The sequence below is a fragment of the Anolis sagrei genome, chromosome 4, assembly GCF_037176765.1.
Source record: "Anolis sagrei isolate rAnoSag1 chromosome 4, rAnoSag1.mat, whole genome shotgun sequence".
NCBI lineage: Eukaryota > Metazoa > Chordata > Lepidosauria > Squamata > Dactyloidae > Anolis > Anolis sagrei.
The window spans coordinates 131,823,272-132,092,011 of record NC_090024.1 but is presented as its reverse complement, the minus strand read 5'-3'; the positions used below and the strand labels follow the sequence as shown (position 1 = coordinate 132,092,011).

At 39.4% G+C, this 268,740-nt stretch overlaps 1 protein-coding gene across 3 annotated transcripts; it reads right to left on the bottom strand.

The window, feature by feature from the left end:
- Positions 1-33,555: 33,555 nt before the first annotated feature.
- PBX1 (PBX homeobox 1) lies at positions 33,556-254,966 on the bottom strand. 3 transcript variants are annotated; one of them, XM_060774323.2, is made up of 9 exons: positions 254,366-254,966; positions 248,658-248,731; positions 89,473-89,717; positions 84,108-84,298; positions 83,618-83,753; positions 74,845-75,004; positions 57,536-57,648; positions 55,286-55,375; positions 33,556-43,877 (listed from the first exon to the last, which is right to left on the bottom strand). In XM_060774323.2, exons 1-9 carry the CDS (start codon positions 254,566-254,568, stop codon positions 43,785-43,787), a joined length of 1,305 nt encoding a protein of 434 aa, XP_060630306.1. In that variant the 5' UTR covers positions 254,569-254,966; the 3' UTR covers positions 33,556-43,784. The 3 variants fall into 3 exon arrangements, with proteins under 3 accessions (XP_060630306.1, XP_060630307.1, XP_060630308.1); XM_060774324.2 differs by having other exon boundaries at positions 74,956-75,004; XM_060774325.2 differs by lacking the exon at positions 57,536-57,648 and having other exon boundaries at positions 43,788-43,877.
- Between the last annotated feature and the right edge of the window lie 13,774 nt (positions 254,967-268,740).

Here is a 268,740-nt window from a genome sequence, read left to right as displayed (position 1 = left end):
CAAAGAGGTGACACCGCACTCCAAAACTTCAGATGATCTCAGTGGCTTCATATAGATATTAAAGAGCATGGGGAATAAAACAGACCTTTGCAGAACCCCACAGGACAAAGGCCAGGGGTTCAAACAGGAGTCCCCCATAACTATCTTTTAGGACCCACCCTCCAAGAAGAACCAGAGCCACTTTAAAACCGTGCCTGGAAGGATTCCATGGTCGATAGTATCAAAAGCTGATGAGATGTCCAGTAGAACCAACAGGGGCACTCTCCCTTGTCGGGCTCGCACCAAGGTGACCAAAGCTATTTCCATCCCATGGCCAGGCCTGAAGCCAGACTGGTACAGTGTTAATTTGTTTTAATTATTATGTAACCCACCTCGAGCCACAATGTGAGTTGGGTAAGAAATATAATAATAATAATAATAATAATAATAATAATAATAATAATTACTAGCCACCCCCTGCCACGCATTGCTGTGGTCCAGTCTGTATATGTGTTGTATGTGTGTGTGCATGTGTATATATGTGGTTTTGTGCATGGTTTGTAATGTATTTTTTTGGCTTTTAAAGTATCTTCCACTGACTTTTTCAGTGTTTTTATGAGTGATGGTCACTCATTGGCATGATAGGTGTATTGTGTCCAAATTTGGTTTCCATTTGTCCTGTGGTTTTTGAGTTATGTTAATCCCACAAATGAACATTGTATTTTTGTTTGTTTTGCATTGAATGTTTGTTTGCAGTCCTAAGTTTCAGGGACATTGCAGATAGGTGGCTTCTTTTGGCTGCAGTCATAGGGCAAGCCACTGGCCCATCATCATTAAGTTTTGGTCCCTCCCCTTGCTCAGGGCAATTGGGAAGGGAAGGGAGCCATTTTTTAGTTAGTCTCAGCAAGGAAAGCTATGTACAGGACGTGTGTAAACTTCCCCTGTACAAAAGCTTCAACTTTTAAGAATTTCCAGGAAAACAGCCCTAAAGACTAAAGAACTCCAGCTAGAGAACATCTACTGCCTTGCTGGTAGGTCCACTCGGCGTTCGAGACACAGTTCGACCTGGTAGCGGAGCTCACATCAGTAAGGGTTAGATTACAGTTAGCCTGGGAGAAGTTAAAAAGGAGATTTTCCTTTAAAGAAGAAGTTATTGAAGACAGTTGCCTGTCCTTCGTGGGCAAGATTAGGAATTCACCAGTTACCTAAAAGCTTGGAATCATTTGCTTTACTGAAGACATGAGAAGTTTCTGTTTGATTGTTCATTAATAAAAGACTTTGTTGTACTTCTCAAGCCATCTAAAGACTGTTTGTGGTGGAAACCTCTGAGAACTTCTTTTTGGGCCTCCTGGCTTCCCATTGGGCAAAGGTTGCATGTCCTGTTTTAAAGACAACTATTTACAGGCCCAGCGCGTGACAGAACAAGAGCTGTAATATCAGTACTTATTCAGAACAGCTTTGATCTGTTAAGAAGGTCTCTTTGTCAGAATAGCAGAGTGTCAATTTTGCTCCCAAGACACTAGAGGGAGCAAGTATTGCATTCAAAAATTTATAGTGTTGCATTATCTTTGGAATTCGGTGACCCCCAAATCCGAGCCACGGTCTGTCTGTTACTGTTACATTAAAAGCATCAACCCAGTGAGAGAGATAATTCATTCAAAGCTCACACCATGTTCTGTTTATTCGCTTGTTTTTCATATGTACACACTTTTGTAATTACTTTGGCCATCTTTGTTGTACATATTGTATAAAATGGCAATATGTGAAGATGCTGTAAATGTGAGAGACATATACAAATGGGCTTCCGTGTTCTTAACAGCTTTCACTCTTTGGGGTTTTTTCCCCCAGCAAAAGCAAAGTAAAAAGATCATGTGTTTGCAAATAATAATAATAATAATAATAATAATAATAATAATAATAATAATACAGAAAGTTGACCCGCTATATATACTATGTTCTCTTGGTTCAATGCTATGGAGTCACAGAGACTGTAATTTTACAAGGTCTTGAGATTTTGCTGCCTAATAATGCTGATGCCTTGCCCAGTTACAAATTCCAGGATCGCATAACATTGAGCCATGGCCATTAAAGTAGAGATGAGGTCCCTCAAAGTGCAGCTCCTGAAGCACCTTCCCCTTTGGCTCAGCACTAAGATTATTGTAGGAGTCTCTCGGTGTCATATTTTGTCCTCCATGTTATTTAACCACTCAGAAAGGCCACCTAGGATTCTGGGGTGTGGTGTCATCAACATGCAGATAATACCCAATTCTTCATTTCATTTCATTTCATTACAGCTGCGCCCGTACCTTGGGAAGTCTGATCTGGCCACGGTGGTCCACGCTCTGGTTACATCCCGTATAGACTATTGCAACACTCTCTACGTGCGGTTGCCTTTGAAGACTGCCCGGAAGCTACAACTAGTCTAACGAGTGGCAACCAGACTACTAACAGGAGTGGAGTACAGGGAGCATACTACTCCTCTGTTGCGTCAGCTCCACTGGCTGCCAATCAGCTTCCGAGCACAATTCATAAAGCCCTAAACGATTCCGGCCCAATTTACCTGTCCAAACGGATTCTCCCCTATGAACCATCAAGGTTATTAAGATCTTCTGGAGGGGCCCTGCTCTCGGTCCCACCTCTTTCACAATCGCGAGGGACAGGGCCTTCTCGGTGGTGGCTCCTTGGCTCTGGAACTGCCTCCCGGTGGAGATTAGATTTGCCCCTTCTCTCCTGACTTGTAGAAAGCTGGTAAAGACATGGCTTTGGAAAACTGCATTTGCAGAATGATGATTGAGTCAATAACTGCTGACCACACGGGCGGATGGCGATGCATTTATGATTTATTCTGACGAACTGACCTTTTGTAAGTTGTATAATTGTATTTTAATGTGTTTTTGTACTATTGTATTATGATGTTTACTGTGGTTTATCTTATTGTATTTTAACCCTCTGCTGTTAGCTGGCCTGAGTCCCTCTTCGGAGGTCGAGGGGTATAAATAAAGGTTTATTATTATTATTATTATTATTATTATTATTATTATTACTATTAAGATCTGCAGCTGGACTGTTAATTGAGGCTTTTAAAGCAGAAAGTTTTGAAGAATGAGCCAGAGAGGGCTTTATGGTGTTTCAATTATTTTACAGTTTTACTTTGTTTAATGTGATTTTCACAGACTTGTTTTAATAATTGTAACACTGAATTCTGTTTATGTTTTGTAGGCTTTACATTGCATTGTTTTGAAGGTTGTGACCCACTTGGGTCTTGTACAAGAGAGAAAAGCAGTGTTGTTGTTGTCACACTGGCTAACACACATTTTGGTGCCTCAAAAATGTTAGACCTGTTTCTGGGTATATTTGACCTACTGATACTAAAAATGGTACCAATTTTCCTCTTTCAACTCGACCTTTTGAGATATTTATTTATTTACTTTATTTGTATACCGCACTATCTCAGCCCGTAGGCGACTCAGTGCGGTTTACAACAGGACAATATACAAAGTGCATAGCATTAGCATCTAAACAGTCACTAAAGCAGTTAAAACAATACAACAATACATCAGTAAATGAACAAACATCAATACATCCAATAACTAATCCGTCACGTCTCATCAGTAAAATCACAATCCGATCTCCTCATCCATTATTCCAGTTCCAAACTCAGTCAATTGATTGCACTGCTTAATTGAACGCCTGTTCAAAGAGCCAGGTCTTCACTCTTCTCCTGAACACCAGCAGGGAAGGAGCTGATCTAACGTCTGTGGGAAGGGCGTTTCACAGCCGAGGGGCCACCACGGAGAAGGCCCTGTCTCTCGTCCCCGCCAGCCATGCTTGTGAGGCTGGCAGGATCGAGAGCAGGGCCTCCCCGGACGATCTTAATGTCCTAACTGGTTCATAGGGGGTGATGCGTTCGGACAGATAGGTCGGGCCAGAACCGTTTAGGGCTTTAAAGGCTAAAGCCAGCACTTTGAATTGTGCCCGGTAGCAAATTGGCAGCCAGTGGAGCTGGCGCAGCAGAGGAGTGGTGTGCTCCCTGAGTGCCGCTCCTGTTAACAACCTGGCTGCCGATCATTGGACCATTTGTAGCTTCCGAGCCGTCTTCAAAGGCAACCCCACGTAGAGAGCGTTGCAGTAATCTATACGGGATGTAACCAGCGCGTGGACTACCGTGGCCAAGTCAGACTTCCCAAGAACCCATGACATATATCACTCTTCTCTCTGCTCGCCCATGAAAAAAACAAGATATTTTAATGTATTGTTTAAATTAATATTTTTTTAGCACGAAGGAAGTATATTAAGCATTAAAAGAAAGCGGACTACATGAAAATCTACTCATTTTATACCAAAAGCTGAGATTTATGATACAAATTTTCCATTATACATACAAACATAGCTAAGAAACTAGAGCTGATGCGGTCTATCCAATGCAATTGTTTGAATCAACACCCCCAAATAACTCTATGAACAGGCCTAAAAACCAAGACACCAAATTATTTTTTTAGTTGGGTGTTGTTGTTGTTGTTGCTCTTCTTCTTCTTCTTCTTCTTCTTCTTCTTCTTCTTCTTCTTCTTCCTCCTCCTCCTCCTCCTCCTCCTCCTCCTCCTCCTCCTCTTCCTCTTCTTCTTACCAAGGACTGTACGAGACTGGGTCCTTACACAAATAAGTGTTCAAGGGTTACCTATGTAACTCTTTTGCAGCAAAAACAACATCTACTAGGAATGTGCTTTACATTATTTTTCCCTGCAGAGGAGAATGAATAATTTATTCGTTTTTCTCCCTGCTGCAGACACATCCTTGAATCCAGTGCAATATTCAAAACATCCTTGCCGGGAAGAGAAAGTTTCCACCCATGACAGTAATGCTCCCCTTGGCTGTTCCCTGCCCCCTCTGCACAGCCACTGTAGTGACTGGGGAAGCGGGGTCAGTCAAGAAGGAAAGATCTCCGCCACTGCTTCTTCTCTTCTGACACAGGTAGTGATTACAATCATCCTCACATGGCCGATCCCTGCTTTTCCTCTGGCACAATTACTGTAAAATATGAAAGATCTGGGGGCATTTTTTTACAATGATCTGATGAGAATGCCAATGGAAGTGGTTGTATTTCACAGAAACTTCCATATTGCAACTATTTGTTTTATCCTCCTGGCTCCTATACTACCCTTCTATTTTTCATGTATATTTAGAAATACAGCCTCATGCTCACAGTCAGTCCTGATGTGGGGGATAACATAACACACACACACATACACAAAACATAACCAGATGAGAGAGGGCTGGGAAGCTCCTTTGTCATTATTACTTAGGACGTCATCACATGATAGAAATTCAGCATCCTAAGATACTTCTGCTCTAGTTGACCCAGGGAACCCCATGTTGCCCATCACATGATGTAGCCCCACTTCTGGCTGGGCTCTGTGGGTTATCTGTGGGTTATCTGGGGCAGAAGTGTTGAAGGACACTGTGCTGTCAACACGGCTACTTCCCCTTTTTCCAATTGGAACAATGGCACTATGGTTTGGGGCGGAGGGAGCAGCATGGTGACGTTTCCCTATATGTGAGGGGGAAGCATCAGCTGATGGTGAGGTGGGTCTCAGAGTGCCAGGATTGCTATGCTGATCCCCGATTCACCACAGAAGTGGTCAAATTGGAACTCTGGACCTCATCAATGTGATGACGTCCTCAATTACAATGATGCTCCCAAACATGTGGTTTTGTCAACAAATGTGCTACAAGCATGCACTGATGTTTTTGTTGCTGCTGTTTTTTTTTATAGTCATTGATTTTATTTTTATTTATTTATTACTAGCCATCCCCTGCCATGTGTTGCTGTGGCCCAGTCTGTGTATGTGTTTTGCATGTGTATATGTGTGTGTATATATTTGTGGATATGTTTATATATGTAGTTATACACATGCGTTGTTTTTGCTTTTTAAGTCTCTTCTACTATGTTTTCCAGTGTTTTTATGAGTGATGGTCACTTGTTGGCCTGATAGGTGTATCGTGTCCAAATTTGGTGTCAATTCACCCAATGGTTTTTGAGTTATATTAATCCCACAAATGAGCATTACATTTTTATTTATATAAACTATTATTACTTATTGCATATTCTGTCAAAAGGTGTGGTATTAGGATTCACAATTGTGGGACAGTGTAAAGAAAAGTGACTGACATCACAACCTCTGAGATTGCCTACTATTGTTGTTGTTTATTCGTTCAGTCACTTCCGACTCTTTGCGACCTCATGGACCAGCCCACACCAGAGCTCCCTGTCAGCCATCACCACCCTCAGCTCCTTCAAAGTCAAGCCAGTCACTTCAAGGATACCATCCATCCAACTTGTCCTTGGTCGGCCCCTCTTCCTTTTTCCTTCCATTTTCCCAAGCATCATAGACTTCTCTAAGCTTTCCTGTCTTCACATGAGTACTTCATCTTTGCCTCTAATATCCTTCCCTCCAATGAGCAGTCGGGCTTTATTTCCTAAAGTATGGACTGGTTGGATCTTCTCGCGGTCCAAGGCACTCTCAGAATTTTCCTCCAACATCACAGTTCAAAGGCATCTATCTTCCTTTGCTCAGCCTTTATTATAGTCCAACTCTCACATCCATAGATTACTACAGGGAATACCATTGCTTTAACTATGCGGATCTTCGTTGCCAGTGTGATGTCTCTACTCTTCACTATTTTATCGAGATTGCCTGCCATAGATGTGGGCAGAACGTCAGGAGATAATGCTTCTGGAGCATGATTATACAGCACGGAAAACACACAGCAACCCAGTGATTCTAGCCATGAAAGCCTTCGACAACATGTAGATCCAGATAATATTTTGATTCTGTGGAATAGATCGCTCCATTATTGGTTGCAAAACCATCTTCGAAGAGACACAATCAGTGCTTGAGCTTCAAACTGGAGGGAAGTTTTAAGCAGAGTGCTGTAGGCTCCTGTCCTGAGGAGAGGTTGATGGAGTTAGACATGTTCATCCCGAAGAAGACAGTGTGTGTGTGTGTGTGTTACATGATTGCTTTCTCAAAGGCTGCCATAGAGAAGAGAGGACAGGTTTGTTCTCTGCTACTGCAGAGTGGGACCAGGTCTCTGGCTATATTTAGAAAGAGAGCATGCAGTTACCAGATGGCGATAGTGTGGCTGGATTTTCTGCACAGAGCAGGATGGGGCGGGGTGTGTGGACTCAATGTTAACAAAAGTCAACATTGACACTGAAATATAACACTAACTGAGCTCTGCAAGTGCAGCTTTTTTCTAAATAAAGCAGAGAGTTTTTTTCCAAATGGACTGGGACATCCGTAGTATTTGTTTATGAAGCTATTGTCCTCTCAACCCTGCTATACGCCTGTGAGATGTGGACTATCTACAGACATGACATGCAACTCCTAGAATGATTCCATCAGTGTTGCCTCCAAAAAATCCTGCAAATCTCTTGGGAAGGCAAGTGGACAAATGTCAGCGTGCTGGAAGAAGCAAAGACCACCAGCATTGAAGCGATGGTCCTCCGCCATCAACTCTGCTGGACTGACCACATTGTCTGGATGCCCGACCACCATCTCCCAAAGCAGTTGCTCTACTCCGAACTCAAGAACAGAAAAAGGAATGTTGGAGGACAGGAAAAGAGATTTAAAGATGGGCTCAAAGCCAACCTTAAAAACTCTGGCATAGACACTGGGAACTGGGAAGCCCTGGCCCTTGAGCACTCCAGTTGGAGGTCAGCTGTGATCAGCAGTGCTGTAGAATTTGAAGAGGCACGAATGGAGGGTGAAAGAAAGAAATGTGCCAAGAGGTTGGCGCATCAAGCCAACCTTGACCGGGACCGCCTTCCATCTGGAAACCAATGCCCTCGCTGCGGGAGAACATGCAGATCAAGAATAGGGCTCCACAGTCATCTACGGACCTACTGCCAGTGCAGTGATCTTGGATCACAAGCCTACTCAAACTATGACCGAAAAAAAAATGTGGACTCAGTGGTTTATGTAGTCCCTTTGCAGCATTACAAAAGCACCTTTTTCTGCAAAAGAAGACAAAAACATTGTGAGTATCCAAGATGGCCCAGCCTGCTATGTTTCTTTCCACACTCTTTGCTTTGTACTGAGGCTATTCAGAAGGACAGGCAGGGATGGGGGGTGTTTAGTCGGAGGGAAGAGGCTTGTGATTCCTGGCATCCTGTCAGAGCGAACTTTCCTGCTCTCCTTCACGACTTTGATGTTATAAAGCTGGACACCCTCGTGTCTATGCGAATCATTGTCAGTGCTATTACATATTCATAATGGCCTAAATTTAGTCAGGGAAATGGGGCTGGGGGGCAGAATCCTCTGGATGGTCATAGCAGATGACTTCTCCATCAAAAGGAAATGGCACTAGCACCAACCCCCCCCCCCCCCCCCCGATCCCTGCAGGCTGAAGGAAACCATAGCCCTCTTCTCCCAGGAAGGCATGAAATCCAGCCATAGATGAAGCTGTTATAATTTTAGCGTACTCTCCCAATGGCTGTATTCAAATAACATTACATGATGCCCAGACATTTTTTATTTTTTCATATATTTTTTTTCTGCTCTGGGTTGTATAGTATCTGTAGCTTCAAGCTCCCGCAGCTTTTGTCAACCAGTCTCTTTCTCTCGAATGCCCTTGTGGCTTCTTTTCAGTGCCAAAGCCCTGAAGTCATGTTTTTCATTAAATGAGAAGGTTAATGACTTCAATTATGTAAAGGGAAGTGACTAAATGATTCTAAATAAACCTTTTTTTCCTCTTTGCTCATGAAGGGTGGGGGGAAGGGAGAGAGGAAGGGAGGAAAACCAGATCACTTGCTACTTATCCCTAATTCAGATAGCGTGAGCATTTTTAAAATGCTCTTATTTTCAGTAGCAAGTGATTATAAAGGGAACACGAACCTGTATTGGACATGATTTACTTGTCTTAGCCACTTCTACTCTTACTTCTATATTCATAAATACATGATGCAATATCTCCAGCAAATATGCAGCCAGAGTATGGGTGGAAGAGTATCTGAAGTAGGAGGGTGATGGGCAATATCCTTAACTCTTGCTTGCATGCTCTCTACTCAAAGCTTCTGTCAGCTGTTATGATCATCCCAATAGCTTCTTCCTCTTGACACAAATTCCAAGAGAACCTTTCAAAGCAAGACATGATGCTCTTCTGAGGATTCCTGCCCGGATACTAGACTGGAGGCACTGGCATAAGGATGGATTCACAAGACTAGCTGGGCTAAGTGAGGACCAGGAATGCATAATACAGTACAACATTCTTCCCAAGAGTACAACAAATAAAGTTCAAATTCATCTAACAATTATCCCACCAACTCTATTGTGCAAAGAGAGGCCAGCCCCCTGCACTGTGCCAAAATTCTGTTTGGAAAATCAGTCTGGAAAACTGAAGTTCACCATTGACCTCTCCATTGCAGAATGCAAGCTGTTTATGATGATTGTGTTGATGTGAGTACTGTGTGTCATTGGGTGAGTAAGTTTAAAGATGTTGAGGTGGGAACATCTGACTTGTATGACAAACAAAGAATTGGCTGTCCCGTGACAGCAACCACCGAATTTCACAAGCAAAAGGTTGACAGATTGATTCGGGACAATCGTCGTATCACTCAGAGAGAAATTTCAAGCATAATCGGCATTTCACAAGAACCTGTGGGTCACATTATTGCTTACTTTTTGGAAGGAGAGCAATGACCAATCTCAATAAAATAGTGAAGAGCAGAGACATCACATTGGCGACAAAGATCCGCATAGTAAAAGCAATAGTATTCCCCGTAGTCACCTATGGATGTGAGAGCTGGATCATCGGAAAGGCTGAGCGAAGGAAGATAGATGCTTTTGAAATGTGGTGTTGGGGGAAAGTTATGAGAGTGCCTTGGACCGCCAGAAGATCCAACCAGTCCATACTTCAGGAAATAAAGTCTGACTGCTCATTGGAGGGAAGGATATTAGAGGCAAAGATGAAGTACTTTGGCCACATAATGAGAAGACAGGTGTAATGAATCGCTTACCTTAGCTAGCTGGCAAAAGCCTAAGGAAGTGGGCCTGGCGAAGCCACAGCATCTGTAATGATTCTTACCTAATAGGCCAGAATAGAAGCCTGGGAAGACAGTAGGGCAAGCCTCCTTTTTAAGAGTGTCTGCCAGTAAAGCAGCCATCTTAAGGGAGGAGTTGGAGGTCTCCTGGGATTGGCTAGAGCAGAAGAGGAGGAGCCAAGTCTTAGGAGGGAAAAGATTTCAGCTTCTGAGGGAGAAGAGATTTGAGAACTGAAGGGAGAAGAAGTGGGTTTTGAGACTGGATTTTTCTGAGAGAGAGCATTTGGGTCAGGCAGGGCTGAATAACTGGCAAGAAAGGTCAAGCAGCATCCTGATTACTTGTGGGAGACAGCACAAACGATTTGCTCTCTAGTTTGAGTAAGTTAGCTGTAAGAACTCTGGGGAGAGTTAGCTAATTGCTCTGAAGACAGCCTGGGTTAAGTTAATCAAAAACACATTGCTATTTGGCTGAAGTAGAGTGAGGGATATTTTGTAACTAGTAGCTATATCTGTGAGATTAGCTCTGTTTGTAACCAAGTCAAGAAACTATTTTCTAAGCAACCATTAAGATATTGTCAAGTCAAGCATTTGTGCCTCTCAAAAGAAGAAGTCATAGGAGGGATCCCCTATCATTACTCATTCTAGCAATAGTCCCGGGATAAAATTTGCCAGGCAGTTTAACATCCTGATACCACAGAAATGTCTCTTATCCAAGCAATCATTTTTGGGAGCCAGGGAAAAAGCTGTGTGGGCAGAAGTGGGAAAGATTTACCTCAGAAACTCATTTAAAAAATCCTAAGACAGCTTTGGTTGGTGGCAGCAGATAAATATAAGACAAGTACTTTACACCCTACCATTATATATAATATATAACACCATATTGCTACCATACTAGTGTCCAGTGGTGTGATATTACATATGATCCTTTATATTGGTGTCTAGCGGCGCAATATACATGGATACTTGGTGTTAGATTATACGGGGGAACCCTCTTTTCCTTTATAGCATCCATTTTAGAAAAGGGAGACAGGGAGAAGCCATTTTAGGTTAGGTTTGCCTTAAGGGTGTGTGTTCAAGTCTAGGAGGGAAAATCAGAAGGCTAGGATTGGTTAGAAAGATGGGAGCGGAGCCTAAGTGATCTAAAGGAAAAAAATGGCTTTTAAACTGAGGTTTGAGTTCCCAGTTTGCCAGTTGAAGTTTGGAACGGGTAGAGACAGGAAGTATGGGTGTTAACGAGAGCAGTTTGGGTTTTGAAGAAGTTTGGGTCAGTCTTTTGTTTAGTATTCAGAATAGCTATTGAGAATATAGCTAGAATACTGTGTGGAACAGCACCCCATTAGTGGTCTGTTCATTTCCTAAGGAAGTCTAGTTCAGGGTTTTTGGCTAGATTCCTAAGGGCGGGGGTTGGGAGTTACTTTTAGAGATTCATTTCCTGAAGTAATTTTCTGTGTTGTAACTTTTAAGACTTGTAACCCAGAGGTTTTTAAGATCTTTAGTCAAAGACAACCACAAGCTTTTTATGCCAATATTTTACTGAAACCATTAAGCATTTGTACCTGAATAATTCAAGCCTGTTCAATAAACGTTCTTGTTGTTTTTATCAACTTATACTAGCCTCAGTGTGAATACCTTTGTGGTCAAAGCATTATTCAAGTCAGCTTTCAGCAGCCTCTAAGAAATCTATAGTGACACAGAGTATGTTACTGAACAACCTCTCAATAATACCATTTCAGAACGTTTCGTTCATCTATTGATTTTTAAGGAATTTTGTAAACATTTTTTTTAAAAAAAACCATAGGAGGGATCCCCTTGAATTTCTGGATAATGAGACAATGCATGCAGGATATCATTCTTCCCAAGTTTCAGAATGTTTCTTTCACCTTGATTGATTGAACTGCAACCCTCTTTTGCCTAGCATTGATATATTAGCCATATACAGAAAATTAGGCTTGGAAATTGTCTTTTTCTCATAATGTGAAGTTCCATCCCTGATCCTGTAGAAACTCTTTCATTAATTATTACAGTTTGAAACCATTCCTAAATTTCTTGAAATAGCCTGGCCCTCTAAGGTGCTTTTCTCCATCAACAGAATACCTCCCTTGGCCTTTCTCTTTTTCTCGATCTCAATAATATATTCTCAAGAGAGATACTGAGCATGAAACTGATGTACTCTCAGTAGCTTCAGGCATTTGCAGTAGAAAGAGAAAACAGCTTTATTCAAGCCATTAATGAAATGCCATTTGCAATTGTTTTCATTTGCAGGCAAGGGCAGTGAGGACTGTCTATCTGACATTTGGGTTTGATTGCATCCAATTTCAATAGTTGCTTAGTTCAAAATGCAACAGCCTCTTGCTTCCTTGGACTAGCGATTTAATGATCTTTACTTTTTTTCTTTCTTTATGAAAGGAAATTGTAATATTCTTGTGGATGATTGAAATATCCTGCTGCCTTGTGTTTTCTTTCTTTATTGTCTTCAAAAGAGACACAAGATTTGTGCGGATTCACCTACCCACTCCCTTGGTCATTGCTTTGATTTTCTTCTAATTAAGAATCGCTCTTGCTTTTCACTTACTTAATTTCCTTTGTTGGATCACCATCTTGTTTCTTTTGTGCTTGTTCATTATCCACCTCCTCAGTCCTTTCTATCTTGTGTGATCTTCCTTATTAATATTTTTTGTGATCTTGAGCACACTCTGATATTTCTTCACCACATATGTCCCAGTTTTCATCTCCTAAATGTTGGAGGATGTGAGATTTCCTATCTCATTATGTGGTTGCTATTTTGTCTTTATTTAGAGCCCCCGGTGGCACAGTGGGTTAAAGCCCTGAGCTGCTGACCGAAAGGTTGCAGGTTCGAATCCGGGGAGCGGTGTGAGCTTCTGCTGTCAGCTCCAGCTTCTGCCAACCTAGCAGTTCGAAAAAATGCAAATGTGAGTATATCAATAGGTACTGCTTCAGCAGGAAGGTAACGGCGCTCCATGCAGTCACGATGGCCACATGACCTTCGAGGTGTCTACAGACCACGCCGGCTCTTCGGCTTAGAAATGGAGATGAGCACCACACCCCAGAGTTGGACACCCCAGAGTAGGACATGACTGGACTTCACGTTAGGGGGAAAATTTTACCTTTACTATTTTGTCTTGCTCCTTCCTCTTCTCCTTTATCCTAATACAGTGATGCCTTAATGTGCTCTGTGACCATGCTCTTAACTCAAAGCACTCTTATCTCAAAGCTGTTTCCCCCATTAAAATGCAATTAATCCATTCCAGCTTTGTAGACTTATACAATTCAGTTCAAAGCAGATAATGTAGATTATCTGCTTTGATCATCTGGATTATATGGCAGTGTAGAAAGGACCTAAAAGTCGGGTAGTAGAATGTAGTGTGTGAAGGTATCATGGCATTAAGCCACAGGTATTTTAAGAGTAATTGCATGGGGAAGATATTACGTAGCCCAACCAAAGTTTGAACATTTTAATACACATTAGCCAGGTAGTAAACAGGGCATAAAGTCCTCTCTCCCTTATGTATGCAAATGTGGAGAAAACTAATTAACAAGGTGAGAAGCTGGAGCTTAATTAGAAAAGAAGAGGAGGCAGGGATAGTCTGATTTAGCTGTGTCAGCAAACTAACAGGCTAATTGCCCTTTGACAGCATCAAGGCCCTTTATTAATTGAGCACTCTTTCCTAATTTACTGCAATCTTTAAATCAAACATCGTGGTTTGGGGAAAGACAGTCATCATGTAATAATCACTGTATTCTCCTTTCAGTAAAATTTACACAGTCTCATTGCTAACTATCTGCTTATTAAGGTCCACAGATGCATATCTGAGATGGAGCAGTTGGAACAAGATAGAGAGAGAGAACGTAACTTTATGAGTTGTTCCATGAGGATTTAATCACATTGTTCTACCTCAATCACTGAATTTTGTAAGGATAGCTTATGATATTATTTTTTTATTTGTATCCACTGTTATTTTTCCACCTCTTTTGTGGGTGGTGATATAACACATTTGATCACTTGGCATGATCATCAAGTTTGCTGACTACACCCAATTGGGAGGGATAGCCAATACTTCAGAAGACAGGAGCAGAATTCAAAACAATCTTAACAGATTAGAGAGATTATTGGCCAAAACTAACAAAATGAAGTTCAACGGGAACAAATGCAAGATACCCCACTTAGGCAGAAAAAATGAAATGCAAAAAATACAGAATGGGGGACACGTGGCTTGAGAGCAGTACATGTGAAAAAGATCTTGGAGTCCTTGTGGACAACAAGTTAAACATGAGCCAACAATGTGATGCGGCGGCAAAAAAAAAGCCAATGGGATTTTGGCCTGCATCAATAGGAGCATAGTGTCTAGATTCAGTGAAGTAATGCTACCCCTCTATTCTGAACTTAGTTAGACCACACGTGGAATATTTTGTCCAATTCTGGGCACCACAATTGAAGAGAGATATTGACAAGCTGGAATGTGTCCAGAGGAGGGCGACTAAAATGATCAAGGGTCTGGAGAACAAGCCCTATGAGGAGTGGCTTAAAGAGCTGGGCATGTTTAGCCTGAAAAAGAGAAGGCTGAGAGGAGACATGATAGCCATGTATAAATATGTGAGAGGAACGCATAGGGAGAAAGGATCAAACTTGTTTTCTGCTGCCCTGGAGACTAGGATGCAGAACAATGGCTTCAAACTACAAGAAAGGAGATTCCATCTGAACATTAGAAAGAACTTCCTGACTGTGAGAGACATTCAGCAGTGGAACTCTCTGCCCTGGAGTGTGGTAGAGGCTCCTTCTTTGGAAGCTTTGGAAGCTGGATGGCCATCTGTCGGGGGTGCTTTGAATGCAATTTTCCTGCAGGGGGTTGGACTGGATGGCCCATGAGGTCTCTTCCAACTCTGATTCTATGATTCTTTGGATTTATGCAAGCTTTTTATTGATAGAGAGCAAAATGATTGATTCAATAATTTTTTGTTGTTGTGTCAGGAGCGACTTGAGAAACTGCAAGTCGCTTCTGGTGTGAGAGAATTGGTCGTCTGCAAGGACGTTGCCCAGGGGACGCCCAGATGTTTTTTGATTTTTTTACCATCCTTGTGGGAGGCTTCTCTCATTTCCCCACATGGGGAGCTAGAGCTGATAGAGGGAGCTCATCCACGCTCTCACTGGATTTGAACCTGCAACCTATTGGTCTTCAGTCCTGTCGGCACAGGGGTTTAACCCACTGTGCCACCGAGGGCTCCGATTCAATAAATGATGGATATACACATCACTTCACTACATGGAGAAATTTCCCAATCATAGGACAGTCCCTGTGTCTGAAAGTTTACCCATGCCCCATATATATGTACACACTATATATAATATACTAGATAAACTTTTCTTGGGGCTTCATGAGAAACTTACTTCAAAAAATTTCCTGATGAAAATGTGATCATTTGCCAAACACAGCAAATCTCCAGGGGAGAAAAAGGAGGCTAGGACTCAGACGACCTTCTGCAGGGTGTTTTCCTCAGAGACATTTCTTGTACATCTTTTAGTTGCTCCGAGATACATTTTGGCAACTAATGGACAATTCTCTGCTCTGGTCTCCTGACACAATGGAAACTCCCTCTACCTGGATGTGAGCAGAAGAAGCTGACAGTAGTAAGGACCTGGAAGGGCTGGGTATGAGTCCACAGCAAACTGACGGAGATGACAATGCGCTCAACTCAAATAAGATCTACTCACTTCAGTGAAATGCTTTGCATATGTGACAGTATCTGGGCCTTCTTTGCTGCCTCAACAACAATGTAAATTTAACTTTTGTTTCAAATTTATTTCCCAAAGTATTCATTTGAAATTAGTTTAAAAACTTTGACTAAGGCCCCTTCTACACTGCTATATAAAATCCAGACTATCTACTTTGAACTGGATTATATGGCAGTGTAGACTCATACAATTCAGTTAAAATTAGATAATCTGGATTTTTTGCTTTGATAATCTGGATTTTATAGTAGTGTAGATCCAGGCTTTGCCCCTATCTACACTGCCATATAAAATCTAGATTATCTGCTTTGAACTGGATTATATGGCAGTGTAGACTCATGCAATCCAGGTCAAATCAGATGATGTTTATTTTCTGCTTTGATAATCTGAATTTTATGGTAGTGTAGATCCAGCCTTTGTCCCTATCTACACTGCCATATAAAATCTAGATTATCCACATTGAAATGGATTATATGACAGTGTAGATTCATACAATCCAGTTCAAATCAGATAATCTGGATTTTTTTGCTTTGATAATCTGAATTTTATCGTAGTGTAGATCCAGCTTTTGTCCCTATCTACACTGCCATATAAAATCTAGATTATCTGATTTGAAATGGATTATATGGCAGTGTAGACTCATACAATCCAGTTCAAATCAGATAATCTGGATTGCCTGTTTTGATAATCTGGATTATATCTCAGTGTACATCCAGTCAAAGGCAACCCCAAATTACTAAATCACTTACATAGCATGTTTGGGACCTGCCTACCTGCACGACTGCATTACTCTTTGATCATCTGGAGAGACCCTGCTCACGCTCCCACCTCCTTCGCAGGTGGGGACGAGGGATAGGGCCTTCTTGGTGGTAGCCCCTCGACTCTGGAATTCACTCCCTAAGGACATCAGACATGTCCCAACGCTGGCTGTCTTTAGGAGGAGCCTGAAAACGTGGTTGTTCCAGTATGCCTTCCCAGACTAAGGAAAACTCTTAGCAATATGTCCTCAAATGCACTTTTAATATTGATTTAGGATTGTCTGCGCACCCTCATCATTCTCTGAAAACCCTATCCCAGTTTACTTCCTTGTTCATGTCCAGCATTTTCAATTTTAATTATTACATTTGGCCCAGCCACAGGTTTTTAAATGCTGTATGTTATCATTGTTATTGTTTATTGCTTATTGTGTATTTTTTTGTTTTTGAGTTTTATTTATTTTATTTTAACTGTTTGTATTGATTATTTGTTATTGCCTTTGCTTATTGATGTGCTGTGGGCTTGGCCTCATGTAAGCCGCACCAAGTCCCTTGGCGAGATGGTAGCGGGGTACAAATAAAGGTTTTTTTTATTATTATTATTATTATTTTAGGTATTAAGTATTCTAAATACCCAGCAGATGCCTTTGGACAAGAGGTATACTTCTATGTAAACAGATTGCCAAAGAACCAATCGGAATACAGACACAATGCAAGAATAACATGTGCACTTGATAATGAACAAATGTGGTTGTGTCTAATATGAATCTTCATAATTCAGTATTAGGCCTGGGCGGTTTCGTTCGTTAATTTTGTAATTCGTTAAATATTCGTTAATTTTTGCAATTACAAAACGATTACAAAACTTATTTTTAAACCCGGAAGTGTTTTTAAATATCGAAACAGCATGCGCCAAATATTTTTGTATTTCCGTCCATTTCGGAAATACGTAAGATGGCTACTGGCTAGATGCTTGCTGGGAGCTCCGGGAGCCAATGAAGTAAGCCGTTGCGGAACACTTTATTTTGCCAGGGGCGCCGAGAGCAAGGGAAGCTATCAGAGGCCAGAGGGACCCTGCTGCTGGTGGTATCGTCGAAGCCTGCTGCTCCTCCTCCTCCCATCCTCCTCCTTCTCCGCCTCCAGCAGCAGCAGCAGCAGCAGGGTCCCTCTTCCTCCCCGCCCCCACCGAGCGGCGCAGCCTGCTGCTCTTGCCCTGGCTGCTCTTGCCCCGCCCCTGTGGATGGCCCTTCCACTGCCGGCGTGCCCTGTCACTCCAGGCTTGACAGGGAGCCAGGGGCGGGGACAGCTCAGCTGGCCACCACCCCGCCAGTCTCCCTGGTCATGGGGCCTTCCGTTCATCCCCCCCCCAATCCTCCGACCCTTTCTCTTCCTCCTCCTCCTCCTCAGGCCGCGCCGCTCGGAGATGCCGAGGGCGAGGGGGGAGGAAGAGGAGGAGGAGCGGCAGGCCCGGTTATCAGGGAGACTGGTGGGGTGGTGGCCAGCTGAGCTGTCCCTGCCCTCGGCTCCATCTCAAGCTTGGAGTGACTGGGCAGCGGCGGCAGGAAGGGGCATCCATGGGGGCGGGGAAAGAGCAGCCGGGGGCGACCTCTCCCGCCGACCTCCTCCTCACTCCACTCCCAGCCACCCACTCGCCGTGAGTATATGGCAGTGCAGAGGGAGGTTTAGGGCAATCTGCACTGCACAACTACATGATCCAGAATACGAATGGCAGGGGGATGTACAAAAACAAAAAAAAAACCCCAGAGTTGATTGGATTATCACAGGGCCCTTCCAGGCAGAACTTATATCCCAGGATCTGATCCCAGGTGTTCAATTTATCCCAGATTAAAAATTAAAAATTAAATTTAAAAAATATTGAAAAAATATTGGAAAAAAAGGGCGCCATCTTTACAAAATGTTTTGTAAATATTAACGAAATTTCGTAAATACCGAACTTTTTTAAGGGAAAATTTTGTAATTATTTTAAATATCGAAACAAAAAAAAACCCCAAATACAAATTGATTTTAGAAACAATTTTTTCTGTTGTTACCCAGGCCTATTCAGTATATTGTGTGTTATGATGTATTTAATGCCCTTGTGTGCAATAAATAAACGTTTCCTGAATTTTGGTGCCTGTAATTTCTCATTGCTTTTGTGTGGATCATCATTCTTGACTGTCTTTATTTTTGTTGCCACTCCTGTCTTGTAAGTCTTGCAAAGAGAAGAAGTTGGATCTCCAAAATGGTGAGTAGAGTACGGTAACCTCAGTCAACTTGTGGACAAGGGAAATGCTTTCTTAGTGTGGATGAGGTTGGTAACCATTATTTCCTGAGTCGGAAGACGTCATGTGTGAATTGACTGCTGACAGGAGAGCAAAGATTTTGGTTGTGTGCAGAGCCCTTGCAATGATGCTACAGTTAGAAATATCCTCAGAAGAATTCAAAGCATCACAACACTGGCTGGATGGCTTCCATCAGTGATATGAACTGTGTAAGAAGATTGACAACACTGTTAAAGCTGGAAAATGCTGACGTTACTAAACATGCACTTGCATTCAGATCCTTTGTTGATGGCATCAACTTTTCTAAATACCAACTCTCCAACATGACAAAAAATAAGACATAAAATAAGCCCTAATTTATCATTTAGAGCAAAAATTACCTACTCTTGTTTTTAGGGAAATACAATATGAGTATATTTCCTGCTGTTGTTCTTTGTCCTAAGGCCCTTGTTCTTAACCTTGATATAGTGAGGCCTATTTCTATATTTATGCCTCATTTAGACCAGTGGTTCTCAACCTGTGGGTCCCTAGGAGTTTTGGCCTACAACTTCCAGAAATCCTAGCCAGTTAACCAGCTGTTAGGATTTCTGGGAATTGAAAGCCAAAACATCTGGAGACCCACAGGTTGCGAACCATTGGTCTAAATGAGGCATCAGCATACGAGGGTTGAATGAAAAATAATGTCTCCACCTTCAGAACCCCTCAACAGATGGCGGTACTGGTATGTGGAAGGTACTGGCTTGTTCAGTAGACTCTCTTCTACAGTTTCATTTTCGCAGGAAGCCTTAGCATTGAACGGTTGTGTTGTTAAAGTGCGAAATATGGAACCCCATGCAAATGGTCGGTCAATGCGACTTAAGCAACGTGCAGTCATTGAATTCTTGACAGCAGAAGGTGTCACTCCAAAGAAGATTCCACAGAGAATGCAATCTGTTTATAGTGATTGTATTGATGTGAGTACAGTGCATCATTGGGCAAGTAAGTTTAAAGATGTTGAGGTGGGAACATCTGACTTGCGTGACAAACAAAGAGTTGGATGTCCTGTGACAGCAACCACCGAATTTCACAAGCAAAAGGTTGAAAGATTGATTCAGGACGATCAACGTATCACTCAGAGAGAAATTTCAAGCATAATAGGCATTTCACAAGAACGTGTGGGTCACACTATTGCTTTCCTTGGCTATCAGAAGATCTGTGCACAATGGGTACCCAGGATGCTGATGCCTGAAATGAAAGCGCACAGACTTGAAACTTCAGAGACTGGATATTACCACCGTACGACATCCTCCATACAGGCCAGATTTAGCACCTCCTGACTTCCATCTGTTCCCGATAATGAAAGAAGATCTGCTTCTGATGAAGATGTTGAGAGAACTGTGAGACGCTGGTTGAGGAAACAGAATGTCGACTTCTTCCGTGACATCTTCAGAAAACATGTTCATTGTTGGCAGAAATGTATCCAATTGTCTGGTGATTATGTGGGAAAGTGAATAGTGGTAGTTAAAGAGCACATTCTAAGGATTATTTCTGCATTTGATTTGTTAAAATCTTCCCATCCAAACCGAAGTGACGAAGGTGGAGGCATTACTTTTCATTCACCTCTCGTATAAATATAATTCTCTATATCTGTGTATGTGTGTGTTTTCATTCTCAGGGGCAGCATCAATAGGATGAAAATGATGGAGGAATTTAGGGGAAAATGGATATATTGGTCATTGCTTTCCATACAGACACTTGACAAAGTGATTTACAACGAATTAAAATGGTTTTAGTTAAGGAAGGAAATTTGAGATGCAACAGTGTACAGATGGCAAACATTTAATTGCTAAAATATACAAATCTGATTGAAAGATGAACAAGTGGGAGAATCTATGATTTAATGAGCTCAAAATATTGCTCACGCTATTCAAATGGAACCATGTGAAAAACTAGGCCAAAAGGCTGAAATCACGCTGAATTATGAGCTAAGAGAAACCTTTTACAAAATGATATATAAATGGCATTTAACAGCTGAGAAGCTGTCTAAAATATGCATAAAGGAACACCGAAGATTTTCTAGAAATGCCAGAATAAAGAGCAAGTGGATACATTTTTCCATATGTGATATGACAAAAAAGTTTTGGGTTGGAATATGTTATATTATTTATTTATTTATTTATTTATTTATTTATTTATTTGCAACCTTTCTACCTCACCTTTCTCAATCCCGGAGGGGGCTCAAGGCGACTTAACAGCTTAGGCAACTATTTGATGCCATTAAAACAATGTAACATTAAAATAAACATTTAAAATAGAATTATAAATACCTCAAAACATTCAAAAAACATTTAAACTACTATCACCACTGTTAAATCACTCTCCAAACCTTTCAGTCTGCCCTAAAAACTTGGTTTTTTTAATGGGCCTTTGACCCTGATAATCCATTATGGCTACATGTGAAGACTACTTGTTACTCTGGCACTTTAGTTGTTTTGAAGATGCCCGGTTTATTCACAGGCATTTTAAATCTCAAATTTTATCATTTTATGATGTTGCCTGTCTGCTTGTATTTGGTTAAATGTATGTTGTACTATTTTTATGTTTATGTGTTTCTATTTTATGTGTGGCACCCTAGAGTGCTTTTGTGAGCCGCCCCGAGTTCCTCCAGGGAGATGGTGGTGGGGTATAAATCAAGTTTATTATTATTATTATTATTATTATTATTATTATTATTATTATTAGCTGTACCCGCCACGCATTGCTGTGGCCAACCTTCCCTCCCTCTTTCTCTCCTTTTTTCCTATCTTTCCTTCCCTCCCTCTTTCATTCCTTCCCTCTTTTTCTTTCTTTTTCTTTCCCTTCTTCTTTCTTCCTTCTCTACATGTTTCTTTTCTCACATCTTTTGCTCTTTGGTTCCACCCTTCCTTGTCTCTTTCCTTCCTTCCCTCCCTCTTTCTCTCTTTCGTTCCTTCTCTCCTTCCTCCCCTCTTTCACTTTTTTATTTCATCCTCTCCCTCCCTCCTTCCTTCCTTCTCTACTCTTCTTTCTTTCCTTCTTTATCTCCTTCCCTCCTTCTTTCCCTCCGTCTCTCCTTCCTTCTCTACCCTTTTCTTTCCTTCCTTCTCTCCTTCCCTCTTTCTCTCCCTCCTTCTCTTCCTCCTCTCCTTCCTTCTCTACCCTGGTTTTTTTCTTTCCTTCTCTCCTTCTCTCCTTCTCTCCTTCTTTCCCTTCTTCTCTCACAGTTTCTATCCTTCCTTCTCTCCTTCCTTCCTTCTTTACCTTTCTTTCTTTCCTTCTTTCTCTCCTTCACTCCTTCTTTCCCTCCTTCTCTCCCTCCTTCTCTCCTTCCTTCCGTGGGGGGCGTGGCCGGGGGAAGAAGGAGAGGCAGGAGGTAAGGTTGGGGTAGAATTGTTTAGAATTTTGAATCAATTTGTGCATACCTTGTGGGTTGAGGTATGTGCATGGTAAATTTGGTAAATTTTCGTCGAGCGGTTTTTGAATTTTGCTGTCCCGTTGGACGCCCTTTCTCTTTTTATATATATAGATTATTATTATTACTTATTTATGTGGTTTTTTTCTACATCTCTGCAGCACAGGAAAAATGTCAGTGCTCAATTATCCCTGTGCCGTCACACCCAGACGCTATAAAATTAGAACTAAGATGTGCTTCTCTCTTTATCTGGGTGAACCGCTGGTGTCTTTCTTAGAAGCTCAAGCTTTTCAGCAACGGAGGCCAGTCCAGGTTTTGAACATCAAACAGAATATTTATTTCTCAAAGTCTTTGGCAGACTTGGCACAGCTTGTTGAAGTTACAAACAAAATAGATAATTTGCGAAACAATATAGATGTTCTTTCCTTTCCTTCACCTCCAGCTGCTAAGTTAACTTCCCCCAATGGTAGAAAATCCTGGGACACTCTACCCTAACCCTGACCCTGAAAAGGTCTTCCCCTATCTAGGCTCAAGGTTAGCTTTGGAGATGAAGTAATGAAGTCTCTCTCTCTCTCTCTCTCTCTCTCTCTCTCAATATGTTTCTCAATAAGCTTCTCTATCTAACTAACTCAATATCTCAATTCCTATTCTACCCATCTATCTCTATAGTACTCAATTTCTCAATTGTACTTACAATGGCTTGTCAGAGCTGCCTTAACTTGACCTAACAGCACATCTGAGGCCTTTTTCTAAACTGAAGAAGGCAGGGAAGATTCCAAAATGGAGATCTCATCCCCAGGAAAAAGGCGGTCTCTAGACCCAAAGAGATACTTTTTAAACCAATAGCTGCAAGGGCTTGCAGGCTGGCTTCCAACCTCTGTTAATAATTAACTTTCAGGGTGCTGCTGCAACCCTAGGGAAAAAGGAAAGGGGTGCTATCTCAAGCAACTAAAGCAAACCAAGCTCCTGGAAGATGGAACAATCCCAGCATTTGACAAGCACATCTCTCAAATAAACATAACATTCAGTACACAATTCTTCTGACAGATCTACCCAGTCAATTTTAATTATGAATTTTAAACTTCTCATGTTTTTACTGTATTTTAATCTTTATTCGGTGTATTTTAATGGGTTTAGAAAAGGCAGAGGAACGAGAGACCAGATTGCCAATATCCGCTGGATAATGGAGAAAGGCAGGGAGTTTCAGAAAAACATCTACTTTTGCTTCATTGACTATTCTAAAGCCTTTGACTATGTGGATCATAATAAGTTGTGGCAAGTTCTTGGTGGGATGGGTCATACCAAGCCACCTTGTCTCTCTCCTGAGGAATCTGTACAAGGACCAAGTAGCAACAGTCAGAACTGACCACGGAACAACAGACTGGTTCAAGATTGGGAAAGGCGTCCGGCAAGGCTGCGTACTCTCACCCAACCTATTCAACTTGTATGCAGAACACATCATGCTATGTGCGGGACTTGATGAATGCAAAGCTGGGGTGAAAATTGCTGGAAGAAACATTAACAACCTCAGATATGCAGATGACACCACTCTGCTGGCCAAAAGCGAGGAGGAGCTGAGGAGCCTTCTAATCAAGGTGAAAGAAGAAAGCACAAAAGCTGGGTTGCAGCTAAACATAAAAAAAAACAAGATTATGGCAACAAGAATGACTGACAACTGGAAAATGGAGGGAGAAAATGTGGAGGCCGTGACAGAGTTTGTATTTCTAAGTGCAAAGATTACTGCAGATGCAGACTGTGGCCAGGAAATCAGAAGACGCTTACTTCTTGGGAGGAGAGCAATGTCCAGTCTCGATAAAATAGTAAAGAGTAGAGACATCAGACTGGCAACAAAGATCCGCCTAGTCAAAGCCATGGTATTCCCTGTAGTAACCTATGGATGTGAGAGCTGGACCTTAGGGAAGGCTGAGCAAAGGAAGATCAATGCTTTTGAACTGCGGTGTTGGAGGAAAGTTCTGAGAGTGCCTTGGACTGCGAGAAGATCCAGCCAGTCCATCCTCCAGGAAATAAAGCCTGACTGCTCATTGGAGGGAAAGATACTAGAGACAAAGTTGAAGTACTTTGGCCACATCATGAGGAGCCAGCAAAGCCTTGAGAAGACAATGATGCTGGGGAAAGTGGAAGGCAAAAGGAAGAGGGGCCGATCAAGGACAAGATGGATGGATGGCATCCTTGAAGTGACTGGACTGACCTTGAAGGAGCTGGGGGTGGTGACGGCCGACAGGGAGCTCTGGCGTGCGCTGGTCCATGAAGTCATGAAGAGTCGGAGACAACTGAACGAATGAACAACAACAATTTTACATAATATTTTTACACTATGTTCTGCTCCACCTTAAGTCACGAGGAGAGGCAGGTAAGAAATAATTATAATTATGACAGACCAAAACACATCCAAAAATACCAAATATTTTAAAATACAATTGGGGGCCGGGGGTGGGGGTGGGAACTGAACATAAAACTACATATGAAAGCAGAACTTCATTTGAAACTGATATTAAATGGAGGCCATTGGGTGTCTGATAGCTCTACCTGAATATTTTCTAAATTCCCTGATACTCCATATCCAAAAATTGTGTGAAGGGGCTCTTACATGACAGCTGAATTTCAAACATGTTTTAGTATTCTCTAACTTCCTGACTGTGAGAGCCGTTCAGCAGTGGAACTCTCTGCTCTGGAGTGTGGTGGAGGCTCCTTCTTTGGAAGCTTTTAAACAGAGGCTGGTTGGCCATCTGTCAGGGGTGATTTGAATGCAATATTCCTGCTTTTTGGCAGGGGGTTGGACTGGATGGCCCATGAGGTCTCTTCCAACTCTTTGATTCTATGATTCTCTGAAATCTTACAGACATAATTATATGAAAGGTTCTTCTTTATTATCACATTCATTAATGTTGCACCCTTGTGACTTTCCAACAAAAACACAGCCAACTGTCATCTTTAGACAAAAGTTGGTCTCTAAGAAATTCTAGATAATATTTTCCATTATACACACAACTAGAATTATTGCACAACACCTTGAATATCATATTGAGTAAAGTCCCCCCAAAAGAGTCCTATTTACCCAAATCCCTATACACAAACTCTGTTGCTTCTTCAGGACACTTGTCCACCTTAGGTGGATAAGATTTAATCTCAAAAGTAGAAAGCTATTGATATATTCATCACTTTCCATGTGGATTAAAAACTGATTTTTACAGCAAAAGCTATTTTCTGCATCTGTTGATCCCAACAGGCCATGGCAATCACTCCCTTCTTCAGTACATCTATATTCTAAAAGTTCAAAATATTTTTATGTATTTGTCATCACCTCCAGTTCTTCACAGTATATATTTTCTCTTCCCTCTACCTCTTATATAACATTTTTCCTTTGACTTTCCTCTTTCGCTTGCAGACAAGCTCAAGCCCCACCGGAATCCTAACGTTTGTTTGGAGAATAAATGAGTATTTATTAGAATTAAACAGCTGGGAGCACAGTGATATTTAGACAAAAATTAGAAGGGCAGCGTAAAAAGGAGATAATTCCTGGAACAGCTTAGAAAAGCTACTGATCTGCTTCCACTGGGATTTCATAGGTCTCCTGCGAGAAGCTGATACAGTTAATTTCATGCTGCAGCTGCAGGCTGGGCTACACTGATATTGCCATGTTATTTAGAATCAAAAGGTCAAGCTGGAAATTGAATAATCATTGACAAGGAATCCATCAGGAATGCTAAGAGCACAGCAAGCAGCTGCTCAAAACATGTTGAAGGCGGCTGATCAGGTAGTGTCGCTGTGGCTCTTTTTCATCCACTGGCTGAAGCTGCAAGCGTGGCTATACATTCAGCAAGTGCAATGGAGCTGTTACTAGTCAGCACCTTTGACTACTACAAATCTTAATGGTTTTGCTGCTGTAGGCAATCTTTTAAAACCAATGGTGTTCTGGTACGGCAGTACCAGGGGCTCCAACTTTATTTGCTTTATATTAAAGGTTTGCCTGCAATCCTAGGCTTGGTATTTTGCAGCAGGGTTGCTTCCTGTTAAAGTTTGCAGTTATAGGGCAAGCCACCTGTCCATCATCATTTAGCTTTGGTTCCACCCCTTATTCTGGGCTCTGGGAAGAGAGAGGAACCATTTTGGTCAGTCACTCACAAGGAAGCCAGTCTACAGGACGCAAATCAGTTTGTCCCGTAGGAAAGGCTTCATTTCTCAAGACCATCCGGGGACCATCCAGAAACTATCCGGGGAAACAGAAGGAAAAGATCCCAAAGGCTCTGGCTGAGAGCTCACAGTCTCTCAGCCTCACAGCACCAGAGGGGAAAAACAGCCCTGAAGTTCCCATTAGACAGCATTGCAGAACCACGGAATCCCAGCTGCAATATCTTCAAACCTCAGCCGGTAAGGTCTGCTTGATACCCAGACGCACGTGGATTCGGCAGTAGTACCCACGCCGACAAGGCATAGATAGAAAGCAGCCTGGGAGAGATTATAAAGAGTTCTTCCTCATGCTGAGAGGGTACAGTTAATCTAAGTCAGTGCCAGTCTCTTAAAGACTAGAATAGAAAAGCCTTGGAGTGTTGTTTGAAGTTTTGTTCCTTAATAAAGACTTTGTTGTACCATTAAAGACTCTAAAGCCCATCACTTCAGGAAATCTCTAACAATATCTCTTTGGGCACCCCGGCTTCCCACTGGGTTTAAAGTATACGTCCTATAGAATAAAGACATTTTGATCAGACCCAGTGCGCGACAGAACAAATGGCTTCTCCTCATCCTACAGAGAACCAACTAGTGGGGTGGCACAGGGTTCTGTCCTAGACTAAATGCTCTCTCTCTCTCTCTATACACACACACACAGTGTTAGTTTGTGGGATTAACATAACTCAAAAACCACTGGATGAATTGACACCAAATTTAGAAACAATACGCCTGGTTGGTTCTGGTTGATTAGAGCAAATACCTGTGACAAAGGCTTGCTGCCCTCCCCACATATCATACCACTTGCAGAGGCCGACTGTGGTTCCCATAGACTCTAGTATGGAGGATAGTTAAAGCACTTGGTTGGCCATGAGTGATCATGGACCTGTCTAACCTCCTATTAGTTTGGTGGAGACCAATGGGTCTCAGGATCACCTTGCATGTGGCAGATGTTGACTGTGATCCCCATAAACCATATAAGTGGCAGAGGCAAGCTACCAAGTGACCGGCAGGTTGTACTGATGTTTGAGCTATCACCTCCAACCTCCTGAGAATTAAATTTAAAGCCCTCTTGATTAGACTTGCTACTAGCAAAGACATTCTTTGCAGTCTTTATGAGATTCAGTCCATCTGTACCCGAAGAAGTGAAGATGATGATCCAGAAGTCAATCCTTTTCTGTTGACATCATCTACAGCACTGCTTCTTAAACTGTGAGTCACAAAAAAGGTTTTTGAATGCCCCTAAACATTTATATGAATCTGGTAGCAACAACATGCAGTGTTTACAGTGAACTCTGCAGAAAATGCTTCAGCTTTACTTCATAAAAAAGAAAACCAGCCTGCTTAGCAAGCCTTGCAAATGCCGATTTATTATTTATTTATTTATTATTCGAACTTATATGCCGCCACTCCCCTGGGGCTCGGAGCGGCTTACAAGAATGGCTAAAATCTAACACAATTTAAAAACAATTTAAAAACAGCAATATCAAAAATCAAAGGCCTGTCGAAACAGGTATGTCTTACATGCTCTGGGGAAAGCTGATAAGTCCCGCAAGGCACGGACTTCAGGTGGCAGAGTATTCCAGAGTGATGGTGCCACTGCTGTAAAGTCTCTGCGTCTGGTTGCTGCCAGACGCAAGGTCTTGACACTGGGAATTTCCAATAGATCTTGCTCCTCAGAACGGAGGGACCTCTGGGGTTGGTAGGGGGTGAGATGGTCCCTCAGGTACATTGGCCCTAGACCATGCAAGGCCTTAAAGGTGAGTACCATCACTTTGAAAGTGATCCGGTGCTCAATTGGTAACCAATGCAGCTGTAGTAAGATTGGTGTTATGTGGCATCTCATCGGAATTCCCGCAAGAAGCCGAGCAGCTGCATTTTGTACCAACTTGAGCTTCCGGATCACTGACAGAGGAAGGCCAATGTAGAGAGCATTACAGTAGTCCAGTCTTGAGATGACCATAGCCTGGATCACTGTAGCTAGGTCGTCCCTGGACAGGTAGGGGGCCAGCCGTCTAGCCTGCTGCAGATGAAAAAAGGCGGTTCTGCTGATGGCGGAGACCTGGGCCTCCATCGTCAGTAGAGGGTCCAAAAGGACTCCTAGACTCTTTACCAATGATGATGGGCGTAGCGCCTCGCCATCCAGGGTAGGCAGCTGGATATCCCCACTGCCCGGTCGACCCAGCCATAGGATCTCCGTCTTTGCTGGATTCACCCTCAACCTGCTGGCATGCAGCCATCCAGTAACGGCCTCGAGGCACTTATGAGTAAATGCTTGATTTTTATACCTACTTTATATATCTATCTACCCAGGGTTGTGAAACAAATTCTTGGGCAGAAGGGGGCTGCGAGTGGAAAAAGTTTAAGAAACCTTGCTCAACAGGATTCATTTGTCCTGTCCTCTATCCTTCACAAGCAGAACTGGCAAGGATGCCACCTGCACAGCAAAATCCTTCAGCTTCCTGCCCAAAGCTTCAGAGCCTGAGGTGAGTTCTGGCAAGTTGTCAGTGACATCCCAGATACGTGCACCAGTGAGACAGCACACTTCCTTATTCATCTTGTCAGGCAAGCACATGGATACTTTTACACACAGGTCCCTGAGCAATGAGTCCCAACCACTAGCATTTTCTTTTCTTTTTGTTGCATTTTGCATTGAGGCTTTCCTTGGCATGTAATGTTCCTTGTTGCTGATTTCCTGTTTAAGTATCACCACTATTTCCATCCTTATGAAAATGAAGGAAGTAATTGCTTAGTTTGAGCAGTTCTGAATTCTTTCTGTATCTGAATCTGCTTCTGACCATGGGCTTCTTTTCATAGGCTTTCGTAATGACATTCTGGGGCTTCTTATTGTGGGCTAAACCAGGTTAATCCAGTTTACGCCATGGTGGAGGATGCTCTGCCATTCGACTGAAACTCCAGAACAACCCCACAGTTTGGGCATTGTGTGGTCAGTAGGACCAATTCAATGTTTTCCTAAACTCACCATTGCAGAACAGGTTTGTGCCTCTGTCATTGCCACTGCCAGATGGCTACTGAGCTCTGTATGTGTTTGAGAACATCACACTGATGTCCTGTGATGACATCAGCAAGGGCTTCCTCTTTTTCTCCCTGGTCATGCAGATACCTCTGCTGATGTCACCATGGGATGCCTGCAATGGCTGAGCTCTCAAGGAACTCTTCAGTGATCTGGCAGAGATGATGGTAACATGAATATTAAGATGATGGTCTAGTGGGGTGAGGTGTTCTTGGTCCAACTGGATCTGCTGGACTCTGCCCAGGATGTAGAGTATGTGACTACTGTTCTGGATTACCTCTTTATTCTCCTTTCCACTTTTCTCTCGTTGGTTCTGTATAATCGGTTCCCTGTGTTCGATCCAGGAAGTTGTCATGTTCTTCAATGCATTCAAGGGGCTCAACATTGATCGGCTCTTCCAAGAGAGCCACAAATTCGCACTTGGTCCAGGTGTAGTTAGCAAACATTGCATACATATTGTATTGCATACAACTACAGACCCTTCTGCCTCCATCACTACAGTTCTTTCTCTTCCCTTTCTCCATGTAATGGAATATAATATTGCATGATGGAGATAGGATGGGGAAAATGTGTAAATGAGCTGCTATTCACCCAGAGCTTAACCACCTCATGGTCATCCATCCCTGGACACACTGGAGTTTGCCAATATCTTTCTTGAGTTGTTTCCTAGAGCTAAAGAAAGTATTAAGGTGAGGTCAGATCAAAATAGAATAAGGTGGCCTTGCATTTTGAAGATCCTACTCTCTTATTCTTTCATTACATACTTCCAGTTGTTTGGTATGTAGTATTTGAAGTCATTGTTTTATATGCTAACACGTTATTGTCTAAAGCACACGCTGTATGAACTCTACAGCCACAATTGTTATCGATTATTTCAAATAGATTGAATTGAATTACTAATATTGGAACTTCATAATTTATCTGTGGTTGCTATTCAGAGTTAATGGATTTAGAATGTTTCTTTTATCCTCATTTGAGAAAATGCACAATTCTATTTGTCTTGTGGTAGGCAAGGCCTTCTGTCTAGCCTTTAGGGGCCAAAAACTGGACATAACTCAAATTTCAATGATCTAGGATTCAAACCAACCAGTTCTTTAAAAAGTCTGGTGTCATTTGAAACATGCTGGAGGTTGAAGACTGAGAAGTCTTTCTGATAAAAAGCTATCCAGACAATCTCTTTCGAGTGTTTCCATGACACCTTCTTACTACTGCCTAGAACAGGAGTATCATGAGATTGAATGATAGGGGAGAACAGAAGGTGAATGTTTAGCCTGCCATTTCCGTGGTTAAATGAGCAGGGAAACATTTTTATCAAGAAAATGTCAAGAGAACCATTTAACGGAAGTGACAGCTGTGGTAAGAATTATATATACTCTTACCATGTACAATCCAGGTTTTGAAGAAAATGCTGAAGAGCTAGAGGATCTGGTTAAAGGACATGTTGACTTAAACTGTTACGATTTTACTCAAAGAAGAAACTCTGACAAAATTCATTATAAGTCTTTGGAGTGAGAAAAGATTGTGAGCTTATATTTTTGGAATATGGAAAGGAAGTTGTAGTATCTTGAGGCCTATGTATGCACTCTCTAAATTATCGGGCAGGATTAAGCCTTTTCCCAAAGAATAGAGCAAGATACAAATGATGCCTCCTGGGAGTGGAACAATCCTCAAATGCAAATTGAAAGAATGTGATGCACAAAAACAGAACTACCAAGAACCGTGCTATAAAATTAATTCCAAATGTTATCCTTAATAATTGATTATGACGCAAAGAACAGAGACAAGCATTGCAGACTTCAAAAGGCCTTCCCTTCTTCTCTTATCTTCTATTCTACTCATTTCCTCACCTCACTAAACATCCTTAGGTTGCATACCCTTTGCTTTTTGCACATCAGCCTCACAATTCACTGTCTCTCATACTCTGTCCTTGTCTCACCTTTTGATTTTGCAGGACAGTCCTTGCTTGCTTCTTGTATCCTGCCACTCAACCCTCTTATTGTCCAATCCCTCCTACTCTCATCATTGCCTCACCTCTACGTGCTTGCTTTTTTGTACATCATCTCTCATAATACTACTCACTTTTAGAATAATATAATCATAGTTAAAAGACAAAATAAGAGACATACATCCAAATCACTGTACAATCAAAGCACCCCTATCCAGCCTCTTGTTAAAAACCTTCAGAGAATGAGATTCCAGCACACTCCCAGGCTGCATATTCCTCTATCAAACAACTCTTACCATAAAGAGGCCTTCCCTGATTAGGTGGAATCTGCTTTCCTGCAGTTTGAATCCATTGTTCTTTGTGTTGCCACCTCATAAATGCGCTGTCAACATCCTGTAGGGATGGAGTCCGCCGAAGCCCATTATATGATGCAGGGCTACTTCCAGCAGGGCTAAGTTAGGCTCTGTCCCGGCAGCGCGCTGGAAGTATACTAAGAGGAAGGCCCAAGGACACAGATCATTGAAGAAGTTGACAGCATGGGAGGAAGTCAGGGACAACGAGGAAACGTTGTGGGATGGCAGCCCACAACCAAATATGGTAAGGTAACAAAGGTGGGTGCTGCCCCATGGGTTTCCATTCTGTCTTATGGAGACACATGGAGCCTTTTTTAATCTCCATATGAGGGGGCCCTTAGTCTCTGGAGCAGCAGAAAATAAGGTTATGCCCTTTTCTAAATGACATCCTTTCAAATATTTAAACATGGCTATCATGTCACCTCTCAACCTTCCCTTTTTGAAGCTAAACATATCTAGTTCCCCAAGTCATCCTTCATGCGGTTCGGCTTCCAGATCTCTTACCTTCTCTGGACGGGTTCCAGCTTGTCAATATCGTATTTCACCATATAATAGTTGCCACTACGTATGAGCCATGCCCCCCATTTGGGTCCCCCAAATTGGTAATATGGCTTTCTTTGAGTAATAGTCACACAGTTGCTTCATAGCTCCAAAGTACTCACTTCATTCATTTGCTCATGTGCCTGCACCCTTCGAGCTATAGCACTTCTCTTTCATCCACATGCACATCCTTCTTCCACCCATTTTCAGTCTCAGCCAAAGGAAGCCCCGTAGCTGGAAAGGGGCCCAATTTTAACACCCCTCCCCTTCAGCCAAAAAAGGGGGTAAAATTGTGAGCATTTTGTGATGAAATAAGGTATTGTTCCTGAAGTGTGCTGCACAGAACTAGATACAGTGAGGTCTGGCCAAAGCAGAATAAAGTGATACCACTGTAGAGTCTCACTTATCCGACCTCTGCTTATCCAACATTCCATCTTATCCAACACTTTTATTCGATGCCCCCCTTTTCTTCCAGTATTTCCCCTTCCATTAAAGGGGCGGTCCCCAACTCTCAATCCATTCCTAGTAAGTGAAAAAGGCGAGACAAGGAGGAGGAGGAGGGAGGAAAGGGGGAAACGAAGCAGGACCGGAAGCGTCCTCCCTCTTTCCCTCTGTGATATCCATGCTCCTCTTCCATATGTGGGCACTTCCTGCTGGGCTGCTCTAGGCCCGAGGTGTTGCCTTGCCTTAACTCTTTGAGTCCTTGTTGCTCCGCGTCGGACATGTAATAGTAGGCGACTCTATATTATCCGACATTTTCGTTTATTCGACATTCTGCCAGCCCATTTATATCGGATAAGTGAGACTCTACTGTATAACTTTCCTTGATCTTGATAGCTTGCTTCTATTAATGTAGCTAGAATCACATTAGCTTTTTTAGTTGCTGCATCATGCTGCAGACTCATCCGTTTCTCCATACTTGCTGTGTCCCTCACTTGTTTCTTGCACATCATTTCTCGAACCACGAACACTTCCTCCTTTCACTCCAACAGCACCCATTTATGCCACAAGCTGAATCCTTGCAAGTATGGTAGGCATCTGTAGCCAGCAGCAACACCAGAGGAGGGAGTGGTAGTTAGGATCCCTACTCAGTACCTACACTCCTCAGTGAGATCTTTTGGACTGCCAAGTGGGCTTAAACCAGCGTCTGGGACATCTGTTCAACCCAAGTTTTAAGGTCACTGTAGAACCACTCCAAATGAGGCCTCCAGTTGGCATCAATTCATATGCCTAAAATCTGGCAAACTGTATTAAGAATATGGAGAAAATTAAGTACAAGAAATACACATTTTCGCAACAAAAGGAACTATTTATTTGGAATATGCATTAGTAGTACAAATCAGGAGACTGTTAAACCTACACCTTGTTAGTATTTTTATAGAACAGAAAAGTTGCAGTGGGAATCACAAAAGACACTCTTTGTTTTTAAGAGAGCAGAAAAGAATGATGTAAGTGAAAAAAGGGATTTCCTAGGGCAAATATTAGAAAGCGATTGAAAACAAAAGAGGAGAAAGCAATTCATAACAAAGCAGGTTGTTTGTACAAGAAACAAAAGGGTTTGCAATTAAGAACAAACAATATATTTTAATACAATTCCATTAACAATACTAATAACATTTTAAAGAAGCTTTACACAAAGTTGCATGGGAAAAACAAGGAGTTGGTGGAAAGAATGATGTGAGAGCTTCACAATAATTGCAAATAAAAAGAATAGTGTCAATTTTGAAGTGTTGGATTGTGCATCAGCAGACTGTTTCCATACATGAGTCTATTGCTGGAAAGTCCTGCATGAGTAGTGATACTTCCCATATATAGGGGAAATCATATTTGATTCTACCTGAACCACACTTTTGAAACCGTAATCCTAGTACCCAAAGGGATGGTGATAATCAGTCAGAGGGATATCACTTTGTATAAATGAGCATTGTTTAGACATGATTTTTCTCCTTATGCTATGAGGTGAATAATACAGGAATCAGGACCAAACTGATATTTCTCCCTGGTAAGATAAACTCCTGCCATGTGCAATGATACTTTTATTAAATCTGCAGATAAGTTATTCATAGGCTAGCATACAATTCTGTTTCATACAACTGAAAAATGACTATTCAACTTTGCTTTTTCTGGATGTCATTTAGTACTTTTGTGGGATCAGCACATCCAGGATGATGGTACTCCCTGGATTTCTTATCACCAATATGAATATATATGCCTATGCAGATATGCTTGCTTTTAATTACAAATTACCATTTATTTAATTGCTACATTATTAACGATGTGGAAAACAGAGGCCCGCTGAATGTATCCCATCGTAAGTGGGGGTAGACCAGCTCACCCTCATTTTTCTCCAAACTATTCTGACATTTGGTCTTCAGATCAGAGCACACTTCTGAATTGTAACTTTTTTTAAATAACTACCTGAAATTATCTATTATTTATTATTGGACATTTGTATGTGTATTAGCAGATTTTTTTTGTTCAAACTGTTTTTTTAGACATGGGGGGGGGGGGGGGGGCTTCATACCTGCTCAAAATGTAATCATGGCAGAACTGATCTGAAATGTTTTTAGACTGTTTTTTTCTAAAGACCAATGGTGGGATAAGAGCAGTGTATTTCAAAACCAAAGTTTGGAAAAGGTTTGGAGTACAACTCCAAAAATCCACAAGAGAACGTGTCTCCAAATAGTAACTTTTCCTGGTTAACTTCTTGCTCCCTGGATCACAGCGTGGAAAAGTTACTGTTTGGAGGCATGCTCTCTGAAGGGTTTTTGGAGTTATATGTCAAAATAGTAACTTTTATAAAGTCTGCTTTTATATACCATATACACTCATATATAAGTTGACCTAATGTATAAGTCAAGGGCAAGTTTTGGGACCAAAATTACAGATTTTGATATGAGTCATGGGCAAGTTGGGGGTAAAACTTAGAAGTATGTAACAAAGGTTATAAATGTCCATGGCCTTTAAATTTAATATTAACTTCAATAATAACTTTATGAAGATAAGCACCGACGCTCTGTGGTCTCTCCAACAGCCTTTTGAAATGCCTGGACTGTAAAACCCTTGCAGCAGAGAAGGGACCTGTGCTTGCCAAGGATGGGCCTGATGGGGAAAGACCAAAGGAAGCATTGGTTCTTTTGAGGTGGAGGAGAGCAAAGGCAGAGTTTATTCTTTTAGGATCTCACCGGGGACTAAGATCTGGGACTTTCACAGTGTAGTCCATGTTAAGGAACCCTGGAAAAGGAGCCATGGCCCCTGCTACTCTTCAACCCAAATGGAGTCTGGGGAGGAGGGAGGGAGAGAGAGTAGAGGCAGTTGTTTCTTCCAAGCTCTCTCATCACAGACTACGATCTGTGTTAAGGAAGCCTGAAAGAAGAAGCTAGGCCAACAGAAGAGTTGCTTCTTCTACGATTTATCTGCTCATTGGGGAAGTCAGAACAGAGCCTCTGCAGCTGAGTCATTTGAACACTCATGTATAAGTCAACTCAGGGTTTTGGATTCCATTTTAACCATTTTTAAAAAACAAACGTATCCATGAGTCTATATACGGTACTTACCAAAAACACTGGTAGCTGCATTGGTTCACAGTCCTTAACAAAATCGTTTTCACTGATTTGCACAACTGTGCACTTTAGATCCAGAAGGAAGCCACTTCTCCCTGTCATGCCTCATTGGAAAGGTGCTACATCATGATTTAACATAATGCCAACAAGGTATGGAGGGTGGGGGATATGAAAGCCCCCTTGCCACCACTACAGGCCCATTGCTAAAGCAGGAAGGTAGGTCTGTGACTTCATTAGAATTTCTTCTGCCTCCCTAATGTAATTACAACAAGCACAGCATATTATGAAACCACACCGTGCATTTGGTGGTGTCATGGCATGACATAGTCAATCAGATGTGGCTATACTATGTGGTTAGGGAAAATAAAATCAAATGCTTTGCTCTGACTCCTAATGAGGATGTTTTGTTTTGTTGCACTGGTGACAATTTAAATGTTGTTTATTATAACAGGAAATGTTAGCTTGGCTATCTTACAATGGAATCCCATCTGGTGACATTTCACACCGAAGGGTGAAGTACTACACTTTTTGAGAAGCACAAAAATAAGGAGTTGGTGGAAAGAGCTGTACTTTTCTAGTTCAGCTGTACTTTTAAATCTTACCTGATATTATAATCACAATGGCTATTGCCACCTATGGGTGAAAGTTTATATCATAGATGCAGTTTATATCATAGGTGCTAACAATGTATTTTTCCAAACTTCTCTTAGCACCGGACAGCTGTCCTGAGCAACAGAGGTCTGTTTTGCTGCTGAATAAGGTGCAATGGGATGACATTTCCAGCTCTAGCTCCTGTGATTTCTGATGGGATGCAGTGTTGTGGCAGGGGTCTTGTGTCCGATTGTCACACCAGGGATCACTTGTAAGAGAGGGCTGGAAACATCCTGCTGTGACCAGATCACCAGCGGAACAAACCACAATTGATTGGTACAGCTGCCGGCAAGGCAAATTTGGGAGGCATTGGCGATCATGGCAAAAGTAAACATGAGCATCGAGCGCTCACAAATGCATAACTCCAGGTTACACCACTAAGCAACAGAATCCCAGCTAAAGTTTCACAGAATATTCATTTCTTCACTGGTGATTCCTAAAGAGCATTGGTGGCATTTAAGATACTCACGAGAAACTTCCAAGTTATACCATTGGGCCACACTAAGCCAAATAAGACTACATTTGCAGTGGTTCTCTTTAATAAGCTTCTCATGAATTATGACTAACAGGTTTCTTCAAGTCATTATTAATTAAAACAGAATATCAAATCTGCAGTTTAATCTTATCAAATCTGGGAAAATATAGCACCAATGTTTTCTTGAGAGTGTACAGTTTAAAAGAAGATATAACTAGATCCCATTTTAAAATATGACCTCATTTTATAAACGTTTCATCACTGTGGTGATGTGGGGTGGAATCAGTGTTTTGATGGTACTAAGGAAACTGAATTGATCAAATGAAGGAATGTTTGGTTACCTAGCAATTGCTGCCATGCTTGCCTACTACTCCCACCCTCAAAGGTAAGTATGAACAGGATAGATGTGTGGTGCTGTTGGCAGCCCAGCTATTTTGGTTGATGCCTAAAAATATGTGCTGAAGGTCATGTGTGCTCCCAAAACCTTTGATCCAGAGTGTCCTGCTCCTAATTCCAAGTTACTCAGAGGTGAAAGAAAGGCACATTTAGAATGATGATAATTTGCATTATTACTTAATATACTCAAGAGCTGATTTGCTGGACTGTTTACATATTGGGGCTCCATTCAAATCATACTCAAGAAGATGGAACATGACCCCGAATCTACGGAATGTTTAGAGTTAGCAGGTGAAAATAGAAAAATATTTGCACTTTCACCCAACTTGAATAGGTTTCAGAGCAGAAGGACGAAAGAGAAGCAGTGAATAGGAATAGCTGAGAAGACAAATCACAGGGTACCTGCCTTCCCCACTCTATAACAACAGTGATATGTCCTCACATCTTTCATCACAGCAGTGACTTGTGCTATGCTCCAAAGTGACAATAGTAAACTGTTGTTACAGTTGCCCAGAACTTTGTCCTTTCCTGGAAATGGGAAGATCTTGCTACAAAAGTTATCCTTACCACCTTGCTATAGCCACTGTGGTGAAATGCTTTGAGTGTTTGGAAAGCAAGGTTCAAAGCCCTGTTCAGCCATGGAAACTTTGTGGGTGACCTTGGACAAGTCACACCCCCAGCCTCAGATGAAGTCAATGACAGTTCTAATCCAGTTTTGACAAGAAAACCTTGTTCGCCTTAGAATCATAGAGTGGGAAGAGACCACAAGGGCCATCCAATCCAATCCCCTGCCATGCAACAAAATACAATTGAAGTACTCCCGAGAAATGGCCATCCAGATTCTAATTAAAAGTGGTGGAGTATCGAGAGAAGGAGATTCTATTACATTCCAAGATAGAGAGCTCCACTGTTGAACATCTCTAACCGCCAGGAAGTTCTTCCTGTGTTTTGATAGAATCTCCTTTCCTGCAATTTGAACCATTTGCTCTGAGTCCTAGTCTTCAGAGAAGCACAAAATAAGCCTGTCCTATCCTCAATGTGATATCTTTACAAATATTTAAACATAGCTATCATGCCCCCTCTCAGTCTTCTTTTTAAAATATAAACTTAATAGTTTAGAGAGCTACATCGTCATAAGCTGCAAATGAGTTGAAACCACACAACAGGACAGAAGGTTATATTCCTGCTTCTTGACCAAAGGTCATTTTCAACCAGGGATTCAATGTTTCAGGAATACTAAATTTCATCCTTCTTTTGGAGGACTGTTTTATGATCCGTTCCTCACAAAGCTTACTTTGGAGTGACCTAAGTATGAATTTCAGGTACATGTCCAATATTTTGCTAATATCCCACATTTGAAATTCAATGCTTATTTCTGTGGTTCTTGTCTTCAGTATTCAGCTAAAGCAATTTTCTACTAGGTTATGATTCATTAGAATTGCCAGATTCCTAAAGGCATTGTATCTTTGTTAAGTGGACTTACATTTGTGGGAATTATAATTGTGCAGTTGTGCACTGCCCATATCCAGTAAAGAGCTGTTGTTACATTACTCCATAGCACAGCCAGCCAAGTGCCCGAGGCACAGTGGGACCAATGTGCATTTCATCAGTCCCAATTACCATCAGGTACCAATGCACATCAGATATTCTTGCCGGTGTCGTGTTATACATCTTCACAATTCAGTAACTGAGTTTCTTAGCACCACTGTATTGTAACTAAATATACATAAAGTTACATTATGTAAAAGGTCATATAAGATTCCTGTAAATGTTGGTTTTATCAAATAATCATAGGGCAATTCTCAGAAAATTTTTAAAAATTCTTTTTGTTAATGAAGGTTTTCACATCATTTAGGAAAAAAACAAAAGAAAGAATGAGGGAATAAAGGCGACAATAGCAGCCCCAACCCCCAAATCAAACTAAACCCAAAATAAAACCCCCAGCCCTTCCCAGGGCCATGTTTCCTGTGTAAGATGCTTTCAAATAAATAGGAATTGCACAGGTGAGTCTCTTCCAAAGGTCCTGTCCCACTTCAGATGAGGTGTACTGGGGCCAAAAAGAAAAGCCCTCTTAAAAGAACACAGAGCGTAAAAGATATGTAAGTTCTGGCTTTCAAAACTAGTAAACATAAAGTATTTGGTATACTTTTTATGTTCACTAATCCAACTTTTTAAAAAAGCTTTACAAAATGAATTACTGTCACCTTTTAAAAAACATTATATAACAGGAAATGAATGTGCACAACTGTACAATTTTCTACGATTCTTTAACTAATTCACAAATGCGTGGAAAAATGGAAACAAAGGGTGAACGAAGGTAGTTTGTGTTAAATCTATGCATGTATGATGTGTTTTTTTGTCACAAAAAAGGGCAGGATGGAGACAGTCTGTCCTTTGATGCGTGCTATGAAAGTAACTTTTTAATTTTTTTCTTATAAACACTATTAAATTCAGGCTGCTTTTTTGGTTTTTTCCCCTCTTTATCTGAATATACAAGAACATTCATTATCAAATGTTCATTATCATCAATACTACAAAGAACAAGACACAAATTTCAAGAAACAATGGAAAATGTTAATAAAGCTGAAAGAATTGAATTTTTAATTTTTTTAAAATTTTTAAAGTTTTTTTTAATGTTTCTGCAGTTTTAATTTTTTTTTGTTTTTGGTATCGAAGTCAGGTTTTTCTGGGCAGAAAATAAAGAAGCATAAGTGTATGAGAAAAGGCAATTCACAGGTAACCAAAATAACTAATATTAATAATAATTAATATTATAATAAAAATAGTAAATCTGGATAATCTGCAAAGAACCACTACTAGTGTATGTACCATTAAGGAGTTAGTACCATACCATGACAGAACAAAAGGAAAACGTACTTTGTTACAGTCAGATAAATGCATCTCCATCTGCCTTAAAACTGTGGTCTGCCATGCAATCTGCACAATTAAGACAATTCTTTGAAATGAAGATGAGTACCTCATCAACTAATCACAGATTTAAATGGAACCTTGAATGAGGTTTGCTTTTCAATAGGTCATGCCTCTTGTTCACACATTATAGTTGAAGATAAAATGACTTAAATAAGAGAAATATTGGGCATAACGTGCCCAATTAATGTAATTAATTGCAACTTCACTAGTTGCCTTTAATTACATTAAGAAATGAAGCATTTGCTTTTTAAGCGTTCATGTGTTCCTGGACATATCAATCAGTTGTAATAAAGCTGGACTTTTTTTTACCAACGAAACAATAGATTTTATTCTTTGAGACTACATTCCACCCAACCACTACCTGATATGATCAATTTTTAATCTCTTGGCTCATTTCAAATTAATATCTAGCTTTGTCAATATACAACTATTGTGTATGTCTCTACTTCAATATCCACTTAATAAGTAACAAAGGAATTTAATGCTGGAGACAGATTTGGACAACTATTGGGATCCTGTTGAAGATTTAAGATATGGCAAAGGTACATTACAGCAGGGTCATTTTTTTAATGTTGTATAGTGGTTGTGAAGTGAGAGCAGTGACAGCCATCTCTGCCAGGAGATAAAACTGCACTGCAAGTCCCAAACAGCTCAAGTGCTGCCAGGCCATCTTTTCTCTATGCATTGATTTTTTAAATTATTATTCCTGTATTATAGATCCTGTTGTCACTTTTGCTGGAATAGGTATATTGGGCTATTAGACTTTATTTTCATATGCTGCCCTTATATCATATGTCCTGTATCTTTTTACCCTAACATCTCTAGATAGCAACTCCTTCCTCTGACCAATGCAGACATTATGACATTATGATTTAAATTTTCCTTTGAATTAGTTTTCAGACAAAGTGCAAAATGTTGGTCGTTACTTTTAAAGCCCTACATGGTTTGGAACCAGGTTATCTACAGGATCTCCTTCTCACGTGTAATTTGTTGCTCTGGAATAGTCCCTACGGTCAGCAAGGACTAGGCTGATGATGGCCACCAGAAAGGCCTTTTCTCTAGCTTCCCCTAGACTGTGCAATGACCTGCCAGAAGAGATTCGATCACTGAATATGCTGGCTGAATTTTTAAAAAATATTAAAGACTCTTCTGGCAGGCCTATCCAGATTATTTTAAAATTATGACTGTTAACATCTACATTTTAAAGTAAAGGATTCTTTTAATATGTATGGGTGTATTTTAAGCATATAATGTATTGTATTTTAATTTGTGTTGTTCCCACCTCAATATATGAGAAGCGGGAACGAAAAAATGTAGCAGCAGCAGCAGCAGTAGTAGTAATATGCTTTAATCTGGATATGTAATAACTTTAGATCTGCATAGTTTTTGCTTGTCTAAATACCACCAAAATATTATGTACTCATAATGATCACTTAACTAGACTGAAACTTCACACTTTACCCTAATTAGGACTGTGAGGAACGGCTTATCAAGTGCTTAGAGGTAAGTAATGTGTGTTGAGTGATTTTTTTTCTTTGATAATTTACACACTTTTAAAATCACACTCTCCACTTTATCTCCTTGATAAATAAGTTCCATTTGGAAGTATAAATGCTGGACTGCTGAATGTAGTTCTGTCTCCTACTTGTGTAGATTGCCCTCAATAACACAGAGACCGACTTCATTCCTCCAAAGGTATCAAAGTATATCTCAGGCCCCTTCCACGCAGCTTCATAAAAATCTACATTGAACTGGATTATAAAACAGTGTGGACTCAGATAATCCAGTCTGAAGAAGATATTGTGGATTATCTGCATTGTTATTCTGGGTTATATGGCTGTGTGGAAAGGCCCAGTGATACATTTCACAGCCTTCTTATGGCCAAAGATAGGTTGGTCTAAGACACTTGAATGTCTGATAAGGGACATTTTTATTGATTTCTTTCAGTTTGCTAACTGGGGCAAAATCAACTGTGATGTTTCATGAGAAAACCTCACTGAAATGAGATTTGCCACCCTTTTCCCACCTGGGGCAAAGGCCTGATCTTGTTTTGTGGATAGATTACTTTCTAGCAAATATAGGTACAGATTATACCCATTATGTAAACATATTTTTCAATATACATTTTCAACAGTAGCAGAACTATCTTTTTAGTTTCTGTGATTGCAGTATGTGAGCCAAAATCAATCCTCTCCACCTGTACTCAGAGCAGGTTGAACTGTACTTTCGTTTCTCAAGACCAAGACAACAACCATAATTTTACAAAGGATCTAAACACAAATGTGTAAGCAATGTGTGAAGCCACACAAGCCCAATCAATATAATTATTATGTATGCACTACAGCAGGTTAGCATTATTCGTTTCTCAGGAGCAGTGCTCTGATTTTCTGCTCCCTATTGATAAAATGGATACTAGTAAGCTAAATATGTAAACACTGTGGTTATTGTGTCATTTCTTCAACTTCAATGTGCGGATTAAGAACAGGATAACCCGTCTAAAATATAGTATTCTGAGGAACTCTGCTTCTATTTTAAAAATCCCTAACCCTTATGAAAATATGAGGGTAATGCCTAAGTAACACAGAGCTTGACACTGTGCATGACCTGAATATAGTTTCCTTTCTGCTGATATTATTTATGTTTTATACAAAAATCAAAACCTTTAAAACATGAATACTGCAACCAGAATAAATTATGGAAAAGTAGCTCAGTATCCTAACTTATTACATTTGCATTGTTTTATTCTAAGTACCAAATGTCAATTTCTTTTGTATAAAAGAATGCTCCACAGCCCTATTTACTGTTTTATATGGGAGAGTTAAAAAGCAGCAGTGCGAAATGGCAGGCAGCATGGCTGCAGTATGATACAAGGCACAACAGGATGATTAGCATTTGTTTAATCTTTTTTTAGGAGCAGTGGCATGTTGCAGACATACCTTGAAGAGCCAGGACTGCATTTATCCAACCTGTAACAGTGTATTTCTGGAAGGCAACTCACCAGAGAAAAAGACAATTGTCCTTATATGCAGAAGGAATGATGCTCAAAGAAGATGAAGGGCTTAGCTGGTTCCTGCAAAGAGGTAGTGAGAACATCATTGAAACAGACGGAGGTGTGAGCTTGGTAAACTGCAGGTTGTTAAAGATGGATTCCGCACAAGAAAAAAATTGTCATGAAAATATAGAAATATTTTTAGAAGCTATTTTTTTTTCTTCAGACTGAAAAATATTCTGCTATGAGAGGATAAGCAGAGGATAAGCAGTGATGGTGGTGAAAGGAGAAGTGGCTTCTACCCAGAAAATAAAGGGAAGAGAGTATAAAGAAGTGTCCAGGTTGGCTGAAAAAGCATCCCAAAAGAGAGAAGTAGACGCCTGTTGTATTTGCCTGTCAGTTCTGGATCCAGCCTGACAGTTTCAACAGGAGAGAAAACCCCTCTCCTTTCGGTCCCCAAGTCTGCCTGGAGCAGAATGGGAAACAGCCAGGGATGCTCAGTTGCTGGGAGATCAGTTGGAGGTATCAGAGTGAACGCTGCCAGGGCCTTCTGTAGGGGAGGTCACTGACGAAGGAGTTGTAGCATCTTGCCAACCTCCATTAGCCTAGGAGGGATAAAGAGAAAACTATCAGTCACATTTGCGGTAAAGGGGGTTAATCCCCAAAGAGTTCCCAACACGGGCTCGCACCATCAGCTTACTAACATAGGCATGGGAAAACTTTGGTCCTCCAGGTGTTTTGGACTTCAACTCCCAGAAATCCTAGCCAGTTTACTGAATTTTAGGAATTGTGGGAATTGAAGTCCAAAACACTTGGAGGGCCAAAGTTTGCTCATGCCTGTCCTAATAGATACACTATCACACGAGTCGTAGGCAGATCCAGTGTGAATAAACCTTTTTGTTAATGTAGCCTACTTCTTCTGATGCAAGAAGTGAAACTGGCAGTTAACAAAATATCAAATGTTCATAGTGATCAATTAATTTTAAAGAGACACCAATGTGTAGTACAAATTGCTTGCAACAGCATAAAATGAGAATGAAGCCCCATGGAACCCATCAAAAAAGAGTCCCATTGAACATATGAGAAGGGTGTTCATGCTACTCAGTCTCTCCCCATTGAAGCTCATTATGTTTGGAAAGTGAATCTGAAGAACAGAGACTCCCCTATGCACAGAATTGCTCCTTGAATTGAAGCACAAACAATGAGGGCTCCCAATGACATCAAAAGATTTTAGACACAGCAGCCATTAGTAGCACACTCTTACTCACATGTTTGCACTAAGTTTCAAAACATTTCTACTGAATTCTAGTAGTTCTCAGATCTTAGCTTTAGTAGTGGTTAAGATTCCAAGGCTTCAAAAAGTATTTCCATGGGTCATTAAAGTTTCGATTAGAATTGAGATACATAGCTCATCCATTATACAGAATTATAAAGTTGGAGCAGACTTTGTTGGTAATATAGTTCAACATCTTTTAAAATGACCCAGACCAATGATCCCGATGAGGCACCCCCTCACCTCACCATAGGGACCACGTTAAGTCACTTCTTTCCATGAATCCTGGTGAGTGGATTTTCTTCTACTGAACTTGTACAGCACCACCCTTGCTGCTTTCATACGGTTGCCGCATGTGGCAGGGATGTGGCCGTGGCCGTTTTTTATTTTATTCATTTATATTCCACTCTTTATGATGGGACTCAAGGTGGCTTACAAATCACAATACAGTAGAGTTTTGCTTATCCAACATAAACGGGCTGGCAGAACGTTGGATATGCGAAAATGTTGGATAATAAGGAGGGATTAAGGAAAAGCCTATTAAATGTCAAATTACAAATTAAGCACCAAAACATCATGTTTTACAGCAAATCAACAGAAAAAACAGGTTAATACACGATAATGTTATGTAGTAATTACTGTATTTACAATTTTAGCATCAAAACATAGCAATATATTAAAACAGTTTTGGATCTGAGCGGGAGGCAGACTGCGTTGGATAATACAGAACATTGGATGAGTGAAGTTTGGATAAGCGAGACTCTACTGTGTTATAACAAGTAGAGTTATAATAACAAGTATTATAATAAGTTCAGATTAAAAGTTATATAGTAGCATCAGTAAAGAATCCATTGAATTACCGTAAATCGATTTAAAATCGATGGAAGAACAATGTAAGTACCGTATATCCCGGGGTACTAGATGACTTTTTATGCCTGGAAAATCTTATTAAAAGTTGGGGGTCGTCTCGCACGCCAGGTATAAAATTAAAATAATAATATAATTAAAAACTACGGCTCCCAGAATGCCCCAGGCATTTCTCACAAGGCCTGGCCAGGAAGAAGGAAAGTGGCCTGAGCAATGGTGGTTTCTTTTTCCAAGCATTGTCTCACGGGAGAAGAGGCACTTCTCACAAGGCTCGGCAGGGCTGGAGGCAGAGGTGTGATGGCGGCGGAGTGAGGCCAGGAAGAAGGAGACTGGCGCCAGGAAGAAGGAGAATGGCCTGAGCAGCGCAGGAGGCCCTTCCGGAGGTGGCACAGGAAGCAGCCCAGGGGCAACCACACAACAGGAGAAGAGGAGAGGAAAAAGAATCAACTGGCTGGAATGCGGAGTCGTCTTATATGGTGAGTATATCCCTAACTCTCTATTTGGGGGGGGGGGGGGGTCGTCTTATAGCCCCAGTCACCTTGTATTCCGGAATATACGGTAATCAATGAAACCATACAATACAGTGTTAAAAACCCATTACAGTCATGTCCAAAAATCCTGGACAGGCTCATATAGGGAGATAAAGTTTTTCATGTAGCTTGGAGCAATGATGCACAGGGCTTTAGAAGTCATGCTTAGCACTTTGAATTGTGCCTGCAACTAATGAAGCTTTTGCAATACAGTTTATGTTGTGAAAAGATTTGAAAGAATGTTTTATAAAATGATGTACAGGTGGTAGCTAACACTGGGGAGGCTTTCCGAGATGTATAAAAGGAGTTTAACTAAATGCTGGAAATGTGAGAAAAATGTTGAGGCATTCTGTCACATGTGGTGGTCTTGTAAAAAGACTCAGAAGTACTGAAGTCAAATATACATGATGGAAGAAGATATTGTAAGGGTTAAATTTACAATGAAATCAGAACTTAATTTGTTGGAGATACTGGTTGATCAATTAGAAAAGGAAATATGGAAGATTACCATTATACATAAATACTTCAGCGATAATAACTATGCCCAGACATGGAAAGAATCAGATATCCTGACCCAAGAAAAATGGCTGATGAAGACATGTGGATTAGCTGAGATGGGCTCAGGACAAGATACTACCATCCGGAGAGAAAATAGAGAAATTGCTTCAATTGGCAAGAGTGCAGGCAAGACTGCATTTTACAATCCTAACTTGTACACTAAATTTAAAGCAGAGTGAGACTTGGAAAAAGACGTATGAAAATTGGTGGAAGGAACATCAACAATTATGATATGCAGAGATAGTAGACCTCTAGCAAAAAATAGCAATGGCTTGGAATGATTAGTGAAGAAAGTCAAGTAAGCAAGCACAAAGATAGGTTTACAACGGAACATTAAGAAAACAAAAATAATGATAGATTATATAACTTTTAAAAGCAGATGATGAAGACCCTCAGTATGGAGAGTGCAGTCAATAAATCAGACAAAAACTAGTACTTGGAAGGACAGCTATGAAGGAACTAGACATGATACTGAAGTGTCAATACTAGAGTTAGGATTGTCCATGCCCTCATATTGTCAATTTCTATGTAAGGTTGTGAAAGCTGAACAGTAAAGAAAGCTGACAGGAAGAAAATCAACACACTTGAAATGGTACTGAAAAAGAGTTCTACAGCTATTATGAACTGCTACAATAAAAATGAACAGGTCCAAGATCAAATCAAGCATGAACTCTCCATAGAAGTCAAGATGACAAAACTTGAGTCTGCTGTACTTTGGAGGTATCATGAGAAAACATGACTCACTAGAAAACACAGTGATGCTTGGTATGCTAGAAGTTAGAAGTAAATTAGGAAAACCACATTACAGATGGATAGACTCAATCAAGAAACCACAGCTCTGACTTTACGAAGCTGATGGTAGGGTGATCTGGAAGTCTCATACAATCATCAAAAGTCAAGTCAACTTGATAGCTGTTATCAACAGCAATCACTGGCATACTTTGAATACCTGATCATAACACTCCCAGCATTTCCATATACAGGTAGTCCCCAAGTTATAAACATCTGACTTACAAATGACTCATAGTTAAGAATGGGGTAAGACAACAGGGAGTGAGAGAAATCTATCCCAAGGAAGGGAAATTCACTCTTGGAAGAGTTAACATGGGGGAAAAGTATCCCAACTGAAGCTTTATCACCAATCCTCCCCCCCCCCTTCCACAAGTCTTTTTTTCAAAATTCAGTTGTCACAGGGACAGAAAGTGATGTGAAATCTTCTGAACAGAGACACAGATAGCAAAACAAACACCACGGGGGTGTTAATCTTTCCCTATTCTATCAAAAGTTTCTATTTATCTATCTATCTGACTGGAGTTACACTTAAAATGTACCTGATTTGACTTACATAAGAACAAACCTTATTCTTATTTTGGCAATTCATTCCCTACCTAATTTTTTCTTTTTGTTTTGCCAAAAATCTAAGTTTGTCTATCCCAGTCCATTTCTAATATTTACCTTGAAATGAAGGCATCACTTGAATAGGAAATCCTCTATTTGGGTTTAGCATGTTTCTTCCATCTAAGTGGACTCTTGAATATTTTGTGAAGGCTTTGACTTTTATTTGCCCAAAGCTTGCAAACTTACACATCTTCTCTTCTCTGTTTTTTGGTACTATATTTTTGTTTTTCCTCTGCATTATGCATCCTCAGGTCCAGTCACGCAACACACAGTCTGTAGTCCCCCTGATGTTTCAAGCTGTCTATGAGGGTCTAACTGCTCATTTCATTCCAAATCTGTTATTGCTGGTGTTGGTAAGTTATATTTGGTATTATAGTTGTTCTGTATTCTGCCAGTCTTGACTGTTCCCCTTGATCAATCTGCTCCACTATGAGATCTAAGATTTGCTTTGATACTGTTATTGTATCCTTAAAGTCCTGTTTAATTATACTGACAATTACACTCTGGGTTAATTATTTCTTGAATCTCAGTAAAAATCATAACGTTTGAAGTTATGACATCTTCAGTTTTGTTCATAGGCAGCAATGCAATAAGATAAGATAGAGGAGTTTTACTTTCTGGTAGCAAATGCTGTAAATTATTCACTTGTTGCAACTGGCTTATTTTGTCTTGGAACGTGGACTGTTAGTTACAATATAGTTCAGTTCAACTTTGAGGTTGTCTACAAGTGTCTTCCAATAAATCATTTTTTTGAATTGGGGCTAGCTTGGCCAAAAATGAAGGAATCTCACTTTCATCATCAAAAGAAAAAAGGGGGGAGGGATCTTTGCCAGCTGGCAAACTCATTCTTAAATCTGAATTTAAACAAAAATAATTGAGACGTTAAAAAAAACTTGCCTTCAATTGAGGTGGTTCCCAATGTTCACTCTGAATTTAAGTTGATTTATAATATCAGTGGAAGGACATTTTATCCTGGACTTTCTTCAGCTTTATAGATGAGACAAAGTCCACAGAGGGGCCAAGATGGTGACCTGAGCCTCTGACTGCTATTCCCTTCAGGGTTCACAGATCACTAAGACAAATATTGGCTTATGCAGATAATCTCTGCCACCTTTTATACCCAAAAGGCATAAACTGCAAGTTTTAGTGCCCTCATACCAGATTTTCTCTGCAAATTTCTTCTCTCCCACATCTAGCCTAAGTGTGAGAGAACTTTCACTCTAAGCCATCCCCCGAAGTCCAAAATTATGAAATTGTTGCATGGGTTTTTAAAAAATGCAGAATAATACAAAAAAACTGTCAGGATCAGAACTAAAAGCAAGAGTGACTGACAGAGCCTTAAAGCATCTAGTAGATATGACAGTCAGGACTGCTTCAGCCGATAAACTAGATGTATTCTTAAGTTGAATTAGTATGTGAGTCAGAACAGGTATCTTTTAAAAGTGTAACTCCAATCTATATATATCTATATACCTATATATATATATATATATATATATATATAGAGAGAGAGAGAGAGAGAGAGAGAGAGAGAGAGAAAGAGAGAGAGAGAGATTGGTTTGTATTGCCTGTGCAGACATTGTATTTTGAACAGAAACACATTGTTTACAGTCCTGCACAGTATTTACTGCCTACCAGAAGATGCAGCAAGTTCATGCATTTCCATGTTCTGACCACAGCAAGAAGCAGCAATTACCACAGATTATCAGCCTGACAACGACAACCAATGTAAAGAGAGACACTGAGCCAACCCTGCCGCCTGGAGACTGGCACATTCAAGTATACACTCAGGACATTAATAGCAATTTACATGCCATCACTGAGGGACAACACAATGATCCTGTTGGCAGCCTCTTATTTTGAAGCCTGTTATTTGGGGGAGTTACAAGCTATAATCACAACAGAAACTTTCAAAACCGTTATCTTTAGTGACACACCAAATCTATTTCAGAATTGTAATTGCTATGTCACTGGAGAGTTTGCTGCTTAATGCACTCAAATGACATTTAGTGTTTGCAGGGTCATTACAAGGAACAGAAAATGTAGAGGGGAAAAGCGTGGAGGAAAAGGGTTCTTATTGTTCATTCAACTTATTTTTAGAAGGGGCTGTATTTCAGACATCCAATTAAATGAGAAAGATAGAGATAATCTTTATACAATACATACATCCTTGCTATTTAAACCCCCCTCTCATCCATTTTAAAGAGACATCTCATTTCACTCATACTTGGCAATATTATTTATTTCTTAAGCAATAGGTTAAACCTGATGCTGAATGATCCCTAGCATTGTTGCCTACTTTTTGTGACAATTAGGCTCTGGACCTTTTAAATGAGGGCTAAATACTGAAATTGTATAAACCCCACATGGCTGCAGCTATATATCACAAGAAATCCTGGCAACACAATCCCTGTGTTGTATTTCTATACACTTATGCTTATATTTGCCTAGTGGGAAGAGGAGTGGAATACTGTGTGTTTGTTCAGCTATATATGTTGAATAGCACATGTATATCTGTATATATTTCAGATTTCAATATTAATGTAAATACGTAGTATGATTTTACATAGGATTTGTGCTACATTAGAACAGTAAAGACAAATATCACCTAAGTAAAATAAACATTAAATATTAAATAATCAGAAAAATAAAATAAGGTGTAAACACTAAACTAATCTGGGAATCTGCTATTACAACACATCCAATGACTTGGTTTAAAACCAATATAAAAATATTAGGACTAAGACTTGTATTTGAAGAAATGTCATGTTTGAATTCGAACTCAACCAATTACAATTACAGGAGCACAACCAACTATTAGGAAAGAGGTAAGGAGATGACACTCTCCATTTCCTAGTTAGAAATGCATAGGCAGTTTGCTGTTACACACTGATGACTAATCATTGGTTCAATTAGCAGGAAGGTAGCATTATGCCTTTTAGCATGTGCCTTTGTCCATCTATATACATTCTAATCCTCTCACTTCTAACAGCCATTATAACCCAATAGAACCATATTTCTACATTTTATAAAGGTTGAGTATCCCTTATCCAAAATCTTGGAACCAGAAAAGCTCTAAATTTTTATTTCTTTGGGACTTTGGAATACTTGCATAATACAATATCTTGGAAATGAGACCCAGGTCTGAACACAACATTCATGTATGATTTATACCTTACACACATGGTATAGACATAATATTTTAATCATATTCTGCACCAAATAAAGCTTGTGTACACTGAACCACCAGAAAGCAAAGGTGACCCCTATTTCAAGCCACCCAGATATACAATTTTGGATTTGGGAGGATTATGGATTTTGCAATTCTGGATAAGGGATACTCAACCTGTACTTTGCCTCTTAGAGTCCAAAAATGTATCTCATAGTAAACAAATTGATTTCATATATTCCTTAGAATAATTGTGATTGTAGCTTAAGATTGCCTTTGCCTTCTTTTGAAGCAGAGAGAGTGTTACTTGCCCAAGTCCATCCAGTGCATTTCCATGGGCACATGGGGATTTGAATCATGCTATCTAGAGTCACAGTCCAACACTCAAGTTGCTACATCACACTGGCTCCCTGGTCCTGAACGTAATATTATGAAAATGATACTATTTTAAATCTATAGTCAGTTGCAGTAACCTGGACCTCTCCTTTGGCGGTGCAGAGGGGCAGGGTTAATTGGTACAGAAGTATCATATCGTATAATGAGTAGTCTCTGTATTCAGCTAGCATAGAGATTAATGCAAAATGATGGCTTCTTTCAAGTAGCATTTTCAACCCTAGGTTTTGCAATGGGTTTATATAACCAGACATAATTGTTTGCACATGTTCAGTTGCATTTATTTCAGAATGCTTTATTGTCCTTGCCTCATGATGTCAGGGATCAATGCTAATAGGGGAGGCTCAGAAGCCTCTGCTGAATCCAGATAAAACAACTCCAAAATTCAAACAACAAAAACATACAAGGTCGTCGAGAGCTGTATTTCATGACCAAAAATATTCTCTGTGTGAAGTAAATTAACACATGACAAAATGGGCAACATTAAGGTGATCTTTCTGCTGTTTTAGTTTATTGCATTAAAGAATGTACAATAAAAACAAGAAATCATTCAAAAACAGTATCTTCAACCTATGATGTGAAGTGGCACAACTGAGTTTTATCACCTCAGGGCCAAACTGACAACATAGGGCTGTCGATATTTAATATCTCTGTGTTTGTTTGACGGTATGGGAATCTTTAACTTTGACCCACTTCTGATTGTTGGTCGCAACTTGAACAAAGCCATTAAATCAGTGGGCACTTGGTAAGTTCTATGGTCTGCTTTAGTTGGAACTAACAATTTCATTTAGTTCTTTTGACTCAAATAAGTTCTTCACTTTTACACTTCCCTTCCTTTCCTATCATCACTCTCCTTCAAGTGTGGCTCAGGTCAGTTAACAGAATTAGGCCAGTAGAAAAGTGCTGGTTTGTGGGGGAGAAGATATATGTACACATTAAGGTGGTATTCTGAAGACCAATCTCAATATGATGGAGGAAGTTACATTTGCAGTTCATGTAGAAGTGGCAACTTCCTCCACCTTACTTCCATCAATCCAAGCATCTTTTTTCAAACCTAAGTTAGATCCATCAATAAATAACTTCCTGATTAGCTTATGTTTGGGGTTTTCATATTGGCTGGGGAAATGTAGCTGGTCAAGGCCTTCCCCTTAGTTTAGGCAATATGAATATGGCATGGTATTTCATGCTGTGGTTAGTTCCAGCTTCACTGATACCTTGATATTTGTCAGTGGACCAAAGTCCTATATTTGTCTTTTTACTGGAAGAGGCATATGGAGTCACTATAAATGAAGTTACCATGTAACTGATGCTGTCATTCTACGTTACAAACATTCAACCGACAATTAATACCACCCATAGAAGCGACAATTAATACCATCTGTAGAACTGTGAAAAAATTGCTAAATGTAACAGAATGTGAGAAGGGAATGTGGGAGAGAGAAGGCATATCTGATATTCACAGATGAAATTCCAATTTTCCATTTAAAAACCATAGATAAGAACGACGAATGTCTATCCTGGTTTTCAGAATGCCTCCTTGCTCCCCAGACTTCTTACACCAGCTCCAAGTCAATTTTTCTAGTGCATAATTGTCCCGCTAGCACCATTCCATTATCAATATCATAGCCATAATGCTCCCGTGTGAATAATTCTTATCCATCTCTACACACCGGTAAGTTTTGACTTATGTGACTTTTACTGACGAAAATGTTGTTCTCTCTAATGAAAGGAATGTGAGAGGAAATGAAAGAAATGTGCTCTTGGCAAGCATTTTCCAAGTTTCCCCTCATAGCACATTTCAGCCTTAGTGCTTGTGTTTCAAACTTTACTCACTGAATACTCACTTGCAACTTGTTGGACAGAATCCTGTATTGGCTACATAGTCAAGTATAGTATACTTGTTTACGTTTTCTAATTAATTTATGCTTCAACAGTTCTACACGGACACTATAATGTTGTTCGAAGCCAGCTTGAAGAAGGGGTGTCTACATAACATGCACTACAATACACATCAAGAGTGATACACTGTTTAAAGAAAAAATCCCAGAAAAATATCAGTTCTGTCAAAAATATACTGCTGCTCATCCCATTGTAGGCACCCACCCCAGCTGAAGTGCAGTAAAAGATCTCAAATGAGGGCTGCCAGAAATGTCCTTAGGACATGTTTCACCAGTAGGAGGTTAACTCCTCCTGCCCCCGGGAGGGGTAACTGATTACCTCCGCTTCTGTCACATTCCCCCATTTTTTCTCACTCAGTATGGCTCTGGCTGATGCACATCTCTGTGGGAAATTGGGAGAAAAGCCCTAACAAAGCGACTTGAGGGCAAGTTCCATGTTCAATGGAGGTCAATCTTTCTGACCTCCAACTGGTTCTAGATCACACAAGGTAATCACCCCACAGCATGAACGGGTCCTTCCAAACTGGATTATAGTACCTGTTTAGAACCACCTTCAGTATACTTAAGTAACTTCTCCTGGTCTGATTCTGATAGAAATGTCAGATCCATCATACAGAATGGATTTACTTTTCCTCTTGCAACTAGTCCCCTATAAAGTAGGTTTGGGGGTAGGGGGAAAATTACTATTGTGGTATCATGTTTAAGTAGTATTATAAATGCAAACTAGTTACAGGTGAATAGCTCTAAATACATGTTTTGTTTTCATTAGAGTATCTTGGATTTGGTGGGAGAGTAGCCTCTAAACTAGAGGTGTCAAAGCCTTTTTCACCAAGGTTGCCTCATGGTTGCCTTCAAAGGGCTATTTATAATTGTAAGACTATATAAAGGTAACTATGTTGCCCACATAAAATGATATGGCGGGCTGGATTTGGCCGACAGGTCTTGCATTTGACACATGTATTCTAAACCTTCCATTGGCCCTCCACCAAACTGGAGATCCCCAAGTCCAAAGCACTGATGCAAACAAACAAGAACAAAAAGATCTAAAATGTGTCTCATCCTTCTAGTATTTTCAGGTCAGTCCTTGAGCATAGCTTTCCCCGTGATCTTTCAAAGGGACAGAGAGAACCCCTGATGTTATGTGAGGCAGCCTCCTTTTTCAGGCTGCCCTCCTGTCCCAGCTTGCTGTCATTACCACTAAGATGGTGGATGATTGATCTGAGAAATGAAGTTGGATTGCTGTCCCGAATCTACACTCAATTTTCCTTGTGTCTGTCTGATCAATTTCATTCTGTACAACACAGCTTGTCGCTATGAATTTTCATGCTAGTCAGGAGCCGCCAGCACAACCCAGAACAAGTAGAAGATGTTCCCCTCCACCCCTACCCATTTATTTTTTTCACCTGTTAATTTTTGAATTTTTAGTACTATCATCATCATCATCACCACCTGTCACTTGTTAATCATCTTTTTCTAACTCTTAACACTTATGTGTGGGGAAGGGGTTTATGTTATTTTTAGACAGAACATCCAGATGCAGTGGGCTGCCGCCCTTGGCCTTCTTGTTGAAGATGTCTAGGTCGTGGGTTGTGGTGACATCCCTCGTTGCTACTGCACTAGGTGTCACCTGTTTAACAGCTCCTCTCAGCAGAATGCGAGTGGCCGCAGGTGCTATGTGAATGGTGATTGTGTCTGACAGCCCTAGACGCCAGCTGCCTGCACAAAGCCTGCCCAATCACCATTTTTTTTGCAGATAGAACTTCGCCGTTGGCATGACCAATACAGAAGCAATGAACTAGGTGACTGTAAAGCTAAGACAAGTCCTACTAAGTGGCATTCTGAGCCCTATGGCATTGAAATAATTGGAAGCTAGAGAAAAGAGAAAACAATATGGAAAAAATGAAAAACGGAAGCCTATTTTTCTTACACTGATGCCCTGCGGACTATACATCTGACTTGCTGCCAGCCCATCACTGTATCCTCCTGTCTGGCTGATAACATGGCGAAGGGTATCCACCTAAACAGACCAACAACAACAAAGAGAGAATTAGGCAAATGGATATGAAAAGGCAAAATATAAGATTTCCCAACATTCTTTTTCAAAAAGCAAAATAAATAAAAATCCCAAAAAAACCCACCCCTCTCCTCTCATGTCCACACTTAATGGTACAATCACTGATTTTAGCAGCAGTCCATGATTATTCTTAGTATTGCAATGGTTGGTATGAAAAATTTACAAGGGAACAGGAAAGTTGGTTGGAAGTTCTTAGTTGAGATAGCAATTACTGTAGTTCTTCAAGCTTAAGACACCATCAGTTTTAAGACACACATTGATTTCAAGTACCACCAACAGAAAAAAGCATCGTTTCTAAGAAAAAAATCTCAGAATATTGTTTTAATTATACTCTTATACGAAAATGTGCTTGCATTTATCTCCCTATTTGCATCTCCTTTATTTGATGTATCACAAATCATGTTAGACATCCAGCTATTTTCATTTCTTGGCATCTCTATCTTTTATTTTTACATCAAATTTCCTTTTTGATAATTGTTGTTAATATAATGTTCATTTAATCCTCTCTCTATATATTTCAAACACGGAATGGAGGTACTGCATCAATTGAGGTAAGGACTGGTTGTCTTTATAACAAACACTGCTGCAACCGGCCACATTAGTCTTGGAGTTGTGCTCAGCCAAGACTCCATCTGTTATCATATATTGGCTAAATTCCCCCTCTGTCAATGTCATCATGTTTGAAAGCAAAGTTGCCATTTTTTGGAGGCACATAGTCCTGGCTCTCCATCCCTTTCCTCGCATAAGCATAGAAACATTAGGAAACCAATTATTCTAAGACGCATGTGCAATTCTAAGATGCACCCTATTTTTAGAGCTGTTTAAATGGGGGAAAGTGCATCTTACAATTGAAGAAGTATGGTATATGGGGACAAAAAAATTAGTGCTAATCTTCTAGTGCTGCTACCTATCTGTTAGCTGTTCAAGACAATGACACTTGGATATGAAGAGAGCTGATTTCATATACATGATGATATAGGAGATTTACCACCCTGCATCTCAACACTTTCAATCTTTATTCATTATGCTTGATCACCTGACATCTAGCATGCACTCTTCTCTGCATGCAGAAAACAAGGTAACCTGAATTGTGTGTAACGGCATACCAACAAATGATGGAAATTTCTGAGCAGTTGGACCAATTATCTAGAATGCCAGTGTGATGGGTCACAGGTAAAAGACAAATGCAGAAATAGTTGTAAAGATCTAAGAGGCTGGGATGACACTACTGTTGTCAAGACTATTGTATTTCCCCCACAAGGTTTGCATTACTGAGATGATCTCTCAAACCAGGGGTCCCCAAACTAAGGTCCGTGGGTTGGATGAATGACCACCAAGATCATTTACCTGGCCGCGCTGTAGACTTTAGACTTAGGGTCAACCTATGTCTGAAACGACTTGAAGGCACACAACAACAACAATCTTAATTAACTTGACTATTTCATCAGCCGAAAGCAGGCCCACACTTCCCACCAAAATATTGGTAAGTTTATGTTGGTTTAAATTGTCCATAATTTTAAACACTGTATTGTTCTTTCATGGTTTTTTTGCACTACAAATAAGATTATGTGCTGTATAGTCCAGCCACCCCACCACCCAAAACAGTCTGACGGACTGTGAAGCAGCCCTCAGCTTAAAAAGTTTGAGGACCCCTGTTTTAAACTCTTACACATAAAATTGGGTTCCAAGATAAAGTGATTACATTTGATTCATGGTGAAATGCTGTGTTCAGTAATATTCTCTGAAGATGAAAGTATGTACATCTTGAAAAACAACTTCTAAGTTTGAGTATCTTATCCCTTTTTCCAGAAAATCCATGCAAGCTGCATGGTCCTTGTTACAGCACTTTTTCCATTCAAAATCTTGATTTCAATAGAACTATCAAGCCAGAGCCAAATGCATTCACAAAGTGTGGGTAAGATCCCTGAAGACTCTTCTTTTTAAATGGCTGGGTTTGAATTTTGTGTTTCATTTTGATTGGTTCAGTTTGGTCCAAGTTTCAATTCCTCCTCTGTTATAGGAATGGAGAAAGCCAATAGAATCAAAGGCTTTTACATTCTGACAATGATGCATTCACTGGCAGTACATCCGATGGATCCCTACCTGTGACTGCACGTTGGCTCCAACTTGGGCCCCTTGGTAAGAATCCCCATTGAGTGACTGCACGCTCATGAACAAATCTCCAGAGTTTGACATGTTAAAAGAACTGGAAGAACCTGGAAAGGAAAGAGTGAGGCACCTGAATCATAGAGAGGAAGAGGATCAACCATATGCCTGTCAGCCAAGAAGAAAAACTGTCATGCAAAGCAACCCCAAACAGGAAACAAAATAATCAGGTTAGTACATGGAGGACAGAGCAAGCAAAATTAAAATAGGGAGGTAAAGAGAGACAGAGAGTGCATGGCGAGAGCTGTAAATATTACATTTTATGAAATATAATAAAATGAAGTTTTTCTTCTAACAATTAGAAGTTAAACATTCATTGTTTTATGTGCACTGTAACATTAATTATTTGATATGCACTGAAAGGCAGTCCTCTTATTCTAAATCAGAATGCTCATTCATGTCAATGTGCGTGAAAGAGATGTGCAGAAAATGCCATATCTCTACCAGTTTCACAAAGGATGCCAGTGACAACTCACAATGAATCTCTCTGGGGATTTGACTGGGTAGTAAAATGCAGCATGGAAAGAAAAGCTGCAGTTACCTACATAGTGGCATCCAGAATGTGCAAAACGTGAAGAGTAAATGGGCCAAAAATATGGTACATTTCTCTTACTCCTTTTCCATGCTGTTTCAGAATCACAGCCAGAACCTGCACGTTATCATAACAATCTTACATAGGGCTGAAAAAGACATCCAGCCACAACTTCCTTTCCATACAACTTCCCTCATATGTCTTAAAATGGTAGCCTAATCTGAATGCATAAGATAGGCTGAAAGGGATTATTTTGAAATTTTCATGCAATTTAGCATGTTAAGAATGAGAAAGCTTAATATGCAAGGTTTAGTTCTCAATACAATAGGCTTGAAGAGAGAGGCTTAAGGGCTCCAGGTCAATATGGCCACACTGTGATAATGCTACATTCATCATTGCTTCCTCACAGAACCATGTCCTTTGACAGTAATCTGCAACCAGAGGTTCTATGAAGTTTCAATGGCACTTTGTTTTGGAAACACTTTTACCGAAATCCTCATTATTAAATTGAGAATTATCTGAAAGGTAGATACCTCTACATTCCAGGATGATTTCTCTGGTGCTGCCTTATTGTTGCCATTCTATACCTTCAAGTCATTTCTGACATGGTGATCCTAGGGCAGGCTTGCACAACATACCAGGTGTTTGGGTCTCCAACTTCCAGAAGCTCTAGCTAACTATTCCAATGGAATTCTGGGAGCTGAAGTCCAAAACACCTAGAGGACCACAGGTTGTGCAGACATGCCCTAGGGTGAACCTATCACTTGATTTCTTAGGCAAGACATGGGGTTCGTCCACACAGTCAATATTTATTTATTTAAAACATTTATATTACGCCCTTCTCACCCCAAAGGGGACTCAGGGTTGGGCACAACACATATACGGCAAACATTCAATGCCAGAACGAAAATTTAAAAAACCCTATAAATATACATAAACATAAGAATCGATTATCTCCATTTTAAAATCAATTGTTTCATCAATTATAACCTGTTCACACACTGAGTTCACTCCTGGCTATTCCCATGACATTATTGCACTATAAGTATTAGGGCTGTGCAAAATTTTGATTGTCTATCATATGTCAGATGTAATTTTTTAGATCTGTACATAAAGCATCACTATCTGAAGCATGGGCGTTGCCCACACCAAAAATTTAGGAATTGAAACTTTCACCTGTTTTTTTTGGTAAGTTACATAATGCAGTAACTCTCTGACGCAGTTTTAATTCACAGAGCAACCAAGCACTACTGCGAGGCGAAGCCAAAAGTGTTGCCATGCCTTTCAGCCAATCAGGTCTGGGGGGGGGGGGGGGGGGAGAGGAGCAGCTGTAACCATTGCTCTTTAAATTCCCGATTGCCATGCCGCAGCCTCCATTTGTGATCAGGCAGGAAAAGTTAAAAGAGCTCAGCACCACACTGGGTTCAGATTGCATTGCAGGGAGGGTAGTATTATCGGTAGGCAAGCACCACATCGGAGACAGAGAGAAGGAAGGAGACTAGCTCATTAGGTTTTAGCTTCTTTAGCTGAGGCTAACTCGAGTCCGTGCTGGAGAAATAAGACAGAAGTTTTACATCCTGTATGCAAGGCACTGGCAGGCACTACTTGCTTGCTTTGCTTATTCTTTTTTGGGGGTGGGTGGGCTCCTTTTGCCTTACTACTATTTTATCTTTTTGCTGCATTTAAGAACATTTTTGAGGGCTGATAGGCTGCTGAGTGCACTGCTGACCTATTTGTGTGCATTAGAAGCCAACAACCATCACACAACACCATCATTACCCCCCAGCCTTTTTTGCAACATTTTCTAGTGCTACTACTGTGGTATCTGTGTGTATTGAGCCCAAAAGCACACAAGTTGTTTCCAGAAGGAACAACTTCTTTGCCACATTTTCTAGTGCTACTACCGTGTTATCTGTGTACATTGAGCCAAACAACTGAATGGGCTTGCTTGCAGTGGAAAATGTGTCTTGTCCTCCAAGTATGGCCCCAACCCACCCAACCACACCCCACTCCACTCCAGATTGCCACAGCAGCTAAAAAGATTTAACTTTTGGACCAAAATTTAAAAAATCCCCCAAAATTAGATATGTTAATCTTTCTGACACTTGGGGGGAATTGTGCCCTGGTTATGTTATGTAATCATAGAGAAATTAAAGGACATAGTTCTTATAGTAAAGGTAAAGGTTTCCCCTAACATTAAGTCTAGTTGTGTCCGACTCTGGGGGGTAATCATCTTCATTTCTAAGCCGAAGACGCGGCATTGTCTGTAGACGCCTCCTAGGTTATGTGGCTGGCAAGACTGCATGGAGTGGTGTGTAATCAATTATAACACTGAGACGGTACCTATTTATCTACACACATTTGCATGTTTTCGAACTGCTAGGTTGGCAGAAGCTGGGCCTAACAGCGGGAGCTCATCCCTCTCCCCGGATTCGAACCACCAACCTTTTGGTCAGGAAGTTCAGCAACTCAGCAGTTTAACCTACTGAGCCACCAGGGGGTCCATTATAGCTCTTATACTTTGTTTTGGTTTTTTTTAAAAAAAAAGGTTTTTTGTAAAAAATTTTTTTAAAAATCCCTAAAAAACCAATAGATGAGTGAAACATTCTGAAACTTTGGGGGGGGGGGGGGTTGTGGACAATGGTAAATACGTTCTACCATTCTAGCAAGTTTCACTCCAACAGCTCTAAAAATGAGTGAGAAATTAAAGAAATAGTAACGAAAAATTTGTTACTTTCATTATAGTAACGAATTGGACTTATGATAAACTGGATTAATTTGGTTTAACTCTGCATTAGGAAAATTTGGAGGAAGCGTTGGAGTTTCCTGAACCTCCAGAGCAATTCTGCAGCTTTGGGGCAGTGTGGAGAGCAGGATCAGGTTCGATTCGGATGAGTCTGCTGTCCACATGGACACTGCCATTATCCCCCTTTCCTTGTGCTCAGCAGTATAAAGGAAAAGGAAGCAGATTGTGCCCATGTTGGACCATATTGTTGCCATTGTTGCTCCCAGATTATGACAGAACTCTGTAAGATCCTGGCCAACACAGGTGTCCTATGCGAACTTCAGCAAATGCCCACCCAACTAGGAAGGGAGGGAGATCAGCATCTTCTTTCTTCCTGGCCAAACGGACACCTCTGCTGATGGCAGCACGAGGTCAGGCAGTCACACTGAGCTCTGATGCCATCTGAAAGTGATGACAACGACAGTAAGGTAGTGGTCTAATGGGGCTCATGTGATCTCACTCAGGCTGTGGACTCTGATTGGCTGCGGCTGCAGATTTCGGATGATCCGTGTGGATACCTCCGTGATCAGTCTGGTGCATTTTTACTCTGGTCTGGCCCTGGATTAACCAGCTAATGTAGACAGTGTTCACAGGGGGTTTGCCTTTGTTTTCTTTTGAAGTGGAAAGTATATGACTTTCCCAAGGCCACCCAGGCGGGTTTCCATGACTGAGCCAGGATCTGAACCCTGGTCTCCAGAGTTGTAGTCCAACGTGCAAATAACCACACCATGCTATCTAGTGCTTAGCAAATCCTTCATGTGTCCATAGAAAAAGCTACAGAGATTTTACAATGACAAAATAGTAAATGTGAATAAGTATTCCAGAGTTCCCTATAGTCTCATGATGGAAAAGTTTTCACAGTCTTGGATTTGGATTAGTCCCTGAAATTCCTAGGAAACAAATGAGGAAATAAATAGTATATTTGGCCATAATCATGGGCTGTAAAAAAATACCCATACATTTACAAGGGCTAATCTAAGAAAGCCACTGGAAATGATTTTGCTCACTTCTCAGAATACCTCATTCTTGTACTTCACATAGGGAGTATGTGAAGTACAGGAACTACACCTTTATCAGTATTTTTCTTTAAATGACACCTGTCTTCTAGGCATATAGAACCTTTAACACCTATAATTATTTAAGCATCACAGGAATACCATGGAGATGAAAGAAGCAGATTTTCCCTGTAAAAACCCTGGTCTGTTTTTTCAAGGTCATTCAATTATATCAAGAAATCATTTGCGCTTCCTTATGCTATCACACAGATTGCTTATAAGTATTTTAATTTCTCCTACCAAACAGCTATTTTACTCCTGATTACTTAAAAAAAACAACAAATATAAATGGTATTGCATCTAATGTTAACTAGTCAGTCCAGAGGTGGGGAATAGGAATGGCAGCCATACACATTTAATCCAAACAAGAGAAATATTGCAAGATACAATGCATGTGATATATGTTGTTATGGACACAGATGATAGCATCCATTGGGATGTTCTCCTGTGGAACCTAACAACTGAGCAAGATCATTATCAGGTTCTTGCAGTGCTTCCATTCACTTGCACAGAACTTCTCTATGAGACAACCCAACGGATTCAGTCTAGTCTTTCTAAAATCTCTATGCTCTAAGTATGTAATGGACATACATTACATTAAAGAAATCCTTTGGTGTTCGAATGGATACAATGACATGATTCTTGCTGACGTTGGTAACATTGCTTCCCTTTTTTGGCATTTACTAAAAACTTAGTTGGGAGTGGGGAGAACAGAAATGGTGCATGATCGTAACAAAATATCTCTAAGAAGCTGAAAGGGGGAGAAGAAGTGCCAACAAAATGAAGACACTTCTCCATATTTTACACAATACCTAGGTAATATAAGAATCCCTTGTATTTACTTGTCTTGTCATGATCTAAAATGTGTGTGCATATGCACATACACATACACATGATGGTAGTATTTCTTGCATGCTGGGAAAGAGTTCACTACATGAGCCACAGAATCCAAACAAAGAAGCAATCAAACTCCAAAATCTCATGGAAATATTCACACACTTGTATTGAAAACATCTTTTCCTGTTTTCCAAAAGACCTAGGTATTGAGGTGAAGCCACCGTTTTCTCCTTGACATTATATTGTAATTCTAATCCCCAATCTGTTCATGTTTTTGTAGGTACCTACAATCCTTGTGGGACATCCAGGATTTTTCAGAGACAGGAGATCCTACAGCAGAATTAGACTCAGCCTTGGTGACCTAAAAGATCTAGAATTTCCTCACAACCCCTACTAGTGGCAAAAATTTAAACCATTTGTGTTTGTTGCCCTTTAATAGCAATCCTAAATACTATGCTCTCTTAGAGAATCATATTTCCTTTTCACGGCTAGTCCTGCATTAATGTAGGTGATAGGGTCCAAATATCACAAAGGCACTAGACACTATCTTGTCTTGGAAGCCAAGCAGGGTCAGCCCTAGATGGTACTTGGATGAGACACTACCAATGGATACCAGGTGCTACAGACTACCTCTTCCTCTTGGAAGAAACTGGCAAAACAACCTCAGAATATTTCTAGCCTCATTAGCCAACTGGCAATTTGAAGGCACATTTGCTATTAAGGCTGGATTTACACTGATATGAAATGCAGTTTCAGGATGTGGATTAACTACATTGAACTGGATTATATCATAATGTAGACTCATATAATCCAGTGAAATGCAGTTAATCTGCATTCTAAAACTGCATTTCATATCAGTGTAAATCCAGATTACATGGCAATCTAGATCCAGTCTCCAAGATGTTAGTGCAATTTTCAGCTGCATTACACCATGATAAATTCCAACAAAGAGAGACATCTTGGTATATATTATTACTTTCTCCCTTACAGCTGTTTATAGTGCAAGGAGCACTGTTAACTAAAAACAAATGAAAAGTAGAATAATAGAAATCATAAGATTTTATATAATGTATTTAATTCTATTCATATTTTAGTGATTAGACTCAAACCACAATGGAACCAAATAGTAACAAAAGGTTTAACGAGTATTATACTTTCCTATTTTCAATTGCCATCATCAAGTTCTCAAACTCTCCCAACCATCAACATTCCTGCTCAGGTATAACAAACACATGCCCATGGTTTTCTTGACTGGGTGCATCCACCTTTAGAAATGACATCCTTTTCATTTGCTTTCTACCTTCTCATACTTTATTGTCTTTTCTCTAAATTGAGGGAGAGTTAAGGCTTGTCTGCTCTAGGACCCACTGATTTGTCTTTTGGGAAGTCTGTGTATCCACAGAACCCTTCTCGAGGAGCGAGTTGGTTCCTTTCTTATCAGCTTTCTTCATGGTACAGTTTTTACAGCCATGTGTAGAAATTGGAAATATAATAGCATGGACGACCTTGACTCGTAACCACTGATGTATATTTACACTCGTGGATTTGGTCTAGTTCCTTTATACCTGTTATTCAAAATCTTAATTTTCTTTAGATTTCTTAAAGCCATTATAACTAAATTAATGTTATTGTGGCCATTATTTTTGTTATTCAACTGTAACCATGCCTTTGCACTTTCTTCCTTAACTTCAATAGTTGTACTTGCTATTTTCTCCTGTATTATGGTATCATCAGCATATCATAGATTGTTGGTATTCCTTCCACCAATTTTCACACACCCTTTCTCCAAGTCTAACCCAGTTTTACAGATGAAATATTTGGCGTAATGGAGATATAGTGATAAAATACAATTATCATTTGCCAATTAAACACTTTCTTGTTTCCCCATATTCAGTCCTGATAGGGGAGTTTGTCCTGAATATAGATTATGTATAAGGATAATTGAATACACACCAATTTCTTTAAGATTATATTATAGTTTTCATGAGCTCAACACTTAAAGGCATTGCTATAACCTATAAAGCACAGGTTGATTTTCTTCTGAAATTATTTTGTTGTACTCAGGCCCGTAGCCAGGATTTCGTTTCGGGGGGGGGGGGGGGGTGTAATTTTTTCCAGGGGTTTTTTTGGGGGGGGGGGCTGAGTTTTTTTGGGGGGGGCTGAGTCTGAGTGAAAGAGGGTCTAGCCTAGCAAACCATTTGTATCATTACCCCAATACACCCATGCATATGGGATATATTGAGTATGGTGATCAGATCATGATATGAATAAACATAACAGTAAGCCCTTTACGTGAACCACCATGAGAATTGGGGGGTGCTGAAGCCCCTCAAGCCCCACCCCCCCTGGCTACATGCCTGGTTGTACTCCATTATCCATTTCCCCCCGATATGTTCTGAAGTACTTCTTTCTTTGCTTAACTCAGCTTGGATATCTGGCATTTATCACTACACGTATTTTAAGTTTTTGTTGTTGAATGTTAAGAGAAAAGCTTTAATTTTAGAAAAAAATGAATTTTCTTAGAATATATTCTAGATTGTCCTCCTCATTCACAATAACTTTTGTTGTTGTTTCAATGCAGCTTTGTAGTGCAATCTTTCCTTTGGGGTTAGGAGGGAGTGTGAAGCAACCTGTGAATCATCTTTTCTGCATGAGTCTATTTTGTTAAATCTGTGGGCCCATTGGGGAAGCAGCAGAAGCAGAAAGTGTTGCTTAGCAAGAATATTGGTAAACAGCTGTCTGGCTAAGGCTAAAGATAAAATGGTGAGAGCTGACAGAGCCATTTGGAGCTGAGGAACTTCCTTCTCCTACCTTTCAGAGGTAAGACAGTAAGGGAAAAAAAAAATCAGCGATTGAAAGATACATCTTAGAATGAAAAATACACTTCATTTTTGAGGCCTCTTAAATGGGAAAAGGTATGCCTTGCAATTGATAAAATACAGTAAAAGAATGTGCACAATTGGCTAAATAATAATATTCGCAAGAGAAAAACCTACAGGTAAGAAAAAAAAGAACAGAGTTTTGTGACCGATTTCAATTTTAGTTTGTGGTTAAAATTAGAAATGACATCCTTTCAAATATTTAAATTATTATGCCACCTCTTAACACTCTCTTTTTCAGGCTACACACAAGCTTTATTGCAGTGGTTCTCAATCCGTGGGTCCCTAGGTGTTTTGGCCTATAACTCCCAGAAATCCTAGACAGTTTACCAATTGTTAGGATTTCTGGGAATTGAAGGCCAAAACATCTGGGTACCCACAGGTTGAGAACCACTGCTTTATTGGATATGGCGCCCAGATCTTTTCCATTTTGATCACCCTTCTCTAAACACATTCCCTCGTGCCAATATGCTTCTTGAATTGTGGAGCCAAGATTTTATTTTTGTTTTGGCCATCAGGTAATGCTCATGGCTGCCCTCCAAAAGGTGCTAAAAACAAAAAAATGGCTGGCATAATGAAATTCCATCACTTGCTCTCCTGCTTAATTTCTTGATTCTAGGCCAAATCCTTCAATTAACATTTGATGTTGTTTTCTTTTCTACTTTTTGTTCCAGTCATTTATGATTATCAACATATTCTGTTTCATGTGCAATCAATTTCCTCCTGACTCCAGCAAAGAATAGTTCACAGTTTTCCTCTGAAGATCTCAGGTGGTAGACCTAAAGGCCAAAAGTTCCCTCTCACTTTGACTAAATGTGGGAAGGAAGGAATTTGTAGAGAATTTGTACAGTTTTGGAGCTCTGAAAATTGTTTTAGGAATATGAGAATGCATTGATTACACACAAAAGCCAATATTGTCTAATGGTCTATGAATTCATAGACAAGCAGCTTGGGTCAGTCATCTTTAGCCTCTCTACAAAATTTGCCCCTGTTTTTAAACGGGAGATGCTCCAGGAAATTGCTCTTTCATTAGGTTGATACATCATCATGAAAGAAGAGTGAAGATTGGGAACATCCTTAATTTAAGGAAAGTTTTTTTAAACTTCTAAAATGAAATCTGTCTAAATTTGATCAGAATATTTACAAATAATCAACAAGCTTCTTTATGTTGTCAAAAATGAGACCATCTCTTATTTTCTGTCTTGAGCAGATGAAAATCCCTTCAGAAGTTTAAAAACATTTTTATTAATAAGTGTGATACTTCAAAGATAAAGATAAAATACTCATGACTATAAAGATTTTAACCCAAATAATAAAATAATAAGGGAAAACAGTCCATATTCCAATGCAGAGATAAGAAGTAAGCCATTTCAAGTAATTTATATTATCTGCTGGCAAAATATAATAACAGAATCCAAACAAATGTTTACAGTCACAAAATAAATTATAAAAATAGAACAAGAGAAAGAAAGACAAGGAAGAGAAGGTAATAGTACAACAGACCGATCAGGAATTACCAGTTCAAAAATGGGAAAGGACAATAACCACAACAATAAAGACAACAACGGAATCGGAAGGGGAAAAAACAAGTGGATTCCCATAAACAGACTGTTTACAGAGATGTAACTGAAACAGGGAAGTGGATGCAAACTTATCTTCAGATAGACGGAAAACAAAGAATTTCACACAGAACTACAGGAAAAAAAAGATATTGAAGCCTTTAGGTTTTGTTCAAACAGACAAGCAAAGCCTACATGAACTACATTTGAGCCCATTTTGATGGCAGAAACATGCTAAAACCAAATAGGTAATCCTGCTGTACAAGAAAAACACGGAGAATGGACAGTGATAAATGAACTGTGAACTCTGGAATAATTAAAATGAAGATTTTTTTCTTAAGTAGAGGGGTACATTGGTGAAATAAGGACATTGAGAATGAAGGGGAAATACAATAAGATATAATATAGAAAAATACTGAAATGCAATAAAATCCATCTAGAGTATAAAAAAAGAGGGAAGATATAGAAATAAGGTATAAAATGTGAAATTAGAACGATTGAATTTTCATCAAAATGCTCAAATAGTTTGTATTAATATTACTTATATTGGGTTTTTTTTTTAAGTCAATAAAAAGCAAAAGAAATTATCCTCCTTCAGTTGGAGCATAAACCTGGATTGTGGGTTTCCCTGAAGTTTTTGTTAATATTATCTGGAAAGACTTTGCATGATATCCCTGCCTGCTGTTGCTACATCTCTCCTCACTATTAATGTTAATCCATTTCTTTGTAGATTTTCATTGCCTGAGTAAAATGTTGTATAATTATTTATTTATTTATCGTGTAATCAGCAACCATTGTATTACAATTCTAACGGAGCAAAACAAACACACAGATTAAAAAGAAAAAGGAAAAAAAACACACAGATTTTGCAAATTTGGTATTTGGTTAAATGTCCTTTGACCAGTATCTGGCCACTTGGAGTGCCTCTGGGGTTGCCGCAAGAAGGTCCTCCATTGTGCATGTGGCAGGGCTCAGGGTGCATGTTGTATAATTATCTGACTCAAAATATTCAATTTCTATGCCCTGGCTTGTTCATATATTCCATTTCTTGTTTTAAAATGGCTAGTTACCCCAATTCATGTTTCTCACATTCCATGTTCTTATAACATGTGTTGTGCAGATTCTGACTTGCATTTGCCTTCTGAGCATGTCAACAGCTGAAGCCCATTGCATCATTATCAACAGCAGAGGACATGTACGACTACTCTTCTGTTCTCCTCAGTGGTTCATTGAGTGCATTTGGCCCTGGTAGATTCATCATCTTGTTTCATTTTGGATTGCTTCATCATAGGGTTTTCATGGTGAAAAACATTAAAAAGTGATGTACTGGTGCCATCTTCTGCACAGTATTAACACTAGCTATGGTGACACTCTTCTTTTTCCTGAGAGATCCTTTGCCAGTGTCACCTCCCACTACAGCTGCTGTTGGGTAATTGCTTGGCACATTTAGAAAAAGGCTGTCTGACATGAGACACCCTATCAGTGGCAGTACTACCAGCTGCATAGCTTCTTGTCTAACAGCAGCACAGCACAGAAATATAATGCCATGGCGGGGAGTATAATTTATTTTATCAATACAGAATCATTTATATTCATACTGCGTTTTCAATGTCTTCTCTTTACTATAACCCACCACTGCCACAATCCATACACTAGCACTGAAACTAAAATGTCTTAAAGTAAATATTATCACAGTTAAAATATCATCACTAAAAGGTGTTTTATATGGTGAAAAGGAACTATTTCAGGTAATTAATAAAATCAATTTAAATTTGGAGCAAGGTTAAATGAAGAGATCTAGTTCTGTTTAATTTGTTTAAATTGCTGATGGATTAGCAACTTCTTTAAGTCTGCAACAAATATGTAGTATGTGCAGTTGGATTAGGATAAAGCAGCAGTCTGCCAAGAAGTATTGATTGACACTCAAAGACAGAAGATGAAAGAGGAATGATGTCAGAATTGGGGGAAAAAACTGGGTTTTGAAAGTAAAAGAGAAAGAACCCAAAATGTAGAGTGAGAAGAATTTAAAATTGATTTATTAAAGGAGTAGTGGAAATGCACTCTGGCCACACCAACTGGGTCCAATTTCAATCTGTTAACAGACAGCAGGAGGTGAGCAGTCAATCAGGAGGTTAATAAGCTTAGTTCATTCAATTAGTTCCTATGGTTGACAAGAATGTCACACAATTTCTGAGATAATAAGCACATTTCCAGTATGAGTCAACAAGAAGAAAGTTCCATGTATTTGCTTGGCTCTGAGACCTGAAAGTTAGCAAGGGCAGCTACCAAGGGAGGATCCAGTGCATAACCAGAATCGAGGCTGCTACTATTAGATGAATCCATACATAGGTTGGCCACCATGTTTAAAGTCTTGACCTAAAGATTACATGACAAAATCACAAATATTGTCAAATACATTTCTTAGAGATCTTTACTGGTTTTATTCTGGCTATGTTTATTTCTTCCCATGCTCAAATGGCCTTTTTCCTCAACACAGTGACAAAAACAAGTTGGCCTCCAAAATTGTACTTCAATGAAGTGTGGAAGCCAAACCTAGCTCTATGATAAGCATGACTGCGTATACTGTATATACTCGAGTATAAGCCGAGTTTTTCAGTCCTTTTTTTAGGCTTATACTTGAGTCAATGTTATTTATTATTTTACTTTGTTGTTGTTATTATTATTACATTTATTATTTTATTATTGTTGTTATTACATTTATTATTTTACTCTATTTATTATTGTTATTGTTACATTTATTATTTTTCTCTATTATTATTATTATTATCTTACTCTATTATTATTGGAGGACATGTAAGCATATTTACATTGAAGAAGGTTAGAATAATGGTTTAATCAGAGTTGGACAGTCTTATCTTGAATTACAGTTTTATGTAAATATTCAAAAACATTTAACTTACTAATGCCTAAATTTGGGCATCTAACAACAAACTGAATGTCTGAAGAAGCCTTACATGTTTTCATGGTATTAACATGAACTTAAGCAAAACAAAATTACTAAAGCTCCCAGTGGCACAGTGGGTCAAAGCCTTGTGCTGGCAGGACACAAGACCAACAGGTTAGAGGTTCGAATCCAGGGGGAGCATGGATGAGCTCCCTCTGTCAGCTCCAGCTCCGCAAGTGGGGACATGAGGAAAGCCGCCCACAAGGATGGTAAAACATCAAAAACATCTGGGCGTCCCCTGGGCAACATCTTCGCAGACCCCAGTTCTCTCACACTAGAAGCAACTTGTGCTTCTCAAGTCGCTCCTCACATGAAAAAGAAAAAAAAAAACCCTAAAGCATATGTTCCAAAGAATGACTAATTCTACAATGTGGAGTATTCTGAGCATCCTATGGGTTTGTGCTCCCATTAGATAGGATGTCTGCCTTAGGAAAGACCCCCTTCATGTTCGCCTGAGGAGCCTGAGAAGTAGAAATGTCCAGTATCCAGCTGCACAGGATTACAAATGCCCAGAGAGCCTCAAAGCCATGCATTCCAGACAAGATGCTTTGGGAGATCCCTTGTGTCAGAAGGGCACAGCAGCCTCCAAAGATACCCCACACACAATGCCCAGCTCTGAGGAAAATCTACCAACAACAATGTAGTACACTTTCTGTAGACAGTGCTGCCCTCTACAGAGTCCACCTACCCACTGGCAGGCTTGTCATACAAGTCATAAAAATGATTGTTATTTGTGATGTGTTATTATCCCAATATTATGTGATTTAACTTCTGTGACAACTCCACTCTTGCCTTAATGTGGAACTCTGGGTAAATGACAGAAACAAAATTGTTCACAACCACTTCTCACAAGTAGTGGCTAGCTCAGTCAGAGACCAGAAGAGGCATCTTAGGCCCCTTCCACACAGCTGTATAAAATCCACATTGAACTAGAATATATGGCAGTGTGGACTCAGACAATCAAATTCAAAGCAGATATTGTGGATTATATGCCTTGATATTCTGGATTATATGGCTGTGTGAAAAGGTCCTTTGACAACTACCCCTATGAAAGCTGCCAAGAAAAAGACAACTGCCCTATGGCAGCTTTGCAAAAATCCTCTATATTCAGTGATATCCTATATCATTTCAGACCTGGGACAAGGATATCAATCCCACAACATATTGTACTTGACATATAGTAAGCATCTGATCAAAGTCTTACCCTCAAACTGACCTTTTTTCAAGCCTATGGAGGTTACATTTGAACAATTTTTCACAAGCAATATAAACATGTAAAAATAAATATTATAGAGTTTCTTTGAAAATTGAAATTAGGACATTATATATTATTTATTTATTTATTATTTATACCTTGACTTTCTCCCCATGGGAACTTAAAGCAGCTAACAAACAAACAGTTTGGTCACAATTTAAGACAAGGTGAATACAAAAAAAAAAAAGTAGCACTGTGTGGACTTAAAAAAATAGTTAAAATATAATAAATACAATTAAAATTGCATTTAAAACTCACTTCCCACACCTCCAGATTCCCATCAACAATCTCCCCAGCAGCATGCCCTTTACCCTTTACTAAATTTCTGCTGGCAGAGAAAAGTTTTTACCTGCTCACAGGAGGCAAGCAGGGATGGGGTCATCATGGTCTCTCTTAGGAGAGAGTTCCACAGTTTTGGGAACAGTCACCGAAAAGGCACTTTCCTGTGTTCCCACCAAGCACACTTGAGTTGGTGGTGGGGCAAAGAAAAGGCCCTTTCTAGTTGATCGTAGATGCCTGAGATATTCATAAATAGAATTACCATCCTTCAGACAACCTGGACTGAAGCTGTATAGGGCTTCGTAGATCAAAACTAGCACTTCTGAATTGTGCCTGGAAATGAGCTGATAGCCAGTGGAGCTGTTGCAACAGGGGAACCACAGTGAATAACCTTGCTGCCACTCTTGGACTATCTGAAGTTTCTGAGCACTTTTCAATACACCCCCATGTCAAGGAGTTGAATGGGAGTCCCCCAGCACCACCTCCTGAGAACATCCATCCAGAAAAGAACTGAGCCATTGAAGAACAATAACTCAAAGCCAAGGCAACTCAGAAGGATACCATGATTGATGGTATCCAAAGCCATTGAAAAGTCCATGAGAAACACACTCCCCCTGTCCAGTTTTCTGTGTAGGTCATTCACCAAGGCGACCAAAGATGTCTCTGTACTATAACCAAGCCTGAAACCAGACGGAAATTGATCTAGATAATCCGTTTCCTCCAGGAACCTTTGGAGTTGAAAAGCCAACACACGTTCCAGTATCTTGCCCAGAAATGGAAGATTGGAGACTGGTCTGTAGTTATCAAGTACAATGGGGTCTGGGAAAGGTTTTTTTCAGAAGAGTTCTTACCACAGCCTCCTTGAGGCCTGCAGGTTCCCTACCCTAATGCAAGGAGGCATTAATCACTTTCCTGACCCACCAATCCCCCTCTGGCCTGTTTTATGAGCCAGGAAGGACAAGGTTCTAAAGCACATGTGGTGACTCTCACCTCTCCAAGGATCCTATCTACATCCTCAAGCTGCACAAACCGAAAAGTATCTATCAACACCAGAAAAGCAGGAGCCAAGTTTACATCCACCAGAACTGTATCAACTGTGGTGTCTAAGTCAAAGTGAATCTGAGAAATTTTATCTGCAAAACGGTGGACAAGTTCATTATAGCCAGGTTGTACTAGATCCCTAATTACCTGAAACATCTCTGCTAGTCAGTTTTGTGCTGCAGCAATAGTGTTGGTATAAAGTGCTCTTTCCCCTGTTTTTAATAGCGTTTCAGATAATTTTTTGCCTTTTTCTGGTCAGAATCGCTCTGAGTTCTCTGCCACTGACACTCTAATCCCCATCGTATGCGTTTCATTGCTTCATTAGTGAAGCAAGGGGCTAGTTTAATTCCACTTTGTGAGAAAAGGCAATCGTATCTACCATTCTGGCCATTTCCCTATTCTAGAGATTGATCTGGCTTTGACAGGCTCACCTGCACTGGTAGTGGGAAATTCCCAAGAGCCATCAGGAATCCATTCAGATCTATAAGCTTCTGTGGGTGGACCATCTTAATGGGTTCCCCATCCCTGCAAAGGTTCTAAGCTCCATCAAGCCTAAACCTGACCAAATAGTGATCTGTCCATGATAACGGTGCCACAAAGAGCTTCTCCATTCCCAGATCATCATCACTCCTACCCTCCATTCAAAATACAAGGCCTAAAGTGTGTCCAGCAGCATGAGTGGGGACAGATACAACTGGGGTAGATCCATGGTTGTTACAGCAGGTATGAAGTCCTGAGCCACTCCCGACAGGCAACCTCAGCATGGATATTGAAGTCCCTCAGTACTATGAGTCATGAAGTCTCCAAAACTAACCCTGAAATCAACCTGGCTAGCTCAGGAAAGGAGACTTTTGAGCAGGGAATGGGCGGTACACCAACAGAATCTCTATTCTGTCCCGGATCCCCACCTTTACGGAAACACACTCAAATCTTGTCGACCTCATCAGAGAGATGTTTTCCAAGGAGACAACATACCAGGGGAATATTTTCTCAGTAAACCACTAATCAGGGGGATGTTTTCCTGGTAGATCACTGCAACCCTAACTCCTTGCCTCAATGGCAGTTGTTTTGCCATTTACTGGCCTGGCATTAAGCAGGAAGAGTTATGGGGTGACACTGTTATTAACTCTGCCTGCTGGGCGATATGACCATCCCCCATTTCCATATCACCCTCTGATCTGTATAAATGAGATAGCTGCACCCTGAAAACCATGGTACCCCTTCCTTTCTTTAGGTAACAATCCACTCATCTTTCCTAGTTGTTTATTTTGTGAATTTTATAAATATTTTATCCAGTAATTATTTTGTAAATTTATTTCTAAAATTCCACTCTGCCCTTCTACATAGCACACAAGCCAGTCTGTACTAATCTGATTGTTGACAAGCTAACATGAGAACAACAATGCCACATATTGAGAAACATAGAATTTATTCCATTTACTAACAAGAAAATCTTATAATGATGTTGACAGAACAAAAATACATAAAATAAGGGTTTTTTTTTTTTACAAAGGAGACACAAATGATGGAGTGACCAACCAATAACCTAGGAAGGGGTTCAGAAAATATCGATCTAAATAATATGTTAAAGAGCACCTTGAGCAAAAGTTCCATTAAAATATATTTACTAATGTGTAGTTCCAGTTCATTTTAAAAATATAGCTTATATGTGAAAAGGGCCTGATAACACTGAATGTGTTGTGTTATTTATCAGGGCTACCCAGTGATAAATATCTTCCACCATGAAGACATTGAAACTCTACATGGGCAATCTTTCTCCTGAGATAATCACTAATTCAGGAAGAATATTACCCATACCAAAGTCCTCAACACATTCCTCTTAATTACAAAGCACAACTATAATGCCTTTAGAAACAAAACCAGACAGGAACAAAATATCTGAAATGCCCCCAAAGTGAACAAACCAAAGAGGAAACTAAATTAAAAAACAACTAAGAAATGTACATTGATTAAAAAAAACACAATCAAACAAAAAACAAAAACAAAAACCCCATGTAAAGGAAAAGAAGAATAACAACCCAAAAGAAAAAAAACTAACCAGCTGAATTAGGAGTTGAGGGTGAGTTAGCTTGGCTTCCATGGGCTGACACATTTGTAGCAGTGACAGCCGTTTTGGCAGCATAAATATTGGCTTCCTCTTGAAATTTACCTATGTTCTTCTTGTACCGGATTCGCTTATTTCCAAACCAGTTTGATACCTAGAGCAAGTTTGAAAAAAAGACAAAAAACAGTTAATAAAAAAAATCAAATACACAACCAGGGTGGGACGCCAAGAGAAAGGGAAGGAAAGAATGGCAGTATAATTAAAGCATGCCAATTAACAGTTTAAAAAGAAATTCCTCTATGAACTTAACAGACAGACCCATAAAGGTATCAAATTTCCACATATATATTTGCATTATAGTATAAATAGATTTTTAAAATGTTTTCTAGTGCTTGATACTTTGGACCAGTGGTGTCAAACTCATGGCCCTTTAAATCGGTGGTTCTCAACCTGGGGCCCCCAGATGTTTTTGGCCTACATCTCCCAGAAATCCCAACCATTTTACCAGCTGTTAGGATTTCTGGGAGTTGAAGGCTAAAAACATCTGGGGACCCCAGGTTGAGAACTACTGCTCTAAATGTTTTGGCTTACGGCTCCCAAAATTCCTGACCATTGGGCAAGATGACTAGGGCTTCTGGGAGTTGGAGGCACAAACATCCGGAAAACCACAAGTTTGATGCCTCTGCTTTAGATCATACTCTAAAGCTTTTCAAACATTTATCTCAAAGGAAGGGCTGAATACTGCATTTTCTCAAGTTTTCCTGATTTAATATATAATACTAAAAAGCCAAGAGGGCTGTCATGTCTGAACCACCTATTTCAAATCAACATTTCTTCAGAAATACTTTCACCTAACAAGAGATAAATCTACAGAACCGTGTTGCAAACAGAGTAAAAAAAAAAAGACATATAACTATTGGAAAACTGCATTCCAGCCTATCTTACGGTAAAAGAAAACTACTGTATGTGTGGTGTGTTCACACCTAGGCAAATATATTAACGAACAAAAGTTTCCTGGAGTTATGTAACCCGTTTAGGAATACTTTAGCTATATTACTAGTGGTTGGTCTAAACTGCTCTTAAGGTCCTTTCCAGCTCTATGATGGAAATACACACTGGGTTTAGAAAACATTATTGAAATGCTAACTTGGATAGCTCTTGTAGCATTCCTAAGGATAGGAAGAAAATTGCTAATGGAAATTCTAGGCTATAGCCTCCACTAAGCCTGCAAAGCAGTTCAAATTACAGGAAAGGAGATTCCACCTGAACATTAGGAAGAACTTCATGACTGCAAACCAGTGGTTCTCACTTGTGGGTCCCCAGATGTTTTGGCCTTCAACTCCCAGAAATCCTAACAGTGGTAAAATGGTTGGGATTTCTGGGAGTTATAGGCAAAAACACCTGGGGACCCACAGGTTGAGAACCACTGCTATAAGTGTTGCTCAACAGTGGAACTCTCTGTTTCGTAGTGTGGTGGGAAGCTCCTTTTTTTGGAAGCTTTTAAACTGAGGCTGGATTGTCATCTGTCAGGGATACTTTGTGTTTTTTCTGCATGGCAGGGGGTTGGACTAGATGGTCCATGTGAGCTGTTCCAACTCTGTGGTACAATAAATAATGGATACAGTGGTGGGAAACATGGAAAAGTTACAGATGAAAGAATGGAGAGGGGGAAATATATACTTTCTTCATAACTTCAGCATAACAGTACATTAAGCTTAGGAGTCTATGTGTCTATAGTGCAATGTGCAAAATGTACTGTATATGTATTGGTGTGCAAAATGTATGCTGAGCACTTTTATAACAAAACAAGAATCAGCAAAGTTTCTAGTAATGTACACTGTGCAAAACTTCTTTTGCATGATATAAATTTATGAGAACAGATCTTCTTACATGATTTACAACGAAGGAGCTTATAAGTAGTTTAAACATTTCATGAAATCACTAAAGAAATATTTCATACATCCAGTCTATTTAGAGCTTGAAATATGTATTTCCCTTGAAAATGAAATTAATACGTCTTATATAAAGGAGGTGCCGCTTCTATATTCAGTTAGATGCTATTAAGGAAGGAAAAAGGCAAAAGTTGTCAACTGCCACATACTCCATTTGCAAGAGTTCAGTGACATCCATGTCGTCTCTTTCACCAGTCTCTTTGACTGCAGCTGAAAGATTGTCAACTGATTCCAATAACCAGCATGAACCTCCTGACTTCCAAAGAACTATTTTTTTTAATGAAAGTATAACTTTTTTCAAAAGATAATCAGGCAGTTTGAAACACAATGATCAATCCTGCATCAATTTACACAGGCATGGAGACAATCTGTTACAACAGTCACTTCAACCTTCTGCTTGATCTTTATTCATATTCAGAAAAAGATTTGGAGATCTGCTATTCTTGTGCTGCATTCACTATACACATACTGGAAAATGCAGAGTATGACTTTTGAATAAAATGTGCATTTTAATAAACTACATATTAAAATGCAATGTATCATTTGCATGGGGAAATAGCTTTGAAATTTAGTTTTTTAAAAACTTTTTTAGTAGTTTACTAAATACTGAATTACATTAACTACTAAATTGAGGACAAATCCAAGATATTTTGTTGGTTGAGCTAGAAAACAGAAACTGACTGGAATGGTAGTTGAAGCTTACTTTAACAGTGGTGTGAGACAGTGTCCTTCACTGCAGTTGTGGACTTCTGATTTGTTTATATCATACAGGGCAAAAAAGAGAAATCAACTCTTTATAATTCTCCAACAGCTGCACTGGCTACCAATTGAGTACCGAGTCACTTTCAAGGTATTGGTACTAACCTTTAAGGCCTTATATGGTCTGGGGCCGGTGTACCTGAGGGCCCACTTATCCCCCTACCAACCCCAGAGATTACTCAGGTCTGAAGACCAAAATTTGCTTGCAGTCCCTAACATCCGGACCTATCATTTGTCATCTACTAAGCATAGAGCCTTCTCGATCGTAGCCCCTTATTTATGGAATGCCTTGCCGGTAGAAACTCGAACCATTCGAGACTTATTTGCTTTTCGGAAAGCCTGTAAAACGTTTCTTTTCCGGCAAGCTTTTGATGGGTGAACAATCCGAGCTATGTCTGTCCTTGCTACCTATTGTTATTGTTATGGTTGTTTTAAAGCTAATTGTATTATTTTAATCTATTTCTGTAAACCGCTCCGAGCCAAATTGGGAGTAGTGGTATACAAGTTAAGTAAGTAAGTAAATAAATAAATAATATCACCCCCTTCCAGTATCTCAAAGTCAATACTGAGAAAGCTGTTTCATTTTACCAAATGGTAAGGAAAACCTTGGCAAACAAATAAACCTAAATTTTGAAGGCTGACTGCTACATAATAGTGAATATGAATTTATAAGTGACAATTGTAACGCGATCCCACCAGTATGCCACCAAAAATATAACGTGATATGGGGATTTAAGAAGGAGGGAATCAGGCTGAGAGGATCCCCCTTTGTTTGGAGATCTCACCGCTGCCTCACCAAAAATATAAAGAAAAGGGGGATTTATTCTAACAATCCCAATGCTGAACCACCAAAATGTAAAATATTATTAAATAAATTCAATTAAGTGCTTGGGACTGCTGAGACTTTACCTATTTTCTGAGGTAAAGTTCTGTAATTACTGGCAACCACCACACTTAAAGGAATAGTTAGCTTCTGGTTTGGCAAGAGGCTTTAAGCAAGCTGTGTTGTGTTGGATTCACACTCAGGGCTTTGAACTCAGGTAAATAACATTGAGATTCTTTATAAATAAACGCTACCACCATTTCTTAAGACTCTGTTTTCCTATACTGCTATGGAACTGTGTTGCATAGAGGCACTCTTGAGACAGATGTTATTTAACAAGGAACAAAGTTGTTTATTTGAGAGGCTTTAACAATACAGGTACTTAAGCTTAATGATTGTAGTAATGAGTAAAAGTGTGTGGCTACTTCAAAGAACAGTTCAAGTCTTGGTTTCAAAACAACTCTCTACTCCCTCAGAAGAATCTAGCAGGCTTCTGACTGACTAGACTTCCTTAAACTCCAGACAGTCCTTTCCTTTGGATCTGTCTATTCTCTAGACTAGCTATTCTCCCTAATAGCTATCTATCTATACTAACTGACCAACTCCTGGCTTCACTAACTCTTCTTCTTCAAAAACTCCCCAAAATCTAACTCTTCAGACACCAGTCCCTGACTCTTCAATCATCAAACCCTATCTCTGCTGTCAGATTTTAAAACGCGCCTAATTCAAGGCTTTTTTTCTCTTCCCTCCAGCTAAGCTCCTTCCCTCTCTCCTAGCCAATTACACAGCTTCCCACATTCCCTCTAGGCTGCTCCTAGGTTCCGCCCCCTCTAGGAACTGGGTGCTCTAAGATAGCTGCCTCCTTGCCCCATCTCTTTAAAATGGCTGCTGAACTTCCTGGGCCTACTTCCTGGGCTTTCCCTGGCCTAGAAAGGTAGGGAATTCATCACAACAATTCATTTCAAAGCATCATTTTGTTAATTTATAAAAAAGTATCTAGAAGGTAAACAATGCCATTGATTTAACAGAGAGTTTCTCAAAAGTGAGACATTATAGGTACAATTTCATACAGTCCCAACAAAGAAGAAAAATTGGGAGGTGTCTTAAGAAACTATGATGGATATCTATGGAGCTTTAATTAGTTAAGATTTTAAAAAAGTGACGTACAAGAAATGGAAATAGGGGGAACCCATGAAAGAGGAATTCAAACGAATAGTCAACAGAACTACTCAAGATCTTCTTTGCCTCAGTCCTTTGCAAAAAAGAAAAATAATGCTCAACTTGGGGAAATGGAGCAGATGTTGTAATAAGTAAAGTGTACATGAATATAGTCTAGTCTAAATGAATTTAAAACTCAATGGACAGATGAATTACATCCAAGCTTTTAAAAGAATTATCAAATGTAATCTCAGATCCATTGAAAATAAAAATAGAGAATTCCCAGAGAACAAGAGAAGCCCCAGTAGAGTGAATGAGGGTAAATATTGCCCCCGTCTTCAAAAGGCAGGAAAAGAGGACTCAAAACAACTACCACCAATCAGCCTGACATTAATACTAAAAAAGAATGCTATGATCACTAAAAGTCAACATGGGGTTCTCAAGCACAAGTTATTCCAGACTAATGAATGTGGTTACATCTATGCCTTTCTCTTTTTCTTTGGGGATGTTGCAGAAATTCCTGTTCGCTTGCCTTACTCTGGAGTAAAACAGGGCAAAAGCTGACAAAGAGTACCTCTACAATAACCAGTTAGGTTAAGTATGGGGTCAGAATCAGCAGGCAAGCAGCCACAAAATGAAAGAGGGCATTTAGTGTGGCTGTATCCCAGGTTAATATAAGACAGGAGAAAATCTGAGTAATTCACCAGCAGGGATGTACCCCAGGTTAACACAAGTCAGGAAAAATCTAAATACTGGTGAATGAATTCTGCCACAATGTATTCATCCAAAACTGTCACTGCCCTACACCTCACATGACTCCAGAGTATACCAAAGTATTCATGGTTGATCTATTCTAGACTACGTTTTGTCAGCTTCTGCTCCCAAAAGTCTTGCCTATATTTAATGAAATCAATACCCTCTGGACAACTAAGAAGTTACATCAGGTCTTCAGTAATGTTCACACTATAATTAACCTAAACCTTGATTATTCCATACAACACTGTGCAGCTACATTAACAGAAAAACTAATATATAGAAAACAATTGGCCATTATAGAAGCTTGCAAACCTGCAACTCTACTTAGAACACAACATAAAATGTTCTTTGGGCTAATAAAAGAATATTTATTCATATACACTGCACATATACTCAGAACTTGAGGTTTACACCATCCAATTAGGAAGACAGTCAGATTAAAAAGAACAGACGCACAACCAGAAATACCGTATTTCATTACATAATAGTCGCACCCCCATTTTTGGGAACCCTGTAATTTCAAATTCCTCACATAATAATCATGTAATTAATTTACCGGTAGTCAGCCTTCCTGTTATAAATGTCTATCTACTTGCCTGCCTGCCCGCCCAAAACCCACTTCACTCACTTGCCCTCCTGCCCACCCACCTGCTTGCCCACCTGCCCGCCCACCTGCCTGCACACCCACCTACCCACCTGCTTGCCCATCCAAAGACCCAATCACACATGCATTCATGCACTCATGCATGCACTCATTCACTTGGACACCCAAGGTGGTTCTCAACCATCCTCCCACCACTCACTCACTTGGATGTTCCTCCATTTGCTGCCCACCCCCTACCGGAAGAGCTGCTTCAAGCTTTAACTATATACATCTGTTTTCCGGACAGTCTTGTATATGTTCTCAAGTTGTTTTCAGTATTGTTTTATTAAAAAATTACTAATTTGGAACACAAAAAGCTTTTTCCCCTCTTGCGTAATAGTCACATAATTGTGCAACTATTATGCAATGAAATACGGTACAGTTCAAAATTAGAAGAGGAAATGACAGAACTTCACTCATTTTCACATAGAGCTAGCAGCCAAAGCCATTAATATCATCAATGAGTTGCAAACTATCCTGGATAATAGCTTCCTTTCCCTTCCCTTCAGTGGATCACCTACTTACAGACCCTCTTAAACAACATCCTACCAGCGGACTAAGATAATAACACAGGAATGATAACAAATCCAAAATCAAATATCTACTTTGGCAGCATCATAACTACAGAACCTAACATTGTCACTTTCAACCTCAGAGATTCATCCATTTACTCATCTTACAATGTGATATATAGATATAGATATAAAAGAATGCTTTAAACTTGGACTAGATCCAGTCTAGCACCCTCCTCCAAAGATGTACATGTTATCAAGGCTAGGATGAGTCACTGATATGTGGAAAATGTATTGGTGATGAATAGATGTAACAGATGTTTCATAACAATTTCTTGATTTAGGGAGAATATGAGGGCATGATGGGCCCCATCCCATCATGATTTAGAAGTTCTCATTGCAGATGGGATGGAAAATTTCATGTTCCCCCTGAAGCAAAAGTAGATTTTTTGTACTACACTGTGAAAAGCCATTTCGCCACCTTTACAAAAAGGGTTGTTACATTTCATTTTTATGCATATTTTCTGGAGGAAGGATCCATGTTAGGACAGACTATGGATTACACTGGTCCTACATAACAACCATGTATCTGTCCCAAATGGTTTCTGCCCCCACACATGGCACTGGACACATTCTTCAGGTCATATGTTCTGTACAGGAGATAGGGTTGATGGTGATCTGGGAATGGACAACAGATCTGTTGCTCTGTTGTCATGGACAGATCACTCAGGGTCAGTTTTAGGCTTGCTAGGACTTAGAGCCTCTGCAGAGGTGGGCAACCTATTAAGATAGTCCATCCCAAAAGGCCTACGGATCCAGATGGATTCCTGACAGCTCTTGGGGAGTTTTCTGCTGCCCTGGCAAGTAATCCTGTTGAAGACCTGATTAATATCTGGAATGGGGAAATGACTAGGGTGGTAGTCACAATTGGTCTGAAGCATTCCTTCTCATGGAGAGGAGCCAAACCAGCCTCCAACTTTACAAAGGAGCTGGTAGTAACAAAACATGCAAGACCGTGGCAGAAAACTCAAAGTGATTCTGACTGGAAACTAGCATAAATCTTTCTGAAGCCCTATGCAGGGGCAATAAAGACAGCAAAGAAGGCATTTCAAACCAATAGTATTCTATCAGCACAGAAGCTCTGGGTGGTTGTACAACCTGCCCCCCCCCCCCAAAAGAATGTACCTCCCTAAACAGCATGTTGTAAATAATTGGCTCATCGTTTTGAAAATAAATTTGCTTGAATTTGCTATGATGTAGACACTACAGTTGATACAGTTCTGGTGAATTTAACCTTTGTATCTGCTTGTCCAGTGTTCATGGATACTTCTACATTTGTGCAGCCTAAGCATGTCAATAGATTTCTTGGCGAGATGAGAGTCACTACATATACTCTAGACCAGGGGTCCTCAAACCAAGGCCCGAGGGCCAAATGCGGCCCTTCAAGGTCATTTACCTGGCCCTCGCTCAGGGTCAACCTAAGTCTGAAATGACTTGAAAGTACATAACAACAACAATCTTATCTCATCAGCCAAAAGCAGGCCCACATTTCCCATTGAAATACTAATAAGTTTATATTTGTTAACATTGTTCCTCATTTTAATTATTGCATTGTTTTAAAGTGTTTTTTTTACACTACAAATAAGATATGTGCAGTGTGCATAGGAATTCATGCTTTTTTTCAAATTATAATCCAGCCCTCCAACAGTTTGAAGGACCTGGCCCTCTGTTTAAAAAGTTTGGGGACTCCTGCTCTAGACCCTGGTCACTCCGGGCTCATTAAATAAACCAGAGAGTTACTGGATGAATGTTTCTGAGTGCCCACTACTCACAATATAATTGTCAGTTTTATACCTTCTGCAATTGATTTTCCTCTGATCTTGTTGTCTGTCATTTCATCCATAGCTAAGCATACTGTATAGATACTTGAAATTCTTGATAGCATTCTATGTATCTAATGAAATCAACGATTGTCTGCAAAATTCACAATAACTTACTTTCGATAATAACTCTGCCTAACATTCATTATAGTACTTCCTGCTGATGCAAAGACTTTTGCATGGTTCTAATGACTCCTTCCTTATCCTGCTCCATCATATAATCAAATGGATAAACAGATAAACAGATAGAATTATCGAGTAGACCAGACATCTGGGTTCAATACCTGTGAAACTGTGATACCGCATTTCTTGGCTAGTTCCTCTTTGGCTTCCTCACTGGGGTAGGGGTTGCTGAGGTGGGAATAGAAATACTCATTGAGGATTTCTGTAGCCTGTTTGTTGAAATTTCTTCTTTTCCGCCTAGTCAGAAAAACATGAAGGATAATTGGCATCAGTGACATAGGTACACTGTTTTATAATTGGAGAGTCCAGTTACCAAACACATTTTAGCTGTGAATACCAAGAGTCAATCAAACAGAATTGCTCTGGAAGCAAAGAAAATATCTCTCTATAATTTTGAGATTTTCTCATGTCTCCATACTTTTGACATCTTTTAATGTCAAAATCAATGATACACGTGGTTTCACAAAACTTTTTCCCAAGGTTCTTAAAATAACCTTAAAAGTAACTTTTCAGGTGATTATCTGAAGGTACCTTTTACTCATCATTAGCAGCTAAACAAGTGGCGATTTGTCTATCTGGGATAAAGCTCACCGTGCATCAAGAAATCGAGACCTCAGGATCATGACAGCTTCACATGTGCTTTGTTTCAGTTGCATCTGGATGGAGCTGAATTTGCGGTGGATGATGCTCACCATCCTCTCTATCTCCTTGGGTGAGATAGGTCGGGTCCTACTCTGCTCTCGCAGCAGGTTCATCACGTGGGTAGTGAACTCATTACATGCCTGGGACAACAAGAGAAAGAGCAAGGAGAACCCTTAGGACCGGAGGAGTCTCTTGGTGATTTGGAGAATGCTGGTAGCACCAGAGATGAGTAAAACTTATCCTTCATTTATTTTTTGCTGCCCCTTGGATATATATAGACACTCTAAATAACATCTCTGGTATTTTTATTTTCAGGAATCATCAGTATAACTCAGACTGACATTGAGATGTGCATCAAATGCAGGTACCCTCTCAACAAGAGTTTGGAACAGCAGGTCTCAAAATTTACTGAATAAAATTGAACATTTGAAATTTGAAATTAATCAATTGCCATCAACGCTAAAATAGACATAGTGTAATTTGGGAAAATGTGATTAATTTGCTTGTCATTGAACACTAAGAGATTTATCATGAAACTGCTGACTGTAAGGCCACATTTTGTTGTTGACTCATCAAAAAGGATCTCATCGAAAAAGATTTTTTAAAATTGGCTTCTTCCAATGTAGTCTATAATATCATTGTTGCTTGGGAATGGCAACATCCAACATATCTAGAAACTATCAAGTTGAGGAAAGTTCTTCCCAAAGCACAGCATTTAATTTTACAAGCTCTTTAATTGGTCACTTATCTGCCCCCCTCTTTTTTCTTTTTACTCCTATTAGCATACCAATTTCATTCACTCTGTAAAGCTTTATTTTTTATGGTTATCCAGGATAATGCATATTATAGAAGAGAAATAACAGAAAAAGAGAGATTGCTAACTTACCAATATCTTTTAAAGAACTACCAAGGAGAACATAAAATTAAATTGAATGAGTAGCTACTTACACGGAGATATAGTTTTCAACAGTTTTCTTATTCACTGTTGTTTGAAAGATTTAAGATGGACAAAAATACACATAGTTTTGAACAAAATACATCAGAAGTTGAATTGTAATTGTTTCCTATAAGGAATATGTGATTATTAAAATGTATAAACGCTTGTTAAAATTTGACATGGAAGAAGAACAAGTGAAAGATGGCAAAATAGGCTAAGAATTTTGGAAATAAAATACAGTTGGAACAATGCTAAAAGCTGTGGTTATAATAAATTCATGTTATGCTATGATCTTAAATAATTTATTTACAAAATTATGAATCATTGATTTATGATGCCTGAGAAATTGTCTCGATTGCATAACTGTGTATGAAATGTATGTCTGAAATGTAAATTTCATAAATGAACATTTTATTTATATGGTTGACATGTGAAAAGGTTAAAACATTCTCAGTGCAAGTACACAATTTGACAGAGAATCTTAAAAGTTAACATTAAATTAAAAGTAGAATGTATTCTTTTGGGATTTATGGATGAATAGTTGGAAAAGAACCATGGAAGACTGCTTCATCATGTGACTATGGTAGCAAGACTGGTGTATGTACCAAGATGGAAGACTGGAACAAAACCTATTATGGAGGAATGGTTGTTGAAATGGACTGATTTAGAAGAAATGGACAAATTATCTCGATTAGAGGAGGAGCACTGATGTAATATCTACAAGACAGGAAACCTCTTATAGACCTTTAATAGAAAAATGAAAAACACTTGATTTTGATAATTAGTAAGATTGGTTATTGAAAGCAATGAACGATAGACTGTTAAAGGGAGAGGCATGGTTATTTTTATGTACGTAAAATTGCAAAAAGAAAGCCAAAAGTCATGTTTATTTTTGACTATATTGTTTTTTTGTGTTCTGGTTTTCCTTTCCCTTTCCTTTCTTCTTTTTGCTTTGAATATTTTCAGTTTTTATTGTATATGGAAAATGTTTACAACAAATGTATGTTAAAAAGAATGCAGACTTCTAAATCAAAAATGTTTTGAGAACTTCTGAGATATGCAGAACATTTTTATTTTACAACTGAATTTCGGTGTCTCAGTTCTTAATTAAAAGGTATGGCCTACAAAGATGACACACATTCTCTACTTAGAGAGCTGAGACTCCATGGTATCTTCATTTCAGGATTGTGCAGCATTACTCAACTTTTCAGATTCTAAGGATTCACTCTTACTCTCCAGTTTGTGCCTCTGGGAGTTTGTGCCTCTGAAGTTTAACAAAATTGTCAGAAGTATGCTAGCCCTTTTGTGTGTGAAGGGAACCCTTGTTAGAAATAGGTTGCACTTATACATGCACACACTCCTTCAAAACAAAAAATTAAAACACTTGGGAAAAGGACCAATTTTTCACTTTTTGCTTCTTTCCTTGCAATAATTTTATTTCCAAAACAAAACCATTAAATATTATTTTATTTCTAAAACTAAACCATTAAACATTAGAGTGCATGGCCAGTTTGCCTTTGGTATACACTGAGGTTTGGTTTCAGGGCCCCATTCCTGTGGATACCAAATCCATGGATGGTTATGTCTCATTTTTATACAAGGGACTAGTAAAATTGTGTTCCTTATCTAAAATTGCAAAATCAAGGGGCTGTTTTGGGGATTTTAGAGGGGAATATTTGAAAGCAATTGATAGTTAAATCCATGGATGCAAAATTTGTGGTTATGAACTGTAATTTTATTTTTAGGAGATTTTAGCATAATCCGGGACACAAAACACATAATCTGCATACTCCTGCTATCCTCCACATCTATTGATTCTACAATATCAGTGGAAAAAGAAGTTTACCTAGTTAAGAATTGTTGACATTATCGATGAAACAGTGTCATGTGTTGAAATATATGAGTTCCTGGATAAGAGCTGACATTGCCAGAAAGATGTTGAGCAGGACTGTGGGGCAGAATGCAGTAAATGGCCCCTGCCACTAAGTAGAAATCACAAGGGAGAAGATATCACCCGCTTATACACTTAGCCCCTAATTTGCCTCCAATAAATGCCTACCAATAAGGCTACAGAATGTCCATATTTACTTTTCAGCAGCATTGACCATACACTGCAGTCAGCTCTACTTCATTCTTACAGAAGCCATGCTTGCTAAATATTTTGTAACTAATGACTTTTATAGAATCTAAGAATTTTAGAGTTGGAATAGGCCATGCGGACCATCCAGTCCAACGCCCTGCCATGGAGAAACGCACAATTAAAGCACCCTGACATTCAGTCTCTGCTTAGGAAGAGTAGAATAGATTAACTATCAGAGGTTTGAGGATGATATGAATCCATTCATTCCAAATGCAGTGGGTTCTTGGTTAACCAGAACACAAGCAGCCAGAACTTTCAGTCAACATGCAAAAAAATCAAGAACATCATACAGCCTTCACAAAGCTTTTTTATATATATATAATACAGTAAAACCGTGTTACATTACATTGGTTTGTCTTAATATGCTTTTTATTACTGTATTTTAATATTAATATCAAGTCAATAAAGTGTATGATATGGTATAGTATGGTATATATTGCACTACTTAGGCCTATTTTAAAAATAATTCTCAAGGAAACAGAAACTACATTCATCCAGCATCTACCAATTCCCATGGGTGCCAGTTAACTGAGAGCATACTAAACAAGACAACACTATAACTTCCAGCTTTTTTTTGGGGGGGGGGGGTGTCTGATAATCAGGATAAAAACTAGAGCTTTAGAGAAGCAGAGTTCATCAAAATCTCTAATATGAAAGGGCAAACAGATAATAATTAAAATTCAGTGTGTCGCAGACATCATACTGCCCCACACAGCAGCAAACACATCTGGTTTCTGGGGGCCATACTAATTAAAAGCACATTTTTGCCATGCTGCAGAGACTTCCTCAAAGTCAGTCTGAGAGGCATATTGAACAGTGAAGCAGGAGGGACAGGGGATATATTGCATGAAGGGAGAATGAATCAAAGGAAAGCAAGTTTCTTGATTCCTAGGCCATATGAAGGCTCTTATTGACCTCCATAAAGCTCAGGTGGTATTCTCCTGGTGCAAGGTAGTCTAAAAGATCTGCTTTCCTCACACATTTTAGCATTCTGTGACTAAAGAAGGTAGCTTGTCACACCTACAATAACATAATTTTCGACTTTTGCTTCAAGCAATTGCTTCAAGCACTTCAAGCACACCTAACGTACCATCAGAGCTCTATGGAGACATCTGAGTAAGAATGTGAAGGGTTATCCAGACCAACAAAACTTCCAGCTAGATGCAACAACAAGGGAAAGACCCAAGACGTCAAAGTGCTGATTAATTTGCACTCTTCTCTTTTGTTAAAACAGAAACAAAATAGTATCATTTTGCAGAAGTGAATGAAATCAACTTATCATTCTTTATAACTATGAGGTTCATGAAGTTTTTCTCTTCATTGTTGCTAATGGTATAACAAAAATGCTTGCCCCTATTTTCTCCATAATTTTTTTCCTATAAATCTGCCAAGTCCAAAACCCAAAATTTAGCAGATTTTACGACATATAACTCACAAAATTGTTATGGCACAAAGGTCTTTATGTGCCCCAATTCATGATTTCTCGACCAACTTTCTCCACCTTCTTGAGAACAGGTGGACATGGAGACATAAACTTTGGTAAAATGAGTGCTATAATTACTGTATACTTTTCCTAGCTCTGTTTGAAATGAAGAACACATGTGGTACGGAGAGCCTACATGTTTCATGGTAGCTTCTTGTCTGTAAAAGACCCATAGATTACTTTGAGTGAAGGACTCATTCATGGGTAAAAATGTCTGTTTACAGGCACTTCATTTGATGAAGTTTTTGTTGTTGTGTGCCTTCAAGTCATTTCTGACTGATGGTGACCCTAAGGCAACCATATTATGGGATTTTTTTGAACCTGGAAGTATGTGATTTGCATAAAATTTATAAAATTATGTAAGGAATTGAACCCTAGTTATAGGACAATGCTCAAAGCATTACATCAGGTTGGCTTATGCTATCAACTTCCTTCCTTAGCCTCAGAGGGTCCAGACTAACACAGCTATGTCTTGGAATTCCATAGTATTGTGTTTTTTAAAGTTCCATGATATATTTTAGATAAATAGCCAATGAAGGAGAAACAAGAAGTCCTAACAGATTTCAAAAATATCTATAAGTAATGTATGCAAAGGAGAAAACAAACACACTTTTGAATTCCTTTTGAGGAACTGTGCCCATGAGCTCATGGATAAAGTAGGATTTAATTAATCGGGCCATATTAATTTTCAACAAACCTGAAAACTTGGCTTCTACTGCTATTCAGGAACCTTATATACACACATGACTGGTACCTGTTCATATTTCTCCAACTCTGTGTGGTAGATCTGTCGAATCTGAGAAAGTTTTGCTCTGTAGTCAGAGTGCTCCACAGAATTGTCAGAGCCGGCACCCCCAGATGCTGCTGCTGCTGCGGCCGCTGCTGCAGAACCCCCTCCTTTCTCAGGTCCTGCTACCCCTTCTGCTAAGAGCATGTTGTCCAGTCTCATGAGCTGTGGGTCTGTTGGTTCCTCTTCCTGAGCCCCTCGAATACTCAACACTAGGAGAAGATACAAAACAGAAACACAGAGATTAAAAACCATCTCTAGGTTCCAGTGATGCATTTATAGTATAGCTGCCTACTCACAAGCATTTTCTATATGTAAATTACTTACTTTATATTTCAAAAACCGGCTTTCCTTGTTGCTAACAAAACAAAACAAAACAAAAACATAGAAATGAAAAACAAACACTGCTAGAGAAAATAAAAGGGCTGTTTAGTCCAACAATCTGCTCCCACAGTGGGAAACTCGCCAACAGGATATACCTGCCAGTTCAGTTTATACTCCCCAGAAACCAACACCAAGAGTTGTACTACATATGATCTTGAAGGCAATATTCAAGTCCACATATTTATAAAAAAACCCATCCTCAATTGAGCCTCTAAGTTCCCTTTCACACAATCTAGGCTGATAGCCATAATTCATCTGATGGCAGTGAGTTCCACAGTTGAACTATGTGCTGTAGGAAAACAAAACACTTTTTGTTTTATCTGTCTGAATTTTCCCACAATTTCCCCTACTAGCTATCCTTCTCAGTTTTGCAATGCCTGCAAAGGTGATAAGGATCCCTTTTAACACATAATCCAAGACATTGATTAAAATCTTGAAAATTATTGGCCCTGTAGCACTCTACTTGAGATTTTCATCCTGTTTGAAATGTTACCATTGATGGCAACACTTTTGAGTATGATTGTCCAGCCAATTATGGACATATTTGACAATATTCCTTACTATTTCACAGTTAATCAATTGGCTAATCAAAAAAATGACATGGGACTTCACCAAATGCTTTGCCAACGTTTTAAAAATCAAATCTACAGCATTCTCACCAGTAGTGACCCATATTTTTTTTTAAAAAAAAGATCAAATCTGCTCTCAAAAAACCCATGCTGGATCCTACTAATCACTGCATTCTTATCTACATATTTGCAAACAGATTCTTTTTGACAGTTATCCTCCACATTTGTGGGTTTGAAATTCATGGTTTTGATTATTCACAGATTTGATTATAATGCGGTGATCTGTTACTATCACACCAGTCTTACTGAGCAGGGACCCCATCCTTTGTTGGTCGTGCTTAGTTCGAATGTATCTGAATACTCCCTGCCCCCCTTGGCACCCTGCTTGTCTAGCTAGATTTAGCTTTCCTTAAAGTATATTTTCTTTAAAGTATTCCTGGGCTAGACTTTTGAATTATTATCCGGTGATTTGTTTTTACTTCCATTCTTTCTATATATGCTCTTTTACATTTTCATTTCTTCCTTGACTTTGATGTTCAGCCACATTGGCTTTTCCAGATGTTTCCCATTTTTCTTCTTCAATGGGATTGTGCTGCTGCTGCTGCTTCTTCTTCCTCTTCTTCTTCTTCTTCTTCTTCTTCTTCTTCTTCTTCTTCTTCTTCTTCTTCCTTCTCCCCCCTAGCCCTCCTCCTCCTCCTCCTCTTCTTCCTTCTCCCCCCTAGTCCTCCTCCTCCCCCTTCTCCTCCTCCTCTTCTTCTGCAACACCTGCTTGAAGAACTCTCACTGTTGCTGGATTATTTTTTCCCTTTAACATCTCTAATGATGGGTTTCTTCCTAATTTATCTCTGAATCAGCTTTCCTGAAATCCGAAGTCCATGTTCGTCTCATAATTGTGAATTCCAGCATTGCACTGTCACTTCCCATTAAAGTATCAACTACTCTGATTTAACTGACATACTCCTCCCTATTGGTAAGGATAAAACTCAGGACTTAAAAATCCCTTGTTCGCCTTTTGCTAATATTTGCATTTTTGAGATTTCTGATACTTGTTTTTAAGAGGATCATAAAAGTCTAATTAGCCTATAAGAGATATCTACCACAGAATTGCTTTTATTTCTTATGCCATTTATTTTTGCCCAAATACTGATCACTCTCAAGTACAAGTAAATTTCTCTTTGACATACAGAGCTAGCCTCCCCTCTTTTTTTGCAATTTTGAAGAAGTTATATTCTTCCATTGTTATATTGTAATCATATGAGTAATCTCTCCATATCTGTTATACCTAGAAGGTCATATTCACCTGCCTGCACTAGTATGTTAAGATCATCTTCGTTTCCCAAACCCTGCACATTAGGCTAGATCTACACTGTCATATAATCCAGATTATATGGTGATGTAGATTCTAGGCCTGGGCGGTTTCGTTTCGTTAATTCGTAATTCGTTAATAATTCGTTAATTTTTCCAATTACAAAACGATAACGAACCATTCTGGAGCAATCATTAAAAAAACCGAATTTTTAAACACGTTTTGTAAATGCTTCGTATTTCGTTATTGTATTCGTTTCGTTATAGTTCTGAGGTTGTTTCGTTATTATTTCCGCATGTCTGGGCCAGTTTTATGGTTTAATTAGTGAAAAAAAATTATAATATCACACCAACAGTCAAGAACAGAGGGAGAGGGAAGCTTCAGAAGTTTTTGGAGGTTTTTTAGCGTATTTCGCGGTCGTGTCCGCCATTAACGAATCGATTCGTTATTGTTTCGGAAATCGATTCGTTAATTTTTTTACCATTTACGAAATTTCGTAAATATCGAACTTTTTAAAAGGAAAATTTTGTAATTATTTTAAATATCGAAACAAAAAAACCCCCCAAATACAAATTGATTTTAGAAACAAATTTTTGCGTTGTTACCCAGGCCTAGTAGATTCATATAATTCAGCAATGAAGTTCAATCTACATTATATGAGTCTACACTGACAATTATACTGAAATTTGAATTGCATTATATGGCAGTATAAATGGGGCCTTAGTGTCTAGATAACTAGGTGAAAGCCTTGCCTGCTTTCACCTATTTATTGTGCATTTTACTGTGGATCCAGCTAGCATTTCCACCCCTCCAAGGACTTAGTTTGAAGCTGACTTACTTAAATTTGCCATAATACTACCAAAGACATTCTTCTTAGTACTCATAAGGTATTCAGCTGTAGTCAGTTGTCCTATGCTCGACTCTCTGTACCATCCTTTTACCCAACCTTTACATTTAGTATCTCATTGTCCCTATGTATTTTTCACCTTTTAGCTTCCTGCCCCAAGCTTCATCTGATATGATCTGCTCAAATGTGTTCTTGGCAGTGTCATTGGTACCTTCAGATCTCTACCATGTCCCCATCACTTGCCCTGTCCACATTTTGCTATGTTACATCTTTGAACTGAAATGAATTTCACTGGCATTATTTTAAATTGATTTAATTGCCAATTGCTCTCTTAACTAAAGTAGACCCAATGAATTAATGAGATCTGTTGATGTTACCATTCAACAAGTAATTGTTGTTACCATTCAACAATTAATTGAGTGGGTCTACTCTAGTTGGAACTAGCCAACAGGATGCCAGACATAACACATAAATAGCCATAATTACCACTTGATACGGCATTTATGCCTTAATCATGAATTTTAAACTCATGTCCTGTGTTTAATCTTTGTTCTGTGTATTTTAATATGTATTTTATAGAAATAGGTTTTAATATGTGCATTTTATAGAAATACATTTTAATAATTGCATTTATAGATTGAATCTTTACAACGATTATGTGTTTTTTACTATGTTGTAACCGGCCTCAAGCCATTCTTAATAGACTGCCTTCCTCTATTAGGATAGAATGCCTCATTGAGAATAATTTAGGATTATTTCTTTGGGGACTTGTTACCTCTTACCAACCAGCACAAGGCAACCAGTTTTTTTTTCTTTACAGATTGACTTTTTAAAAATATTGGCTTATTTAAAATAGAATTTTTTTAAATGATCATAACTTTTTCATTGGGGAAACTGAAAATGGCAAGAGCACAAAAGAAGGTAACAGAGTATATCTAGAAAAAAGACAAGCAACTTATGTTAGAGGGTCGGGATTACTGCCCCTTTCATACTGGAAATCACTATTCCACGGTAAGTGATGCTGCATAAAACTGGCACAAAAAGAGTTAAGCTGCAGGCAGCACATTTTAAATATATCAAGAAAGAATGAAAATGCCATGCCCTTTGTGTGTGGCTGGCTGGACCCTGTAGGCTGTTGCCAGTTCCGGTTGTGTCCTCGGCTTTTGCAGGTCAGCCACATGAAGCTGTGACAAGAAAGGTGGATGTCAGGCCAATTCAAGGGGACTCTTTATTATTGGGGACATCATGTTCTCCAAATGATAAGAGCAAACAGAAGACTGTTTATACATCCTCTGTGTTTACTGAGATGAATGCTCAATTTATACTTTAAGATGCCTGACTTTAAAAATATTTTAAGCAATTATAAACAACAATATTATATGTTCATATAACAAAGAGCTGCTCAAACTGAAGTAAAAACCATAATAAGAAATCATGATTCTGCTTATCTGTCTCCACCTGAAAAAGACTACAACATTTATAATGCAGATGAAATCAATACTATCTTGCAAATGTATGGATTATGTCTTAATAAATTTAGATACATTGCATTGGAATTTCTATCAGAACATTATTCCATACCCCCAGGCTTTTATATAAAAATTAATGCATGGTCACATCTAGAATTTCACACCTGCGTTCATCCATACCAAAACAGCGGTTTCTAGTGCAGATGGAAACAGTTCCAGGGTAGATCTAGGATCTGATGTTTTCTAGCTAGCCAGAAATATTTGGGGGAAGAGTTGTATTGCAAGGCAAAAGGAAGTGTTGCTACCAACATGTCCTGAGGATTTCATTTCTAAGGACACTTTATTAACGGCCCCACCAATGCCATCACAATGGTAAAGGCTTTTACTATAAATTTAAAAGAATTCGCACCAATCAGACTTAAACAATTTGGATTCCTCCTTTCTATATAAATATCCCAAGACTGCCTTCCCAAAATTGTTTGCAACTGCGGTTAGATTCAGTTTAACAAGTAATCAGTCTACACAGAAAAACTCTGTATTTCCTTTGACTCAAACACACTTTCTTTCTCTGTCTATTTAACCCTTTCATATCACAGTCATACTCAAATTAAGAAATGCAGGCATTTCAAACATTTGCTGCTTAACAAAGCTGGTTTTTCATAGATTGGATGTCCTTCCCTTAGATGCATCTGATCAATTCCTGTAGAATGCAGGACCTAGCCTTTAATCTGATCCATCATAGTTCTTATGTTCTTACCTAAATTTCATACAATGGGGAAGAAATACATGGATGGATGGAAGTTAAAAACTGGTCACTTTCTTTCTGTCTGTGACTGCAGCTGACAATCTCAAATGGCAGGCATGGCGTCATGATAGAATCAATTGTGGTCACAATTCTGGGTTTTGTAATCAACTTCAGAGTTTTGAAGAAATGAAGTAAAATCACACAGTAAAAATATCAGTATTTTTCTGGTCCCAGATTGACACAATTAAACTGCTTTTTAAAATTGTCTATTTAAAACTCTGGAAAGAGATAGAAGTGACAATTAAATCTGGAACAAATTCCAGATTTCTTCCAGAGGGTGAACAACCCAAAACTTAATTCAGGCAGTTCTGGGAATAGGGATTCAGTTCATGCCAGAAGGGGAAATATTACCCCAGAAATTTCAAGTTCACCATTTGGGTAATAATAATAATAATAATAATAATAATAATAATAATAATAATACCCTACTTTTTCTCTCCACAAAGAAGACTCATACTGAGCCCAGATTTTCAGTAGTGCCCAACAACAACTGCTAAAGGCCACTTTACTTGGATCTGCTCGCATCATTCGTAAATACATCACACAGTCCTAGAAGCTTGGGAAGTGTTCGACTTGTGATTTATATCTCGTTTGCTGTGACATACTGTGTTTTTGTGTCAGTAAAATACTAATAAAAATTATTACCTGCCTCTCCTAATAGCTTGGATAAGGTACAACAGAGTTTAAACATATGAACATAAAATACATGCAATGGATAGATAGACATACACAGACACAGGGTGCAAAATCAACATATAGCAGTTACAAAATGGAGATTCACAACCCATGATTCAGAGTTGACTGAGCTTGTTGAAAGAGGCAGGTCTTAAATTCTGACAGCTCGTTTAGTTGTCGGAGCTCTTCACAGTCATGGAGTGGCCTATGAAAAAGTCCTCTAGGTGATGATTGCCAATCGGGTTCTGGCTGGTTGGAGTAGCCGTCACCCAGAGGACCTCAGTGTCCTAAAGGACAATGGATTGTGCAGGAGAAGGCGACTAGATAACCTGGACCCAAACCATGTCGGGTTTTAAAAGTCAAAACCAACATTTTGTACTTTGCCCGGAAACTATCATATTTATTCAACTATGATGTGCCACTGATTGTAATGTACACCTGAAGTCTGAAGGTGCACACTGAAAATAAAAAGTTGTCAAATGTGATGTGTGGGTTCCCCTTGCCTACTGGATGTTATGCTGCATGCCTCGGAACAGCCGACAGGCAAGGGGAAGCTGTGTCTCTCCATCATACCGAGACTGATGAACTTGACAGCTTCGGACTGACAGACAGTCAACGGTTTCTCAACTAAGGCCTCTTTCATGAGGCCTTCAAAACTGAGGGAGAGGTTTTGAAGCCTTCGGAAACGAGGCTTGTTGGGAAGCCATGTCTCTCCGTCAGGCTTAGGCTGGCAAGTTCACCAGCCTTGGCTTGATCGACAGGTGCAGGCGGGTGTGATTCTATCACCCCATCGAACTTCACCTAACTTTTGGTTATTAACCAAAAAGGTAAGAATTGATTTCAAGTAAATATGATAATTGGCAACTAGTAAAGTGACTTTAAGAAGGGTGCAACATGCTAGATGTTCCTGCAACTAATCTGGCTACCATGTTTTGAACTAATTGGAGTCTCTGAACTTGGAACTGAGGTAGCCCAATTTACAGTACAAGGAGTTCATATGCACAACTAGAACTAGTGCACCAGCTGTGCCCATTCATTGAGATGTCAGATCTGGCTACACTACAGTGATACAAAACATACTGTTTAGATTCCTATAACATGCCCTATTGGGAACTGCAGTGGGTTGAAAATACTATGCTCAGATTACTGGTTACAAGGATCATCTGATCTCTTCATTGAAATTACTGGCTGCCAGTCCATTTCAGGGCACAATTCAGAGTGCTGGCTTTGCTTTTTAAAGTCCTAAATGGCTTGGGTGCAGACTATACAAGCCACTGTGAGTTTTAAGATTTGTAGAGGAGGACTTTCTCTCAGGCCTCATCTACGCTGCCAGATAAAATCCAGATTATCTGCTTTGAACTAGATGACATTAGTATACACTGCCTTATAATCCATTTCGAAACAGATAATCTGATGGGGCCTTGGTCTCAGCATCTTCACAGGTACGTTTGCTGAGGAGCAAGAAAGTTTTCTCCATGGCTGCGAAACATCTTTCCATGAGCAGTTCAAAAGGTTCCTATCCTGCTCTCTTTCTGCTCTCCTTTGCCATTTAGGAAGGCCTTTTGTATTTTAAATTAGGTTGCAGTATTGTATGCAAAGTGTTGTACTGTAGTTTATTTTTAATCATTTACTAGTAATTCTGCCTTAAATATGTTTAAACTGTTTCGACCATGGGTTCCATAGTATTGTCTTTTAAACTATTTTTAACTTTTGTAAAAAAGATTGCAATTTCATCTTGCTTTACATTTCTGTAAAATTTCTTGAATTATATTCCAGAAAAAGGTGAGCAACAAATTCAATAAATATAAATAAATAAAACAATGAAGACAATTCAGATCAAATGTCCCTTTGATCTGAATTGCAACCCTATATTTATAAAATTGGCGACACGACAAAAACTCATTCTGAAGTCTATAAAAGATGCAATTCAGTCCCTCTGTTCTGATGAAGCAATCTTCAGAATCCAATTGTTCTCATCCTCAAGCAATGCAACAGCCGATTTTTTCATTTTCAATTAACATTTGCCTCAATCTGCTTTCTCCTCACCTCAGCCAATAATAAGAATTATAATCAATGTAAAAAAAAAAAAAGACCTTACTGGGATGGGATCAGGAAAGCCCAGATTTTTTTAGTAAGTTAAGAATTTAAATTTGAAATAATTATTCTCTTTCAGCCAATCTTACAGGGTTCTTAAAAAAGAAAATGGGCTGAGGAACTCACTTAATCTTTGAGATATTAAAATATTGAACAAATGCATGTGTTTGGTTTTGCAATAGTTTGTTGTAGATTTGCAGAAGAACTATGGTGATCCTATTATTACTCAGCACCTTCCTTGTGCCAAAGAAAAACAGAGCACTGGCAAAACTTTTCAGCACATCAGAGTACTCTCCTAAAGAGATTAAGGCATTCATAGGTGAAATCTGCATATTCGGTAGCAGCAGCAGCTGAACCTTCTTCATGACATTCAAGTAAACAATAATTTAGGTACTGCAGTTTGAAAGAATCACACCCATTCTCTCTCTCTCTCTCTCTCTGTCTCTCCCTCCCTCCCTTTCCTCTTTCTCACACACACACTTTGCAAGAAAATGGATAAAACTGCCCAACCATAGATTGCTGAACTTCTGCTGTAACAAACTGAAGACAAAATTAATATTCAAAAGTCTTCCTTTCTCTTTTAATAGAATTTGCATCACTATTGCCATCAGATATGCCAACACATCTTCCACGATCCATTTTATGCTACTACAGCAATAACTGCACATCAGGTCTGACTGACACATCTGTCTCCCTTGTTCAGTCCTCTCCAGACTCTACTGGAGATAGACAATATTCATTTAAAGGAGAAGGCGGGAATGTACTAACAGACTCCAGAACTATAGATACAGCCTGGGAAAATAAAGGGAAGCATAGAATGCCATACTGGGAAGCATAGAATGCCATACTGGGAAAACACGAGGAATTCTAATACATGCTCATACAGAAAATGCTATTATGCCATGCCTACATAGAGTGTAGTCAAGTCTTATCAAGCTTTGTCGTTGTTTGGTTTGGTATTTTGATATGGCCTAAGGCAGGCCTGGGCAAACTTCGGCCTCCAGGTGTTTTGGACTTCAACTCCCACAATTCCTAACAGCCTACTAGTTGTTAAGAATTGTGGGAGTTGAAGTCCAGAACACCTGGAGGGCCAAAGTTTGCCCAGACATGTCCTAAGTGCTAATCAATAAAATGTATTATTTATATATTGCCATGCTGTTAGACATGCATTCAGATACAACAGCATTATGATAATCTACTTTAAACTTGCTAATATATAGCTCTCTCTCTATATAATAGTGGAGCACAATAACATATATTTTGTAGGATAATGAAGCTATTGAATAAAGTGTATTATTGGTAAATTCATGATCTGGAGGATGTTGCACATACAAAAATGTGAAGTAAGTAAAACAGCCAGTTCTGATTTAATGTGTATGTATGCATTATAATACTTTCTGCATCTTTTGTGCACAGAATAACCCGACCTAGTAGAAGGAGGCTGACTATAGCATCAGCTTCACTACTTTTGTGAAAGTAAACTACCCAGGAGAATTCTCCCAACACTTCGAGATTATCATAATACAGATATGATAGTTTAGAAATCTGTTGGGCTGAAGTGATTCATCTGTCATTTTTTTCAAATATATATACAGCTTCCATGACTGAAATAATCAAGGTACCACAAACACTTTCTCTAAGTACCAACAAAGACATCACAATGTTTTTGTCCTCACTTAAAGTATCCTTGAACTATACAACAAGAATTTTTTTATCTTTATATTTCTAACCACACAGTATATTATACCTTTCTTTGCTGTGTTTAACCACTCAAAAGAGTGGATTTGCCAAATTATATACAGAGTTCATATAAAATGAAATCAAAAGAAATATATTTATTTCACGGCATTTTAAATTCAAATGTGCTGTAAATGCTGTGGCATTTTACGATGTCTTCTTGATGACTCCACAATCATTCTGTTGGTTACCTAATGTTTATAGTGGGGGGTTAGGGCAGTGAGAAAAAAATACAAATTAAAGAATCAAGTAGCTTCTCGTTGCTTGTTCTGAAAACTTGTTGGCCGCTAGAGGGTACTCTTCCTTCACAAAAGAATGGCGTACCTCCAAACACACACACACACATTGTAAGAATAACAAAATGTTACAACTGTTGTTTTTATAAATGAATATATAACTAGTTCTATTCTTTCTGGTGCTATGAAAACATGGAAGATTCACATGTCAGATTCTTTGCTGGGTATGAACAATAGCAGAATGCAAACTGCCTGGTTTGACGATACTAAACAGCTCTAGTTTCTTATGACTGTATGTCTGTCTGTATGTCTGTCTGTATAGCTCTGTATACTTTTCAGTCTCAGCTGAGTGTTTTGGAGATTGACAAATATAAGTGAATTCGGTGTTCAGCATTGTATCCTTTCCCCAAAGAATCCTTTCCCAGAAACTGGCTAATATTTTGAACATGCTGAATCTTTCAGGATCAATACATTGACCACAGCCAAATGAAGAAAATCCACAAGAGGTATTAAATGAATTCCTGTTTGCTAGGAGTCAGAAGGTTTTAAAGCTCGTCATTTAAAATTCACTACCAGAGACCCAATCCCAGAACTACTGAACTAGAATTCCTGACAGGATGGTATGGGCAGGATGCCAGAGTAAATGGAGTCAGCTACAGAGGGCACTTGTATTCTGCTTGCCAGCTGGCCCCAGAAATGACTATGTGCCAATCTGGAAGAATTATATAGCAAAGCATCATGTACCCCTGCCCCAAGACAGGCAAGAGAAAAAGGCAGGGTAGGTAGGGTATTAGAGGATCCTTCCAGATAGGCCTAAATCCAGTGAGAAACCAGCATTTAAAATAACACCTGGGAATTCCACCCGCTTTTCTTGAAAGCTCTGTTCTGTCGTTTCCAGATGCACCAGAGCATTTTCAAGACTTGGTAACTCTCTAATTTTATATTGTTTAAAGATAAAAAAGGGGGTGAGGGAGTGGATCCCTCCTCGGTGGGCTGTTTGTGCCCACAGAGGAACGATTACTGTGGAGACTGCTGATAAGATTGTGGATGTCAATCTCCGGAGCATTTTCCACACCCAACACACCCTATTAAAAGGTCTGGATCTTTGCAAGTGTTTTTTTTTAACCCAGAGTAAACTTGGAAATGGGGGGAGGTAGGGACAGAGAGACTTTAGAGCTGTATAGATGAGGCCAGAAATGATGCTGAGTTTTTGCGCAATTGAACATTTGCTGTAGTTGTGCATGTGCTTCTCAAGTCATCTGTCACTTTATAGAGACCCCATGAGTTTCATTGGGTTTTCTTAGGCAAGTTTCTTCCACTACCAAGTTGTAAATAAATATGTATTCCAAGTTTTAAATATGTTTTCAAAGGAAATGAAAGAAACTCTGAAGAACTGTGCACACAGGCAGTTTATAGTAGAAAGTGCATAATTGTTTAGAGTAATGTCTGCATCTTTGGCTTCTCTTCCTGAACCAGTATGACAGTTAAGAGAGTTTAAAGCAGGGGTCCTCAAACTATGGCCCGTGGTGAGGACATAAAACTGGATTTGAATGAGGATATTTTGTTCATGTATATGACAACAGCCGCTAGAATAAACTATACAAACTTTGGAAGCAGAAGGAAATACCGGAGAGGGACCAATGGATAAAAAAAGATAAATGAAATTAAAAACATGGGCAAATTTTCTTACTGAAGAGGAACACAGGAAATCCAGTTAAACAAACAAACTGGGTTCAGGTGGAAGAATATTTAGAAAAGAGGAGTAAAGAAACTTAACTGTGATAAGTATATCAATATAGGTTACAAGAGTGGACAATTAAGAAAAAAGTCAGAAAGACCACTTAGACAATAAAGTTGAACTTGTGCAGGATAAGAAGGAAGTCACAAGATTTTGTTTTTTATTTTTTTCTAATTTTTCCATTTTTTTCTCCTATTTTTATCTTTTTTTTTCTTTACCTCTATCTGCTTGTATTCCTACTTTTCTTCAAAATACTATGTTCCCCCACTTTACTTGGAAATTATACTTTTTTCTTCTATATATCAAATAAAAATTTATTTCAAAAAATACCAACAACTATGGCCCAGGGGCCGGATACAGGCCTCTAAGGTCATTTACCCGGCCCCCGCTCAGGGTCAACTTAAGTCTGAAACAACTTGAAAGCACACAACAACAACAACAATCCTATCTCATCAGCCAAAAGCAGCGCCACACTTCCCATTGAAATACTAATGAGTTTATATTTGTTACAATTGTTCTTCATTTTAATTATTGTATTTTTCAGTGTTTTTTGCACTACAAATAAGATATGTGAGGTGCATAGGAATTCATTCATTTTTTTTCCAAATTATAATCCTGCCCTCCAACAGTTTGAGGGACTATGGCCTGGCCCTCTGTTTAAAAGGTTTGAGGACCCCTGGTTTAAAGACTAAGAATGGAAGCAATGTAGTTGGAGGAATCTGGCTTTTTAAAAGCAGATGCCCATTTCTCCTAGCAATGGGAAATAACACAGCTTCCCCCAGTGTGAAACAAAACTAAAGGCTTTTGTGAAATCTGCAGCCATTACACTAGTCCATGTCTCAAATCTTTCTCCATGCTTGCCAGTTAGCAAATCTTACAGTAATAAAAGGGAAATATCGTAATATTTAAAGAATTAATAATTAACATGGGTGTACAAAGATAGGGGAGTAACTACAACAATTATTCCTACCTTTGGAATATATTTCTTTAGAAAGCAACTTAATTCGGAGTTAAAACGCAAATTTTATTCCAGTTAAATGGTCATAGCTGCAATCCAAAACAATACAGAAACTGCCATTATTGTATTAAAGTACTAAAAATGCTGGTAAGAGATTTTTCACTCTCTTCACAGAATTATAATTACAGAATTCTCTCCAGAAACTGTTCAATCAGCAGAAATCTTTAGGGTAAATACACCTTAAATCTGCTTACTACCCCTATTCCCAATGCTATCCAAAATTCAAGGATAACAGTTCAACCTACCCATCTGATCTTGGAAGCTAAGCAGGGTCAATTCTGATTAGTAATTGGAGGGGGACCACAAACAAACACCAAGTGCTGTAGGATGTATTTTAGAGGAAGGAACTTGTAAAACCACCTCTAGCCTAAGAAAACTCTGAAAAATTCATGGGGTCATCATACGTCAATGGGCAACTTTAAGTGTAAACATTTAACAATTGTTGGAGTCCTTGAAACGATGGTAAGTTTTGAGTTTGGGCCTACACTATTTTACCCTTGGAGACAATTGCCTGAATTCCAGAGACCCTTTTTTTTCATCAGAAGTATATACAGTAGGGCCTTTGTATCTACTGGGGTTTGGTTCAAGGACTTTCCATGGATACCAGCATGCTGAAGTCCCATTATATACAATTATTATTATTATTATTATTATTATTATTATTATTATTAACTTTATTTGTACCCCGCTAGCATCTCCCGAAGGACTCGATGCGGCTTACACGGGCCGAAGCCTCAAAACACAATACAATAAAAACATAACACAACAATAAACAAAGCAAATCAAAACAATTAAGCAAAATACCACAATGACAATACCTCAAGACACTATTAAAACTGGTTCGGCCAGCGCAATGGGGTACAGAGTTAAAAGTGCTGAGATGGCAGGAGGAACGTAGGATTAAGTGCGGTGTGCAGCAACATTAGTTGTGCTAAAGTGCTTCTAGGACTTGGGATGGGGATTCCTAATCTGCGAATGCACATCGGAACAGCCAAGTTTTTAGGTTCCTTCTGAAAACTGCCAGAGTAGGGGCCTGACGAAGCTCTTTTGGATGGCACATATAAAGTATAAACTATATAAAGTAGCATAATCAAAGTTTCATTTTTGAAATTTTAAAATATTGTTAAGCAGTGGGTATGGAGGGCCAACTGTAGTCAGACGCCATGAAAACACAATGAAGCATGCATTGTGAAATGTCTTTTTCCTTGAAATGTGTGAGTTTGATTTTGGAATCGAGGATGGCAGATTTCACCGATGTCTCCAAAATGACGAATTTGTTCTTTGGCAGGTCACCTTTCTATTTCTAGTTCTCAAAATGGTCTGCTGGGGACGAGCGGGGAGGGTTGGAGTGGAATTCGAGCTCTATTTTCCTCCCCTCCCCTCCCTTCTCCTTCCCCTAATATTGAATTTAAAGAAGTGAATTCGTGAATAGGAACACCCTCCCCCAGTCTCAACTGCAATTTGTCTGAGGAGGTTCTTTTCTCAACTTGCTGTATAGATTAGATTTCTTTTCCCTTTTTTTCCAAGGGGATATTTAAACAGGTAGGAGTATTTCAAGTAAATGATTGCAAGTTATCGAAAATAATGGGCTATTTAGTTTCTGAGGAGAGAATCCTGGCAGGCAGCTCCAAGAAGCAGCACGGGAGCAGATGGGAGTGATTAGTCTGTGATTTTAAAAAGGGCTTTTTCCTGCCTCCACTGTGTGAAATGTGCTGTAGAAAACCAGGCACCCGAGAGGACAAAGAGATGTTTACCACTACAGCCATTTTGTGTCCTGGTCTGCCTCCTACAACAATCTTTCCAATGGGATCAGGGATTAATGCTACAGTGCAGACAGTCACATACCCTAAGTGTTGGGAAAGTCGTTGAAACGGTGGTTGTCAAAACAAATATCTCAGAAAATAATTGCCCTATTTACGCCCTCTAAAGTGTACAGGCTCCATCCATATGATTGGGCATGTAGGACTGTGAACCTTACTGTGCTGAGAAAGTCTTAGTGCAGAGGACTATGTACAGAGGTTCTGTATGCATGGCCAGAGACCTTGCCTTTTGCAGCATTCCTGTTCCTGAAGAGCTGCTTACATGTGAGCAGTTTTGTATGGATCTGTTTTAAACTATCTGTTGAACATTTGAAGTCAAGGGTGGGGAGGACAAGCACAACACACACACATCGAGCATAAACACTTTGAAACTGTAAAACTCTTGCCTTTACCCTAAAGTTAACTAATGACCACAGCTGACAAAGGAGAAATGCTGCAAATTCATTTCTTGTCTCCTTTATGACGTACAAAACATGAAAACTTGTTCTAGTCATGACCTACAGAGAGTGCCAAAATAAAGAGGAAATGTACAGGGGAAGCCTGTTTCGTAGCCCCAAAGCAGTTCTCCATTTTCTTTGGACTGCTTCTTCTGGCCATGAAATGAGAGAATTACCTCTCCTGGAAACGAGAATTAAGTCTCCTGGAAACGTTCAGATGAGTCAATTTGCCTTTTAAACAGATCTCACAACCTCTGAGGATGCTTGCCATAGATGTAGGTGAAATGTCAGGAGAGAATGCTTCTAGAACATAGCCATATAGCCCAAAAAACCTACAACAACCCAGTGATTCCGACCATGAAAGCCTTCAACAATACATTGCCTTCAACAATACAGAAAACACACACCACCATTAAATATTTTAAATATTTTAAAATATTTTTTTCAGAAGCAGACTTCTGGCTCCCTCCCAACCCCAGTTGAGGTCCTTTCCACTGCAGCTACACAAGAAGGTCAGCAGAGACGAGGAAACTTATTTTCTTTTTGGTAGGGTCACACAATTGGGAGGGCTGGAGCACTAGTTGAGGTCTTCTTTGTGCCCATTCCACTGTTGAAATAAAAAGTATGAGACTCCACACTCCCAACCCCATGTCTGAAGTGAGTTTATTTTAACTTTTAATAAAAAATTGGGGGAGGGACTAAAATGAATATTTGTAGGCTGTCCTATGTTCTTTGCAATGAAAATTCTCTTTTAGGTGATCCTGACCTGACTTTTTGCATAACGTTTAGGGCTTTTTGCCACCCCTGACCTTTAGGTAGGTTTAATTCAAAGAAAGATAGGATAAGATCCAATCAGACAAATCTCACATGCAAACAAAACTCTTTTTGTTCAACATGGGACATATAACACATTGTAATCAATTTATCTAATGAAGCAGTTCCCATTTACGAGCCAGAGGGAGATTGGCAAGTTGGAGCGACAAGAGTGAAGTGTAATGAATCCCCAGACTCTGTGAGTAAGGCCAGGGTACTTTGTGCAAGCAAGCTTGTGAGCTCCACTCAGGTATCCATCTTCTACAGGCTAGAATACATGTTCTCAGGTATGGGGAGGGGGCAACCTCATAGGAACTGGTAGCTTCCCCTGGTAGATTCTCCCCCTTCACTCCAAAGCACTAGAGTTTGACTGTAGAGTGTATTTTAGCTGAACCGTTACTTGCTGGCTTGGTTCACCACACCTGAATAAGCATTAAATGCTTGTGACTGTAACTGTACCTCAAGGAGGGAGAAGCAGTAAGAGAAGTAAACCAAAGCCATGGAGTTTCCTTCATTGAGATGAACAGTTTTAAAAATAAGGAGTGTGTACATCTCAAGCATGCATCCCACAAATCCCAGACTCTGCAACCTGAACATTGGTGTCTGTAATTTAGTTGTGAGTTATCTCAGTAAGTAGATGTACATAAATATAATGGCCATCTTTTATTGTGCAATATATATTGTTATTGAAAATTGAGCAACAGACCTCCCATGATCTTTGGAAGGTCCAGAAGCCTTTTAAAGATTAAGGTGTTTAAGATAAAGTTTATATTTAATCCTGCTGTAATGTTTGTATATTTGTATATTTTAAATTGTATGCTAATGCTTTTATGTTAAGCTGCTTTGAGTCTTCTGCAAAAGAGATAAATTGGGATATAAATAACTATAAAAATAATTATTTAATGATAATAGTTCCTACACATTATATATCTAACAGAACAGAGGGAAGAAAAACATTAAAAGGATAAGAGACAGCTTCTTACTCTTCAAAACGGAAGAGAACATGTTTCAGCCAGTTTTTAAATCGAAACTAATAATATGCACATGTGAGTCTTACATAAGTAAACAAAAACAGTTTGATCCTTCTGGTGATCACTTGAAGGCTTCTTCAATATGTATCCAGGGATAAGTCTTTTTCCCCCCACTGGTCTCTTACTTTTCTTCTGAATTTATTTTGATGACCAACATATAGATCAACCCTGCATAACATACGGCCTATGGCCAGATGTGGCCTGCCTGCCTGCCTGCCTGCCATGAGAACAGAATGAAGCTCAAGAAGGGGTGTGGATTTTCCCTTGGCTCTCAGACCATGCCTGATATACAAGGGGCCAAACGCTGAAGGAGAAGATTGAAGGGGGGGGGGTGTTGTCCTTTGCTCAGGCCCCTCCCTGTTCCCCTCCCCATGGAAATGGCACAAGGGTGGGCCAGGGTTGAGGCTTCCCCTTCCTCAGCCAGAGAGGGAGGAGGGGCACACCAAAGAGTATTGTGAGATAACCTTGACCCTTTATAAGGGCCAAGTTGTGCAGGCCTCATATAGATCTTTTTTAAAAAGCCCATGTCAGGTAGCGGGTATAAAGGCAAGAACTGATCAGTACATATGAAAAGTCAATGCAAACCAGGAGGAAAAAGCAGATGGTCACGCACTTTATTTGGTTTTAATAAAGTATGTTTTGGCCACTTCCTCAGGAATTGTACTAAAATACAAATATAATTCAGTTTGATATATTAACATATTACATTATATGTTCCTTCTTATACCAGGGATTCTACAGATTTAAAAAACAAGTTAAGACCTTTAGAGCTAAAGGACCTATAGATGTAAAGCATACATACCAGCATTCCCTAGGATATAGCCACAGAAATTATACAATGTATTTTATATAAAATAGCTGATGAAACAGACTATTCTGCTTTTGCTTTTATCTTTGTTTTGTTGTTCATGAATGCACATTAGGTGATTTGGGGAAAAGCTGCTGTTCACGTCTGTTGTGCACACAGTTATAATAGGATTACCTAGAACAGAGCTAGAGTCTTGCTCATGGGCCATCTACATGCACCACGAACAGAAATGCCAGTCTGGAGTGAGGATCAGCGCCACCAGCTCAGCAGCTGGTGAGTGTCTGCATTGCATGGCACCAAGCTGCTCAGTGGCTGGATGATGTCCGCACAGCCCAGCAATGCCAAACCTGATACAGCGTTACCGGACCACCACCCTTACTTCCTCTCTGTCATTCTGGGCACAAAAATGGTGATGATCATCATTGGCTTTATTCAGACATTAGCCAGAATGATGTTGTGATGTGAGGGAGGGGAGGCAGGGGAAGGAGATTGCTCTCTCCTTTCCCTCCTCCCTTCTCTGATTTCTGTGTTGCGCCAGATAGCATGAGTGGATGCAACAGGGAGAAGTGTCATCCCCTGTCCCCAGGCTGCCCACTTCTAAACAGGAAGCAGCCCAAGATTACACACCATCACAAAGTCTGAGCAAGTCTCAGAGATTCAGGGAAGCTCTGGAGCATCTGTGACTTAAAAAAAACAAACGTTAAGGTAGACAGAATTCATGCATTATGTGGATGCCGTATAGTCCTTTAATCTCTGAACAGACTCACTTGGCCCATGTAGATGGACCATCAGTGAAAACTTTCACTGCACTACGTAATGTAGATGTTTTACTGTAGATGTGCTGTTGCAATCTGACATCCAAAGTATGTGATTATCATCCATCCTTTACCCTCTTCCCAATGTCAATGCTGCTGAAAACCTTCCAGTTTGTCATAGGAAAAGAAGTACCGGACAGGTGTAAGACTTTGTGAACGGAACCTCCTTTTGTTTTAGGCTGTACTCTAAATTGGGGAATATGGGTGTGAGAGTTATTCTTTTTTGACAGGATAATGTATCTGAATTAGATTTGCAGACACTTTAGGTGTCAAATAAAGGAAAAGTTAGCTTTTTAAAGAAGCCATGATTCATTGTGGGAACCAGTCAGTGAGGGAAACTCTGCTTCAAAAAGGTAGGACACATTGGGGAAATAAATCAGTTGTTGGTAATTAGGCAATATAGTTCAATGATGCAATCTTGGTTTTAGCTGTGTACCTCAAATATCTGGATTTTAAATAAAAAATGCTGATAAAATGAATGGAACATGACAAAATGATAGGCTCCCCCCCCCCCCCAGGACAAATTGTTCTATCCCACATTCATATCCCCAGTCAAATGATTGTGTAAATGTCTTGTGAAAATTCATACACATTTTCATACACAAGAGCATTTATATGCATACATTTCAATACATATTTTGTAGCCTTATATGCCATTTTTCTCAAAAGTACTCATTTTTGTATGAAATCATCACTAATGCATGAAGATTGCAAAGTTTGGAGAACCAATGGATAATTTTATTCTAGTTTGTATATTACCCTGGTAAATGCTAATTAGGTCAGTTCACATTAAAATGTGAACCCAATAAATTTCTTTACCACCCTTATTCAGAACAATTCTATTTTCTGTATACTCGCCCCACTTCTATTATTACCGTGCCAGGAATCTTCAGTCTGTGTAGATACTGCACTGGCATGCTAATGCTACCCCTGAGATGCCAGTGACCTGGTTTAAATCCAGTGCTGGCTGCGTGGAATAATACACAAGGAAGGCCTGTTTTAAAACAAAGAGGCATACTCCCTCCGTTTAAGGTTTAAGCAGGGCTTTTCTGAGATCTTTTATATAGTGGTGCCTGAGTTTAGAGATGGATGTGACTTACACACCCTGATCAGAAAATTCTGTTGTTTAGTCTTTTAAGAGAAGACAGAGGAAAGCCATGAAATTATGTTTTCCTCACTTTTGTTGATGTGACACCAATATATGAATAATGTTCTTTAAAAATGGGAAGCATCTTAAGTGACAGTAGGTTTCATCTCATTTCAAGGGTTACTGAGGGCAGATGCAGTCTACAAAATCTGCTACTTATGAGGTTATGTGACAGTACACGGCATTGGATGTAGCTCTTGTATACTTCGTTCTTATTTTATGATGACCTTACATTAAGCAAACCCTTTAACATCAGGCAAGCAGAAACTCAAAGAGGAAACAACAAACACTTGCTATATACTACATCAAAACCGTGGTTTTTTTTATATACAGGGCGAGGCAGCATAACTTTCTTTTTTCAAAACTTAATAAAACCCATTGTATGAATCAGAATATATATTGTAGGCGCATACCTAAAGTTTTGTTTTACATAGTTTTGAAGATCAAATTAGGTAGGTGACGTCCCCCATTCTCCATTCTCCATACACTGAATAAATCGATTTCTGGCATTTGTCATGACTCTTGCCAGCATAGCAGGCGTTATGTTGGCAATTTCTTCCTGGATGTTGGTCTTCAAATCTTGTAGGGTCCTTGGACGGTTCACATAAACACGGGATTTTAAAAAAACTATAGAAAAAAATCACAAGGGGCCAAATCTGGAGAGCCACTCCAAATCAGCTCGAAAAGTAGGCCTCAACGGCAAAAGCACGCTCCTCACTGTTCCAACGCATGATGGCGACTAAACTGTGTCAGGACAAAACTTTATACTCCCGCCTCTCGAACAAGACTACTAGCGCTCTGCTACGTCTTCAATCGACTGAATGGCGCACATTTAAAAAAAAAGGAAGTTATACTGTCTCACCCTGTAGAATAAAATTAAGGGCTTGTCCACACTAGCCCTATATGCCAGATTAAACCAGAAGTCACTCCTACATGTCTAGACAACATCCAGAAACATCCCATTGGTAACACAGAGTAAAACTGATGAACCCTGTTTTACCCCATTCTAAAATGCCAGAGCAGCCCCACACTCTGGGATAGTGTGGAGAGCTGGACTGTCCACACTGAAACAGGCAATTCAAACAGATACACTGTACTTATGGCTAGAACTGATGTTCCCTTTCCCCCATGCTCTGCAAGGGAAAGAAGGAGGATTGGGGTCACATTGTTTTTGTCACCGAGGCCACCAAGTATCTTTGGGTAATGCCTTTGTGATTTTCCTCCCTTTCCTTGGTTGTGTAGTTACCTTTGCTGATATCAGCAAAGGCACCTGGTTGTACCTGAGAGCTCTTCTCTGGCTCCTGCAGCAACAAGAAAAACATTCTAGGTAAGGGGGAGCAGCGTCAAACTGGACAAACTGGGCTCTACCCTGCTGATACTTTGGTCTGGGATCACAGCGTACACAAAACTCCATTGAACTCAGGGCTGATCTGAAGCAGCAATGCTGTGGACTGGCCCTGGAATATGATGTATGTGTAGATGAGCCCTAAAAGTATACCAGAACTTATTCTTTCTCTAAGTGAAAGTATGTTGTTGCCTTAGGCAGAGAGGAAACACAGTGAATGGAGGATGCTACTGGGCAGAGTGTGTATCTTCCATAACAAAGGTAGCTTCTTCCTCTGTGCACTGAAGCCTATAATAGCCTTGTCCGGTAATGAATATTGGGTGCTCTTGGCTATATTTCAGAGTAAGGAGCTAGCAAAATGACTTTTGAGTATTTCTTGCCTAGGAAAATCCTATGCAATTCATGATGTCACCATAAGTCGACAAGCAACTTGAAGGCGCGCACACACAAACAAACTTATTTGATAGCTCCCTTGAAGAATGAAATTTCCCTTGGGTTGTTAAACAATGATGGTTACGCAGTCTAGGTTTATTACACAGTCAAATATTAAGTGTCTAATGAAATATTTGCCCTGACTATAAAATGGCTACCTGTGTATACATTATTAAAACAACCAAAGAGGAAACGTATGCAATAACAATACCACCCAGATAGTTTTGCCGAATCCCAATTTTAAATGGCATAAGCAACTAATTTAGTAGATGGCTCCCTTAACCATACAAAAAATGTAAATACAATCCAGAAAATTTTGGGAACAACATGCACTTCTTCCTTTCCTCCAAAGAGTTTGTTTTCAAAAGTGAGTTTTCTTTAGATAAAAACGATGCACTAAAATTTTGCTTTATAGTCCATGTACCGGTAAAGAGAGAGTTAAGTGGAAAAGCAAGAAGGGAGGGTGTCTGAGGAGTCACTACCCATCAAGCTTTATTGTGTTATTTCAACTAAGCAGAGACAAAAAGACAAATCTAAGCTCCCTACTTTCATTTATAATTGAACCCAGTCCAGAAGGATGGAGCAAGCACCATCTGTAAGGCAGAGAGTGCTAGCAGCCGGCAGAATGAAATATTCAAATTACTGTAGGCTACCTCGCATTTTAATGACAGGGTACAAAAAACTGACTTGTAAGTGAGGATTGCACAGCAACAAAAGAAAGTTGGGTCTTCTAATGCATGTATAAACTGAACAAAAAGGCACTTTCAACTAACAGAGCATGGGTGTGTGGTTTTGCAACACATCCAAAGTGGTTTACACAACAAAAGATTTCCCCCCACTTAGTTCTCTTAATTGATCAACAGGAGGGGTTTTAGCCAAGAGAGATGCATCCATACATTTGCTTGTTCATGGAGACATAACTACATTCTCTTAAAAGCTCTGCCTTAGTTGAATATATAAAGGATGAGTTGACTTTTCACGCCATGTTCAACCATGGTCATTTCATATCAAGGTAGATAGGAAAGCTTCTGAAACAGGGATACAAAGCATGATATGTTAAAAGCTTAGCATGTAGTAAAGCCTCTGTCTTTTCACTTTTAAATAAGCATGATAGGAATTGGCACACATTTAAAGAGAAGTTTTATCTTTCTGCCTTCAACTAGTCTTAATCCACTACCCACATGTGACAAACATTTAGCCAAATTAGGTCTCCCCACCCCCACTTCTTCTAGTTCCCATCAAAGAAAACCAATTCCGGAGAATAACTGCTGAACGGAAGGTAAAAAAGGAATACATTAGGTCCTCCCACTCCAGAGAATCTACACCCACAAATTCAATCATCCACTGCTTGAAAATATTTGTAAAAATCTAAAAAGTAATCCTTGGTTTTGCCATTTTATATAAGTGATGCCATTTTATTATGTTAGTGTATATAATGGGACCTGAGCATTCAGATTTTGGTATCCATGTGGGTCTAGAAACAACTCCAGCAGACACCAAGGGCCCACTGCATTAAAGTAATAAATAAATAAGAAAAGTTAGGTTCAACTGCTTGTCATATATCTAACATGGGACATGGTTAAACCACAGTTACTACGATAACCAACTGAAACAATAGGGAAGAAGAGGAGATTAATTTCCAGGTGTTTGTCATAGAATCTTACAGTTGGAAGGAACAAGAGCCATCTAGTTCACTAATCTGCTATGCAGGATCACAGAATCATAGAGTTGGGAGGAACCACATGGACCATGCAGTCCAACCTCCTGCCGTAAAAGAAAAGCACAATGAAAGTACCACTGACAGGTGGCCAACCAGCCCCTGTTTAAAAGCTTCCAAAGAAGGAACCTCCACTACACTCTGAGCCAGAGAGTTCCACTGTTGAACAGCTCTTGCAGTCGGGAAGTTCTTCCTAACATTCAGGTGGAATCTCATTTCCTCTAATTTGAACCCACTGCTCTGAATCCTTTGCCCCTTCCACACAGCCATATAAACCAGAATAACAAGGCAGAAAATCCCACAATATTCTATTTGAACTGGGTTTTATCTGAGTTCACATTGTCATATATTCCAGTTCAAAAACAGGTAATGTGGGATTTTATTCAGCTATGTCGAAGGGGGCCTGGTCTCTAGGGCAGAAGAAAACAAGCTTGCTTCCTCTGAGATAACCATTCAACTTCTGTTTAAAGACCTCCAAAGAGGAATAATCTCCAGGTACACAGCTGAATAAAATTCAGAGCAGTGGGTTCAAATTAGTGACGACACTTTAACTGCAATAGCTCAGTTCTATAGAATCATGGGAGTTGCAGTTCCAGAAATCTCTAGTCTCCTCTGCCAAAGAGTGCAGATGCATGACTAAACTGCAACTCTCAGGACTGAACAGCACTGAATCATGACAGTGAACGTGGTGTCAAACCGCATTCGTTATACAGTATATATCTATGAGGCATCTATTCCACTGCTGAACAGCTCTTACCATCTTCCAAAGCAGATACTTTATTCTCAGCTCAAGAACGGACACCAGAATGTAAGTGAACAGCAAAAGAGATTTAAAGTTAGGCTTAAAGCTAATCTTTAAAAAATGTAGTATAAATGTTGAGAACTGGGAAGCTCTAGCACTTGAGCGTTTCTAACTGAAGGCCAGCTGTTACCAACAGTGCTATGGATTTTGAAGAGGCACAAATAAAGCAGGAAAGGAAGAAATATGACAAGAGAAAAGTATGTCAAGCAAACTCTTGTTGGGAACACCCTCCATCTGGAAATGTATGTCCTCATTGTGAAAGACCATGCCGATCCAGAATAGTCACTTAAAGACCCACTGCCAAAAATCTACCCTTGGAAGACAATTGTACCGGGCAACGGGTGATTGCCTATGATGATCTTCTGAGCAATTTATGAAGATGTTAAACAACATAGGGTCAAGGAGGAATAAAACCGCACGGGATGTGATAGTAAAATTTACAAGGAAGAAGGTGAGGGATGACATTTTGTTTAAAAGTAATAGAAACCCAATCTTCTACAAAGAAAAGAAAATTGTAGTTTTGAAAGAATTCCCCCAGATGACCTTAGTGAGAAGAAGAAAATATTTCTTTCTAACAGAAGAGCTGAAAAAGAGAGAGATAAGATTCAGGTGGGAGAGAAAAGAAGGAATAATGGTGACATATAATGAAGAAAGATACTGGTTAACATCGGAGCATAAGGCTAAAGTGTTCGATGATAAATTAATGAAAGAACAGGGAGAAGAAGAAGAAATGGGAGAGGAGGAGGAAGAAGAAGGAGACGAAGCGGAAGGAGATGAAGAAAGAAGACTATCTACTCCAAGAAAGGGTATCAAAGAGAAAAAGGCAAGATATAAGTCACCAAAGGATTATAGCTACTTATTGAAGATCCCAAACCACAGAGAATGACACCAAGAATGACACCACGGAAAGAAGAAAAAGAAAAAAAAGATCAGAGTATGGAACAACAGGCAACTGGAACAGCGGAAATGGCTTTTGGTGATATAGGACTGGGACTGGATGGGAACGAATAGGATGATGGAACGACAAATAAAATGTTTCTCAAATAACATTAATGGTTTGAACTCCCCCCAGAAACGCAAGAAAGTATGGAATAGCTTGAAGAAATTGGATTATGACGTAATAGCGTTACAGGAAACGCATATCAGTGATAAATATATTGCACACCTCCCAAACAAAAAATTAGGAAAAGAATATCATTCCTCATATGAGAAGAAGAAAAGAGGAGTAGTAACCTATGTAAAAGAAGCAATAGAATCAGAATTAGCTTTTAGAGACTTGGAAGGAAGATGCATTGCGGTAAAGATAACAATTGGAGACTCAAAAATATTGATATGTAATATTTATGCACCAAATGGTCCAAAAACAAAATTTGCTGAATTTTTGAACTCCAAACTAAAAGAAGTAGAATTTGATGATTTGATTTTGTTAGGTGATTTCAATGGAGTGATGGACCCTCAAATAGACAAAAATGCGAAGAAAAAGAAAATAAAGGAAGGCAAACTCCCCCAAAAATTCATAGAGTTGCAAAAAGAATTTGATTTAGAAGATATCTGGAGAATTAGAAATGAAGATAAAAAAGATTATACATTCTTCTCGAATAGACACCAATCCTGGTCCAGGATCGATATGGCCTGGACAACTAGAAAACTCTCCGTCAAAGTGAAGGAAATTAACATTTTACCACGAGACTTGTCAGATCACTGCCCTTTAGAAATTTGTATTAACCATAAAAACTACTCCAGGAGATGGAGATTGAATGAGAATCTAATAAAAACAGAACAGGATAAAGAATATTATAATAAAATAATTCAAGACTATTTGCAAATAAATAAAGTGGAGGAAACGGACCCACGTGTGGTGTGGGACGCCTTTAAAGCAGTTCTGAGAGGGCATTTTATACAACAAGGAGCTAGGAAAAACAGAGAAAGAAATAAAAGGCTAAATGAGTTGACGGCCGAAATTGCAATTAAGGAAGCAGAATTAAAAAAGAGACCAAGAAAAAAAGTAGAGAGGCAACTTTTGGTGTTAAAACAAGAGAAAACTCATGCAGAGTTAGAATCTCAGTCAATACAACTGAAGTTTCTAAAACAACAGACGTTCGAAAATGCAAATAAACCTGGTAAATGGTTGGCGAACCAAATCCGGAAAAAAAGACAAATAAATCATATATCTAAAATAACTACATTGGACAAGGACTTGAGGACTGATAAAGAAATCATAGAGGAATTCAGGAGATTTTACATCCAATTATATACAAAGGATAAAATAAAGAAAGAGGAAGTTATGGAGTACATTGGCCAAATGAAATTAGACAAAATAACGGATGAGGACAGAGAAGAATTGAATAAAGAGATATCGGAGGAGGAAATAGAAAAAGCAATTAATAAAATGAATGGAGATAAAGCCCCAGGGCCGGATGGATTTACGGCTGGATTTTATAAATCCTTTAAACAACAGCTACTCCCAATACTTAAAACTATCGCAAATGAAGCGATGAAATATCGGAAAGTTCCAGACTCATGGAAAGAAGCGGAAATTACAGTGATTCATAAGGAAGGTTCCCCGGAAAATGATATTAAAAACTACAGGCCGATCTCCCTTTTAAATACGGATTATAAAATATTTGCAAATATCATGGCCACAAGGTTAAAAGTGTTTCTTAATAAATGGATTGGAGAAGAGCAAACGGGCTTCCTCCCAAATAGACATATGAAAGAGAATATTCGCAACGTCCTCGATATTTTGGAATATTACGAGATAAATCATCAAAAAGAATTCGCCATTTTAGCAATAGATGCCGAGAAAGCTTTCGACAATTTAAATTGGGATTTCTTCAAGATATTAATACAAGAATTGGATATGGGAGAAAAATTTAACAACGCAATTAATGCTATTTATAATTATCAAAAAGCCAAAGTGAAAATAAATGGACAATTGACACAAGAATTTGAAATTGCGAAGGGCACTAGACAAGGATGCCCATCATCCCCATTGATTTTTATAATGGCTATGGAGATCCTAATGAAGAAAATTAGAGAAGACGAAAATATAAAAGGAACGAAAATCGGCAAATTCGAATATAAAATACGGGCGTTTGCAGATGATTTATTAGGAACAATTGAAGATCCAGATAAAAACCTACAATATTGGATAACGAAAATAGAGGAATTTGGAAAAGTGGCTGGATTCAAAATGAATATGAAGAAAACAAAACTATTATTCAAAAATGTGAAAAAGGAGAGACAAATAAAGATTCAACAACAATTGGGGATAGAGAGTGTAAAGAAAATTAAATACTTAGGAGTCTGGATTACCGCGAGAAATTGTCAACTTCTGAAGAATAACTACGAAATAGTTTGGAATAAAATTCAAAAGGATTTACAAAAATGGAACTACCTAAATCTATCACTCCTGGGTAGAATATCGTTAATAAAGATGAATGTTCTTCCAAGACTTATATTCCTATTCCAAAATATACCGGTAATAAGAAATCAAACCTTATTTAAAAAATGGAAGAAAGATCTACTTAAGTTTATTTGGAAAGGGAAAAGGCGAAGAATAAACTACATAAATTTAATTGACAAAAAAACGAGAGGAGGTCTGGGATTCCCAGACTTGAAAACCTATCATGAGGCTTGTGCCCTATCATGGATAAGAGATTGGATGAATTTGAACAAGGAAAAGTGCTTAAACTTAGAGGGCCATGATTTGAGGGTAGGCTGGCACGCTTATGTGTGGTATAATAGAGAATCTAAGGAAAAAACTTTGGGAATCATTTCGTGCGAGCCTCCCTATTGAGGACATGGTTAAGATACAAAGCCCTCTTTTATAAAGCTACACCTCTTTGGGTCTCGGCGATGGAGGCCCACCAAAGAAGACTCTTAGGATGGAGGATTTGGCCAAGATACAAGGACATCTTGTTGAAAGGGGAAATGAAGATTAAATCGTTTGAACAACTCAAGAACATGTTTGGAAATATAACCTGGTTACATTACCTCCAAATTAAAGAGCATTTCAAACAAGATCAAAAAATTGGATTTGACTGGGAAGAAAACACATGGGACAAAGTTTTAAAAATTGAGAAGAAGGTAGTCACAATTCTTTATAATAAATTGATCCAATGGCAAACGGAAAAGGAACAAGTTAAAAATTGTATGATTAAATGGGCCGAAAATTTAAGAAGGCCCATTCAATTTAGAGAATGGGAACAAATGTGGAATAAAAAGTTGAAATATACTTATGCCATGGACTTGAAGGAAAACTGGTATAAAATGTTTTATAGATGGTATTTGACTCCGAATAAACTAAGCCATATGTACCCAAATGTCTCAGATAAGTGTTGGAAATGTGGAGAACAAACGGGCACATTCTTCCACATGTGGTGGACATGTAAAGAAACAATTAAGTTCTGGGCATCTATACATGAAGAAATACAAAAGATATTGAAGAGAAGTTTTAAAAAGAAACCTGAATATTATTTACTAGGATTTACGGACTCTGATCTTAAAGTGGAGGAAAATGAAGATAAACTATTCACGTACTTTACTACTGCGGCAAGAATTACTTATGCCAAATTTTGGAAAAATGAACAGATACCTACTGCTGAAGAATGGTTGGAGAAAGTTAAAGAAATTAGAGACATGGACGAACTGACATTTTTAATGAGAAGAAATACCGGGAAACCGCTAAAGAGAACAGATTGGACTTCTTTTTATGACTATGAAAAGAAATTTAGAAAAATATTAGAGGATAAGAATATACAAGAGTAAAAGAAGTTGACGGAAAAGATCCTGATGTTGGAGTGGAAGTCATTTTAGAATAGTTTAGGTTAGTTTAGTCTTCTTTTTTGTTTTGTTTTTGTGTGTTTTTTTTCTTTCTTTTCTTTTCCTACTTTTCTATCTCCTTTTCATTGTTCCCCCTCTTTCGTTGTTTTGTTTTATAAAATCTTAATAAAAATCATTTAAAAAAACAACAACAACAACATAGGGTCAAGGATGAAACCCTGAGGCCCCCCAGTAGCCACTTCAGAATGAAGAGCATCCATTGGTGAGCAGTCTCTGAATTTGGTATGTCAATCAATTCTTGATTTACTTAATTGTAATACTGGTGAGTTCACAGTTCAATAGACTACCTGCAAGAATACCATGGATATATCAAAAAGCCTACTGAAGTTGAGATATACTGCATCCACAGAATTTCTCTGATCAACCAAGCTTATAACTCTATATAAAAAAGAGAAAAGATTAATTTTGCATGCCTTGTTTTTGAGCAACCCAAGCTGGCTCTTAGTAATCACAGCATTTATTTTTAAGTGTGCAACTTGACTGTTTTGTGATCTGTTCTAGAACCTTTTCTGGTATCATGGTTAAACTGACTATTTAATAGCTCAGGTCCTCTCTTTGCCTTTTTTGAAGATGGGGACAAGATTAGTCTTTCATCTATTTCCTGAGTCCTTTCCTGTCTTTCCAAAATTGTCAAAGGTATTTGACAGTGTGTCTGAAATACACCAGCAAGATACTTTATTACACTGGGATGCGTACACTAGTAAACGTTTTCAGCAACAAAACTAATTTTATTAATAAAAAATAAATGTTACTGATAAAGAGTTATATAAATATACTAGCTGTCCCCTGCCACGCGTTGCCGTGGCCCAGTCTGTTGATCTGGAAAATAAAGTAATGAGAAAGTGTTGGTTTCTAATATACGTAATTTCTTTATGCTTGTGGGAAAACAGTATTTCATGCTGTTTCTTTGTCAGTGTTGATGTGGAGATGGTCTGGTTTGCCCACCCTGGAACATGCAACATATCATTGTCCTTCTTTAGGGGTCCCTTTCAAATCTATGATACTATATCTCTCTCTCTCTGTGTGAATCATACCTATCTATCTATCTATCTATCTATCTATCTATATCTATCTATGGCTGGATGGCTCTTTGTCAGGAGGACTTTGATTACGTTTTCTTGCCCTAGTGAAGGGAGTTGGACTGGATGGCCTTAAGTATTTTGTGTTGGTCATGGGGGTTCTGTGTGGGAAGTTTGCCCTGATTCTGTGGGTTCAGAATGCTCTTTGATTGTAGGTGACTATGAATCCCAGTGACTACAACTCCCAAATGTCAAGGTCTATTTTCCCCAAACTCCAGCTGTGTTCATATTTGGGTGTATTGAGTGCTTGTGCAAAGTTTGGTCCAGATCCATCATTGTTTGAGTCCACAGTGCTCTCTGGATGAAGGTGAACTACAACTCCAAACTCAAGATCAATGCCCACCAAACCCTTCCAATATTTTCTATTGGTCATGGGAGTTCTGTGTGCCAAGTTTGGTTCAATTCCATCACTGATGGAGTTCAGAATGCTCTTTGATTGTAGGTGAATTATAAATCCCAGCAACTACAAATCCCAAATGACAAAATCATAAGTTTTTGAGTGACGGTCACTCCTTGTGTTGTGAGACATTTTGTTGCCAAATTTGGTGTGATTTCGTTCATTGGTTCTTTAAGGTACTCATTATGCACAGAGCATTTTTATATATATAGATAAAAGGTAAAAACAATACCATTTAGTTTTACACAGGGCCTGCTGGTACTGCTATAGCTAGTTCCTACACCCAGTGTAGAGGTCAGAAACACATACAATTAAGGTTTTAAAACATGTGGATGAGTATGTGGCATGGATAACTGGGGACAGATAGCAAAAGCACTGCTTCTTCTAGAAGGAAATTGTTAGAAAAGGGAAAGGGGAGGGGCAGGAGAGAGAACTGTAAAATGCCTAATGCAATGTTAAAGTCTGCTTTTCATTACTTATTGTCTGTTGCTTGGCTGTTGGCTGTGTTAATGGTGTCTCTGACAGAGGGAGGAAGCTACTCTGAGCCACAAGCACCAGGAAGTCACCTTCCCTCAGTCTCAGGCAGATACCATTCATTAGGCAATGACCCGTACTTCATATGCTCTCTAATGCCCTCCACTCAGAGGAGTACAGGTCAATCCACAGCATCCGGACGAGCTAAAACATAGCGCTTTGGGGAGCCCCTGAAGCTTTCAATGTCACTTTTTACCAAGTCGGGTTGTAGTCACTCAGTGAGGGAGTTTCATTAGCCTTGAGCCATGACACAGTGCAATGATATATTTAAGCAATAATGAACAGCAAGCCAGCAGTGTCTCTCTTTAAAGCAATGCTGAAAAAAGAAGTGGTGTGAGTGTATGTTAAAAACAACCCAGAGGAAAACACGCTGTGAAGCTTTCAATGACATTGGTTTACCACATTCATGCTTCACTTTAAAGGGCTGAAACTAGGAGAGGGTTGTCCCTTGGCAAACAACACAACAAAACATGTGGAAGTCTAACAAGTTTCCCAGATAAAAGTGGAATGATTCTTGGTAGCATGATTTCCACCAGTCTTCATTCTGCCCTTTCCTTTAACAAGAGTCATACACATTCATACTATTCCGTTTTACCAATGTTTAGTCTACCTATGTGCTATTCTAATAATATAATGTAATGTAATATAATATATTGTATACACATATATTTATAATATTATAATGTAATGCAATATAATGCTAATAATAATATGATATTATAATTATGTATTTATATTACATGTAATCTATATAAATAAAAATGTAATGTCAGTTTGTGATACCATCAGAACTCAAAAACTACTGGGAGAATTGACACCAAATTTGGACACAAGACACCTAACAACCCAATCTATGTCCTCCACTCAAAAAACCTGATTTTGTCATTTGGGAATTGTCGTTGCTGGGATTTATAGTTTACCTACAATCAAAGAGCATTCTGAACTCCACCAACGATGGGCCAAACTTAGCACACAGGGCTCCCATGACCAACAGAAAAAAGGGTTTGGTGGGCATTGACCTTGAGTTTGGGAATTGTAGTTCACCCACATCCGGAGAGCACTGTGGACTCAAACAATGATGGATCTGGACCAAACTTGGCACGAATATTCCATATGCCCAAATATGAACACAGATGGAGTTTGAGGGAAATAAACCTAGACATTTGGGAGTTGTAGTTGCTGGGGTTGATAGTTCACCTACAATCAAAGAGCATTCTGAACTCCACCAATGATGGAATTTTTTAAAAAATATTTTTTATTAAGCATTTTAAACACCAACACAAGGAAAGAGGGAGAACAATAATAAAGAAAATAGAAAAGTAGGAAACCCCGTTACCCCCCAAAAGGAAGAAAAAAAAGGCCCCAAAACAAAAAAGGCCAAAAAAAAAAAAACAACCAAAAATGAGAAAGATGGAAAAATTGGGAAAAAAGAAAAAAAAATCCAGAAAGACAAAAACACACACCATTCTAAAATGACTTCCACTCCAGCCTCAGGATCTTCTCTTGATACTTCTTAAGCCAGCTTCACCAATGATGGAATTGAACCAAACATGGCATACAGGACTTCCATAACCAACTGAACACACTGGAAGGGTTTGGTGGGCATTGACCTTGAGTTTGGGAGTTGTAGTTCATCTACATCCAGAGAGCACTGTGGACTCAAACAATGATGGATCTGGACCAAACTTGACACAAAAATTCCATATGCCTAAACATGAACACAGATGGAGTTTGGAGGAAATAGACCTTGACATTTGGGATTTGTAGTTACTGGGATTTATAGTTCACTACAATTAAAGAGCATTCTGAAACCCACAAACAACAGAAATGGGGCAAACTTCCCACACAGAACCCCCATGACCAACAGAAAATACTTAAGGCCATCCAGTCCAACTCTCTTCTCTACGGCAAGAAAATGTAATCAGAGCCCTCCTGACAAAGAGCCATCCAGTCATAAATATAGATAGATAGATAGATAGATATGATTCTCTCTCACACACACAGATATAGTATCATAGATTTGAAAGAGACCCTTAAAGAAGGACTATGATATGTTGCATGTTCCAGAGTAGGCAAACCAGACATTCTCCACATCAACACTGACAAAGAAACAACAAGAAATACTGTTTACTCACAACCATAAAGGAATTACATATATTAGAAACCAACACTTTCTCATTACTTTATTTTCCAGATCACCAGACTGGTGATCACCAGACAGCAACTCGTGGCATGGGACAGCTAGTATTACTAATAATATTACAATATAATGGTATAGTATAATATAGTAATATTTAATACTGATATTATACTATGCTAATAATATAATATATTGTAAGTATCTATACCTTGTATGCTGCTCTGAGTCCCCTTCGGGGTGAGAAGGGTGGCATATAAATGTCGTAAATAAATAAATAAATAGTCTTCACTAGTATTCCTAGATTTATTTTCCCTCGAAACTAAGCAAATGAAACAGGTTTATGCAAATTACTAGTAATAATCTAAAAAGGCTCAGTGAGAAGTATGTTCAGAGTAAGACCCAGAGCCTCTGCTGACAAATAAAACTGATGCATCTATGGAGATTTTAAAAAATGTACAGAGAAAAGTACAGAGAAAAGATTATTCCAGCGGTACTAAACCACCAATGAAATCACCTGCTCTCTCTTTTACTCACTAACATAATTCTCTTTGCTTGAGAGACAAAAGGCAAGAATGATCTCAGAGTCTGGGGTGACTGAGTCCAGTCCTTCAAGTATTTTGGACTAAAATTTTTCAGTTTCAGCACTTTAAAAATGGCATTTTAAATTGTGCTGGGAAACACATCAGAAACGGAGGTTACTTGTGAAGGATAGGTGTCACATAAACTAACTGTCAAATTATCTAGTTATATCTGGACAGCTATGTTCAGGACCAGCAAAAGCTTTCAAACCACCTGACACAGATCATGTTGCAAAACTACAACCTGTAGCATTCCTAAACTTTGTTGGGGGATATACACTCTCATCTAAGGTATTCTCCTAGTTAGATTGGTCAGTTCCAAACTGGAAGTCTCTATCTTGTCTGGATTAGGTTTCAATATGTTTGTGCTCATCTGTATTAAAACTGACTCTAGACACTGGTTCAAAAGTTCAGCAAACTCTTTAGAATCATTAGGTAGAAATAAGAAGTGAGGCCTCAGTATCATTCTCCATACAGGATATCAGGTTGCTTTTGGAAACTGTTCAGAGACTGGAACAATTTTTAAAGGCAGCAGCTGGGCTGCGAACTGGGGCTGGTTATAGGGAGAGCATAACTCTCCTAATGAAAGAGTTTCATCAACTACCTGCGTATTTCCAGGCAGAATACAAAGCAGTGGTTATGACCTGTAAAATTCAATATAGGCTTAGGTTCAGCCTATATGAAAGACCATAATGACCTACGCAAGGTTGTCTAAGTTTTAAGATCTTTGGAGACGGACTTTCTTTTAGTCCCACAACCCCCACAGGTTTGTCTGGTGAGAAGAGTAAAGGCGGCTTTCTTGGGCCCTTTTCACACAGCTGTATACAATCCACACTGAACTGCAATATATGGCAGTGTGGACTCAGAAAATCCAGTTCAAAGCAGATATTGTGGATTATCTGCCTTGATATTCTGGGCTATATGGCTGTCTGGAAGGACCCTTAATACTCCTATGCTATGGAATGTATATTTTGTTATACATTTTAATGTGTGTTTAACACTTTCTATGTTTTTATTGGAGTGTTGTTTAGTAGTAGTACTAGTAAGCTTTTATGATGGTTGTGTCTGCTGTTATGTACTATATTTGTTACAATTGCAATGGATACTGTCTTGATGAAAATAAAATTGGATTTTATTGTTCCTTAATAATTTTAAAATTTGTATTGCAAATTATTTTAGCTACTTTGTTTTAACCTATAGTTTATGCTGCTATGGATCACTCTATTAAGATGTTAAACAAACAAACAAACAAACAAACAAACAAATAAGGGTGGCATCTTCCATCCAATTTTCTTGATGCCTCTAATGCAGTATTTCTGTGCTCCTCTGGGTATTTTGGATTTCAGTTCCCAGAAATCCCAGAAAGCTTACCAGCTGTTAGGAACTGTGGGAGCTGAAGTCCAAAACATCTGGAGGAGCACAGTTTGAAAAGCTCTGTTCTAATAGTTCCATTAACAGAATCTTTGAGTTGGAAGACACCACAAGGGCCATCCAGTCCAACCCCCTGCATGCAAGAAAACACAATCCAAGCACTCTTTCTTAATAGATGGAAAAAAATGGAAGGCAGTAAGAAAAAAAAGGGAAGCCACACTACAGCTGGATTGAGCCTGACCTCTACTTAATGGTGGCCGTGCTGAGAAAAGGACCTCTTCTGATGTTCCCAAACCCTTGGTATGTTTGTACAGGGAGATACACAACAAAATAGCTTGGACCCAAGCATATAGTTCAAATATTCTCCAAAAGAATGCACAGTTGCAAATATATATACTCGCCCCTTTGCAATGAGACAAGTTATGGGTCTATTTGGTTCAGGATTGGCTCCTGTGACCAACAGTAGCTTTCCAGTCTTAGCTCTTTCCCAGTCCCGATTCCTATTTAACCAGAGATAGAGTGGACTGAATCTGGGCTCTGGTACATTCAAAACACATGCTCTGTCACTGAAACATAGCCACTTCCCTATTGTTGTTGCTTTGTGCCTTTGTTTCCAACTGATCATGACCCTAAGGCAACCATAACATGAGGTTTTATGGGGCTGAGAGTATATAACTTTCAGAGCCCTTCCACACAGGGCCCATAATGTGGGCCTTCTCGGACTTTTGCCCGAGGCATCCAAATGATGCCTCGGGCAAAATCAAATTAATTCAGGACAAAGTAGGAAAAACCTGCTTTGTCCCAAATTAGGTATTGGATTAGATCCGGGTCTCCCTGAAAAAGCCAGGTCTAATCCAGTATGGGCCCTGTATTAGCCTGGAAAACCCAGAGGATTGTACCCCCCCCCAAAAAAAACCCCTTTAAAACTCATTAAACATTTTAAAATAACTTACACAGCCACTATTACTGTGCTGTCAAAGCTCTCCAGGCACGCAGAAATGGCGTGCTGGGGGGGGGGGGGGGGGGAGTAAAACTAATTGGGAAACTAATTGGAAGTATCATACTCAAAGAAGCAGTAGCTCAATGGCAGAAGCCATGCTTTGGATACAGCTTGATAACTATTCTTCAGAATGAGAGCTTTCATTTATGTGGATTTAACACTTAACAGTAAAATATAGTGGCCTATTAATGATTATTAAGAGTGAGCATAGAATTAACATTGGGCTGAATCCTGGAATTCCTTGCCTGAAAAAAAGTTAAACAACATTTTCATGTAGAATTGTTAAATTCATCTTAAATTGTGAACATTATGTGCTTTTGCCATTTTTTTGATCAATCTACTGCAAAACTTGGAAATGCCTATTTCGATATCTGCCCAATGTCACTTGAATGTTTGAAACAAACACAATTTTTTGTCTTGACAGTAACTGGTGGAAAGATTTCTGCAACCATTAATTCTACTTGATCTAGTCACTTGAATAGTGGGTAGCAGAACTGGGATCATTTCTGTGTGCAATTACTCCACTATATACAACTAAGTCTAATTGAGTTACTTTAGTCCCTAATGGATTCCACTAGAAAATATACAGAATTACAACAGCAATACGTGTTGAAACAAACCAGTCATTCTTCCTCTTGCAAAATTAGAGAGTAATCAATTAATAACAGCTGAATATTCTGTTACATTCAGAAGATATATGGCAAGACAAGCAAGTTGTGATGTTTCTGACAGAAATGATAAAAGTGCTCCTGACACAGCTTGGCAGATACTTGGCTCCTGCTGTGCCTCCCTCTTCATGTTTCCAAGTATCAGCACAGACACAAGATCCAGGCCTTATTTCAAAGGAGGAGGAATCCAAAGAGAACAGGGAAACCTTTACCAAAGACTGCTCCTCCCAGTCTTTTTTTTTTGGGTGTGTGTGTGTGTGTGTGTGTGTGGAGGCGAACTACATGTATAGATTCACCGAAACACACAGAACTCCCACACAATAATGGAAAGATATAGATGCACTCCTGGAACACACTAGGAATCACACTTGATGTACATTTTCACATAATACTTAAATATATTACTGAATTTTCTGTCTCCACAAAATGTAGTCCTCCTAGATTTGAGTGGTCCATGGGGACATACAGCAGGAATTGGGGACTGCTTAAGATGGTCCACCCCAGGAGTCTGATGGATCCAGATGGATTCCCAGTGGCTCTTTGAAATGTTCCTGTCACCTCGGCAGGTGATTCTGTCAAAATTTTGGCTGACCTTTGGAATGTGGAAATGGCCATAATCGCTCCTGAGTGTTTCCTCTTACAGAGTAGAGCCAAACCATCCTCTTGGTTTTGCCAGGGAATTGGTCACAATAAAGTGAGTGATTACAGAAACCACAGGGCACTAATGCTTTCTTTTTCTTTTTTTCAAGGGAATTCGTTGTTTGGCTGCCACATTTTGAAGCTAGTTTCAAACTGCATTAAATGGTCAGTGTAGCTGGAGCTGTAGTGACAGCTATTACTACTGCCTTCTCAAAGAGTAAGAAATACAAAATAACCTGTACTCTCTGTTGGCATAAGGATTTGAAGTATTCTAATGAGACAAAAGCAAAACATATTTATTTTCCAACTACCCCATTTCAACTGGAGCTGTCATTTTTCAGAGCCCAGATTCTAAATCAGTCAGTTTTCCAAGGGGATACATTTGGCCACTAGGGCTGGGTAACCACGGAAAAATTTGTTTCTAAACTCGATTCGTTTTTAGGGGGTTTTTGCGTTTCGTTTTTTAAAAGAATTCTGAAATCTTTCTTTAAAAAAGTTCGAAATATATGAAATTTCGTAAATTACGAAACAATTACGAATCGATTCATTAATGGTGGACGCGATTGCGCAATATGCAAAAAAAAACCCCTCCAAATGGGACAGGGGGAACTTCTGAAGCTTCCCTCTCCCTCTGTTGGTGTGATAATTTATTTTTTATCACTGATAAAACAAACAACCCTAAAACTTGCACCAGACATACGGAAACAATTACGAAACAATTACGAAACAATTACGAAATAAATTGAAAAATTTGTTTCGATTTTTAATTTCTCCTGCATGGCTCGATATCGGATCATAAGCTAATTTAAATACGAATTAATAACGAATTACGAAATTAACGAACGAAACCGCCCAGCCCTATTGGCCACATTTTAGTTGTATTTTCTGTAGGATCCCAATGGTTACTGAAGGTGAAGTTGATCATGAACAAACATTTATGCTATGATGATAACAAAATGGTTATGGAAAGTAATGGAATAAAAATGAAAGAAAAGATGATAAACTAAATATGTGTTCTTGTAAATATATTCCCTGACCTCACCCCCATCTCTGAAGTTTCCTCATAGGTTTGTTGCAGATTAGATGCTTATACCATTGACAACTATGATTATTTCTTTTTGTTTTCTCAGAGCTGCAATTACCACTTCAAGGGAGAGGTTGGACAAAGGGAAGTACTTTCTTTGGATGTCTTCTCTATCCCTTTAATTAAGGACAAAGTGATTTATACTTAATTAAAGAGATACGTTATGGAGAACGATGAACACTGGAAAATATAAAGTGCTTTCTTGTGCTAATCTTAACTATTGGTGTGTACCATCAAATTGTTTTCAACAAACCTATCCAGGGTTTCCTTGGAAAGATTCATCCAGAGAGGGTTTTTATTTCCCTTCCCCTGAGACTGAGAGGAGTTTGACTTGCCCATGATCACCCAGTGGGTTGCTTCTGCAAGTCACTTCTGATGTGAGAGAATTGGCCATCTGCAAGGACGTTGCCCAGGGGACACCTGGATGTATGATGTTTTACCATCCTTTGGGAGTCTTCTCTCATTTACCCGCATGGGAAGCTAGTGCTGAGACAGGAGCTCACTCAACTCTCTGGATTTGAATGTGCCAGCACAAGGGTTTAACCCCTTGTGCCACCAGGGAGTGACCTGAAGTTTCTCAAGTCGCTCCTGACATGGAAACAAAAACCAGTTGGTTTTTCATGGCTGAGTGGGGATTCAAATCCTGGTCTCTAGAGTACTAGTTAGTTGCTCCAGCATCTGGAGATCCACATAAAATGACAAGGTGGGCAAAAATTTGCCTACAGACCTTGAGTTTGACACATGTGTTCTAGGTCCTCCAACATAACTCTATGGTATTCTTGGGGTCAGAGATTCTTCATTTCTGTAGGGTTCACTATTATCTGTGATTTCGCATATCTAAGCAAAGTCCGGAAATGTATCTCCCGTGGATACAGGGGTCTTACTGTATATCACAAATCAGTTCTTTTCAAATATGGCATACAAATGCTTTTCCCAAATACTATATTTCCAATTAGTACAGATTTTAAATTTGATTTCACAGTATTGACCCATGACAGTTACATTTTTAAAACTTTTAAATTTAATTTAAAATTCTGTCACAAATCAAATTGTTCCTCAAGTAGTGAATCCACCGGTGAACCAACACTCATATAAATTTCATTAATCTACTAGGTCTGTGTTCATCATTAATCCAAAGAGAACTGCAATTACTTAGCAGACAATAACTCTGTGTGTACGTCACTTGTTGACTTACGGCAACCCCATAATTAGCCATTCTAAAAATAAATAGAACATTTTTGTGATGAAAGGACCTCAACGTCTACTTCTTCCTTACATGTTTCCATAGTTCTCTACACATGGAGGACAATTTGCAGAAGCTGAGAGCTTTCTCTACCCAAGGAGTTTGTTCACACAATTTGGAAATCTGGTCATCCAGGATTCCTGCTCATATGAAGAGCCGCCATGGATAAAGAAGTCACTATGCTTCCTAAAGTCATTCCCCACATGTAGACAGATGGAAATGCACGCTACCCCTTATTTAAAGTTTGGGAGTGCCTGAAGACCAGCAAGGCATTTTCAAGAATGAAAACAAATGAAGTGAGAAAATGCCAAGTGCCTTGAGCCTAATAATATTAGGGCTATTAATCTACAAAATATTAAACATACCAAAGATATGCAGGCATGTTTGAAAGATTCATGTGCTAAACTTCGAAGAGTTAAATCAGCAAGTTGCCCAGGAGGTTAATACCAGCAATCCATTCCAAGGAGGATAAACTGGCCACTACTGCAAGCTGTTTTTCATGCTGTTAATGCTTTTTTTTTTTTTAAAGATTCTTCTTAAATGGCTTTGTTTGAGTACACATTTTAGTTGCTAAGAAACTACTTTCCCTTTGTAGGCTCCAACCAGGAAGACAAAGAGACTGTCAAAGTAACACGTTATTTTGACAATAGCCGTAAACATGATCATAAAATGATACAGTATTTCTGATTCTCCCTTTTAAACATTTGCTAATGTGGCTTAAATACCATATTCATGCATGTGACATATATACAAATATATACACAAAGTGACTATATTATGTGCCCTCGTTAAATATACACACATAATAAAAATCTATATAACTCTCTCACATAGAGAGTCTCACTTGGCATTTTTCTCTTTCTCTCAAGCTCACACTGGCATGCATGCAAACATGGACTACTGAAAATTCACAAAGGATCAGAAAGTGAAGCTTTGTTGCTTGCCTTTGATACATAGAGAGACATTAATTAAAAAAAAAACAGAAAGGAAAGGATACATCTATAACCAAATGCTTTATGACATTTTTTACTCTTTAACTTGCTATATCCCTTCTAGTTGATACTTGCTTTAGAAGACATTTGTACATTTAGTTCTCTATAAAACTGCTTAACCACCGGTAGTTCCGGTCACAAAATCAGGTCAATGTGTCACAAAATCATTTATATAAACAATTCTGTCAAAGCAACAGAATGCAACAGAAATTGCTGATTATTATGTCTGATTATTCTATATGCAGGTATCTATTGTTGTGAAATATAAACCATATTGAACAACAGAGTAGTAAGGGAATGCAAGGGCTAACTCGTTCAATTCCCTGTCATTTAAGACTAAAAACAACTAAAGTAATCCTAAAAATTGGTCATCTATTTTAAAGCCTCTAAAGGAGAGTCTCTACCCTCAGAGGAAGTCTATGCTGGGTTGCTGTGAGTTTTCTGGGCTGGATGGCCATGTTCTAGAAGCATTCTCTCCTTATGCATCACCTACATCGATGGAAGGAATCCTCAGAGGTTGTGAAGTCTGTTGGAAACTAGGCAAGTGGAATGTCCAGAGTGGGGGAAAGAACTCTTGTCTGCTAGAAGCAAGTGTGAATGTTGCAATTGGCCACCTTTAATAGCACTTCAAAGCCTGGCTGCTTCCTGCCTGGGGGAATCCTTTGTTGGGAGGTGTTAGCTGGAATTCCCCTGGTTTTTGGAGTGTTGTTCTTAATTTACTGCCCTGATTTTAGAGGTTTTTTTTCATACAGATTTTGTTCATTTTCATGGTCTCCTTTCTGTTGAAATTGTGGATTTCAATGGCTTCTCTGTGTAGTCTGAAAGGACTAATTAAACCAGAAAAGCAGCCATAGCAGAGTATCTGATGAACCAACCTGGACACAGCATATTATTTGAGAACACAGAAATGCTAGACCACTCTTAACAACCAGCATGTTGGACTACACAGAGAAGCCATTGAAATTTTGGAGTTTTGTTTGCTGGAATGATGGAATCTCAACTGGAAAGACAGCATGAAAGATTGCTACCAACATATGCCTGTAGTCGCAAGGATAGAAAGATTTGACTATACCAAAAAATGAGGATTGACTGGTCAAGATGTATGATCTTGCTGGATTTGATAAATTGACAATCTTGATTGAGAAATAATCCTTGATTAGTTTTTTAAAAAGATTTGAATGTTTTTATTTCATCTGTTAATTCAAAATGGGGGTACATCAAATTTTTAGCTTTTAATAATTATATAATCATATAATCAATAGAGGTACAATCAATGTAACATTTAATGGAGGTTTTTCTCCTTTATGTACGATCAATTATAGTTTCTGGTAAGCAGAGAGAAAGTTGGCATTTGCACTTCTCCAAGCTGCTGGGACTTCTGTTCTGCAAGAATTCTCAAAGATTATTGACAGTGGTTCTGAAATTACTTCTGCCAGATCTTTTCAGCTAGCCGCAGAGACATAAATTCATTTGTGGAGTTTGTTTTGAAAAGTTACAAAATAAGAAAAGTAAAATGAGTTATAGGTGGGAGCACATTGTTAGCTAGGAGTATTATGTACAGATCAAAACTAACAAAATGAATTAAATCACTTTAGTACAGGGCTTGGAAAATTGCATTTTATAGTCAAGGAATGCATATCTTCAGCATGTTTTTCCCAATTCCTATAAAATGGGTTCATTGGATTTGGTATCTTTTGGAAGCAAGCTCCACATTTAAAGTAGACAAATACACCTGTACTGTCTCTTCTTACAGAGCCACCAACTTACACTTGCTATAGGTATAGCTACCTAAGTTCTCTAGGAAGACCACAACTGTTTGAAGGTGACCGTAGCAGTGTCCTCAACCTCAATATTCAATAATTTTAAGTCGGCACTGAATTCGAGGTCTCTAGCTCAAAACTCTCCTACCAAACATCTAAGCAAAACACCTTTTGGCCTTGCCTGTGTGCTGAACTACTGTATGCCAAGTAAGGACTGGTTCTGCAGCTCTAACCTCAACCAAGCCTCTGACTCACATCTTCACAAAAGATTCTCGATCTTCCTAGTAGAGGACCTGGGATACACAAAAAAGAGCAACAGAACCAGAATGAGTCCTCAATTAAGCCTCCACTCAGTTCACACAAACAAATAGCTTTAATCCAACAGAAAAAAAACTCTCCCAAAACACTAATGCTAAGTTCATCTAATGCTGTCATTTCCACCACACTCACATAAAACACCCATGTTGGGCCTGGCTATGTGGCAAGCTCCAATGTATCTGTATAATAAAATATTATTTAACTAGTATTCAGATTATATATTATATTATATTGTCATACCTTTAATCCATTTCCCCCTCCCCCAAATACATGCATGAATACACTTTTCCAAAGCGTATAGAATAAAAAAGCTGAACTTAAAATTGCAAATTCCAGAACTACAGTCAGCACTCCATATTTGCGCTTTTGTCTTCTGCAGATTTTATTATTTGTACATTACTTGCTGACACCTCCTGGGCTGCCCTGTGCCGTCCGTCTTTCACAAAAATTAAGAATTCTTATCGCTGGGTCTTCCCTCTCTCTCTGCAAGACTAACAAGCCTGAAACCCTTTAAAAATTGGATTTGGGCCACATATATGTGTCCACCTACTGCTTCGCAATTAAGCTGAGGGGAAAAAAAACAAGTCTAAATCAGACCATGGACCTGTGTGTGTGTGTGTGTGTGTGTGTGTGTGAAGGGAATGGACTGTCAAAAAGCAGCATAGGAATATATTCCCTGCTTCAGATTAGCGTGCCCAGCTTGGGGGAGGGAAGAGGAGGGGGAGAGTAGAAATAAGGTGGAAGACCAAATGTTTTCGGGGTTGCTTTTTGATGATCTCTTCCCTCCTGCCCTCTACAAGCTCAGGTTGCTGAATATGGAAGGCCAGCTGTATCCTTTTTTCTTTATTTACCTTTTTCATACCCCTCCCCAACTGAATTATTACTTACCCCCTGGACCCCCTCAACATCCAAAGCATCTGTTCTTTACAGGCTCCACATATATTCCATACCTAAACTATGGAGCTGAAAGCACATTGTAGGCCAGTCTTCAGTGAGCTCAAATGCAATTCAATACTGGAGAGAAATCCCGAGAGAACAGCAAAGCCAAATTTGACATAAACATACAAAGACGAGAGATTTCTGGAGGCCTTGCTTTGTCCTTTTTAAAAGTATTGAGCACGTTTCCTGGTGCTTGCCTTTGTTTCTTTGCTTTTATTTCACAGAGAGCAATGACTGTGCCCTTGGTGAACCTTCAGGGGCACAGATTCTGCAGTTAACTCCCATACTTCTGTACATTTCTTTATTTTAGAGGCTACAGGAGGGATTTTCTAACCAACAAAAAGAGAAAGTAGCTAAAAGCAAACTAGGCTGAGATGATGTGTATAAGCACAGAGTGCAAGAGGAAGGTGTCAATTAAAAAAATGAAGCCCGCTGCATTCTGCACCTGACAGTTGGGGTGAGCTGAGCTGACAGCTGCTGCATCAGCCAGCTTTGGTGGCTCCTTCATCTCTTATGGTCTCTTGAGCTTGTAACCTGTGACAGTGGCTTGAACGTACCCTTGCACATTTCATTTGGTGTTGCAATGGTTCCCCTGAAGCTACTTCTAATAATGGTAATTTTAATGATTTGAGGTTTAAGAAACTCCAAATTGAGTCCTGAAGCAAACTGTAATGAGGCAGTCAGGCTATAGAAGGGGTGGGTGCCTGAGGAGGCTGGGACCAATTCATCAGCATGGAGAGCAAGAAAGTGAGGAAGTGGACTATTCTGGGAAGGAGGTGAATCAACAATGGCCACTGTAATACATGAAAAGGTTTGTGTTAAATTGCAGCCTGTTGTGGCTGCTTTGTTGAGTAAAATAGCAGGACCATGGTGCCATCATTGAAAAGCACAATAGAAAGAAAATCAGTCCCTGAGTTACAAACAAGGTTCTGTAGGTTTGTTTTCAAGTTGAATTTGTTTGTAAGTCAGAACAGATACATTTTTCAAGTTTACCTCCTGTGATATTTGGATTTTGGAAAATGTGGTTTGTTGTGGAAAGGATTAGTATGAAAGCTTCAGTTGAGACACCTTTTTCCTATGATGACACTTTCAGACGCGGATTCCCTTTTCTAGGGATAGTTTTCTCTCACTATCTGTTGCCTTGCCCCTGTTCGAAACTGGAACTTGTAACTATGCTGTGCTGCTATGACAGCTGGAAGCATTCTTTTCACAGGCCTTATATTTTATACCAAATAGTAAGATACACATCTAGTAATAAGTCCAATCTTCACCAAGGTGCCATTGCATGGGACAATGTTCTCTATTGCTTAGATTCAGGTTCCCCAATCTGCATTTAGTTAATTTTTTTAATTTGCTGGCTTAGCTAAGCAAAATTCATATCCTCTGCTATGTCCTCAAGAAACAGTGAGAAGCTTTTTCACAGTGTCAGATAGTGTGTTAACAGATAAGATCTATAGGATGAGTTTTATTCCCTGACATAAGACCTGAATGGCTAAAATGCTAAATCCCATTAAAAAAATAGCAACAACACAAAATACTTTAAAAATATAGCAGAATATGAATGTGAGATGGAGAGAAGGTGAAGGAATCAGCAGTTGCAATGATGTAATAAATGACTCAGATTTTGAAACTACCAACAACAACTTGTTTCAACACATTTCTTAAAACCAATCCAATTTATGCCCTATGCCCAAACAGACAACTTCATGTCTGTTTTGTGCCAGAGAAAAAAAGAAAGCTGTTGCCAAAATAACAGCATCGTCAGTAACTAACTACAGAGGTCTTTCACTCTCCTGTAAAACTGGTTAAATCATCTCTTATACCACTGCTATCACACCAGAAAGGAAAAGGAAAATCCTTCTATGTGTTTTTACTTGCAATTCCATGGCTCTCCAAATAGTTCATGTTGGCAACACATTTTATACATGCATCTCTTCACAACACAATAATTCTGTTTTACTAGCAAAGGAGAGGTGTAACCAACCGCTTATAAGATATACAACACATACATAAAATTGTAATAATGAAATGTATGGGGACACAATATATTTCATAAAAAGCTTTCATTGATATTTGTGAAAATATATTATTTATTGCTTATTTCACATACTTTTAGAGGTTTCTTGTTATGTTCACGCAACACGCCTATACACACAGTAACATGTCACGAGACATAGTTGGGAAAGCTCATGCTATTTCATGGAAAAAACAACTGAGTTTCATTTGAGCCAATCCTTAGTGTTCCATACTGCACAATTTATGTTCTGGCTTATACATATTTATTATAGGAGCTCTTCAGCCTATTCTGATGATGCAATTACCCCCAGGTAACAGAAAAGAATGAATGTTGTATTTGCATATTTACCTAAGGATAAATTACACTAGACCGAGTTCGACACTACTCCCTACTGTACCAAAGGGCCCATACTCATCTGTCATTCTAAAACTGGAAACAGCTATTAATACCAACAAAAAAAGACATTTGTCTGCCCCCCCCCCACAAAGATAGTAAAATTATACCAAGCGACACCCCTGTACCAAGGCACACACTTCTGAAATGTATTTGCAATTCTTTGTACTGGATACATCTAAAAGAAGGATGCTATATATGAGATGCATTAATTTTAGAGCCTGAATCATGCTTTCTATGGTGCATAAAGCTACTTTCCATTTTTATGTTCTCCATCTAAAAAAACAGAAGTAAATGAAAAAATAAAGTGAGCTCTTGGTATCTGCTTTGGTTTGATTCCAGCTCCAAAATCGGTTGATGCTCAAGTCCCATTCTATACAATGATATCCCTTGTATGAAATGGTAACATTTGAAATCTTTTAAATTTTTATTTTTATTTTAAATTTTATTTTCAAGCCATGGATGCTTTAATCTGGCATTCAAAATCTATGGATCCAAGAGTCAACTGTATTATTTTATAAGGAAAGACTGAATCTGGAATTGATGTATATTAGTGTTTAGCAACCTGCTGTCTCTTCACTACAGTATAAATTGCAATAAAATACATTCTAATGAAGAGGAAATGTGGAGATAAGGGAGAGACTAAGATGAAATAAATAAGAGACCTTTGTTCATTTGCTAAACTGTTAAAATGTATCCTAGAGACTAAAGAAATAGCCTTCCAGCAAAACATGTTTTGCTTAAAAACCTTTTCACATAGTATTTTGTTGGCAACTACTTATGCAATCATAACAAATATATATGAAAAATATATGCAGGCAGCCCTGCAAAAAAGCTGATTTGCTCTATATACAGTATGTTCTTTGGCAACAATTACGTGGCTTATCTGCAACGTGTGAAAACGTGTTCAAGAGTTTGCAATGAATATATCTTTCTTGCACACTCAGAAAAAATAATAATAATTCTGGAACTGGGTTCTAAATGGCTGATATTTGAATTCCTGCCATGGGTTCCCTCTTGCTTGTCTGCCTGGAAGGAGGGGGGCACTTAAATGCAGAGAAGCTTATTCCTGCAGCCCTTGCAATGTGAGGTAATGGCAGGCAGGCAGGGGCTCACCACAGCCATAGAGATAAATAAAGAGTGCCCTGCCAGGCCCACCCAGCCCGACGCACTTGTGTTCACTTATGTGGCAGGCTTCATAAGGCTCCACTCTTTGACTGGCATTGAGTTTATGTGAAAGTAATTAACAGTAATTAATCCTTAATTACAGTAATTAGCCAAGTCGCAGTAAATTAAACCACATCTGGAGCAGATGAGGGCTTCCAAAAGGGAGCCTAACACAGGCAACAACGGGGAGACGCTGAATTCATCTGACAGCGTTTGATTATGCCTACCTGTTGCTGGCAGCCTCATATGCATGTTGTTTTCATTTGCTTTTCTTTGGTAACTTCTCTAACTGCACCATAGACCATTATCCCTCCATTTTACAGAGAAAACAAAATTGCTCTGAATAGCAACAAAAGAAAACACAAAACTCTATAGAAAAAGAAACAACAGGTGGAAGACACTGGGCTCATCTACATTGAAAATATACCTCCCCACCTTTTGTTTTTTGCTTCTCTGGAGTGCTGATGCGCATCTCCCTTGGAAATGGGGGGAAAAATCCCAGCACAGCGGTATGAGGCCAGGTGAGTGATTATATTCACCACAAAACCTAGCCTCAAACAAGTTCCAGACCCATCAATTCAACACACAACAAGAACTAAACACAATTTGAATTATTGCTTGTAGCATAAAAAATCGTCTCACTCAAGGGAAAAAAGGTTCTGCAAACTTCTTCTGAAAAAGATGTAAGTTTTATTTTTTGCATTCTCTGAGGTGTAAGAGTACTTGATGAATTTTCCCGTAACAGAAGCTTCATCTCATATTCTGGGAGAACTCTGTAAACTTCAGGAACTTCAGCTTTATATCAAAATAAGTTAGTTATAAGAAACCTTTCATAATGTATTACCCTCAACTAGCATTTTCACTACGTGTTTCTACTGCTAATATTTCCCCTTTATAAATCCCAGAAATACAGGAGTATAATAATATGCTATGCAGTCAAACACACTGGAAACAATCCAGGTTTAAGAAGTTTCATGGTTGAAGGTTTTCAGCTTTAATTACCTACAGTGTTTACTGTTCAAAGGGAAGCCAAGCACTCCCATTTCTAAAAGGAAAACAATTTATGCTAGCTTTGGATCAAAATGGAGTGAGATGCAATATCTCGACTTTGGCATATACCTTACACATTCTTTTCAATGTATTATTCAATAATCACATAGCCCATTCATTCCCATGTATCCCATTTTCTTGGTCTGGATTGAATTTGTTACTAATAATTGAGCACAGCTTACAAATCATCTATAAGCATGTCAGAACCAGCAGCTTCCCTGTATAGAAATACAGAAAATTGTGGTACCTAAATGTAAGACAATGATTTCAATATACAGCAAGGGAAAGTGTATGTTTGTATAAGTCTTTCAGGATTATGTCAGAATGGAAACCATACAGAAAATGCTAGTTGATTCCATAACAGTTTTTGCATTTAAAGGTCCTATAATCTTTAATGTTTCTTAGTGAAAAGAAATATCAAGTAGCAGAGCTTGACAGGAACTTAAAAGAAACGCTGCAGTGGTAAATAGAGTAGCTTGTAAGTGTTGCCTTATAACAGGCATGGACAAACTTTTGTGGTTCGGGGCACACTGCAGGCCAGGTTGGGGAAGGTGGTCAAGGCTGGGCTGGAAGGTAGGGGTGGGAGGAGGCCAAGGGCAGTAAGTGCAGGTAGTGGGGGGTGGAGGTCAGAGGCCAGAGGACAGAGAGAGGGGTGGTGGTTTGAGTTGGGGGGAGGGAGTGTTTCACACGCAGGTGCCTGGGGTTGTCAGGAGAACCCTGCGCAGCCATGTGCGAGTGCCCAGGCCCTCCTCTCAGTCTGGGGATGCAGTGGCCCACCATGTCCCCAGGATGAGAGAAGGAGAGCTCTCTGGAGAGCTCTCAGCAGTCAGAGGTCTCTGCCCCAGTCCTCCTCTCAGCCTGGTCACACACACGGTATCCCCTCCCTTTGAACCAACACCATGTTTGTGGGAGGCGGGCTGGACATTATTTCTTTAATAGAAAAATTTCTGCAAGAGGCAGGAATAACATAAAAATAGAGATATGTTTCAACTCCAGAAAAAGGAAAAACAATTTCTAAAATGACAAAATGCACATGTGAAATGAAACCAAATCAGTTAAGTCTTGCATGAATAAACACAGCATTATGAAATTTGTAGAGAACATTTGAAGGCTTCTTTCAATATATATCCAAGGATAACTTTTTCTTTTTTTCACTCTCTCACCCACTTATAATTTTCATTTTGGAAGCCATACTTATAGATTTTTGTTATAGATAGAAATATGGGGGTGGGTGGTATCTGGTGTAGCAAGTTTATTCAACTTTCTATGTTTTGCTGTTTATGCATGCTCAGGAAAGGATTTGGAAAGCAGCTACTTTACTTTGAGTGTTGTAAGCAGGCACACAGCTATGGTAAGATTGGATACAGTAGGATCCTATTATTTTCCAGCTCAAGCTTTATGCAGTGTTGCAATCCAATGTGGAAAGTCTGCTTGTCTCCAGGCTGCCTTTAACATCCTCCCAATGGCAATACTGTTAAAAAGCTTCCAGATAGACAGTTGGACTTTCAAAAGACTTTGTAAGAAAGGAGCTTCTTTGTCAGAGGGACTTCGTTAATAATTTTCTTGTTTTAGCATTTCCTCCCCCATCTTTGTAAAATAAAAAAATGCTAAACAATCTCCCTACCACCGTTTAACTTGCCAGGAAAAAAAAATAAAATGAAAATGAGGTTGTCAATATGCATGGCTTCAGTCATGCCATAGTTCTACTAACATTTCTTGTAAACACTTTGAAGGCTTAAAGATATGCAGCTGCAAATCAGGGAATGAGATCAGAAATGCTTACAGCAGCTTAAACTTCTAGCCATTGCTGCGGCAGCAGTACCTGATATTAATACACACACACACATACATCTTCTCCCTCTCTCTTTCTCCCTCTGTGTGTGTGAAAGAGAGAATACATAAGCTTCTTTCAAACTGAAGGTTTGAGCTCTCCTCCTCATCTGCACAGCTCAAATTAATTATACACTTTAATTTCATGAATTATTAATTTGATTCTGACTCGGCAGCTTAGCATTATCCAGGGCTACAGACTATACAATTCCAACTTCATTAAAGCATCACCAGCTGCCTTGGAGACAGACATTAAATAGAGGAGAATAGTAAAATAAAATAAAATTAGGTTCTGTGTGAGTAGCAACGATCTTCTTCAGTTGCACTCCAGTCCCTCAGAAGGCCAGATAAGCAGAGGTGATGGCAATGGAGATACGCCCCTTTCAAATACCCTTGCATTCTCAAGGCACTGTTGCCTTGTTTGGGAAAGGATGTCCTCTGTTCAATTCCACTATGCATTCTCAAAGGAAGCCTCACACATTCTCAAAGTACACAGGGTTTGGAATCAAAGACACAGAGGGTTAAGCATAGATGTGTTCCAAACATTGTGCCAAGATGAAAGATTATTGGTTCCTTGAATGCTAATGATCTTCTGGCAGCTGTAGAATGATGAAAGGACAGGATCTCTGTCCAGCAGCCTAACAATCTTTCAAATATATTATTAAAAACAAACCCTTCTACTGTCCATAAGACCTAAGTATGAAAATAGTATTGTTCTTGAGCTCAACTTGCTTGCATTATTTACAACACTGGGATTTCAGCCTTCTTAACTGAAACAGTCTACTCCCTGTGAGAAGATAGAACACTTTAGTAGCACACATATTTGTGTTCACATTTGTGTGCAGCTGTTCAGAAGCACTCTGTATGCTTATCTGGCAAAAAGATGAGGACCAAATTTACATCAGAACGTTTAATGCAGATGCAACCAAGCAGGAAAGGAAAGAAAGAGGGAAATGTGAAGGAATTTGCCAGGATGAGGAAGAAGGGCAAACAAAGCTAGTAGCAGAGAGACAATGGCTTCATTTTACGTCACTGTTATTCTTTAGCTTAAACTCATTTCTTTGAAATGTTATTAATCAAAGAATAGCAATGTGTGAAGGACCATCTCCACTTGCCCTGGATTTGCCCAGTCCCATACTTGGCAATGACACAAAATAGCCTTTTCACCTTAATGGACTGTCCAAATAAATAATGGCAAAGTGCTGCCTCCCTGAAACTTCCCAGTCATATAATTTATAGGAGAATAACACTGGAATGTAGACATTCTGTTTACCTCGTTTCAGAAATCTAAGGACCTGAAACCTAGTGGGATTTGAAAATCGATGGAATTAACTAACGGAGATGTCCCCTTAGTAATCAGCAGGTACAGCAGACCCGAAATTCCATAAAGAAAAATGGAAAGAGATGACATTGAGGGAGGCAGTGGGGATTAAAAAATGAGCATCCGAATGGTAAAGATGCACATCCATTGATCGCTGCATTAGGGATTAAGGCTTCACTGAGCAATCAGAAGATGCTATAGCAGAAAATGGTTAGAAGATGAGCATGAGCACAGCAGATATATAACCTCTGACAGCCAAGCACAACGGAGATAGAGGACAGTTCTCTAGGAAACTTTAGAGCAGAAAATGTGTTTGTATGAGTGCATACATGGATGTATGCACACATAGGCTGTTGCATTTTGGCTAGATACTCCCTTATCTTTCTACTCCATATACCCAAGAGGCAACCTACTCACTGGGTTCTACTGCAGTGAGATGGTTGTAATACAAGGGAATTTTTTTTTACAGATTGTCACCCATCAGTTATTCTCTGAGCAAGCTCCATGGGGCATTCTGACAAAATAAATTCAAATCTTTCTCCTTCTGCAAAGTATTCAAACAAAAAACAGACGAAATCAAAATATTATCTCACACTTGACCTAAATCTAGTCAAATGTCCTTGCTTCTCTTGATACCAAGTGCATCATATAGCAGATATCTGAGCCAATCCTGGAGATCAAGTGCTTAATATAGACACGTGGAGTCTCTTTGAACCCACTCCTGCTTCACAAATTCCCTCCTCTTTTTCCTAGTCTGAAGGTTATAAATACCTAGTTCTAAATAGATTATCTGAATACCATGATTTGCAAACTTTTTTGATTTTGTGAAGGCTTGATTAGCTGTAACCATTGTTAGACCTTATGTTTAATATTGGCTCTTATGATTGGCAAACACAATGGAGTTGCAAAGTGGCCATCATAATATAAATATATATCTACATTTTAATTATTTTATTACTTTTGAAAGCCATCTTGGGAATATGTCGAGCTTGAAATGAACTGGTCATTAATAACTCATTATTTCAAACTAATTTCTTTCTCAAATAAAAGGTGTAACTACTTCACATTCCTGTTATAACTTGGTGAGAAATAATTTCACTCTCTATGTAGCATAATTGCAACTTTGAGTTACTTTTATAGTTATGGGGAAGGAGACTTGCTAAATGATGGATGTTGAATATCATACTGTTGAACTGCTAGTTTATTCTATGCCTTGTGCTCCCACCCTTTTGGAGAGTAGCTATGGTCATTCAAAATACTCAAGTAAAGCTCCAGTCATGGAGCTGCAACAAGTTTTGATCAGAAATAAGAAACTGGTACCTCATATGGGCACACACAGAGCCAAGCCAGATGTTAAAATGCATGAAAACAAGAGGTGTGTAATTAGAAAGCTTTTAATTCTAAACAAGATTACATTAATAGAAAGTGTATATCAAAGCATAGCTTCTGAACACAAACTTGAAATGAAAGTGGTGCATTCTCTGATGCCACTACCCTACACTTTCCAGGCCATGAAAGGATCTTCCCTGTTGGAGTATGAAGTATTACCAGGGTTGAAAGTAAAGAAGGGCTGATGTTATTTCAAATCATTTATGGTGTAAGTGGTGGCAATGTCAGCAGCCTTTTGAGCTATCACATGCTGGATCCAGGTTGATAAATATTGTGGGAATTCCTTTCCCACTAGGTGGATTGGTGATGGTGGTAGTCATTCCTTCCCTCTGTGATTGATCTGGTTCCCTCCCCATCCATGAACGGTTTCCAACTAGGCATAGGTCATGCAGTGAGGGGGCGGTTAGGAGGGATTGCCTGTTTATGTGGCTCCTTAGTATCTCTTGGGCTCTACGAAGCTGCTTTCTGAGATCCTGGTAGAGGTGGAGTGAATGGACTTGAAGGAAGTAAGAGACACCAGCTGGGCTAGAAAACTCCTCCTCCAGATCTTTGTCATCTCCGATCTGCCTTCATTTTCCCAGACAAATGGAAAGAAAGGGGCAACGAGCAAAGGGAAGGATGGGTCCTCAAAGAAAATGGAATTAAAGGAAGAGAGGAAAGGTTACAGTCTACAGAGGTTCTTTTAGTGGTTAAAGGATGAGAAAGCAAAGCAGAAAATAAGACAGAAACACCCATTGGGGACTGGAGCAGTTGTAGTAATGAGATAAATGTCTATTGGAGCAGTAGGCAGGAAAAAACTGCTCTTTTATGATTAGCTCCTCCACATAGGGACAGCAGATGGTCTTTCTTTTTCCTGCCTACCTGGAGGCCACAAGAGGTCCTTTCCTTATCTATTGGAAAATGACATAACAACCATAGCCTTGCTAGTTAAGAACCAACTAGGTTTGTGGTTGTAAACCTTCCTAATGCCAAGACCCCTTTATGCAGTTACTCATATTGTGGTGACTCCCAACCATAAAATCATATTTGTTGCTATTTCATAACTGTAACTTTGCTACTGTTATGAATCATAATGTAAATACCTGATAAGCAGGATGTATTTTCATTCCCTGGACCAAATTTGGCACAAACACTCGATATGCCCAGATTTGAATACTGGTGCGGTTTGGGGGTGGATTGATTTTATCATTTGGGAGTTTGAGTTGCTGGATTCATAGTTCACCTACAATCAAAGAGCATTCTGAACTCAATCAACAGTGGAATTGAACCAAATTTGGCACACAGAACTCGCATGACCAAGAGAAAATACTGAAAGGGTTTGGAGGGCATTGACCTTGAGTTTTGGAGTTGTAGGTCATTTATATCCAGCGAGCACTGTGGACTCAAACAATGATGGATCTGGACAAAACTTGGCACGGATACTCAATATGCCCAAATGTGAACACTGGCAGAGTTTGGGGAAAATAGATCTTGACATTTGGGAGTTGTAGCTGCTGGGATTTATAGTTCAACTATAATCAAAGAGCATTCTGAATACTACCAACAATAGACTTGGGTCAAACTTCCCACACGGAACCCCCATGATCAACAGAAAATATTGTGTTTTCTGATGGTCTTTGGGGATCCTTCTGACACCTTCTTGTGACCCCTCCCCCCAGGGGTCCCCACCACCAGGTTGAGAAACACTGAATTAGGTGGTAATCCTACTGCTTTTCCCTCAAAAAGTTATCTGCATTTTGGTAAGCTGTTTGCAGAATTCACAAAAGCGTTGGCAATCACTCAGAATCACAGGACAGTCAAATGTAATGATTTCAATACATGGACACAAAAAGGCAACAAAGAAAGGAAACATGAGTTGTGAGTTGTATGTATCGGAGGAAACAGTAGACTTAATATTGCCATACACTTTGGCCCAGTTGTCACTTATTTCCCTAAAAACTAAAGAGAAATGGGCCAACGTGTAAGGTGACATTAATTTGACTGTTTCCTTCGATACATACAACTCACAGAGCTGACTTTATTAAGAATTTTCTCAGAAGATTTTGGGAAGATGCTGACGGAATAAAACTGCAAAAGCTAGAATGTTGTAGCAGTAAGTTTCTGCTACCAGTAAGTCAGGTGTATTCCTGGTTCACTGTCTCTGGAGGTCACGGGTCCAAGTCCAGTAAATCCCCAGTGAGCATCTTACTCTTCATAAATATGCATTGTTCCAAGTCATTGCAAGCAAAATGTCACCAGTGCCAGAAGGGCTTTAAGCCAACACACATTCAAAGAGATAATGCCTCAATGTAGAACTGGATGGACATTCATTTCATATGACAAAGGCAGGCACTTTTGTACAAGCAGACGAAGAAATCTATATGTTTCTTGCCACTTACACACTCATCTCTTTCCCTGCTTCCCCATCAGTGATTAATGCCATAAATAATGAAGCAAGGGTTTAAATTAAATTCTAAATTCTGTATTATTGATTCAACATCAGTTATCATTTCAAACCATAATCTTTTCAGGAAATGTTCTGAGGAAAAAGTTGCTTTCCTTGAACATAACCATGGGCAATTCAAGAAAAATAACATTTCAAACACCATGCTTATCCTGTGCTACTCAAATAGGAGCAGATTTCATCCACCAAAAATGCTGCTGGATTTGAGATTCATAAGCACTGACATAAGGCTAGCTTTAGATCCAGGTCTGTTCTGGTGTTCTGTGGTATTTTAGCACATTGAAAATACACAAACGTGAATTTAACCTCTGTCTATTCAGTCATGTAGCATATTAGTGTGTGTAAGTGTGTAAATAAAATCACGCTTCCTCATATTGAGTCTTGTGCTCAGCAGGCACTCCTTTAAAACAGCAGGAATGATCAACAAATTAGTTGTGACACAGGTCTATCTTCCTTAGGCAGCCTTTTCCATTCCTCATCCTTTCGCTTGACCTATATATGCTAATTTTGGTATGTGAACATTTTCATAGATTCATAAACTTGGAAAAGACCACAAGGGCCATCTATTCCAATTCCCTGCCATCCAGAACCACATAATCAAAGGACTCACATCAAATAACCACCCAAACTCTGTTTAAAGATCTCCAAAGAAGGAGACTCACCACACTCCAAGATAGCGTATTCCAATGTAAAACTCTTAACATCAAAACAATTTTCCTAATGTTCAGGTGGAATATCTTTTCTTGAAATCTGAATTCTGCTGCTCTAGTATCTACAGCAGAAAACAAACATGATCTCTCCTCAAGGTGTCATCTTTGAAATATTTAAACATGAATATCATGTCCCCTCTCAACTTTCTCTTCTCCAAGCTAAACATGACCAGCTCCAAAAGCAGCTCCTCATAGAACTTGACTTCCAGACCTTTGACCATTTTGGTTACCCTTCTCTGGACATAGTGCAGCGTGTCAATATCCTTCCTGAATTTTCTCTGATTCTACCAGACCTGGAATATTGAACCCAATTATGGGCACCACAATTTAAGAAGAATACAGTGAAACCTTGACTTAAAGGTTTAATTTGTTTTGTGACCGAATTCTTAACTCAAAGCACCCTTATTTCAAATTGATTTTCCCACATGAAATACACTGAAATGCTATTAATCCGTTCCAGCCCCCCAAGCCCCCCTCCATTTTTGTCACATGCTTTAAATAAGAAAAAACAACAACAAAACTTCATAAATAACAAATAACATATAAATGCACATTCACATGAAACAATAAAAAAGAAAAATCAACTTTAAAATGGTAGAAGTGCAAAATTGTGGCACAATGGTAGAAGAACAAAGTTGTGGCAAGGAAGCACACTGACAAAGTAGAGGCAGAAGCATCATTTTCTTCATACTCCCTCCCTCTCTTGCTCCCCCCCACCCCCACCCCCGGGCCCTCTTCATGAAGCCAAACATACTAGGAATAAAAACCACACAAAACCAACTATTTCAAAGTTCCTCAATGCGGACAAAAGCAATTTCCCAAAGCAGACAAGAACATGGTACACAGAGGTTGTTCCCTTGAAGCCCTAAAGCCCTGTACTCTCATGCTAGTGCTCCCTCTGGTGCTAGCTCTTAACCCAAAATGCTGGTCTTATGTCAAAACAAAACCCAGGGCAAGAGACAGCTTTTAACTCAAAATACTCTTAAGTTGGGATGCTCTTAAGTAGAGGTTCCCCTGTATTGACAAGCTGAAACATACCCAGAGAAAGGAGACAAAATGGTCAAAGGTTTGAAAACCAAGGTGTGACCATGGCAGAATAGAGTGGTAATATCACTTCCCTTGATTTAGACACTATATTCTGATTGATGCAGCCTAGAATCACACTCACCTTAACAGTTGCAACCTCACACTGTTGACTCATGTTCACTCTGTGATCGACGAAGCCTCCTAAATCCATTTAATATGTACTGTTTTCAAGCCAGATGTCACCCATCCCATAACTGTGCATTTCATTTTTTCTACCTATGTCTAAAACTTTACAGTACTCCCTGTTGAAATTCATTTTGTTTTGACCAAGCTTTCTAATCTGATTGAAGTCATTTGGGATTTTGATCCTCTCCCTCCCAATTTTGTATCATGCAAATTTGATCAGCATGCCTTCTAGTCCATCATCCAAGTCATTGATAAAGATGCTCAACAGAATTGGGCCCAAGATAGAACCGTGTGGTACTCTTGTATGGGTGTTAGGCTGTCACTTTTCTCTGGGATGAGGTGGAGCTATTGGAAAGCACCCTTTGGGTTTCATAGTCAACTTGTTCCCAATCCACCTAACTAACACTAACATTATTTAGCATACATTTTATCAGTTTCTTTGTGAGAATATATTGGGACCTAGTCAAAGGCCTTACTGAAATCAAGACATGCTACATCTACAACATTCCCATCATCAACCAAGCTTATAACTTTATATTAAAGAAGAGAAGATTAGTCAGGCAAGACTTATTTTGACCCATGTTGACTTTTAGTGAGCATGGCATTTGTTTCTAAATGTTGACTGATGGCCTGTTTAATGACCTGCTCTAGAATCTTTCTTGGTATGGATGTTAGGCTGACTAGACAGTAATTGTTTGGGTCCTCACTTTTTCCCTTTTTTTTGGAGATGGGGAAAATTTTTGCTTTTCTCCAGTCTGCTGAGACTTCTTATGACCTCAAGAAATTCTAAATTATTATTGCCAGTGGTTCTGAAATTACATCTGTCAGTTCTTTTAATACCCTTGGATCTCATCCTGGAGACTTGAATTCAATTACATTAGTCAGGTATTCCTGTACTGCCTCTTTAACTATTTGGTGCTACATTTCCCCTACTGCATCATCTGCTCCATTATCCCCAATTTCACACTGCCTTTTGAGAGGAAGAATGTGTTAAGCTGTTCTGCCTTTTCTCTGTGTAGCATTTCACCATCATCTCTAAGCAATGGCCTATCATTCCCCCCCACTTTTTTTTTTTTTGGCTACAGATATAACTGTTTTTAACCTCTCTAGCAAGCCTAAGCCCATTCTGCACTTTGGTTTTCTGATTTTTCTTCCCACACATACTAGCTATTCATGTGAATTCCTCTTTGGTGATTTCTCCCTTTTTCCATTTCTTGTACATATCCATTTAAAATCTCAGCTCAGTTGAAATTTCTTTAGACATCTGCTCTGGTTTCTTCAGACAACTCTTATTTCTCCTCCTCATTGGAACTGTTTGAAATTGTGCCTCTAACATTACACTTTTCAGAATCTCCCATCCATCATGAACTTATTCTAGTATTCCTGATCACAGGATCACACTGTTTGCTAACATCAGTTTTCCTAATGTCTAAAATACATATGTAACTATGTTTGACTTCCCCTCTCTGATGTATAAGAAACTCTAGAAGAACATGGTCATTCCCATCTAAGGAACTCACCACTTCCATCCTATTAACCATATCATCCCTGTTGGTTAGGATCAGATCTAAAATTGCTCACCCCCTTGTTGCCTCCTCCACCTTTTGAAGATTGAAAATGTCTGTAAGGCAAGTGATAAATTTGGTGGACTTGATATTTGTCTTCTAACAAACATCGGGGTAATGGAAATCTCTCATTACATCTCTCATTTCTGAATGTGGGGTCATGTTTTCAGAAAGCATCCTCCAAATCCGCAATTTGGTCTGTAGCAGACTGCCACAATAATATCCCAGTTATCCCACCCTCTTTAATTTTTACCTAGAAACTCTCAACCTGGCCTTCGAATCTCAGTTGTGAATCTCCTCACAGTGTATATATATCCCTGAAGGCATCAGATCTTTTCTGATCTTGGAAGTTGATTAGGCTCATCCCTGGCTAGTATTTGGATTGAAGACCACCAAGGATTACCATGTCATCTGCTGACTTACAGTAACACCATGAATTTCGCAGGTTTTTCTTAGGCAAGCAATACATGGAGTTTCTTTTGCCAGAGTCTTCATCTGAAATATAGGCCACAGAACATGGTATTTGTTGGTAGTCTTCTATCTAAATACTAACCAAGGTTGATGGTGATAAATTTCCAAGATCAGATGGGTGCAGATTCCGAAACTCATGGAATCACATAAAACTACAAGCAACTTGAAGGCAGACTCAAACTTATATATACACAGTTTTCAGGGAGGTATCAAATCTGGGCTGCATGGTATCAGATAGGTGCTTCCATGACTGACACTTTGCCTATGTCACTGCGTAGTGATGAGGGCCCTCAGGGTATACGCTTGAATAATGGCAGTTGGCAAACTGGTGGAAGGAGGAACTTGATTCTGAGCAGTTTGCAGGAGGAGGTTATTTACAGGTAGGCAGATTAAACAGAAGCAAATTTGTTTGTATAGAAGCATTTAAAGGAATAGCAAGGAAAGAGAAAAATAAAACCAAATGCCACACTTGGCAAATCCTAGGAGAGGTCAGCTTGGATTAGAGCTGAACTGCATTCAACCCCCACCCAACCCTCCCCCAGTTCCTCTTGCCAAGTCAGACCTCAAAGCTAGATTGTGAAATGGTCACTTTGTATTCAGCTCAAAGGGTGTCTCAGATATATGTAATAGTAAAAAAACCCTCAGTAATGAAAATAAACAACACGGCATATTTTCCCAAGGGGAAACGTTAATGGTACAACCGAAAATGTTCAATTTGATTATAATGCTCTATGAAAAGGTCATTGAGAGACTGCAGAAGCTTACCTTGAGGATGTTTTTTTTCTGTATGAAAAGGAAAGTCGTTTTGCTGCTGCTGGGAGCACCCGCTGTATTCTTATGTTTCTGTGTCCAACAGTGGGCCATGCTCTTCATTAAAGTAATGTACTGAGAATGGGCCAACACACCTGGACTGAGAACCATAACTAACTTACAAATTGCATTTATTTAATGTAGGCAAAGGATTAAATTATACCTTCCAAGAGGGGGGAAAAATAACATAAAAGTAACATGAAACTGGCTCATCCACTGATGAGAGTTGTTGTAGTGAGCCTTATTTCTTCTCTCACATGCACACAGCTCCAGCTGCCTGTAATCCCAGAATTGCAGAAGGGCAGGAAGAAAGCACTCGAATCCCATCCCCTGGCCAAAGGAAATAGAGTCACCAATTGCTATTCAAAATATTCTCAGCAAGTGAGAGTCCAAAAGTGGCAGGCTCAAACCCAGAACCTCAATCAATGGCTGATAACAAATGAGAGACACAGAAAACTGGACGACTTGGAAGGCACTGAACAGACTGCGCTCTGGCACCACGAGATGCAGAGCCAACCTTCAGAAATGGGGCTACAAAGTGGAATCCACAACATGTGAGTGTGGAGAAGAGCAAACTACAGACCACCTACTGCAATGCAACCTGAGCCCTGCCACATGCACAATGGAGAACCTTCTTGCAGCAACACCAGAGGCACTCCAAGTGGCCAGCTACAGGTCAAAGGACATTTAATCAACTACCAAGCTTGCAAACTTTGTGTTTTGTTTGTTTCTTTAAAAAATGCAACACAACTGTCTGGTCTGCTCCTGACAGGATAAATAAATAAATTCAAAATAAAATACCAGCATAGGGAACACATTGCATTTAAATGTCTGCTTACAGCCCACCACCATGTTCTTGACTTGTACACTGTCTTCTCTCCCATCTTTTCCTCCATTTCCCTTTTCTTGTATGACTTGTCATTTCAGTCTGTAGGCCAAACTGTGGGCCTGTCTCTTTTTAATATGTATGAGCTGTTTTGAAGACAATTAATGTCCGAAAAATTGAGTAACAATACAGTTAAAAATCATCTTAGAGAAAGGTTTAGAATTAAATAATTTCAGATTTGTTCCCCATTATACTGAAGCTAAGGAGACAAATAAACAGAATGGTATAGCTATACATTCATTCTGGTCAGAATATCTATGACAACATCTTGGATAGGACTGTAAACCCATATGAAAGCTTCCTGCATTGTTATTATATTCACCTAAGAAATATGCTCTATAATTTTCAGTTTTTCATCCTCAGTATCCAAAGTGAAAGCCTCATTTCCTTGAAATGTTTATTAAATTAGTAAATGCCTAATTACAGCAAATGGTCACACTGTGCATGATATATATGCCTTCATTTTTTGAAATATATAGCAAAGAACCAAATGGACTAGAAATTTTTCCATATTTTTCCTTATCGTGATAAATGCTACATCCTGCTGTGCATCAACAATAGCTTTTCCTCGTGCAGTTGAGCTTTTTGTTGTTTCCCCGTTCTCTTTCAATGGAGCTGCCTGGGAATCCCACTGTTAATACTGCACCAAGCCTGCTGCATTTTAACAAACATTTTCAACTACCACAATGATAATTTTAATATAATGGCAAGAAAGAGAGAGTACACTGTAGATTTCTATAGAGATACTAGATAGATCGATGGATAGATGAATGGATAGACAGAGTGACAGTGTCAGTCATTTAGAGGTGCACAAGCTGGTTGCACTAAAAGCCATTTGTGAGCTTTCAGGGGGTTTAAGGGTTTTACATATTCACAGAGGTTCAAGGCATTTGTAATGTGCCTTCCACTTAAGCAGAAAAAATGAAATGCACAAATACAAGATAGGTGAACTTGGCTTAGAAATAATACACATGAAAGGAATCTAGAAGTCTTAGTAGACCACGAGTTGAACATGAGTCAACAGTGTGATGCAGCAGCTAAAAAGCCAATGTGATTCTGTTGTTGTTTATTCGTTCAGTCGCTTCTGACTCTTCGTGACCTCATGGACCAGCCCACGCCAGAGCTCCCTGTTGGCTGTTACCACTCCAGCTCCTTCAGAGTCAAGCCAGTCACTTCAAGGATACCTCCATCCAACTTGCCCTTGATCGGTCCCAAGTGATTCTAGGCTGCATCAATAGTGTCTAGATCAGGGATCCTCAAACTTTAAAAGCAGAGAGTCGGTTCATGGTCCCTCAAACCGTTTGGGGGGGGGGGGGAGACTATTTTTTGAAAAAACCTGAATGAATTCCAATGCACATATCTTATTTGTAGTGCAAAAATTATGAAAGAACAATAGAATTTTAAAAATGAAGAACTGTAACCAGCATAAACTTACCAGTATTTCAATGGGAAATGCAAGCCTGATTTGGGCTAATGATATAGTCAAATTAATTAGGACTGTTGTTGAGTGCCTTCAAGTAATTTCAGAATAAAGTTTAGGGAGGGGGACTGGTAAATGACCTTGGAGGGTTGCATTTGGCACACGGATCTTAGTTTGGGGACCCCTGGTCTAGATAAAGGAAAGTAATAGCCCTGCTCTATTCTGCTTTGGTCAGACCTCACTTGGAATAATATGTTCAGTTCTGGGCACCATACTACAAGGATTGACAAGCTGGAACGTCTCCAGAAACGAGTGACCAAAATGACAAAAGGTCCGGAAGCCAACACCTATGAGGAACAGCTTAGGAAACTGGGTATGTTTAGCTTAGATGAGAAAAGGATGAGTGGGGATATGATATCCATTTTTAAATATCTGAACGGCTGTCAAGCTTGTTTCCTGCTGTTCCATAGATTAGGACATGGAGCAAAGGATTCAAATTGCAGGAAAGAGATTCCTGATAGTAAGAGTTGTTTGACTTTGGAATACATTGCATTGGAGAGTGGTGGAATCCCCTTCTCTGGAGGTTTTTAAACAGAGACTAGATGGTCATCTGTCTGGAATGCTTTGATTTTGTGTTGAACTAGATGGCTGTTGTGTTCTCTTCCAATCTATGATTATCATGTTATTACCTCCCTCATCTTAGGGAAGGGGAGATAGTGATGGTCTGCTGGCAGGACATATCTTCTTGCTGGGTCATAAATGTCATAATCACATTGGAACATGGCACGATGCATATCTATGGAGTGAAGTGAGGGACTACTCCACACCATGACACCCACCACATGTAATTTTAATTTTAAGTTGTGAATTTTAATCTGCAATTATCAATGGATTTTAACTTGTATTTTAACTCTGTGTATTTTAGTTGTGTATCTTTAAAAAGTGTTTTATCTCTTGTTTTAATGATGTTGTATCTTACCCTGAACTGCAGGGAGAGGCAGGTAATAAATTCATTATTGTAGTAGTAGTAGTAAAATTAAGGGCAAAAAGCAGAGAAGGGAATCAGGCTGCATCCGAGATGAATCCATATTACCCCACCACTGATTATGCAGTTGATACTCTGTATCCACAGGTTCAGCATCCATGGATTCAACCAGCTACCACTTGAAAATAATTTTGGAAAAATAAAAAAGACAAGCACTATATTGATGTTTGGGCATATTCTGATGTAGTCTCCCACCATTTCACAGATGCTCAAGCTCATCTGAATTTACCATGATTTTATATCAAGTACGGGCAAACCTTGGCCCTCCAGGGGTTTTGCATTTCAATTCTCACAACTCCTAACAGCCTACTAGCTGTTAGGAATTGTGGGAGTTGAAAACCACCAGGAGGGCCAAAGTTTCCCCATGCCTGTTTTATATAATACTGATGATGATGATGCAATGTTCAAGACTTGAGGTAAGATACAATGTAGTTAAAATATATAGATAAAACATATATTCAAAGATATAGTCATAAGATTAAAAGACATTAAAATCATTGAAAATAATAAAAGACCCATTCAAAATTCACATTTTAAATTTGATTGAGTGGCCTGCTGGAAAATATAGGTCTTTATTTCTTTCTTAAATACTGAGAGCTCATTTAGCTGCTGGAATTCTTCCAGCAGGCAATTCCACAATTTAGGGGCAGCTGATGGAAAGGTCCTCTGAGTGACAATTGTCAGTCTGATTCTGGCTGGTTGAAACAAATATCCCCCAGAAGACCTGAGTGATGACATTTTATGACACCATTATATATCATAGGCTATCAAAGTACCATTATATATAATCGGGATGTGAATATCTATGGGACCAAACCCCAGAGGATACTAAGGGCTTACTGTATTGGCTAGACCTGACAGAAGTCACAGTTCAATTGAATCCACTTTTTTTTTTTTTTTTTTGGTGTCAGGAGCAACTTGAGAAACTGCAAGTTGCTTCTGGTATGAGAGAATTGACCGTCTGCAAGGATGTTGCCCAGGGGACATCTGGATGTTTTGATGTTTTACCATCCTTATGGGAGGCTTCCCTCATGTCCCAGAATGTGGAGCTGGAGCTGATAGAGGGAGCTCATCCACACTCTCCCTGGATTCGAACCTACAACCTGTCGGTCTTCAGTCCTGCCGGCACAAGGGTTTAATCCACTGTGCAGCCAGGGGCTCCATTGAATCTACATGTTCCACAGGATTCCCATCCACATTATTCCCATCCTGGTATAAGGCATACAAGACACCAACATGTGCCTGTGATATTCAGGGCCCTGCAGATGTAAACAGGGGGGCCTTATCTGAAGATGAGAACTGAACAGAGATATCTCACCACATTCATTCCTTTAAAGATGGAGGCAGTGGAAGATTGGGAGATTACAAAATCTGTAAATCATCAAGTATATAGAGAAGCAGTTCCTCATATTCCAGCTTGAATGGGTGAAACAAACAGTGAGATTCACTGCTCACTGGGAGACCAGCCCAACAATACAGAGCTGGCGCTATGCTCCAACTGTGTGAGCGCCACTTTTAAAAAACATGCTCTCTCCATCTCTCTTTCTCAATCTCTCTAACACACGCTGCACACACACACCTGCCCACATAAACAAAATGAGGCATTCTTGTCATTCCAGTGCTGCTGAGAACAACTCCTGGTTACTGCCAGGAGGTATTTTTAACTGCATTATTTATTTGAACACCTGCCTGCTGCTCAGAGACAGAGCATGGAGGGCCTGTATAGGGAAATCTGAACCTTTACCAACCGGGCAAATCCAGGCTCTAGACACACAACCTTTTTTTTTAAATGCCCACCATTCCAAAGGGCACTGAGACTGTGCAGTTCTGAAAAGAATTATTGCAAAGGTAAAGGCTGATTCCGGCTTTTCTTAGACTGTGTCAGCATTCTCCTATTGAAGTAGCTACTATTCAGAAAAATAATTCATAAATAGTCTGGCTGTTTCTCAAGACAGCTGATGGTTGAGTATTTATGTGGACAGTATTTGGCTATGGCTGAGTGATGGGATACAACCTCATCTTCTCAATCTTCTCCTTTATTATTGAGTTACTACTATAATGAAGTCCTATTACATTCCATCCCACTTCTACACCCCCAACTGTGTAAATATGCTTTATATCCTGAGGCTTGGGCACCATTCTGTACTACATCTATAAAGCTAGGTTTGTATCCATGAACGCTAATTTTAAAATAAAAATGAGTTAATGTATTGTCGAAGGCTTTCATGGCTGGAATCACTAGGTTCTTGTGGGTTTTTTCGGGCTAAATGGCCATGTTCTAGAGGCATTTCTCCTGACGTTTTGCCTGCATCTATGGCAAGCATCCTCAGAAATACTTTAAAAATTGAAAAAAAGAATACATTCAATACAATGAAATGTGTGGACACCAGAGTAATTGGATGACAATAGATGCAAAGCCAGTGGAGGTTTCACTGGAAAGTTTTTTAACATCATGATACAAAACCTAAAAATGAGTTAGTTTTAAAGGCGCTGATACATTCCTTCTGCCCCCCAACTCCCCTTTTTCCTTTGCAAGGAGCTAATGTTGCTACTTATTTAAAAACTACTACAATGAGAATTTTCTCCAGATTGTGAAAGGTTTACTTGTGGACGTAAACCTATGTTCCCTAGACATTTGCGTTTCTAGTGGCAATAGGACACATGGCTTTAAAAAAAGGACTTGTCTCCAAGAAATATCCAAAACGCCTGGATTATTGTCACTTCCTGCAGGTTACTAGGTTTTTCTCAATATATTGCAAAAGTGTATTTAAGAAAATAGTATACTGAGGTCAAATGAATTTATTTATTTATTTACAACATTTGTATCCCACCCATATCAGCCCGAAGGTGACTCAGGGTGGCCTTTAAAATCTATTAAAATTATACTATATATATATATATATAGAGAGAGAGAGAGAGAGAGAGAGAGAGAGAAGTCCAAGTTGTCTCAATTTGTGCTTATTATATAGGCAGTGTGCAATAAAAAAGAGATTTAGATGTTGATTTTTAAAAGCAAATTAGGTCAATAGACACATTGCTGAACATGTATGTTTCTGCCATTTTCTGAAACTGTGAATTTCATGGGGACAGGAAGAGTGCTTGAATAGTATCACTGTAATTAGAAAACATAAGACTAAGCAAGCAGAAAAACCTTCATACACTCTGGGGGGCAGCCACCCTTGGCTGTTGCTGTTATTTCTCCACTAAGGCATTTAAAAAGGCCCGAAGCGGCACCACGGCAAAGAGAATGAGATTGATGCTTCTTTTAGGTTTGTCTGGGACAGACTAAGCTCTTTTGCCACTCTAGTTAAAGAGGATGGCCTTTTAAAATTAGAGTTAAAGGTACAGTATTCATGTCAACCCATGGATAAGTTGAACCAGTTTCATTTATTGGCTAAAACCTTTAGACTTATACATGTTTATATAGAGTTATTAAAATAAAGCATGCTGGGTTTTTCCCCACAAAGCATTCTGCTTGTATCCACACAATGCAGAACTCTTACTAATATCTACCAGTTGCTCTCCTTCTTAAGAAAATAATAATAATAATAATAATAATAATAATAATAATACTTTATTTGTACCCCGCTACCATCTCCCCAAGGGACTCGGTGCAGCTTACATGAGGCCGAGCCCAAATACAACAATACAAGCAATAATAACAACAATACAAGCAATTAAAATAAAACATGGACAATAAAGTAAAAAAAAAAACGTAAGCAGTAACAATAAGACAACACACAATTAAAACAATGGGAAGGCCAAATGTAGAATTAAAATTAAAATAATGCTGGAATATGGGCGAAAAAAGTGATGGGGCGTTTGTGGAAAACAAACATACAAGCAGACCTAAACCATGTAAAGTGCTTTGGAGGACAAAGTGCTGTGGGATCATTATTCTGGGAAGGCACACTAGAACAACCACGTCTTCAAGCTCCTTCTAATGACTGCCAGAGTTGGGGCATGTCTGATGTCCTTAGGAAGTGAGTTCCAGAGGGGCCACCATCGAAAAGGCCCTCTCTCTCGTCCCCACCAATCGCGCCTGCGATGCAGGTGGGAGCATGAGCAGGGCCTCTCCAGATGATCGAAGAGATTGTGTGGGTTCGTATACAAAAATGCGGTCACAATATAATACAGAAAACAACATGAAAGGGCAGTATAAAGATCTTGTACTTTAGAAAGAACAATATTCTGGCAGTCTCGAATGCTTCATAGTGTATATGCGTGAAAGAGAAAAAGAGGGAGGAGACAGAAAGGTAGTCTACTTTTTCTTTCTCTATTAGCTCCTACCATTAATAGTGGTACCATTATCTCTTCTGACCTATGCCTCATTAGGCACAATGGGCACCAGCTTTCACTATCTCTGTTGATTTGATTTTTCTTTCCAGTTCACAGGGAAGCCTCCATATGTATAACCATCTCAGAATTCAAATGCAAATACCAGCCTAACAGCTGGATGGGTGGGTGGGAGCTGGAAGGCTTCTAGAGATTTAAGCTGAGCAGTACTATAGTTATTCTGGTAATGGAAAGATGGCAGCCCTAGAAACCTCCAGGGCTTTCTTTCCTTTGATACTGTTCTGCAGTCCCATATCCTTTTTTTGAAAAAAGCTATATTTGAATGAAACACCCAGACATCTATCAACCTGATTAATCCTCCCTGTGTGCCTCCAATTCTCTCTGAAATCAGCCAGAGAAAAGAAATCTGAAAAGAAAGGCCGGGCCAGAGTGTGCAATGCTAGGTTGGGCTCCTGTGCTCACAGATCTACTTATTTTGGCCTATCTCTCCTCAGTGATAAGGCTGCTAACAGCCTGTTATCAGGCAGTCTGTGAAAATGTGCTCCAGCCTGATTAGGATTCAGCCTTTGCCAAGGCTATAAACAGCCGTTATCATTTTCCCAAACAGAATAATCCGGACAGTATCAGCTCAGAAACATATGGGCCACACAGCGAAGATAGCCGCTGACGGACACTTCATTTTAATTGTAATGAGTGGGTAGCGGCAGCCGCTGCCCAGTTGGCAGCTGTTCCTTCTTTCTCTGTCTGTCTCTCTCACTCAGTCTTTCCTTTACTCTTGGATGCTAAAATACACATATTGGCACTAACTAATACAAGGTGGATATTGGCTCTACTTAATAGCTGCTACAAAATGTGACCATCTATCACATTTTGTAAGCAGGAAAAGGCAGTTCCCCTTCTCCACATTTCATTGTAGTAAGGACTGAAATCTAGTTAAAACCTTAAATTGCCTGAAGAACGCATAGTACTTCCCTTGCTTCTGCATCGTCTCCATGCTGAAAATGATATTTCAGATCCTAAATTTCAAAGGACACAGAAGTTCTCTATACACAGCGACATCAAAAGAATTCCTTCATGTACTAGAGACCTTTCTGCTCTCCTCTATTAAATCAGACAACCCAGATGAATCTCAGAGTAAGTTGGCAAAAGTAACATTTTGCTTCTAATGAACATGAGCAAGTCAGCCAGACTCTACTTTGCATACATGCACAGGACTTGAATGGGATGTTCATTGATGCAAAAGAGGATATCGGCAAAGTAAACCTAGTCCAGCAAGCCTCCACCATTCAGCTTTGGTCTGTATCAGGTGAGCATGCAAGAGGCAAAGCTGAGGGCATGGTCATTTGAAGTAGCAGATATTGACTAGCATCAAAGACAGTCAAGAGAATAGGAGACAGGCAGATTTGATACAAGAGAATCAATACTGCAGGAAATTCTTCTGTTACTAAATTTCATTTCAATAAGGCTTGTAGAAGGCATTGATTATTAGAAACAAGTTATTTTTAGGCATGTGCACAGGAAAGAAAATCTAAATTTGGAACCAGTTTTGGAGTTTGCTCTCACTTTATTTTGTTTTTGGAAGCCTTGAAAGTCTGGAAAGAGTAAACAAATAGGATAGAAGGAATTAAAGGAAGGATTGGTATAGAGTGAAAGATAGAAAGGCCACACTAGCAAATTAACAAAGCAAAATTAACACCAATGCTAAAATTCTTTACATTTTACATCTCCTAAGAGATTCAACCTGTAATAAGCACTAAAAATGCTGAAATGGCTTCTAATATTTATTAGACTCTGAGTTTCTTAATTATCCCATTTAAAGGCTATGAGATTGAAAATTGCTACATGCGAAAAGGCAAAGTGTCCCCTGAAACACCATCTTTGTTGACTTAAACATATCATCTGCACTTTTTCCAAGAACCTTTTACATGACAGAGTCAAACTACTTGCCTAAACTCTATGGTCTAGATCAAGGGTCCTCAAACTTTTTAAACAGAGGGCCAGGTCACAGTCCCTCAAACTGTTGGAGGGCCGGATTATCATTTGAAAAAAGAATGAATGAATTCCTATTCACACTGCACATATCTTATTTGTAGTGCAAAAACACTTAAAAACAATACAATAATTATAATGAACAATTTTAACAAATATAAACTTATTAGTATTTCAATGGGAAGTGCAGGCCTGCTTTTGGCTGATGAGATAGGATTGTTGTTGTTGTTGTTGTTGTTGTGTCCTTTCAAGTTGTTTCAGACTTAGGTTGACCCTGAGAGAGGGCCGGGTAAATGACCTTGGAGGACCGTATCCAGCCCTCGGGCCTTAGTTTGAGGACCCCTGGTCTAGATCATATGAGCCCTCCAGAATCTGTCTGTGATAAATGGGTTTCTGTGACTTTAAATACTTTTTATTACTTTTTTCCACTCTTGGGATTTCCTGTTTTTTTTACCAGGAAAGACCAAGTGCTGTAACCTAACTACTGTATTTCACCAAATATTCAACACCACTGAATGCAAGATGCATCTCCTTTTTTTGAAGCTTCAAGTTTAAGAAGAAAGAATTTCCTTAAAATCTTTTAGAATATATTTTAAGATTTCCTCTACCTCATCAATAGTCCTATTCCCAAGAGAGGAGGAGGAGGAACAGTTCTGCTAGGAGGAAGAGGAAGGGCATTGTCAGCCCCCACTATTTTGTCCTCAGTCACTCTGGATGAGCTAAGTGCCACTTCCTGATTTTGCTGCTTTCCAATGGGTCAATTTACGTAGTAAAGAAGATTCACACAAGGTTCTTGTAGGTTTTTTCCGGGCTATAGGGCCATGTTCTAGAGGCATTTCTCCTGACGTTTCGCCTGCATCTATGGCAAGCATCCTCAGAGGTAGTGAGGTCTGTTGGAAATAGAAAAAAAAAAAAAGGATTCACACAGATCACCTGGCTTCCAGGTTTCTTCACAGTAGCTGAGAATGAAATGGTGGGGGCTGGCAGACTTCCTCCTCCTGGCAGAGTCATTCCTTCTTCTCCTCCATATCCTTTAACAGACGTATGTGAACTCCTCCCCCCCCCCCCCCCCCCCCGTTTTAGTGCCCCGCAAAAACTAAGAATCTAAAGCACCATCAATGTTAAGGCACATCCCATTTTTGAAGCCACAGAAAAATGATATATGATGTCTCCCCCAATGAACCATCAAGGACCTTAAGATCATCGGGGGAGGCCCTGCTCGCGCCACCATCGCAGTTGTGTTTGGTGGGGACGAGAGACAGGGCCTTCTCCATGGTGGCCCCCTGGCTGTGGAACTCCCTCACTAAGCAGGTTAGATCTGCCCCCTCCTTCCCAACTTTTTGCAAGAAGCTTGAATCCCGGCTGTAGGAGCAAGCATTCATAGAATAGACGGACTTTATTGGTGAAGTTGAGATTTGATGGACCATAATTTGAACTAATATGAGGGATGTCTAAAACCTGGTGAACTGTTTTAATGTATATTTATAATCATTTTATGTAATTGTGTATTTTATTGCTATTTTTATATTGTATTGGCATCTAATTGTTGCCTGCTGGTAGCCGGCCTGAGTCCTTCTTCGAAGGTCGAGAATAGGATGGGATATAAATGTTTTAAATAAATAAACAAACAAACAAACGTCTTGATGGAGTTTTCTGGACACCCCCCCCCACACACACACACACACAGAGCCCGGAAACCACACAAAACACCACACACAATTTTGTAAAACTGTATCTTTGAATAGAGAATAACTGTAACAACAATAACAACAACACATTCATTTCTAGCCCACCACTCAAGGCTCTAGGCCAGGGGTCCTCAAACTAAGGCCCGGGGGCCGAATATGGCCCCCCAAGGTCAATTACCTGGCCCTCGCTCAGGGTCAACCAAAGTCTGAAATGACTTGAAAGCACACAACAACAACAACAACAACAACAACAACAACAATCCTATGTCATCGGCCAAAAGCAAGCCCACACTTCCCATTGAAATACTAATCAGTTTATATTTGTTAAGATTGTTCTTCATTTTAATTACTGTATTGTTTTAAAGTGTTTTTTGCACTACAAATAACATATGTGCAGTGTGCGTAGGAATTCATTCATGTTTTTTTCAAATTATAATCCGGCCCTCCAACAATTTGAGGGACTGTGACCTGGCCCTCTGTTCAAAAAGTTTGAGGACCCCTGCTCTAGGCAGATCACAGCAGTCAAAATGACAAACATTGCAAAAATGCTACAAACACACATATTTAAATGTAGTTCTATAAAACATACATATTAAAACGCATTTCTATAAAATACATATGAAATGCACAGGACAGAGATTATCACACAGGACACGAGTTAAAAATTCATGCTTAAAACTGGCTGTGTAGGCCTGACAAAAGAGATAGGTCTTTAGATGGCTTTTAAAATCCGGCAGCTCATTTAGCTGTCAGAGTTCTTCTGGCAGGTTATTCCACAGTCTTAGGATGGCTGATGTAAAGGTCCTCTGGGTGACGGTTGCCAGTTGGGTTCTGGCAGTATGGAATAAGCATCTCTCAGAAGATCTGTAGGTAATCTGGACCCAAACCATGTACGGCTTTAAAGATCCCAAGAAGGTGATTAAAAAAGGTGCCAACCTTGTGATAGTGCAATTGTTAACAGCAATCAAATGATTAAACAGATAATAGGCAAGTTATTATCTAGGAAGTCTTTCTCCAGCTTCTTTTTAACTCACTCTTACTGCATAAAGTGATGAGACTCTAGTGAGACTTGAGGAGAGTCAACTCAGCAATAACATCTAAATTGGTGAAATAGTTGCATCACATATAACAATATAGAGCTCCTGGTCTCCCTTTCAAAATTCATAAAATCCTGTTGCTATTGTAATCTTACGATAGTTATCTGCTAGTTGCATTCGGAGGAGCAGGAGTTCAGCAGTAGTGAAGGACAGTTCATTAAGATGCAAGCCTTCATTTGTATTCCCTCATTCATGAACCTTTTTATGTCAAACATTCCCCACCCCCATTTCCAAAACGGGAGGCTTAGCAGAGAGACTGTTCGCTTCATTTGCATTTCTGAGACAAGCACTCTGGCATTAATTCATCTTAGCACCAAGGGTCTCCTTTCCTCTATTTTCCCATCTTCAACAGACCCTAAATGAATTCAGTAAGAGTCATTTGCTCTCAGTGTTGCAACACTGTGGCACAAGGATTACAAGGGATTGGGGGACTTTTCCTTTTATTTTACTTCCAGTGCTTAGCTGCTCTGCCTTGTTTTGCTATTAAAATTACAGCAAGATAATGTTCTTAGCTCCATTAGCTGCAGTAATGGTCTTGCCACTTGTATCTGCAAATGTATCCAACTCCTACAGTTGCATCCAGCCTTATCAGCCTGCAGGGAGAGTGGTAGATAAAATAATATCATAACATTTATACCACAGGAGTTTTAAAAGTCCTTGGGAGGATTTAGGCTTGCTTATAAACCACATGTGCAATCCTTCTGTAATCAATATTCTGATCAGCAGAGCTGTGATCAGAATAAGCAAGGTCTCTTCAAAAATTCAAGACTTCTTGACCTCTTTGTAATTTTTTTTTTGGCTATTTTTATGCTGTTCAAAAGCCTCAAAAATGACTTTCAGAGACATACAACTCTAAGAAAATCTAGCTTCCTAGATGGGATTTATGTTCTCCTTCTCCATCTACCTTATAAGGATTGGATGAACATTTTCTTTGTAACATCAACCAATATTCATCTAAGCAAGAGGAAATTTTATTATTGTTGCAGCAGCAAGCTGTCATGAAAGGTTTATTGCGCATCTTACAGCCTAGTGCCTACTTAATGCAAGGAGAACCAGAGATTAGGTAGACAGAAAGCTGAATAGTCCCAGTGCTGTTCAACATCTTTATCAATAACTTGAATGACAGAATAGAGGACATGTTTATCCAATTTGCTGGTGACCGCAAATTAGGAGTCGAGATCAGCATCAAAATTTAAAATGGCCTTACCAAATTAGAGAGTTGGGTCAAGACTAACAATGAATTTCAACAGGGAGAAATGTAGGGTACTCTACTTAGGCACCAAAATAGAATGCACACATATAGGCTGGGCAATACTGGCTTGAAAACAGTACATGAGAAAGGAGTCTAGAAGTCTTCTTAGACCACGAGTAGAACAAGAGACAACAGTGTGATCCACCAGCTTAAAAAGTCAATATAATTCTAGAAGCATCATGTCTAGATTGAGGGAAGTAATAGTATAGCTCAATTCTTCTTTTATCAGATCTCAATTGGAATACTGTGTCCACTTCTGGGCACCAGAATTCAAGAACAGTATTGACAAGCTGGAACATCTCTAGAAGATAGTGTCTAAAATGGGAAAAGATCTGTAAACCACACCCTATGAGAAGCAGCTTAGAGAGCTCAGCATGTTTAGCCTGGAAAGAGAAGGCTAAAACATGCCAGAAAGCCATGTTTAAATATTCGAAAGGTTGTCACCTTGAGGAAGGTTAGGTTTGCTTTCCACTGCTTTAGAGACTAGACACAGAACAATGAATTCAAATTACAAGAAAGGCGATTCCACCTAAACATTAGGGAAAATTTCCTGACGGTAAGAGCTGATTGACAATGGAATATGCTGCTTTGGAGTGAAGTGGAGTCTCCATCTTTGAAGATTTCAAAACAAAGCTTAGATGGTCTTTTTGATTTTTTCATGGCAGGGAGATGGAGTCAATGGCCCTTGTGGTATCTCCTATCTCTATGGTTCAATGAAATGCTTATTCTTTTCTCAAATAGGCAAGAGATGATTCTGAGATTTCCACCATAGTTATGTTATGGACACTGTCCCACAGATTCCTAAAATTAACACATACACAAATCTAAAGACAAGACATGTCTGAATAGTAGCTGAGTCTGTCAGTATTAATAGTAAATGGCTGAAAATGAATGTGATCCATAAAGGCTGTACAATTTTCTTTTAGTCCATCCATTATTGGAAAAGTCCATGAAATCAGGAAATGGACTGCATTTATAGTTCATTTTCAATGAAAATGAAAGGTTAGCCCAGATTCTAAAAATATCCTGATCAAAAGGTTGCAGAGGAAAGAGAGACTCTGATTGCAATACACAATCCAGTTTAGCTAAAACATTTGGATTTCTGTCTATTGAATTCCATTAATATAACTAGGCTGTAGATAACACTAACGTTGCTGTTGTCTACCCTCAACTCCTTTCCAATTTATGGCAACACTATTATGATTTCAGGAGCTGAGAGTGTGTGACTCACCCAAGGTCTCTCAGTGGGTTTTCATGGCTGAGCAAGGGATCAAACCCTGTTCTCCAGAATTGTAGTCCAATTCTCAAACATGCTGAGACGAGACTAATACCCACTATGACACCACTTTAACTACCATAGTTCAATGTTATGGAACCACTGAAGCTGTAGTATTACAAGGTCTTTAGGTCTTTCTCTGCCAAAGATTGCTGGTGCCTCACCAGGATTCGACAGCATTGAGCCAGGTCAGTTTAAGTGGTGTCAAACTTCATTAATTTTGCAATGTAAATGTAACCTAACATTTTCTCAGGTTATTTCCTCCATGCAGGGGGTATGCGATACAGTGATGCCAGGATTTTGGGATGACAAGTTTCATTATCCATCTGCCACCTAAAATTGCATCCAAGCTGATCTTCATTGCATTGACTGCTATCAACTTATGCTCATGTACTCCAGTTTGACTGGCTGACAGACTGGCTTACATTGATTTATATTTATCCGTGTTTAAGTCACTAAACTGGACTGTGGCTCACAGTGTATATCACACTGAAATTCATAGCATTTTAAATTCACTATCCTTACACCTTATGCTGTGACAGCTTTGACTTCCAGTAACGTAATTCTGTTTTTGAGATCAGTTACGGAATAAAATGTGTGCACCCTCCGTCTTTAATATTAATAGGCCTTGTAACTAGTGCTTTCTCGTAGCTCCAGATTCTTGAGCACAACTAGAAAGGGCACTTATCCTGAAAAATCTAATAAATTTACAGTTTTATATACTTCCTTCAATTGTAAAAGTCTTGTTCAATAAACTTTAAAATGCCACTATAGAGCAATAACACAGACGGTATAAAGCCAGCCCAGGGAAAGCTGTGCAACTAGAAATTGTTCCCCTTTCTGCTAGAGCAATAAAGTTTTATATGTTTGAACTGACTGTAAAAAGGTTTGAATGTTGGCAACTGGGGAATAATCTGTCTTCTTTATAGTTATTATCATATTTCCCACAAGACCCCTTGGTCTATGTCAATCCTTCTTGTATATGACACCTTTGTATTGTCAGCGAAAGCTAGAATACTTTACTTGCTTTTTTGTTTTGTTTTTTATCCTTTAGGTCTAGTGTCTGTATTCTTTCAGATTACAGCTAGCATGAATAAATTACTTGTGACAAGCTTCAATTGCATGCTTTACCAAATAATGCTGCATTTTCTCGAGAGGAGGGAAGTAATAAATGATTACATTTACTTATCACCTTATCTATCTGTGATTCTGGACATGATGATGCAGGAGGCACATAAAAAGGAATTTGTAAGAATATTCCTACCTGTTGCAAGTAGGCTGGCAAGATAATGATTGGAGGGAACAAACACAATCTGTACAGAGGAAGGCAGACTTTCTTTTTGGTTCTTTAAAGTTGTAGCTAGTTTGGCAAAAGATCTGAACTAGCTCTGGATTCTTGGGGACAAATGTGAGGAGCTCCTCAAAACAAAAGTATCTGCACCTTTGAAATCTTTTCCCCCCAAAGCTCTAGGTTTGGACTCCTAGGTCACCAATGTTTCTAGATTTCAGGAAAGAGTAAGAAACAGGTCTTATCTGGTAATTTAAAATGGTGACTGTATTTCATGCTTACAAGCAATTTTAATTTACAATATGCATCACAGTTTGCATGAGGCTGGCCCTGAGAACAGCTACTTTAGGGACCTTCTACATTGCCCTTTATCCCAGGATCTGATCCTACATTATCTGCTTTAAACTGTAATATAGGAGTCCCCACTGCCAGATAACCTGGGAGAAACAGAAAACCTGGGATCAGATCCTGGGATATAGGCCCCTTTCCCACACTTTCTGCTTTGAACTGGAATATATGGCAGTGGACTCAGATAAGCCAGTTCAAAGCAGATATTGTGGGAATTTCTGCCTTGATATTCTGGGTTATATGGCTTTGTAGAAGGACTCTTAGAGTGATAATAATTAACACTGCCATACTGGCAACTGGAAATTGCTGCTATATCCTGACTGGTAATGTATATGAAGGGGTTTTAGAACAACTAGAAAAAACAACAACAACTGATGGAATTATTTTTCTTGTTCAGAACCATGAAAGATGCAGGGGCACTTTTCAATTTTCACTCTGGCAAGTCTTATCATAATTATTCTCATTTTATAAATAGAACTTCAGGTTAACAGAGGAGAGGACCTGTCCAGGGCTATTTAATCAGTCTAGCGCACTCAAGCCGATTTAATTTCAGTTTAACTTTCTAACTATCCACAACCTGGAAGTAATAGATGAACACGTATGGAGAACACCAATTTGCCAGAGGATTGATACACTCGGTAACAAAATGCTTTTTTCACATTACTATGTATGTTAATTGACAGCACGCCTGCGATCATTACAACAGTCTTGTTTTAGAAATTTTAAACTATCAGTGTAAACATGGAAATCTAATTCCTGCCTTTCCAGCAATTGTGACTATGAGAAAAAGACTTATATATTCAAACACATATGCATCATGATTTCAGTATAAGGGCAGGCAGAGTACACAAGAATTGAGGGAAAGGAAAATGGGGCTGGCACCTTAAATGCTTAGATTTCATCTTTTACACAACCATTACAGGGGCAGGAGCCCTGTTCCTACTTCATCTGGTAACGCTAATCATGGATCAAAAAGCAATCAGAAAAATTGCATTTGAGAATGCCTTAAAGACAAGGTTTTTAAAGTCTCAGTATAATCCAGCAAGAAGTTCTGAAATGGAAAGCTCACTGAAACTAGCAGAAGAACATTTATTCCATTCACATCCTAAGAACTTATTATGTCCACAAGTAGAATCATGGAACATTGTAAACAGCATATACACATTTAAATTTATCCAGAGACTAAGCAAAGAAGCTGGTATGTCAGCCTTAATATTTGAAAGAATGTGCCCATAGATTCCTATAGTCACCTTTCAAAAATAATTATTATCTTTCAAAAATAATAATGTCTGTACCACTTTGGTTCCCGAAGGCAAATGTCAATATAGTAGTATTGAGCTTGCATTTGTCTGGGCTGGTAAACTGCAATTTCCCAGACATTTCACCAATGCATATAGCTTTCCAATTCCAAAATAAATAAATAAATAAATAAAAAGTAAAAAGGAGGGGGGATAATGCAATGATCAGCCTTCACTCAAATCTCCCATTGCTCAGAGGACACTGCAATACATTAATTAAAACTATTATTTTGCTGTTTTTTAAATTCACAAATAAGCTTGAACTGATTTTAAATTGAGGAGGGTGCTTCTTATTTTGGCTAAGAGTGTATTTGCAAGGGATTCTGGATCATACTAAGTCAAAGGAAGGACACACAACAAATAAAATAAAAACAAATATTAACTTTAAAAAACCCTTCTACCATGAAAAAGGGCAGATTGTAATGCTACATAACGCCCTAATCTTCATGTTTCTGAATTTACAAGCAATAGAGCCAAAATTCACCCATCATTTAATCAAGTGATTTTAATGTGATATGATTCAGGTTACTTATACCTGGGGCCTTTCCCCCAGACTCAAAGCAGCTCTTTGTTTTCCTTCATATAAATGAGCACCTGATTTATTCTTGTAGGATATTATGCTGCATTATAGACTGAACAATTTGCACATCAGCAACCGTGGCACTATATGGTCAATATCCAATATGAATTAAACAGGTGTGTACACAGAATAGAGGCAGATGTTTTCCTCTCCCTGCCTACCAAAATACCTCTCTCTGCCACACGCACACACAGCCCATCATAAAGATGGGGATTTTGCTATTTTAACAATTTTCAAATAGTCATCAGGAAAACGTAAAGAAAATTCCAGTTCTATTCAATATTCAGAGGAGAAGAGGAGCAAAGCAAGGGTTAAGTCCATCCTGTAATAAGCATTTCTGTTCTGGTGTTTTGCAAGAGCCCATTACCTCCTGCCACATTATCTCATTCATTTCTTGTATGCGGATGGTTTATTTTCCCATGAGCACCCTGGTGCTCCGACATGGCTAGTATAAAGTCCCCTCCCTCTCCTCTATTTCTCTATCCATCACATTTAACACTCTGACAGTAACAGTCTATAATGTTTCTATTCTACAAAACCGCTCTGTCAACTTTGGGCTTCCAGAGCAGCAACTGAGGAAAATAAATAACATCAATGCTATGGAAGACAGCAACACAGCTTTGCTTTTTGCTAGGATGTGTGTGTGTGTGTATGAATGAAACACATTACAAAGTGAGAAAGTAAAAGGTTTATGCATGGGAGGAGTGAGATCTTAGCCATTTGACAGTTGCAAAGGAATCTGGAAAGCCCTTCAATAAAAGACAAGAAAAGGCTGTCTCCACTGTACCACACTTCTTTCTTCCGTGTACCACACTGTACCACACTTTTTTTCTTCCTCTTAAGAGACAATGTAGTGTAGTGGTTTGAGTTTTGAACTACAACGCTGGAAACCAGACACTGAATCCCTGCTCATCCATGGAAATCAACTAGGTGACCTTGGACGAATCACATTCTCTCCATCTGAGGAAGGCAAAGCAACACCCCCACCAACCCTGAACAAGAAAATTCTGCAAAAGAAACACACAGCATCTACATCTGGATGTTGCTTTGATGGGAAGATGTGATAAAAACAATGGAGGAAGGAGTTTAAAACTTAGGTGTTACTTCGATGGAAATGTGCCATTGGGATGTTACTTTGATGGAAAGGAGGAAAGGGTTTAAAAGCTGGATGTTGTTTTGATGGGAAGGTGAGGAGGAAGCATGGGAGGAAGAAGTTTAACATCTTGATGAAGTTCCAATAGGAAGGTGGGGATGGCAGTGAGAGACTGACATTGTTGAAATGATGGTGGTGGAGGAGGGATGGAGAAGCAGAACAATTGGGGTGATGAGGTGGAACTAATTAAGCAGTAGCTACAGATGAACAGATAATCAAATCAGAGAAAATGAAACCCATGAATTAGGGGGCCAACTGTACTGTGTTGGTTAGGGCCCAAAGCATGCTGAGAACATGTTTAATGCTTTTAGTCCCAAAGCTTTCTTCTCACTTCAACATTACCTCCATTACCCCACCTTCCCTTTGCCCCTGAAAAAAATATTGACAGCAAACAGCTCCTTAATGTGTTTACAGGAAAAGTAGGCTGCTTAGCAAGCTCCGAGCTGTGTGGAACAAGGAAAAAATGATGGAAGAAGAAGCTCATTCCCCTTACTACGTTTGCTCATAGCTTTTGCTAACGTGACCACACAGGTAACAAGTAAGGGTTGGCCTGGCCTTCCACAATAGCGAAATCAACTGACACCGCAGCAGCCAGCCCAAAGGATGGGTTGGGAGACATTCAATCAGAAGGGTTATCTAATGCTAGCTTCATTCTAATTGAGTTTGTACCATATGTCACCCAGCAATAATACTGCAAGCAGTGTGCAACTGAATACATATTTAATTCACATAATGGGTACAACAGTAGAAGTAATCAAAGCAGATTGCCATAAGCCATAAAGAAATGTAGCTTGTTCCCTATCAAGAAACATCCTGAATCTGTAGAGAGTGGGGGAGGAATCATACTACCAGAAAGAAAAAGAGAATCACATTACCGCAAGTACTAAAAACACCCAACAGAGATGAAAGGGAGGGCCCTGATCTGGCATGAATGGAAATCAATGGGAGAATATTGTTGACAAATCTTTTGTCCTCTCAATATAACTAACAATAATTGATTTATAGTAGTATTTTAGTGATTTTCATGCTAAATAGCAGCCCAGAATTTTCCCTTATCTGGTCAGCCCATTTAGAAGGCCACATACTTTATTCTGAAATGAATTCCCCCCACCCCCATACACTTTTCCTTGAACAATATAGCCTGTTCCTCTTAGTAGTCCTGAATGTGGAGTGACAGCTGACATAAAGTCAGTGACTCCTCCTCTTCATTTCCTTCTGCTATGGGATGATTAATATGATTGCGGGATGCTCATCAATATCTTTGGATAGATCAACTGGCATTTCCATTAAAGTCCTATTAAGACACGAGAGACGCAGCTGTGGACAGGTTAGCATAATAAAAGTTCCACAATGAAGCTATGATGCAGCACCCCAGCTCTAAAAACAAATGCAGTGTGGTCTTTCCAATCATTAAGATTTCTTTTATCAACATGTTTTTAAGCAGATAAACAAACATTCATTGCATTTCAGTGAGTGGTTTACTGGAACATATTACTAGCCTAGCCAGCAATGAAGGGACATTAATTTCAATTCTGGTGTTTAAACACTTTGGCGAGGCTGATCACTCATTCTTGGCTGAATCTACCAAAACTCTCAAGAGAAACAAGGGTGGATCCCTCTTCCTGCCAGCATCAGCCTGTTCGAACTCTAGATCAGAAAGATGAGATTCAAGTATGAAAAAGAAGCATCGGGTGTTTCCTTGTCTTTTAGAATCCTATAATTGGACCTGAATCCTGAAATGTACAGAGGAAATCTATACATACCTAGGAGCAGAAGTCAGGCAAAACAGAAACACTTGCCTTTCAAGCTAAGGTAGGTTATTTTTCTACATGTTTCCTGAGGAGTCAGAAATCAACAAGACTGGAAGTGCACACGTAATTTGAATGTACATTTTATTCCCAGGACTGATCATAGAGCTGGGCAAAACCAAGTGACGAACTTAGTTCAGTCTCACTACTGAGGGCAGTTTCTTTTTATATATACCCTATTTCCTTGAATCTAAGGCCCTTTCTACACTGTCCCTATATCCCAGGATCTGATCCCAGGTTATCTTCTTTGAACTAGATTATATGGGTCTCCATTGCCATATAATCTGGGATAGGCAGATAATGTGGGATCAGATCCTGGGATACTTTTTTTTTGTCGTGTCAGGAGTGACTTGAGAAACTGCAAGTCGCTTCTGGTGTGAGAGAATTGGCCGTCTGCAAGGACGTTGCCCAGGGGATGCCCAGATGATTTGATGTTTTTATCACCCTCGTGGGAGGCTTCTCTCATGTCCCCGCATGAGGAGCTGGAGCTGATAGAGGGAGCTCATCCGCCTCTCCCCGGATTCAAACCTGCGACGTGTCGGTCTTCAGTCCTGCCAGCACAGGGGTTTAACCCACTGCGCCACCGGGGGCTCCATCCTGGGATATTATAAGCTGCCTTTGGTCCCTTCGGATGAGAAAGGAGGGGTAGAAATGAAGTAAATAGATAAAATAATAAATAAGAACAGTGTAGAAGGGGCCTAAAGCACCCCTGAATGCAAAATGCACTCCCTTTTTGTAGCCTAATTTTTTGTTAGAATTTTCTCTGCATGCACAATACCATGTTTTTAAACAACCCGGTAGACATCTTTCTTTCTTTTTTTCTTAGCTCTATCGGCAGGTCGGGAAGCCGGGGAAACAGGAAGTGGGGTTTAGTGCAGACAACCTGGCAAGCAGATCTAGGAGAAGAGCTGTGCATGTAACTAATGTTATGTTCCTCTATCCAATTTAGAATCTGAGATCAATGAGATTTTTGCTCCTCTTTTCCTTCATTCCTTTCTTTAACCTGATTCTTGAAAGACAATAAAATTCTGCAAGTAAATAAGAATGATTTATTTGACTGCCAAATACGGCATTTCAGATTCTACGTAAAGTATAAATGTAAAAAAGGAATTAATTTTCTTATTTTTCTATCAACCAAAGAAGGTCATTTGAGGTGTGAAGAGATGAAGAAAAGCAGTGGGGATTCTCTTACAATGAGGTTCATGCCAATAATGAGATATTATGTTAGGGGTAAACTGGGAAACCTGACAAGGAGGAACCATGGCTCCAAAAGGGCTAATGACAAGAAGACATTCTCTCTCTCATTCTCTTCTCAGCTCCCCCCACACCCTCCAAAACTGTATATGTCTAAAGATATCAAAATGTAGCATTATCGAGCAAGCGAAATCTGGTGAAAAACATTAATACTCCACATATCTGAGGGGAGTCTGACTGCAGACACTTAAGCTCTCAGCTCTGCCATTAAAGCTAGAGCCTAAATTATTGATCCCTTGCCTTGATCAGCATAACAGTCACGTCCCTGGAATCGAGATCTAAGTACACTGCAGTCCCTGTGCTGCAGCCACTGAAATAATTAGGAGAAATTCTCATTAAAGCAGAGTGAAAGGTTCAGAGATGGAGACAGAGTAAGGGCTCTGGGTGGGTGTTTAATGTGTTCCAAGAGGGGCGAGAGATTGCTCAGATCAAATCCCTATGCAGGGCTTCCGAGTGGGGGCAGGGGTGGAGATGTCAGCTTATCAAAACAAGAAGAACTGATAGCATTTGCCCCCTTGTCTGTGTGCATGCATGTGCATGTGCTCACACATACAAACACAGAGGCAGAAAGCAATTACCGAATTCATACCTAAATATACTTAAAGTGGTAAAGAGAAATGGGGAAGGTGAGAGGGAAAGGAAGGCATTAAATGGAATAAAGAAAATTAATAATGGAAAATACAACCAATTGATGTAAAATTAAAATTTAGATGCTCCAATATTTTATGTGTTAAAGAAATAGAGATGAAGACTTAGTTGTAACAATGATAAATTTGTAAAATAATTCCCCATACCAACAACCCTCACCTTCTTTTGTTTTCTCCTTGCGACATAAAAAGAGGCAACTAACCAATAACAAAAAGAAAGAAATCCATTATTTACTTCCTTGAGTGTCATTTATTCATCCTTTAGGCGCAGAAAGAAGACCTAAAACACAGAAAAGACACAAGTGGGAATCCAGACCTCAAAAATTTAGGGTGAGTTAGTAGGGCAGAAGAATAATTTAGGGTGAGTTAGTAGGGCAGAAGAATAATACAAATGGTATGGTTGGGAATGATGCAGGTGCTATGTTGTAACCACCCATTCCGTCCACCTTTGTGTGTTTTGTTCCAAAGGGGTTGGCTTGGGACTTGGCAGTAATGGTCTCATTGCTGGTTATATCAATGGGGCTGATAGAGCAAGGGTACTGATGCATCGTCTTGTCTGTTGTCTGTGTGATGACGCGGAGCATATCCCCTTTGTCTTGAGTTCATTAGGTCTACCATAGCTGTGATTACTGTCAACAGCAGAGTCCCAAATGGTGCACATTTGAAAGTTTCCAGTCTGTCATTTTTATTATAATACATCTTTATGTATATTATTCACCTGTGCTTTCCCCCCACCTTTCTCGGTGGATACACATGTGATATGGTGGTAATTCAGCTTGCTGTGGCAGCAAAGCAATGTGATTATACTTTTCTCTTTTTGTGAAAACAATGTTCTCACAATGAGTGGTAGGTATTAATCTGAAAGGGTGGACAATGCAGTGTTGGGCAACTGCATTGTGAGAAACTGAATGAAATGCACAACCTTTGACAGTAGTGTTGGAAGTCTAAAAGTGGTGATAATAAGCCAGCTATCCCTACTTCCTTTTGTGAAGGCAAAATAGTTTATTTATTTATTTAAGACACTGATATGCTGCCCTTCTCACACCGCAGGGGACTCAGAGTGGCTTACAAGTAAAAAGTAAATACAATATATTATATTATTATCTTAGCACAATATTAATATTATATATTACATTGTACTATAACATTATCCTGTAATATTATTAGTAATATTACATTTAATATAAAATATATAATTATAATATATTATTAGTAGTAGTATATTGTAGATTTTTTAAGATTCAATTCCATAAGAAGTAGTATTAGGCTGATGCTGAAGGAGAGTGGAATGTTGAATGCCACAGGTTATTTATTAGAGGACATATCTTTTCAAATGGCTATTTGCATTGCATGTGCTCCTGCTAGGTGGCATAACAGGGAAACCAGAATAGGGAAGATATGAAGACTCCTGTGGTTTTCTAGCTGTGAATGAGATTTCTCCCCCTTGTAGCTTGGGGACAAGCTCTATCAGTCTGGAAAACTCATTTTAATGTGTGAGTCCACTCAATCTCAGAAACATCTCTAGAAAAAAAAACTATGTATGATCTGAAATATAAGTTCATAGCAGGTGCTTCAGCCATAATGCAAACATTCCATGAGAAGAGCTTAGCTTTGTCTTGGTTTTGAAACTGAAGATTTGCCTCTCAGTTGAAAAAAAGATGTGCACATGTGTGAAAATAGGGATTACTGCAAGTTCCTTGTTACAAGTTTTTAGAAGTTCCCCAAAACTGCTTTGTGTACTATAGGGATTCATTTTTTAATTCTTTCTTCTTACTTTCCTCTTAACAGTTTCACATATACATAAAAATGCATGTCATTAAATTACCATAAAATAAAAGTAAGATGAAAGAAAAATGGAGCAGCTTCATAGCATGGAACAATCTGCCATCCACAGTTAGTTTCTGCTTTAAATGTACAGAATTGTTTTACTCCAGCACAAACCATAAAATTGGTAGTGAATGAACTAACAGAAGTGTTTCTAGAGCACCCTCACAACTGTATGTTGTGTTGCTTCATTTATTTACAGAATTTGTATTCTGCCCTTCTCACCACGCAGGGACTTAGGCGGATTACAATGTACATATACATGGCAAACATTCAATGCCATAGACACACAATATATATAGACAGACACTCAAAGACTATTTACCATTCAGCTTCTTGCCACCAGGGGAGCTGTCGCTTCCTCATTCTTTGCATACTTCCTGGTGATTTTTATGGCCTTGTAAATCAGTTAAATTACCCTTCCCACAAAGTGGTACCTAATTTTCCTACTTGACAGATGCAACTGTCTTTTGGGCTGCAAAGGTCGACAACAAGCTACACAATTTTGGTCAGGAGCTCACTCCAACCCGGGCTGGCTTCGAACTCATGACCTTTTGGTCAGTAGTGATCTTAATGCAGCTGACTCCCAGCCAGCTGCGCCACAGTCCTAGTACTTCACTCCAAGTAAATTCATTTAGCTATGAAGTCACGTGAGCATAAATTACATCATTACTGCAGGTTGAGTATACCTTTTTCAAAATGCTTGGCACCAGAAGTGCTTTGGATTTTGAGTTACCTGTATTTGTATACACTCATATAACGAAATATCTTAGAGAAGGACCCAAATCTAAACATGGAATTCATTTAGCTTCCATATACACCTTAAGCACACAGTCTGAACTACATTTAATAACTATGTGTATAAAACAAAGTGTACATGTATTAAACCATAGCAAGCAAAGGTGTAACTGTCCCAGCCAAGCATGTGGACAATTTTGGAATCATTTGGATTTTGGAATTCCGTAAAAGGGATACTCAACCTTTCTACGTGGTACAGTATCTAGAGCACTGTTACTATCACATAAATGTTAAATGCTACTAATAGAAATTTTATAGTAACAAACTAGAAGTCCTTCAATTCAGTGATTCTTAAACTCTGGCCCTTCAGATGTTTGATATTTCATGATCAGGGTTTTCCAACATTTTCCATACTAGCTAGGACGTTTGAAAACTACTTCTTTAATTTATTTTTCCTATGCACGTGGCATACAAAGTTCTAAAGTATGTGACTTTTTATTCAGTAAACCCTCTGTATCCACAGATTCTGAATGCATGGATTCAACCATCCAGAGCTTGAAATATCCCCCTCCCCCGCGCACATTCTAAACAGCAGACCTTGATTTTGTTATTTTATATAAGAGACACCATGTTGCTATGCCAATGGATATAATGGGACTTGAGCATCCATAGATTTGAGTATCCATTGGAGGGGGTGTCCTTAAATCAGATCCTAGTGGATACCAAGGGACCATTGTACCTGTGCAAGAATCCAAATTGTTAGTTTAAGTAATCACCATAAAATCATTGATCTCACTCCTTAACTCAGTCTCCCCACCTGTTTTATTTACTCCAATGCCAATCTTTCTAAAGATAAGAATGAATACTTTCATATGCTTTCTCTAAACATACCAGTCACAGAGACGGAGCTAAGGAGTGCTGCCTCACTGACCAAGGAACAGAATCTTTTACAATGAAACAATCAGTTCAATGTGGTAATAATTCCCTTGACCAAGCTTTCTGAATACTTTCCCAAACCCTTGCTTAATTCCGAGGGCTATAGTAAACATTATAGTAAACATTATAGCAAGGAGTCTGACAAACATCAGAGTTCTGTAAGAAGCAAAAGCCACTAGCATCAAAACGATGATTCTCCACCATCAACTTTGTTGGACTGACCACATTATCCAAATTACTGATCACCATCTCCAAAAGCAGTTACTTTATTCTCAACTCCAGGATGGAGCCTTCACTGAATATGGTGAAGGCTCCATCCTTGAAGGCTTTGAAGCAGAAGCAGGGTGGACATCTGTCAGGAGTGCTTTGATTGTGCTTTTCCTGCATGGCAGTGGGTTGGGTTGGATGGCCCATGTGGTCTCTTCAGTCTCTATGATTCTATGGTTCTATTATATATTCACAATTTTACTTGTACAATCTAAAACCTTTAATATTTTCCTTTTTTTGTTTTAATAAATTTAACAATTCTTTAAATCTGAAAGTATGCCAAATACTACACCTTGGTATGGGCTAAGAAGGCATCCACAATATAGAATTAATGGAGTTCCACGCTACTTTACAATGGCTCAATGCTATGTTATCCTGGAACTCGTAGTTTAGTGAGGTACCAGCACTCTTTGGCAGAGAAGGCCAAAAATCTTGTAAAAATTACAACTCCCCCCCCCCCCCGAAAAAAACTGTGACTTTTTTGGCTTTGACTAGAGTGATACGATAGATAGTCCCATGCACATTGGAAGCTGGTTTTAACTTTTTAAAACTTTTGTATCGAAGAAGAAGGAGGAGGAGGGGGAGGAGGAGGAGGAGGAGGAGGAGGAGGAGGAGGAGGAGGAGGAGGAGGAGGAGGAGGAGAAGAAGAAGAAGAAGAAGTCATCTCAGGTTCTCCAAATGAATAGACACTCACTTGGAGAACATGTGGAATCAGAGCATAAAGGATGTTCATAGTACATCCTTTTGGGAAAACTCTTGAAGGTATGGATGCTTAAAAAGAGAAGAAGCAGGTTGAGAGAGCATCTCCCAGTTTAATCAGACATGTAAAGTTCCCTCGTGCCCTTCAATTCCAGAGCTTTCCTGGGCTTGCCCACAGTCCCTGTTTCAACTGGGAAAAAGCAAAACAACACAAAGGCTCAAAGAACTCAGAAGCATCTGTCAGAATTAAGATTAGTTCTTTGGACTTGGATGAAAAGAATCAAGTTGAAAGGTATTTGTTAACTACAACCACCACCTTTTTTTTTTTTTGATTGTAACTATATTTAGCATCTCTGCTGGTATTTACTGAAGTTGAATTTTCATTCTGCTTTTTCCTATGACTATTGCTATTTACACTTGATAACTTAAATGTGGGAAAGCGTTAGAATTAGCCAATGGGTAACTGGTTAATTAGCCAAATTTTTATCATGAACAATAACTATAGCTACTGCTGCTTCAAAATTGTAATCTCCAAAAAAATCACAAACTGAAGAGCAAACACTTGCAATACCAAAGCAACTTAATAAATCACCTTTTGTACATACAAACATAAATTGGGAATTAAATCAGATTAAAATTCAGATCAACATCAACGGAAAGGTATCTCAAATAAAGACGTTTTAACCTACTTGCTAAAAGTGAAATCAAGTAAAAACGTGACCGATTGACTTCTGGGTATCACTAAAATGGAAAGTCAGATGTACAAATCGTAGGCTGTTGTTTATCTTAAGACACATTGTGGTTCTCAATTTCACTCTCAATAAATATTTTCAAACGGGGCTGAATCCGTAACTTATCGAGTAGAAATGGTCTCTCCAATAATGTAATGAGTGGGGAATGCAGTCATCCTCACTTCTAAAAATTAGAAATCTATCCTCTCCTATCACATAATCTCTAATTCCTCCTTCCCAAGTCCTGCAGGAACATAACAAGAATTATCTACTGACATCAACAATATAGGCAAGATACTACAGAGACAAAAAAATGAGATCACCAGTCATGATTGGACTGTGGAACAACTTGAAGAACTGGTGGTCCACATGAGCTGCTACCTTATACAAAGAAGGGAGACTGCTCAACAATCCCCCTTTCTAAACCAGCCTGGATTGTCTTATGGTGGCATTCATCTGTATAACTTGTGATACTCTGGGACTACAACATCCATGCTGAGGCTGAAGGTCTATGGTGGGGCAACAAACAAGGTTTTTTTTTTACTTATACCTTTATTTTGGCAGAGCGGTTTCGAATGCTTAGGGGCCTAATACAGCCCCCGCCCAAAAGTCAGCCGTGTAACAGTACACTGTGAAGAGCATGCCAATCACTTTGTAGATAAGATTTGCTCTAACTTAGACACCACAGTTGATACAGTTCAGGTGGATGTAATATCGGCTCCTGCTTATCCAGTGTTGATGGAGAATTTCAATTTGTGTAGCCTGAGGATACTGATAGGATTCTTGGAAAGATGAGAGCCATCACATGTGTTTTAGACTCTTAACCTGTGTTAGATGGGATCACACTTTCTCTGAAATTGCAGGTTTGCACTTTGGGGGTACTCCTGGATTTGGTTCTAAATTTGGAGGCCCAGGTTTCAGCAGTGCTTTTGCACAGTTAAAGTTAGTGTACTAACTGTGCCCATTCTTGGAGAAGTCGCATATGGTGGCATATGTTATGGTTACATCCTGGTTAGATTACTATAATGTGCTCTACATGGGGATACATTTGAAAAGTTCTCAGAAACTTCAATTAATCCAGAGAGCCAGATTACTAGCTGGGGCTGGCTACAGGGACCAACAACTCCCCTGTCACCACAGCTCCACTGGCTGCCAACCTGTTTCCAGGCACAATTCAAAGTGCTGGTTCTGACCTATAAAGTTCCATATGGTGTGGGTCCAGGTAATTTGAAGGACCATTTATCTTTGTATGAACTGTCAGAACTCTAAGATCATCTGGAGAGAGTATTCTTTCTGCCCCACCACCCTTTCACAATGTTTTGACAGGAACAAGGGAAAGGGCCTTTTTGGTGGCTGCTCCCAGACTCTGAAGCTCCTTCTCCAGAATGACCAGGATGGCCCATCTTGCTTGCTTTTCACTGGCACTTGAAAACATATCTCTCTCACCAGGATCTTGGAGAATGGAAAGAAGTAAACTGCTGGAAATAGTGTAATTGAGATTTTGGGGTCTGTGTGGTTTTTAAATGTAGCTTTAATTGTTTTGTTTTTTTAAAAAAAATTATGCTTCATGTCACATAAGACTTAATTTATTTATATTCTTATATACATGGTTTTCCTCTGTTTTTAATTTGCATTATGTCATGTTTGCTGTTACCCACCTTGTGTTCCGATATTATGGAAAAGGTGGGATAAAAATAAAGTAAATAAAAATGTAAAAGACAGTCCAGTTAATTTATGTTCAGCTAATGAAAAACCACACTTCCTTGGACACATTTCACTCTCTTTAAAGAGAATCCTTGACTACACACACTACATACATGCACTGTGTACACTTGAGTATGCAGTTCAGGATTGATCCACCCCCATATACAAAATAGTAAGGAAAGCTTGTAAAGATAGTCTCCTCCAAAAAGAACACAGAAACAAAACTTCTGCTGTTTGTACTAGTCAAGCTGCTCCAGATAATGAATTGGGTCTCTTCTTGCAGTTAGTTGACCTGGTGCATGAAAGTAGGTATTAAGCAAAATCCTGGACCAAGCCAGGAGCATGTCCTAGGTTCTAGAAGTAAATGAACAAAGCTGTAACCTCTTGCTGCAGCATGACTGACACTAAGCATCTTTGCACTGCTCGGCCTCAGCACTGCCAGAGCTATTTGCTCCGTGCCAGAATGGCAACATCCAAGGCCCTCAGCTTGTTAGACTGAAAGAATGTGCTGTTTTAATTAATGATATGTAAATATCCTTGAATGGGTCGCATTTGCATATTAAGAGAGATTTGCAGAATCTGCGGAGTAATATATTTTAATTAAGGATTAATTAAAAATAATGGGAATTTCATTTTGCCTGGCAGAATCCGTTTAGATCTTAGCACACGTCTGCTCAGGAGTCTGGTCCGACTGTTCAACAACCCACGTCCTGCAGCTGAGCCCACCCCTCCCATGTTTATCTTCTACCACCCAGTTCTTAAACAACAAAACGGCATCAAAAGAGGGGCAAGCAGCCAAAGCATCCTCCCTGTGCACCTCCTTGGTGTGATTTGGTAGGGGTTTTTTTTATCATAAAGTAACTAAATGGCTCTGAGACACGGAACACTAGTTGTGTTGGCAATTATGTTAATGGGATGCTATTAGGCTATGATTCTATATGAGCAATTGGGGAGAAGAAATGCCTTACAAAGAGAGAATGATACAACAGACGTCTGTCTTGTTGATATAGCTCCAGTGGAGCTTTCTGCATCATTACACTATGCCACTTTCCATGGATGAGAGAGAACCATGGAGTGGTAGATGGGCCTCTAACATAAAGGTGAAATTCTATCTCTAGTATAAAGGTTAAAGACCATGCTCCTGCCAAATGCATGGTCACTATTGGTCAGTTGTTTGAAAGAATAACGCTGTGGCTAAAAGCATACAGAAGGCTGAAAGGTACCTGATAGCTTAGCCTCTAACTTCAGAAAAATGATGAATAGCAGTAGTTAGTGCTGAGAGAAACTCTGTATTTACCAAGAATTCTGGCACTCAGTCTTGACCCAGCATTGATTGATTGATTGATTACATTTCCTCATAAACATTTCAGAATTTTAAAGTTATCTGAAAGAAACTTATAAACTATGAACAAAAATGAACAGAATATCATAAAACACCACACAATCATTCTATAAATCTAGTAAGAGCAGTATAACATCACAACACTGTAAAACTCCAACTTAAATCTATCTATCTATCTATCTATCTATCTATCTATCTATCTATCTATCTATCTCCATTAGTAATACACAAAAAGGTAATCTTAAATTAAAAAAAATGTTTTGAGTGCTCATTTAACAGAAAATAACATGTTGCTTACCTGCCATTGTAGTTCTTCAAGTGGCCACCTGTGAAGTCACACATATAGATTATCCTGCACCTGTACAGAGCACCACTCAGACTATTATAGAGGTGTCAAACTTATACAGTAGAGACTACTGAGTTCACAAGAGAAGGGACCGAAGATGCCTTCAGGATTTGAAAGAGGTATGATAAGAAGGCCAGGGTGGCTGAAGACAGAGATTGCCATTGGAGATCTTTGAAAATCATGTTGTCGGCATGAATGATAACACTGAATTATTGTATTGGCAGTCCTAGGGCCTCACCCAGGCATAACATCTGGTCATTTGACCATCTGAAGGGATCGGTAGGGGGGAGAGGGTCAGGGTCTGCAACAAGTGGAGTGAGAGAGATTCCCGATCTCAAATCAAAGAATACTAACATGAGGCAGTCATTATCATATTTGGCATACTGAAAAGAAAGAAATTCCCTTTGAATTCAAGAGAAGTGAGCTGCTATCAATACAGTGTGTGGTTCAGAGGGATCAGAGAGCACAGTAGTATTGATGGTGTTCTGGGGCTGGGAAGAACCTCCAACAGAAGCAGTCTTAACATCAGGAGAAGGGACAGTCAAAGCCAGCAATTTCCAATAATGGCAATGATGGGTTTGATGTACTCAGTCCAAGAACGAGCAATCACATCCTGGAAGGTGTTGACGGGGTAGTGATGCTTGTTCTGTAATGACAATCTCAATGGCGATTGTAAATATAGTAGGAGGAATATTCGCCATAATGATATAGATATCTGTGCCTGTAATATGAAGGCCTGATAATGGCAGCATGTATGAACCTGGCAGAGGAGGCATTTGGCATGAATGTCTTTGTTGGGAATAGTCAACAAGCCGTACCCAAAAATCTTAAAACTGAAAGTAAGAGAGTATGAAATACTTCAAGAACAAGTTTCAGGTGTTGATGCTGTGGCAGATGAAAAAGAAGTGTGGGTTTGGCGGGACCCATATAAAGGGCATAGAGAGTGAGTGAAGTTACTGTCAAAATATTTTTAAAATCTTCCAAAGTTTTGAGTGGTGCTCAGTGCAAGTACAAGATAGCCCATTTGTGTGAATCACATAAACTATGAAGAAGACTTGGCCTTGGGCTTTCAAAATGTGAAGCTACCAACAAAAACCTGTCTCATACAAGTTACGCCAACCTGTTCATGACCACTGCTGGGCCCATAACAACAGGTTTTAAAGTTGATCTTAGGGCAGTGGTGGCAAACCTATGGCACGCAAGCCATAGGGGGCCAGCAGAGCTCTCTTTGTGTGCACATATGCCCCAAGAGAAGAGCCTCTGCAGAAGAAAGCAATATGGGGTGGGCTGTAGCTGGAAGATCTCCTTCCCCTGCAGAAGAGCCAATGTGGGCAGCAGAGGGGTGAGAGAGAGCCTATCCTCTGGGGGGAGGTTGAGAAGGCGAGGGCAGACAGAAGCTGGGAGGGAAGGCAAGAAGGCCAGTGTTTGGGGAGGGAGTGCTGAGTGGCGTGGCAGGCCTCACAGAGGAGGGAGGGCCAGGGGCTTACTTAGTTTCTGATGGCTGAGGAGGAGGCAGCAGCACTTAGGGGAGGCCATCTGCCAGGGGAGGCCTAGATCACGATGCCACCGCCTCCTCCAGGCTTGGCCCTGCCATATTGCTGGTTACCCCCTAGCACTTGCCCACCCCCAGGACCGCCTCCTCCTTGACCAGCACCAGCAAGGTGAGCCCCCGGCCCTGCTGGTTCACCCAGCGCCCTCTCCCTCTGCAAGATCCATCCAGAATCACCTGAGACAAATATTCCTTCCACCTCTGTCTTTCAAGAGTTTTGGGGGCAAAATGGGGAGCTGGGGGGGGGGGGGCGCCATCTCGCTCCTCTGGACTTTTGGGAGCCTGAAGTAGTGGGATGACTGTGGGGACTGACACCCAGGACTGCGGAAGCTTAAGCTTAAGTTCTAGAGGTGTTCAATTAATGCAAAGTAAACTGGAAAAAAACCAGTTTACATTAATTTGCTTTTACCTGAGACATCATTTGGACACTTCAGGTAAAAAGTGAGACCGGTCCCGCATTTTAGACCTATCTAGAAGGGCTCCCAAATGCCTGGATGGCCACAGGTTGTGTAAGCCTGCTCTTGAATATAGTAACTGGGAGCGATGGGATCTTTCCCATTTACTTGAAATGTCATGAACTCAAACTGGCAGATAAGAAATATATCTGGACTTTGAATCCAGCTATATGCACAGTGTTGTCTTCTCCTAATGAGCTATAACCCCTTTTGTCCACATCAAGAAAGACAGGGGCCAGCTAGAATAAAGAAAAAAGATATGGTGATCTTCCTTGATGTTTACATAAAGCAAGGAGAAAGAACTAGGGACTGAAACTAGTGTTAGATTAGTCATGCTTACAGGCACTCATACTTAACACAACCAGAAAAGGCTTTGATAATCCTTCAATTCAGCATCCAGTTTTGGAGGGCAAGCTCTTTTGACATATTCTGGGGTTTCTAATTTGATGTTCTTTTGCTAAACTATACCAAACTATAGGAGCTTGCTGCACCAGGCTCTAAAAAACAGTAATGATATCGCAAATCAATCTTTGAGTTGGAGCAAGCAAAGATGGAGGTGTTTTAAAGACAAAGATGTTCAAGATCAATTCAGGGGGTGCTGTGAATTTTAACTCTGAATGTGTTTTAATGGTTTTTAACTGATAATTTTTTCAATACTGGTTATATTTAATCCTGTTTTAATGTTCGTATTTGTATATTTTTAAAATTGTTATGCTGATGCTTTTATGTTAAGCTGCTTTGAGTCTCCTTCGGGGGAGATAAAGTGGGGTATAAATAAATAAATAAAAAGATAGATAGATAGATAGATAGATAGAGATAGATACCAACTTATGTTATCACATCAATCAATTCTGCAAGGACTTTCAAGAAACCTGAAAATATTTTTAGCTTGCTGTAGCTCTCTTAATATGCAAACAAAACCTACAAGGCTTTCAGAATTAAAGTATTTTATATTCGCCACCTCCACATATCTCCCTAATTTTCAACCAGGAAGGTGACGATGATGACAACAACAACAACTTCTGAACTTTGTAGGGCAACTAAAAAGAGAAGGGATTAGGAAGCAAACCACTTCTGAAAATATGCATTCTCTGGACCTGATCTGAATAAACCACTCAGTTCCTAAGTCATAGAATCATGGAGTTAGTTAGAAGAGACGCCAGGGCAATCCCATCAAACCTTGACATGCAGGTACAAACAATTAAAGCACTTCCGACAGATAGCCATCCAGTCTACTTAAAGACTTCCAGAGAAGGAGACTTCCACACACTCTGAGGTAGCATATTCCACTACTGAACAGCTCTCACCATGTATATCTAACCATATGGTTTTTAAGGAATTGTTCTTATAAAACATTTCTTTAGCCTCTTCCTTGTAATTTTTTTAGCATTTCCCTTTCATCTTCCTTGTAAAGCCTTGTTTTGTCTTTTTCCTATAAAATTTATCAGGTCCTCCAAAAAAAGTACCACTTGGCCTTGGGAATGAAGTAAAATCATTTTTGAGTGAAAACTCTGCTAGACAGAATAGCTTTAGAAACAACAAAGGCTCTCCGACATGCCTCTGAATCTGACAAGTATAGACTACATGTAAGGGCTGCATGAGTAACTTATCCAGACCCATATTCAAGAAGTAGCCATGTTGGCTACCATGTTAGGCATGTTGGTCATGCAGCAAATAAAACAAATTGTAAAATCTACAAAACTGCTAACTAAAACACACAAAATACACAATGGAAACATTCAACATTTCTTCTTCATCGGGGATAGATGTTAAAATTAAACAGGAGAAAAAAACGTGGATTTTTTTAGTTACAGGGCATTTTTTTTGTTCTCAGATATTACTTCTATTGTCAGTTAAGATGGTCATGAGAGATATCAATGTAGTACACATGGAAACCATGGACAACATACACTAAAATACATACAATAAAATTTCAAATTCATTAGTAACAGCAAAATAACTTCCATTGAAATCCAGGCAAAGTTGGTCCTTTAGGAAGAGAAGACTGAGTGGAGAAAGAAGTCTCTATTATTATATTTGGAAAAAATATTTCGATGTTGTTTAGATACAACTTTAGGAGTTTCCTGAGCATAACCCCTCTAAAATTGTGTTGCTGCTATTGTTAATTGCCATGAAGTCAATACAATATACAACCTTTATTGGCATACAACAACAAAATCACAACACAGGCATTTACTACAAGAGGAAGATAAAAAAAGAAATCATTAATAAGAGTTACTAATCTCAAGATTTAAATTTGCAACAGTCTCACAAAAGAATGCATCGGAATTGTTCAGAAGATATGGAATTTTATAACACCCTTGCCACTGTGAAAAAAAATTAAATTCCTGTATTTCATCTGTATATTATTATATTTAGGGCACACAAACAAAGAATGGTGAAATGTTTCAACAGAAACCAAGTCACAAGAACAATCCCTTTTAGAATCTTCCGCATTTTTAGATCTCCCATCCAAAAGAGCTGATGGCAACACACTACACCTTGCAGTAGCCAAAGGTCTCCTCTAGGCTGGATTAATCAAAATGTGAAGATAAGCTGCCATGACTCCACGCTCCCATGGAATTAATGATGTGGTAGGGGAACAAGTTGTTTTGCTGCAAAAATCATCTTATAAACGTCAAGATCCAAAAGTCTGCCCTTGACTGACTTACAGGCTTCCACATTTGTGAGCATTAAGAGTGCTTCCAAAGACAGGCCAATTGCTTTGATCAAAGAATACCATTTCTACCATGAAGTCATCTTTGACTCATGATCAATAGCCCAATTCAGGTCAACCAGAATCAAGTCTGTAGCTTTCTTGACTGAATATATCCACCTGTAATGTGGACTTCCTCTTTTCTTTTAATTTACCAAGCATTATTATCTTTTCTAGTCATGTCTGCTCACAATATGAGCAAAGTACTATAATCTCAGTTTAGGCATCTTGAGTTCTGGGGAGATTTAGGCTTGATTTGTATTAGGAACCATTTCTTTGTCTTTTTGGCAGCTTCTCCAACACCACATTTGAAATTAGTTGACTTTCTTCCTATCAGCTTTCACAGCCATACATACAGGAAAAATTATGACATGGACAATCTTACATTCAATAACTATATACTTCAGGATCTAGTTATTTCATAGCTGCCCTTCTAATTCCTAGTTTTGTAGTGATTTCTTGCCTGCAGTCTACATTCTGTAGTCCTTGTTCCCCTCCACCCCCTAAAAAAGTGACCTTACACATATCTTTGTACTTTCTTCCCTGATTTTCTTCAATAATCATACCACGTCTTTGCTCTTTTTTTTCTTTTTTCTATTTTTTGCTAATTTTATGGTGTCACCTGAACTCCCACCCCCCTGCCGGTTGGCGTTCTCACACCCTTCACTTTTGGTTCTTATAACAGTCGTTCAGGTGGCCCTTATTTTACAATGTTCTCCATTCTTTCCCTTCCTCTCTCTTCTCTCCAGTATGGCCTTCCTTCATGTCAGGATGACCTAGGCAGTACACTTGTGCAATCTGGGTAAACCGCGATCTGTTTCGGTGTCCCAGATTTCAGTGGGGGCCCTGATCCCTTTTTTGGGAGCCTCCCAAATTTGGGGAGGTGGGCAGAAATCCATTTTTTGATCCAGGAAGCTGAAAGATTCGTTTCTATCCAGCCCATTGGTGGGAACGGGGGAGACATCCCACAGGCACCCCTTCTCCCATCATTTTAGGGATTGTTTGTCCTTATAACCTTTATTAAGATCTGGATTAAAAGACCTGGGGTCAGAGGGAGTATTAGAGGTGGGACATTTTATGCCCAGTTGTGGCCTTTAAAAAAAAAAGGAAATGCGAGTGATTAAGCAGCCCTGGGGGCCCCATATTTCTATGGAGTGTTTTAAAATAATTGTGTGTTTGTTTATGTTTTAGTAATGCTATAACCTGCTTTGAGCCGTGAGGAGATGTGGACAATAAATAAATAAATAAACCTTGCCCATTCAGGAAACCAAAGAAGTAAAATCACAAAACTAATTTCAGTGTTTAAGAAGTAGAGAAATAGAACAAGAAAGGCTATTCCACATGTTCTATTGGCTAAACATTTCTAATTTGCTCAGGAAGGGTCTTCATTCAAATCCTAACCTTACTGGTCTTACTTTACTTCAGCCTGATTCTATGTTCACTTTCTGAGAAATGATGAACAGAGATGCCTAACAGGGAGAAAGGTTAGTAAATTAGCACTACTCCTCTCACGTCCGTTTTCCAGTCTTTTATTTGTTTACTGACAGTGCCAAGGCCAGAGCAAAGCCCTGTACACAGCTGGAAGCTGAAGCAATGCATCTCTTCCTTCGATTTTAACATGAGCCCCCCTGGTCTGCTCTCTCCTCGTGGAGGGCACTTTGATGGGTCATGCACTGGCAGCACAGACAGCAGTGCTCCAGAAAACGAGCAGGAAATTGTCTCAGCTGTGTCCTTCTGCCACTGGATAGACAGCGACTCATCACAGGGCAGTGTTACCACAGAATGGCAAGTGCCCTAGGGCTGTGCATAACCTATAGGACAAAGCCATCCATCACCTCTTTCCCTCCCTCCTTCAGAAAAGAACATTAAATTATTAAGAAAAGACCAGTAAAAGCAGGTTGAGACACGAGATTGCTTTGAAGATTACAAGCAGCTCACAAGGTGGACTGTCTTCCCAGAAATTACCAACTGAAAATCAAAACCTAAATATTTACATTGTGAGACACCGTCAGAAATCATCCAAATCAAGAACTCAATTCTGTTGTTTTCATAAGGGAGCAACAACTTCTGAAGGAAGTTGTGGTGGCCTCTTTCCTGTTGAATTAACAACAACAACAACAATTCATTACCAGCCTCCTCTTGCAGCTCAAGGTGGGGTACAACATAATAAAACAGAACACCAAGAAATATATATAATATACACATAGCCATTAGGTACAATAAACCACAAAAATATAAGTAATATACACATAGCCATTAGGTACAATAAACCGCAAAAATATAAGTAATATACACATAGCCATTAGGTACAATAAACCACAAAACCAATCAAGGACTGAACCAAATGCCTTCAGCGCATAGACAAAGTTACCTGAAGGAGCAACTATGCTAAAATTAAGGTCTTATTAATAGCTGGATTTGGAAACCACCAGGGAACTTCATATATATTATTATTCGTTCCATAATACAAGGTACCTCCGCTATGAACATGATAGAAAAAATTGTAACAGAGAGGTTTGATGTATTTATAAACACAAAAGTAGTGTATTGTCGAAGGCTTTCATGGCTGGAATCCATGGGTTGTTGTAGGTTTTTCCGGGCTATATGGCCATGTTCTGGAGGCAATTTTTCTCCTGACGTTTCGCCTGCATCTATGGCAAGCATCCTCAGAGGTAATGAGGTGAGGATGCTTGCCATAGATGCAGGCGAAACGTCAGGAGAAAAATTGCCTCCAGGACATGGCCATATAGCCCGGAAAAACCTACAACAACCCACAAAAGTAGTGTTCAGACCTTTAGGATTACATGAGTGTTGTAACTGCTCCCAAACACAAATGTTCCAGTATCCATGTGATATGATTTGAAAAAAGTCCTTTCCTTCATCCTTTTTTGTCTCCCATTTTCCTTTTCCCCGAAGGAAACATACGCTTATCAGTTTTCATTGGTCTACATAAAATTAGTTAGCTTCAACCAACTGGCAGAAGAATTCTACCCTCTGAAAAACTGTGAGGGCTGATCATATTATCCAAGAATCTTGTTTGGGGTTTTTTCATCTAATGTAAGCAATGTGAGGCAAGTTAAATATATCAGCTCTACCTCTAATAAATGCATGCCTGGGAAGTGAGAGAGCTTTGCATCAAATGTATCCTCTAGTAATATCAACTCCTGTGTCAGAAGAGCCATTTTCTACAGGGGTTTGGAAACCAATTTTGTGCCCTGGAGGTGGAATTCTCTCCAAGGAGAAGTCTGAAATGATCCCACTACTCACAGGCACACTCCCAAGGACCACAGACTTACAACATCCACATTTTGCTAAATTAAAGTGGTTAATTGCTTCAGATTTAAATTTTAACTGTCACCTACACACAGAAAAAAGAAAATCCAGCAAAAGCTCATCAGTGTTGTGTAAGATCCAAACATGTATTGACACTAGTTTCATCTGGGCGCTGTCAATGTCAATTGCCTACGGGTTTTGTATCGCTAAAGGAAAAGGCACAACAATTTCATCCTAAAGGGAAAATTCTCAGTTTTCTTTCCACACAAACATGAAGGAAAATAAAACATTAACAGGGAAATCTGCATAACTGGGCATTTGATTTGGTGAATGAGCATAGAAACAGCATGATTCTAGTGCTGCACATGGCTACACAGACCTTGAAATCAGTAAGAAACAAAATGATGAAATGAAATTTAAAGGAGTTTTCTTCCTAGTTTATTGAAGATACTGATTAATCAAGTACATTTTTTCCATTATTTATTCTTTTTAACCAGTGTATCTGAAAAGAAGAGACTGGTATTTTCCCTTTAGCTCCTGTTACTAGGGAGACAATGCCAGAGACAAAAACTATCCAAGATCTGCAGCTGATGAAAGATGGAAAAATGCCACACAAGAAAAAGCAACTGCTAAATAGGGACAGTTGCATCTATTTATCGTCTGTGTCACTGCAATACCCCAGCAATACTGTTCAATTTCTATACACACACACACACACATGCACAGAGAGAGAGAAAGAGAGAGAGAGAGACTTATAATGTAGAAGCAAGGCAGATGTTTTCTTACAACATACAGCTTGAAATCTGTATTTTTAAGGTTGAAAGCTATCAATAACTGCATCACAGCATTCAGAAAATTGTTATATCTAGTGTATAGCTAAGTTAATGATTGATGTGGGGTGTGACCATCTACAAAAAACACCTTCAAATTCTTCAACAACTCTTACTGTCCACTTACATTTCGCAGAATAACTGGCCAAAGCTTAATCAACTATACATTTCAAAGAATTCGATATTATTAAAAGCCTCAAGATCTTTGCTAGCTTTCACTATAAATACTGATATCTGATTTTTCCTGCCTCACAAATTAATTTACTGCCACAAGCAAAATTCTCCTTTGAGAAGTTATTGAACATTTTCTAGGTATTCTTTGTTGATGGGAATCTTTTCTGCGTATTTGATATTTCACTTCAACATGTCATGACTAATAGTTTATATTTTATAGAATGTGTAAGCTGGCATGCAATGATATTCAGCAACTTTTACTGATATGCAAATATATATATATCTTAGTGGTTCTCAAACTTTCTACTATCCAACAATATTTCATCTAATCATTTTGCAAAGAATCCTTTTGCCTTTTAGAGGAACATACTCTGGATTTTATACTAACTTTATGTGGCCACTGCTGGATTTAGCTATCACCACATCTAATGTGACAGTTTGGTTTGGAATATGGCCACAGAATATAATTGCATGTTTTTTTTCTAGAAAACTAACCAGTGATGATCTCATTGAGCAAGCTTCAATAAGATTGAAGGGTTACTTGGACGTCTGAACAGTTTTAAAACTGTTGTTATATCATATCTGACCGCACTTGGCAATTGGACAGAAGTTCTTTCATCCTAGCATACTAGTACTTATTACCTAACAGAACTTAGTCATTGAATATTGTTAATCTTATAAAATTTGATGGATAATATGTAATACTAATTGGGCTTTAACAGCTATAGCTTATAGTGTTCCACATCTGGAAATTGGCAAATATTACTACAGTTTAAAGCTCTCAAATAATTTGAATTCAGAGAAAAAATAACATTCTGCATTCAGCAGTTTGAATTTCAAATTGCTAATTTAAAAATTGAATAGTTCAATTGGGTTTGTTGTTATTGTTCATTCATTCAGTCGTTTCCGACTCGTCGTGACCTCATGGACCAGCCCACGGCTGAGGTCCCTGTTCAACTGGGTAGTATGTTATATCTGAAATACTATTAATACACATTGGAGCTCTAGTTTTGTGTCCTGTTTAGAACATCTTCCTCCATCCCCCCCCCCCCCCCAACAGGGCATAACGAGACAAATGTCACATCAGGAGTGGTCCCTGTGTGAAAAACGAGAGAAGTGTCTCCATCACACCCTGTCAGGTACTGGACAATAGAACATAAACAATTAAGTTTACCTACATTACACAATGAGAAGTTGCAGTTGGGAAATTTAAATGCTGGGAAACTCAAAAAAATGCTACATGAACAAAGGAAAAGAAATGTGTCAGGCAAACGCCAGAAAAATATCTATCAAAAATGTAAATGCATTATTAAATCAAATGTTTACCCTGAGAACTGGGAGCCAAAAAAAAAAAGAATTTATCACAGCTAGCCATTCTATTTTTTTTTTTTGAAAAACCAAATACACATCAGTCTATTCAAATAAAATCTATCAATTTAGATAAAATGGCAGGTGATAACATGCTGCTACAACGTGCTCTGACTTCTTACCTGCCACTTTAAATTTGCAGCAAACATTCTATAAAATTCACATATAATTAACTTTTCAGAATAATAAAGACTTTTTTTTTAACCTGCCTGGAAAATTTCAAAACAAAGGTGAAGGTGGAAGTAAACATTTTGGCTATGCCCTATAGTTATACTTTCAGATTCAGAGAATTAAATTAATATGAGGCCTAACTAAAGTACCATATACTCAAGTATATGTCAAGAGCAAATTCTAGTACCAACATTATGTATTTTACTATGACCCATGGATAAGTGGAGGGTCATTCCACACTGAGAGAGGACAGAGGATCAGTGCTTCTTCTAGATCAGGGGTCCTCAAACTATAGCCCGGGGGCCAGCTACGGCCCTCCAAGGTCATTTACTCAGCCCTCACTCAGGGTCAACCTAAGTCTGAAATGACTTGAAAGCACACAATAATAACAACAATCCTATTTCATCAGCCAAAAGCAGGCCCATACTTCCCAATGAAATACTAATAAGTTTATATTTGTGTAAATTGTTCTTTATTTTAATTATTGTATTGTTCTTAAATGTCTTTTGCACTACAAATAAGATATGTGCTGTGTGCATACGAATTCATTCATGCCTTTTTCAAATTATAATCTGACCCTCCAACAGTTTGAGGGATTGTGACCTGGCCCTCTGTTTAAAAAGTTTGAGGACCCCTGTTCTAGATTCTCCCAGCATGACTTAAGTGAGCTTTTGTCTTTTGCCACTCTACTCAGAGAAGGGGGTGGTTTCTTTTTTAAAAATAAAAATAAGGTACAGTACCCACACTGACCTGTGAATAAGTTGACCGAGGTTTTTTGGCTTGATTTCTGAGTAAAATTTCTAGACTTATACACAAGCATATAAGCCTTTTATAGTGCAGTTTCTACACATGTCCGAAGTATTATCACTGAGTTCAACATGACTTACTCCTGGTCAATGGCTCAGTATTTAGGACTTTTGTTACAATCTTTCCACAATAGCATAAGTTGAGATACATGTTGCTTTGTTTAACAGGAGTAATACAATATTCACGGCCGCATACATAAGATCTGTTCCTCAGATCTTTATTTTCAAGTGTACTCTACCACTGCTTGAATCAAGCACAAAGACTGGTTCTTGTAAACAGAACTAGATTTTAAGTAAAAGGCTACATGGGATGCTATCTTACTGGTGCGGAGTCACACCCCTGCTACTATCTATTTCTTCACATGGAAAGCGAATGTTTGGAAGAAAATCAAGGATCTTGTTTGCATGAATAATCCCCACAAGAGGAGGGAGGTTCTTTCATTCAGAAGCATCAAGGTAAGGCATTCCCTTGCTCGTGTGCTGAGGAAGAAAAGATGAATAGCACCTCAATACAGCTTTGATATTTGTTGTGATTGCAAACGCCAAATGGGTTCAGAGCATCCTAATTAATTGTCTCTAGTGAGCAGAGCAGAAATGCACTATATTCACACTCTCCTAAGTGACAGTATTGCTAAGAGGTCCAAAACAACAGACAGGTCCCTTCCTCATTTGAACAGCAGATCACTGATATTCCAAGCTAGTATCTTTTCGACAGGAGTATAACTTGCAGCTCTTCAAAGTTTTAAGTACTGCCCACAAAAGTGTTTTGCTGTCTCTGCTGCTGCAACTGTGTCCCACTCCTCACATCAATTTCCTATCAGTTTTATACAGATCACCTTCCCCTGCAGCTGGTAGGAGAAAGGAAAGAGCAATCTATATCTCCAGGTGTTGGAGTGAAAGCTTTTTATTTCTTTTTAATGAAAAAAAGATTTTTGATTGTGACTCTCACACTCCCTCTTGCTGTCTGAAGGACACACGTACACAGAATCACAGAATTGTATAATAGGATGAGACTACAAGGGCCATTCAATCCAACATACAATCAAAGCACTCCTGACAGAAGGCCATCCAGCCTCGATTTAGAAACCTCTGGAGAAGGAGATTCCACCACATTCTGAGGCAGCATATTCTACTGATGAACAGCTCTGCCAGGATTTCCTAATACTTGTTGGATAATCCATCATTCTGGGTCTTAGGGCGGTTCTAAACAGACACTATAATGCAGTTTGAAGCCAGCTCAAGGGTGGGGTATCCATAAAATGCACATTCCCAATACATACTGAAGTACACATCAAGCCAGAAACAGAGCATTAAAAACCCACCAGAAAGTCTGGAACAAGCCAGATGATGTGCTGCAGCCAATCAGAGTATATCCCACCAGGACTAAAAAATGCAGAGCACTTGTCAGGACACCCCTAGAAGTGAAGCACTTTTAAAAATGCCAGAGCACAGCTGACTAGAAGGTAAAGAGGAAAGCACACAATTCTTGTGGGAACTCTTGCTTCCCACCTCTTTGTTCTCATTTCCTGTGTCCTGCCATGTTCAGCTCTGATCCTGACTGTGCATGGATATGTGCATTAGTGCATCGCAGCAGACTGGTTAAGGGAAAAAACTCTATATTTTCTAGCAGCTCTCTAGCAATGGATACTGTAGTTTCTGGATTTTATTTGATCTGGAATCAGCAGATGCTGTGGCCATGTCCCAGTCTTGAGCCAATTCCTGGGGTGCTTGTATAGGCAGGGCACACTGAACTAATTTGTTTTAATCTACTTCCAAACTGGATTATAGTGCCTGTGAAGAACTGCCCTTTGTCTCTGGAGCAGCAGAAAACAAGCTTGCCTCATTCTCAAAATGACATCTTTTCAAATATTAAAATATGGCTCTCAGCCTTTCTCAAGCTAAGCATATGTAGCTCCTAATAGGGCTTGGTTTCCAAATCTTTGGTCATTTTTGGTCACTTTAAGCCTGTCAATATCTTTTTTGAAGTAAGATGTCCAGAACTGGACACAGTATTCCAGGTGTACATGATCATCCAGTGCCAACCCACCAAAACCAGCATTATATGCAGCCTACAGGGACAAAAAGGTTGTACACTCTTATTTTTATTAAGATCAACCAATATGTCATTGTTGCCAGTAACAATGGTGCTGGAGTAGAAGAATCATCATGGATTTGAGCACAGGGGTTTGATTCCAGAGACTAGGGTTTGAGTTTCTCCTTGGTCACTGAAACCCACTGGTGACCTTGGGCTTGTTGAACTCTACATGTTTCAGTCCTTCTTAAATTATGGGAACCCTAAGATGAACCAATCATAGCAATTTCTGGGCCTGACAGAGTGTGGGTTTTCAAGGCCAAGTGGAGATGCAAATGCTGTTCCTCAGAGTCCTAATCTAAATATCAAACACTACACTGCTCTTGGTGTCATAAAAAGAAATAATAAGATCAAAATCAAATCTTGAAATACAAAAGCAAGAGTCAGGTGGTGATAGTGGGATATTACTGTTGCTTAAATCTGACATTCCAGATCCATGTTGGTAATATATGCCCGGCATTTGGTGAATTCCACTACCTGGCATTTGACAGATTCCTCCCTTCCAGAGAGTATGGACTTCTGCTTCTCTCCCCCACACTTCCCCTCACTTTCTCTTTCCTTTTCCAGGCTGGGTTTAATTTGACACCTTGAGCCTTGGTAACGAGGTGGGGAGCAGAACAGCCACAGTGGATTTCATTAGGCTCGGCACTGCAGGCCTCACTCTCTGTGCGTTAATGACATGGGAGGATAGGGAAACGAGACAGCCACTGCACAAGATGAAATAAACATGAGGGCTGTCAGCAGTGACAGCTGAAGCAAAGGGGACAAAATAAGTCAGGTACAGACCTTTCTCATTCTGCACAATGCAAAGCGACACCTTGGAAAGGCCTTTTACTGCAACCCTTTTTTGTTGGGAAAAAGGGGGTGGAGTGAGAGGGAGAAAGAGAAGAGATGAACGAAAGGAAATGTGATTAAATTAGAAGCATTTTACCTAACAAATTACATTTATCAGTTTAAATGTCAGTGGGAACCAGATCCATTCTCCTCCTTTATAAAAATACTGTTTATTAGGAGAACAGGAGTTCTTTTGCAAACAAAAAACTTACGTAGCTCCTCCCAGGGTTAGCTTTAAAAATCCAAAAAATACTAATGCCTCTCATGTTGGTTGCAAACAAGCAAACCATTCCCCCTTCCTTGCCTAGGCGAGCCACAGAGAATGAACTGCAGAAGAAAAGGAAAGGGTATGGCATAAAAGTATAAGCAATGCCCCCTTTATCCCCCTGAATGAGCTAGAGGGGGCTAATGCAGAGGAAAGGGCCTTCTGAAGACAAGGACAGATGTCAGAACCATAGAGGTGAAAACATACTGAAGATCAATGCAGTTCTTTCAAAAGACCACTGAATAAATACTGTTTCCCCTTTCAACATGGCTAGGGAACGGATGATGGTCCTAATAATCTATATTTACCAAGTAAAGTAAAATATGTGATTCTTAATGTATTGTCGAAGGCTTTCATGGCTGGAATCACTAGGTTGTTGTAGGTTTTTTCGGGCTATATGGCCATGTTCTAGAGCAGGGGTCCTCAAACTAAGGCCCGAGGGCCAGATACAGCCCTCCAGGGCCATTTACCCAGCCCTCACTCAGGGTCAACATAAGTCAGAAACCACTTAAAAGCACACAACAACAACAATCCTATCTCATCAGCCAAAAGCAGGTCCACACTTCCCATTGAAATACTAATAAGTTTATATTTGTTAATATTGTTCTTCATTTTAAATATTGTATTGTTTTAAAGTGTTTTTGCACTACAAATAAGATATGTACAGTGTGCATAGGAATTCATTAAATTTTAAATATATATATATAATCCAGCCCTCCAACAGTTGGATGGACTGTGACCTGGCCCTCTGTTTAAAAAGTTTGAGGACCCCTTTTCTAGAGGCCTTCTTTCCTCTAGAGGAGAGAATGCCTCTAGAACATGGTCATATAGCCCGAAAAAAACTACAACAACCTATGTGATTCTTAATTTCACAAAGCATACAGCCAGCATGTAGTACTGTATGTTTAAAAAAATGATGATGCTTGTCACCCAGCAATCTGTCCCTTCCTCAAAGCCATCCCTATCAAGATGGACACACATAATAAAACACACACACACAAAAAATCAAATTTCCCTGAAAACCAAAGAGCAAGAGGTTTGTTTTGGAATATTATATTAAAGTCTGAAATAAATGCTTTCACTGCTAAAGGGGTCATGTGTCATCTGTCAAGGTAGCTAAAAGGTGAGTATGGCAAGACCCAAGAGAAAAAGATAGGATTATTCTGTGGGGGAGAAGGTAACATTTCAGATTTGGGAGTTTTATTGTTGTTGTACATTGAATCGAGCAGTCTAGATGGTTAAGTGAATACAATCAGCCCCCCTTATTCATGTATTAAACCACCAATGATTTGAAAATATTCAAATAAAATTTTAAAAGGTTTAAAGAATAAGCCGCAATTTTGCCATTTGATATAAGAGACACAATTTTACTATGCTATTATATATCATGGGACTTGAGCATCAATGGAACCAAACCCCAGGAGATACCAAGGGCCCACTGTATACCCAGATGTAGACTGGCTATGGGTTTCCACTCTCAAAACAGACCAGAGTGATTTGTTATTGGAGAAAGTACTGGTCTATTGCCCATATAATAACTGAAGGCCAAGCTTCCTGGATTTGGGAACAAACCTGTCTGGACAATCCAAAACTGATTTTATGCTGCCCCTCTCTTTATGTATGAGAACATAAAAAGGAGTCTGAGCACTACTCAAGACAGGTCCCAATTCAAAATTTAAAAAAATCTTAAAACTCCTGTATCTCAAATGCTACTCTTATCAGAATATTCCCAATCCACAGATAGTTTCAATCAAGGCATTTAGCAATTTCTCACTTGGAAGGCAATTCTGAACTGATGGAAAATTTGGTCTTCTTTTTTAAAAAAACCCAAAACCCCGAAAACAAAATCATTTCTGAATCATTTCTGTACTATTTTAAATGCTTTTATTTGTTGTGTATTGCCTCAAAGGAGAAAGAGGGGGCTACACAGAAGTGGTATTCTGAATATCAACATGAAGCTGATGAGATTTGTTGTTGACTCTAAGACAGCTCTACCATGGGGTTTTTTTGGCAAAATTTATTCAGTGAAGTTTTGCCATCGCCTTCATCTGAAACGGCAAGTGTGTGACTTGCCCAAGGTCACACATAGGTTCAATGGCTTAGCTGGGATTCAAATGTTAATCTCCCAAAATCCTAATCTAACATTCAAACCACAACGCCACACTGGTTCTTTGATAAGGAATTTATCTTAAAAGGTTTGGTTTATTTTTCTGTAAAGGCAAATAAAAACCTTCCCTAGATGTCTTTACTAAACATTCCTGTATAATAGCCATTTGATTATCCTAGCTGTATCAGATAACCACAGAAAAATCCTGCTGCATCAGACCAATTTTGCTTAGCATTCTGTTCCCACAGTAATCAACTAGGTGCATCAATAGAAAGTCCACCAGCAGGAATACAAGTATTCAGAAGCATATGCTCTTTCTGGTTCTAGACCAGCCAGGAGGACAGGCATCTTACCAAGCCTATTGTGAAATCAGTTATATTTATACCCCACTCTTGCCTATTAAACCACCCATTAAATTGTTTTAGGGTATAAATTTGATTATAACGACTTTATATATTGAGTCATATTACTTGAAATTAATGTTACATATTTGTTCCTGTCGTATAGTGTTTACAAAAGGAATTTCTACATTTCTACTGCACCATTTCTCTAAGGTCCACGGTTGCTTGAAAGGATATGGGGTGGGAATAAAAAATGCAAAAATTGCAAGATAACTAGTTAGTATCTAATGTTTTTCTAGTCATGATTCAATTCATAGTAACTACTTTTTAGTCACATTTATTTTAATCAGATCTTTCCATAATACGTGTAACAACATTACCTATAGTACATTACTTTTAGCAACAGTGGGCAAAATATAGCCCTCAAAGGCAAATACAGCAGTCTCTCAGTTAACAAGAATTAAATGGAGCTCTCAAGCAACCAGCAAAAAGTCTGAAGAGATAATCTACACTCAAAAAGCTGTTTTTATAATAGAGTACAATTCTGTTACATTAAGTTAAGTTTGTCTTAATTTGCTTTTATTTACTTTATTTCAATATTAATATTGAGTCAATACAGAGTTTATGGTATATTAGAGTATGACATACAGTCTTAGTTACTGTATGTTAGGCCTATTTTTAGTCATATCAAGCAACCAGAAACTATATTTACCTGGTATCTACCATTCACCATGGGTGCAGGCTAACTGAGAGTCTACTGCACTGAAACAGGTCCCAAAGCTTTATATTTTGCACACAGACATCCAGCCATCTGGGCAAAATCTTAATGTAATCAAGAACTGGTTTCTCTTCTTTTGAAAAGCTCTAGGAAGGATTGCATTGGTCTCAGAGAGGTCACAGGGGCCCAGAAGTCTCCGACAACCCACCCCCACTTCAATCAACCAAATCAGGATCAGAAGTAGACCTCTGGTCACTTACAGTGTTGATTATGGCTTTGAGCCACTTTGCATGGGACAGGGAAAACCCTTGGATTGGGAAACTGGCCTTGGAACCTTCTAGGTTTCCCAGGCCTCCATACTGGGGTAAGAAAAGCAGTAACTTTTGTCTTCAAAATAAAAGATAAATACTGTAGTGTTGACGCCATTGTTTCCTGGTGCAGAAAACATTTGTATTCCTTTTTCTCATTATTTTGGGACTGCTAAAACACTTTTGGGATTCATTTAGGGGAATTTTTTGTTCAAACGTTACATGATTTTCTAACCTAGGTGGAATTAGTTTTTAAATGAAATAAAAATGAAAGTATGGACAGTATCACATTTGTGTTTTAAAGCTAAACTACAAGCCCTAGAATTCTAAAGAATGCAACCAAATGATAGGAAAGTGGAAGCTTTAAAACTTTAATGTGATAAGCTATTGTTTCTGTTACTGTCATTTAAAAAATCTTTAGTAACTTCAGCAAGTTGTGGTTTGCATATTGCCTATTTACAAAAATTAATAGTTTGTATTTAAAAGCAACTATTCAGGTCCTGATTATAGCAGGACAAATTTGAACATGTACTTAGTTTAGACCATGAGGACATAAAAGTACTTAATATTTACTGGATCAAGTCCCCAGCCAGACTATGTAGAAAACATAAACAACAGTATTTTTAACTGCACTCTAAACACAATCAAAATACACATTAAATACTGCTTGTGAAAGAAAACTCGTAAGTGCTCACTCTTTTATATGCACCTTGACCAGACTGAAAAGTTTCTTGTTTTGCTAATCAGAAGCGCATGAGGCTGAAGGTAATCTAAACACTGAACATGTAAAAACTCCGAATGTAAAAAATTATTTGCCATCTATTAATACTTCAGGAGGAGGAGGGGAGACAGACATAGATGCTATCCCTGCCTCCCTACTTCCCACTGCACAGGTAATCGTTCTGGCCTGGGCATGGGAGATCTGCATCGGCCAAAGGACATGAGCGAATTAAAGTTAAAACCACCCTTTTGGAATGCATATCCCTAATGTTCAAAACAGTCCCAGCATTGAAAATAAACTGCACACAGTTTCAGCCTTCCTCCCCTGTTTTTCTTGGCTCCTTCCTGCAGGATCTTCCTTTTGCTTTTTTCCCCCCAGCAGCGAAAATATCACTGATATGCAGCTTAGCAGCCAACTGACCCTAGCAACTACTGCCCAGGGAGAAAGTTGCTTATTGAATCCTGTTGTGATATGTGCTACTTATGATGTCATTTGGCCCTCAGCTAAAAGGGAATCCAAATCAAAAAGGATAGAAAAGGAGGAAAAGACAAAGATTTCTCCTGGCCAAGCAACCATGTGGTAAGAAGTATATTAAAAAGGATTAGTCCACTGGAAATATATCTCTTTTCTGTGGCTCTTTAATCATGTCTGTTTTTTATTTCCATTGGCATTTAGAAACTGTCAGATCACGGCACCCCTGAGGCAAGGGCCTGTTCAATAATCTTAGCTCTAATCACTTCCCCATCAGCTGCTTCTGGAGGAGGTATGGAAAACCCTCTAGTACACAAAAATACAGTTCCTTGCTCCAGGGTGTCTCTCTCTTGCTTTTCCCTCCCTCCGTTGCTGATGGATGACAGTCCTCAGCCATAGGTGCCTATTCTTGTTCTAACATGGCTTCTGCTTGTTGTTATTATTATTATTATGTGCCCTCAAGCAGACTCCAACTCATGGTGACATAATCATGGGGTTTCTTAGCAAGATTTATTCAGATGAGGTTTAACATTGCTTTCTTCTAAGGGAGTGGCTCTCAACCTATGAGTCCCCAGATGTTTTGGCCTTCAACTCCCAGAAACCCAACAGCTGATAAACTGGTTGGGATTTCAGGGAGTTGTAGGCCAAAACATCCGGGGACCCACAGGTTGAGAACCACTGCTCTAAGGGTTGAGACTATGATCAGCCCAAGGTCACCCAGTGGGTTATCATGCCTGAGTGGGATTGGAGCATTCATCTCTCTGACTCTTAGTTCAGCATTCCACTATGCCACATTCACACGTTCTGTACCGACTGGTGGAAGCAAACGTTTTTCTTTGGATTCTGTAAAGAAGAGAGAAAACTTTCTAAAACCCGGGGTTCCATTGCTGAATTATACATGGGTCAAACCAAAACAAAGGTTTGACCCATGTACATGAGTTAAACCTTTTACATGTTGAAGTAAAGGAACACCTGTACTTTAACATGTCCTCAAATCTCCCTCCCCAAACACAAGTTCTGATCTACTTTGATTTGAAAACTTCTGTTTTATCATACACAATCTGCCAAGCATCCATCTCAGCCCCCTCTATTGGTTGTGAATTTCTACAACCGTTAAGTGATATTCATATTATTGTATTACATCACTCTGAACAATCATTTCTTTAACGCAAAGTCATAGAAATGTAAAGTTTTTGTATTTTGCTTTTACAGCATTCACATTTTCCAATTTCAAATTTATTCTTCCACGTCAAATTACAAACATTTTAGACATCTGCAGTATATACAACTCTGTATGCCTTTTTATGTGTGCATTTACCCAAATGTGTTTGTGTGTAAGATTTTTATTATCATTATTATATGTTATTGTGAATGCTATATGCACATACTTCTGTCTGGAGTTTCTACATGCATAGTTTGACTGAAAGATTGCAAAATTTGGAGAAGTGCAAAAACTATAGGGAAAAAAAACAGCACTGTGACTTTTGAGTAAGTTTGGGATGAACTGGTTTGGTTTGGATAAAGATGCAAGCCAAACACACACATTCTTCTTATCTTCAGCCTATGAACCAATTCAAAAATAGGATATTCATAGCACTGACTCCAACACAGCCTAGCCCTCAGAATATTTTCAAAGGGCTTTTGAGTCTATATTAAACTTACAAGCTTATATTTTTATAGGGTTCTCACCTTGTTTTTTTAACGTTTGAGCAGGTGGCTAAACAAGCCAATTCCCATTTAGACGTGTCTGTGTATGTACGTGTATATAGGTATGTATGTTAAGTAATTAGACTTGCCAAGATCTCAGGTGGTTGGGGTTTACTGAAATTCAGTGGAGTCAATAAGGATAATTAGAAATGTCTCATTTAAAAAATGAAATCAAATGTTTTCAAGGGACTGAGTAGTTTTGTACATGGTTACTAGATTCTAAAATTCTGGACTCTGCTAAATAAATGCATTGTAAACCAATGTTAACCAGTGTTACAAGCATAGTTCATATGTGCTGCAATGCGTAGCAACACCTCTGGAATGTGCTAGCTCTAGCAAAGGCGTAAATGCAGCCAACATATAAGAGGGGCAGAGATGTCAGTATTTTCCATCTCCCCTTCCCTGTCAAGAGCATCTTTCCCATATTAAAATTAAAGAAGTCACGATATAGTTAATACATACTACCTTGCATTATCTATCTATCTATCTATCTATCTATCATCTATCATCTATCTATCTATGTTACAGTCACAGAATCTTGTACATTCAAAGTTATACTGAGCATCAGTTAATGTAATGTGGAATAATAGGAAACTAAGATGGAAGCCCCCAGTTCTCCTCTAAACATGCTATGCATTTTCCTGACACGTTTGCTTGTGTATAGGTTCACATGAGAGAAAGAGAGATAGGTAGATAGAGAGAGAGAGAGAGAGAGAGAAGGAGGGAGGACAAATAGACAGAAGTGGGGCTCTTTTATATATACAGTAGGTCTACTCCAAATGGTTTAACTGAGCCACTTTCCTCCCTTAAAACAAAATGAAGAGCAACTGCTTTGATGGAGGGAGTTAATGCACTGCTTCGGTTGCCTGGAGGTAGGGGGAGGCTTCTTGTAGCCAGCAGCCCCCCCCCCCCCCCAGCTCTCACAGAAAGCATGCTCGGAATTTCTGATGTGAAGTCAAGGCAAGGTACGTTACTCTCTTTTCCAAACAGTCGGGGGGGGGGGGGGGGGCTATTCTCTAATAACGTGCCAAGATGCAATTATTTCAGCACAGCTTTTGCACATGGCAATCCCCCGCCCCCAACAACTTCATTTTAATTCTTGTTTCACTGTGATATGTTGTTATGTTTTTCTGTTACAGGGGTTCCTTCTTAGTGCTTCATAAAATTGTGGATGTTACTGGATTCGTTTTCTTTATATTTCAACAGTAAGACAACCAATGACACTTTAACAAAATAGAAAGAGAGGGGCCCTAGATATTTATCACATTAGAAATTACCTATTCCTACAAAGCTCATCCTTTCAGAAGGGGTGCTTTGAACTTTATTTGGTGGTTATTGATACACACACACACACATATTCGCGATTCGTAGTCAACATTTTAAAAATCACAATAAATACGTGTTAAAACAAATACATATTGAAACAATATTTTGTTTAAACAATGAACTACTTAGAAACAGTCTACAAATATGGAGGGACATACCTAGCAACAACAAACTAGCTGTAGATTACTCCTGCAAGTAGACGCCTGGCCTCCATTGTTTGTCTAAAAATGCATAGGTCTCCAGCAGCTTTCAGAAAACAGACCACATAGTACAGTCACCATGATGAGAGGCTTCAAATTAGAAGGAAGGCATCTTTAAGTAATACAAAAAAGAGTAGGAATTGATAGAATTGATAAAAAAGGAGGATTTGCCCTGCCTTAAGTTTGCCCACACAATTTTCTAGCCATGTCAAATGCCAAACCTTTTTAGATGAAAGAACAAATCTGGTTTAAGAATGTTAATTGCACGGAGTGGACTATCAATCAGAATAAATAAGGAAGGCGATGAAACAAAAAGTACTTAGCCTATAAACAGCCATTTGCAATTTCTCTTTTTTGCATCTCACACTAACTCAAACAGGGCCTGTACAAACAGGATTCAGCTGCATTGTGCCCCCTGCCCATTTAATAAGGCAGCAAGCACAAGACATAACTTTACAGTGTAAATCAAGCATAGTGTTTATAACACCAAAGTGTTGGCTATCACCAAGCAATGAAGAAGCAGGCAAGGGGCTGTACAGAAAGGGAGGGGAGAGTCTATTTGAAAGAACGTTCTAACCAGCCCTAATAGGGTAATGCAGAAATCCCCCAGTGGAGGCTCTCTGTAGGAGACACTAGTCCCCCTTGAATCAAGAACTGTTTTGTTCTAATATAACAGATGTAAATTAAAACAGAAAATCTATCATGTCTCTAATGTTGTCTGATAGCTGAGTGTGTGGATCTGTATAAGGAGAGGCACAGCAAGAAAGGGTGATATATGGCAAGGCTGGATAGAGGGTGAAAAGCGTGGCGAGACAAGTGGGAGAATGCAGCAGCCTGCTCTCGCTCCTTGGACCCAAGGGCAAGAGAGGAATAAATGTTGATTAGTGTTGATTTTGTCCGACGCATGCTTACCAAGTGACAGTTGGACTAAGCAGCTCTGATAGAGAACCATTAATCTTGGTCTGGTTTAAGTAGAGTATATTAATTTGTGTCATTTTTACTAAGTTGTACCGAGAAAGGCCTCTTACTACTTTGCATTTGACTGCTTTGGTGCTTTAGTATCATTCCCCCCTCCCCGCCTGCCCGCCCATATTTTTCTTCCCCACACCCCATTTAAAACAGACACTGCTGCTGTGGCAGCAGTACCATATTCAAATGACACAGCAGGAAGCCAAGAGACCAGGAGCTCCTCACTTGGATTAAGAAAATAAACTCCCAGGGTGTTGGCATAGCAACAGAATTTCAGATGAACTGCTATATAGGCAATGATTAATAAATTAACATTTTTATACAGATGTTCCTCTTTTATTTTATTTTCCTTCCTTGGATCGCTAAAAGAGAAAGCATGATTAGAAACTGGGTGTGTATGTGTGTGTGTGCGTGCGCGCATGTGTATGAGTGTTGCAGATGGGGGTTTGCCCTGGCTGCTGGCTGAGCTGTAGGAGTCTAGGTCACTTAAAGCCACATTTCATACAGGGACTGCTGATGTGTTCAATTTATGCTTAACTGGTAATAGTTATATACTGTGTGGAGTATCAAAATTATTCGAAATATGATTTCACATGCTAAAGGAATCAGACGATTCCTTCCATATCAAAGGGGTGAAAGAATCAGAAGGATAGTTAGACATTTGGCAAAGTAGTAAGAAAAAAAAACAAAGAACTGTGAATTAATCGAACAAACGAGTACACTAAATTCTTAGCAACATGCACAAGATTGTAATGGGCAACTGAAGGGGAGGTGAAAGCAAGTTATTTGCCTAATAACTAAACCAAGCATGGCCCTCCAAGCATTTGGGCTCCTAGAACTCTAGTCAACTTGTCCAATGGTTAGAAATTATAGCAGCTAAAGTCCAAAACACCTGGAGGGCTACTGGTTGTACAGGCCTAAACTAAGCAATATAGGCTAGAGTCGTGATTCTGTTGTTGAAAAGACAAGGAATGGATGAACTGCCTCATGAGGTCTCCTTCTGTTCCTTCTCCGAAATTCAAAAACCAAATGGAGTCTTTCCTCCAGGGTCTGCCCCCAAGTTGCACCAACACCACACATTTCCCCCTTTCTGGGGGGGGGGGGGTGTCCCTCGTCCCCACCAGAAAGCAGGGCCTTCCCAGTAGATCTTAAATTACGAGGTGGAACGTTGAGGGAGTTACGTTCGGACAAGTAAGCTGGGCTGGAACCATATAGGGTTTTATAGGCCAAGACCAGCACTTTGAATTGTGCTCGGAGGTGGACCGGCAGCCCGTGGAGCTGACATAGCAGGGGGGTAGTGTGCTCCCTGTATGGCGCTCCGGTGAGTAGTCTGGCTCCTGCCCGTTGGACTAGTTGGAGTCTCCGAACCATCTTCAAAGGCAAACCCAAAGAGGCGGACACACCAAGCAACAGGCAGCTTCAAATGTAACCAACAATAGTTTATTCCATACCATGTACCAATCAAAAGCCATACATGAATGTACTTTTGAACCAATGAGACTGTGGGTCCTGGAACTGCGCTGGTCGCCTCCGTTCTTCCATGTTCTCAAAATGTGTGTACCTTTTCTATATAGTGCCCATGTCTGTGCCTGGATAATATGCTGGACTTGGGAACTAGCCCCAGTGCCCACTCTGGCCAGAACTGAATAAACTGATTTCTGTTCCTGTCTTCAACTCCTGTGTGTTTCATTGAGTCAAATGGGAGCTGTGACACACCAGGAGGACCCAAAGTAATGGGGAAAAACGGAGTACAGGTTTTATGCATGGTTTGTTTATTTATTTATTTATTTATTTATTTGCTTAGTACAGTATTTATCTGTAAGCAAATAAATAAACAAACAAACAAACAAATAAATAAACAATGCATAACTGGACTTAATGTCAGGGGACTACCTTTACCTACAGTATTTATATACTGCCTTTCTCACCTCTGGGAGGACTCAAAGTGGTTTACACATAAATAATGGCAAAATTTAATGTCTTACATTGGGCACCGATATGATGCCAATACAAACAATTACAATAGTAAAACCACAATTAAACATAAATCATAATTAACACAATACATCAGCAAGCATTAAAACAATTAATCATGAAAAGTAACAGAAAGAAAGAATCAAACACCATTCCACAAAATCGGGGGGGGGGGGGGCATGGAAGCTGAACCAATACAAGAAACCTACTACTCAACCTGGATAAAAGACTGTTGGGCTCTTATAGGCCCTTCCTAAAAAGTCACAGTGATGTGACTTTATGATAATCACCCCAAAAGGTGAGACTAGAGCCCCAAAGAAAAGTCCCTCTCCTATGTGTTTGTTCGCTTAACTGTTTACAAAGGTATGCAAATGTGAAGAGCCTCTACTGAGGAATTTAAATGGCCAAAAGACTGGGATAGGTGAAAGTGGTCCGGTCCTTCAAGAAATCTGGTCTTCGACTGTTAAAGGCTTTAAAGCTACAACTGGGTTAAAAATGCACTGGTAACCACTGCAACTGGATGTATATATGTCGTAAGACCCAAATGGTTTGCCTCCAACACAATTCAGGCAGCTGCATTCTACATCAGTTGAGGTTTACAAATTATTTTCAAAGGCAGCATTAGTGTGTGATCCTACACTGGCAAAATGCACCTAGGCACTTGTGTTTCTCCAGTTATTCCAGCATCCAGAAGGATTCATATGCACACTGTCTTTAGGGGGAAATGCAATTTCATTTATATCTTCTAACCCCAGTAGTTCATGTTCCAACCTACAGTACTTCTATCCTGTTTGGATTAAGTATATTGGTTGAAAAATTCCACAGTCTCCTGGGGGAGGGGCACAGATGAAAATGATAAGAAGCATCAAAATTTGCATACAAATGACACATCATCAACCATGTGGAGTTGGAGGGACAAAATAGAAACATGTATACAGACAAATGATTATGATATGGAGAGGGCACTTCCCAGCATCAATTTCTGAAGTACGAAAGAAGCGTGGCTTCTAAGACAAACCCAGATTTAATAGGATACAATGGCTGACAGTACTGTAAGTCACTGGCAGTTTGGGGGCGGCGGGGGGGGGGGGGGGATTAATATGGCCTGCACCCATTTTCTGGCATCAGGCTTCACAATGAGAACAATTTCTATCCAATAACCAGGTCTAAAATGACTAAGAATCTATCTAAATCATGAGCATTAAAAGAAATATACATAGGAGTCACCACAAAAGCCATCCAGACCAACCCCCTGCCATTTAGTAATACACATTACTGACAGATGGTCATCCAGTCCCTCTTTTAAACAAAAATCTCCAAAAAAGGGAAATTCCACCACACACGGAGGTGGTGTTTTCCACTGTAATTATCCAAGTGACTTGCAGTTTCTCAAGTCGCTCATGACACGACAATAAATAAATAAATAAATCCAAGTCACTTCTAAAAAAGATGAATATTAATCAACATCACCTGGAAGTAAGAGGCCATATCTTGTCTCAAAATGTCAACTGTAAACTTGACAGTAGCTATCCTAAACTACAGAATCTAAACTAGGGTTCTTCAATGAAGGACTAATCAGAGGTTCTTTCAAAGCTTCGGAAGCATCATCAATTCTCAGAGGGAAATCCAAATAACCTGCCCAGGTCTTCTCAGTTCCATGGACAAATATCCGAAAAGCTAGTATGAAAAACCTGGGTTCTCTCAACAGTTTGACCACACCCTGGGACTGTATAACCCGAAAGGTGACCATAACAACTAGACTGTGCACTTATTTCATTACTCCCTGTATAAACAATGTCCTCCATGGTGGTGCATTTACAAGCAACTTGCCCAACAAATTGCAGTTTCACAGTAATGGTGGTGAAGTAAAATTTCTTCATTACCATCATTATCCCAGAGGAAGATAGCAAAGTAAATTCTTATTTTCGATTACTGTAATGTACTATACATGAGGCTGCCTTCTGAATATTCAAAAGGCTCAACTGAAACACAGAGATACAACCAGATTGTTAATGGATGCTGATTACAGGATCTATACAGTAGAGATCCCATACTGTGAGAAAAGTGGGATAATAAGTAATGAAAATAAATAAATAAATAAATAAATAAATAAATAAATCTTGTGCTATAACAGCTCTAAACGTAAAGGTTTCCCCTTGACATTAAATCTAGTTGAGTCCGACTCTGGGGTGTGGTGCTCATCTCCATTTCTAAGTCGAAGAGCCAGCCTTGTCCGTAGACACCACCTAGGTCACATGGCCAGCATGACTGCATGGAGCGCTTTACCTTCCCGGCAGAAAGGTACATATTGATCTACTCACATTTGCATGTTTTCGAACTGCTAGGTTGGCAGAAGTTGGGGCTAACGATGGGAGCTCACTCCACTCCCTGGATTCAAACAGCCGAACTTTCGGTCAACAAGTTTTGCAGCTCAGCAATTTAATCCGCTGCGCCACCCGAACCACATAACAGCTCTACTGGTGATTATTACCAAACCCTTTCTTCTGGAATCAGAAGGAGGAATCAGAAATGTATGGCTTTGCAGGTGTTACTAGTTTCCATTGGATTCAGTCCAAATAGTTACCATTTGGAAAACAAAAGCAAAATAGCAACTGATTTTTAGTACTTTTTACTTCTCTAAATACATCTGTAAATCTTCCTATTTTCCATGATTTTGTTTTTAAGATAAGCTTCCACTCTCCAAGAAACCATTCTTCTTCATTGTCTTAATCCACTGGGTATGCAAACTGCTGTCCTTTTGTTTAATCTGTGTTTTGTGTATTTTAATATGTATTTTATAGAAATGCATGTTAATATGTATCTTCTGTAGAAATACATTTTAATATGTGTGTGATATTTTTACAATGTTGATGTGTTTTAATTATTCTGTAACCCACCTCAAGCCATGAGGAGAGGTGGGTAAGAAATTATATTATTATTATTATTATTATTTCCAATATTCATTCCCAAGATTTCAGGTGAATGTTTGTAAATTCCATATTTTGAGTATAAAGGTCATTCAGAATATAAATGTCCATAAGCGCCATCATTGACATCATTTCAGTATTGCTTCATGACAATTTTATTTACCACATGTATATCCATGAGCCCCCGGTGGCGCAGTGGATTAAACCCCTGTGCCAGCAGGACTGAAGACCGACAGGTCACAGGTTCGAATCCGGGAAGAGGCGGATGAGCTCCCTCTATCAGCTCCAGCTCCTCATGCGGGGACATGAGAGAAGCCTCCCACAAGGATGATAAAAAACAACAAAATCATCCAGGAGTCCCCTGGGCAACGCCCTTGCAGACGGCCAATTCTCTCACACCAGGAGTCACTCCTGACACGACAAAAAAAATGTATATCCACATTTGTGAAGCATTCTGGAATGAAAATGACAAAAAATGGTGCTAAATGTTCTCACATAATGAAACAAATAACACATTTTTTTCTAAATCCCAATAAGGTCCAAAAAGTCACATGTAATAGAAGATCGATGTTTCCCATTTCACAAAGTGGAACAGAGGTAGGATTAAAGCAGAGGTTATAATACTGAAACTGTAAGTTATGCTTTTTTGAAGAAATTCAACCATAAAATGGCATTTTTTCCCTCCCCCATCCTCCGATCTTAAGACTTTTCAATTAAGTGAGAGCAAGGACAAATGGATTCTGTGCCTTCAGCTTGAAGTTATACGGGCTTCTAAAACCTCTGTCAAAGCATTTAGCAATGCAAGATTTAAGGTGCTGAATTAATTTTTTTTCTACAACAGGCAGCAAAATCTAGATGCAGGAGGAGGTTAAAAGCTAAGTCTTTAATTAATATTAAATTTATTTGACTCTTTACCACTGAAAGCATCATAAAATTGAAAAATAGGCTATTTTACGGCCACTGTGCTGTGCTTTGATCTTTGATCCATGGCATAAAATCAGAGAGTGCAAAGATTCTTCTCCTTTACTGTTCTTGTTTAATGTTGGTGAGGGGTACAGGAGTTCTTGAAAACTAAAAGGAGATGTAGTTGCAGGCAGTAGTATGTAAAAGTAAAAGTTAAAGAAATAATTGCCAGTATGCTATACATCAAGCCCACCCAGGGCTGGAAATTTCAGTGTATTATCCGAGGACCGCCACTATTCCAGCATCGAAATTTGATAACAACTAAGAAAACTACCTCAAACAAAGGGGAAAAAATTCAACTGACAAATTCCTTCAAAATTCTTTTTATTTTCTTGATCCAAAGAGATTTTCTGGCTTGATACTGCACACAAATAATTCATTCTGTACTCAAAAGATGAACATAAATTTCTAAAACTGAAACCTATTATTTTTCTAGTTCAGACACAAAAAGACAGAGTGATATAGAGGACTGTTTCTTAAATTGTGGGTCCTTATCCCAAATGAGCCTCCCTTAGCTCAATGTTGAGGTCATGAACATTTGGCAACAGTGAAAGATTTCTGAATGCCACCTATTTATACAAATCTGTTAGCTCAATGAAAGTAAATTCCACTGAAATGTCAACAAAGAAGAAAAGGAAAAGCTGTTTGGCATACTAATATGGCACTTGGCAACATGCATGAACATACATGAACATTATCCATCTCTATCCATCGTCACAACCAGTTCCTGTTAATCCATTTTCAGCAAATGTTTATCTGAGACCATATACAACCAGATTTGTCAAGCCCCCTCTTAACAACTTGTTGTCACAGTCCATTACCAAATTGCATATAGTTATATATTCCACTAATTAGGCTTCTAAAATATCATTAACATGTCTCTTGATCATTAGCATAACGTATGAGGCATCCTCGTTAGGCATGACTCAAGTTTGTTAACGTGATAATGAAAGGCATGGGGATGGCATTATGGGTGCTGCGCTGATAGGAGGCTGGGAACATCAAATGCAATGAAGCTAAACAAAAAAAAATCTCAAAAAAAGTAGAGCTGAAGCTAGCAGTCTCTAGGCTCAAATTATATTCCAGTTTTGGGAAGCAGAGGTCAGAGGGGAAATGCAGAGACAGGAGCAAAGTGTTATGCTTACTTCAACAGTACTTTCTGCCAGACAAATGTTGTCCATTTCACCTTCCATTTCTATAAAACATGAAGTATGAGGAGCTAAGATCATAGAAAATACTACTAAAATAAATGGAGTATTTGTGTACTGCTCCTATTGCTATTACTATGCCCTGCTGAAATGGGCTGGAGCTGTACTTTTGATTGCAAAATAATATACATTTGCAGAATCTATAAATATACATTTATAGATTCAAATAGTTCAATGACAGTAAACAAAGTACCCTTAAAAAGAACTGATTTATGGCATAAAAGGTCTGTCATATGGCATATGACAAGGTACCATTCTATGCATAATGCTATTCAACATTTTCATGAAACTACTGGCAGAGATCATCCAGGCATGGGGAGCAAAGGTGCTATCAGTATGCTGATGATATCTCAATATATTTCTCTATGCCTTCAAAAATAGATATTTTACTATTTTAAAATAGACTCTGCTAAAAACAGCATGTCTCCTCTGAATGAATGCCTAGAGGAGGTAATGAATTGGATGAGGAAAAAACTGAAGATGATACCAGACAAAAGGAGATGGTTACAGTCAAGGGTTCTAACCTAGGTGTGAAGAAATGTTGTCCATTTCCTGGGTGGGGTTACTCTCCACCTGACGTTTGGAGTGCTAATGGGGTGTCACTCCATATGACAGCTCAAATAGATGCAACAGCCAGGAGTCCATATTAACAGCATTAGCTGTTATGCTAGTTGTGTCCCTTCCTAGAGTTGGAGGATAAGAAGTTACGAGTACACTAGCTGGTAGCCTTGAGGTTGGAATTCTGCAATTCATCGTACATTGGGCTATATGTGCACCATGTTCAGAAACGCCAACTAGTTCCAAACAGCCAGACTGGTACACTGAGGAGTGATTATATTGCACCTATATTAAATTAGTTTCCAGGCAAAGTACACAATGTAATGTCAAAGGCTTTCATGGCTGGAATCCCTGGGTTGTTGTAGGTTTTTTCGGGCTACATGGCCATGTTCTAAAGGCATACACAATATTGCTAATTATCTTTAAAGCCCTACATGACTTGAATCCAGGATAGCCTGCTCCCATGTAATCTGCCCATATACTCAGGTCCTCTATGGGATGCTTATTACTGTCAGCAAGGACTAGGCTGGTGACAGTTAACTAGATCACTTTTTCTTCAATCACCCCAAGATTGTGGAATGATCTACCAGAAGTGATTCAACACCTGAATTTAAAGCAGAAATAAAAGACTGTCTCTTCTGGTAGGCCTATCCAGATGGCTTTTAAATTATGAATTCTAAATTATGTACTGGTTCCTTTAATATGTATTGTGTGTATCTGTTCTTTTAAGATGATGTTTTAACTGGGTTATGTGTTTTTAACTGATTGCATAAGATGTATTTTAATATGTGTTTGTTTTCTGCCTCAATTCATGGGGAGAGGCAGGTAAGAAATTATTACTGCTGATGTTGTTGTTATTGCAACTAGTACATCTTTCACAGTATTTTGTTCAAAGGTACAGTGATCTTTACAGATCATGTAATCTAATCCGTTGTTCAATGATAATAGAATTAACAATATATCTGCATTTTTGGATGTAGAGAAGACCCATTTCTAGTACTGAAGTTCATATGGGGTTATAAAAAGATCTCTAGGTGAATTTTCATAGTGTACTAAAGATACGGGTACAGAATTCCAAGCCCATCACATTCCTTCATTGTCCTTAAAATGAGAGAAGAGCCACTGCACTTAGAAACAATGATTAGGTTAATTCCTTAGCATCTTTTGTCAGGGCTGGAAAAAATGATTTGAGAGCTGTTGCCTTTCAATGAATGTCAAGAGTACAGCACCTTATGTATCATAACAGCAAGAGGGAGAAGCTCCCTCTTCCTCCTGTTCTTCATCTCAAACCCCATCATTCCAACCACTACATCAACATCCACACTGGCTCTGAATTTTCTTCCAGGCACAAACATGAACCCTATTATTATTATTATTATTATTATTATTATTATTATCTTTATTTATACCCTACCTTTCTTCCCATGGGGACTCAAGATGGCTAATAATCCCACACTTTAGTCAAGTTTTAAAAAAACACAATATAAAAGTTAGAAAAACAATTAAATAGTACATTGTGGTAAAAACAGATTAAATTATAATAAATACATTTAAAACATCCTTTAAAACTAACAGTCCATCCCCGCCTCATTCCACTCACAACCTCCCCAAAGCCTGCCCCATATCCTTCCCCAAATGCCTACTGGTAGAAGAAGATCTTAACCTGCTTGCGGAAGGCCAGCAGGGATGGGGCCATCCTGGCCTCTCCTGGGAGGGAGTTTCACAGTCTGAGAGCAGTCACTGAAAACATCCTCTTCCGTGTTCCCATCAAACGTACTTAAGCAGATGATGGGACAGAGAGAAGGCCCTCCCCAGTAGATCATAGGTAAATGCTAAATTTATGCAATGTTTTTGACACAAAAGAAGAAAATGAGGAGGAGGAGGAGGAGGAGGAGGAGGAGGAGGAGGAGGAGGAGGAGGAGGATTGTAGGTGTCTACCAGTTACATAGAAAGAGATACGGTTCTTCAGACCAGAACCATATAGGTCTTTGTAAGTCCAAATCAACATTTTTAATTGTGCCTGGAAACGTCTTGGCAGCCAGTGGAGCTGTTGCAACAGAGGAGTAGCCATTCCCAGTTAGCAGTCTGGCTGCTGCTCTTTGGACCAACTGAAGTTTCTGAGCACTGTTCAAAGGCAACCCCATGTAAAGCAGATAACAGTAGTACAACCAGGATATAACCAAGGTATGTACCACAGTGGCCAGATCCAACTTCTCCAGGAATAGGCACAGTTGGCACACTAGCTTTAACTGTGCAAAAGCACTCCTAGTCACTGCTGATACCTGGGCCTCCAGGTTCAAAGACAAATCCAGGAGTACTCTCAAACTGCAAACCTGCATTTTCAGGAGAAGTGTGATCCCATGTAACACAGGCTGAATCCCTATTTCCAGATTTGTCTTGCAACTGACCAGGATCACCTCTGTCTTGTCTGGATTACACTTTAATTTGTTTGCCCTCATCCAGTCCATTACAGCTATTGGGCACCGGTTTAGCACAGGAACCTCTTCCTTGGAATTAGGTAGGAAGGAGTGATAGAACTGGGCATCATCTACATATAGATGGCCTATGTTAAGATCTTACGTCTTCTTTCCCTTTTTGATTTACCAGATCAATAGAAGAGTCTCCTAGTTTCCCACATTAACACCACACGATATCTATTCTGGTACTAACCCTCACCTGGTGACTTAGGGATGGCAAAACATCTTTTAGAAAAGAGCTGATAAGATCAGGGCCTGGTATCTTATTCTGATGATGAGAATGAAAGTTTGGAGAGGAAGTGTGTGAGACAACACAGGGAGTCAAGTACTTTGGACCCTGGTGGGCTTTTTTTACCACTTTCTTCTCTTTTCCTAACCTTATCTACTTTAAAACAACAAAATGGGTAGACAGAAGAGGCCACAGCGTATCCCCAAGTGCTATGAAGTGCCCACAAACCAAACTTCTAAATGGAGTGAGTAAACAGTGTACAAAAATAGGAACAAATGAATACATAATCCTGAAAAGATATGATAAGGAATTGAATGGATGGTTTCAGTGAAATTATAACATACGGATAGTTTTTTTTATTTTTAATGAAAGATAAAATGCAAACCACCAGGGGAAAGGGGGAAGGATTAACAGACAATGAGCAATGGGCTGCTTCCAAGATTATTAAACTATAAAAAAGCTCTCTTGCTTGCTCTCGGTCTCCTCCAAATAGGCTTTCAATAGGAAACAGATGTGATGGCTGATTAACAAAACACAGGCTATAAAATGGTATTCCTTACTTCTATGCAAGATTTTGCAGTTACAACTGCAGACTGAGCAGGCAGTCTAGGGGGCTGGCAACCCCCACCTTCAGCCAACTAGGAGTCAAGGGCTTGACATAAATTTTGCTGAGCTCTTGCCTCTTTTCTATACAGGGGGAAAAACGACAACATTACATCATGTCGCCCATGTCAGATTTTTTACATGTCCCCCTCTACATCTAGAACTCACAACAGAGGGTGTGGGATGTAACATAAAACTATCAAAACACCAGCAACAGAGAAGAAAGGGAGCCATTGTTGTTAGTTGTCAGCTCTTTTTTGCTTGCTCAAAGAAGGGACATTTCTAAACACTGAAAAAATAAGACTGAAGATAGAAACTTGCTTTAAATCAAACTTCCATGAAACCCAGAGTTGTTTTTCAATCCTTTCCAAACTAATTCACACCTCTTTAGGGACAAAAATAAACCTACCAAATGTGGCTTTTCAATTTAAAAAGAAAAAAAATATTCATTTGCTCCTTTGTTATTAATTGTTGTCATGTCAACTTTGACTTATGTTAACCCCATGAATGAGAGACCTCTAAGTCTCTCTGTCATCATCCACTAGACTCAAGGCTCTGGCTTCCTTAATTGAATCTATTCATCTGAAACGAGATCTTCCTTTTTTCCTGCTGTCTTTTACCTTGCCAAATATCACTGTCTTTTTTATTGACTCTGTCTTCTCATGATATGGCCCAAATATGACAGGCTCCGTTTAGTCATTTTGGCTTCTATGGAGAGTATAGGCTTGCTTTGCTCTAAGTCTCATTTATTTTCAGAAGCCTACAGTATCTGAACTCTTCTCTAGCACCCAATTTCAAATGTGTTGATTTTCTTCCTAGCAGTTGTCTTCACTGTTCAACTTTCTATACCTATTATTTTTGTTTTCGTCCTGTTCAACTCTAAGCATACCTTTCCACTTTTTTCCTGCCTTTCTTCAGCAATTGTTCCAAGTCTTTGCTATTTTCTATTATAGCAAAGTAGCTTGGTATCATCTATATCTCTTAAATTGATGTACCTTTCTCCAATTTGCATGTCTCCTTCTGAATCTAATCTTATGCACAAATTAAATAGCAAGAGTGACAAAATGCAGCCTTGTTCCATACCCTTGCCAACTGGAAACTCTTCAATTTCTCTGTATTATGTTCTAACAGTAGCCTCTTGTCTTGAGTATAGGTTACGCGTCAGGACAATAAATGTTGTTGCACAGCATTTCTTGGTTGTCATTTTCTTAAGATGGTGCCTGCAAGATACATCTCTCAAAGCTTCAGGACTTCCCTTTACCAGCCACAACCACACCTCTACTGTCCTCTACTCTGAGGATTTATTTATGCCAGCTGGAAAGTATTAGAGCTGCATGGCTCTGGGTCATAAGCCCCTGTCCTCTGGGAATGTAGTGAGGAACAAGTTGTGGAAGGATCATGAACTATACTTTGGGGTTGATTTAGCTCAACATAGCAGCAGTTGAGAATCTCTATTAAAAAGCAGACAGGATGTTGTGAGGAACAGAGATTTAATACCTATGTGATTTCTGAAAGCCAAGCAGGAATTTATATTGTAATATATAGTGTGGTAAATAGAATATAGCAACAGCTTTGATTGCGTAAAACATGAAAACTACAAATTCCTTTTTTTAATGAGTGTGGTACAATATTTAATTATCCAAAGTGTAACCTGTAATTAGATCAAGAGGACAAAATACAGAGAGACAAAATGGTTTCCAACTGGCATGGGGCTTAGGCAATTACTATATTTTATTATTATATCTTGTACACTGAATGTATTATGTTAAAAGGTGGATGAAATTCAGAGGAAGGAGATATCAAAATTAGAGGAAGGAATGTCTTCAACTTAAGTTATGCAGATGGCACCAAACTAACAGAAATAAGAGAATACTTTGAAAATGGCTGAAAATTTTCAAGGAATATATTGGAAAGGCAGGGTTACAGCTGAACATAAAGAAAACAAAAATAATGACATCAGAAGATTTACATTAACTTTGAAGTAAATGATGAAGACATTGAACTGGTCAGAGATTCCCTATACGTTGGCCCAGTAATTAATCAGAAGACTAGGGGCTACTATGAAGGAACTAAATCCCAGCTTCCCAAGGGAAAAATTTGATTTGGGGGGGGGGGGTGGCAATTTGAGAATGAGTTATGAACAGTGTATGTTCTGCATTTCTTCTAATTCTAGGGGCCTCATACACAGTATATAAATATATATTGTGACATACACATTTTAAAAATTAAAATCTGTATGTACATGGTGGTCAGCTGGTGACAATAGAGAGAGGGAAAAGTCCACACATAGAGAAGAAGGTTAGAGCATAGAATGAACTAGAGAGTTCATGAGCACAGAAAAAGGAGGCCACTTTAATTCCAAAGACCCCCACTTCTCTCAGTGTTTTTTTAACATTGCAAACTCTCTCTCTCTCTCTCTCTCTCTCTCTATATATATATATATGTATGTGTGTGTGTGTTCTGCATATGAATGTAGCAAGAAATCTGTGAAAAAATCCAAAGCACAATTATGACTAGCATAGGTCATTATTTTTGTATGAAAAAAGATGATCAGTTGCAAGAAGATTAACCTCAGGTGACAAGATATTCTCACATATTCTCACCAAATACATGCAACCAAGTTAGACACTTAAATTATCCTGAATTACTCAAATCGATTGTGCCTCAAATATTACTCTTGCCCACGTGATAGTTGTTCTGTTTCATTACTTAACTTTATCAAGCATGAAGTGTTTTCATTAGCAAAACCTGGTATTCGTCAGGTTCGAGAACAGAAAATCTCACATTTTCCATTACCGTGAATTTTTCCTGATATCTTGCTGGCTACCTAAAATACTTGCATTATTTCTTAGGGAAAAGAATCTTTTGAGCTTAGAAAAAATATACATGGTACATCATTAACCATGAGCAAATGGCATTGACTGTAATGTTAGAAAATCCACAAGCTGAAGTTTTGGACCTAGTTTTACTGCCTGTCTGTCTTTGACAAAAGAATACAATCAAATTGCTAATAAAATCATCCTCCACATGAATAGGAGTTCACTTTTTGAATAATAATAATTACATTTTACCAGGGGATGGGGGGGGGGGAGAGATGTCAGAACTTTAGAGATGCTTAGGTGGGGCATGGCCAAAAAAAAAAAAAAAGGTTGGGAACCACTGAACTAAACAATATCCTGCAGTAATTGAATACAAATATCTAAATTGCCCATGATATTGTACTTTTCATTTCTATGAATTGTTGTGTAAGTTGACAATGAAGAATCAATTCATTTGGAATAAAGTGCTGGAGGAGACTTCTGCAGATACCCTGGCCTGCCAAAAACAAATAAATGTGTGCTAAGGCAAATTAATCCCAAACTCTCCTGCAAAGCCAGGATGGCTGAACTGGAATTATCATGCTTTGGACATGAAAAGACATGACTCATCAGAAAAGGCAATAATGCTAGGCAAGGTAGAAGGCAGCAGGAAAAGAGAAAGACAACATTACAAGTGCATACACTCAACCAGGGAAGCCATGGTCCTTCATTTGCTGGAACTAAGTAGGGCTGTTGATAAAAGGATGACTTGGAGGTCTTTCATTCAAAGAGCAAGATTGACTTGATAGCTATTAGCAATAATACAGCGTTTAGAGTGATTTGTATATATTGCCTTGTTATATTCCTTATGGAAGATATCTCAAGTAGGTCAGTGTTATTTGCCTCACATGGGAGGTGGTATGTGATAACGACAATCTATCTATATATATAAAAATGCTCTGTGCATAATGAGTACCTTAAATACAAAAGAACTAATGAACGAAATCAAACCAAATTTGGCAACAACACGTCTCACAACACAAGGAGTGACCATCACTCAAAAAATTATGATTTTGTCATTTGGGAGTTGTAGTTGCTGGGATTTATAGTTCGCCTACAATCAAAGAGCATTCCAAACTCCAGCAACGATGGAATTGAACCAAACTTGGCACACAGAGCTCCCTTGACCAACAGAAAATACTGGAAGAGTTTGGTGGGCATTGACCTTGAGTTGGGGAGTTGTAGTTCACCTACATCCAGAGACCACTGTGGACTCAAACAATGATGGATCTGGACCAAACTTGGCACAAGCACTCAATAGGCCCAAATATGAACACAGATGGACTTTGGGGAAATAGACCTTGACATTTGGGAGTTGTAGTCACTGGGATTCACAGTTCACCTACCATCAAAGATAACTCTGAACCCCACAAATGACAGAATCGGGGCAAACTTCCCACACGGAACACCTACGACCAACAGAAAATACTTAAGGCCATCCAATCCAACTCCCTTCATCGGGGCAAGAAAATGTAATCAAAGTCCCCCTGACAAAGTAACAGCCATATATATATATATATATATATATAGAGAGAGAGAGAGAGAGAGAGAGAGAGATGATTCACACACACAGAGAGATATAGTATTTGAACGGTACCCTTAAAGAAGGACAATGATATCTTGCATGTTCCAGGGTGGGCAAACCAGACACTCTCCACATCAACACTGACAAAGAAACAGCAAGAAATACTGTTTACCCACAAGCAGAAAGTCATTACACTTTCTCATTGCTTTATTTTCAAGATCAACAGACTGGGCCACAGCAACACGTGGCAGGGGACAGCTAGTAAATTTATAAGAAGAATCTTTATTAAATATACTTTTACAATTCAAAATATCACATTCATTCTGGAATTATCAACTTGTGGGGAAGTAGCCTAAGTGAAACATTTTCACATGGTAAAAGTTATGGTGAACTCTACCTTGAAATCTTTGAGATTTTTCTAGCAGTGGTCAGTTCTAAAGATTTCATATATAAGACAAAGAGCTGGTCTAGTTTGCAGACAGTAAAGGCTGTATAATGAAAATAAACGACAAAGCATGGCCTTTGGAGCTAATCTTGGTCTGAAAGGAAAGTGGAGAAAACACCCCGCATATCTCACAACTTTTCCTCTCAAATATATGCTCTCATTAACATGTAATAGCATTTTATTGTCTGCAGCAATGTCTGGTTTAGATTAGTCCTTTCATCCTAGGCACCCCAGCTCTGGAATCTGGAGTACAGATGGTTTATATTGTGGAAGACTTTCTTACTTTTCATTCATTACCAATATCACCACCCGTCTCTCCCAAACAATGCCTTGCATGCTTAAACTCATCAGATAATTAGTCTAGTGAAAAGAGGAATGAGTTAGTAACATAGAGGTTGTAGATTATATGAATTTGCCTGCAGCTATTCACAATCCTTTTAGTTTTGCTTCTACGATAGCATTTTGATACCATTTAGCAGTTGCAAGTTCACATCATGATGTAAAGTTACAAAGTCTTGACTAGAACTGATTGATTGTCCTTTATCACCTGATTGCTATCCTGACAGCAGAAAACACCAGGGCTAGCCAAATACATTCTGCTGTCAGAGGAAAAGGACTAGAGAGTGCACATAACACATCCAGCAAGACTAAGGTGGCACAAGGCAGGGCATGTAGCACACACAGCTCTGTCTTCCCACATTTTGCTGCCCTTTCCATTTGCACAGCATCTGCTGCCTACAACAGTTGCTTAATCTGTCTAATGGATAGTGTTGGCTGTCAAGAAGACCTATGCAGTTATCTCTACCTGCACTGCTGCATTATTCATAAATAAACCACAGCAAAGTGGGACGATCCAACAGGGAGGTAGCTGCCATGTTCTTGCAAATGGCACAAAATAAAAGACAATCTGGACAAACTAAATACAAGCGACTCTCAATTAACTGAAACTGAAGCAACCAGAACTCTATGCTACTGTCTACCACATATATCTTTACATCACATTGTCAATGTTGTCCCACCCCAGAGATCCATGCTGGTTGAGAGTCAGTCACCAGTACCTTAATAGGCAAGCACATACAGTAAGTGACTAGCCACCTCTGAGCAGAAACAAAATGTCTAAAAAAAGGAATCCAGCACAAGTGGACTAACTTGTTGGATTTTTCATAGCACCCAATAGCAGAGCCACCTGTTGTTATTGTTGTTTTAATTTTGCATATTCATTTTTCAGGAACTGTGTCCTATATTTGGAACTGCTATAGGGCTATGTTGAATATATTTTGATTGCAGCTTCCACCAGTTTAGAACTGTCCCTATTTCACAAACCAGTATCTGCCTCTCTCACTATGCTATTTACAACTCGGAATGAAGGCAGCCAGGAAAGAAAAACAAACAAAGGATTCTCTGTAACCCTTCTCTCTTTTTTTGGGTATCCAAACAATCTTTATCTTTAGGATCCCAGAAGGAACTAAAATGAAGCAATATCAGGGCAGAATAATATTAAAAATAAATTATCTAAAATTTCATGGGTATTTTTAAGTGATATGCTATTTTATTTTTAAAGTTGTTACTCAGCATGAGTTCACTGGGTGAAACAAGTCATCAATTGAAAAAAATACCTGAAATATACAAAACATAAAAGAGGGTAATACAGCTTATTTTGCTCAGTTATTGCTAATTGGTTCCGGCTATCAAAGGATTAAGAGAAGATTAAGAGAAGAGGAGAAAGGAAAATGAAGACTATGACTGTAATAGATTACAACATAAATGTCAGAAAAAGCTTGACGTCGAAACAACAAGAAAAACACTCCAATTTGGAAGCCTATCCCAATGATTTGATATTTTACACACATTTTCAAGCAAACCTAGGACTACAAACCTTGTGAATCTTGCAGGGAAACTATGAAGCGTCACAAGATTTACAGAAAGTCTGACAGAAAGACTGCAAAGTCAAGGTGACACTTATAAGCCCCTTTCAAAAACAGGGGAAAGCAGCAGTGAAACTGGTGGCAAGCCCTGCCAGGTATCTGCTTCTGTCTTGTGTAGGAATGGCCCTGCCTCAATGTTGAATCCATCAAGCAGGGCTTCTCAAATTGTGCTCCACAGAGCCCTTGGGGCTCCATGGGTGATAGTGGGGGGGGGGGGGGTGAGGGGTCCCATGGTGTCATGCTGCTTCCCACTTCCTCCTTTTTCCTCTTCCTGAGAAATTAAGGAAATTGAAGTTTTGAGGTGCCAGAAACATCAGCAGCAATGGCAGTGTCCTCCTAGGGTAGAGACCCTTTCTTCCCCACTTCCCTCACCACCCAGACTCTTTTTCTTGCCACTCAGATCCGTTCTCCTCCCCCCCCCCCCCCCCCCGCTTTCATTGCTTCCATAACCCTATTCCCCCCCCCCTGCTTGGGGGGGTGCTTTGATTGTGTTTTTCCTGTATGGTAGAAGGAGGTTGGATTGGATGGCCTCTGAGGTTTCTATTATTATTATTATTCTAAAGGTTGGGTGGCCATCTGTCGGGGGTGCTTTAATTGTGCTTTTCTTGCATGACAGAAGGGGGTGGCCTGGATGGCCTCTGGGGTTTCTGGTATTTCTGGGGTTTCTGGTATCTATCTATCTCAGCCCATACCTGAGATAGATAGATAGATAGATAGATAGATAGATATAAAAGAAATATTTCTTGCAGCTCCATGAGAAACTATTCAAAAAAAGTTCAGCTGTTGAAAAAGTTTGAGAAACCCTGCCGTAGAGTATGTATATAATCAGTCACTCTGCAGTCAAGAAATCAGAAGAATACTAGAACTTGGAAATGCAGCTCTGAAGAATTTAGACAAGACCCTGTAGTATTTTTATTATGATTATTATGTTTAATTATACTCCACTTTTTCTCTCCACAAAGGAAACTCAAAGTATAAAGCTATATTGTGGCATACAAGCTAGAATTGTCCATGCCAGCCGATTCCCAATTCTTATATGGTTATAGAAGCTAGACAATGAAGAAAGCTGGTAGGAAGAAAATCAACTCATCAGAAGTGGTGCTGGAGAAGGCTTCTAAAAATACCGCGACTTGCTATAAAGACAAATATATGGGCCTTAGAGCAAATCAAGCATGAACGTTCCCTAGAAGCCAAGATAAATACTTGAGACTTGTATTTTGGACACAATGAAAGTAACTTATGAGAAAAGGCAAAAATACTTGGTAAGGTAGCCAAAAAAAGAGGAAACCCGCATTCCAGATCACTATATAGTCCTTTGAGTCCCCCTTGGGGTGAGAAAATCAGTATACAAATACTGTAAATAAATAAATAAATATACAATATCAGCAGAAATTGGGATAAGACTCAATGTGATATGTATAACAATGGACTGCCCCAGACAATAATTTTTAAACTGGCGTGATTTTCAAACGTTTTTAATGAAATGTATTTTAATGATCTGTTTTAAATGTGTGTATGACTGTGGTTAGCACTCAAATGAGCAATTGTAAAGCCACCCTGAGTGTCCCCCCTCCCGGGCGAGAAGGACGGGGCACAAATGTACTAAATAAATAAATAAATACACTCTATCAAGGAAAGACCTGAGCAGGGCTGCTGATGATAGGGGTGCCTTGGAGGTCTTTCATTCATAGGATCTCCATAAGTCAAAGTCAACTTGATGGCAGTTAACAACAAACCGTGGAAAACTGCAGTTATTCTAAGAAGACATGCTGGCTCTATGTATATTTATTTTCATTTAACTGACCCTTCAGAGGTTTTCTGGCCTCAATACTGCAGTGATTAAAGCATGCCAAAAGATGGGATTTATGTAACTCCCCTTCCCAAATTCTAAAGCATAAAAATAGGCCAGTTTTCCAAGTACCATATCACTGGGTATCTGCAAAACTGGTCCTTGCGGTTTTATTGACCAGCTTCCGAAAAAGTATGTCCCCTCTAAGGATTTCCTAAGTCTTCCAGCATGGATCTATGATATATTCCTGTCCAAAATTGTTTATTCAATAGGATTCACTATTATCCACATTTTTTGCTAACTGTGATAACTCTGGGAACATATTCCCTCATGGATATGGAGGTCATACTGTAGCACCTTGTTAAAGAGTATCTTAGTATCGTTTTGGGGGTCTAAAACTGTTAGAAGACTCCTTCTAGGAATATAGAGGAAATGAGAATTATCCAAAAAGGAGCTAATATTTATCTTAGAGTTTCAAGCTGGATAAGCTCCAAGAAAACTGCCCTTACACTGGCATAATAAATCATTGTAAAATTTGCTATTTGAGGGATGTCCTGCTGCTAAAGAAAACACGCCAAAAGTACTGTGTTAAATTGAGAACTCTGGAAGAATTAAAATTAAAATAAATGTTTTGTATGTAGGGGTATTGGTGAAATGGCAATGAAGAGGGAAATACAATAAGATGCAAGATAGAAAATAATTGTTTAAATACAGAAAGATCAATTTAGATTAAAAGGAAAAACTGGGGTGAATACTGAAATGATGTATAACACATGAAATCCCAAAAGATGAATATCAGTTGAAATGTTCAAATGGTTTGCATTAATATTACTTCTGGGTATTTATATTTGAGTATATGTAATATAATTTCATGCAACTAGTAAAATAGATGTATATTATAATATTTTGAAAGATGCCTTGTTGAGTGGGGAGAAATTAGTTGTGTTCAATGGTTTTTTAATGTGTGCATGTCTCTATGTGTGTGTGTATACACATACATACATACATACATACATACATACCTTAAAAGGGAGAGTATACAGGAGTGGGGGAAAGCTATGAGAGGGAGAATTAGGGGATTATTTTTATTGTTTGTTTTGTTTAGTGTCTGTGTGTTTGGGGTTCATTTTTTTTACTGGGGGGATTTAAGTTGCAGTTTTTGAAAATTTAATAGAAATAGCATAAAAATTAGAAATAAAGATTTGTGACTGTCCAGTAACATAATACAAACTATGCCTTGTCATCCTGTTTCTATGAAGGCACTGTACGAATTTCAGAGGTAGCAAATTTAATAAATAACCTGTCCTGCATTACAATCTAAAAGCATTTCATGTAAACTTTTAAAGATACACAATAATCACCAGCTTGCTCATCTGCAAAACCTTAGCCATAACATCAGGTCAACCCTTCCTAAAGAGTCAAGATAGGCCGAAAATAAATTGAGAGCCCCTGTAAGGAAAGCTCAAGTTCTTTCCAGTTTAAAAGTGAAATAACTGATAAATATATCAGCAAATTGAACACGGGGTCAACCATCAGCTTTCCCCCTTTTTCATCCTATGAGTTTACAATATTTCACTAACTTTCAAAATAAATATAAATTTGTTTTTCATTTTACCTATCTTAAAACAAACTTTCCCCTCTTGTAAGGTGGGGGGGGGGGGGTAAGGAAAGATTTTTTTTTTTTAGAGTGGGACAGTCTATCAAAAAAATTGTACAGAGCTTGAGAGTTACATACCTTGACTTTCAAATGTTGTGGCTCCCTCCCCGTTCCCCAAAATGTTCATGTTAAATTCTAGGATGTTTTCTGATCTCTTGATAAGAGATCTTATTTTACTGTCCAATTAATTAATCTGATAAAAAATACACACTAAGAATATAGAGTACAATTAAACGGCCTGCCAAAACAAAAACAAACACTTTGTAACTTTGGACTAGACCCAACAGCACTCTCAGACTGTCTCCCTGGGTCACAGTTTAAATATAGTTTTTAATGTTTCAAATGCGCTAATTAAAGGAATTTGTTTCTTTCAATGTAACTTTTAGCATGAAAGTATTATGCGCTAGACTTTTCCATCTGTTGTGATATACTTTCCATTTACTGTTTCTATGATACTTTACACTAGGATATGTCTAAGACTATAATCTACAGATTTTTCAAATTCAGAATTATTCTTGCTGCCCTTTCAAAAGGAGTGGAACAATCACCACTCACAAGCTCTCCCAAAGCAAGCCTGCTGGGCTTGCCCAATAATGTCAGCTTCCTCTGATTTCCCTCGGTGTACTGGTTGCTTAATCTATAACCTTTCTTAACTCTCAGTTTTGTTTTTTCTTTCTCCCCTAACTGCCAAAGGCCCAAACCATAGAACAATCTCACAGCAGGCTGCTTTTGTAAACTTAAATCCCAAGGAAAAATGATGAGTTTGAACTATTAACCCGACCCAAGAAAGATCTAGAATTAGAAGTACTTATAAACATGGCTGCAGATGGGAACACTGCAAATATAAGAAAAGATTTGCCATACAAAACAGGAAAAACAGGTATAAATTATATTTCACTGAAGAGGAATGCTACAAAGAATAAATGGAAAAATGGAAAGAACTTGCATGGAGAAATGCTGAGGCATATTAATCTGTTCTTTTATGAGCAGTCCACCTTCCATAAATGTCTTCAGGGGTATGCCCTGGGCCTAATAAGGTTCAAAGCTTTGTTTAATGAAATAGATGATGGACTACAAGGCATGCTTATAAAATATACAGATGAAACCAGATTAAGAGAAGTAGTGAATACCCAATAAACTATTTGTCATACAATGCTTGGCTTCCTTTTTCCATTGTATAACAAACATCAGGAGAACATGTTCACTTCCATCTAAGGATCCTGCCACTTACACCCCATTAACCAAGTCATTCCTGTTGTTTATGATCAGATATTTGTTGCCTATTCCACCTTCTGGCCAATGAAATTGCTTTCAAAGCAAGTAAGGAATTGCCTGGTCCAGTGTATTTTTGGCTAAACTTAGTTTACAGTGTCTTCTATTTGGGCATCTTCACCATTGTTGCCTTCACAAAAAATGTAGAAACCAAGACTGAGTTGTTGCTTGGACGGAGTGGCTCTGAATCCCTTGTATATGGTCTGCTCCTGACAGTCACTGTCCCTCAGGGTGCTTCTGCAGTGTTACAGTCCTTTTCATTTTTCTCCCTTTTTTCTGTAGGATTAATTCTTCCTCTCTCCTATCCAGAAAATCTTTTTCCCCCCATGATACACTGTTGACTTTCAATTTGTTGTTTAAATGTACTGATGTTGTTTCAATATGTTGTAATCCAAAACAGCCACCAGTTTGCATTTGGTGCAAAAGTAGTCAGAAAGGTTTTCTGGCAATAAGACAAACATTTGCACACCCATTGCAGAAGATGACTCTATCCTTCTGCTTCCAAACTTGAAGTTATTTTTCATCCCCTGTGAAACTGTAGTAATGATTTAGAATATATTTGCAAATATAAATGTCAGCAAACGTTGCTTGGAAAGAGATGCCGATAACTGCTCTTCTTCCCAGGGCCCTGCTTTCTAGTAGACCACAAACTAAACTTGAGTCAGAAGTAGAATCTGGCAACCAAAAAGCCACTGAAAGTCTGGGCTGCATCAATAGGTGTACAGATAGCCCCCAAGTTATGAACAAGATAGGTTCTGTAGGTTTGTTCTTGTTAAATTTGTATGTATGTCAGAACAGGTACATTTTTAAGTGTAACTCCAGCCATATATATAGAGGGGGGAGCACTTTAGATAGCATAGGGAAGGGATAACACCCCTGTAGTGCTTGTTTTGCTGTCTGTGCCTCTATTCAGAAAATTTCTCCTCACTTTCTGTCCCTGTGATAATTGGATTTTGAAAAAATGCCTTGTTGTGGAAACAAGGATTGTTGAGAAAGCTTTAGTGGAGGCAGCTTTTCCCCATGATAACTCTTCCAGGAGTGACCTCTCCTTCCTAGAGACAGATTTCCTTCACTCCTGTTGTCTCACCCTCGTTTGTAACTATGAATCCTTTGTAAGTCGGGGACTTCCAGTAGTGTTCAAATCAAGAAGAGCAGTAATGCCACTGTATTCTGATTTTATCAGGAATGCTCCAGTAAATATGGTATATTGTAAATACTGAGTATTAATAAGTTGGAACTTATGTAGAGAAAAACAAGATGATCAGAGGTCAGGGAACCAAGTCTTATGAGAACCAATTTTAGAGTTGGGTATGTTTATTGTAGAGAAGACTTGATAGCTATCTTTAAACTTCTGAAGGGATATTGTATAGAAAATGGAATGAGTTTTTATTATTCCAGAGACTAGTGCAGAACCACTTTTATTGACGTTATAAGAAAAGTGATTCTCCCTAAGCATTTGAAAGAACTGCATTGCAAGTGCTGTTCAACAGTGTAAAGGCCTGCCTTAGAGGAGTGGTAGACCATTCTTATTGGAGATATTTAAACAGAGAGCAGAATATGATCTTTAAGGAGTCCTGTAATTGTATTCTCACTTGGCAGGGGTTGGAATAGCTGCCCATTGTGGCCCCTTCCAAGATTCTGTGATGAAGTGTTTCAATACAAACCTTCTTTACAAGAGTTTATTAGTGATGGCCATGGTGGTAAGTAATGTTTCTAATTATTTTATGGCATTGTTTTGTAGATTCCCTAACTCAAGAAGACAAATCAGGCGTTTGCAACAATAATGGGAACTCAGTGCATTACTTGATTAGTATTTTCTCATTCTCTTTTTTATTTTTTTGGAGAAAGCTTATCTGTTTCCTGAGAAAAATCTTCCCTACTGTAATCTGGCACTGTGAACATGCATTTTGTAATACATGTACCCTACGTATGGAGCCAGCTGGAAATCTAATTGCCTTCTAAAGACAAACACAGAAATTATAGAGGACTTCAAATGCAAATAATTATTTCCAAGAAACATCAAAAAAGTTATACAACTGAAGACAACACTGACCAATGCAAAAGAATCAAAGAAATTACTAGTGTGTTGTTTCACAGCAGTTTACCATAAAGGATTAACTCTAAAGACATTCTGCACTTGTACTTGACTTTGCTAAATGGCAAAGTCGGAATCTTGCTTATGTTGCAGAATCTTGCTTAACATTCAAAGTTAGAAAATAATTTGGGGGGGGGGGCTTAATTTGCAATTCAGCTACACATTATGAACAATATAAATTAATCCACCAAACCACACAATTACAAATATAAGAGCGATCACTGCTCTACCAGATTCTGACAGTTTAGCAAGTGATTCTGAATTAGATCAGTAATCCCAGATAGCTTCCTCAAAGAAAGCCTTTTCGTTAGTGTATTAGACTTATACTGTATGGAGTTTTAGTACAGTGATGGCCATGTTGCACATACCAAACTGATATGGAAGGACGAGTGATCATTTTCAAAGTCAAGATGGTTTAAGGAGGCTTCCAAGAGAATTATCATACTTCTGCTGAACAGATGGTTAGGCATAAAATCAGATCTCGGTTTTACCATTGCTGAAGTTACACTGGCAGACTTACCCATGCTGGCAAAATTAACATTGTGAGTAACTATGTGAGTACCAAGACCTAAATATGCAATTTCATGATAGTTTGTGTCATAGATCTATCAAAACTCACCAAATCTAATTATCAAATCTGTATAAACTGTACAATGATTAGGATTAAGAACCTTTGAAGATGCCAGTCAGAGATGCAGGCGAAAGGTCAGGAGAGAACGCTAAAGCCCAAAAACCCCACACAACCTAGTGATTCCACCCATGAAAGCCTTCAACAATACAATGATTAGGATTAATAAAGTATAAAAAAAGATTTTGAATTTTGCAGAAATCGTCATTATATTAGATAAAACTAAATTAGGGAGTGAGAATCCCTAAATACTTTCTCTTTTTAGCAAGAAGAAAAGTAAGGAAACATATTGGTAACCAAAAGTCATTTTGTTGAGTTCAGGATTGTCTTTAGATATTTTCCATTAAAAGAAACCATGGTTTGTTAGTCAGTCTTAAACTACAATTAGAAGCCACATGGAAAACTGTATCTCTCCATATGAACTTGCCAGAATCTTAAGATCTACAGGGGAGGATTTTGTCTCAGCGCTGCTACCATTGCAGACTCATTTGGTGAAGACATGAGAGAAAGCCTTCCTTGGGACCTTCCACACAGCCATGCCTGTAGCCGGGGGGGGGGGGGGGGCTTCAGGGGCTTCAGCCCCCCTCCCCCGAAATTATCAGGGTGGTCCGTGAGAAGGCCTTACTGGTACATTATTTAAACTGTTATGTCTATTCATATCATGATCTGATCACCACGCTCAATATATCCCATATGCATGGGGGTATTGGGATAATGATACAAAAGGTTTGCTAGGATACATCCTGACCCCCCCCCCCCCCCCCCCGGAATCAAACTCAGCCCCCCCCCCATCAAAATCCTGGCTACAGGCCTGCACACAGTCATATAACCCAGAATTTTAAAGCAGAAAATCCCACAATATCTGCTTTGAACTGGTTTATCTGAGTCTACACTGCCATATATTCCAGTTCAAAGCAGATAATGTGGGATATTATTCAGCTGTGTGGAAGGATCCTCAGTTGACCCCCCTGCCTCCTCTCCTTTCAGTATCAGGCAAGGAGCTCTTTGTTGAAACTGGCTTTTTATGTGTAATTGCTTATAGGGAAGCTTCTTATGGGGTGTCTACTTAATTTTAATGCTTTAAAATGATTTTATACTGTTTTAATTTGATTATTTTAATTCATTTTAAAATCTTATTTTTGTGTTTTTATTGTTTTTTCTCTGAACTGCCTTGGGTCTCACTCTGAGAGAAAGGCACCATAAAAATGAAATAGCCAAGTCAAAGTTGGCTCTTTAAAACACATTAATAGCATCCCATGGCTAACAAAAACCATAATTTGTATTTCTATGATGTGCATCCCAAAGAGGTTCAAAAAAGTATCATCCCAAAGTCTTTCAAACCACAAAAAGATTCCCACAGAGAAGCATTCTAAGCTCATCAAATCTAGGAGGTTCTGAAAGCATTTTCTATCAGGACCAGTTTTTGCCATGTTGTAATAAATGTAATACTCAAAGAAAGGAATTAATTAAAGGTGAGCAAATACTGAATCACAGTGTTTTCCCCTTACCTAGCTCTTGATAAGAGTGTATCATCATGACAGGTCTCCAGAATGCTGCAATGCACCAAGTCTTTGGAGATGGTCAGATTTGCGTGTTTACCTTTAAGATACCTAAAAGTTCTAAATATGTATCTCTCATTAACCCCTATAGCTCCACAATGTAGCCAATATATTGGTAGATGATGAAAACCTCTTGCCTCCATGTATATTAATAATACATAGTATTTAATTAGACACCACAGTAAGAATCTGAGTTAATGAGTCAGAATTCCTTCAAACAATGTATCTGTGCATACAGTAGCTACAATTGCTCCTTTATAGTTTATTTTTTCTTAATTATTTTGTCTTGTAGACTATGAAGTAAGACAAGTCAGGGTTCCTAATTCCAATGTTACACTAATGCTGGCTCTATGCTACCATATAATCCAGTTTCTGAATCTAGGTAAGTAGATTAGTCTACACTGCCAGATAATCCAGTTCAAAGCAGATAATCTGGATTCAGAAACTGAATTATATGACAGTGTAGTCAATTGACAGCTTTTGTTTTTCAGCCATCAGCACCATAATATCTATTCCCATTTCCACAGTGTAGCAGCCTGTAGGAATTGAGTAAAGATCATCACAAAAATTTGTCAATTTAAACATCAGATAAAACTACTGCAAAGCTTGTGGCGAACTGTGCTTAAGAAAGGTTAACTATGGTTTGATGTGATGTCTTAATTGTGGTACAATAGTAGACATCTTACATCACTTTGGGGCGTATCATTCATCAAGAAAACTTCTGCAGGAATCAAGAGTTACAGAAGAGACAGAATGAGTATAGGTAAGCTATTTTTCTTTCTCTGAACCCAGAAAATTATTTCAAACAATCCAGCAAGTTTATCTCAAATGTCTTCATGTCCTTATTCTACAATTTTAACACCTGGAAAAGTAGTAGATAGTTGCTTCAATTTCTTCAGGCTTACACTCAGCCAATTCTGGTGAAATGTTGACTGCATAGGGAAGCTGATGAAAAAAACACAACTTGCATAATATCTACAGACCCAGTATGAAAATCCAACAAATACTACGTTCAGCAAAGACCAAGAGGGATCCTCTCACCTCTGTAGGAGTCTACTATATACCATGTAGCTGTGGACAAATCTACATAGGGACCACCAAATGCAGTGCCCAAACATGAATCAAGGAATATGAAAGGTACAGACTAACTCAACCAGAAAGGTCAGCCATAGCAGAGCACTTGATGAACCAACTTGGACACAGCATATTATTTGAGAAAGAAAAATGCTGGACCACACTAACAACTACCATGTCAGGCTACACAGAGAAGTCACTGAAATCGACAAGCATGTGGCCAATTTCAACAGCAAAGAAAGAAACCGTGAAAATGAACAAAACATGGTTACCAGTATTAAACACTCTAAAATCAGGACAGTAAATAAAGAACAAGACTTTGAAAACATGGGAATTCCAGACATGAAACAATCAGGGCCAGCTAACACTTCCCAACAAAGGATTCCCCTAGACAGGGATTAGCCAAGCACTGAAGATGCAAGGCTTTTCAATGCTAATCAGTGTGATTAATTGCAACATTCACACCTTCCTCCAACAGACAAGAGTTCTTTCTCCCACCCTGGACTTTCCACAGATATACAAACCTCCCTTGTCTAGTTTCCAATCTCTGAGGATGCCTGCCATAGATGTGGGCAAAACGTCAGGAGAGAATGCTTTTGGAACATGGCTATACAGCCCAGAAAACTCACTGCAATCCAAAGTCCAGAAGTGATATCACAATGACTCATGTAAGTCAACCCAGGTTTTGGTGGTGATTTGGGGACATAAATCTTTAAACTTAAACACAGGTGTGTACAATATTTAAAAACAAATAATGCATAAAATTTAAAGCATTAAGCATTTAAAACCATCCAGATTTATTAAAAGATTAAATACAAACTTAAAAACAATAGTTCACAGAATTAAAAGTGCACCAGGTCAGTTTCTAAAGCCAAATGACGTAAAAAGGTTTTGATTTGCTGATGAAAGGACTGCAGGAATGGGGGCATCCTGATCTCTCTAAGGAGAAAGTCCCAAAGTCTGTAGAATTGTATCTCCAAACCCCTTCCCAGCAAGGCAATTCAGAATGACACTATGGCTAATGGCATCAAACATTGCTGAGAGGTCCAGCAGAACCAACAGAGACCCTCCCCTTGTCCAGTTTCTGGCACAGGACATTAAGGTGACCAAAGCTTTCTCCTTCTCTTTTGTTTGATTGCTGCACACTCCTTAGAAAACCAGGGCACTGGTTTAGCTTCATTTCATGAGAAGAGAGCCTTAGGAGTGATTGTATCCACTGCCCTGGTTATTGTGCTCTGCAGAGACAAGTACAGTAGTTGTTGTGCCTTCAAATCATTTCCTATTTATGGCAATCCTAAGGCAAATTTATCACTAAGGTTCCTTCACAAGATTTGTTCAGAGTGCTTTATTTATTTATTTACTATATTTGTATACAAGATTTGTTCAGAGTACTTTACCTCTGTCTTCTTCTGAGGCTGAGAAACTATGACTGATTCAAGGTTCCCTGAGGAATTTGAATCCCAGTCTATAGAGTTCAAACGACTACACTATGCTAGCTCACTCACCTTATCATATAAACAAATGAAATTGGCTTGTAATAATATTTTCTAGTTTGTTTAACTGGAGAAAATGATCCTAATAAACTTTGCCATCAGTAGATGATCCAAAAAATTCAGTTCCTACTCCAACCTCAACATTTCTTCCTTTCTTCTAATTTTTACAATGAAAGCAGCCCTATCTTCCACATTATATTTTCAAAATGACAGGGCTGTGTGAGGCTTTATGTATATATTTAAAGTTGTAGCTTGCCTCTTTTCTTAGTGGGAACAATTTTAAACAAGAATCTGCCAAACTCTGTTTGCCAACCCCTAGCTGTGCTGGATTCCTGCCTTAAAAGAAAGATGCGGACAAAGAATAAGAAGTGAGGAAAAGGTCTAGCCACTTTGTTCATTGGATGGAGATGAACTTTCAGTGAACTCCATTGGGAAGGAAGCAGAGCAGGATGAAATGTGCCAGGATTATCTCTCTAGAAGGGGTGGGGAGGGGATACAGAAAGTGTGCGAACAAGACATCAGTGGGGGGGGGGGTCCTTTTCCCCGTCCCCTTCAACAGCCCCTGGAAACACTAGTAAGACAGAGGATATTCAGGCCATCTTCCCAGGGGGGACTTCCAGTAAAGTAATGATGCCAGCACAGCTCCTTTCTCAAACAAATCCATCAGCAGCAAAACTAGGGGCCAGCTAGAAAGGTTTGTAATTTGTAAAAACTGAACAGGCATTCCTTTTATTTTTGAAATCACCATGGAGTTTTCAAGGGAAAAGGGAGAGATGGCATACCTCTCTCCAGAAAGAAAGAAAGAAAGAAAGAAAGAAAGAAAGAAAGAAAGAAAGCCTCACAATCACCCTCCCCAAAAACAAGGAGACACATTCTGCAGAATTGCATATCTGTCATCTTAGGTTCCCAGTTACTTAGGAGCATTAGAAGAAGGGGAAGGGAGAGTATTATTGATTCCTACTGTGGATACTACAAAGATTTGATGCCTATCAAAGTCCTCATGGAGCTTACCATAGGTCATGAATTTTTCCTCCCCATCAGCCAGTCATAAATTATCCCCTTCAGAGAAGTAGTAGCTACACCCTTACAAGAAAAAAAAAAAGCATGAATAACTGAAAGTCAATTTCTGGAACATTCATAAGTCAGGAAAGACAATGACCCAAGGCATATGGTGCGACACGTATAGGGCTAGTGGTCAACTAGGCAACTGTCTAGGGTGCACACCTCAGAGTAGCATATAGACCTTTGAAGGACAGGTTATATATACACATATTTCAACTCTTGTAATAGTGCAACAGGCAATTTGTATATTTTTCATTTAAAGATTTTAAAAATATGATTTTCTCCTATAAACTACAACAGGAGAGTAGCAAATGGTGAAGTAGTGTGTTCTCAAAAGTTGACATATTCAGTCTCAAATCCTGTGAGTTTTCTGTAAGTTGTTCAAGAAACTAACAACAACATTACCTCTGCATGAAGCAAGTTTAAAAGACTAGAAAAACACGGGAGCAATTCTGTCTTCACTTGAAAGAAGTATGGTTCATTTAGAAAATGATCAGACTTGGGAAAACCTTGAATTACACTTATCTAATGAAGAGCAAGGAAAGTGACTTGCCTCTGTTGGAGACGCAGCACAAAGGCAGTGACAAGAGGAAAAGGCAACAACTTTTCCATCCCATAATCCCTCTGTTATTCCAACTGGTGAAAGAAAGGCAGCATCCCCTCCTTCTCCTCTTTCTCACCAACTTTTTTGCTCAAGCAGTGTTCAACAGAAACATGGGAGACCCCAAACAATGCAACACACCCATTATTTTGAGAGCTTAAGATGCAGCAGGGCAGGCGGCAGTCATTTTTAATAGGGCTTACTGTAGAAACTCTATATTCTCTGCAATTTTAGGAAGTTGAGGTATAGTAAAGCAGCAATTGTGATTTTTAATTGAAGCCTACTGTATAGGTCTCTGATAGAGTGAGTGCTAAGCTTCACATGATTTATATAGTAAGCCCCTATTTAAAAAATGGCTGTCAAAATTCCAGTCCAGCTGAAAATGGTAGATGGACTACATTCTTTCAGCTTCTCTCACTGCTGACGAACACAGCTCAGACTGGTAAAAAAAAATAAGGAAGGAGAGAAGGTAAATTCTAACTAACCATGGATCAGATTATGACATAACTGTTAAGACGAGCAAAATAAATTGGTGGGGGGAGAGGAGTTGGATGAAATCAATGCTTTGAAGCTGCTGAGATGTCATCTTGCTTGCTAAAATATAGGACGCTTTTGTAGACATCTTTGCTGACACAAGTCAAAAAAATTATTTGTAAATACTTCCTGAATTACAATGAATGCCCCTGCTAAAGCAACTTGTAAATTCGAGCTCAAGGAATCCTCTCTTCTATGGTACACCTTTTTTAAAAAGTCAATCAATCCATAGGGTCACCATAACTTGAAGTCTACGGAAGTTAACAACATCAACAAATGATATATGAGAGCCAGTATAGTGCACTGATCTGAAAGGTCCATTAAGACTCCAGGTGACTTCCAATCCCACAGATTACTATCCTATAATTCAGTATTTGACCACTGCTGTCATAGTGACTAAATAAGGTCACCTGATCTAGCAGAATAGAATCAACTCTGTCTTATATCAATCAATGCATTGAGATTAAATATATGTTGGCTGACATTTACACGGATTTCCATGAAATCGCTGATATTTTGTTTACAATGTAACAAATACTTAGCCATAGCCACATAATCCTTCCATTCTGCAATATGACTGAGCATGCCTCAAAATAAAAACATGGAATAGGGCCTCTGTCACAGAACTTCTACCTATATTATTGAGTTCTAAGGGTTTTGTTTCTAAAATAGCCAAAGACAGAGAACCCTTGCAAGGATCACAACTGAGTCTTGAGTAGCCAAACCAAGTCAATTTTTTTAAAAATAATTAAGCAATATCAAAAAAAATTCCACTGCCACTACTTATTTCTTTGGACTTTTATGAACATAAACACATACATTTCCATATTCCACTCACCATCAGATGTTTTAGTAAATTTGGAAAATTCTATCTGATTTTTACATTGGCTACAATTGAAATGTGATACTCAGATTTATAGGACTCTGGAAGTAGAAGAATTTGCTTCACTTTATACACTGAGAAGCAATACAAAGGTACAAGCTTATTTGTTGCTGCCATAGAGAGTAGGACCAGATCTAATATTCCTATTCGAAGATCTGTGTTTCGACTGACCAGGAGCACCTCTCTATTGCCTAGATTAAGCTTCCATTTGTTTGCCCTCATCCAGCCCAATACAGCTACCAGACACTGGTTTAATACAGGACAGCTTTCCTGGAATTAGGTGGAAAGAAGTAGGTGCCATCAGCCTACTAGCAACACCCAAATCCAAAACTTCAGATGCCCTCACCCAGTGGTTTCCTGTCAATATTAAATACCATAAGGGGACAGGAATGAATTCCTCCGGAGACCAAAAGCAAAGGAGTCAAACATGAATTCCCCAGCACCAACTTTTTAAGAATGACTTTCCAGCCAGTGAAGAACATTAGCTGCAAGTTCCATCCCAGAGAGGCAACTTATTGGATCGAAAGGTGCAAATGGTCAAGTAGAAGCAGGGACACACTCCCCCGTCCACTTCTCTGTACAAGTCATCTAGCAAGACGATCAAAGTTCTCTTTAGAGATTTAGAGCCAGAGAATGTTAATTAACTACTCTAAACTCAAATTCCGATTCAGGAAAAATGTACCATATATACTTATGTATAAATCAACTTCATGTATAAACTGAGGGCAAATTTTGTGGGAAATTACGGATTTTTCATATGACCCATGGATAAATTGAGGTCATTCCATGGAGGAGGGAAATGGCAGCCTGACCTCTACACCACTATTTTTTCACGCAGGCACAGGAAAGACCTGGTATAATGCTAGATATTTATTATTTCTGTTCTTGTTATAATACGATGCTTCTTTTCTCTCTCAGGGCAGACTAAATTCCTTCCCTTCTGGGCTACTCAGAATTATGAGGGTGGTTTACTCATGATTAAGCTGGTCAAGGAGGGGAGAACAACAGTGCCAACAACATCAACAATGGATAAGATCAGAGGTGGACTGGGCGGGGGGGGAGGGGGGCACAGAAAAGTGATCTTCCACTTGCTTACATCATGAGTCCCCTTCCCACTTTGAGTTGTCCAGCAGGGAATGTACTTTATCTGTTCTGTAGTGTAACCTAAGAGAATCTCTAAACCACTGTCTGCCGCTATGGGGAAGCAGAGTTATTTTCATCATAATTTTTTGGAAAAGGCATTATAAAAAGCTAGAAGCAGTACCATAGTGGATATAGGTACTGAACTGACCCATGTATAAGCCAAGGGGGGAGGGCATTTCTTTTATCAAAAATGTTTGGCATATACACAAATACATACAGTAAAAGGAATTTACTACTGCTACAAATTTACAACTGAATTTTTATCTGAACATGTATATCTGTTTTTTTATGTTTATAATACACTCTGAATGTGAAATTGAATGCTTCTGTAGATTGGGTATATACTAAAATCAAAGATGTTCTTGCTGAAGACTAGAGTAGGCCAGGGGCAGGAAAGAGGTCTTCTGCCTGAGGGTAAAAACGATGAATACATTTCACTATAGCATGACAAATACAGAGTTGCAAATGGTGCCTGGCTGAATCAAAAGCCAGCAGAGTGATTCTGGAGTATTTGTGCTAGACAATTATAGCTAAATATAAATACAGTACAAAAAAACCTACACTTTTTACAGTTTTTAACTTTTTAAACAAACAGGCTAAATATGTAGTCAACACATTTAGATTTTCCTACCTACACATCTTGGGGCAAACACTTGTTACCAGACTAGTTTCCAGAAATGAATAATTTAGGGATGTCATGTTCACATGTGGCTTCACTGTATGCAATCTCTGTAGAAGACAAGGCAAGATCCTTCAGCAGCAGCAACCAGTTTTTCACCAATCTGTCTGGCATTCAACTGACACTCGAAAACCCCAGAAGAAGGAATAACTGGCTAGTGCAGGAATTCTTGTTTATTGAGCAGTACCTTGTATGCAGATGCAGAAATGGAAAGAGTGACACTGAGGTCCAGAGTTTAAAAGTTATCAGTTCCCTGGTTCTGCTTAGATTTCTCTTTAAGAATTTCAGGGTGGGGAAAGTTTCTGCAGACACCAGTGTTTCTTACTTGGGACATAGATCTTGCAGTTCTTCTCATCAACTGAACTGAAGAGGTGGGTGAGAGCTTTGGGGCTCCATTTTGCTGTTCTGTGTGCAAAGCTTAAGAAACTCCAGGTGTGCAAATGTTAAAGAATGACTCAAATTGGAAGAAAGCAAATTCCAAGCACCTCGGGAAATGTTGGGTATCATAAGAACACAGGCTCTGTAAATAGCAAGAAATAGCTGAGGGAAGTAGGATAGAAACCTCTGTTAGCTACATCCAATGTTAACCATATCTCGATGTCTCAAGAAGGATATTTACTCAATAATTCACTGAATTAAAAAAAAAGATGATTTTGAAATGAACAGGCGCTAAATGTCAACTTCACAGTTGGATTTCATCCAGCTTGGAAGAACAAAAAGCGCCAAGACATTCACTAGCCCCTGACCTATACTAACAAAAACTTCCATCCTCTTTGTAAAAATATTTAGATTTATGAATCCAACAAAAAATTACAATAAACTTAAAGCACATGCTGTCCACAAGGAGAATTCCACAGTCCTGAGATTATTTCCACTTTTAACTGAATACATACATCAATAACTCAAATTTCCCCAGAAGTCATGAATTTGCTATTTGACCACAGAATCTGAAATACACTCAACTGTACTTCCAAAGCTCCCCTACAGTGATACCTATACTTCTGTTCATTTCAGTGGGGCTTTCAAGTATTTCCCTGTTAGATCAGAGTTTTCTGCCTCCTATTTTGTAGTCATTAACAGCACCTAAGATGCATCATTGAAAAGGCCATGATGTCTTGTCTTATGGTTGTGCTGCATCTGAATGCAGTGAATATATCCTGAATTGTTATTATAGTGGTTGCAGATGGATAAATAATTGGAAATTGTTCAGCATTCCAGCTTCTCCAGGTTAACTAATTTTGTTAATTTATATGAGCAGAGATACCTCTCAATCCAATATGGCAATTCCATGTGGCACACTTATGCCCACATCTGTATGAAGAAACCAAAGTGTAAGCTGGACAGCTCATGTCCTTATGTCCAACCATTTTAATAAACAAAGCAAAATTATTTGGAATGATCACAAGAATTAATTACGTAGGAGCCATGAAAAGCCTAACGCGTGGTTCTGTTTCTGTGATCACTTTAATACACACATACAACTGGAAACAAGTATTGGTGTAAAGAAGCAAATAACTGCAAACTGGCCCTTGTTGTGTAATTCTTCTTGTCATCTATTCCTTTGGAAGTATCTGATTAAGGCCATATTTTAAAATCCAGCTAGCAACGTGAAAGGCAGGCTGCCTAACCAAGTCTTATTCTGCATAGTGATTTTATACCCAGTCTCTCACTAAATTGCTTACAGACTTAAATAATTTAAGACAGCAGGCAGTATTAGGTATAAATTACAGAAAACAGTGGAGTAAAGAGATTGTACACTGAATAAATTAAAGCTTGTGAGACCAGCAAATGGTAGGTAGAGGAATGAGGAGCCATTGAGCCTATATAATCTTTTTTTACACTGATAAGGAACTAATAAACTTATTCAGAGTATTTGCTGATTACATGTATTTATTAATATACCCATTCAATTTAAACAGTACAGATAAAGTATGATGCCATAATTGGCCACAGCCTGAGTTTTCAAAAAGTCTTTCCCTATCAAACACTTAAAATACCAATATGGAACTTTCCCATACAATGAGATTAATGCTAAGGTTGAATTCCAAGCAGAGATAGGCACTACCAACAGCGAATAGCTACAGGGTCAAACAGTTTAGGGTTGAGCTAGAATCAAGTCAAATCACCCATCTGATTTGACTTGATTCTAGTCATTGAAGTTGGTGCCAACTTCAATGACTAGAATCAAGTCAAATCAGATGGGTGAAAATGATTTAAACTGCCTAGCCACTGGTCCAACTTTAGTTACTTTTGGGGAAAATGTAACTACATATTAAATGCAAATCTATGTAACACAACCTCATAGAAATGGGAAGAGAGCGGTAACACTAGTGATAGCTACAAAGAAATAAGCTGTCTAATAAGTCATACCAACATTTATGAACTTACTTCTACTTTTGTTGTGTGATGCTTAAGGAAATTAAAGGGGATATCATCTGTCGAAACTCCTACTCTATAAAACTATTAGTCTTTCAAACATTAGCAAGTGACTGCAAGAACAATAATCTTAACATTATTCCACCCAACCTGGCATATGCGCCTTGGCTTTTTTTTTACTATTTGTAACTCATACATTTCAATCTAATTCATTTCAATCTAATTAGAGCAGCCAGGGCTGAAACGTGGAGGAAAGAGAGAGATGGCTACTATTCAAATGAAAGACTCTTATCACAAAGAGACAGTGGTTGCTTAGATATAGTCAGATCTTGTTGATGCAATGCTTATGAAAAACTAAGGATTGGAAGATAGCAAAGGTTACCTGAGGTAAAAGTCCCCCAAACCATGCTGTTCTGTTCAATTTAACCCAGCATTAAAACAGAATAAATCTTGTAAATGATCAGTTTCTTTCCTAAAGTGTTTTCTCAAGAAAGAATGCAGGTGTGCAGTCTAAGCTTTCAGGAATTGTGTAAGGCAAGCAAAAGCTCAAAGCTAGCTAAGACTGCTAAGGAAGCAGGAAACAGCAAGAACTGTTTTTCAAAGAAAGCAAATGGTGAGGTCACTACTCAGCAAGACTAGTAACATGTTGAGAGATCACAAGGAAAGGCAAAACTGCCCCATACGTATTTTGCTTCAGATTTTCTCTCAAAAAAGGAGGTGTGCTTCCACATGGCAGTAGAGACCTTAGCAAGAAATCCAGATTGCAAAATAAGTTTGATAACAACTCATTCAGGAGTCACCCATCAAGTCAACTCTGAAGGGTCAGGTGAACTGTATCCCCAACTATTGCAAGAACTTGCTGACATACTGTCTGAACCATTTGCCATCATTTTTGAGAAATGTTGGGGTGTAGGTGAGGTGCTAGAGGACTAGAAATGAGCAAACCTTTTTTTATCCCTCACCTTAAAAAGAGGAGGCAAAAAAGATAACCCAGGAAATTGCAGGCCAGTCAGCCTTACCTCAATACCAGGGGAAAAAATAGATTGGAGAATACAGAAGTCTGCATTGCATTGTTGAACAAATCCTACCAAACTAATCTTATGCATTTTTCAGAGGTTACTAGTTTAGTAGATGATGGGAATAATATGGATGTCATTTATCTGAATCTCAGGAAACACTTAATAAAGTCTCCCATAATATTTGTATTAGCAAACTGATTAAATATGGGATAGAGATAGACCAGGATACAGACCCATAATTGGATGAAAAACTGTGTTCAAAGAATTCTCATCAATGACTGTACTTCAAACTGGAAGGAGGTCTCAAGTGGGGTCTGCCTCAGAGTTCTGTCCTTAGGCTATTACCTTTCAACATTTTTTTTCAATGTTGCAAATGACAGGGTGGAGGGAATCCTTATCACGTTTGTAGATGGTATAAAATTTGGAGGGGTAGCTAACACATTGGAATATAAGGGGAGGAAATCAAAAGAACTTGATAAACTAGGAAATTTGTAGAAATTGATAAAAGGAAAGTTGCACTTAGGCCAGAAAAAACAAATGCACACATACTGTATAAGATGTACATGGCTCAGCAGTAGTAAATGTGAAAAGGACCTTGGGATTATTGTTGATCTTAAGTTGAACCTGAGCCAGCACTACATAAAAGCATAGTCATTTTAGTCTGTATAGAAGCATAGTTTTCAAGTCAAGGAAAATAATTGTCCCATTGTATTCTGCATTGGCAGGGCCTCATATGGAGTATTGCTTTCATTCCTGGGCATATTGTTTTCAGAAGGATATAGACAAATTGCAGTGGGTTCAGTGAAGGACCCAACTTTATGATTCTTTGAATCTATGACAACAAGAGATATGGAGAACAAAACATATAAAGAAGGTTTGTAGGAGCTGAAAATGTTCAACTTGGTGAAGCGAAAAAGAGGGGAAATATGACTGAACTCTTTAAATACTTCAAGAATTGTCACAGAGAAGAAAGCTGGGATTGCCTTGTTCTCTACTAACCGAGATGGTAGGATCAGCTCTAAAGTGTTGAAGATAAAGGATTTCAATTTAACACTAGAAGGAACTTCTTGACTGTAAGAGTGCTTCGGGAATGAAACTAAATGCCTGGAAAGATTGTGGAGTCTCTCTTTTTTTGGAAGTGTTTATAACAATGCTGGACGGGTACCTGCTAAGCATGCTTCAGCTAGAGATCCTACATTGAGAAGGGGGTTAGACTTCTTGACCCATCAGACCCCTGACTACCACCATTTATACACCCGGGCATTTGAAAAGTATAGAAACAGCACCATGGTAGGGAAAGAAGCAAGGACAGTGCTTCTTTTAGGTTCTCCCAGGACAGAGTTTGGGCTCTTTCACACGGCCAGAATATCAAGGCAGAAAATCCCACAATATCTGCTTTGAACTGGGTTATCTGAGTCCACACTACTATATATTCCAGTTCAAAGCAGAAAATATGGGGTTTTATTCAGCTGTGTGGAAGGGGCCTTAAGCTTTCGGCTTCCACTGCTCTACTAAAATATGGTAGAGCTCTTACTGTACAATGACCCATAGATAAGCTGACCCACTTTTTTGGGGTCACTTTTTGACTAAAATGTCTAGATATATACAAGAGTCTAGACAGTATTCACTTTCACTCCACTACATATTGAAATGGAATACAACTGTATTTCTGAAATGCTTGAAACATGCATACATTTTGGTTAAGCTGTTAAAAAAAGAACTGAGGAGAATGGCTTTGATTAAATTGTTTTTGTGACAACACCCCAAGAATAGACAGATATGTAGATATGATCAAAGATTAAAAACTCATGTTTATCTTCAGAGCCATTAAGTTGTAAACACAAAACCAAGACCCTCAAAATTAAAACTCGGTTTCAATAGATATTTTAATTTTGTTTTCTCACAAATTGTCCCTGTTACGATTCACTTTTAATTATTTCCTTTAGAAAAATTCTATTTTCAACATGAATTACTTTCCAATTTTTCATTTTAAAAAAATCTGACTATCAGTGCAAGAGAAGTTCACTGTAAAATATATCCCTCATTTCAATGCAACTCCTGTGTTACATTCCCATGATCATAAAATCTGTCACATGTATTTTGTTTAACAAATAATAACACATTGAATTGCAAATTAATTACAATTTCTCTACACTTTGAAACTATGTTTGAAACCATACACACAAAATGGAGGGATATGATGTATGCATTTAAAAATAAAATAAAAGAAACATGTTTTGATTTCATACAACTCTAAAACAGTTTTATATGTCAGTGGATTCAAATGCAGCAGCTTACATAAAAAGACCCATAAATTCTTTAAAATGAATTGAAATGTCAGCAAACAAGAAAGAACTCTTTGGCAGGTAAAAGCCCTCTCTTTTTCTAAAAACTTTATAGACACTTTGGTTTTGTTCTGGCACTGTTAACACTGTGAAATATTAGCTGAGCTGTTGCAAAGAATTGTCATAGTCTCCTAAAGCCTCTGGAACCACTTAAATCAAATATTGGGAAAGTGAATGCCCATTTCGGAACACTGGATCACCAGCAGTGAGAAGAGATGAATTCCCCCTCTCTTGCTTCTCTCTCTGTCATCATCTATACAAATGACAAGTTGTTGTTTCATACCTCTAAGTCATTTCTGACATATGGCGACCCTAGCTCCTCTACACTGATCATTTAATGTAGCTTCAAGACGACTTGAAACTGTAGCAGCTACAAAACGTATGCCACTAATGTGCACTGCAGCACAGATTAAAATAGTTACAGTGCATTAAAGAAAGCCCCAGAAAAGTCCCAAGATAAACCCTTTAATGCAGCAGATCCCAGGATGAAATCGGCTCCGCAGAATGCAAAGCACATTATAGGCACTTGTCCTATCTGTAGAATTGGGAACATAGGGCAAGGGGGCTAATTAGAAGTAATTGATTACCTCCACTCCTAACTGTCACTTTCCCTTTTTTGTCACCTCCTAGACCTCTGGAGCACTGGTGTGCATCTTTCCCAAAAATTGGGGAGGGGGGTTGAAGAGTGGTTTGAAGTCAGGTTCCATGGTTAATGTAATCACCCTCCAACCAGTTGCAGGCCTGTCAATATTATCACCCATGCAGTGAAATGGGTTCCTTCCAAAGCAGTTCAGAATACACCTAAGTGGTCAGTGCTAATGTGTTCCCTATCACAGAGCTTTCCTGTCAGAATTTATGCAGGGTTTTTTTTCTCTCTGGCACCCTCTGAGGTTGAGAGTGTCACTTGCCCAAGGTCACCCAGTATGTTTCCATGCCCACATGGGGATTCACATTCTCCAATGCTCAAACAACTACATAGAATTGACTGACTCACAAAAGGAACAGCTGGAAAAAATTTCAGACGAGTGAAAATTGGGTCTTGCAAAGCACCCCTTTTCTTTTTCAAATTTTTCAGGAAGAAAATACTCTGATCAAATAAGTTATATTGTTTTTCTCTACTACACTGCATGCCTCTATCTGACCTCCAGTATGTGAAATTTCCAACACAAAATAATGACATCGAACTGGATATTAAACCTGAAGGTAAAGTGCAAACCATCTTGCACCCCTTAACCAGAAATCAACGGAGTATTACAGGAATTCTAGAAGAAAATATTTACATGCACAAAGTAATTTGATAAATTAAGTATTTAAAATGTGCCCGTGTACTTGTCAATGTATCTATTTCTTTGCACTCATTGTCGAACACTGGAAGATAACATTTTAGCAAAGTTATATCTTATAATACATTATTTACGTAAACAAAATATTGCCTAGAATATTCCTGGGATTGGTGTCCCATAGCCTTCTCCCTCCTGCGTCATTTTATGCCAAGACAGCTAAAGAATTTAGAAAATTCTTCTAAATTCTGAATGCCCTGGGAGTATCTCATGCAAGCCTCTGTCCATATGAGCAATAGAAATAAGCTCTGTAAAAGTATACATACACCCTGCCATGAGAATTGGTCATAAACATGAAGTAAAAAAAAGACTGGGGTTTTTAACACACTCTCCCACTCATAAGTCACAGGTGGTGTTCAATTTACAGTCTATAATCAATATCCAGCCATTTGTGCCCCCCCCCCCCATACAAGCAGAATTCTTATAATCCCCAAAGCTTCCTGTCTCATTTTTTCAAAGGCTTTCTGCACATATATGGTGAGAATGAATGAAGAACAAACAGGCACAGAAAAAAATAGGTATCTCATTACTCCCAAGATACAGTGCATTGCAGTGATTTGTGACGACCCATTCAAATCTCCCCCATATATAATGGTAAATACAGCTCAATAAGAATAAGGTAAGACACATATAAACTGTAGGAGTGGTTCAGCCATATTAAAATGATATGGCGGTTACCGCGATTGCATGTGAATGATATGCAAATTAGTTGCATCCTCCTTCATCTGATATTTCCAGTGTGTGGCCCTTAGCACTTAACAAGCTGCCCTCCAACTGTGAGAATAATACAACCAGAATAAGCCAATTGCTAGGAAAAGTCAGATTCTTAAATGCATGCTCCAAATACCAGCATCTCCAAAGGTATTCGACTTTGGGGGATAGGAAGACTCCACACTCCCACAGATCCTATGTTTTCTCGTCCTGTAATATAACTTCTTAAGCACTTTCCTTTCAGACTGAGGTTGAAAATCATTTGAACACTGCTACATAACAGGAACTGGTAAAACCACCTCTGATTATTCCATGCCTAAGAAGCTCTATGAAATTAAAGGGGTCGAAGGCAATTTTACAGAACTTACAGGCACACAAACACACAAGACAAAAGTCCTCAGCAAATTAAGTAAGGTGGTGTTTCAAAACAAGATAAGGTGCAATGTGTATGCGTGTGTTTTGAATGGGATGATGAAGGCAGAAGGATATAAAAGTGGCACTAAACCTACGACAATGTGGTTGTTCTTACTACATTTCTAAATTAAAGAAGCATTACATTATAGTAAGATCATGAATATCCGTTTACATTATATTGCAGGAGATGCATAATGAATAGCCGCTAAAGAAGGTCAGCATTCATCTCTGCAGCCTTAAGGGCTTTATTGCTAGGTGCTTTGTCTAGGTTACAAGCTACGCAAACAAGATTTAACAAAGGACCTCCTTAGTCATCGTATATAGAGTGCTGGAATCAAATAATCCCTGTTCACCCAGCTGTTCACATGAGCTATCATATTTACACAGAGTTTAAAAGCATATAGATTCAGGTTCTTAGAAAGCTGCTTTTTTCTAGCATATATCAAATAAATATGCAACCGTTATTTGTTGTCACTTTCATTCATGACATATCCTTTACTTATATGAATGAGATATGAATTACTGACCATTACATTCTTGTTGAAAAAACAGTGGGTATGCTAGATAGTTTGCACACAGCAAGTGATCATCCATCTACAGAGATGAAACACCACAACACCCTCGGCTATTGCATTTTCCTGTGAGCTAAGTGACAATTTCTCTTGTTTAAAAATCTAGAAGTTGAAATAAGTTGCAGATGTCACTGAACACTCTTCTCTGAAGCATCTGCTGTTTAATATCACCCTTGACTGATGACAGCTATTTTTAATTGTTGCTTTTAAAATTTAAATCCCTCCCCCCCCCCCCCCCCCGGAGACATTTCATTATTGTATTAGCACATGGTAGGAGTCCTGCGAGGTGGGAGAACACAAAATGAATTTTCTAATATTGTTGTCATCTTTCAAACCAGGAAACATCACTTGATATAAGGTAACAAGACCTTAAGATACCCAACAATTCTAGTCGGCGGCATTCTAACATACATAATTTTATATATGTTAGCAATAGGCTTCCTAAATAACTGTGCACTTCCAAACCACTTTAAAAAACCAGAAAGTCCCAGATAGTGTTCTTTCCAAATTTATTTTGGAGATCTACACATTTTTATCGCATAATATTTTATATCAGCTCCCAATACAATCAGAGCTTTTTTTACATTAGATTACCAGGCCTCATTGTTTTAACCCAGTATAAAATAAAATAAAAAGGGGACAACATCGGGGATTGTTCAACCAATATTTAAAACAGCAATCAGGTATACAGCATATTAAAATTAATGTTCCCCGTATTGCATTGACACAAATAGCAGACTGTTCATTATGGCATCAGAACCATGTAAATGCATAAAACAATTGTTTGTCGTTCCTTTAAAGAAACACTGGAATGTAATCAGATCTCAAAGAAAGGCATGAAAGGGAGCCAAAAAGAGGAATGATGGAATGAAAAATAGGTTTTTTCCTTACCTGTTTTTTCTTTGATTTCACACAAGACATTAAAAAGTGCTGGTTTCATTCTGTGACAGTTTAAAGCATGTTTTCTAAAAGGAAATCAAAAGGGATTATGCTGAATATATGCCAGATAACTTTTTGAAAGGTTTAAACTATTGATGCATCCAGACTGATTAAAAACCAGAAAACCCCAGGTTTTATTCTAATTTTATTTTCAAGATCCATAAATATGTTGTTTATCCCAAAATATCCTCTTAGCTCCCAGTCCAATCAATGATATGTTTAATACCAGCTCCCCAGTTTTAAGTCAATATAAAATCAGAAATATTAAGAGCGCAAACTGCAACTTTTACTTTAAGCCAGTATAAAACTAGAAAGAAAAAGAACAAAATCAAGGACTTTTCAATCAGTCTGGAAGTACTCATGAATGGGCTTCAAGCAGAAGTAATATTAAAAGTTAAACGATCATGCAAATTATACACAAGTTAAAAACAGCTCTGAGTTTTATACTGAATAGGAAGCAAATCTGCATTGCCAAATACACATGGTAATACAAGCACCACCAGTATCGAGAATTCCTTCAGAAGAGGATTTCAAAGCATTCTCAAGCCACACTTGCTGGCCTCGCTATTAACAGATCAATACTAGGAGCCATTGCTATGTCTAATGGTAATCTTTTCCAACTATGTAGGAAATGACAATATCTGCTTCTCCAATTTTTTTATTCTACCATACATTCCAATTTTTTTGCACAGATGCTGTTTCAGGAAAGACTGAAAAAATCCTTTGACGAGAAAAGCCAAGGTATAGAATTTCAGCTCTTAAGTTTAAAAATATAGCACTGCCAAGAAAAGCACATATGTAATTCAGCGAGGGGGAATTTGATTACTTTTATGCTCTTGTTTTACTGCTTTCTTATTTCAAGGTGTTAAACTCAGAATGCTTTTATAAAATTGAAATACGAAACATAATAACCAAAATATCTTACTGCCTTAGATAATAGATGAACAGCTAGAATGTATACGGTTTTCCTCCTTCCTCCCCAGCAGCACCAACTTTCTTGCAGCTGCTAGCATGTGAGGAATCTATTTATTAGGTTCATTAGTTTTATGTCCCAGTGGATGCCCATTTAGGGAAAGAAATGGGTTGTGGTGGTGCTAGTTATTATTATTTCATAGCCTCCTTAAAGTTATCCTTCCTAGAAAAGCTCTGTGAAGGTTTGTTACAATATGAAAAAGGTATAATTTAATCAGCGATCGGTTGAATAATGTTTTAAGCCAAAGCTACATGCCATGGAAATGTAAACACTTTGGTACCTAAGTCGGAAAAGCACAGAGCAACATCTCCTTTCATTGATTAGTAAGAAGCACAACCCAATGAGAGGTTCTTCATCAGAAGGTCTGTGAAGACTTTGGACAGTTCCTAATGTCTACAATGGGACTTATACAGGAAAACAACCCAGGGTGTTGTGCTCCATGTGACAAATCAATCTGCCCCCTCTTCCTCTGTTGCCTTTAGTGGCACCCCAAATCCTCTGCTTGAGAGGGCTGACATTCTTGTGCCACAGCTGGACTGCTTCTGTGTGTGCATCTGGTACACAAGCACTGCTTCTGTTTCCAGAATATGTATTTGGCCAGGCACTCAAGACAGTATAAAAAACCCCAGAAAGACTACAGCAACATCATCATCACTTCAATCTGACATCCCTGAAATACCTTAAAATATAGAACTAGTTGCTATAAGAAAAACAAAAATGCTTTTCTTATTTAAAAAATCTGTCAGTACTACAAGGAACATGTAAACATTAATCAGTTGGGGGGAAATCACGTCATTATCAATGTGTTGGCTTCCACCAAAAATACATTTATGCACAAAACATTTAATAACATAATACTCCTCCTTGCCTTTTCTTCAGCCATCCTGGGAAACACCGGCCAAAAGTTTGTTGAGATGGCATTTCTCAGTCTAACCATCATACTGAATTCGATGGATTTTCTACCAGTTGTTCTGATGTATTTTAATGATTTATGTGTTTAGCTAGTTTTAATTTTTATAGTGTAATCACTTTTAAATTTTGTATTTTGTGAATTTTAAAATATTTTTATGTTTTAAACTTTTTCAATCTTGGACTAGGAAAAAGATGAGATATAAAATATTTCTGAACAGACAGACAGACATGGGGCTCAAAGTGATTTGTTACAGCCTAATAAATGTGCAGTTTCCCAGCAATAGTTTATTATTGGTTACTCCACTGCATAATACAAAATGCAGATGTTGAAATACTGAGTTCTTCTTCAGGTAAAATCTAATTGACAGTGTGCCAGTCCCCTCCCTCCTTTCCCTTCTGTAAGATCATGTCTTTGTTTTTTGCATTTTTCAAATGGTGTTGCATATTACCGTTGAGGTAATGTTTTGCAAAATCCTTCATGCTTTACTTGCCAGATTCTGTTGAATGCCTTGTTTCTTTTTTAAGAAACACTATTTTTTAAAATAAAATGTGTAACATGAGACTATTAGAACTATTAAATCACCCAAATGGAAAAATACAATTGGAGATATACTGAAGCATTTCAAAATAAACCCAAGATCATTTTTAAATTCCTTCTCGTTCCATGAGCTCCAAGCTGTATGATGGCTTGTGTGACAAAGTGAACAAGTGAGAGATAACACAACAGAGCTGTGCAGCTTGCCTCATATTCCAGTGTCCTCAAGATATTCCGGTGGCTATTGTCACACAGCGATTTCCCCATGGTCACCTAACTGGAAATACCTTCTGTGTTCAACGGCTATAAGGATATGAATTAGCATTTTAGTGGTTGGTTTCTATTAGGCTCTGTATTCAATTAATAACCTTAAATCTGGTGTGTCTTGACACTGTGGAGAAAAGACAGACACCAAACACAGAGTCCCTTCCACATAGCTGTATAAAATCCACACTGAACTGGATTATATGGCTGTGGGGATTCAGATAACCCAGTTCAGTGCAGATATTCTGGGTTATATGGCTAAGTGGAAGGGCCCCAATTCTAACTAAAGCTGCAGTGTTTACCAATACAAAAGAAGAAAGCATGCTCTCCTCACAGGGAAGGCCACAGAGCAACAAGAAATGTGGGAGATCAAGTCCATTGATTTCCATCAGATTAGCTGAGTTTAACTTTTCTTTTCAGACTGTGGTTAAGGCCCCTTCCACACAGCTGTATAAAATCTCACATTATCTACTTTGAACCGGGGGCCTTTCCACACAGCCCTATATCCCAGAATATCAAGGCAGAAAATCCCATATTATCAGAGTGTGGATTCAGATAACCCAGTTCAAAGCAGATATTGTGGGATTTTCTGCCTTTATATTCTGGGATACAGGGCTGTGTGGAAGGGCCCTGGGTTATATGGCAGCGTGGACTCAGATAACCCAGTTCAAAGCAGATATTGTGGATTACCTACCTTGATATTTTGACTTATAGGGCTGTGTGGAAGGGTCCTAGGAGACTGAAATGGTAGTTATGACAGAGAAGGCCCCACTTACGCTGCCATTATCATGCATCCTTGCACCTTATTATATGGTCAGTATAGACTCATATAATCTAAAACGGCATTATAGGAGTGATTTAAATGATTGTGTTTATGTTTTAGTAATGCTGTAACTCATCTTGAGCCTTGAGGAGAGGCGGGCAAGAAATAAAAAATATCGAATTTTCTGGGCTATATGGCCAAGTTCCAGAAGCATTCCCTCCTGACATTTCACCCACATCTATGGCCGGCATCCTTTGAGGTTGTGAGGTCTGTTGGAAACCAGGCAAGTGAGTTTAATATATCTGTTGAATGTCTTTTCTTCCACTATTGGCTATTGCACAGATAGATAAACCTCACTTGCCTAGCTTCCAACAGACCTCACAACCTCTGAGGATGCTTGCCATAGATGTGGGTGAAACATCAGAAGAGAATGCTTCTGAAACATGGGCATACAGCCCGGAAAACTCACAGCAAACCAGTGATTCCGGCCATGACAGCCTTCGACAACACAAAATTATTTATTACTAGCCGTCCCCTACCACGTGTTGCTGTGGCCCAGTCTATGTATATGTGCTTTGTGTGTGCATATATTTTTGTATATGTGTGTTTGCGTGTATATATATATATATATATATATATATATGAGTGTGTGTGGTTTTGCGCATGCATTGTAATGTATTTTTTTTTGTAATGCTGTGTTTTTCAGTGTTTTTATGAGTTATGGTTACTCATTGGCCTGATAGGTGTATTGTGTCCAAATTTGGTGTCAATTCGTCCAGTGGTTGTTGAGTCATGTTAATCCCACAAACGAACGTTACATTTTTATTTATATAGATTATTATTATTATTACACTGAGCTTATAATGCAGTGCACCACCTGTATGGCCCCCCACGAGGGTCTTCCTTTAGGGGCAAACCAAGAATGGGCAACTTGGAAGTCCCTGAACATCCTCAGAAGTGGAGTGGGCAGATCAAAAGACAGCCTGGCAAAATGGCACTATGTAAAAGAATCCCACACCTTGTGTGACCGTGGAGCAGAACAGACAACTCTGCATCTGTATGCTTGTCCACTTTGCCCTGCCTCATGTACAGAGGAAGAATTGTTGGAGGCTACAGACAATGCAATAGCTGTTGCCCGTTTTTGGTCAAAAGATATTTAGCCACCTGCGCTCCTTCTATTTTTATCAGTTTGATACTAATTTGTGCAATGCTTTGGATACAAAATAAATAAATAAATAAATGCGCTGTAATGGCAGTGTAGCTTTTGATATGAAATAAATGCAGTGCAATCTGCAGTGTAGTTTCCAAAAGAGCAAACAAGGCTTACTGTTTTCCCCCCCAATGTCTCAATAACAAAAATCCTTGCTACTGACAGTCTTTCTGTGTGTTAGAAAATAAACCCATCTGTATGCTTGCCCACTATGCCCTGCCTCATGTACAGAGGAAGAATTGTTGGAGGCCACAGACAATGCAATTGCTGTTGCCCGTTTTTGGTCAAAATGTATTTAGCCGCCTGCGCTCCTTCTATTTTTATCGGTTTGATACTAATTTGTGCAATGCTTTGGATATGAAATAAATGAATAAATGCAGTGCAATTTATTTATTTATGCATATTTCACTGCAATGGCAATGTAGTTTCCAATAGAGCAAACAAGGCTTACTATTTCCCCACACACACATCTCAATGACAAAAATCCTGGCCACTGACAGTCTTTCTGTGTATTAGAAAATAAATCCTGAAGCTTTTCTCTATCTCAAAAACCACTAGTATAACGACTGAGATCTACAAAATAAATGAATAAATGCAGTGCAATCTGCAGTGTAGTTTCCAAAAGAGCAAAGAAGGCTCACTATCCCCCCCCCCCCCCCCCAATATCTCAATAACAAAAATCCTGGCCACTGACAGTCTTTCTGTGTATTAGAAAATAAACCCTGAAGCTTTTCTCTCTCTCTCTCTCTCAAAAATCACTAATATAAGGACTGAGATCTCAGCTGAGGAGCAGATGGATGCTGAAAGAGAACATCACCCCTAAAGCTGGACTTGGAGAAGGAGAGAGGGTGTGAGGGTTGCCTGGGAAAGGAATAAAGGGCTGCTTGGTTCCTGCAGGTCTCAAGACCCAACTTAGCCGAGCCAATCTCTCTCTCTTCAGGGATGTCTGAGGAGAAAGGAGGGAAGGGAAGGGAAGGGATGGGGAAGGGTCGGCCCTGCTCACCTGGCCTGCGCCTCGTCCAGGCTCTGGTCGGTGATGGTCATGATCTGCTGGAGGATGTCTCCGATGTCCTGCTTGCGCCCTCCGCCCTCGCTTTCGGCGGGCCCGGCCCCGTCGGGCAAGTGCTGCGCCAGGCCCGGGTGCCCGGCCATGCCCACCACCGCCGACGCCGCGTGAGAGTGCATCAGCCGGGGCTGGTCGTCCATGCTGGGCCCGCCGCGGGGCCCCCGACCAGGGGGGGCTCCTCAGGAGGACGAGGCGGCGGAGGCGAAGAAGAAGTCTCCCTCAGCTTTTCCCTCTTCCGCTTTTGTGTGTGTGAGGGAGAGAAAGAGTGGCGCTGGGAGACCCGCCGCTTAATCCCTCCTCAGCAAACCCGCCTCAGTCTGGACGGGAGAAGCCGCGCAAACTTTCCCTCAGCGAAGCAGGCGGGCGGGCGGGCGGCCCTCGTCGTGGCTGGCCCCTCCCTCGGGCGGCGCAACTCCTCCGCCGCCTTCCTCGCAGGACCCCGCTTTTGTTTGAGGCGCAGGACGGACGGAACACTGGGACTGGCACGGGAACGGCGGAGCCAGGCAGGAAGGAGCAGGAGAGGGAGGGAGGGAGGGAGAGGGAGGGGCCGAGGGCAGCGCTGCGAAGGGCGCCCCTCCGCTCTGATTGGCCGCCGCCGGCAACAGCGCCTAGCTCCGCCCCTTTCTCTGCTGCCATCATCAGCCGCCACCCAAAGCGGGTTCAGAGATAGGCGGCGGCGCGGAAGCTCCGGGCCCGAAGGGGGCAGGCGCGCGCTCGCCCTCCTCTCGCTCTCTCGCTCTCTTTCTCCCCCCCCCCCCCTCTTTCTCTTTCTCTCTGTAGCCGGTTTGTCCCGAGATCGATTTGACTCTTTTTTCCCTGCTTTTTCATCCCGATTCTGATCTGAGGAACTTTAGTCCCCAGAGTTAGAACTTACTTATTTATTTCCTGTCAAAAGTAGTGTATAAATATATTTTCGAAGGCTTGTTGTAGTTTTTTCGGGCTATATGGCCATGTTCTAGAGCAGTGGTTTATTTATTTATTTTATTTGGGGTTCTTGTACCCCGCCCTTCTCACCCCATAAGGGACCCAGGGCGGCTTACAACAGCAAAGGCACGCTTAGATGCCTGCCACACAAAACAATCATCACAAAAGTACAACAATTCATAGTTACCACAATTCATGCAATTATCCCAATAAAATTAGTAAAATCCATAAAATCAATACAAACCTAGTTCTTCCTCCTACCCTGTCAGTGTACACTAACTCATAGATCTGTTTTTGATTCCACTTCGACAATCCTGCTGATCTTGCTCGTCTGATTGTCTTATTTAATTGTCTTATTTAATTGCCTGGTTGCCCAAAGGCCTGGTCCCATAACCACTTCTTCATCCTCCTCCTGAAGGAGAGGAGGGATGATGATGCTCTGATTTCCCCCGGGAGTGAGTTCCACAGGTGAGGGGCCACCACTGAGAAGGCCCTGCTTCTCGTCCCCACCAGCCTCACTTGTGAAGGGAAATACGTTCGGACAGATACACTGGACCGGAACTGTACAGGGTTTTGTAGGTCAAAACCAGCACCTTGAATTGTGCTCGGAATTGAACCGGCAGCCAGTGGAGCTGACACAGCAGGGGGGTAGTGTGCTCCCTGTATGCTGCTCCAGTGGGCAATCTGGCTGCTGCTCGCTGGACTAGTTGAAGTTTCCGAACAGTCTTCAAGGGCAACCCCACATAGAGCGTGTTGCAGTAGTCTATTCAGGATGTAACAAGAGCATGGACCACCATGGCCAGATCAGACTTCCCAAGGTACGGGCGCAACTGGTGCACAAGTTTGAATTGCGCAAAAGCTCTCCCGGCCACCGCCGAGACCTGGGGTTCCAGGCTCAGCGATGAGTCCAGGATCACTCCCAAGCTGCGAACCTGAGTCTTCAGGGGGAGTGTAACCCCATCCAGTACAGGCTGTAACCCTATACCCTGTTCGGCCTTACGACTGACCAGTAGGACCTCTGTCTTGTCTGGATTCAATTTCAATTTGTTAGCTCTCATCCAGTCCGACACAGCAGCTAGACACCGAGTCAAGGTCTGGACAGCCTCCTTGGGGACAGGTGAGAAGGAGTGACAGATCTGGACATCATCTGCATAGAGATAACACCGCAGTCCGAAACTCCGAATGATCTCCCCCAGCGGCTTCATGTAGATATTAAACAACATTGGGGACAGAATTGATCCCTGAGGGACTCCACACGACAATGGCTGTGGGGCCGAACAGGTGTCACCCAGTAACACCTTCTGGGACCGTCCCTCAAGAAATGACCGGAGCCACTGCAAAGCAGTACCCCCGAGTCCCATCTCTATGAGTTGTCCCAGAAGGATACCATGATCGACGGTATCGAAGGCCTCTGAGAGGTCCAGCAGAACTAACAGGGACACACTCCCCCTGTCTAGCTCCCAGCGTAGATCATCTCCCAAGGCGACCAAGGCTGTTTCCGTTCCATGTCCCGGTCTAAAGCCAGACTGTGCCAGTTCTCAACCTTCCTAATGCCGCGACCCCTTAGTACAGTTCCTCACGTTGTGGTGACCCCCAACCATAACATTTTCATTGTTCCTTCGTAACTATAATTTTGCTACTGTTACGAATTGTAATGTAAATATCTAATATGCAGGATGTATTTTCAATTCCCAAATACCCAATATGCCCAAATTTGAATACTGGTGGGGTTGGGGGATTGATTTTGTCATTTGGGAGCTGTAGTTGCTGGGATTTATAGTTTACCTACAACCAAAGAGCCTTCTGAACACCACCAATGATGAAATTGAACCAAACTTGGTACACAGGACTCCCTTGACCAAGAGAAAATACTGGGAGGATCTGGTGGACATTGACCTTGAATTTTTGGAGTTGTAGTTCACCTACATCCAGAGAGCACTGTGGACTCAAACAATGATGGATCTGGACCAAACTTGGCACAAATACTCAATATGCTGAAATGTGAACACTGGGGGAGTTTGAGAAAAATAGACCTTAACATTTGGGAGTTGTAGTTGCTGGGATTTATAGTTCACCTACAACGAAATAACATTCTGAACCACACCAACGATAGAATTGGACCAAACTTTGGACCACCAGTTTGAGGGAGTGTGACCTGGCCCTCTGCATTGTGGGGAAGCATACAGATGTGAAGTTATTTGTTATGCTTCACAATCGCACAAGGTGGGGGATTCTTCTAGGTAGTGCCATTTTGCCTGGTTGTCCAGGCAATATATTATATTACATTATATTGCATTATATTATACTATATTATATTATATTATTATATTATTAGCATAGCACAGGAGACAAAGTGGAACTGTCCCCTGGCCCCCTCTCTCTTCACTCTGGCCCAGAGCAGCAATTGGTGCTGGGGAGAGGGGTCCCTAACTGATTATTATTTAACCTCAGCAGAATGAAAGCCAAAACCAAGGTCACAACAACTGTTATAGAACTCCAATATGTTGATGATAATGTGGTCTGCGCCCATTCAGAAGAGACCTACAAGCCACTCTAAACACCTTTGCAGAAGCATACAAGAAGTTTGACCTCTCACTGAACATCGAGAAAACCAAAGTGCTTTTTCAACACACACTATCCAATTATTATTTGCAAGTCACAAGTGCAGTTAGTAGAGAAGAGAGACAGGGCCTTCTCTGTGGGGGCCCCTTGGCTCTGGAACTCCTTCCCCAGCAAGATTAGATCAGCGCCCTCCCTCCTGACCTTTAAAAAAAGATCAATATATGGTTTTGGGACCAAGCTTTTGGTTATTAAAATAATGCAGTACAAAGAATAATTAAGGAACATGTGCAATGACAATTCAGAATGGCTATGGTGTACAATTTTTGGATCATGTGATTTTAACAATTATACTAGGACGATTTTAATATTTCATCTGAATCTTTAAATTTTATTTATATCTTATGTTTGTTTTATTTTTGTGTGTTTTACATTGTTTTTTACTGTAGGTTGGCATTGAATTTTTGCCATACTATGTTGTAAACAGCCTTAAGTCCCCCCAGGGGTGAGAAAGGTGGTATATAAATACAATAAATAAATAAATAAATAAATAAATAAATAAATATTATTATTATTATTTATACCCTGCTTTCTATCTCCATATGGAGACTCAAGGCAGCTCCCAATTAAAAGTATTACAAATTGATCACCAATTCTAAAATCGATCACCACTTCTTGTTTCCACAACGTGCCACATTTTTCAAAATCCAGATATTACAGGAATAGAAAGTGATTTGAAATCTTTTAAATAAGGTCATAGATAGCAAAGCAACCCTTTCATATGCTATCTAAAGTATATATGTCTGTGTGTCTACACACACTTTGAATAGCATAGGGTATAGAGAGAGAGAGAGAGAGAGAGAGATAGTTTGGTGGAAGTTACACTTAGAAATGCACCTGTTCTGACTTACACACAAATTCGACTTAAGGTCAAAGCTATAGAACCTGTCTTGTTCATAATTTGGAGACTGCCTGTATAGCATAGTAACAAACAAAGAAAATCAAAGTATAGTAGCAAGATTCATCTTTCCATTAATAGAAATGAGAATTGTGCAGCTTTAAAAAGAGAATATTTAATTTATCCAGTTTGTTCTCGGCCTCCATGTCTTTCTCAGCTTGAAACTACAAAGGAAAAACAGAAAGTATCCAATAAAATGATCAGTAGTACAATTTAATTTTTTCATAATACTGAACAACTGTTACTATTTGGTCATGATGTGAACAACAAACCTAATGGATCTGCCTAGTGGAAGAGTTCCAGTTCATTACAACTGCCAGTGTCATTTTTGTTGCATTTTTCTATAGGAAAGATTATGGTCATTTAGGGCAAGGCTACTTAAACTTTTTCTACTTGTGACCCCTTTTTGCTCAATAATTTTTTACAGAACCCCAGGTATATAAGTATATAAAATAGGTATACAAATCAAACATTCACTGAAAATAAATAATAAAGAAATGCATTTTAAACAGTTATTTGATATACATATAATTTTACTATTTATTAAAGATGAAAGCAAATTTGCATACTATTGAAGTGGATGTGCTTATTTTTTAATACATAAAGAATTAAACCTTGGCTGAATATTTGATGCTGCAGGCTGTAGAGCAGTGTTTCTCAACCTGGGGGTCGGGACCCCTGTGGGGATCGTGAGGGGGTGTCAGAGGGGTCGCCAAAGACCATTAGAAAACACAGTATTTTCTTTTGGTCATGGGGGTTCTGTGTAGAAAGTTTGGCCCAATTCTATCATTTGGTCCAGATCCATCATTGTTTGAGTTTTGCTCTTAGATTGCTTTTTGATTGTTGGTGAACTATAAATCCCGGAGCCCCCAGTGGCGCAGTGGGTTAAACTGTTGAGCTGCTAAAACTTGTTGACTGAAAGGTTGCAGGTTCGAATCTGGGGAGCTGCATGAGCTTCCACTGTTAGCCTCAGCTTCTGCCAACCTAGCAGTTCAAAAACATGCAATTGTGAGTAGATCAATAGGTACCGCTCCAGCGGGAAGGTAGCAGTGTTCCTTGCAGTCATGCTGGCCACATGACCTTGGAGGTGTCTATGGACAACGCTGGCTCTTCGGCTTAGAAATGGAGACGAGCACCAATCCCCAGAGTTGGACATGACTGGACTTAATGTCAGGGGAAAATCTTTACCTTTACTTATAAATTCCAGCAACAACAGCTTCCAAATGACAAAATCAATTCCCCCCCCCCCCCAACCCCACCAGTATTCAAATTTGGGTATATTGGGTATTTGTGCCAAATTTGGTCCAGTGAATGAAAATACATCCTGTGTATCGAATATTTACATTACGATTCATAACTGTAGCAAAACGACAGTTACGAAGTAGCAACAAAAATAATATTATGGCTGGGGGTCACCACACCATGCGGAACTGTATCAAGGGGTCGTGGCATGAGGAAGGTTGAGGACCACTGCTGTAGAGCATCTTCAACATTTGTCATGTGATTCTGGCATGTTTGGTTTGCAGACACAATTGGCAGAATATATTCTGTTGGCTCATTTTTCTTCTGAATTGAGGGACCACAATGGGGGTGAGTTCCATACCTCCAACTTAAAAGCTCCAGTGGGCCCACATCCACCTCTCTCTTGTTCCCATCATTGTAGCAGAACTCAATAATGAGGTGTCCAGCAACTCTGTGAATGGAATTACATTGGGTCAGTTTCAATTGGTAAGTACTGTTGATATGGAAAAGCTGCTGGAATAAGTACGGAGGTCCCGATGTACTTTCTTGATCCATGCCCTTCTTGGCCGGTCGTCCAGAGAGGACATGTAGTTAAGACTTCAAAATACAACACATTATCAATGCATCCCTCAGGGAACGTAATTTTTCATCCTGTTAAAAAGAAGCAGCCGTTAGACCTCTGCTGTTTGATTTGCATCAGACAGGAGAGGAAATTGAAATCCAAAGCCTCCGAAGAGCATACTTCATGGTCCCACCCAATAGTTCTTTTCAGATGGGGATGATTTCTCACAATGATCCAGAGCACCCATTGTAGTTTTGCATTGTGAAGATGCAAACCTGTATGTAGCACACCCTAGAAGTACTTGGAACACTGCAGGATTCAAATGATGATGTGTAGCCATCTAGCACAGGGAATACAGGGCAGGTGTCAATACTGGTAAGTCCTGAGAACCAGAGGGCTTTAACCTTGCTTAAAATTGATCTTAAATTAGTAAATCTCAAGTGGTTGTTGCAATGAGATTTTTAAAAAGGCTTTGACATCATTCCTGACAAGCTACTTCTCTTCTCTTTCTGAGATCCACTTTTGCTAGTAAGAAGCTAGGACAAAGTCAAGCCAGGTTCTTAACATGCATTTCCAAGTGCCAATTCCTGAGTTGTGCCCTGTGCAAAGTGAACTCAGCTGGATAGTATATCTTTAAGTGCACAATGCAGCCATAGCCCTCTCAGTCAATAGCAATTTCCACATATGGATCAATACCCTCTGATCGTTGTGGTGCTGTCTGCAAAGATATTTTCACATACATTCTGGGAGAAGATCCTGGGGATGAAAAAGGAATTAGTTTATGATTGCAGGATCAAAGGGCTTCATTCCTGTTAGCTTGCTTTTATGAAGAAGCCAATCTTGATAATTAGAATTTTCAAGTGTCATTTTACACTATGACAGTAAAGGGATGTAAGAACTGTGAATGACATATCTCTTAAGTGTAACCTTTTATGATGCAGAAACAGCCCTAGAGCTCAAATCTCTAATGGTAATATCATATATTAGCACAGGCCAACACACATTTTGGTACCTGTTTCTGGGTATATTTGACCTGCTGATTCCAACAATGACAGCATCAGCTCCAGTTTTTGAGATGCAGAACATATGCCATCTACTACTCACCCATCTGCTCACCCATAGAAAGCCATGATAATGATATCTAAGAAACTAGAGCTGATGCAGTCTATCCAGTGCAGTTTTCCGAATCGGTACCCCCAGATGACCCCAGGAACAGGACTAAAAACAAAAAAAGTCCTAAAAACCAATACACCAGTGGTTCTCAACCTGGGGTCCCCAGATGTTTTTGGCCTACAACTCTCAAAAATCCCAGCCAGCTGTTAGGATTTCTGGGAGTTGAAGGCCAAAACTTCTGGGGACCCCAGGTTGAGAACCACTGCAATACACCAAGAAATGTTGTTGGGCTGTGTTATTAATTGTGATAAATATGAGTCCAGCTTAGAACCCCCAGTGGCACAGTGGGTTAAACTGCTGAGCTGCTGAATTTGCTGACCAAAAGGTTGGCAGTTCAGATCTAGGGAGTGGGGTGAGCCCCTGCTGTTAGCCCCAGCTTCTGCCAACCTAGCAGTTTGAAAACATGCAAATGTGAGTAGATCAATAGATACCGCTCTGACGGGAAGGTCACGGCACACCATGCAGTCATACTAACCACATGACCTTGGAGGCATCTACGGAAAACACCAACTCTTTGGCTTAGAAATGGAGGTGAGCACCACCCCCTCCCCCAGAGTTGGACACGACTAGATTAAAGTCAAGGAGAAACCTTTACACTTATGAGTCCAGCATAGCCAAATTCTCAGAATGGAGGGGCAACTTTCAGAACATATCAGTTCCTATTCCAGAAGGAGAACCACAGTGGCTCTCACAAACATAATTTGCACAATGGTCTGTGGGAGGCATTCGCCACCCAAGCACATGGCAGTTGCACATTCCCTTGTGGGCAAAAGAGAAGTCAAACTAGATAGGAAGGTGGGACATTCTGCAACAACATCCCAATTTCCTTAGTACAGTTTTATGCTTTAATCTTATTTACTTTTAAAGTCAAAGAAGCATGATTGTGTGATTAGCCAAGTCTGCTGTTTTACTATTCCCTGCAACTTCTTTTTCTTCTCATCCCCCACCTGGTGAATCGAAAACAGCAATGTGAGTAGATGAATAGAAACCACATTAAGTGGGGATGTAATTTAGGCACGGCGTTTTGGAGGACAGTTTGTCAAGAAAGAAAGCTCTTCGGCAAGAAGATGGAGCAACAGCACTGTGGCCGGAACTGAGCACAGCCTCCAAAAGATGCTGAATGCTGAGAAAAAGCCTAAATATACCTCTTGTCTGTTGTCTGTCTTGTCATTATATAATTGACATTGAATATTTGCTGTATATGTGTTCTGTGATACATCCTGAGTCCCCTTCGGGGTGAGAGAGGAAGAATATAAGTACTTTAAATAATAATAATAATAATAATAATAATAATAATAATAATAATAAATCTTACAGTCTGAAGTGGACCTGAGCTGGACACTGATGCTTTTCATTATTTGTGATGTTTTCCTTTTTCCTAATAAATATATTTTGCTTCTGATAATTTCTTTTAGCTCATCTGTACAGTTAATATGAGTGCTATCTTTGACCATTTTGTTTGTGAACCTACCAAAACCTATACGGTTCCGGCCCAGTTTACCTGTCCGAACATATTCTCCCCTATGAACCATCAAGATTGTTAAGATCATCTGGAGAGGCCATGCTCTTGGTCCTGCCATCTTCACAGGTGCGTCTGGTGGGGACAAGAGACAGGGCCTTTTCTGTGGTGGCCCCTCGGCTATGGAATTCCCTCCCAAATGAAATTAGATCTGCCCCTTCCCTCCTGACCTTTAGGAAGCTAGTGAAAACCTGGCTGTGCAACAAAGCTTTTGTGGAATGATGTCTGAGACCGGCAATCGACTAATGTACTGATCACAATATATGGACTGGACATACGGACTGAGTTGGACACGATTTTATCCTGGTGAACGGCATTTATGTAATTTTATGTAATTTATGTAATGAAATTGGTAACTTAATGTTGTGTATTATGTTTTAGATTATCAGTGTTAGCATTGAATCTTTGCTGTTAGCTGGTCCGAGTCCCTCCGCAGAGGTAGAGAAGATCGGGATATAAAAGTTTTAAATAAATAAATAAATAAATAAACCTCTTTGCCCATACCAGGCACCAGAAGCATAGATGGGAGAATAGAAACAAACATCTTGATAAAAGTGGTGAGTAATGACATATGCGTACTGCAAACCATAATGTACTTTAGCTTATCTGAAGACACATCTGTACTAACCACTGAGGCCCCTTCTACAATGCCCTATATCCCAGGATCTCATCCTTGATAACATGCTTTAAACTGGATTATATTAGTCTCCACTGCCAGATAATCCAAAATAAGATCATCTGGGATCAGATCCTGGGATATAGGGGCAGTGTGGAAGGGGCCTCTGTGGAAAGGGCCAGCCAACCAGCTCTGTGGGAGTTAAAGGACACACAGAGCTGATCCAGGTTAATGTGGGCCAAATCCAACAATTTAAAATGTGATTCAGTTAAAAACATATAAAACATAAAAAGAAAAAGAAACTAAATTATTTTTAAATAACTCAATTAAAATTAAAAGGATTTTTAAGCTGCTAAAAAGGACTCAGCAATCACAGCCCACTCCAGATTTAAAAGGCTCTATGAATAAAAAGGTTTGGCCTGCTATCAGAAGGATAACAAGGAGGGGTGGGGGGATTTTGACCTCCCTGTGAAAGGAATTCCAGAGCCCAAGGGCAGCCAAGAACAAGATCCTCTCTTGTGTCAACAGCAACTGCACTTGAAATAGTGGTGAGACTCAGAGAAATGCCTCCTCTGATGATCTCAGACCCTGTGTCCGCTCATACAGGGAAATACAATCTGCCAGATAACCTGGACATGAGCTGTAGGTATAGGGCTTTATATGTTATAACAAGCACTTTGAATTATGCTCAGAAACCAACTAGCAGCTAATACAGCTGTTGCATCAGGGGAGTTGTGTGTTCACTTGAGCAGAACTTTCCCAGCACCACAGTATGGGTTCATCCCTCCTGGTAGGAACAGAGTCGCTGTAGAATACTACCTCCAAGTCCTATTTTAGCAAGGTGGCCCAGAAGGATACCATGGTTGATGGTGCAACTGAACCATCAGACAAAATCCTCCTGTCCAGCTCCCTGTGTAGGACATCCACCAAGGCGACCAAAGCTGTCTCTGTCTCATTATCTAAACCTGAAACCAAATTGAAATGGATTTAGATCATTCGTTTTAGGGGACAACTAACTACCTCAATACTTTGTCCAAAATTGAATGTTTGACATTGGACAGTAATGGTTAATTATAGAGGGTAGCATTAGAAAATGGTGATAATTTTCGCTACCTTGGCAGCCACCTCTCCACAAAAGTCAACATTGACACTGAAATACAACACCACCTGAGCTCTGCGAGTGCAGCTTTTTTCCAAATGAAGCAGAGTGTGTTTGAGGACCGGGACATCCGTAGGGATACCAAGGTGCTTGTTTATAAAGCTATTGTTCTCCCAACTCCTGGAACAATTCCATCAGCGCTGCCTCCGGAAAATCCTGCAGATCTCTTGGGAAGACAAGTGGACAAATGTCAGTGTGTTGGAAGAAGCAAAGACCACCAGCATTGAAGTGATGGTCCTCCGCCATCAACTCCTCTGGACCGGCCACATTGTCTGGATGCCCGACCACCGTCTCCCAAAGCAGTTGCTCTACTCCAAACTCAAGACTGGAAAATGAAATGTTGGAGGACAGGAAAAGAGATTTAAAGGTGGGCTCAAAGCCAACCTTAAAAACTCTGACATGGACACCGAGAACTGGGAAGCCCTGGCCCTTGAGCACTCCAGTTGGAGGTTAGCTGTGACCAGCAGTGCTGTAGGATTTGAAGAGGCACGAATGGAGGGTGAAAGAGAGAAATGTGCCAACCCCGACTGAGACCGCCTTCCACCTGGGAACTAATGCCCTCACTGCGGGAGAAGATGTGCAGATCAAGAATAGGGTCCACAGTCACCTATGGACTCACCGCCAGTACACTGATCTTGGAAGACTATCCTACTCGGACAACGAGGGATCACCTAAGTAATAAGTAAGTATTTATAGAGAGGTTCATGAGTAGTTTTTTTTTAAAATGTGTCTCATAACTACCTCCATTAGGCAACAGCAGTATTGCACTGAAAGGCTCATCCAGTGTCACCATGAGAATCAGTGGCCATAAGAGATAACAGCACACTGTAATGCTTGCCATTACAGCTCACAGAAGGAAGTTACCACCTTACATCATTTTCAAGAAGAAAACAATGCCTAAGGGAGTACAATTTCCCAGTGGGATTCATGTATGGGTGTAGGCAAAAGATTGGATGGTCTTAGAACTCATGGTGAATTGGGTTAAAACTATGTGGAACCGAAGACCAAGTGCGCCACAGAAACTGACTTCAGAAACTGTCAAAAACTAGCAGAACTTTGAACAGTTTTCAAAGTCACATTATCAAGGAAGTGAAGCAACTTATACATGACAATAAGACACACGATTCCTGGTGTTTTAACTTTTATCTTGCAGCTACTGGATGTATTTGTAAATAATCTTTTTATTATTTATTTATTTATTTATTTCTTGCATTTGTTAACCGCCGCTCTCAGCCCTAGGGCGACTCGCGGCGGTGTACAGTACAAAAAGACACTTTACAAAAGAATCAAACAACAATTAACATCACTAATACATACATCTAGCTTATACTAAAAATCCGCTCCGTCATATTTATGGAATCATAGTCAATCTCGTCGTCATAGTTCGATCCGGTTGTCATTACCCGTAGCATAGCATTTAGTTGAAAGCCTGCTCGAAGAGCCAAGTCTTCAGGCCCTTACGAAAGGCCATGAGGGAGGGGGCCTGTCTGACATCAGCAGGGAGGGAGTTCCACAGCCGGGGGGCCACCACCGAGAAGGCCCTCTCTCTCGTCCCCGCCAGACGTGCCTGTGAGGCAGGCGGGACTGAGAGAAGGGCCTCCCCAGATGATCTCAAGGTCCTCGTGGGCTCGTAGGCCGAGATGCGGTCCGCAAGGTATTTTGGGCCGGAACCGTTTAGGGCTTTGTAGGTTAACACCAGAACCTTAAATTGGGCCCGGTAGCAAATCGGCAGCCAGTGGAGCTGGAACAGCAAGGGCGTTGTATGCTCCCTGCGTCCTGCTCCTGTTAACAACATGGCTGCCGCGCGCTGGACTAGCTGCAGCTTCCGGGCCGTCTTCAAGGGCAGCCCCACGTAGAGAGCGTTGCAGTAGTCAAGACGGGATGTGACCAGAGCATGTACCACCGTGGCCAAGTCAGACTTCCCAAGGTACGGGCGCAGCTGGCGCACAAGCCGAAGCTGTGCAAATGCTCCCCTGGTCACCGCTGAAACCTGGGGGTCCAGGCTCAACGATGAGTCCAGGGTTACACCCAAGCTGCGAACCTGCGCCTTCAAGGGGAGTGCGACCCCATCCAGCACAGGCTGTAACCCTATACCCTGCTCGGCCTTGCGACTGACCAGGAGTACCTCTGTCTTGTCTGGATTTAATTTCAGTTTGTTCGCCCTCATCCAGACCATTACAGCGGCCAGGCACCGGTTCAGGACTTCGACGGCCTCCTTAGTAGCAGGTGGAAAGGAGTGACAGAGCTGGACATCATCTGCGTACAGATGACACCGCACCCCGAAACTCCGGATGATCTCACCCAGCGGCTTCATGTAGATATTAAACAGCATGGGGGACAGAATAGAACCCTGAGGAACCCCACAGGTCAACGGCTGTGGAGTTGAACAGGAGTCCCCCAATAACACCTTCTGGGTACGGCCCTCCAGAAATGACTGGAGCCACTGCAGAGCAGTGCCCCCAAGACCCACCTCCGCAAGGCGCCCCAGAAGGATACCGTGGTCGACGGTATCGAAGGCCGCTGAGAGGTCCAGGAGCACCAACAGGGACACACTCCCCCTGTCTAGCTCCCGGCGCAGATCATCCACTAAGGCGACCAAGACCGTCTCGGTACCATGTCCCGGTCTGAAACCAGACTGTGCCGGATCCAGATAATCCGTGTCTCTCAAGAGTACCTGGAGTTGTGAAGCCACCACGCTTTCCATGACTTTGCCCAAAAAGGGAAGATTGGAAACAGGCCGAAAGTTGTCGAATGTAGTGGGGTCCAGTGATGGTTTCTTCAACAGCGGCTTTATAATAGCCTGTTTTAGGCTCGCTGGAATCTTGCCTTCCCGAAGGGAGGCATTAACCACCACCGTTACCCACTCAGCCAATCCCCCTCTGGCCTCCCTCAGAAGCCAGGATGGGCAGGGGTCTAGGATGGACGTGGTAGGCCTCATTCCTCCAAGTATCTTGTCCACATCCTCGGGCTTCACAAACTGAAAAGAATCCATCAAAACAGGACAAGCAGGCGCTCGTGTCACATCCACAGAGACTGCATTTAATGTGGTGTCCAGCCCAGAACGGATCAAAGCGACTTTGTCTGCAAAGAACCGAGCAAATGCTTCACAGCGCGTGGCCGAATTGTCAGGGCTCCCACCTGAGGTGGTGGGAGTCAAAAGACCTCTGACAATCCGAAACAACTCCGCCGGACGGTTTTTTGCAGACGCAATAGTAGCCGCAAAGAAAGTCTTCTTTGCAGCTTTTATTGCCACGGCGTATGCCCTCAAAAAGGACACAAACCGTGCTCAGTTTGGCTCGCTTGGGTCTGAGCGCCACACGCTCTCTAGTTCCCTCTTCCTTCGCTTCATCGCTGCCAACTCCTCAGTGAACCAAGGAGATGGTTTAGCTCGGTTACTTGAGAGGGGACGTTCCGGAGCGATCGTGTCAATTGCCCTGGCCATCTCCCCATTCCAGAGAGCGACCAAGGCCTCGACATGATCACCTGCCGAGGTGGCGGGAAAATCCCCAAGAGCCGTCAGGAATCCATTCGGATCCATAAGCCTCCTGGGGCGGACCATCTTAATGGGTCCTCCACCTTTGCGGAGGTTAGGGGGCGCAG

Excerpts from the sequence above, each read along its gene's own strand:
- PBX1 (XM_060774323.2), bottom strand. The coding sequence starts at position 254,568 with ATGGACGACCAGCCCCGGCTGATGCACTCTCACGCGGCGTCGGCGGTG. Across the intron at positions 248,732-254,365 it reads CTGGACGAGGCGCAGGCCAG|AAAACATGCTTTAAACTGTC; the intron begins GTGAGCAGGGCC and ends ATTTCCTTTTAG. Across the intron at positions 83,754-84,107 it reads TCTCGATTTCTTGATGCACG|GCGGAAAAGAAGAAATTTCA; the intron begins GTGAGCTTTATC and ends TTTTCTGACTAG.